Source organism: Asterias amurensis, chromosome 17, assembly GCF_032118995.1.
Source record: "Asterias amurensis chromosome 17, ASM3211899v1".
NCBI classification, from domain to species: Eukaryota; Metazoa; Echinodermata; class Asteroidea; order Forcipulatida; family Asteriidae; genus Asterias; species Asterias amurensis.
In genome coordinates this window covers 7310077-7598434 of record NC_092664.1, presented here as the reverse complement: position 1 = coordinate 7598434, position 288358 = coordinate 7310077, and the positions used below count along the sequence as shown (strand labels likewise).

Here is a 288358-nt window from a genome sequence, read left to right as displayed (position 1 = left end):
CCATATTTGCAAGTATCATAGAAACCTGTTAGGTAGAGTGCCAGTCTACCTACTTCTGCACCATAGGTTCTCTTATTGGATCGATCGGACTTCTCGCTTAGAACGTCACTGCAGCGGAGTGAGTTCTTATTCCTTCAATATATTCCCATATTCGCAAGTATCATAGAAACCTCTTAGGTAGAGTGCCAGTCTACCTACTTCCGCACCATAGGTTCTCTTATTGGATCGATCGGACTTCTCGCTCAGAACGTCACTGCACCGGAGTGAGTTCTTATTCCTTCAATATATTCCCATATTTGCAAGTATCATAGAAACTTGTTAGGTAGAGTGCCAGTCTACCTACTACCGCACCAAAGGTTCTCTTATTGGATCGTGTGGACTTCTCGCTATTAATGTCACCGCCTCATGAAGAGTTTGTTTCCCTTCAATATATTACCATATTCGCAAGTACCATAGAAATTTGTTACATAGAGTGCCAATCTACCTACTACCGCACCTAAGGTTCTCTTATTGGATCAATGGACTTCTCGCTATTAACGTCACCGCCTCATAAAGATTTTGTATCCCTTCAATATATTCCCATATTCGCAAGTATCATAGGAATTTGTTAGGTAGAGTGCCAGTCTACCTATTACCGCACCTAAGGTTCTCTTCTTGGATCGTGTGGACTTCTCGCTATTAACATCACCGCCTCATAAAGAGTTTGTATCCCTTCAATATATTCCCATACTCGCAAGTAACATAGAAACTTGTTAGGTAGAGTGCCAGTCTACCTACTACCGCACCTAAGGTGGTTCTCTTATTGGATCAATGGACTTCTCGCTATTAACGTCACTGCCTCATAAAGTTTTTGATCCCTTCATTATATTCCCATATTCGCAAGTATCATAGAAACTTGTTACGTAGAGTGCCAGTCTACCTACTACCGCACCTAAGGTTCTCTTATTGGATCAATGGACTTCTCGCTATTATCGTCAACGCCTCATAAAGAGTTTGTATCCCTTCAATATATTCCCATATTCGCAAGTATCATAGAAACTTGTTAGGTAGAGTGCCAGTCTACCTACTACCGCACATAAGGTTTTCTATTGGATCAATGGACTTCTCGCTATTAACGTCACCGCCTCATAAAGAGTTTGTATCCCTTCAATATATTCCCATATTCGCAAGTATCATAGGAATTTGTAACATAGAGTGCCAATCTACCTACTACCGCACCTAAGGTTCTCTTATTGGATCAATGGACTTCTCGCTATTAACGTCACCGCCTCATAAAGATTTTGTATCCCTTCAATATATTCCCATATTCGCAAGTATCATAGGAATTTGTTAGGTAGAGTGCCAGTCTACCTATTACCGCACCTAAGGTTCTCTTCTTGGATCGTGTGGACTTCTCGCTATTAACATCACCGCCTCATAAAGAGTTTGTATCCCTTCAATATATTCCCATACTCGCAAGTATCATAGAAACTTGTTAGGTAGAGTGCCAGTCTACCTACTACCGCACCTAAGGTGGTTCTCTTATTGGATCAATGGACTTCTCGCTATTAACGTCACTGCCTCATAAAGTTTTTGATCCCTTCATTATATTCCCATATTCGCAAGTATCATAGAAACTTGTTACGTAGAGTGCCAGTCTACCTACTACCGCACCTAAGGTTCTCTTATTGGATCAATGGACTTCTCGCTATTATCGTCAACGCCTCATAAAGAGTTTGTATCCCTTCAATATATTCCCATATTCGCAAGTATCATAGAAACTTGTTAGGTAGAGTGCCAGTCTACCTACTACCGCACATAAGGTTTTCTTATTGGATCAATGAACTTCTCGCTATTAACGTCACCGCCTCATAAAGAGTTTGTATCCCTTCAATATATTCCCATATTCGCAAGTATCATAGGAATTTGTAACATAGAGTGCCAGTCTACCTACTACCGCACCTAAGGTTCTCTTATTGGATCAATGGACTTCTCGCTATTAACGTCACTGCCTCATTAAGAGTTTGTATCCCTTCAATATACATGTATTCCCATATTCGCAAGTATCATAGAAATTTGCTAGGTAGAGTGCCAGTCTACCTACTACCGCACCTAAGGTGGTTCTCTTATTGGATCAATGGACTTCTCGCTATTAACGTCACCGCCTCATAAAGAGTTTGTATCCCTTCAATATATTCCCATATTCGCAAGTATCATAGAAACTTGTTAGGTAGAGTGCCAGTCTACCTACTACCGCACCTAAGGTTCTCTTATTGGATCAATGGACTTCTCGCTATTAACGTCAACGCCTCATAAAGAGTTTGTATCCCTTCAATATATTCCCATATTCGCAAGTATCATAGAAACTTGTTAGGTAGAGTGCCAGTCTACCTACTACCGCACATAAGGTTTTCCTATTGGATCAATGGACTTCTCGCTATTAACGTCACCGCCTCATAAAGAGTTTGTATCCCTTCAATATATTCCCATATTCGCAAGTATCATAGAAACTTGTTAGGTAGAGTGCCAGTCTACCTACTACCGCACATAAGGTTTTCTTATTGGATCAATGGACTTCTCGCTATTAACGTCACCGCCTCATAAAGAGTTTGTATCCCTTCAATATATTCCCATATTCGCAAGTATCATAGAAACTTGTTAGGTAGAGTGCCAGTCTACCTACTACCGCACATAAGGTTTTCTTATTGGATCAATGGACTTCTCGCTATTAACGTCACCGCCTCATAAAGAGTTTGTATCCCTACAATATACATGTATTCCCATATTCGCAAGTATCATAGAAACTTGTTAGGTAGAGTGCCAGTCTACAACTACTACCGCAGAGTAGGATCGAGTTGGAACAACCTGTTTTGGGAATAAAGTTTTGTTAACATTGCATATATGATAACATAGGTAACAGTGTATAAGATATATAATGCCCACCTAACTAGAACCGACCAATTCGCTTAGCTGCGCAGAGCGCTCCATACATCAAAGGGCCTCGTCCTGCTAGACAACAAAAAGAATACAGTTAGTAACCAGGCAACCTGTTTAGGGACTAAAGTTTTGTTAACATTACATATATGATAACATAGGTAACAGTGTATAAGATATTTAATGCCACCTAACTAGAACCGACCAATTCGCTTTGCCGCAAAGAGCGCTCCATACATCAAAGGGCCTCGTCCTGCTAGACAACAAAAAGAATACAGTTAGTAACCAGGCAACCTGTTTAGGGACTAAAGTTTTGTTAACATTACATATATGATAACATAGGTAACAGTGTTTAAGATATTTAATGCCCACCTAACTAGAACCGACCAATTCGCTTTGCCGCAAAGAGCGCTCCATACATCGAAGGGCCTCGTCCTGCTAGACAACAAAAAGAATACAGTTAGTAACCAGGCAACCTGTTTAGGGACTAAAAGTTTTGTTAACATTACATATATGATAACATAGGTAACAGTGTATAAGATATATAATGCCCACCTAACTAGAACCGACCAATTCGCTTTGCCGCAAAGAGCGCTCCATACATCAAAGGGCCTCGTCCTGCTAGACAACAAAAAGAATACAGTTAGTAACCAGGCAACCTGTTTAGGGACTAAAAGTTTTGTTAACATTACATATATAACATAGGTAACAGTGTATAAGATATTTAATGCCCACCTACACCTAACTAATACCGATCGATAGCCTTGGTCGCGTAGAGCGCTCCATATACGAGGGGCCTAATGGTTGACACCACTAAGAAAATGGTTATCAGTGTTTCAAGTTCATACGTCCATGGCCATTAATAGATGAGGTGGGTGACTTCGGCATTCCAAAAGTGTCGTGGTTGGAGAGGAGAACGATCCATAGAAAGTTAGTTGATGCTATGCAAACAGATGACTGTGATCCATAGAGAGTGAGTTGATGCTGAGAAAAACAGATGACTGCGATCCATAGAAAGTTAGTTGATGATCAGAAAACAGATGACTGCGAGGAAGAAACAGTTCTCTAACAACGTCATCACCACGTAGGACTCAACAAATGCATCAAATTAAAGAATTAAAAAATAATTTATTTTTACTATTATTATAAGGTATTACAATCACAAGGTTACAGGAAAACCAACAAATCAGTAAGCAAATAATGAAGCAGTTATATGAAAATGAAGAAATAATCCAGGGTCATATAAAAAAGAGATTGGCACAATGTGTTTTTTATTGTTCAATTGGCTGATGACATAAATACACTGAATTAGAACCAAATAAAATGTTTATTTAAAAGCGAAAACAGTGGATAAAAAAACACACAAAGCGAATACAATATTAAAATTTGTCTGAAACACAAGTTCAAAATTTTATTTCACTCTGTCAGAACCAACCCACAAAAAATGACCAGTAGAGACTATTTAACAGTGACAGTTACAAGGTTAACCAGTTAACTGACCAACATCCGCGTAACCATATTTATTTTTGACTGTTCTGCTAAATAACGTCCGTCGATATATCGAAAATACTTAACACACAACGTTTTTTTGAGATAGATACCACGGATGTAACACTTTTAATCATATCGAAATACAGAAAATGTTGATATATCACAATTTGTTCAATATTATCGGCAATTTTGATTAAGCAAAAACCTGGCATGCAAACCTCCAGCGGAATTTTTTTTCCCACTGCTCGCGTGTACCGAAGCTAACCGTTTGTCTGGCTCCCCCAACATACCCTTATAAATACAAAAAGGGAATAAAAAATACAGGAGCCAGACTGAGCCAGTGTAGAGGGTATGCTAAGCGAGGAGAAATGTGTCCTAGCCGCATAATGGGACCTTTTACGCGTCTGGTTCCCCCTCAATTGCCTTACACATCGAACAATAAAAACACTACAGAGCCAGACTGTGCAAAAATAGTGTAGAATGTATGCTCATTGAGGATAATCGTGTCCTAGCCCCATAATGGGAAATTTGTGTTTTAGATTAACTGCCCGGCGGGAGCCGGAGCATGCCTAATGCAGGGAACCCCAGGGGTCGTTACCTCTTGCCTATAGCAAGCTGTAGCACCAATGGTAATCACGTCTTTTTCTCATTGTTCTAACAAAAAATACGTCTAACAATAAGTGCGAAGGCTGAACGGCAGTGACATCAGGGGGGCCGTTGCCCCCCCCCCCACCACATTTGAAAAGTGTCAATTTGGCCCCCTTACTTTATACTGAGCTTTTAAAAACAAAGATTTTGCTGACAACCCTGTTTGTTTAATATAATACACCTTTATATTTCTCAAGACAACCTTATTCATATAACAAAAAACACCAATTTATGCAGATCGTTTGCTCGATTGGTCAGTGCGCTGATTTGTGCGGTGTGAGTGTGTCCCGCAGATGGCCGCGCCATACACCGCCACGCACGACGTGTGTCTGTGCATACTACAGTACACTGCCCCGTGTACAGTTTACAATTTCATCAAAGCAGAGGGTTGGTTTGTAAAGCCATTCTATCAAAACGTTAACATTTACATGAATATTGAGCCAATAAAAGACTGGCATGCCCTACTGACTTTGTGTTCAGTTCGAACATCTCTTGACATCCCAAGGTTATAAAAATATCCAAGGTGACCCAATAAAGCTTATTTCCATTGGGGTTGCAATGAAATACATAATGTGGTCCTTAAAGTACACACAGCACAGAGGTACACCGCGCAGAGCAGCACGCTACTATCAAGTTGCCTATAAAATTACTATCATTAAAAATATAAACAGGCCCTATAGTCGTGTTATATTTACAAATTGAAACAGACGATTGGAACCAAATGTCTTCACTGACATCTAGCAAACTGACTCAAACAAGGGAGTCTCTCTATGAAGAAACTCATGTAAACCAATATACGCTTATAAATATTAACAGCGACTTTTATTTATTAAATAACATAGGTAGACCAACAGGAACATGTTTGCACCAATGACCATGGTAGAACAAATTTATTATCCACTGATAACAGTTCCTTAAAAACATCCCACAAATGAACATTTATTTTTCAGGTCGACAATAACAATTTAAGCGTACACTAGAAAACAAATATTTATGAACATAAAAATGAAGGACGGATGCAATGTATACAATTTGAAGAGAATAACTACAGATATTAGGATAATTTCTACAGACAGACAAGGACTAGGATGACAAGGACAAAAAACAAAAGCAACCAAAAACAGAAAGTAAAAAAAATAAAAAAAATAAAAAAATAAAAAATGACACGGACCAGACTAATCAATAAAAATACCTATCGACACCACAGTCTTTGTACAATTAGTGTATATACTACAATAACATACCCTGACGAGAACAACATTTTGATTTGATTTGGTTTGTATTTATTCAGATAAAAAAAAAAATTCAAAACACAAACACAACAATAGGCGAAAAGACGATGAAATAAGAAAAATTAGTTTAGAAACACAATAAAAATAGAACACCAAAATATACAAGGATAACCCCCAAGAGCCAATTATCTGTGGCTTAGTTCCGTTGGGCTCCTATGAAACACCCAACTTGGTGCTTAAATGACACACCTCACAGAAGGACATCGCGCAGCGCATGCCAGGCTACTATCATGTTGCCTATAAAATTATTATCAATAACATGTCAGTAGGCCCTATAGTCGTGTTATATTCACAAATTGAAAATGACGATTGGAACTGAATGTCTTCACTGACACTCGCATCCCTTTCTATAACACCATAGTAAGCGCGTACACAATAAGTGAATGTTAAGGTTTATAAAAATATACTTTAGTTCCATTTCAGTACCCGGAATTATGACAATTGAAACCTCAACAAGTAGGACTCGACACCCAACGTCAGACGCAGCCGTAGCAAATTGGCGGCAGGAAAAGGCGCCGCAAGCATACCCAATTTTGCGCTTAAAGCCGATCAACCTTTTTTATGTACATAAAAATTGCCTCTAATGTTGTGCTTTTCAAAGGGGGTTTTTGTTTACAAATTGACTAAAAAAAGGGAATCTTTAAGAAGAAATGCATGGAAACAGTTATATATTTATAAATATTTAATGGCGACTTTAACTTCACATGTAGACATATAAGTACATGTTTGCACCAATGACCCTAGTAGAACAAATTAATTATCCTCTGATTACAGTTCTTAAAAACTCTCACAATATCGAGGTCATACCCTGCCAAGAACAACACTTTGAATTTATTTGAATGTTAACTATACATACACAATAGGAGAAAAGACGATGGAAGAACACGTAAAAAAATAACTCGGATAACCGATCCTAGGATAACCGAATAAACCATTGGGATGTCTCTGACTACCCATCTTGGTCCCTAAAGTACACACTGTGACACAGCACAGAGGTAGACACCGCGCAGAGCATGCGAGGCTATTAGTAAGTTGCCTATAAAATTACTTTCATTAAAAATGAGATAGTCGTGTTATATTTACAAATTGAACCTACGTTTGGAACCGAATGTCTTCACCGACATCCAGCAATAATTTTCATTGACATCCCTTTCTACAACACCATGGTAAATACGTTTACCATAAGTTCATAAGTATATAAGAATATACTTAAGTTTCATTTCAGTATCCTAAATTATGACGATCGAAACCGTCACAACAATGGGAGAAATGAATTAAGATCAATTAATTTAGAACACAATTAAAATAGGACACAAAAACCCTAAGCCAATATCTTGGGCTCCTATAAAATACCCAGCTTGGTGCAAAATAAAGTACACACAGCACAAAGACACCGCGCAGAGCATGCCAAGCTACTATCATTGACTTGATTTGATTTGATTTGAATTTATTTGAATAAAAACATGTCAAAAATACATACACAGCAATCGGAAACAGACGATGGAATAAGATAAATTAATTTTTTTTTAACACAATAAATATAGGACACAACAATAAACAGGGATAACCCAATAGTAAGCCAATATCTTTGGCTTATTTCCGTTGGGCTTCTATGAAATACCCAACTTGGTGCTTAATAAAGTACACACAGCACAAAGACACCGCGCAGCATGCCAGGTTTACTATCACTGACAGAACGTGTGTTGATTTGATTTGTATTTATTTGGATAAAAACGCGTCAAAAATACATACACAGCAATCGGAAACAGACGATGAAATAAGATAAGTTAATTTTGAACACAATAAAAATAGGACACAACAATAAACAGGAATAACCCAATAGTAAGCCAATAATTATCTTTGGCTTATTTCCGTTGGGCTTCTATGAAATACCCAACTTCGTGCTTAATAAAGTACACACAGCACAAAGACACCGCGCAGCATGCCAGGTTTACTATCATTGACAGAACGTGTGTTGATTTGATTTGTATTTATTTGGATAAAAACGGGTCAAAAATACATAGACAGCAATCGGAAACAGACGATGAAATAAGATAAGTTAATTTTGAACACAATAAAAATAGGACACAACAATAAACAGGGATAACCCAATAGTAAGCCAATATCTTTGGCTCATTTCCGTTGGGCTTCTATGAAATACCCAACTTGGTGCTTAATAAAGTACACACAGTGCAAAGACACCGCGCAGAGCATGCCAGGTTTACTATCATTGACAGAACGTGTGTTGATTTGATTTGTATTTATTTGGATAAAAACGCGTCAAAAATACATAAACAGCAATCGGAAACAGACGATGAAATAAGATAAGTTAATTTTGAACACAATAAAAATAGGACACAACAATAAACAGGGATAACCCAATAGTAAGCCAATATCTTTAGCTTATTTCCATTGGGCTTCTATGAAATACCCAACTTGGTGCTTTAATAAAGTACACACAGTGCAAACACACCGCGTAGCATGCCAGGTTTACTATCATTGACAGAACGTGTATTGATTTGATTTGAATTTATTTGGATACAAAATTGTCAAAAATACATAGACAGCAATCGGAAACAGACGATGAGACAAGATAAATTAATTTCGAATACAATAAAAAATAGGACACAAAAATATACAAAACAAGGATAACCCAATTAAGCCAATTTTTTTTTCTTTGGCTTATTTCCGTTGGGGTCCCTCACAATTGGTCCCTAGTATTTATTTAGCAAGAGGAACACCGCACCGAGCTTGCCAGGTTATTAGATTACCTGTCACTATACTTTGTCGTGCTATGTCATGTCAGATACATGTATACGTATTTTACGTCGTGCGAATTTACAAATCGAAACCAACGATTGAAATCGAACGTCTTCACTGACATTCACATCCCTATCTACAACACCATAGTAAGCATGTACAAGTATACAATATAAGTGAACATTTAGGTTTAAACATACTTATTTTCCATTTCGTATCCGGAAATATGACGATTGAAACCTCCACAAGATGTATGACGTTCGCACTTGTCTTGAAACCCCGCCGTCGAATGAAGCTATCGGCGGCGGGAAAAGGCGCCCGCAAGTGATAACCCATTCCCCCATGGTTCCCTACACGTTCTGTGTACAAAATTCTTTCAAGACCACAGGGCACAACTTCATAGCTCTGTTTATCGCCAAATTCTGCGCTAATCGTAGAATTGTGGACAAGTCGTTTATGGTCCCACGCAGTGAGATAGTCGAGTTGCAGCGGGTGCTCTCTGCTGGTTGCGCGACTACTGCGCGCTGCCCGACTCTACTTCCCATAAATATGTAGTAAAAGACGGATGCCGCGGGCATTAATTTTTCTTCTGTTTCTTGCGGTGTATGTGTGTTTTGACTGTTGGTAACCATGTGGTAACCCTGAAAACACACGGAAAAACTACAAGAAAGAAAAACCCACAGCATCAGATGATAGTGAAGATGATAAACCGGGAACCCATCTCTATGCACCGAAACAAATCTGACCCACAAACACCACAAAAATTTGTTATAGAAACCGACACAACTACAGGGTCCCCCATCTACACATTATTGCCAATTAGTGTTTGCCTTTGGGATGGAAACATGCGGGGAAATTTGCAAGAAACAAAATAAAACCCGGCATTTAATGCTCCTTCGCTTTGCTTATATACGCATGCAAAATACTTTTACTCTATCGGACGACATAATAATAACACTCACACATCAACCTGATTTCATAAGTATTTAATATTCAAAGCATGGGTAGCGGTAGCCCTGGCGGCCTTACACTTTCGTATTGTACTGTGTACTAGAGGAAGAGTCCTATATAGGGCTAGGGTAGCGGCCGCCTTGACCAAAGAGTTACACATAGTTTGGATCATTATGTTTTATAGAGCAGTAATCAAGTTCATAATAAGTTAGCCACACTTCTGCTCTACTATTAGAGCACTGTCTTTAAAGCCAGTGGACACTATTGGTAATTACTCAAAATAATGGTTAGCAAAAAACCTACGAGTAACGGGGAGACGGGTTGGTGGTATAAAACATTGTGAGAAACAGCTCCCTCTGAAGTGACGTAGTTTTGGAGAAAGAATAGTTCTCCACGAATTTGATTTCGAGACCTCAGATTTAGAACTTGAGGTCTCGAAATCAAGCATCTAAACGCACAAAACTTCGTGTGACAAGAGTGTTTTTTCTTTCATTATTATCTCGCAACTTCGACGGCCAATTGAGCTCAAACTTTCACAGCTTTGTTATTTTATGCATATTTTGAGATACACCAAGTGACAAGACTGGTATTTGACAATTATACCAATAGGGTCCAGTGTCTTTAGTTTAGGCTCTCGGACACGTCAGTCCGTCTTGGTAGTTCGTACCTTCCATCTTTCCATTTTGTATTTAAATCTGTATCCTCAACTTGGTGTATTGACGTTTGGCTCACGAACACCCTAATGCACTTAAAGGCAGTGGCCACTATTGGTAATTACTCAAAACAATTATTAACACAAAACCTTACTTGGTATCGAGAAGTGGGGAGAGGTTGATAGTATACAACATTGTAAGAAACGGCTCCCTCTGAAGTGACGTAGTTTTCGAGAAAGAGTAATTTTCCACGAATTTGATGTCGACACCTCATATTTAGATTTTGAAGTCTCGAAATCAACCATCTAAACGCAAAAAACTTCGTGTGACAAGGTTTTTTCTTTCATTATTATCTCACAACTTCGACGTCCAAATTGAGCTCACATTATCACAGCTGTGTTATTTTATGCATATTTTAAGATATACCAAGTGAGAAGACTCGTCTTTGACAATTATACCAATAGTGTCCAGTGTCTTTAATTTAGGCTCTCAGACACTTCAGTCCGTCTTGGTAGTTCGTACCTTCCATCTTTCCCTTATGTGTTTAAATCTGTACACTCAACCTGGGATATTGATGTTTGGCTCACAAACACCGTAATGCACTTAAAAGGATATAACATGAGCTAAGCTTCCCTTCACCCGCTGGGTATGAATCTTTGAGTGAAACAATCTCTTATGTTTTCCCCATGTCTGGAATTTCAGACATGTCGAACAGAACTAATCGGGTTGTCTGATGTCCAAGATGTGGTGTATACATTAGCGTGTTGTTAACAACCACACCTTGTGATGTCAGAGCCTCTAGGCACCCCTACAGCATGTCTTCAGCTGTTAAAATGCATGGTGGCCAAACGAGTTCGTGCTTCACGGGATTCGTAGAGGATCGTCTCTTTGGTGAGGTTTTTTTTAATAATAACAACTTCATTGACACGTTGAGATTGGAACGTTCTCTTTCACATCTAAAACTCGTTGCGGGTCATTTTTGTAAGACGTTTGGCTTTCTTGTGATGATGAGCGTCAATCTGTCTTGCAAGATGGGTGACATCGTTATAGTCAGCATTTACCTTGTGGGGTCCGGGCCCGTTTTGCGGCCCGGGAAAATATTAGGTCGCATGCTCTCTGGTGCAATCAAGGTCTTTTCCTAGACATCTTTTGACCCTTTAAATTCATCTGAAATGATATAATGCTAAATGCAGTACAATATACTTTGAGAAGTGAAACGATACAAACTGGTTTAAACATGCTTATGTAGGCTAGGCGTCCACCCCAAGTAAATTTGACCGTCATTCATTTTAAGGGTGGTTACCAAATACCTTCTCCCCTTAAAATTGGACACTCAACTGAGGCGCGTTTTCGCGACTGAAACCGATAACTCTTTCAGTCATTAGCAAGTGATTATCTAATGGTCAATTCAACCGAAACAGTTATTGGTTATCGACCGCCAAAACGCACTCCTTAGTTGAGACCAAAACACTTGCATGATTGTGTCCATCGTTACATTTTGATTTTGTCTATTGATGCATTGGTACTTAGTGTTCTAATGAGAAAACACTGATAGGTGCGATCATCCGAGAATGAAAGGAGGAAAATTAAATCAGTCGACACGGTGTACACAGGACATTCACACGGTGGCCTAGTTAGCAAAGAGGAATTTAGACTGGTCCCTGTCTTTAACCGCATGACGGGCACTGGTCTAACAGGCCAAATGATTTCATTGGACAAACGTGCTGTGACGTAAGCTTTCCGTTCGTTTAGCTTCCGTTTCCGTTCGGGGTCGACCCAGGGAAGCTCACTAACGCACCCATGGTGTCAGCTTGCACTTTGCATCGTCTGCATGCAGAGTGTGCCCAACCTTGCACCCATGGGGTCAGCTTGCACTTTGCATCGTCTGCATGCAGATTGTGCCCAACCTTGCGTATACATTAGTGTTGTTTTATAAACAAGTGTTCATGATTTATTCGGTACCTTATGGGGACCAAGGGCAAAACAAAAAGGATTCTAATAGTAATAATAATAATAGTATGTATTTGTAATGCGCCAAATCAATCTTTACAGATACTGACTTGGCGCATTACATTTTCTAAAGGATTCTGGTGGTCTATTGGGACTATGTTGATATGTACAAAGAAAAGACAAAATAATGTGCACGAAGGATGCAGTTTTTAGTATGTTGGTACATAAAGTGTGAATTGACTGCGCATCTCCGTGTGAAATGAGTGCCAGATTAAAGAAACATCTGGAAATGTTATCGGGTCAGAAGGTATGACTTTATTCACGACCCTAGAAGTGTGACGTCAGATGTTCAGGCTACAGCGAAGTGTTCCATTTGTTATATCGATTCGGTAACTCAAAGTAAACCACTCATCCTAAACATAGATGATAACTTCCAAAAAATTGTCATGGTATTTTCAAAAGAACATTGATTAATCATCAATGTTTCATCAGCTGGTACAACATTATCCTGACAGCAGCATTTGCAAACAGTCATCATTAATAAGAATCTGAGTGTATGATTCGTGCATGAATCGTTTCTCAGATTCGAATAAACTTCGATGAACAAGAGTCCATTTTCTTTTAAAGGCAGTGGACTCTATTGGTAATTGTCAAAGACTAGCCTTCACAGTTGGTGTATCTCAACATATGCATAAAATAACAAACCTTTGAAAATTTGAGCTCAATCGGTCATCGAAGTTGCGAGATAATAATGAAATAAAAAAACACCCTTGTCACAGGAAGTTGTGTGCGTTCAGATGGTTGATTTCGAGACCTCAAGTTCTAAATCTAAGGTCTCAAACTCAAATTCGTGGAAAATTCTTTTTCGAAAACTATGGCACTTCAGAGGGAGCCGTTTCTCACAATGTTGTATACCATCAACCTCTCCCCATTACTCGTCACCAAGAAAGGTTTTATGCCAATAACTGTTTTGAGTAATTACCAATAGTGTCCACTGCCTTTAAAGATTTGTTTTGCAAGTTGGGATAGACCAAGTGAGAATATAATCGTCTTTGGCAATTGACCAAATGTGTCAAGTACCTTGAAAGATAGTAGCTTCCAGGCTTATTGTTTTAAGAAGTTTTCAAATGGAATCTATTTGGGGATTGTGTATCAATCAGTATAGAACCAGCGATGTTTACCATAAAGTGATTCAATTAGGCATGACGTCCGTACTCTGCTAAAAATAACCTCACAGCAGCTTTGTGAATACTAGACGTATTACCCCCCCCCCCCCCCGTCCACTAGGGATGCCACCACTACCTAGAAATACAGCTCTATGGTATCCACTATACAATGTCTATGCAAATCCTGCAGCATATTGCCTATACGTCACTAAAATATAATATCTATAGGTGCGTTCGTTTAGCTTCCCTGGGTCGACCACGGTGTATGGCGGGTTGTTTTTCCCAGGACGAACGTGGGTAATTATCTGCACACGTTTGTCCTGGAAAAAACAACTGCCACACACCGGTGTCGACCCAGGGAAGCTAAACGAACGCATCCTATGTAAAAGAGTGACCGTTTCACTCTCTTGTCCCGAGTGGTGTCGGTTTCACTCTTTTGAGAGTGAAAGTCAATCTGTCCCTGTTATTCCTCCATGATATGTCTCAATCTTTTTGAGCGACATTGGAACGATTTTCACTCTAAATCGAGTTGAATGTACCCGTCTTTCACTCTTAAAAAGAGTTGTCCGCCATAAAAGTATGGCTCTTTGCAAGAGTGGTACAAAACGAGTAATGTTTTTCACTCTTTTACATTTTAGAGAGTACTCAGCTAAGAATAACGCCACAACATTGTTTGAACATGAGTGTAGCCGCCAGGGATATGCCACCACTGTACCTGTAGAAACACAGCTTTATGGTATCCACTTACAATGTCTATGCAAATCCTGCAGCATCCTACGTCACAAATACCCCACAACCGCATGCAGCGCATTACTACTAGTTCAATATTCAACACTTAATAGCACTTCGCCAAATTGTCCGACCGGCCATGGATCGGCCAAGTTCCGGGAATTATACTTTATACATGTTAAATAGTTTCGATTCTCAGCGTGGCTATTTTTCGCGGAGCATTCCATTATTAATAAGGCCTTTATATTTTGTTTGCGTTAACACCCTGTGTGTATCTACTTTGCGAGGTATAAGAGTTTGTGTTGTTTAGAGAACTGTCTTGCTAGCTAAATATTCTACTACCGTGGAGTAGATTTTTTTCAGATTTTTCGAGACTTCTCAGTTCTGAAAAGAACTGTCATACTTTTTAACTACTACCTGGGCGGAAGGTAGAAAATCGGCTGGGACTACTACTTTAATTCCATTGTTAGGTGGTGCCCAGCAGTACACTATTGCTGTTTTTATACTGAGCATGTCCGCTGGCTATACGTATAGCCATTATAAGAGGACACGCACGACTGAGTGTATGGGATCGTGAACTTTGGTATACAACTGAGTACGGTTTACTTTGGAGATAGCGAACATACCACATCTGTAACGCCATTGAGACCAAAAGCTCCAACATTTTGAATGATTTCCCTACCAGTGTCCACGCTTAACTCGAATAAGGTAAGTCGTTAACTTTACCTATGACATATCAAAATAATACAATCTTATTGGTTATCACGGTGTTTTCTGTCACAGAGTCAAATATTTCTGATATCATGCTGTCTGCTATTACGTTTTATTAGAACTTGTTACTCCAACCGATTGACTTCATTATATACAATTTGGACTGATTAATTTTATTCGTAGAGCATCTGTTGCGGTCTATCCCTTGTCTGAGAATAACTGTTGTTGAATTGACTATATAATATTAAATGGACTGTTGGCAACAATTGTGACCATTGACACATTTTTGATAATTAAAACATACACAAACTGGCAAACCTTTTGACGAGTGATGACGGGTAACTTTGTAACACCTTGCTTAAAGGGTTTAATGTACTTTTTCCTAACAAAAAACACAATGTCAACAGATTTACATTAAACTTACACAGTTTGAAGATTATGATAGTAGAAAGCTTCCCTTGAAATTTTACTTACTGAAGTGCTGTAGTTTTTGAGAAATGAGTAAAAGTAATAATTTTCGTCTCAGTTTTAGCATGTAAAAACGTATTGACCAGTTATGCTATGGTTTTGGTATAATATCATGAGACCAAAACTATTTTGTGACTTGTTTTACTCATTTCTCAAAAACTACACAACCTTAGTTAGTAATATTTGAAGGGAAGCTTTCCACTATCATTATCTTGAAACCCTGTAAGTTTAATGTAAATCTGTGGACATTTTGAAAAAGTATCCGGATCCTTTAAAGACACTATAGACACTAATGTTAATTGCTCAAAGTAATTGTCATAACAAATTATTTGGTAACGAGCAATAGAGAGCTGTTCATAGTATTTTTTACTATTTCATATTATTGTGAGAAACGGCTCCCTGAAAATGTAGTTTCTGAGAAAGAGGTAATTGTCACTCAAATAATAAAGTATGCATCTAAAAGCACACAGAGTATAATGCAACAAGGGTGTTTTTCTTTCGTTATCCTCTTGGAATTTCAATCACCAAATTGAGTCCGAATTTTAAAAGATTTGGTATTTTATGCATAATGTTACGATACACCAAGTGAGAATACTGGTTTTTGACAATATTACCAAAGGTGTCAAGTGCCTTTTTAACGTGCAATGCTGCTGGTACTCTGAGGTTAGCGCACTTTTTATGCAACAAGAGCAGCAGTTTTGTTAGACTTGACTCAAGTCCCAACCCCGTGCCATGAATCAAGTCTACAGTTTTGTTGTAGCCTGTCACAATTCGAGGCTCGTGATTTACGTTAATAATCACATTTGACCTAGCATCATTTTACCAGGTATTCATGGTTGTAAAGATTCGCAGTTAAATCCGACGTACATGTTAATTTTATCAAATTAATGTAACTGTTCGCAATTTGCTTCCGTGCATCAAAAACTGCCACTGCCGTAGCGCTTCTCAATGGGATTTTTATTTTATTCTAAGCCAATTCAAAAGGGCCCTTGACTAAACAAATCTTGACTTTTTTAGGAGGATGTCAACACTAGGTCCCCTTTTACAGAACAAGACTTGCTCACTGGCCTTATCATTGCGGATAGGACAGGGGACCAGTCTACAGTTTCCAATGATATGCTGAAGGCGATATTTGAGAGTGTGACGTCACGCGCAAGATAAATGTGATAATCGCTTGAGTGACAAAGAACATTGTTTTGGTTTACCATACACAGCATTTTAAACTCAGAAATAAGACTTGGCATATAGTGGTTTTTACTGCTACTTGTGTCCGGGTACAATCTAATTCTTCCGTCACGCACGCAATTCTTAATGTCTCACGTCTCACGACCTTTGATCGACAGCAGGTATTTGCAATTTTAGATGAATTTACTCGTTCCATATTATTGTAGAAATGTATTAAAGTCACCTGGAAGTGGTATTTTTTCAAAATAAAGCTTTTGTCACTAATATATGTGTTTTGATGAGTGGAATGTGAATAAACAGTTAACTAAGGTTTTAAAAAATCAGTTCTTATGCTATTTACAAATTTAAGAGTAGACCCCGACCCGAGAGGGCGCTGTTCGTGACGTCAATCGAGGCAGACTTTGCCTGTAATGCGTTGAGTAAACACAATTGCAAAGTACATGTACGGACCAAGTCGTGAGTTTGTACGTTTCAAAAAAAAAAAAAAAAAAAAAATCCGGCAATGCCGACCAGGTGTATTGCTGCTGAATGCAGAAAAACACCTTTTGAAATGTACCAACTCACGACTTGGACGTACATGTACTTTGCACGTGTGTTTACTACACGCATTGCAGGCAAAGTCTGCCTCGATTGACGTCACAAAAGGGGTAGGCGGAGTCAGCCCCCAAACAACTTTATATATTTTTTAAAACATATAAATAGTGACAAACAATTACTAAACAAATTGTTTTATTGTTCGTAAGCATATACTCTTATGTTTGAAAGAAAACAAAATTCTATTTCCAGGTGACTTTATGTTAAGTTAACTTTAAGTTAATGTAAACTGTGTGGCGATATTTTGGTCATTGACTTTCAATGTGTATAGTAATGGGGGTCGAAACTTTCTAGAAACACAAATAGTGTTATATAGGGTGTTAGTGTATGCATGTAAGTCGACAGTGTTCGTGTCAATTTGCCTTTTGAGATTTATGGCGACCACCATAGGAATCTAATATTTGGTTTGGATGTATACATACAATTTCTTGGTTTTCTCGGAATTCAGTGTGAGCGCAAAAACAGCTTTCAAAAACTAACCATATCAGTTTGTTTTAGTTTAGAAGTCAGTGCGAACAGCTTTACAAAAATAACCGACAATAATTATTGGAATTCATGGATGTGAAAGGAAAAACATCTATTAGAAACTTACCGCTCAATTTGTTTGGGCCTTCTTAAGTCTATAGGTCAGTCAGTGTGAACGCAAGCAGTTGTTCATTCCTCACGTGTTTTCCCCATCAAAGGACTGCTGCAAAAGACAAATGGGTTAAAATAACTCAATTAACGACTGCACAAATTCTTGTGAGGTCAATGCTGGATAATGAAACAATGAGTAAACAACTCATCCAATACAAATTAATCACATTTTCATTATGGGTAATATCGAATCAACTAAGGGTCGATTGGAGACAAGTGTATTCCATTATAGGGACATATTAAATCTACGACATTGTGTGTCAGGTGACAGATTTCAAACCATGAATCATTATTTTGACTGCAGTGCAGATATCTGTTGTGCTATGGAAATATATTTTCATAGAGCATTTTTGTCGGCGTATGCTAACTGTAGTGACAAGACAAACATGATGAACAGTTTGGAATGTTCCTTTTATGTCAGCATGACAAGACTATTGGAGACTTTACACTGTTAAAGGAACGCGTTGCCTTTGATCGGTCGAGTTGGTCTTTGAAAAGCGTTTGTAACCGTTTATTATGAAATGCATATGGACGGAAATGTCGACTAACACGGTCGGCCATTTGTGGGAGTCAAATTTGTGACTGCCATTAAAATGGCCGACCGTGTTAGTACGCAAAATAAAAGGAAAACAGTGCAATTTCGGGGCAAATTTGTGTGGATCATTGTATTCTACTTTTGAAACATCTTTCTAACCTTATGTATTTCATAACAAACGGTTACAAACGCTTTTTACAGACCAACTCGTCCTATCCAAGGCAATGTGTCCCTTTAAACGTCATGCACTTCTAATCGTGGAATGGTGTGCCGACGAACGATATAAAAAACACCTTATAATTTGTTGGTGGCCGTATTATGAGCAGAATTCCGCGGACAAGCAGGGGGTGTTTTATATTGGGTCCTGGTCCGCTTTGAGACGCCCTCCGGCGTGAAAAGCGCTATATAAAAACGGTCTATTATTATTATTCCTTGGAAATTGTGTCACGTGGATAACAATTGACGAGACCAAAATAAAATCATTTTTGTTAGCTAACTTTCAACTATATTGATCTTTCCACAGATTCATCGAGGGTCGTAAAATAGACAACCGTGAAGTGATGGCGCCATCTGCGACGAAAAACACTTGTTAAGAAAGACAGCTGGTAGAATTCTGGCGCCAAAAAATATACAAATATGTGATACAACTTGGACGTCAGTTCGGATCATTTTCCAATTGTCTCAACTCGAACGCTTGAATCCAGAAAGGGAAAAGAGACCTTTAAGTCTTGTTTCACCATTCATTGAGAAATATTCTACTTGAAGCAGAACTCTTGACACCTTTAAAGTTTTTTTTTGTAGATCCGAGTGTTTGGCCACGACATGAGTCCCTATACTCACTATGAATGAAAATGTATCGAATATTATTTACCCGTAGATGTTTCATCTTGATTTGATTAAAACGTTTTAAAAAAGGGGGCGAAAGTCACCGAGCAATGTTTTCAGAAAAGTCGTGTAAAATAATACGTTGCCCAAGTTGATTTTCTCATTTCTCAAAAACTACACCACCTCAGCAAGTAACATTTCAACGGAAGCTTTCTACCATCATTATCTTTCTCCAGCTTTCTCCACAAGACGATCAGAGCATACTGATCGAAACGTCGAGTTGAAACCAACGGTTCTTTTCAGAACCACCCCAACTCATTAGAGATAGTCATTACATGGTGTTACCGCAAACCTTTCTGTAACATCACTAACTTCAAACTGTATAGTTGAACGTAAACTTATGGACATTTTGTGTCGTGCAAAAGATACCAAAATCCTTTAAGGGATGTTCGAGGAGAGTTACGACTTCAACGTTACGACCGGGGACAATGGCATCGCATTGGATCCACTTGACGCCGTTCTCAAGATTGCAGTGCCGATTTTTCTGGCCGTTCTTTTGTGTATAGGCTTAATTGGGAACATGTGTATGATGTACGCCATTTTGGGATTCAAACACATGAGAACTGCGCCCAATATCCTCATCTTTAACCTGGCACTTGGTGACTTGCTCTATATTCTCATCCCAACACCGATCTACATCGAGCATGAGATTAACCCACTTTCGGATTTGTCATCACGCGGTTGTAAACTCAAAGCCTATTTTGGTTTCGTTGGGCAGTACGCGAGCGTTTTTGCCCTGGTTGCGTTAAGCCGGGAGCGCTTCACTGCCATCGTACGGGGGATGGAGGCGCGTCGACACGAGAAGGACTCGTGCATGTCTAGTAGTTTCTGCGTCGTCATTTTCGTTTGGGTAGCAGCCATTTTGCTCCCGACCCCAACTCTTTATTTTGCTGTCAACAACGAACAACAGTGTCGGTCGACGTCGGATAATGCCGAAGTGGCGATGTTTTACGAATCTTTCCGAGGCTTGACTGGTTACGTCATTCCGCTAGTGACAGTTTGGTGGTATTATCTGAGAATAGCAGTGTCACTCTTCAAGAGTACAAAGAGGTTAGTCAACTAAGCATTTCAGTACCTTAAGATGTAATAACTTGTGATGAGTAACTACAACGTCCTTCAATCATGTCTGACCCGCAATTAAACTTAGATTACGGATCATACTGACCCACATTTAGACATCGATTTCAGATCATACTGACCCACATTTAGACATAGATTTCGGATCATACTGACCCACATTTAGACATAGATTTCGGATTATACTGGTCCACGTTTTGACATAGATTTCGGATAACACTGACCCACATTTCGACAAATATTTCGGATCATACTGACCCACATTTTGACATAGATTTCGGATCATACTAACCCACATTTCGACATAGATTTCGGACCAAATTGACCCACATTTTGACACAGATTTCGGACCAAACTGACCCACATTTTGACAAAGATTCCGGATCATACTGACCCACATTTTGACAAAGATCCAAGATTATACTGACCACCACATTTTGACAAAGATCCCAGATCATAATGACCCACATTTTGACATAAATTTCGGATTATACTGACCCACATTTTTAGTAGATTTTCTAAGAAGAAGAAAAAAAATCATTGAGCCAAACTGACTGCCCAAAATGTATATTGTTTGTTCTCTTCCCACGTCCGAACAGATTTCCGAGCCAGCTGCAGACGAACCCCGCATTGAATCGCCAAGTGTGGGCCCGCAAGCGCCTGGCTGCCTCTGTGCTCGTCATCACCATCTTCTTCGCTGTGTGCTGGTTCCCGTACTTCTTCTATAACATCTGGATCCTATCCGCCAGTGATGATGTAGTCTACTCAGTATCCCTAACAGCAACAGACTGCCTGAGATACGCAGGAATCGTCATGCCAGTCGTGAACACGTGTTTAGACCCCTGGCTTCTTTTTATCATTAGCTCTAAACACAGGGCTGGTTTGATCGGGTGCTTTAAATGCTTTAGGCAGCGCACTCAGTGTGACAGAAGGCGATCCGTTTACAGGGGCGTCTGCCACCACGTAACAAATATTGATAGGGAAAATATGCATAACTCAACCGAGTTAAAGTAACATTCATTGTGGGATACAACCTGGGAAGTGACAGCAAGGGGTCGCCTTAAAGGGGATGCGACTTTTTATTTCAAATATTATCAAATTATAATAAACCAGAAAGAGTTTTGACTAAACTTTAAATGAATTAGGTTTGAACAAAGACAAAATACTTAAGCGGGATCTTAACCAACGACCTCCTGGTTAACGTACCGGTGTCCCAGGGAAATCTGCCCTTGGAGAGTTAGTCTTGGTGCAAGACGTTTCTCGTTTTCTTTTATCACGCACACCGCGGCGAATTCACCGACACCGCGCGCAACGACTCACCTGACTTATAGTCCACTCTCCGGCGGTGAGTGGACTATAAGTCAGGTGAGTCGTTGCGCGCGCTGTCGGTGAATTGGCCGCGGTGTGTGTGAAAAGGAAACGAGAAACGTCTTGCACCAAGACTATTGGAGAGTCTGTCCCCCATATATGGGAAATTAACATGGGCTGGAGGAAGACTCAACAGAGGGCGCTATCAGAAGAAATTTGTACACAGTTTACCATATAGAGGGACATAATCGCCTGCGCTACATTGAGCTAACCAACCATATTGTTGGTCATATTCCTGTTTTGGCAACTATATCAACGATGTCCGCGATATATGAATAATGGTTTAAGAATGTTGGCTTTAATCAATTAATTTGATGACTTTTTGTTGTTGTATGAACAATAAATGGATAATTACAACGTTGATTAATATTATTTCAATCATTGTGTTTTTTAAATTTTATTTAGAATTTCACTGTCACAAAAAATCACTCTATATATTAAACAGATTTATAATTTTAAAATACAATGTATCGGCTCAAAGCCATAGTGTAAACTTAATTGTAATTTATTTGATAAAAGAACATAAGACAATATCTTAAAGTCACTTGGAAATAGATTTTTTTCTTCTTTCAAACATAAGAGTATATGCTTACGAACAATAAAACAATTTTGTTAGTAATTGTTTGTCACGATTTATATGTTTAAAAAATATATAAAGTTATTTGGGGGGCTGACTCCGCCTACCCTTTTGTGACGTCATTCAAGGCAGACTTTGCCTGCAATGCGTACAGTAAACACACGTGCAAAGTACATGTACGTCCAAGTCGTAAGTTGGTACATTTCAAAAAGTGTTTTTCTGCATTCAGCAGCAATACACCTGGTCGGCATTGCCGGAAAAAAACAATTTTTTATTTTTTTGAAACGTACAAACTCACGACTTGGTCCGTACATGTACTTTGCAATTGTGTTTACTCTACGCATTACAGGCAAAGTCTGCCTCGATTGACGTCACGAACAGCGCCCTCTCGGGTCGGGGTCTACTCTTAAATTTGTAAATAACATAAGAACTGATTTTTAAAATCTTAGTTAACTGTTTATTCACATTCAACTCATCAAAACACATATATTAGTGACAAAAGCTTTATTTTGAAAAAATACCACTTCCAGGTGACTTTAAACTTATACAGTAATATTTGCCAACTCGATTAAAAAGTACAACAATTTAATGTGTACAGTTTTTAAAGTTATATTTTAAATCAAGAAAATATATACTTTTACTTAAAATTCTGAAGGACAATTTTATATATATATATACATATTTTAACTAAACGATAAATGCATATAATAAGGATTCCCTCCTGTCTGAGGTTCCAGTCCCGGCTCCAAGCACAGTTTGATATGTAACTGCGAGCAAAATACACACAATGATTGCCAAAAGTTACCATGGAGCTGGAGCCCAATAGACCTTTATCATACTGCCTCCATCTTGGTCACGTTCCTTGTATTGAATAACAATAACGAGTGCTAATAATCGTTTTGCAAATAGGAACCAGACTATTTTGTTCTACCAGCCTCGGAATGGTTACATTGACATCAATGGGAAATCTTAAAGACACTGGACACTATTGGTAACTGTCAAAGACCAGTCTTCTCACTTGGTGTATCTCAACATTATGCATAAAATAACAACCTGTGAAAATTTGAGCTCAATCGGTCGTCGAAGTTGCGAGATAATAATGAAAGAAAAAAACAACCTTGTCACACGAAGTTGTGTGCTTTCAGATGATTGATTTCGAGACTTCAAATTCTAAATCTGAGGTCTCGAAATCAAATTCATGAAAAATTACTTCTTTCTCGAAAACTACGTTACTTCAGAGGGAGCCGTTTCTCACAATGTTTTATACTATCAACAGCTCCCCATTACTGGTTACCAAATACGGTTTTATGCTAATAATTATTTTGATTACTTACCAATAGTGTCCACTGCCTTTAAGATGGCTGCACCATGATAAGGGTCTATAAAAACAAGCCAAAGGGCCAAATTTCACTGTGCTGCTAAAGCAGAAAATACTGCTTAGAATTCTGCTTAGCAAAATATTAATGAGCAGGATATCAGCCACAGATACATGTAAGATGGTAGTTTTATTGGTAGTTTTGCTGTGCGAGTCTACTTGTGGTTTAGCAATCTATGAAATCGGGATCGGGTATTGCAACTTCCAATGAGGGCGTTCTAGTGCGGTGACATAGACCTTATCGCAAATACCAATGCGCAAGCGCAGACTTTTGAATGAGGTGCATTGTGGGATATATATGGATCAAATTTGGATACCAGCTAGACCACAATGCACCTAATTCCAAGCTTTACGCGCGCGCCCCGGTATTTGCGAAAAGGTCTCATTTCTAGTCCTATTCATGATGTAATCGTCAATTGACTTTTTCTAACCCTCAGAAATGCTGTACCCCATTTTGGGAAATTAGCATGGGCTGGAGGACGTTGATTCAAATGAGGGCGTTATATCAGAAGAAGTTTGTATACAGTTCGACGTATTTAACTGTACATCAAGGACATTGACTCCAAAACAGGGGCAACCAAAGATTATTGTGTTGATGACGTCATGCAATAAATACATGCCCCGACTGCCGAGAGAAGTCAAAATAGTATTATGACGACATAGTGCATTTTCAGCGATTGGACTTTATCAGACGGAACGAAAGACTTCCCTAAAAAATTGACCAAGGGTCAGGTCCCAGGACTCACACCCATGTTTTGGGGTCAGCCCGACTCTACACCCAGGCTAAATTTTATTTGACCCTATATGATTTATTTTCCCTCAGCATTAATCGCGAGGCTTTCCCCAAACTTCGGCTAAATCCATTTGCCAAACTCGAAGCCCATATTAGCCTTGCTCAAGGCAGTCGAATTATTCACTCCGAAAAAAGACCGCCGTTGTATAAAACCCACCCGTATTCACTCTGCGTAACATCGCACGACACGGTGCCCCCGTACACTATCCGCATGCGGAGGCCGTCAGGCCGACAGCCTTGTAGGGTCTGTGTTGAAGCCACTGACCTCATTACTATAACAAGCGAAGAGTTCCCACGGTCAGCTCATTACCATAATGCCCGCGAAAGACGAGACATGTCTACATCACACACCACCACCACGGACGCTCAGCGAGCATGATAGGCGTGCGTGATTGGACGTCAAAATGAATAATTCATCCTGTGTTGTCTGATAGGTCTGACGAAAGATATACATATTCATGAGCTGCATACTAGCATATCCGAGAGCCCCCCCCCCCCCAATTTTGTCCACTAGTGGAAATTTTTCAATACAACACATTAAACCCGGAAGTTACAGACCCGACAAGGCTGTCGGCCTGACGGCCTCCGCATGCGGTTAGTGGTACGAGTGCGGATGACTTGTGTGTACAGTAGTCGTACGATGTGACAGTGTGTATAAGGGTGGGTCATGCGGTGTGATCGCACGCACCACGAACAGGGTATACGGGTGGGTTTACAGCGGCGTCTTTTCGGAGCGAATAATGCGACTGCCTTGAGCAAGGCTAATCCCATATTATACCATTGCTGGCTTAGCCCAAGCCGGAAACCGGATAGCCGGAGAGTCGGAAAACCGGAAAGCCGGAGCCAGACAGCTGCAGCGACGAGGTTTGGAAAACGTAATTTCGTTTAAAGGGATCGTTTGGTATTCGTTCTTAATACAAACAGCTTTCGACAGTATAAAGATTTCTTTTTTAATTGGGGGTGGGGTTTGGGGGGGGGGGCAAACATTTAACTTCGAAGTAAAGTGGTTGCGTAAATAGGTTTTAATGGCCCAATATTAGAATTTGAGTTATAATGCTCCTCAGATTTTGTATTCCTATTATTGGGAATATTGTTCGAATCGGATTTTCGGCAATGTATAAACAACCACACCATGTTTGAAATGAAATTTTCACATAATAGTTAATTGTTTTATATACATTTATATATAGGATCAACACATTTCAACAGTTCAAAAAACCAAAGTTATCTTTGCCTTTGAATGCCAGCTAAATCTACGTAGGCCTAACCTGCCGGTGCCCCAGGGAACCATCAGAGATTCTGTCCCCCCTCATTGGAAATTAACATGGGCTGTATGGAGGATGGTTCAAAAGAGGGCGCTATCAGGAGAAGTTTGTATACGCAGTTCGCCAAATGAGGGACATTATCTCCTGGGGACAGAATCTCCTGCCCCACCGGCTCAAATTTACTTGAATGTGGTGCACATTCCAGTCAATACTGTTAATACAAACTTCCCGTAAGAAAAACTTCTTTTTACATTTTTTTTATCTTAAAATATTCGGTAATTCATCAAAGTAGCGCCAAAGACACAGAACCGCTTATTGTCACGTCACATATAGAGAGCTACGGGACATAGCTTTAATACAATGTACACGATGATTGCCTGAGGCGTGTATAGAAACTGTTAGCCGTATTAAGATTTTCAAATGTCAAAAACTTGATCTCATCTTATCTTACCATGTTTGTGTTATCGATATTTTTTATTTGTAAAGCTCTTTTTGTAAATTTAATAGCAATGTCGTGCTTACATTAACATTAACGAACCCGATTTAGGGGTAGAACGAGAGTAATCCACCATTTGCTCTTTAAACTTGTGTGTTGCTATAATTCCGAAGGTGTTTTTTTTTTGGGGGGGGGGGGTGGGGGTGGGGTGGGAGGGGGGGGGCACACACAAACCGCAATGTTCATTTGGTTTGGTATCACGTTAATACGTACAGGTGGTATTCCATGATGACGCCTTTATTAAAGGCAGTGGACACTATTGGTAATTTCTCAAAATAATTATCAGCATAAAACCTCACTTGGTAACAAGTAATGGGGAAAGGTTGACAGTATAAGAAACGGCTCCCTCTGAAGTAAGGTAGTTTTCGAGAAAGAAGTAATTTGTCCATCAATTTGATTTCGAGACCTCAAGTTTAGAATTTGAGGTCTAGAAATCAACCATCTAAACGCACACAACTTCGTGTGACAAGGGGGTTTTTTGTTTCATTATTATCTCGCACCTTCGATGACCGATTGAGCTCAAATTTTCACAGGTTAGTTATTTTATGCATATGTTGAGATACACCAACTGTGAAGGCTAGTCTTTGACAATTACCAATAGTGTCCACTGCATTTTATAATTTTCTTCCTGCGTGGACCTAACCGCTGTTCTTTCCAGAACCAACACTACTCAAAATAGAAACGCGTAGTGCTACTGCAAACCTCACACAGTACTCACACCATTTAAAATAGTTTCAAATCCCACTTAAAGGTAATATCGTTTGGTTTGCATTCTATGAACGTAAGAAGAAAAGCAAACTGAAAATGAAACCTCTGTTATACCTGTCTGTGAACCGAGTAAGGTACGAGACAAAATGGGGCGTTACACTCCGCTAAAGCCCATTCACAGCAATAAAATACCAGCTTTACTGCTTTCGTGACCAGGGGGTCGATTTCACAAAGAGTTAGGACTAGTCCAAGGAGCTATTAAAAACTTAAGGCTAGTATTAAGTTAGGACGAGTGCGAACATCCTTTTTAAAATCTGAAGACCTGCAGATTAATCCACCATTCACTCCATCCACTATATTGATCCACTTGTCAATTACTCAAATTGAGAGATCACACTGTTTAACACAAACCTCATAAAGGTCAATAATTATAAGCAGTTATCCTATATCCACATGGAAAGATGCAAACTTGCATCTCAGTCAACTTCAAAGTCACCAAACTTATTGAAAGTCCATCAAATGTAATCAAAAATGTTCATGCATAATTATTGCGAGGAACAAATTTGTTTTCCTCGTCCATCAAATTGAAGTCATTCAATGCAACCCATTCCGATGTTTTTACTTCACTACGGAAAACATAAAATCCATTTGGAAATCCAAACATTGTGGCCTAATGTTGAAAACATCTCAACTAGTCTAATGGGTATACGTGTTTTAAGTTAATAATTCTGGGAACGAGGCAAGTTTAAATATTAAGTTGAGCACGTCTGAACATCTGACATCACACTTCGTCTCGAGAGTCGTAAATTACGCCAGAGATATGCGCTTGAGCCCACGTCCACAATCACCTTTGACCTCGCATCATTTCATTTCACACGTCCTTCATGGTTCTGGTGATTCGCAGTTAAATCCGACGTATAATGGTGGGTGCGTTCGATTAGCTTCCCTGTGTCGATCCCACGGTGCCACTCGGGTGAGCCCCTGACAAGAGCTAATCGAGTGATCACTCACCCTCTCGTGGTGATGACGACATGCACAAGGGCCCAGCCCCTAAGTGACCCACTCCACAAGAAGGGCACTTGGGGCTGACCCGGGTGAGTCGAACGTACCGGGGGCTTACCGGGGTCGACCCAGCAGGGAAGCTAATCGAACACACCCGGTATAATACAACCAATATCTGTCCTTATCCTGGGACAAGCCTAGAGCGTTACAAGCGCGACACACGAGAAAAACTAGTTCCCTGACTCGTTCGCGTTCGCGTTCTTCCCGTTATGGCAGACTTTCTAGAGCTCTGACTATCCGAAGCCCGAGTACCACCTTTGCATCTGAGGCATTGGAACAGACACGCTCTGTGTTTCGAACTGATGATGAAGAGAAGCCAGGGATCCATACACGTGTTGATAACAGGCATAACAATCCCTGCGTGTCTCAGATAGTCTGTTGCCGTATTGGACTCCCCGAACAGTGAATCTCCACTGAGACATAAACTCCAGATGTTATAGAAGAAGTACGGGAACCAGCACACAGCGAAGAAGATGGTGATGACCAGTACTGAGGCAGCCAGGCGCTTGCGAACTTTGACCTGGTGAGCCATGGCTGCAGTCTCAAAGTCATTTTGAAAGCTGTGGGAATGACAGAAACAAGGCATTTAGTGTATGCAATCCACATCACTAATTGTAATAATAACAACACAAATGGCTTCTTAAAGGAACACGTTGCCTTGGATCGGACGAGTTAGTCTATGAAAAGCGTTTGAAACCGTTTGTTATAAAATGCATATGGTTAGAAAGATGTTTTAAATGTAAAATATAATGCTCCACACAAGTATCACTCAAAATTCCACGGTTTTCATTTTACGTCGCGAACGACTTTCAGTTTACGTCGTCAAATTTTTGACCCCAATAAATGGCCGACCGTGTTTGTCGACAGGGTAAAACGAAAACCACGCAAAAAAAATTCCAGGCACATTTGTGTAGATCATTGTATTCTACTTTTACAACATCTTTCTAACCATACCGATTTTATAACAAACGGTTACAGTATGCTTTTCAAAGACCAACTCGACCGATCCAAGGCAACGTGTTCCTTTAATAACATGGCGCAAAGTGACCCTCATGGGTTCAACATTCAGTATCTCCTGCAAGGTTTATTCTAGGACTAGGTTTGAATTATGAGACCTATATAACAGTATAAAATCAAACCAGTAATACCGGTGCGAACCCCCTTGTCTTTTCGATAAGTGCACTCGGTTCCTTTACGTGCGTTACACAACACACGGGGACAACGGCTTTACGTCCCACCGAAGGACAAACGCATCAGGGTCAAGGTATCTTGCTTAAGGTAAGGACAAACTGCTTGAGTGCAGTGCTCTTAACCGCTAGGCCCCGAAACGTCACGTCTTATAAAAAACAGTTGTTGAAGTGTAACTCCAGATGCATATAGCTTCCCAATGAAAAAATGACAGCATATCATGGGTTTTTAGATCCCTTAGTATGAAAACTCGTTAAACGGTCAAAAGATGGAATTTAAATTCGATATTTAGTTGATTTTAATACGAACCTCTTTGTACTCTTGAAGAGGGAAATCGCAATCTTCATGTAGTAGAACCCAACCGTAACCAGTGGAATGACGTAACCAGTCAGAGCTCGGAAGATTTCGTAAGCAATCGCCACTTCGGTATTTACCGACGTTGACCGACACTGTTTTGCGTTACTGACATTGGCGAAAAACAAAGTTGGAGCGGGTAACACAATGGATGCCAGCCACACGAAGATGACGACACACATACTACTAGACATAAACGAGTCCCTCCCGTGTCGACGCGCCTCCATCCCCCGTACGATGGCAGTGAAGCGCTCGTGGCTTAACGCCGCAAGAGCAAAAACACTCGCGTACTGCCCAACGAAACCAAAGTAGGCTTTGAGTTTACAACCGGGTGATGACAAATCCGAAATTGGGTTAATCTCATGCTCGATGTAGATCGGTGTTGGGATGAGAATATAGAGCAAGTCACCAAGTGCCAGGTTAAAGATGAGGATATTGGGCGCAGTTCTCATGTGTTTGAATCCCAAAATGGCGTACATCATACACATGTTTCCAACGAAACCGATGAAACTGAGCACAGCCAGAAAAATCGGCACAGCGAGAGTTTTGGAGCTAGGTATTGATGTTTGTGTGCCATTTGCACTGCTGTCGTAATAGGTATACCCTGAATTGTCATCCATTGTGAACCCTTAGTAGTGAATGTAGTAAACAACGTTGTTTTTTTACGAATGTTTAAACCACGTTGCTTTTACGAAGGTGGCGTGTAAACCACGTTGCTTTTACGAACTTGGCGTGAAAACCATGCTTCTTTTACGAAGATGCTGTGTAAACCACGCTACTTTTACTAAGATGACGTGTAATCCACGTTGCTTAAACCACGTTGATTTTATGAAGATGGCATGTAAACCACGTTGCCTTTACCGTGTAAACTATGTTGCTTTTATGAAGATGGCATCTAAACCAGTTGCTTTTACGAAGATGGCGTGTAAACCATATTGCTTTACGAATATGGCGTGTAAACCACGTTGCTTTTACGAAGATGGCGTGTAAACCACGTTGCTTTCTGAGAAGATTGCGTAATAAACCATGTTGCTTTTGCTTTTTTTCAAAGATGGCATCGGTTAACCAAGTTGATTTTTACGAAGATGGCGAAAGCTACGTTGCTTTTTACAAAGATGGCTTAGTAAACCACTTTTACTTAGATGGTCTCGTAAACCACGTTGCCTTTTAGGTAGATATTGTCACGACCAACGTAAGATTAACAGAGAGTGCCTAATAAACCTAGTTTTGTTCACGTAGATAACCAACGTTTCATCACCTATCCGAGGAAGCTCAGTTAGTTCGTGGTTAGTCAAACTCAGATAGAGTCAGTTGTCCATAAACACAGTTATCTGTTGAGATACCATAATTGTGAAATATTAAAAAGAGAATGTTACAACACAATGACACAGGAAGAAATATTTATTTGGGACAAAAGTACAGTAGGACGAGAAGTGTTTATTACTCTCGCCTCCGATGTTGTATAGGCACATTATTTTATCGTCGAGGATGGTTCTATTTGAAGATTAACATAGTGCATGGAGTTTGAAAAACCGTGGAAACGTCTTTATGACGTAACAGTGAAGACGTGACAGGGCTTTTTGAGGATCGAAGCACCGGGGAAGGGTATTCAAAATGGCTGTTTTCTGACACAATTCAAATCTGCTTAATCTCATGGGAACTCAATTTTCTTTTTGATTGGAAACATTACATGAATTTCAGTAAAGATCACTTGTTGTCGTGTTCGTTCAAGATAGGTCTTTAATAATACAATCTTTTTCCACTTTTCATTTTGCTTCTTCAGACTGTCTTCCGTAAACTTATTTGCATTTTCAGTAATTAATAATTGTCTTTTGTTGACTGTAAAACCTTACATAACAATAGGACTCTTTGTTATTACATATTTTTGTCATCCACAGTCAGTAGAATACAAAGGCAGACATTATCCAAACCATTTACTCAGGAATCCATTCTCAGAAATAATAGTTAATACTTTCCACAGCTGCAGTGCTTGTCACAAAAGTTTTTATGGTAATTAATTTTTTGACCAATCTATTATCAGTACATTTAATTACAGCAGTATTTCATTTGCAGTGAATGCGCCAATTGTTTACACATCATAGTTACGATAAATCGCACGTCCCCAGACAATGTGAAATAAGAATGGGTTTTGTCCAAGTAATTAGACTCGGGAACAAGTCATTAATTTAATGTATGTCGCTAAAACGGCTTTTTGTTTTTATGATATGTTTCTGGCTCCGAACACTGCCCTGGACCCAATTTCATAAAGCATAAGCATAACAAAACCTGCTAAGTACCGCCAAAACATATTACCAGAGCCAAAATTCAATAAAAGCTACATTGTTGCAACTAGCGCTCCACTCATTCGTTTGCTTAGCAAATACATTTGTTAAGCAGTATCTTCTGCTATATAAACAGTTTTATGAAATTTGCCCGTGGATGCACCAACATAAGGCACGCTCGCCAAACTGATCATCAAAGTTTCAAAACCATACAACTTTTTGGAATACCATGTTTCGATATTATCATGCATTAAATAGAACATTGTGTATAATATTGACAAGTTATCACCACCGCCGGGTGCTTCAAGTTTTTAAGTGACAAGATAAATGTTGGCTTTTTAAGTTGGTCCTGCATATTTGTATGCATGATATTTGTTTCTTGGAAACAAGTTAGATTATTGGATTGAGTACGAGGGCTTTTTTACTAGGTATCAAATCGGAAATTTGTAATAATGTCCACCTGACGTTTGGCTTTTAAAGGAACACGTTGCCTTGGATCGGACGAGTTGGTCAAAACAAAAGCGTTTGTAACCGTTTTTTATAAAATGCATATGGTTGGAAAGATGTTTTAAAAGTAGAATACAATGATCCACACAAGTTTGCCTCGAAATTGCGTGGTTTTCCTTCTACTGTGCAAACTAACATGGTCGGCCATTAATGGGAGTCAAAATTTTGACCCCCATAAATGGCCGACGTGTTAGTCGACGAGGTAAAAGGAAAACCACGCAATTTCGAGGCATGTTTGTGTGGATCATTGTATTCTACTTTTACAACATCTTTCTAGCCATATGCATTTTATAAAAAAACGGTTACAAACGCTTTTCAAAGACCAACTCGACCGATCCAAGGCAACGTGTTCCTTTAAGTTTGTCCTGTCCAACGTTGAAAGAGGATTGGATGATTCATAAAAACTGACAGCAAGTCGGTTTGGGAAATAAACACATTTTCGGGGTGCTAATCTTTTAGGTATGAAATGAGCGTCAATTCCTAACGGCTGACCTAGCTGCCAAAAATAGAAAAAGAAATCCGAACTAAGTTTTCCGACATATCCTTGATTAGTTTTCAAGAGGCTGAGAGACTTTAGAAGTTGTGTGTTTGTTTTGCATGCAATTAAGGATTGGTTGTTATATGGGGATCATTAGAGTGGTGCTTCCTGCTATAAACTTAATAAGGCCGTAGAGAGCAAAAGTCACGCGGTAGCAGAAGTCCCGCGAGAGTGTAGTCACACGAGAGTTAGGGGAGCAATTACGCTGCAAACCTGTAATGACTTGTTGACCAGTCTACTATCTCAATACACGTCTTCAATCGCCTTTCAATTACTCCTCGCTGCAAGACAAACTTCCATATCTTAAAGAGAACATTTTTTTTAAAATAACACGCCCCAGGCCCAAATCATGCTCAGGTAATTGCTGATAAATTATCAAAATTGCTGGAATTATATGTTCCCTTTTTATTTTTTATTCTACGCTCTGTAGAAAATGTCAAACGTTGCGTCTTCAAAAGTACGGTCTTTGTGACTGCAAATGAACCAATAACTGCCCTCAAAGTTATGACCAACCATCGCGAACTCGTTTGTACCACCCTCATGGTGTTCGGAAAACAGATCGAAACATCATGTTTGTTTCGGGGGGGGGGATATGTTTGGTTTTTTTTGGTCTGTGTTTTGTATTTGTTGTATAAATGCCTCTGCAACAACAATTTGTCAAAGGTGCCATCAAGCAAATAGCACACTGTTGCTAGATTTTATAGTCTGTAAACCAAATTCACAGTCTTATCAAATTTCCAACGAAACAAATCGGAGCAATTCGTTTTGATAATCCATTTGTGAAATTTGTTAAAATCCGAAATTATTTAAACTAGTTTCAAAATTAGTTTTATCATTGTCCTTATTTGATTGTATGTACATATACCTTAACTTTTAGAGTGTTCGTGGTTGCTATTTAACCGGGTTACTTTTTGTGTGGCCATTTCCTTCGATTCGATTCTTGTCTTTATATTGCTTAAATGCTAACCCAACACAGCGTTGAACTAGTTCTGTCAGTGTGGCAATATCCTTATTTAATTATGCAGTCCACAACTCTGAGACTGTTCGTGGGCGAAATTATTTGAATGATCTTTGTTTGTGTCCATTTCGTTATTCGATTCTACCTACATGATAATACGATTGATCATTATAGTGTCCGCGATATAGCTGTTTAACCGAATTCTTTTGGGGCAATTTTCTTTATTCGATTCTGTCTTTTTAGAGCGTTGGTGTATTTCAAGCTAAACACCGCGTTGAACTTAATTCTGTTAGTGTGGCATTGTCTTGATTTGATTGTGTATAACACAACTCTGAGAGTAACGGTTTGCGGGAAATTATTTGAATGATTTTTGTTTGTGTATGTTTCCTTATGATTGTGATCCATTATACTGTTTTGAAAGGACTTCCCCACAATTTCCAAATGTCCAAAAGACAGCACACATTATTCACCCTGAGAATTAATGTTGTTAAAATTAATGTTCGTAAATTAACTATTGTTGGAGCATTCAGTTCAAACAGAATCAGGTTTCAGTTTTATGTGGGTTTTCAGCTATACCAAATAAATTAAAGGAGCATTATATACAGATTATTGTTAAGAAAAGAAAGTCGTGAAGATCAAAAAAGTTAAACGGTCTATAGTGATGACGATAGTAGCAAATATTTCTGTCTGAAATGTCATTTGATGAAAAATGAAAATAGAACGCTTAGTGAGCATTTTGTTAACAAAAATACAGTGTTTTTGCACAGCAAAGTGGGTTCGAATCCCGGTCTTGACACCTGCGTCCTTGAGTGAGACACTTCACCATTAATGCTTTGTCCTTCTGATTGGACGTAAATCCGTACTGAGATCGGTAGTGCACATTAAAAGAACCCAGAACACTTATCGTAATTGAATGTTTCTGGTTCATATGAAAACAGCAAACTACCCTCGTTTAGGCCTACATGTTTCTTTAGGCTCACAAGATACAGTAATTGAGTTGACTTATGAGGCATTCTTGGTTTCATTGCCAGGCATTTATATAAATAACAATACTAAAAACCGGTACTCACTGTTACCGCGCATTGAACAAGTACAAGAACAAGTGACTAGGGACAGTCAGTAGCACTGCCTGGCAACCTGTCTCGACAGGCGCGCCTACGTGTTCCGATGGGCAGACTATAAGTTAGGTCTCTCTCATGTTTGCTTTATCGGCAATGCAATGACAATCTAGCCTAATTTAAATAATTGGTTGCTGTTAAACACCCACCCACAGTACAGTTACTCATCAACCCACCACCGTCCCAAGTGGGGAATTCATCCAAGTCTACATCTAGCTCCAATTCTCCACGGTGCCATTGCTGTCTAGAGATGACTCAAGTTGACGGCAAATAAGAGCTGTTTTTCTTGATTGGGTTAAATTCTTTATGAATGCGTTGGCTGGTAAAGCCCGATTGTCCATCACCGTATACAATCAAATGGCGACGTTCAGCCAGCGATGAGAACACAAACGGTATATCTTCCATGGAAGTGAATTCAATTTGAGAGGTTCTTTATTTTCTGAGGACATTGTCACACTATACTGGGTTGAACCTTATCCTTGCCCTTTTGTAGATCAACTCACACAACCCCATAACCTAATTGAAGATGACATGACAATTTGTCAGTTTGCGTTCTAAGATGACTTGGGAGAAGAAAAAAAGAACATCACCTGGCTTTTCACTGTCAAAAAAACCACCAACGGTACACTTGAAGTGAATTCAAATTGAGAGGTTTTTAATTTCTGAGGACATTGTCCCACTATACACTTGCCCTTTTGTTTATCAACTCACGCGTGTTCTAAAACCATTAACCTGTTGAAGATTACATGACAGATTGTCAGCTTGCGTTTTAAGATGATTTGGAAATTCGAAAACTTCTCTGGCTTTTCCACGGTTAAAGCACAAAAACAAAATAGTCAAATGTTTACAGTATTACACCAACAGAACTGATAGTAACTTCTGAGCCCAGTAACCTGTTGAAGATAACAACACGACATATTGTCAGCTTGCATTCTAAGATGATTTGGGAAAAGAAGTAAAAACATCACTGGCTTTTCACTGTTAAAAATCCACCAACGAATCACTTGAAGTGAATTCAAATTGCGATTTTTTAAAAAAAATTTCTGAGGACATTGTCGCACTTAACTACACTAAACTGGACCTTATCGTTACCTTTTCGTATAGTAGATCAACTCACACTTTTTGAACCCAGTAACCTAATGAGGGTGACATTGACAGATTGACAGCTTGCATTCTAAGATGATTTGGGGAAAAGAAGCCATCACTGGCTTTTCTACGATTAAAGCACAACACAAGTTCATCAATATTAACGACAACAGAACTGCTAGAAGGCCTACCCGCACTACTGCTCACAACACAAACAATGTATATGTCAAGAGTGGGGTTTTTACCAACAGCTTATGTTAATAATATGAATGGATGTACTTTCATATATAGACTTATGGACCGTAAATTCATGCCTGATAAACTATTTATTTACTTAAAGTCACCTGGAAGTGGTATTTTTTTCAAAATAAAGCTTTTGTCACTAATATATGTGTTTTGATGAGTGGAATGTGAATAAACAGTTAACTAAGGTTTTAAAAAATCAGTTCTTATGTTATTTACAAATTTAAGAGTAGACCCCGACCCGAGAGGGCGCTATTCGTGACGTCAATTGAGGCAGACTTTGCCTGTAATGCGTAGAGTAAACACAATTGCAAAGTACATGTACGGACCAAGTCGTGAGTTTTGCTGCTGGTTTTCTCAGCAACTATCTGTGTTCAGCTGACTGTGACTTGTACTGATCTTTTTTATCAATCATCATTGCGTTGACAAAAACCAATGATCCGAACCTTTAAATTCGTGTTCTTTTCTTTCTTTCTATTCACCCATGAGCTTGAAGTTTGTCGAACTTGAATCCCAATGCCCTTTTACGATTCCTTTGAATTCTACTCCATTCAACGGATGTGGTACCATTAACCCCTCTATACGTTTGAATGGTTTAATTCTTCATTCGTTATACGTTCTATAAATTAGGCCATTCATAAAGTCACAGCTTTGAGTTGTGTTTCCCTTTATAGGTGTGGAATAGTTTACCCATGCCCATTAGAGAAAAAAGCTGCCAACTGCCATTAACATAAATCTGTTATTCACAAACACATTCTTCATTATATAGTTTGCTGTTATTTTTGCATACTTCCGTTCTTTTATGGTTTATTAGAGGTATTGGTAAAACAGATTTTGTGCATTTTTTTAAACTTTGTATTTTAATGTACTTTTTAAAGATTATATAATTGTAGTTAGTATATTTTCTATGTAATAAAAAAAAAGGAAAAAAAGGAAAAAAAAGACGTGTGTTCTCTTTTACTTTTATGTGCCTTTGTAATGTTGTTTTCATCTGGATTGCCTTTGATAGTGATCATTTTCGCTTTTAAGTTATTCGCAGGCTTGTTCTCTATATAGTCTTATTTTAAGTGTTTATCTCTCTGTATGTACTGTTTGTCTGGGGGGAAAAAATTAAAAAAAATTTGCTCCGACTTATAGGCTCCACCATGATTGTCTGAATGTTTTACTAATAGATTTACATTAAACTTCCCTTCAAATATTACTTACTGAGGTTGTGTAGTTTTTGAGAAATGAGTAAAACAAGTCACAAAATAATTTTCGTCTCAGGAAGATGAACACCATTTAGCACTAAAAATCCCATAAACCAGTTATGACATTATACCAAAACCATAGCATCATTGATTAACACGTTTTTACATGCTAAAACTGAGACCATAACATTATTTGTTTTACGCATTTCTCAAAAACTACAGCACCTCTGTAAGTAAAATTTCAAGGGAAGCCTTCTACTATCATAATCTTCAAACTGTGTAAGTTTGATGTAAATCTGTGGACACTGTGTTTTGTGCAAGAAAAGGTTCATAGACCCTTCAACGCACACATCGTCAAAGTGTAATACTGACGTGACTCAAATCCCAAAGCCGTTGTCAAATAAGCCTCATCCCAGTTGTGGTGTCGTAAATGAGTGATGTGCTACAAATTTTGAAATTTGTTACTTTTAGATAGAAACAATGGGATACAATTAAACCGTGAAAAATCTGACCTAATAGTTGGACATACGAAATTAAGTGAAGAATTGTTCACTACTCCCAAAAAAGTAGACCCTAACTTTGCTGGACATTGCGAGAGAGTTACAGATCTATCAAACTAGCTTATTGTAATTTAAATCTAATTTGTCATGTAATATCAGCCACCTATTTGACCAAGCATCGTAAACCTGTCACACACGATACAAGTTTTTTTCTTCTACTAGAGCTTTTTCTTAAAGCCACCAATCTGCACTGATTTCAAAAGGATCATTTTCAGTAACACAATATGTATTTTAATATAGAGTCTCGCACTATTTTTAACAGTTATTGATATTTGATTGTGGTTCCCTTTTTTGTTGGGTATTAACCAGACCAGAACCTGTTGGCTGTAAATTGCCGCATGTCATATAAATCGGAACACCTCAGGGACATCAGCCTGATACAGGTTCAATCTGAAGCTGTGGTAAGAGTGACTTTTCACTTGAAGTTGATGGTGAAGTTAATGTATAAGGCTTGTAACTGTTCATGATTTTGTACTATGCCTATATGTATATGTTCCAAAGATCTATAAATATTGTAATTTATACATGTTTGGCAATTATATGCCAGAAACCAAGTGAAGTGTTTGCTAAAACAATTCGTTGAGTACTTTCTAAGATGAAAAATAAAATAGTAAATAATTTTAATAGAGGCTCTCACAATCCTAAAGAAATTTGTTAATTGAATGTTGTTCTTTTTTGTTGCATGATCGGGACTCCCGGGGACAAAATGAACTCAAAATCACGGAGCAACAGTTTAGCTACAGTAACAGTGACTTTTGTTTCTCATATTTACACAAAACATCAGAAGAAGCTTGCTGATATTAGGCTTGTACGTGTTCTGACATCGTGCAATTGTTCATAGTTGTGTAAAGTATTCAAATGTTCATGTCCCTAACTTAGCTTGTCAAACAAATTATGGCCGTAGCATTACAAGCAAATTATTGATATGTTGACTTCACAAAATGTGGAGTTTTATTTTGTTTAAAATTAACTGGTATAAAAATCAGGGCTCAAATCTACAAGACTACAGCGCTTGTAATGAGCTCAATATTTTTGTTGGGCCACAATTTATTTGACAACATATATTTGAAAGATATCAGATTTGTCGTCAACATTGTTCACAAAAATACGTACTTTTAGCATTGGACAAGCCCGGTGGTCTTGCGTTTTTCAGTTGACTTCAGTAATACCTCATTGTCTTTAGTCTATAGACAATGAGTTATTAGTCAATTGAAAAACACAATACGGCATGACTTGTCCACCGTTAAAAGTACTGGCCTCGACGCTGCGTTAATTTCGAGCTCTGAAAATGCAACAGATTAAGACTCTCTATAGAAGAGTAGAGGTAAATCAGTCAATTTTGAGAGATTGATGCACTAATTTAGTAGTTTAACTGAAACAGTACACGCGATTCCCCGCAACAACAGGCCGGCGCTGTACTGTTAATGTCAATTAAACAAGTCAATGACCAACGACATTCACCACAAGCCTTTACATATCAACTTCGACAGAAACTGTCACTACTTTGGTGATGATTTATTTGTAGTGGTTACCTTTTAAAGTTATTAAGGAGGTGGCGTGCTAATTCATCCTTTTGATGAATTGAAACACTTACTATTCTGGAAAATTGCATGAATGATTTATGAGCTGCATGCTTACCTTTTTTCGTTCCCTCGAAATATAATATTTTGTTCCCTGTAAATATAATTTCGTTCCTAAAAACAATATTGCGTTGCCCCAAAATATTATCGCGAGTGAACGAAATAAAACACATTTTCGTGGGAACGATTTATTACTTTAAGGGATTGAACACTATTCCAAGCAATTTTTCTCTCTTGTTCTTTCTTGTTGTAGGCCTCTAGAGTAATTGTTTGATAAGCCCTTATTATGTAAATACAGTGTTAACTGTCATAGTGTAAACATTGTTTTACTTCAGCACAATTGGAGAAAAAAGTATTTCTACTGTTTTGAGCATGTTCGACAAAGCAAAGCTCCATCTTATGGACAACAAATATTGAATTTCATTGAATTTAATTGAATGTATTATATTTCGTTGTATACCTACTTGCCCGGGGGCAACAGTGATTTTATATCCTCTGTCTATGGAGTGTATTTGTGTACGTGATGATTAATATTAAATAAAAATAAAAAACACGAGTAGTAATAATAATTATTATTAAATTTATTATTGCAACTAAAAATAGCGCGCTTTATTGAGCACCAAACGAATACAAAATTTAAAAACCAACATCACGTCTGTCACAACAAATGTTCGGGACAACTGAAGGAGAAATGTTTGCGTTGGTTTTATATCAAATATTTTTTCAAACTCTCTTGGATTGAACAAAGATACAATAATATTAAGAGCGGACCTGAGCCTGAGCTCCGGATTAACGTGCCAGCGCTCTCAAACTGAGCTATCAATCCATATGTTGGCGGTACCACTATTATTACAATAACATTTTTCTAGTCAATTTGGTTTCAGCCCCAAATTATACAAAAGCTGCCCTGTCAGCTTCCGCTGAGGTTAAGTACCAAAACAAATTGTCGTTATTGACGTTAGTTTTAATTTAAGGACAAACTACACAACTGTATAACCAATCAAGATTTACCCAAAAAGCAAACGATTATAGATTTCTTATTGGTGCCAATTCTCAAGAGAATTGACTCTATTTAAAAGAACTTTCAAACTCAAGAATTATGTTGTAAAACTTACGAATTCGCTTTCTTCTTATGATTGCTGCAATCGAAACGAGCCGTAACTAACCTTGACGAAATACCTGACCAACCGTCCACGTTTCCCATAGTTAGTTTGATTTTCACATTGTACAGAACTGAGTGTCCAATATCCAACAACGATGTACAGGCCTGTCTAACATCCAATATCGCGAAAGCAACATTGATATGTGCTGTACAATGTATTGTCCAATATCCAAAATTGATGTACAAGATAGACATCACTATGTACAAACCTGGGAATTCCCAATGTCCAATACCCAACAAGCAACATTGATATTTACTGTACAAACTTATGTGATTGTCCAACATCCAATATCAAACTAACTGTACTGTCACACATTTCCCAGTTGTTTCAACATAAAGATGACATACAAATTAAATTAATCTATTACTGGTTGGTAGTGTCATACTATTTATTGAAAACATCGTTTAATCTTTAAAACGGTATACATTTTTCCCTGTATTTTTTTTAGATTGGATTTTTATTTTTTCTCAGAATACTTTACAGTATAACAATCAACAAGTTGCTCTGGTAAGGAGGTTGTCAAACATACATGATCGATCCAGTGAGGGAGCAAAACTAACGTCGTTTATTGATTTTAAAAAAAAGCAAAGAAATTAGTTTCGCTTGAGCTAACAATATGATTTTAATCATGGTTGCCACAAAACGGGGTTTTAAACGCAATGTAAACATCACGAGGCTTTGATAGAACAAGAACTATCATGTAAGCGCGGGGAACCTTATTATCAAATCCTATAATAATATAAATAATAGTCACGTCGTGATCACACGATGAGGCCTTGTTGAAATTTTTGTCCTGTAGTTTAGAAACGTTATCTTAAACAAATAATCATTTTTGTTTTGTTTAAGGTAATTTAATTTTAAAACGATTTACAAGAAACAAATTTCCAAAATAAAAATCATTACGACAGTGCACTTTGATGCATACAGAAAAAATTGCTACCCAGTGCACACAGAGTTTTTGTTGAAAAACAATGTGGTTATATACTCAAACGTAACTCAGATAAAATTAAAAGTTGACTTACCCAATCTAATTTATAAAGATGTTACCGCAACTGACTCCGCACCTGTAATGAAAAAGGTAGAAAATCGAGCTAGCTTTTAAACTGTGCGTGCGTGTGACAACAACGGGAAGGATACCCCAGTCCAATTAGCATAATACAACACACGTTTCAATGCCCTTTCAAGAGCTGTCAGTGATGGGTGTACGTCATTTTCAATATACCAAATGTCATTGAAAATCTACCTTTAGATCTGTACACATTTTATATTCGTCCATGATGAGAACCTTGTTGTTTTTGAGTTTCCCTGCGTTTTTTCTTTTTTGCTTTCAGGGCCCAATTTCATAGAGCTGCTAAGCACAAAAATTTGCTAAGCATGAAATTTCTTCCTTGATAAAAACAGAATTACCAGCCAAATTTCCACATGATTTTCAGGATAAGCAAACAACAGCTAAATACCAGTATCAAGCAATATGCAACAAATAGAAATTTGGATGGTAATCCTATTTTTATCAAGGAAGAAATTTCATGCTTAGCAAATTTGTGTGCTTAGCAGCTCTATGAAACTGGGCCCTGTTTATGAATTAATCATGAAAACGTTAACGTGCCGTCACTGTATACTCACGAAGTGACTCTACTCGGGTCACAATGACGCTTTGTGGAACCATGGAATACTTAGATCTAAAAAAAAATTCAAGGGAACATTTTGCGGCCATCTTTGTAATAAAGTCATGTAAGTTATCCCAGTCCCAATTCATTTATTCTTTTTAATATAATCATTCGCTATGGCAACAACATACTATTCAAACTTTCTCATTTTATGGACTTTGTGAAGTGTTTTACTGGTGACGTTATATCGTAACATTCTAGTAACTCGGCTACGAATGGAATAAGAATAAAATCATAACCATAAATGGTGTGAGTATTTACCCCACCTTTAAAACCAAAATGTATTCTTTCTCCCAAATCCACATTCATCATAATAATCCAACGGGGGTTTCAAATTCATAAAAATTGTTTCCTTTCAATTCACAAACATTTTGTCGAGACTGCAACTCTAGACGCTGGAAGCAATCCATGCACTCTACAGGGAAATTATACGAGCAGGGAACATTGTACCAAGCAACAACTGAAAGGAGACTAAACTTTACATTCCAGCTCCAATTTCATGCTAAGCACCTTGTTGGAGCGTACTTAGCGTAAATTAGGAAAACAACTCATTCTTATCGGGCGTACGTAGCCTGTCTGGCTCCCAACTCCCCATTTGTTTAAACAAGCCTCAGCGTACGCATGACGTATTCTCAGGACCGTCTGGGTTCTAGTTCCGAATAAATCCAGATAAATTTGTAAGGTATACATTTTCAACATTTTGGGCTAGACAAAGAAACATTGACTAGAGCGGGACTTGAACCTGCGACCTCCGGATGCAAATGCCGGCACTGTACTGATGTAACCATAATATTGGTAGTCTATTTTAATACTTGGTACCCATTTTCCGGTATGGGGGGAACAGTTGTTTAAGGAGGAGGACAGTCATTTACGCACTCTAAAAACTAAACAAACTAATTTCTAGGTCAGGCCAGTTTTTAGCAAAGGTTCCGGGTCAAACTGACCTAGAATTGGTCAGGCCTCATAAACCAGAACCGGGTCAATATTCTAAGGCTTAACAAATTTCTGCTAAGTACAAATCAGCATGATACCGTTCACAAATGGTACGTATGACATGGTGTTTTGGCTGGTAACCTACATTGGTAAGCGCAAGTTTGCGCTGAGCTTCTTTTTAAGCTGATGAAGCAGCTCCATGAAACTGGGCCCTGCGTGGTTAGAAGAGGGTTGTTAACTGTGTAAAACCATTACCAGAAATGACTGAAGCACACATGATACTAAACACCAACATCTGGAAATAACTTCAAGATAGGAAGTCACGTTCTCATGAGATGACACTGAGAACGAGTCCAAATCATCAGGGATTGTGTTCACGACACGATTGTATCGACCCAGTTCACATGACGTCATCACCACAACAGTCTCAGGTAACGCCATGTTTTGAAGTCAGTTTCAAAAGTCGGTTATTAGAGCCATGCCCGTGTGTTAGGCTGCAAATCTTTTGTACTGTACGTCAACATTGCCATAATCGTAGGGCTTTTCATTGGGAATTTTTTTCTTCTAAATCGATTAAAAAAGGGAATCTTGAACAAAAATTCAGGAAACTTTTTGAGGATGGCAATTTTGAACTACTGAAAAAGAATTGCTGTCAGGTCTGGCCTAGCACAAGGATACAATAATACTTAAATTATGTCTTTGCCCCAGCGCCGACAGCGTAAACGTTTATGGGGAAACAAGGAGGAGCACATCTACCCAATTGAAACTCATGCATTTCTCTTCAACAAGCCCGCCTTTTGAGCACACTTTAAATGCCATTAGTATTTTATAATCTCACATGAGTTTCAACAAAAACGTTGTTTACGTGAATAGAAACATAGATTGTCAAGACATTAAAATTATCACCAATGTAACATTTTAATTTGACTGGTTATGTTTAATTTATTGACTCATGTATTTATTTATTTATTAAAAAGATTTATAATATTCTGAAGAGTCGAGATTTCAAATGCATTGTGGCACAGGGATGGGATGCACGGGCAATTAGGGGACAGGTGCTACCCCCGTCCCTTTCCCCATGTACCCTCCCTTAGTATACCATGTTATTTCTTCCGCCACCGCCTTGCCCCAGTTTGCAATCCCTCTCCAAATGAGAATGTCTTGTTACACCAAAGGGCATAAGACTATACTCAGGTATCCATTGCGTATCACTGGGACAGGCGTACCAATCTTAAAGCTCGTTGGTGGTGCCGATTGAGGATTGTAGAGCGAAGGGCATCGGGTAATTCAGAAGGGTTTTCATTGCCAAAGGAGAAGTTATCAATCCACCAAAATGGTACTCTGCAATAGCTTAAAGGAACATTTAACACAGTTGCCGGCAGTTTAAGCACATTATTTAATCCACCATATACATTTGAACTAACAACCCTGTACAAGGTTGAGATCGTTTGGCCATCCTGGATCACAAGATTGTGAAAAACCGATTACACATTTTTAATGACATCGATTGTTAAAAAAATGAATAAAATGCCACTTAGCGTTGAACTCCAAACGGGAAATTAGTATTATCTATCTTTCATCGAGTTATGATATTTCAGACAGAAATATTTCCGGATGTTTTCTACCATCATCATCATCATTAGACCGTGTAATTTTGTGTACATCTCTGTGATTTTAGACGAGTTTTTTTCTTACTAATTCTGTAAGGATGAACAAATCGAAAATTCTCAAATTGTTCTGAACTATCTTGAATATTTCAAGATGATTCCCCCCCCAATAATTTAAGAGAACTGCAAGACGTTTAGACTTTGTTTTATTTATTTAGTTGCCGTCTTTGGTATGAAGGCAAACCTACAGTTGCAATTGCAATTTGTTTGCTGAAATCGTTACATCGATTTACGAAGCGCGCAATTCTAGTGGCTGTAAGCGCAGAATTCTGCGGTAAGCAGAGCCATGAAACTGGGCAATGGTGGCTTGTTTTCAACGTTTCGACTATTGTGCGCTCTATTCGTCATTAGGAGACTGGAGAGTTGAGCGGACAGGTTTCATAATCTTTAGTTGGTCATGATTGTTTGATGAGAATATTTATTTTGATGATGGTTAGTTGTGAGTAAGACTTTCGGTGGTTCGCTAAATAGAAATGTTTTAACCAAGTATTTAAAATAGTTCCAAACAACAGGTAAGAATTTGTTTTGAGGTTTCGGTTTTGATAACAATAATTGTGTGTTATGCATAATAAAATTTGACACAGTTTCGCACTAAAGGGTTTTGATACCTTTTGTATATGTCAAAGTTGTGTTTGGCCATGACGAAAATCCCTATTCATGCACTGTGAATGAAGTATGTTATCTCAGGTAACTTACCTGTAGAAGTTTCAGGCCTTTAAAGTCGTCAAGTTTTTGAGAGAAAAAAAGTGCAAAATAATCACAGAGCGATGATTTCAGGAAATTCGCGTAAATACCAGTACTGGTAAATACGTTGTTCATGCTATAAATAACTTCAGTCTCCTGAGAAAAAAGTACAATATTGGTTTACTCATTTCTCATTTACCTCAGCGAGTAATAATTTAAGGGAAGCTTTCTACTATTATTATATTCAAACCGTGCAAGTGTAAATCTGTAAACATTGTGCTTTTTGTCGACCTACTTAAATGAAAACGACAACAGGTGGTTTCTGGTTTAAAATCATTTAAAATCTGTTAAATCTATACGGAAATTGAGTTCACATGAGATTAAACAGATTTTAATTATGTAAAAACAACCGTTTTGGATACCTTCGTTTTCGAAACGGAAACGGCAGAAGTGTTTCTAGTTTTCCAAAACCATGACGTTCAGGCTTGATTTTGTGATCGATTATTACAGAAAAAAACCGGAAGTGTAAACATGTCAAAATTACACTTATAATTACTTAAAAAATAAATTAAAATAACATTCCCAATTTGTTCAAGTTGCCGTTTAAAATGCCATGCAAGGTTCCTTAGAAATGGTTCCTTCAAAATGTTAATGAGGCCTGGCATGTGTTTTAACGACAACGATTCTGAATGTACCGGCCGAGTTCAACAAAAATGTATTCGATTTAACACCTGGCTCATACACGTTGAAAATTAATGCTCTGTTGAATCAGCATTAAACAGTCAAGCGAAGCAATTCAATTCAAACAGTTTAAAGGCACTGGGCACGTTTGGTAATAATTTGTCAGAGACCAGTCTTCTCACTTGGTGTATCCAAACATATTATGCAAAAAATAACAGACCTGTGACAATTTGGGTTCAACTGGTCATCGAAGTTGCAGGAGAATAACAAAATAAAAGACACACTTGTTGAACAACTGTGTGTGCTTTCAGATGCATAAAAAGGCTTCAGCTGAAGTCTGTTAATATTTTAGTGAGAAATTACCTCTTTCTCAAAAACTATGTTAGTCAGACGGAGCCGTTTTATATCATCAACAGCTCTCCATTGCTCATTACCAAGTTAGCTTTTATGCTAACAATAAATTAGTATTATTACAAAATAGTGTCCATCAGAGTCTTTAACACGCACACATCTTTCAAATTAAAAATCAGCATCAGCAAAAAGCTGGTCAACCATTCAATGTCATCAACTGTAAATTCAACTGTAAATTGAATGAAATTGTATAGAATGAATGTCTATAAAAGAAATTGGGCGACCGAAACGAACCTAAACGAAATTGAACGTAAAAACAGAAACCCATGTTAGAATGAATTAGAGAAGACATGGATACATTATTGACTGCGTTTTTACTTGGAGATTGTCTTGTTGCCTCTTAATTGCCTTTTAGTAAACAGACAAATAATTGAATTTGTCTCATGGAGGTGATTCTCACGTATGGGTGGGAGGAGGGGGTGCCCTGCCCCGCTGAGCAGGAACCATTCGGCACTCGGCAGGCAGATGGTGTGTTTAGTTGTATTCCATGTGTCAATCTTGCTTTTTAACAGAGTATTAAATGAGGCGACATTTTCTTGGGAATTAGTATTGTTTTGAACTTAATAACAAGAAAGCTTTAAAACGCAACTTGAAATAAGTTTCTGGTTCCCCTAAAATGAACCCTTTGATTCATCTTCCAAGGATTGATAATTGTCCCTTTGATGAGACCAAACTAAAACAATCACTGCCTTCGGGTTTTTCTCAATTGGTTAGATGGATATCTAACGTTCTGATTGTATAATTAACGGAACACGTTGCCTTGGATTAGACGAGTTGGTCTATAAAAAGCGTTTGTAACAGTTTTTTATAAAATGCATATGGTTGGAAAGATGTCTTAAAAGTAGAATACAATGATCCACACAAATTTGCCTCAAAATTGCGTGGTTTTCCTTTTACTGTGCGAACTAACACGGTCGGCCATTTATGGGAGTCAAAGTTTGACTCCCATAAATGGCCGACCGTGTTAATCGACGAGGTAAAAGGAACACCGTGCAAATTAGAGGCATGTTTGTGTGGATCATTGTATTTTACTTTTACATCTTTCTACCCATATGCATTTTATAACAAACGGTTACAAACTCTTTTAAAAGACCAACTCGTCCGATCCAAGGCAACGTGTTCCTTTAATGGATGTTAAATTAACATCGGGGATAAAGAATATTAATTTTGGTTTTTACCCATACAACGAGGTTTCTCAGCAATGTATACTTAGTACTTTCCCGAGCCCTGTGAAGGGGTCGTGGGTTCGAATCCCATCGAGTAGTTATGACTGTAGATCATTTCTAATTCACGTTTCATATTCCACTTTAAATTTTGTATCTACAGTGATATGCTTCCGGGCTCTTTCGTTTCCAAAATAGTGAGAAAAAAAAAGAATTAAGAATGTATGAAAGCAAAACTACACTGCCCTTCTTACGAAGCCTGTGTTTCATCGTTTACTGGAGTGTCTTTTGATAGTGTTTTATTTGATGTATGCCTTTGCTGATGAATGTTGAATAAACGGAGTAATATAACTCCACATCAAGAGAGAAAAAAAAAGAATGTATGAAAGCAAAACTACACTGCCCTTCATACGAAGCCTGTGTTTCATCATTTAATGACTAAAAACTGTCATTTATAGATGACACCGTCTGTAAAACTATCACTGTCTTCAGTTTTTTTCTTAATTGATTGGTATTAATTATGGGTGTTATCGTTCTAATGGCCGTTCATTTCTAATTCATGTTTCAATGATGTCATTGTGTTGTTTTGAAAAATTTTGCAATTTTGATAATTTATTACAAATCTTAAGCACAAAGCAATGTGCAATATTTGGTTTTTTTTACACCGGGCTTTTACTCCCGGAAACCGAACACCTAGAGTTTGTTTACAAACCCTCAATGTCTAGTTTCTAATTGATGAGTATTAATTATGGGTGTTATCATTCTAATAACCGTTTATTTCTAATTCATGTTTCAATTTCCACTTCTAGTTTGTCTCTATAATTATGTGTCCAGGTGTTTCAAGCATAGGGCCGTTACATTCCATATCTTGTAATTTGTTCCTAACTTCCACTTCCAGTTTGTCTCTATAGTTATATTTGTGTCCAGGTCCAGTCCCTCTCGTTTATGGAATGTTGAGGGAATACGTTTAGGTGTGAAAGGAGAGTTACACTGAGAAAGGTAAATTAGTTTTTATATTGTGAGCAACAACAATAAAGGCGAGGTTGTCATGTCCGCAGCGTATGTGCTAATAGCTTTTTCCTCGCTAGAGTGTTTCACGCACACGACCGTTACATTCCAGACCTTGTGATTTGTTCGTATATGGCAATGGAAGGTAGTGATATATTATTATGTTGACAGTTTGGTCTAAACGGAAGATGGTTTTAAATGGCATCACAACATGGCCGAATGAATTCCGTGCCCCCTCATATTATTTCTAGCTCGTGTGCGAGAAAATTGCTTCGCACAACTTGTGGCATTATATATATAATATAATATATCGAAGTCTCATATAGCGCACGTATCTACTAAACAAGGTACTCAAGGCGCTGAATATATACACACTTTCAGAAAGATAGGTTATTGCAGTGATGAATTCTGAGACCCAATTATTTAGCACCTTATAAGGGTTTACAAGGTGCTAAGGCGCATTAAGCAGCAACAACCAGGAACACCGGGGCGAACCCCTTCTCTTTTCAATAAGTGCACTGGGTTCTTTTACATGCGTTACACAACACATGGGACCAACGGCTTTACGTCCCATCCGAAGGACGAAGCAATGGTTAAGTGTCTTGCTCAAGGACACAGTGTCACGGCTGGGATTCGAACCCACACTCTGCTGATCAGAAACACCAGAGTTTGAATTCGGTGCTCTTAACCGCTCGGCCACGACACTTCCACGCATATTGCGTATTGTTGCACTGTGCCAAGATAAATACAAAATATTATAATATATATTACCAAAAATTGAAGTACAAATCATTATGAGAAACGGGTCCCTCTGAATTAGCGTGTTTTTTGAGAGAGGTAATTTCTCACTCAAATATTAAAGTAATTCAGACCTGACGTCCCTTTTAGGCATCTGGAAGCCGCACTTGTGCACCAAGTGTGTTTTTCCTTTCATTATTCTTTTGCACATTCGTTGACCAATTGAGTCAAAAATTTCACAGGTTTGTTATTTTATGCATACGTTGGGATACACCAACTAATAATACTTGTCTTTGACAATTACCAAAGGTGTTCAGTGTCTTAAACCAATATTTTTCGAATTTGAAGCATGCCTACATTGTCTAGCACCTATGCACCAATCGTCTGTCTAGAGTCTACTATCGGTCAATGGGGAGGAACACGCGGGGACAACATCAAAGCAAACATGCTTCTCAAGTTACGCCCGAACTTGACAAGAGTCCACAATATAACCGGGAAAACAAGCCCTCATTCAAAATCATGTTACTATGCACGCACACGTTGTAATAACATATTGGGTCTCAAATTCCATTACGTGCTTGCTACGGTCTACAAGATAACATACTTATTTTGGAAACCGATGGTTTGATGGTTGCTTGAACATGTTTGACCTGACATTCTTTTAATAATTTTTTTCTCCATTTTATCTGACGGGATTGTAAAGGGATATTGTAATTAATGTTGTAAGAGCTACACATACTATTATATGAACTGACTACGGATTGAGCAATTAAGGCACATCACTGTGTTTTTAGAAGACTACATTTGATTCAAATCCTCTAGTCTCAAGAAACATGTCATAAAGGGATGGTACATCATTGGTTTTTCAACTCGTCTATAGTTTTCAAAAAGATCATAAAGAAATGCTACGTTATTGTTTTTTGGAAGAGTATACATATATTGTTCGAATAATCTAGTTTTTAAAAACACATCATAAAGGGATGGTAAAACCGTTTTTTTTAAGAAAATATTCTTCCAATCCTCTACAGTTTCAATACAAGAATCATTAGTGAATGCCACACAATTGGTTTTTTGAAGAGTACATTCATTCCAATCCTCAATAGCTTTCAAGAAAAACACCATTTAACCAACCTTGACAAAATTTTGTTTTCCAATTTGCGGGTCACATTTTCAGGGAAAACCCACACGCATCTAATTTTTCTATACAATCAAATTTATGTATCCAAACCCAGGCCTGCGGGTCACAATAAAGTCAGACTCCTCTCTTATGCGAATCAAAAACACCACCCACATAGTGGTCACAGGGAACAATACATCATAGGCAGCTTTAATGATGAAGGTATTCATTCATACCTTTAATGAATTATTGACTTGAAACAAGTTGTTACAAATGCCACACAATGTGCCAAAAATGCATCTGAGCGCGCAGGTGGCAAACTGTATACAACTTTAGCAATGTTTAGTTGTGGCATATTCACACCTTAAGACATGAAGTCTCTCGAGATTTGATCGCGTCTATGAATTTACTGGCTGTGTTATTGGTCGATGGTCATTATCTCGCGTGATGATGGTTCACGACATGGCAGAACAAACCACCAGTGCAGTGTGTAATAGACGAAGGAAATTGTAATTAAAAACAAACATTTAACCACTTAATTAAGTTCGTGATCGGACATAATTGTTTCACTGGTTGCTCTGATGTTACACTCCGTTTGTATTAATGAAATGCCTTCGGTGATCTTCGTTATTTTTCTATCGTAAATGATTACCAATTGTAACTCGAACCGTAGCTGTTTACGGCCTGACTGAGAATTGTTTAATTCCGCGAATGTTTGATGTAAATTAACTTTTTAAAGGTTGCCTCTGTTGATCTTTCATCTCACGTAATCGACCGTCGTTGTTAATGTTGGTGGTGTTGGTGGTGGTGTTGTTGGTGGTGTTGTTGTCGTTTTCATTGTCGTTGTCCTTGTCATGTCGCTGTCGTTGTCCTTGTCACTGATGCTGTCGCTGTCACTGATGCTGTCGTTGTCACTGATGCTGTGGTTTTCACCGATGCTGTCGTTGTCACTGATGCTGTCGGTTACACTGATGCTGTCGTTGTCACTGATGCTGTCGTTGTCACTGATGATGTCGTTGTCACTGATGATGTCGTTGTCACTGATGCTGTCGTTGTCACTGATGATGTCGTTGTCACTGATGCTGTCGTTGTCACTGATGCTGTCGTTGTCACTGATGCTGTCGTTTTCACTGATGCTGTCGTTGTCACTGATGCTGTCGTTGTCACTGATGATGTCGTTGTCACTGATGCTGTCGTTGTCACTGATGATGTCGTTGTCACTGATGCTGTCGTTGTCACTGATGCTGTCGTTGTCACTGATGCTGTCGTTTTCACTGATGCTGTCAATGTCACTGATGATGTCGTTGTCACTGATGATGTCGTTGTCACTGATGATGTCGTTGACACTGATGCTGTCGTTGCCACTGATGCTGTCGTTGTCACTGATGCTGTCGTTGTCACTGATGATGTCGTTGTCCCCGATGTTGTCATTGTCACTGATGATGTCATTGTCACTGATGCTTTCATTGTCGCTGTCACTGTCACTGTCGCTGTCACTGTCGCTGTAGTTTTCGGTGTCTTTGCAGTTGTTAGTGATGTTGCAGTTGTTGGTGATGTTGCAGCTGTTGGTTGTGTTGATGCTGTTGTCGTCGTTGTTGTTGTTGCTGCTGCTAGTGCTGCTGCTGCTGTTGCTGTTTTTGTATTTGTTGAAGTTAGTGTTGCTTCTTTTGTTGTTGTCGTCGTTGTCGCTATTGTTTTTGAAGTTTTACTTTACTTTAAAGCAGTGGTTAAGCTCTGGGGTAACGTATTGTATTCTGGTTTGAATAACATTTCACAACCATGAGGGAAATCCCCCTACAGCTGCGTTGACCGATGTCCATGTTGTTGGCAGATAACTACAACCGAAGCATGAAGACGGGACTCAAGTCATGCTGTTTCAATCCATTAGGAATTAGGCAGTCGCAGGCCAATCCTGACTGAACAAAAAGCTCTTATATGTCAGTTTTCCCCCAACAAACAAGACAAAGAGGGTTTCCAAGCCTAGCCTGTTATATTACTGACCAACGGTCTGGCTAAAATGTACAACAAACACTCCAAAGCCAAGTGCCATCGTAACTGTATGACATACTTGTGCACTAAGACGCCCCCTACATACATAATTTGGTCGCAATGCATCAATTCGAGATATTAAGACCTATTTAAAACGTAAAGTTCATGCATTAAAAATTAAAGACAAAGTCATTCCCGTAAGTTTTTAGAATGACGTAGATTGCACCAGAGGGCATCTACGACATAAAATTTTCCCGGGGCCCTTAAGCGGGCCTGAAATTTACTTCGAAATGGATTGTTGATTTCAAGCAGCTGTCAACGCTCGGAGTGAGGGCGAAACGAGCACCGAACTCAACCTACGTGTTTCTGTTCAGCAGAGTGTGGGTTCGAATCCCGGTCGTGACACTTGTGTCCCTGGGTGCTCTATGCCCCGAGCAAGACACTTTACTGGTTGTTTCTCTCCACCCAGTTGTAAATGGGACCTGTGAGTGCAGAGATGGTTCTTGTGGTTGGTTCAGCTAAAAGTGCGCTTTATTTGGCGGCACAGGCTGTATCCCAGGGAGCTGATATAGTTTAAGGAATGAAATGGCCTAGGGGTTCAGGGTAATAATGTTGGAAGCGCTTTGAGACATGGTGTATAAAGCCCTGTATACAAACTGAATAATTATTAAAAACAAGAGAACATTCTTGGAACAGAACAGTCTAGACTTTTCCAATTTTTTTTTTTTGAAAGATTAATTTGAAATGCGTGGTAGCGAGAAACTTGATCTCCCCCAATAAAGATTATATGGAATAAATCGATTTGGGAAAGAACACCGACACTAATTAGCAAGATAAATTACCAAGGCAACTTGGAGTTTAATTTACTCGGCGAAATAAATTACCTCACTGTCTATATAAGTCCTGGCGCCATCATATCAGGTAGCAATGTTTTAATGAAAGTTGTAATATTTTTTATTAACTGGCTTATTATATACAGGTACTATTAAACTTTAAAACAGGTTTAGAGCAAATTAAAAATCCAAATTGTATTAAGTTTCCTGTTTGATGGCATTTTAAAAGCTATTCAAGGCCATATTAAGTAATTGGAAGAAAAAAAAAAGTCAGCATGAAACAGATTATTTCGAAATTAAACAAACACATTTTTTGAAGACAAATTTGATTGAAAATAAACAAATAAATTTAAAATCTACTCAACTCTTCGTGCGTCATAATGATTTCTTTGAGACACCGTGGTCGATTTCACTATGAAAGTCCCATACTTGCGAATAGTCCTATAGGACTTTGTATAGGAGTTATTAAAAGCCTAAAGACTCGTCCTAAGTTAGGACTAGTAACTCGAGATTAGGCTTGACTTTCTCTTTGTGAAAGTGCACCCAACCAAGCCTGGAATAACATGGGACAACGAAGGCACTGTCTCTGCCGCTCAGGTCTTCGCCTTGGTGCCCCTTGGATTTGTCAATCTTTAAGATTTTCCAATGGCCCTTTTCCAATGGCCCAATTCAAGGTATGAGACGCCATGGTATATAATTGTTGTTTGGTATATTCAGATCGGGCCTCTATGCTTGAAAGGGCAAGGGCACCAAGGCATTTTATTTTTGGTAAAGGTCACCCTATATAAGGAAATTGTCAATTTCTTCTGTGGCATTTTAAGGGCATCAAGATAATGACAGGGGCACCAAGACAATGACAGGGGCATGGAGGCAATCTCCTTCGTTTTCTCTGTGAAGTAGGCCAGGTAAATTTACTTAATATGAAAATGTGGGTCAGGACCCACGGGACCCGGAAACGGTCGGTTAAGACCGGTGAGTTTTTAGAGTGTGAACATGGAAATGGGAACTGGGTGAATGTGCTAATTATGTAGTATTGTTATAACTGAAAACCAAACAGTCCATATAGGCGTTGTGTTATCATTAACTAATACCGGCCAACATTATTAAAGCAGTCAGTAATAGGTATTTTAGGCCGATCTGCGTCTTGGCATCCTCACCCACAGTCTGTGAGTATATGCAGTGCACAAAGACACAAAATTTGCGCGTAACAGGCATTTTGTAACATCCAGAAACCTCAAAACAACTAAAGGAATCAGAGAATTGGGTTTCTTGTTGGCCTGGGATGAGCAGTAATTCGGATGACATGATGATGTATTGGGGTAATTTGACAGCGTGCGATTCCATTGAAATAAAATTACATTGACAGGAAGAATCTCCGATTTTAATTTGCTATATAAATTGGCACTGGGCTCAAAGTGTTACCCATGCAGAGGGGTGTCTGCGTGTCTATGTGTCTTTTTGGACACCCTATTTGTTTGTCATTTGTTTGTGCGCCATGAGCGTCAGTCATGGCGGATACCGGCGCCTTATAAATTTTCATTATTATTATTATTATTATCATTTACATGTGAATGTGAAATAGGCCTAAGTGAACAATATTTTGACACACAGTTTGAAAAAGTCAAGCGAATTCTGACATCTCTATTTGTTATCAAACCCTGGCTAAAACCTTGCTTTGAATGAATAGAAATATTCAAAACAATAAAAACATTGGGGAATTTTTTAACACAATAAATTTGGGGAATTTTCAAAGCAATAAATACAATTGTGAAATTTTAAATAACAATTAATACATTGAGGAATTTTTAAATAAATGAAAAAACACTGGTGAATTTCCAGAACAATAAAAAATTGTCGTTTATGACGACAGTATTCCAATAAGTGTTTGTGTTAATATAATTGTGCAGGTATACGCCATAAAATGGGCAATTTTATGGGCTCAGTTCATAGAATGATCGATCATAAAACAATACAAGAAACAAGTGAACTATTATTTATTTTCTACAGTCACGTCTGAGCAGTGTATTCAGAGGTTGTACAAAACGAACATACTTAAAGTCACCAATAACTCATTTCGGCTGAACTGACCTCATTAACTAATACCAGCCAACATTATTAAAGCAAAGTCAGTAATTTTAGGTATTTTAGGCCGATCTGCATCTTGGCATCCTCACCCACAGTCTGCGAGTATATGCAGTGCACAAAGACACAAAATGGGCGCGTAACAGGCATTTTGTAACATCCAGAAAACTCAAAACAACTAAAGGAATCAGAGAATTGGGTTTCTTGTTGGCCTGGGTTGAGCAGTAATTCGGATGACATGATGATGTATTGGGGTAATTTGACAACGTGCGATTCCATTGAAACAACATTACATTGACAGGAAGAATCTCCGATTTTAATTTGCTATATAAATTGGCACTGGGCTCAAAGTGTTACCCATGCAGAGGGGTGTCTGCGTGTCTATAGGTGTCTTTTTGGACACCCTATTTTGTTTGCCATTTACATGTGAATGTATAATAGGCCTAAGTGAACAATATTTTGACACACAGTTTGAAAATGTCAAGCAAATTTTTACACCTTTTTTTGTTATCAAATCCTTGCTTTGGTTGAATAGGAATTTTCAAAACAATAAAAACATTGGGGAATTTTTTAAAACAATAAATTTGGGGAGATTTCAAAGCAATAAATACAAATGTGAAATTCAAATTTTTAATAAAAAATAAAAAAACACTGGTGAATTTCCAGAACAATAAACAATTGTCGTTTATGACGACAGTATTCCAGTAAGTGTTTGTGTTAATATAATTGTGCAGGTATACGCCATAAAAAGGGCAATTTTATGGGCTCAGTTCATAAAATAATCGATCATAAAACAATACAAGAAACAAGTGACCTATTTTTTTCTACCGTCACGTCTGAGCAGTGTATTCAGAGGTTGTACAAAACGAACAAACTTAAAGGAACACGTTGCCTTGGATCGGACGAGTTGGTCTATAAAAAAGCGTTTGTAACCGTTTGTTATTAAATGTATATGGTTGGAAAGATGTGTTAAAAGTAGAATACAATGATCCACACAAGTTTGCCTCGAAATTGCGTGGTTTTCCTTTTACTGTGCGAACTAACACGGTCGGCCATTTATGGGAGTCAAATTACACAGTCGGCCATTTATGGGAGTCAAATTTTTGACTCCCATAAATGGCCGACCGTGTAAATTTGACTCCCATAAATGGCCGACTGTGTTAGTCGACGAGGTAAAAGGAAAACCGTGCAATTTCGAGGCATGTTTGTGTGGATCATTGTATTCTACTTTTACAGCATTTTTTTACACATATGCATTTTATAATAAACGCTTTTCAAAGACCAACTCGACCGATCCAAGGCAACGTGTTCCTTTAAAGTCATCAATAACTCATTTCGGCTGAACTGACCATTGGATAATCACTGACCAATGACTATAAGAGTTATCGGGTTACAGTTGCGAAAACGCACCTCAGTTCAGTGTTCAATAATAAAGGGGGAGGTGTTTGGTAAACACCCATAATATGTCAGTCAAATTTACTTGGGGTGGACGCCTAGCCTACAGAAACATAAAGCATTTTGCATCGTCTCAAAGTACTGCAATATTTGTATTAATATCAAACGGCATGTACTTATTATGATGCGTTTTATTTTATTAAAGGTAGATGATCATAAATGAATATTACGGGCATATTACTAGGACGGGATTCGAACCACAAACTTTGCAATTCTAGAGTGTTTTAAGGGTAAAACCAAATGGAATAGTCTTGATCCCCGATGCAAATTTAACATCTATTAAATGAACTCAAAATAATTGTGTTCAATGGGCCTGCATGTTTGTTCGCCTGTCGAGACGTTTTTAGAAACTACCAAGTTGTCAAATTGGACGGTAGCTTATGTGGACGGTGTTTCTTTGTTAAAACACTATAGAAGTTCGTGGATTAAGGCTAATACCCTTCCCCCCAAAAAAACTAAGGTGATAATATGTTTAAGTATTATCCAACAGGTTCTCTTAAAAGTGTAACCCGTGTTACTGTTGCCTTCAAATGGTAAACGCTATAAGCCTCAAAACCTTCTACTCATCACGTACAAAAGTAAACACACATTCAGAACCTTTCGAAACCTGTCAAAAGCCATTTGCTTTTAAAAACGCTACAAAAACATAGTGCCACAGCATTTTCGATACTTTGCAAAGTGCCAATTATGGATACTTAATGGAACACGTTGCCTTGGATTGGTAGAGTTGGTCTTTGAAAAGCGTTTGTAACCGGCGTTTTTTATAAAATGCATATGGGTAGAAAGATGTTGTAAAAGTAGAATACAATGATCCACACAAACATGCCTCGAAATTGCGTGGTTTTCCTTTTACCTTGTCGACTAACACGTCGGCCATTTATGGGGGTCAAAACTTTGACTCCCATAAATGGCCGACCATGTTAGTTCGCACAGTAGAAGGAAAACCACGCAATTTCGAGGCAAACTTGTGTGGATCATTGTATTCTACTTTTAAAACATCTTTCCAACCATATGCATTTTATAAAAAACGGTTACAAACGCTTTTGTTTTGACCAACTCGTCCGATCCAAGGCAACGTGTTCCTTTAATTCATAACGTAGAGTAAAACGCATGTGTTGATGCTCGCACAGGTAGGTAAAACGTGTTAAAGGTATATAAAAACAAACAGGCAACTAAAACAACAAAAGTTATGTATTTTTTAGGAGACGCCTATATGGGTAAACTATCGGTCAAAGTATGACCATGTTATCTGTGACATTACACGCGGGGTCGAATTTCACAAAGATAGTCCTAACTTAGGACTATAGTACTTACTCGAGATAAGACTTGTCTTAACTTTCCCACTAGCACAGTTTGCATTTACACACATAACAGCTTAATGTAAGAAAAGGTAAAATTTTACATTTTATAGAGAATTGGGCATGTAGCAAATAACGTTTGAATGTAGAAAGGAGCCATATGTTGAAGACATAAACGTTTACCTCAGATGGTTAATTCTTATTGGGCTGGCATTATTCTATTTGTAATTGATGTTTTTTGCTTTAATGACTTCTTGCACTAATTATATTATGTGACAAGTGGTATCCATCGGCCATGTGGTGCAATTACCAGTACATTAAGAAACTTATTAGCCAAGACGATGAAAGATGCATTCCCTTCAAGTATTCAATTATCTCAGGAAATCGAATGAATATAATTGGAAATCACACGCTCAAACGGCACCCGTCCCAAAAGGAAGTCATATCATTGGCTGAGAGTTATGCGTGGCGCGTGCAGTGAACTTTTCAATTAAATAGTTTGACGTCACAGACTATAATGGCTTTATCACTATAATGGCTCTCGCACGTGTTCGTGATTCGAGACCCGTGAAAGTGTGCGGTTTTGTTTCCTCGCGACAGCAGCAGTGTACATGGACAGCCAAATGGACAGTTGGTGTTCGACCCACAACTAAAACGGAACCTTTTCTTCTTGTTTGCTATATTCATCATGGTGAGTAATAACAAGTTCAACCGCGTTCAAGACTTGAACGGTATTTTTTGTAGTGACCAATCGCTCAACACAAGGACAAATGGCCACTGAATGGAAAAGCTAAAGGCAAACTAAAGACAATCTAGAGAGAACAGATGGTATCTGTTCACATTCCTCTAAAATTAGAATAGTTTTCAAGATGGTGGAAAACAATTTAAGCTAAAGGGAGTTCCAAAGTGCAGAAGTATGGTAAAACAAAATATTAAAATTTCTCACAATCCTGACCTTGGAACAGATACGGCAAAATAAGAAAATTTAGAGAAAGAGCAGGTCTGGTATCTATTGACATTCACCTTAAACTAAAATAGTTGCCAAGATGGCGAAACAAGTTAAGCCACAGCGAGAGTTCCAAAATGCAGGAGATACGTTTAAAAAATGGTACCGTATATCCCACAATATTCTAACCTTTGGAACAGACAGAAAAGTGTGAGACGATACGGCAAAGTGTGTGTTGCACGCGAGTGAAGGTGCGCAAAGAAGGGCCAACGAGGGAACGACATTATTAGGACGGACATACTAATAATAAGAAGAGTTTTAATAAGGAGACATATAACGTCTGACACTAACAGGAAGAGGTTTATGAGGATGATGCCACATCCATGTCCTACCAGATTAAATAGCTCGGTTGATGAATCCTATTACGCAAAGATAAGTGACATGTTGGGGCACCGGACCAGATGTCACAGCAATATTCCATTACTGGGCGTATGGACTTTCTGAAAACTCTAAACAAGTTCCGGATGACACGGATTCAGGGTTCCAGAGTGCCAGGAGCCGATTTCACGAAACGCTATATGATTCTTCCTATCTCGAGTTTAACACGACGAGTTATAACTAGTCCCAACTTGCGATTAATCTTATTACAATTTACAGTGCAAGACTGGGACTCGTCCTAAGTCCTAAGAATGAGTTAGGAAGAGTTTGGTGAAATTGACGGATCGACCATTTCCAGGTCAGCCTGACCAAGAAAATGGTTTCAAAAATTGTATTTTTATCACGGATTGGGCATCATATTTGACCCCATTCTTGGTCACTTACACACAGATTCTGATCTATACTCCAATATGTCTTCAGATGGATTTATACTGAAGCTGTACGTTGAGTGGCTTCTAAAAAAGTATGGGGTTCACCAAGCAATTTGGATGAGAATTGTACCCTGAAACCGGGGATCCCAGTGGTGTAACACATATAGACGTTTCGATCAGAAGTTACAGAATGTCTTCAGAAGTATAAATTCATTCTGAGGCTGTAGACGCCGATACGTGGCTTCTAATCATCAGGGAATCACAAAACCATTTAGAACGAATTCACATGTCACTTCTTTCAATTCTCTTGTTTGGTTTTAGTTTTTACTGCTGGTATTTTGGATAGTGATAAATTCTCTGTTACCACTAGACGTTTCGATCAGAAGTTAAAAACTGTCTTCAGAAGTATGGATTAATTCTGAAGTTGACGTTTTTGTCTGGGTTTCACCCAAGCAATTTGGAATTAACTCGTATTTAATTACATTGTTCGGTTTTAAGTTTTAATGCTGGTAGGTATTCGGTCAAGTGCTAAAAATACTCTGTTACAAGGTTATTGGACCCATTAAAAGACCAATTGAGATTGTGTTGACCTCCATTGTTTTAAAACCAAACACATCGGTCTTTCCTTGAACCCTCCCAAATTGCTTACATTTTTATCAAATAAACATTGTAAATAATAGAGATAGTGAAGGACAGGTATTTAATTCAATAATACATCTAGTGCGGAATTGACGTTTTTGATAGATTGTTTCCCATAAATTAATTTGACTAATATGCGTGTGTGAAGTTACTCAGCAAATAATTGAACTTGTTATAAAGGTTTCTCACATTAAATTGAGACTTTTTATGTCTGTCATTTATGTACCCGAAACAAAATATATCGCTAAACAAAAAGGCTTTATATAGTCCTTTGTCCTTCACTTTTGTGTTCGTACCAGCGTCTATGTACAACGAACATACATAATATACCGAAAAATAATTAAAAATAACGTTTTGTTTTATTGTTGTTCAAGTGATACAACTTCGTGTTTATCACTAAACCGATGTGTTTAATTTGAAAATTTACCACGTATGAAGTTCATACCAGAACCATTTTAAAGCAATCGCACAACATCGGTAAACAGTATTGTCCAAAAGCTCACACTTCGTGTATCACAACTTATATATAAATGAACAAACATGTAAAAATTTAGGCTCAATCGGTTCGCCGTGTCATGACATGGTTTCAAAATAAATCAGTTATTCTCGATATTGAGAATTTATAATTGTTTTCTCAAAAAGTAAAGCATTTCATTAAATAATATTTAAATGGAAGTCTTTCACTATTACTTTCTGTAAACCCTGTAAGTTATTTGTAATTTTAGTTTTTTAATGTTCAGAAAGTGTCCAACGGCTTTATAATCATGTGAAATAATATTTCCCTCTGAAATCAGCCATACTCGAGAAAATTGTTTTTGAAAACTTATGAAAAAACTGCAACAGCTGATATCGGTTGTCACCAAAATTAAGGATAATAGGAGACTTCCAGGACGCTTGGTAGCAGCAGACTTACCAGGTAAAATCCATTGCTCTCGGTCATGTGCGCATGCTCAGAACTACGTAAACAATGAAAATTAACCTTGCAAGTCTGCTGCCACCTAGCGCCTAAAAGTCTCCCATTTGCTTAAGTTTTTATCAAATAAAAATGTAAATAGAGACAAAGAGGGGCAGTACTTCAAACATAAATCACGCGAGGAATTGACTTTTTGTTTAGATTGTTTGCTCGGCAAGTAGTCGATTTATTTATAAAGGTTTCACTAATTGGTATTCATTTCAGACTCTTACGCCTGGCTTTTATGTGCACAACAACTTGAAAAATCTTGTTATTAATTTGAACAAAAGTATGAAATAAAACGAGTTCAATAAAATAAAACAAAAGATATTGCACTGCACCTTTGAGATCATCCGGCGTCTTTGTACAACGAAGGGTAGACAAAAGTATGTAAAAATATAACGTATTGATGTATTATCTCAGCGATCTTTATATTATGAAAACAATTGATTAAAATATTCATAACTTTGTTAATTGTAAGTGTATTTCCTATGGACACCTTTTTAAAGTATTGTAAGTTTAACTAATCTTTTTATAGTAGTGCTTTTCCATAACTTTTTAAATTTCGCGGTTTGTGATTTTAATTATTGGCTGGTCCATTTTTGTGGTTTATGTTTTTAGAAATCGTTTATGCTCTTTGGTAATTTTTGCTCTTGTTTGGAGCTATTTTTAATGTGTACAGCGCCTTGGGGTCCAGTCATGGATGTAAGGCACTTTATAAGCGTTGTTTATTATTATTAATATTATATTGTTTAACTAGCGACATGAACTAAATAATCAAGAAAATTGTTTCAATCTTAAAAACCCATAAAAAACGCAACAGTTGCATGATTTCGGTTGTTATCAACGATGTGTTTACATGCTGAACATTGTGCATGGTTTTTCATTATTTTCTCCTGACTAAAACAATGGAATAAGCCCCCATTTTAACAGTAAGATTTGTTATTATGTATGGTCAGCAGGGGGTCTGGTTGTACACAACAACTTTTAAATAACCTTGGTTTAGCCCATGGCCAACTTGAAGCATTGTCTGTATAGTGTTAAAAAAAAAAAAAAAAAAAAAAAAAAACTGTGACCGTTTTGTCCCAGCTCAACCAATCCTGTTTAATAATACCGATACCGGTCAATACCATTATCCAGAAACGTACTGATATAATAATGCAAAATTGTTTGCATTTTTGTATGCTACAAAAATGCGGTTTGCTCTAAGAAAGTTGTTTATTTTCCGGACAGTCAACTCTTGGTTATTAAGTTTACGACTGAGAGTGTACCAATTATAGATATGTTCTAAGGGTACATGTTTATTCTATATCATGCCCTATTGGGACAGAGGGTATCCCCAAATATTCCACTACTTTAAACACACTACATTCCTCTGGTACAAATGTACACCCCTTCCCTATATACAATCATCTAAAAATTTCCTGAGAATCCAAGCTCACAATAAAGACACAATTATAGGATACCATGCCCCCAAAATCGAGCACCGCGAGTTGGGAATTCTATTCTTTCTGAGTAGGATGCGGATCTCTAATTGGATTATTTTTTACACGTTGCATCCTGATTTGACAAAAACACATCTTTTGAAACTTTTTTTTTTTTTACAGTTATCCCCGTTGATGCTTGCAGAATTATTATGATGCTCATGCTGCAACTTGTTTACAATTTTGTGTTGGAATGGTACATTGTACCTCTCGGGTGGTTTGGGTATAACTCCCTCTCCACCAACAAAGTGCGTAATTGTTACCATATTTGGATTTGGTAATTAAAATGTCAGCTGCTGATCCTAAACCTCGCCACGAATTATTTGTTTGAACACGGCGCAGGGATGTCCCATCAATCATGACAATGACTGTTTATTCAAAAGATTTTTTTTAACATTCTAGGAAATTCGACTCCAGGGGATAAGCAACTCCAGGAATTTGCATGTTTTTTTTAATTTAAGGGCTGTGTAATTTTTGAACATGTGTCGGCAAAGCTTCCTAACGCCAAGCTGGCAACATCCCATCTCTCTCATTCAGAAAATAAAATAGTGATATAGTATTACTAGACGAGAGTCATTGTGAAATCATAACTTGGCCGGAAGTGAACCCACAAGTAGAAAAGAACGCCATCAAACGGTAAAATCACAAATTAATGTGCAACACTTTGACAGACATACATACAGGCAAATATTTTTGAAGCTAACAGTTTTGAACGATGTGTATATAAATGATGCACTTTATAAACCAAAGCTGTACTTTACCTCCTCCTTGACGTGCGTTCCAGGTGTAATCCAGAGTGGGCTTGGCAGCTTAAAGAAGAACATCAAACATCTTCAGTTGATTCTACAAATCAAAAGGAGAAACGATGTGAAGCATAAGAAAGTGTAATTCTCAAGAGTATACAGTAACATCAGAAAAATAATTATGTGAAATAATTAGCATGAAATGTCGTACCCGTTTACATTATTTGTGCGTTCGTGACTGCCGAGAAACACGAGAGCAAATGGTGACGGTTGTATAAGTGACAGGCAGATATAAAAGCTCACTAATTCAATGATGGTCGGCCGATCATTGCTTCGCAAACCAACACATGGCGAAGCGATTTCACTTGATGCTTGTGAATGCTACCCAAATTATTTTGTGGAAACGGTGAAGTACAATTGTTTTCCTTGTCTGCAAACGAAGTAATCCACATTAAAGCTGTTCAGCGTTGGTTCTCGGAAGGATGGTCATTAATTAACGGAATAACACCCTTTTATGGTGTTTGATGACAAAATTGTGAATTTTAGTGATAAACAAATTACTTAGAACTGCAAACTATACTCCTTCTGTTCTCATATGTCCACCATGAGTTAAGATTGAAAGATTCCAAACACTGTTAAAGTGTTTTTTCAAGGGTTTACACAGCATTGGTATTAGTAAACATATAATGTTCGTAGATTTGCACGAAACAAATAGCCAAGAGTTAGATCGGTTATATGAGGTTCTTCGGAAACGAGAGCACTGTGTATAGCCTTTTCAACTACAGAAACAGACTGAAAGTAATTACAGTAGCCCTCATCAAAACAATACCCAATCCTTCAACACACAAAGGATTCATGCTTGGGGAAACAAAACACGCTAATGTCGTAATGTATACGTTTGGAATGACTCATCATTACGAAAACATGTTATATAAAAAAAAAAAGCTCTTATATTGGCGCAAAGTGTTGTCATTTTTTGCTGAATTGCCTCACCAAAGTTATCAGATAATTAGAACGGTATAAGGTTATGCACAAATTCTCATGTTAAATGTTTTTTTTTATTATAGAAAAATGAATTACTTCGACAACTATAAATCTTTCTTGTTATTTTGTTTACCTTAGTCCCCATGCGTTAATTTGGTTAGATTGTAGACCAAAATGGAGTTTAGCGCATCTTCGGTTAAATTAACACTACGTATACTGTCACATAAGCCTTATGAATATACCTGAAAGAATAAATTGAACACCAGAATTTTTCAGTGTCTGGAATTTCGTGCTCGGTTAATGGTTAAGGCGTGAGCGAGGCTTAATGGTTCCTAACCCGTGACCATCGTTGGTAGGTAGACACTGCATGTCTAAGTGACAATAACAAACAGTTTGATAGTTAGGCCTAATTAAAACTGCGAATGTGGCGCAGCTGTTTTGTTTCTATGAAAACATAAATATTTGACACCGTCTCGGCTAGGCGCGGTTGTCGCTTCAAACATATACAAAGGTCGGGCCTTCAATTAAATAAGGAGTGAAATCGCTCTTTTCTGTACTCGTTAACTTGATCTTTAAAGGCAGTGGACACTTTTGGTAATTGTCAAAGACTAGCCTTCACAGTTGGTGTATCTCAACATATGCATAAAATAACAAACCTTCGAAAATTTGAGCTCAATCGGTCATCGAAGTTGCGAGATAATAATGAAAGAAAAAAACACCCTTGTCACACAAAGTTCTTGCGTTTAGATGGTTGATTTCGAGACCTCAAGTTCTAAATTTGATGTCTCGAAATCAAATTCGTGGAAAATTACTTCTTTCTCGAAAACTTTGGCACTTCAGAGGGAGCCGTTTCTCACAGTGACTTATACCATCAACCTCTCCTCATTACTCGTCACCAAGAAAGGTTTTATGCTAACAATTATTTTGAGTAATTACCAATAGTGTCCACTGCCTTTAAAATGTTTGGTGGAAACCAAAGGACCCGGCACAAGAGGAAATTAACTACTGATGTGGCTTTTATTTGACGAATAAACCACAAATCTCATCCATCAACACAAGCTATCACCAGAGGTACATACTGGCTTCAAATCGATATAGGACTTTATCATACTGTCTCCATTTTGGTCGTGTTCCTCGTATCGAATAACTATAATGAATGCTAATAATCATTTTGCAAATAGGAACCAGACTAATTTGGTCTTCCAGCCTCGGTTTGGTAACATTGATCAATGGGAGAAATTCAAGATGGCTGCACCATGTTAAAGGTCTATTAAGAACAGTCAGAACAATCGTGGATAGTCAGAACAATCGTGTTAGATTGCACTAGTTAGACCATGGAGGAAGAATATGTTTGAGTCCGAGTAGAGCAAAGAGCTGAGCTCAAATAACTCAAGGGGAGGGGTTTATACCTCTCGTATTTCATGAAGGTTTCATAGGATTGCATTGCGTTCTACGATAACTGAAGTTACCGACACTTCATGTGACCCAACACATGAAATACGGCCTGGAAGTTTTAAGGGAAACGTTGCCTTGGATAGGACGAGTTGGTCTTTACAAAAGCGTACGTCCCCTGTTTGTTATGAAATGCATATTGTTATAGAAAGATGTTTTAAAAGTAGAATAGAATTATCCACACAAATATGCCTCGAAATTCCACGGTTTTCCCAATACGTAGTTTTAGTGACTTTGAATAGAAACTTACTTCCAGAGGTTGAATTAAACTCAGTGGCAGGAAAGTTATTTCCAATTAAAGACTAAATTGACTTTTTACGGGGTTTACTGTTAAGAGTGCAATTCTAATGAGTTGTTAAAGTTAAATTGTTTTTCAAAAGTGGCCTAACGCAAGGTAGAGCCAATAGAGTTGGATGATGGCATGCAAAGTGCAAAGATGGATATCCTGACGGGAAATATCAATCAATGCATTGCTGCTGTTTCAGCATGGTTTCTTTTAAAAGTTGTCATTACGCAAGGTAAGAGCACATACAGTTTACTGATTGGATACAAAGTGCAGGGTCAGGAACACTGAGTGGAAATATCAATTAATGCATTGCTGTTGTTTCAAAAAGGAGTTTAAATTGTTTTTTAAAGGGTGGCCTTACGCAAAGTAGAGCCAATAGAATTGGATGAATGCATACAAAGTGCAAATAACGATACACTGATGGGGAATATCAACGGCTGAATTACTGTTTCAAGAAGGAGTTTCTATTACCACAGATCCACCCAAGAACACCCATACCATTCACTCGTGATGAGTCAAATCCATTGAAATTGAAGTGGGGTCCATTTGCTCATTGGTGATTGACTATTCATAAGGAGTGAACGTGTACTAATGCCAATGTCTCGCTCTTAGCAATGTCTCCATTTGAAGCAATTTGATGCCGACGAGCATCGCTAGTAATCGGTATAATCCACTGGGGGAGGAGGGTTGCCTGGGTTGTCACGCAATAAGCATTATCCATCTCAGATTGCCAGTGTTTACCAGGGATAACTGGATTACGAGTTGATGAAACCAATAATTTCAGCTGCTGCACCACTGAAAGAGTGTGACATAAACACAGGTTGATAAATCACAACCATACACTAATAATGATCATGGAAATAATTGTACCACTCAGAGTAATAAATAAGTTCATATTGTATTCACATTAGGTGAGGTTAGTAACCTCGGGATGGATGAAACAACATGGAGGGAGGTATAAGTTGTGGAGATGGAGTGAGGTGTTGAGGTGTTGATGTGTATGAGGTACATTGGGATGTGTTATAACGGTTATTGACATTTCCGGATTAGGCATGACCCGGAGGCAATTCCCCCCTACCCCCCGAACGACATTGAAATATGTTTTCCCCTGGCGCTGTGATTGGCTCTTTCCATCAATTTACGTCCCTGCTCGTTTACCAAATCATTGCAATGTCGTTTGGGAAAAAAAAATAGCGACCCGGAAAGTTGTTACAAATTTGGAGTTTTAACCCGCATTCTGCGTATTTTGCCCAATTTTGGTGTCCTTTTGGCACAGATTCCGGTTATACTGACACATTCAGGCCCACAGTTGACTCAATCCGGGTCAATTCTGACCCGGTAGTTTTCATAATGCCGCAGTACACGGAACATGCATTCCATATAGTGTGTATCGCTATCCCTTATCGACAAGTATTTGGACATTGAGCTTAAATTCCTTCTTGGAGAATGCCTGAGAGGATGCCCGATATTTGCTTCATGTGGCACGTCTTATCATTTCCTAACCCTCTTCCGTAAAGTCTTAATACGTGCCTGAACATGAACACTAACTATGAGCTTGCATAATTTCCGAGAATTATAAATTGTGACCACGTAAAACAATAGGAGAGCCGGCGAGGCAAGGGACAGTGCAATTGTTATTTTTGGAGGGTGGTGAGTTTATTTAACATCGAGTCATGAACTTTTGTAGTCGGTTTTATGTGGCGGGCGAGGGAGGCAGGGGAACAGGAATTCCCATCCCAACTCAACTATGATTTGGTAATCTTTTGAGATATGATTTGGTAATATTTTGTAATAGGCTTTTATACGTGCTTGAACACTATTAATGAGATGCATTAGAATTTAAAAACTGTGACATGTGAAAATCGCTAGCTTGAGGCATAGATTCAAGAGTTTCCGAGAAAAGTAAAATAGTTTGTCAGGTTCATTGTGAAATGTTTAGATACCGGTACTGTGATTCACATGCAATTCTGAACGTCATCAATTAAACAGTTCCCAACACAACAGAGACAACGACCGAGACAACGACAAAGACAACGACAGAGACAACAACAGATACGACGGTGACAATATCAACAACAACAACGACAGCAGCAGGAACAGCAGCAGAATTATGCAGCAAACGAAGAAGCAGTAGTATGCAGCACAGCAGCAGGAATTAGCAGTTCAACAAAGTTGAGATATAACAGTAATTTATCGCTGGTATGGCCTTTTTTTGTCTTCGTGGAAACGTATTGCCGCCACATGATCAGCAACCTCAATAAAGTACACGATAACTTATCGTATACGTACACGATAAGTCCAAACTTATTGTGTAAGTGCAAATTATAGTGTACGTACACACTAAGTTTGATGTATCGTGTACGTATACACGACAAGTCAGTCCAAACTTATCGCGTACGTACACGACATGTTCCAACTTAGCGTGTACGTGCAAGTATTAGTGTACGTACAAAAGGAGTTTGAATGTATTAGTCAGGCAGCTTAGCGAATGCATGTGGACGTTCCGGACAAAAGCACCAAATGTTTTCCATGTGTTCCTTACTACCTAAGCTTTGCATTTTTGATAGGAACCACCTCACCAAGACGTATTATGGCGGCCATCTTGGATTTCCAAGATGGCCGCCATTTAAAAACCTGTTTTTGCCAATATCTCACCTCCTGAGTCACCTAGGATCACAATTATGGTGTCTAGATATACATTTCCATGGTCAAGGAATACATCTTTACCACTTAGAACAGCAAAAGTGCTTTATTTCCTTTGTATGGCGGCCATCTTGGATTTTTAAGATGGTCACAATATGAAAAACCCATGTTTGCCGGTATCTCGCCTCCTAAGTCACCTAGAATCAAAAGTATTGTGTCCAAATATATATTTTCATGGTCAATGAATCCAACTGTACCAGTCAGAAGAGCAGCAGTGCCTTCTTTCTTTTATATAGCGGCCATCTTGTGTTTTCAAGATGGCCGCCATATGAAGAAAAAAAACACATTTACCAATATCTCACCTTTTGAATCACTTATAACCACAATTAATGGTGACCAAATAAACATTTTCATGGTCAAGGAATCTAATTGTACCACTTAGAAGAGCAGCAGTGCTTTCTTTATTTTATATAGTGGCCATCTTGGGTTTTCAAGATCTTGGGATTTCAAGATCTAACCTTGTAAGTCGCTCATAATCAAAATTGTGGTGTCTAATACATACATTTGCATGGTTAATGCATACAAATAGAACAGCAGCAATGCTTTTTATGGTGGCCATCATGGGATTTTTAAGGTTTAATGAAGGCCTTGAAAGCACCAGGTAAACAAGACCATTTGCCCAACTGCAAGCTCTACTGGCCCAGACAATGCCACCACCCGCCACGTCTGGACCAGATCTGTGCCAGACATACATGGTTAGCTGGGAAGTGAGAATACTGGTCTTTGACAATTACCAATGGTGTCCAGTGTCCGATTAAGTCACAGCCAGTTTCATTTCATTTTGCTGTTTTCTCAAATAAATTGAAATATGCTGGTTCCAGTGTGTGCCATGAAATTGAACTCTGCAGTTGCACTAGGTGGAGTATGACCCAAGTTGTCAAACAGCAAATTTGTGATCCTGATCAACGATGAAGGTGGGATATTGAATCGGTTTATACTTGGCAGCCATCTTGAAAGTGATCGATGGCCTCAGAATAAAATAAAAAACGCCCCTGCTTTTCCAAGTGGTACAGTTGCATTGCTTGACCATAACAATATATGTTAGGAAGCCATTATTTTGACTCTAAGTGACTTACAAGGTGAGATATTGGCAAATATGTTTTTGTCTTCTTATGGCGGCCATCTTGAAAACCCAAGATGGCCACTATATAAAACAAAGAAGGCACTGCTGCTCTTCTGAGTGGTACACTTGGATTTCTTGGCCATACAAATTTATATTTGGTCACCATAATTGTGATTATAGGTCTAAGTGATTAAGAAGGTGAAACATTGATAACATATGTGTTTCCTTCATATGGCCGCCATCTTGAAAACCCAAGATGGTCGATATACAAAAGAAAGAAGGCACTGCTGCTCTTCTAACTGGTACATTTGGATTCATTGACCATGAAAATATTTATTTGGACACACTATTTGTGATTCTAGGTGACTTAGGAGGCGAGATACCGGCAAACATGGGTTTTTCATATGGTGGCCATCTTAAAAATCCAAGATGGCCGCCATACAAAGGAAATAAAGCACTGTTGGTGTTCTTAGTGGTGAAGATGTATTCCTTGACCATGGAAATGTATATCTAGACTCCATAATTGTGATCCTAGGTGACTCAGGAGGTGAGATATTGGCGATGACAGGTTTTTTAATGGCAGCCACGCCATAATACGTCTTGGTGAAGTGGTTCCTATCAAAAATGCAAAGCTTAGGTATTAAGGAACACATGGACAAAATTTGGTGCTTATGTCCGGAACTTTTGTGGTGAACGTACACGCTAACCTACATGTGCGTACGCGATAAGTTTGGATTTATTTGTACTAGATAAGATGGAGATGATTCATGTGGCGGCAATGCGCTTCCGCAAATAACAGCCATACAATAAGCAAACTCAATCTTGGGTTGATGTATTTGTTTAACTTCAGAGTGTTTTCTTCTGGAGTCAGGAACGCCCAACAAAGTACATTGATGTAAATTTATTTCACTTCTAGTTCCGATTTTGTTCCGGAGGAATGTTTTCGTCTTACATTCTTCATGCTAAATGTCTTATTGCTCGTGTACTTCAACATCACTCAACGTCCGCCCCAACATGAATCGCTCTTCTGTGTTGTTTACTTGTACGTGACTGGTATTAATGTTCGGGTCTGAATAATGGATTTTATAGAAAACAGACTGGAATGTACACACTCTTACAAAACCAACAATGATTGATTTGCTTTAGTTACAAAAGGTTGCTATATAAGAGCACTCTATGGATACATAAATTACGCCCTAAACCGAGAGTAACCACAACATATTTGGATCTGACCCTATTTCAAATGACACAGAAAACTTCAGAGAGCTGTGTCCAGTGAGTTGTATCGCAGTTTATGTTTTCCTGCGTCATTGTGACCGTTAGGTTCAAATAACGTGAGCCACGCGCCAGCCAGACGCGGCATCTAATAATAATAATAATAATAATAATAATAATAAAATGGAAATTTATATAGCGCCTATCCATGTAAACATGCTCCTCGGCGCTGAACAATTAATAGAAAACAAATTAAAATCCATACAATTAAAACACCCATCTGCGACTTACTTGTATCAACCAAAAATGCTGCCCAGCAATGCTCTGACCCGACACAGAAAACTTTAGAGAACTACATATACGTGAGTTGAATGGCCGCAGGGTGGCCTGCGTCATTTTTACCGTTAGGTTCAAATAACGTGAGGTGCCACGCGCAGGCCAGACCCCCAGCTGCACCCATTACCCGGACATACATTACCATGGAGTAACCAATTCACCACGTGACGAGCATCAAGTTCAAGAGCCCCGTGACTCCAGAAAAACAAACTATTCGTTTGATGTATAGATGCTGTTATTGGTAAGACAAGCAAGACCTTCTTAGAATCTAACATTGAAATCAAATCATCTATATTATAAAAGCGCTTAAATCGCATGGGCGCCGCCATTGTTGTCTGGCAAGTGGTGCCCGCACCCTCCTAAAATGATGCGTCCTGGGTAAATTTCGGGGTACGTACCCGTGGGTTGGGGCATGTGTTGTTTGTGACGTCACAGTCAAAGCGCGAGCGTGTATAACTTTGTGGTTGAGGGCAAGCGTCCTTCGTGACGAAGGCTGGTGGGGGTTATTAGAGCACGTTGTGGGGACAGGGGGATGGAAGTGGCATGTAGTGTGGTACGTCATTTGGAAGAGGGCGGGGAACGGCAAAAAATGTGGGGGACATTAGTAAAGGGGCTGGGAAAATAATACGGAAAGGGGAAAAAGAAAAAGGGACTAATGATGACATTGGACAGGGAAGAAAAAAAACTGGACAGAGAAAAATACACGAAACGGAGAACCACCTGACTGACGGGACCCGCGGGGAACAAGAAAGTTATGGTACGGCAAAAGTGCAAAGAACAATTCACGAGCGGGATGACGGGGGAAGGAGGCACGGGTACGATTCTGGACGGGGAAAGGATGTATGGGCACGTGGTACGTCTGTGGGACGGGGGAACGGCAAAAAAAAGAAATGACGGGGAAAATGAACAGGGCTGGGGTAGGGATTGAACAAAATTAAAAGGGACTATCGTGATATGGGACATGGGACAGGAAAATTTTAAACTGAGTGGGGGAAAATCAAGCCCATTAAACGGGAAACAAAACGGGACCCGCGCGAAACTTGAAAATATGAGTTATGGGCAAACAGTGGCAAGCAAATAAAAATGCCAATGCAGGGGATCGCGGGGACGGGAGAGGCACGGAGGCGTGGGTTAGATATGGGACGGGATCATAGGGTTAAGGGGCACACGGTTGGACAGGGAGTTGGGGGAAAAAATGAACGAGGCTGGTGAGGGGGGGGGGGGGAAGCAAAGGGGTTTGAAAACTATACCGAACAGAAAATAATAAACTGAACGGGAACAAAATAAACGAAACGGGATATAAACGGGACTGGGAAAGAGTCACTATCGGGATCCGCTGGAAACTGGAAAATATGGATGGGATCGACAATGCCGAAACGGAAAAAAGACGGACGAATTCACAAAGCATTAAGATTCGTCTTAACTTAGGATGGGTTGTTTGCCACAGTGGTTTGTATTGTGACCCTGCCCAGCCACTTTAGCCCTCCCCATGTACACAACGCTACACTTGCAGCATCTTTACGTAGAGCTTTCTAGCGGGGTTGCCGCGCAAAGCGCGGCATCCCGCTAGTCTGCGATGAAATTGCCACAAGTAAACATTCTTGGAAACTTGCATTCAAAACGACTATTACTTTGATGATTTAAGGTGTAAGACAATCTCACACTGTTTCAAGGAATACGTCTGCACCTGTCCCAAATAAACAATTTTTATTGTCAGGTTTGAGAAGTTACGTTTCTTGAAAACAGGCAGTTTCAATTAACCTGCATTTTATTAAAGCCATAAAATTTTACTGAATGTATTCCTAAATCACAAACCAATCACGTTTTGTTGTAGACTAAACTGTTTGATAGATGTACACTGTCAAAATAACGTACCCATCAGGCTCAGATTTCAAAAGAATCTTGACAACGCTCATGGGTCTTGTAGATTACCACTTCTACCGAAGTGATTTATTTCAACAACAAACTTTTACATGAGAGGTGTTTGATCTGAAAAAATTCGACTCGTAAGTATTTTGCAAATCTTCATATATTACTTGGAAAAACATCATAGACTGCATATCCTGTTATATTTCAAGGGTTGCGGGATGGTTATTCTAAAACTGTAAACTGGACTTTCACCAATGGCTATGTGAGTATTTCTATACAACTCATCGAAACCATGGACACCATACACTGCGGTTGCTGGGGGGGGGGGGGTGAGTCTTAAGTTCTACAGACCTCACACACCCAATCCCATCATCACGTTAGTGATAAAACATAAGCGAATTTAGCCTCTTTTACTTTTCTGAACAATGGGGGTGTTAATGTTGGCTCAACCCTTACATCGATGTCTGATACTCCGCTCTAGAATCCATATGTCTTGGGTTCGAAACCACACACTCTGGAGCAACCTACTTCTTGGTCACCGTCAACCAGAATCTGTTTCAAAATGAACCATTTCTGGGTCAATTGGCGCAGAATCCGAGTTAACATCACTTGTAAAACACTTTCCGGGTCAGGCTGACCCGGAAATGCTGACCCGGAAATGGGTCAGGGCCCCATGAGAGCCAGGATCAGGGTCAAATCTGACCCAGGAGTGTTTAGAGTGCACCATATAGTGTTAAACACACGCCCAAATGGAAGACATTATATATACATGTATGCCGCAAGTTGCATGCACAGTGTTGATGTTTTATCATTACTTATTCATCACTTCATTCCGCAAGTTGAATTAACAAGACGTGGAATAAGGAGGAAAACGACGACAAGAAGTGGTGTAAGGAAAATTGCCTTGCCCCTGGGAAATCTCACGAGAAACGGCTCATCAAATGAGACATTAGAACATACTCGGGCATACCATTACCATATAGTGCAAACATGTGTCTTTTCGGTTAGACTTGACTCAAGTCGGAGTCTGAGTTAAAGCCAATACACCGTCTAGCCAATTAATAGACCGTACAAGTCTCGCGCGTATTCGAACTTTGGGACCAAGTTGGTCCCAATGAGGCATACCTTAAAATTAAATGTTTACTTTTTTTATTTTATATGCCGAGGGAACCTTTATAAGAGAGGGTCTGGAACTGCACCTGAATATAGGCCTGATATTACTTGTGTAGATCTGAAAGATTATTTGGAAAGATAGAGTACGCGAGGCCTGTGCGATTGATGGGGTTTTGAGCCCTATTTAAAAAATCTAATAATCTAAGCTAAATTTTGTGTGACGTCATTCTGTTGATGGAAGTGTGGGTTATCTACGCCCAACTGTAGATTCGTCACCCAACTGTAACTATTTATACACATCCAATGTGGATTTGTTACAGATCTCACCCTCAGCCAACTGCAGATTCCTTGCGAATCTGACCCAGCTGTAGATACTCTCAACGGTATAGATTCGTTACGAGCGCATGTATACACTGAAGTGTTGATTCGTATCAATTGCTCACCTTTATAATGTCTTGTCACATTGAAAAATAACATGATGTGCCTAAAAAAAACAGCTAGAAATTGTTGTTTAGCTATCAATTTACAAAAAAAACATCGCCAGTTTGTACTTTATACAACTATTGTAAAACTTATCGGAACATTGTACTCGATAATGCAATCACTATAGATAAAGTAATTTATGACACTTGAATAATTTACGATTCCATAGTGAGCCTTTTGTCTGCAATGGGCGGTGGACAAAACAATAGTAAACAAGTATTGTGTTTTTCAACAAAGGTAGATTGACTTATTGGCGTGATTATTGTAATGGTTGGTTGTTTCAAACCATTGTTTGTCATTTCAGGAGTTCATTGGAGTCGTGGACGGTGTTGCACTATAATAATAAACTTCGTTTCTCGTCCAGTTTCCCAACGTGGCTGTGGGGGCATATCTTAAAAAGTTTGGTCCTTTCCATGCACGTGGGATTTAGAGTGTGACATGGAGGTCAAGATTTTAAGTTCCTTAAAGGCCTTGGACACTATTGGTAATTACTCAAAATAATTGTTAGAATTAAAACTTAGGCCTACTTGCTAACAAGTAATGGAGAGCTGTTGATAGTATAAAATATTGTTATAAACGGCTCCCTCTGAAGTAACGTAGTTTTCGAGAAAGAGGTAATTTTCCACTAAAATATTTGAATGTGATTTCGAGACCTCAGAATTGGATTTTGAGGCCCGAAATCGAGCATCTGAAAGCACTCACTCAACTTCGTGCGACAAGGGTGTTTTTCTTTCATTATTATCTCAAAACTTCAACGACCAATAGTAAGCTCAAATTTTCACAGGTTTGTTATTTTGTGCATTATGTTGAGATACACCAACTGAGAAGCCTATAGTATTTGACAATATTAACAATAGTGTCCGGTGTCTTTAAAGCAAAGAACAAAAAACCCAGATCAGTTTTGGTTATCTTTTTCTTATCATAACTTTGTGTCTCAGTGTCATATTTTTCTCAGGAAATTCGATACTATTTAACGGAGGACACCAAATTAGTGAAAATTTGTTGGATCGAATTACTCCATAACATCTCAAATCTCATCTTTTAATTACGTTAAGTTTGACAAATGCCCTGTTTTTGTTTTCAGCAATGGCTTAGACTAAAATAGTTGAGAAATGTAGTTACTGACGTCAACAGCCAACTGGCAAATATTTAATTAAAGTTCCATTAAAACAAGACAATCTTTGCCCCAAGTCCAAATATTATGTGTTAAGACAAGTATGCAGTATAAAGGCCCTGGACACCTTGGATGATTGTCAAAGAACAGTATTCTCACTTGGTGTATCCCAACACATGCATAAAATAACAAACCTGTGAAAATGATGGCTCAAGATTGGTCATCGAAGTTGCAAATAATTAAAGACAAAACACCCTTGTTGCACAACTTTATGTGCTTTCAGATGCCTAATAAAGGCTTCAGCTGAAGTGTTTTATTATTTGAGTGAAAAATTACCTCTTATGTTTCTTCAGAGCAAGCCGTTTCTCACAATGTTTTATACTACCAGCAGCTCTATCCATCGTTACTGAGTTAGTTTTTAAGCGTACAATTATTTTGAGTAATTACCAATAGTGTCCAGTGTCTATAAAACAATAAAATTGGTGGCATTCCAGACCATATCTGGCTCAGTGTGACTCGGAATCAGTGACAAACGGACACAAATGTGTATATCAAACTGTGTATATCGCATTTCTGAACACTTTTATTTAAGTGTTCAGAAATGTGGTTTAAAAATCACTATTTGAAATAGCAAGTTGAAACAAGTTTTCCATTCAGCCTGATCCAGCTATGAGTCTGACCCAAGGATTCAGAGTCCGGGTACCAGAGCCCAATTTCATGTTAAGCACAACAAGCAGTTATAAGAACAAAACAACAGTCATGCTTACCTTACCAGAATAAGGTTACCATCCAAGCTACCATATTTTTCGTCATAATATGTACATTTTTAAACTGGTGCAATGGCTAACTGGTTTCATGCTCATTTCTGCTTAGCATTAAATTTCTAGTCAATGTTTTCTGCTCGAGCAGCTCTAAATGAAATTTGGCCCCAGTAGCTTTTTAAGTGTGTTGCAATCGAGTCCCCTGACGACTACCACATCATCCTTTCGAAACGTGAGGACACACAGCCGACTCTTTCAGATTCTACAACACCTCTTTACAAACTGTGACATGGTCAACTCAAAAGAGTTAATTAATATCAAAACCCACGTACAAAGCCTGACATTCTACATTAATAACTGATTACCAAACAGCTGCGCGTAAATGTAAACAGAATTCAATCAAAAGTCTTTGTTTGATTTATAAAACATGACAATTCTCTACAGGGTTCAACAAACAACCACGTTTGTTATGGTAAGTTTATTAATTCTAAAGGAGGCGTAGATTTGTTTTTGAACATGTTTTGAACATTAATTTTTAATTCCGCAGGTGTGTGTCACGTGATTGATTTATGTAATGTATAGTGCAGTCTATTTATAGATCTTTTTTATTTCCAAACATAATGTGACGTGATGTGTGACGTGGGTGGGTGACGTGACGATGTGTTTTATAGGAAGAAACTATCAATAAAATAATAGCAAACGTGTGGGTAAATCCATGCGTAAATTTCTTGTGTGAGAGTGTTTGCTCTGAAAAGAGCCGGTGTGGTCTCGACGTTTCGAACAGTATACTCTGCTCGTCTTCAGGAGAATGTAGTGATTTTGTACAATCGTTCAAAACGAGAGAAAAAAATTGTATTGGCAAAGTCACGAGTCAATTTGTTTTTTTTTAACCAGGGCAACACAAGCACGACGTACGTGTATATTGTTTATAGTAAAAAGGATGCGGGCTATAGTCAACTTCTCAGCCTGCCTTGGGCAACGAACTGAAAATAACAAGAATTAACAATATAACGAAATTAACCAAAATACTTTTCAAAACCGTATTAATTTATTTTTGAGTTTGTGAATGTAATTTAATTTAATCTAGAGTAACTGCTGCTAGGCAGACTTTTCATGAACCGGCGTTAAATACACACCATTATTTAAATGAATTCATGTCCTTAATATGTTTACCAAATTGAATTAAGTTAAAAATTGGACCAAAGTACGCCTTTTGTCATAAATGGCTTTGTTGTTTAGGTATAACAACAACAGGTGTTTTTTAATGATAGTCTATAATTATCATAGACAAATATTTAATCGGTTGATTTTATTATGCTGATGATATGAAAATGTTGGCTGATTAAGTTCTTACGGCTTTATTTCGGTTTGGGTTACGCTAACCGCTAAATAAACAATTTTACAGGTCACATTTCATTAAATAAGCCATACATAAACTCAGAGAATCTTCTCAAAAATTAAATTAAATAATTAAATTTCTTTCCAAACAAATAAATAGTGTATATAGTCTAATAATCTTAATGGGAAACATAATGACAGGTGTGTGTGTGTGTGCTGGGGGGGGGGGGGGACGGGGGGCTACGAGCCGTTGCTACCTATTCGGACACGGGCTTATTTGACGTGTTGGAAAACTGTTAAAAGGGCTGCGTCGTCATGATCAAAACATGCATGTGGCTGTACATGAAACTATTAACTCCCATCCGGTTACAGCACACGAGCGCCCTCTATCAATTTAGAGAGCGCCCTTGTGAGGTGGCAAAAGTTTATAATTCCAGATTACACAGCGACCATCCAGGACCGAGTGGTCATGACTATTTATGGCACCGTGAACACGGCCCAATATCATGACTCTGCTATAGTTTGGCTGACAAAAGGGTCTGAAACTATGCTCAAAATTATAGAGGCATGTTGACATTAAGGTATTTCCACCTGTTAGTAATATCTGGAGTTAAAGGAACACGTTACCCTGGATCGGACGAGTTGGTCTATAAAAAGCGTTTGTAACCTTTTTTTATAAAATGCATATAGTTGGAAAGGTGTTTTAAAAGTAGAATACAATGATCCACACACACTTGCCTCGAAATTGCGTGGTTTTCCTTTTACTGTGCGAACTAACACGGTCGGCCATTTATGGGAGTCAAAAATTTGACTCCCATAAATGGCCGACCGTGTTAGTCGTCGAGGTAAAAGGAAAACCGTGCAACATAACTGTGTGGACCATTGTATACTTTTACAATATCTTTATGCATTTTATAACAAACGGTTACAAACGCTTTTCAAAGACCAACTCGACCGATCCAAGGCAACGTGTTCCTTTAAATATTTCAATGAGCTTGTGGGAACATGTCCTGAGCACTAGAAGTAGATCGAAGAGCAAGTTTTTTGGTTTAAGGTTTATTTATGTCAAAATGTCATGGATCGTTAAAGAAATTCGATAAAAAAGACATTATTGAAAGCCAAAACAAAAAATCCTGGGATAAAAAAAAATTACTCAATGTATACCTCCACTTAAAAAAAAAAAAAAACATAGGAAAAGCAGCGGGGGTATGTGTTGCGAAGCCTGTTAGTCTTGCATAACAAAAATTAAATTTAAAATGAGGCTGCGTTTTTTGTTTTACTAGGCAGACATACAAACAGTCTGAATTCAAAATAAAGTCAGTCCGAAATTCCTTATCCCTGGATAGTTTTGTAATATTTGTTTGCCATGATTGTATTGCCTTTATTGTTGTTTTGGTTACATTGTCATCTGACAAAATTAAATTTATACAAAAAGTTGTACGTTCATTCCTGAATTATAATTAGGCCATGGGGCATGGGTCATTTTTCTGTTCGTTCGTGCAACACAGCTGGGGTAACTTATTTCGTTTCACTTTACAAAAGACAATGCCATACTAATGTCAAATTCACCTACCCTAGTTTTTTGGAAGCCGTGGCAGTCAGCGATGGCAGTAACTCTCTAACAAGATTAGGCGAACAATCCATGAATCTATTGTCCATGACGTGACCAGATGTGGTGTTGTCACATTTCCCCCTCGACAACAAAAGACCATGTTCATTTCCAAAAATAACATCACAACACCTGCTTGTTAGTCAATACAACAAATCGTTACCATGGTCACTGACTGACCAGTCTTAAGGGATTAAAGACATAATAGACAACATGGTTTGCGGTTCGGGTGCAAACAATTCGGTGTATGTAAGTTTGGCATATACCATTCACTGTATTTGTATGACCCTCGCTCAATGGTATAGGACTACGGTGTAACATCACATTTATGTTTTATTGCAGAGGAGATCTTTGAACTGTGACTAATGCAAAAGCTGTTCACAAATTGTCCTGATAATAACTATAGTAAACAATATCCTATGTTCCTACCTATTGACAAACAATATTAATGTTTACTGCACATAAAGTTTTCAGGCCTATATAACTTGTTGAACTTGAGCAATCACACTCTACTATACAATTGTCGACCTAGGGTTTGTTTACAAGTGTACTTTCAGTTCATTTTCTTTTTAACAATAACCCTGAATCCTCCATTTATCCTTAGCAATAATAAAGGGCTACGGGAAACATACAAATATTTGTTCAACAAGTATTGATAGTAGTCTCGGCACTGGAGGCAGGACTACGGGAACGTGCCCGGGAGAGTAAACTTGCCCCGGCGTCCAAATGTCACGCTACCCGGCGGGCGAAATGCAAACGGCAAAGACCACATCAAATTATTGACAAAGTTTACGGCAAGATTTTGATGGGTAGACCAAGGCCTAGACCAAGGGCAAACCATAGACAATGAACACCATGTAATTCCACGCCTGTCACATTATTGTTAGTTGTCCTTCTCAATTTTATCGTGGTTTTGTGGAGAAAAGAAATAATTCATGTAGTAAGAGCAGCAGCTGACAGCGCTTTTATACACAACGTAGTCACGTTAACCAGTAAGCGATATGGAGCACTGTGGACTGTAAACTGTAATTGAACCATTTGAACCAAGGAGGAGCAGTCAATGTGACATCTCCAGTCTCGTCTAAAATCAATTGTCAACTCATTTACTTACCCCCGGCGAACTTGGCCGTATGTCAGGCAGAATTAGCTGCCGTTGAACTGTCAATTTATCCAGGGGAAGTTCACACATCAACGTGGTAAATAGTGAGATAGAAAATACTCCGTCATGTCCGAGCTGCACAAGTTAACTCTCCATGTGCGTTATGCATGAGTGAATGCACACACATTCTGACCTTGCTCTAAAATGTTCTGACCTCCTCCAAGTTCCAACTCCAACTCCAAACTTCCGAGACTATCACCCATAAAAACTCCCCTGTATTTACTCAAAATGAAGAGCTAACAGTGTACAATGGCTAAACCGAATTCCACCTCCATAATTGAAATGTAAATTAGACTTTAAGTGGCTGCACGCGTTGGGAAAACAACTCGATGAAAGAAGCAACACATTGTAAAGTACCTGCATAAATTACTGGAATGTCATTGGTCAAGACCAGCCACGTGACAACTTCGAATTTTCCAGTTTTCTCAGTATCGTCTGCTCCGCGGTTGGTATATAGAGTTGTGTGCACAAAACTCAAACTTTAAGTATTTCGGAGTCAAAAAAATACATATAGTTGTTGTGGATTAGCTTATTTTAACACTGTGTCATATTTAGTGTAGAATAAAACAAATCAGTACAAAAAGAAGTATTTCAGAGCATACAAAACGTCAGTCAAGAATGATCGTAATAATTACCACTAAAGCACAAAAAAGTGCTAAGCACAGAAAAAAATCTTCCTTAGCAGGAACTGGGTACAAGCCAAAATTCCATAAAATATACATTGTTGCCATGGTGCCCCACTCATTTCTTCTTGGCAAAGAAGTTTGCTTTAGCAGTGTGTTCTACTAACAGCTCATGAGATTGGACCCAGTGAAGGGGTAACCATGTTTCAGCTCTGTGCGAGTTTGCTGGCAATGTGCCCACGGTGACACTTAATTTGGGTCAACATCCCAAATCAGTTGAGTGTAGCCCTCGCCTTGAAGTGGCCGTCCGGCCTTGCGGTGTTATCATATTCAGCGAGTTATTAATGGGTAGGCCTACTTCATTTTCTTTCTGAAATGAGAAATCGTCTAAACATCACAATTCACAAGGCCATGCGGCAACTTCAAAGTGAGAGCTACACTAATTTATTATCCAATAAGCATCATGTGTATGTAAGATGGACGTGCCATAGGTGTACCTTGGTTTAAGACGTAATCTGATTTTAAAGTGCATGGTTATATGGCCAACCTAATGAAAACAATAACCCATTATATGCCTATTTGCTAAAAGCTAGCATTCCCCCCCCAAAAAAAAAAAAAGAAAAAAAAAAAAAAGAAAAAAAAAAAAAACCAAAATCTAATTTGAACGTTGAAATCATCTTCACACATTACTTTGACCATGACTCCAGTAAGCCCACTCCTTTCAAAGGCTCAAAAAATTAAAGCATAATATGATCATTTCCATTTTGTAACACAGCACTCTCTTTAAAGGCATACATGATCGGTAATTACTCACAATAATTGTTAGCATAAAAACGTACTTGTTAACGAGCAATGGAGAGCTGTTGATAGTATAAAACATTGAGAGATACACCAAGTGAGAATACTGGTCTTTGACTATTACCAAACGTGTCCATGCCTTTAAAGATTGAAGTGCAAACTTGACGCGTTTCCCCCGTCTGTCACATTATCCATAGGTCCCATTGAAAGCTTTTTAGAGGTTGACGGAAGCCCCCAAGATGAACATTGATTGGATTAGGTTTCCAGCAAACCATGTTCATGTGACATGCACAATCTTCGGCGATGCACTGTCAGAATTGAGTTAGCCATAACACAACTCTGGTAATTTGAACATAATAATAAACTAGCGGGATGCCGCGCTTCGCGCGGCACCCCGCTAGATGATGAAAATCCTTTACACAAATTTTTCGAAATGTAATGTGGGTGAGAGTGTTATACGCCTCTCTCAATATTTATGCACGGCGTCATAATTCTAACCCAAAATGAAGCTATTTCGCACGTCCGCCACTACTTGCAGTGGCTGCGCCCACCTAGTTTTGGGTTAGACGACGTACCTTATGCATACTTCTAGAAACTATAAGGCTCCCCCGTGAGCCTTATAGGGTCTAATATTTTGGGCCGCCTTAACGCTACACGTTTTTCAAATCAGCGTTGATAGGTGAAACTGACCGTTAGCCAGCAATAACTAAAGTTTCTTTTGTACTACACACTACCAAAACTTTCCCCACACTCTCAATATACATTCATAATGCTTGCATTTCCTTTTTAAAAAACATCGTCAAAAAATGACATTTTCACGTCCCATACGATACATAGCGTTGCTACAGCACTAAAGTAAAGCGAGTTTTCGGAACATGCTGTGTGCCACAAATCTAATTTGTCTACTTTTTTTTTAGGGGGGGGGGGGTGGTAAGAGCGTAGGCCTCTTTTTAGTTTATTCTCATCTGAATTGGTCTTGTAAACTTTCTGGTCAATAGGCTGCACGTTACGGGAGCACTTAACGTGAACGTCAAAAAAGTGTTTTGTTTATTGTAATTTTGGGCTTATATTGCATCTCGCGAAATTTTAATGACAAACGACACAATTTCTGACCGCGTTCATGTTCACGCTGCTCTAGGAACAAACCTCCATACATCCCATATCTCTGGAACCCTATATCGTACAAACTAAATAAAAACAATAAATTCGTCCTCACTCCTTAATTTTCTCTAACTTATTTCACTTTCAGAAAGCATGTCAAGTTATTTTTAGGGTTTGTTACGTCCAGTTTGGGTCAATAGACAAACTCCTAAAAATGTACCCCATTCAGCCGCATGAGGTCTCTTTTGTTAATATTATCTCCAGTAACCAACCCGACGGGCCGATTGCTAAATTAGGCTACAAAATGGATTAGGCAAAATGAACATTCTGAGACCTGACTGAAACACTGCTCTAACCAATTTTGTGAATGGACTTATTCAAAAGGAAACTTATTGTCGTTTTGCTTAACAACTTTGACCAAATGCAAAGTTCTTTTTTACAGCTTCAAAACAGCCTTTGACGTACGTGTATAAGTTTCACAAACTTCCGTGCAAGTTATGTTTTGTTGTACTTAGTGATAACATCCAGATAGCTAGGGCAGTATGAGAGGAAGTGACAAGATGGCACGTAATAAGACGGTATCACTCCCCGTGGTGGCAGATTATCACCACTAAAAAGCAAACAAGACACTTTTATTATAGACAGGCATTGCTACAATACAATTTAGTGTCTGTTGAGATTTGACCGTACAAACGCAGAACATTACTGTGGAACGAAAACAAAATAGTAGCTAAGCACAACAAAATTTTGCTTACTAGAATAAGTTACCAGCTCAACACCATGTCTCTTTTACAATGTTGTCTGGTATCCTGCTCATTTCTGTTAACCAAGCAATTGTTAAGCAATATTGTCTATGATATTGGGTCCTGTGTCCAATTTATAGAGCTGCTTAATATAGCAAATATTGCAAGATCCTGCTAAGCAAAACACCAGTCACATATAGCGCATGTAGAGTAGTATTTATTATGGTTAACTTATATTGGTAAGCACATTTTTGTTGTGTTTAGCTACTGTTTGTGCTTATGAGCAGCTCTATGCAATTGGGTCATGGTTAACGAAAATGGAAGCAATACGAGGGGCGGGCAATAAAGCAAAGCAAGGCAAGGTGAGACAGTTACTATAAGGATTTGGCAACTGGGTCTTCCGTTCCCCATATACAATTAACAAGCTCGAGGACAGACAACCAGTTATTATGTGGGATAAAAATTCCTTGCTGATGAAAGAAATCTTAGCGGGAAAGGTTTTCGACCTGGCCCCGAGGGGCTGATGCAATTTCCTTCACAAGCTTGGGGGAAAACATTGCAGTAAAAATATTTGAAGGCAAAGAATCGTTGGCCTTTATTTGGCTCTGAAATGCTCAGATTTGCAGCTGTCACGTATAATGTGATAGTTAATCTGATAGGCTTGTGATGAAGTTTTTTTTTAGATGCTTGGGATGCATTTAGAACATCACATATTGAAAGTAAGATTCGATGGAATATTATCTTTTTTGAATGTTAGTCGGTCAGTGAACAGCTGCAAAATGTTTACAAAAAATATGAGATATTTATCGAAAAAAGGTTGAAATTATATAAAACTCCTGTGATGTGTACATACAGCAATGTGTTAGTGGGAGCTAGAGGCCCAAGTCAATTGGGCCGTTTAGCAGAAAATTGTGCTCGAGAGATTTACTGCTAATCATAAAATAGCAGGGAAACCAGCTAAAAATAATAAATTTCATGTTATTTTGATTAGTAACTCGTTATGCTAAGCGAGAAATTTCTCTGTGCAAACAGTAATGCTTATTTGACTTTTCGTCAAAAGGAGTTCAGACTTTAAAGACACTGGGCACTATTGGTAATTGTCAAAGACTAGTCTTCAAAGTCGGTGTATCTATAACAAACCTGTGAAAGTTTGAGCTCAATCGGCCGTTGAAGTTGCGAGATATTAATGAAAGAAAAAAAACACCCTGGTCGCACCATGGCCACACGAAGTTGTGTGCTTGCAGATGCTTGACATTTGATTTCGAGACCTCAAATTCTGAATCTGAGGTCTCGAAATCAAATTCGAGGAAAATTACTTCTTTCTCGAAAACTACATCACTTCAGAGGGAGCTGTTTCTCACAAATTTTTATACTATTAACCTCTCCCAAATACTCTTAATCAAGAAAGGTTTTATGACAACAATTATTTTTAGTAATTACCAATAGTGTCCACTGCCTTTAATTACGCCAACTTCAACAGCAGTGAGTAACTTATTGAATTAAAACAGTGATGTTTTTAAGTACAAACATCGCCGGTCGGCAGGTTCGCTGTTAATGTCAAACCTACAGTCTATATTCATGTCAATTCATGTCCCAAAGCTTTTTACCATACAATAAACAAAATAAATAGTTTGTAATAAATGTCAACTCTTTTTTCTAATTAATGCCTAAGAAATACTTACACAGATAGACTCTGAATTGTGGAAGATTTTGTATTGTTTTAATGTTCTTTCCCATCTAAAAAACGCAGCATAATTTGTTATCGCAACAAAACAGACGATCAATTAAGATCCGCGTCTTATTAATACTTTGACCAATCAGCAACTGCGAAACGCGCAGTCACTTTGGAGCTCGATAGGGGGCGTGGTTAAGCATTTTACATTTAGGGGAGGGTACTTTGGTGCAAGAGGAAATACATGTAGTGTGTTTTCATTTACGGGAACCTGGGGAGGGGGGGGGGAGTTGAGGGGGGGGGGGAGTTGGGGGGGGGGGGAGTTGGGGGGGGGGGTATACCCCTGCCCCATATTGGCCATGGTATATCGTTCCCATGAAAAAACTTAGTAATACATAATAACAAGTTTCTGACATTTAAAGGAACACGTTGCCTTGGATTGGACGAGTTGGTCTATGAAAAGCGTTGGAAACCGTTTGTTATGAAATGCATATGGTTAGAAAGATGTTTTAAAAGTAGAATATAATGATCCACACAAGTATCACTCAAAATTGCACAGTTTTCATTTTACGTCGCGAACTAACACGGTCGGCCATTTATGGGAGTCAAAGTTGACTCCCATAAATGGCCGACCGTGTTTGTCGACAAGGTAAAACGAAAACCCCGCAATTTTGAGGCATATTTGTGTAGATCATTGTAATCTACTTTTACAACATCTTTCCAACCATATCGATTTTATAACAAACGGTTACATGACGCTTTTCAAAGACTAACTCGACCGATCCAAGGCAACGTGTTCCTTTAAGCTGTTGCTTTCGAAATTTCAGGCCCAAAATTGCTTAAAAGCAGGTACTTTACATCATTCTGGTCAGCAAATAAAAATAGGCATACAAGTCACAGGTGTTAAATTTTACATGATATTTGTGCTGGTAACCTTACTCTGGTAAGCATAATTTGGGCACCAATGATAAACCAATGATGGGCGGGGCTAAATGATGGTGCTCAATGGGCAGGGCTTAATGAATGTCTTTTCTTTTAATTCTAAGATGTATAGTTAATTCTTAAAAAGAAAATTACAATCACAGATACATATATATATACAATAATATTCAAAATATATTGCCTAAATATTTGTTTTTGGGTCAGACTTGACCACACAAAGCTGGGATCAGATGCAAAAAAAGGATAACATTTCTCTGCTAAGCAAAATATTACTGAGAACCTTTTATAAAGACATGAATATCAAAAAGCAATCAGGTTGTCTGTAATAAGCAAGATTCGTTCGCGCTTAGCACATTTTCAGTTCGCTTAATAAAATAAACATATTGTCCAGTAAGTTAGTGTCATGGGAAACAAAATTCAAATGAGAATATTCCTATTGCATGGAGGAGATTTTCAAATGGAAAAGCTTGTGACTATTACACTGATTTTCTTGTGACTATTTAACCGATTTTCATAAATAACTTATAGCTTATTGTACCCATAATACTACACACAACTCTTGGCGCATCAAAACAAGGTTTAAAAAAAAAAAAAATTGTACAGACAATTTTACCTTGGAAATTAGTTTCTCAAACAACATTAGAAAACATTATTTTACAAATTTGTTATTTATTTGAAATTACATGATTTTAGCATCTATAATTAAAACATTTCTGAGCATTTTACAGGCAGTTCAAGGTCTTCATGGAAATAGTTAATGTGTGAAACATTCAATGGGAAAATAGCCATATAGCGTCAAAACTTCACTTAGCAATCACAGGAAGTAAAAACCAGGCTTTAAACACCAAAAGCAACACACGAGGGCAGCAGACTACTTTTGATAAATTAAGTGTTCAGGGGTGGACTGGATTTCACAAAGGTAGTCCTAACTTAGGACTAGTCCTAGGCAATGCTAAGAGATAGGGCTGGTCCTAAATTAGGATGAGTTACTGGTCCTAACTTAGAACCAGCCCTATCTTTTAGCATTGCCTAGGACTAGTCCTAAGTTAGGACTACCTTTGTGAAATCCACCCCAGGGGTCGCTTTCACAAAGAGTTAGGACTAGTCCTAGGAGATATTAAAAACGTATTGGTAGTCCTAAGTTAGGACGAGTAACTTGTCAAAAGTCGAGATAAGACTAGTCTTAACTCTTTGTGAAATCCACCCCAGTAGTGTCTGCAAGGTTAAAGTCAGTATTGTGATCTTTTAATTGTCCATATAAAACACAAGGGAAACTGACTGGTTAAATTTTTAATTGATTTTTCCATCGAAAAAAAAAAAAAAACAGCTAGAAATCAGACTCAAGTAGGAAAAATATCATGCCTGCTATTGGAGAATGAGTGTACCACATAACCGACTTAGCCCTCACAGGCCCTCATTAAGTACTCAGTAGTCTTATGGATTGGCCCACTAAAGACCTAAAGCATGACCCAATTTCACGCACTGCTGCTTACGCTTTACCACAAACAATCTGTGCTTAGAAGGTCCTTAAAGTTTAATCCTGTGGGTTGTACATGTATACATGAACACGGATTTCTGTCTAGCTGAGCCATGAAATTGGGTGCAGGCCTTGCCAATGGTCAACTGTACTTTCTCATACAGGCAGGCTGCTGATTTTTGACGAGCCCACTGGCTTCAGAAGAAGCAAATTCAAATTGCCTACAGCACTCTTGACTAGTGTTTTTACATCAGGCTACGACCGCCCAATTTCATGGCACTGCTTACCACAGAAATAACGCCCATTTTACTGAAACCGGTGAAGCGCATGATTCTGCGATGCCCCTTCCATGGAAAACAGCCTAACTCAAAAAATGACATTTTGAGAAAAAAAAAAGTACAGAGATCAGGCCTGTATGCTTTGTTTTTGAAAGGGCAAGGACATCGGGGTATTTTCTCCTCGGTAAAGGGCACCCTATGAGGAAATTGTAAATTTTCTCATGGAGCATTTCAAGGGCACCAAGGCAATGACCATGGGGGCATGGAGGCGACCTTTGTTGCCTCCAAGATGTATATTAGGCCTGGGAGGGATGATAGAAAGTGTAAAAAGAGGCAGAGATAGGACATGTTATATTATATAACATCCAAACATAGTATGCCTTTGAAACTTTGAAATAGAAAGAACACCCTTAAGTTACCCAGAAATGATCTTATACACATTATGTATCTGTACATGTGTGAGAAACCAACACTTGCAAGAAATTGGACTCAGATTAGAGCCTTACCTATGCCTGGTCCAAATTTCATAGAACTGCTTCAGCATAAAAAGTAGCCAAGCACAACAACATTATGCTTACCAAGTGATCATTGTATTCTACTTTTACAACATCTTTCTACCCATATGCATTTCATAACAAACGCTTTTCAAAGACCAACTCGATCGATCCAAAGCACCGTGTTCCTTTAATCTGGTAAATATAATTTAGTCTTGCTTATCTAGTTGTTGTGCTTATAAATAAAAGCAGCTCCATGAAACTGGGCCTTCATCTGTAGGTATCAATAGCTTGGAAAAGCCAGCTACAAGGACGTCATAGTATCCTGCCTCGACTCTCTATAATCCACATCTTCTTCTCAAGACCATGTCTAGATGTCTTAATAATACCCTCGCTGGATTGGATTTCTATAAATATCATTTTACTTAGAGCACAGGAAAGGAGAAAGGAAAACAAAAACAATGTTTTGCTTATAGATTCAATTCTAGCTCCTGGCAGTTACAGTTGTGGAAAGCGTAAAGTGTGGTTTGTTATGGCCAAGCTATGTAGTGGGCAGAGTGTGGGTTTGAATCCCCGCCTGCCCTTGAGTAAGACACTTAACTATACTTGCTCCTACTTTACCCAAGGGTACATTTAAATGGGTACTTGTGAGGGCAGAGATGGTTCTTGTGATTGATTTAGCTTGATGCATTATTACTTGTCAGAGCAGAATTTCGCAGAAGCTTTTCTCGCAGCAAGGTAAATCGATTCAATCCGGTAACATAATGTAGATGCGCAAGAATATTGAGGATATATTAATGCTTCTTGTTTGGCTTTCTGTAAATTCCCGATATGAGCAGGTTCTTACAAGACTTTTAAATTGAAACACTTATTACGCATTGTAAGTCATCTACACTTCTTAACAATGTAAACATACATGTACACTGCCTGTATAAAAATACTACATGTACCTTGTCAAATACGTACATTATGACTTGAGATTTTTCTGGATTGAGAAAAACTGCCATAACTGATGTAAAATGTTGTAAAGAAATACTATGGAGCACCAGTCACAATGTCATAAAATGCACATCGTTTTTGACTGGTAATCTGTCTGTGCTATCCGACCCTGTTGTTTTGAACTACTCTGTGCCACAGGGGTCGGTACTCGGCCCGCAGTGGTTTACGCTGTACACTTTACCGATTCGTGACATCATCCTCAAATTTAATCTGAATTACCATGTGTACGCAGACGACACTCAGCTATACATCACGTTTAAATCTTCTCAAGAAAACGCCAATGCATCTATTACAAGACTTGAGAAATGCATCCAAGAGATTCGACGTTGGACACAACAAAACTTCCTGAAGTTAAATGATGATAAGACAGAGTTCCTTTTATTTGGGTCACGTCAACAGTTAACTAAGGTTTCAGTGCCATACATCTCCATCGGTGATGCTCGGATAGCTCCCTCACTGAAAGCTCGGAACTTGGGGGTTATTTTTGATTCATTGATGACACTTCAGCCACACATCAACAATATTGTTCGTTTATCATCATATCACATCAGGAATATAGGTAAGATTCGCAAGTACTTGGACAAAAGTGCCACTGAAAAGGTCATTCACGCATTTGTTACTTCTCGTCTTGACAACGGCAATGCTCTTCTATACAGTCTTCCAAACAACCAGATTTCCCGACTTCAACGGCTCCAAAATACTGCTGCCCGCATTGTGACACTGTCTAGAAAATCCTGTTCTATGACCCCCATTCTGAAACAACTACACTGGCTCCCTATCTCTCAACGAATCATCTTCAAGCTGATGCTCATTGTCCACAAAGCTCTAAATGGCAAGGCTCCCCACGATATTTCTGAACTGCTTCAAGTTTACACTCCATCAAGGAATCTTCGATCAAGTTCCATGCTTCTCCTCATTGAACCCAAGTCTCGACACTCATGGAGTGACAGGTCTTTTTCTTCAGCCGCGCCACGCATCTGGAACTCTCTACCACTTAATCTTCGATCTTGTGTTTGTACCGCAAAATTCAAGTCTCTTCTCAAAACTTATCTTATGTCACAGGTTTTCAATGACTAATTTTGTTGTGTCTGTTTTTCTTTGTGTTATGTTTTGTTTTTGTTTTGTTTTTGGTTTTACTGCGCCTTGAACACCCAGCAGGGTGGATATGTGCGCACTACAAGTCTTATTATTATTATTATTATTAAGATGTGTGTGCTACAAATGTACATATGCTTCTGTGCTCACCAAGGTCTAATTTTATAAAGCCTGTAAGCACAAAAACGTGCTATGAACGGACAAATCTTGCTTAGCTGAAATAGGTTACCAGCTTAATACCAGTTTGCATTGCTAAGACTGGTATCTCACTAATTTCTTGGTAAGCAAAGAAATTTGCTAGGTAGAATTTTCTGCCTACCATCTTTATGAAATTGGGCCCTGAGTGAACCCCACATAAGCACAAAATGCAGCCAAGAACAAAACGACCATAGCACAATCGTCTGTGGCTGGTTTTCTGCTAATTGTTGCTTGGCAGAATTGTTTCAGGCATTTTCAGTTTCAGCAGCTTCATGAAGTTAAAGGAACACGTTGCCTTGGATCGGTCGAGTTGGTCTTTGAAAAGCGTTTGTAACCGTTTTTTATAAAATGCATATGGGTAGAAAGATGTTGTAAAAGTAGAATACAATGATCCACACAAACATGCCTCGAAATTGCGTGGTTTTCCTTTTACCTCGTCGACTAACACGTCGGCCATTTATGGGGGTCAAAATTCTGACTCCCATAAATGGCCGACCGTGTTAGTTCTCACAGTAGAAGGAAAACCACGCAATTTCGAGGCAAACTTGTGTGGATCATTGTATTCTACTTTTAAAACATCTTTCCAACCATATGCATTATATACAAAACGGTTACAAACGCTTTTGTTTTGACCAACTCGTCCGATCCAAGGCAACGTGTTCCTTTAAGCCATGCTTTGCGAAGTTGGTCCGTGTTACACAAGTCATTTTCATGGCTCAATTAAAAAAACAAATACATAAAGGGAGACAAATTTTTTAGCCAGAAAAACTCTTGATAAGCAAAATCTTCTTGAAACTGTTACTCCTCTAAATTGCAGCTTAGCGATTTGTCAAGCATTATTTTCTGCAAACATCACTAAGTAATGTTTTTGATGTAAGCTACCAAAGTGCGACAAGTACTAAGTGCTCTTCCGAGTACTGCAAATTAACAATTCCACAGGCACATTACTAGGGTGGTGTTCGAATCCACAACCCCACCCCATTCTAGAGCAGATACCTTAACTTGTGTTTTTCCATTATAACAAAATGTATCAAGTCTGCTGGCTGCGTTACTAGCACAGGCTTTCGCGGAACTATATTTCAATTCAGCATCATCAACTTGCACGTTGGATGCAGCAGTGATATATTTCTCTATACTTGTAGAATGACCATTGTACAATGCCACAGTCTGCCGCCCATCATGTTGAACATTTTCCTCCTGGCCACAGCATCAAAACTCCTCCTGCCTGCTCACCCACAAGTCCTGTCTTGACGATCCACAACATTAAAACTATTTTTTCTTATAAATCTTACCTTCAACTTGTGAGGAAAATACTTGTTTCCACTATGAATGCATCTCAATCAAAGATGCATTCCTGTATATACATGTTCTTCGGAGCACAGAGTGTTCGCGAGACGACATTCACTTGATACCCTTTCAAAAAAGTATAAAGTAGACGTAATTGGTGGATTGCCTCTTCATTTCCTCAGAATCATTATCACCGAAGAAAAAATCACTCATCCAAACACATTGTCACAACTCATAAGTGTTTAGTGGCGTAGCTCACACTTCTCGAGTTCAAAGCTATCATGACTTTGTCGTCACTAGTCCGTTCATGTGAGGGCTCTCGGTGGAATCGCTGCTGAGTGAACGTAACGCCTTCATTCCCGCCGCTCCGCTTGGACCAGAGCCTCCTAGCCCCTGGGCCTTCTGTCGTACCTCAAAGATCTCTTCTATTGCTTTCTTGAAGCACAAGAAATTGTAGTCAATCAGACCTGTGGAAGAAGAAGACACCCTGGTTAAGACTTTACTCCAGAGAGGTGATTGTTAACAATCATGAAAAAAAAGAATCTCTGTGCAGATGCATAGTTTTTGAGAAAGAGGTATCTTCTCACTCAAATAATAAAATACTTCAGCTGAAGCCTTTGGTTATGCATCTGAAAGCAAAGTAACGCGACAAGGGTGTTTTGTCTTTCATTATTCTCTTGCAAATTTGACGACCAATTGAGCCAAAACTATCACAGGTTTGTTATTTTATGCATATATGTTTGGATGCATTAAGTGAGAATACTGGTCTTTGACAAGTACCAAACGTGTCCAGTGCCTTTAAGTGTCAAGAACGGGACTTGAATCTACACTTGAATCCAGTGTACCCAACCACTTGGTCATCATCACTTAATTCTTGGTCACAGACAATAATCACTTAACTCTTGGTTTAAGACTCACCTTGCCTATCAAAGTTATCTTCTCTAAGGATGCAGACGAGAGCTAGATATCTATTGACTTCCTTGAGGTATAAGATTGTTGCATTGTTGAGTCTGATGATGGAGCTGGAGTCAGTGTCGTAAGCTACTTCACCATCGTCTGGTAACCTAGCATTGGAGAAAATCAAATCATTAAAAGGGCACATTGCCTTCAAATCTCTCAACAATTTGCTGTTTGGAATTGCTCCTTACCCATTTTTGTTTTAAATTTGTTTAAAGACAGTGGACACTATTGGTAAATGTCAAAGACTAGTCTTCACAGTTGGTGATCTCAACATATGCATAAAATAACAAACCTGTGAAAAAAACACCCTTGTCACACGAAGTTGTGTGCTTTCAGATGCTTGATTTTGAGACCTCAAATTCTAAACTTGAGGTCTCCAAATCAAATTCCTGGAAAATTACTTCTTTCTCAAAAACTACGTCACTTCAGAGGGAGCTGTTTCTCACAATGTTTTATACTATCAACCTCTCCCCATTACTCGTAATCAAGAAAGGTTTAATGATGATAATTATTTTGAGTAATTACCAATAGTGTCCACTGCCTTTAAATGCACTAAAACACCTACAGTGTGCCATTACTTGTGAGCAGTGATTTTCCTCCAGCCAACTACTTTGCACTGCTAGAGCAGATGTCTTACCACTAAACCACCGAGCTAGCCCAGTGGCTAGAGGCACTTTGAATCCTATATTTTAGCAGCAGGTACCGCAACAATTTAATAGATGTTATATCAATAGGAATATCATAAGTTATCTTCATTGTGAATGCTGCACCAATGGCTGCCTAAAACCCCACCAGTCGCACTAAGAGCAAGTTTGGGTGCACACATTTTAGTCGACCCATGATTGACCACTGACCAGCAGCGTACATGCACAGTGACGCACTCACTCAAACAACTCAACCATCAGTACCACCACAACAACACTCCATTGCCTTCCACCTTTTCGTTATAGTGTCACTGGTTCCCATCTCTGCTTCACACATGTTAGCCATGGAACAGGCTATTTGGACCAAGAAAGAAACCACAGTCCTGAGGCTGGTTCCAAATGGTCGAACACAGTAGTCAACCAATGGTCGACAAGCCTGGGATCGAGTGCAAAAGAGTCAACCTTTAGTTAACCATGGTGCACACTTGAACTTGCTTTTAGTGGTACAAGAAAACATCTGCTTACCCATATATACATGAGACATCAATGACGACATCAATCATATCACAGCATAGCTCATATGACTGCATATCAACTGGGGAACTGTCTGTAGCAATGTAGATCTTACTCACAACGTCAAACAGAAACGCCTTCTCGATCCCAGAGTTCTGAAAATAGAGAGCACAAAATGTTTACTGTAACTGTTGGACTCATGAGGGCGCTGATCATATTTTATAGGAACAAACCAAGGCTCAATTTCACTGAACAGCTCATGCAGAACGTATTGCTAAACAGAGTTCTGCTAAGAAAATATTAGCAAAATAGAAATGACAACAAAAAAAGCTGTTGGTTTGACTCTTTATAGGGCGCTGATAATATTTTAGAGAAACAAACCAAGACACAAATTCATAGAGCTGTTTAAGCAAAAGGTACTGCTTATCAGATTTCTGCTAAGCAAAAATAAGCCGGATACCAGTCACAAAGGAACATGTGAGGTAGTTTTAAGGATGGTGACCTTATTCTGATAAGCAGACATGTCTTGTAATTACCATTCCTTTTGTGATTAAGCAGTTCAATGAAATTGAGGCCTGAATATTAAAGGTCACTTGTCAAATCAGCATGTACCATCCATGACTGGTATCCTGCTCATTTTTGCATAGCAGAAAATTGTCAAGCAACATCTGTTTGCTTAATCTCCAATGGTAATAATGCTTTATGAAAATGAGTATTCACCTTCCAGAAGCCCAGTTCACAACTTCAAGGAATTGAGAGGTAGAGAAGCGATTTTCTTTGCGTCACAATTGGAAATGAGCGCATACCTGCTTTCGCAAGTATGAATTGGGCTTTAAGGGGAATGCTGATAGATGAAAGAACACAGCGAGCAAATTAAATGAGGTTTAACTTAACCCAAGTTACTCCCAACATGCAAAGTTTGCAAATCCTACACATCAAGAAAACATGTAAAGTGGAAGTTTTGTTTATTATCTTACCGATATTAAGATGTTGAGGAGATTCTCCAGCGTGGGCAGCTGTGGAATGAGTTTCTGGACAACTTTACTGAAAGCTTCGAAGATGGAGTGATCATAAATACTCGTCAGGTAGAAACTAATATCACAAAGAAAAGAAATGTCATGATTAATCTTTTTAAAATCTTGCATTTATTGTCATTTCAGCCTAGCCATTGAAACTAGCTGGGTGTACATTGTCTGAAAAATCACTGTGGTCTAGTAAACACCACTTCTCATCTTGCCCTGTGAGCAACACATAACTGTTAGAAAAAAGTAAATGTGGACTGTAGATTGTCAAAAACCTTTTAATATTTTTGAGCGAGTGCATGTTATTTCATTTGACCAATTAACTGGTTTTATCACTCCCAATGGGAAAGATAAAGTTATGACAATACATTCAGGGTTTGCCCATAACTTTTTCAGTGACTAGCAAGCAGGATGCTTCAGCAGGTTTACTAGCCCAGTGAGCTACTTTACTGAAGTTTAAAAGTTCAAGGACTATCTTCAATACCTGAGATGTATGCAGTCTAGTCCAGCATCAGCAAGATCATCATTCGCTCTCTGATGGATGTCTCTTTGAGTCTCAATCTTATGATCGTCTGATAAGCCGTCTACTTTATGTATAAAGACTTCAAACTTGATGCTAGGGTTGACCTTATGCGCTCTGGTGACTGTCATATGAAGCTTGGCAAGAGCATCCATGTAATCATCCTACGAGGGAAAGAGTTACAGTGGATTGAGACAAATGAAGTTTCTACAGAAAACATATATATATGGTCAACGTGGCAGGTGTCGAAATTGCCACTAGGCCAGCTAGCCCGTGACCACCAGATTTACAGCTGGGCTACTCATTTTTTCCATGACAAATAATGCAAAAATCAATATCACACACAAAAAAGAACTGTGCTGATGGCATTGTAAAATTAAATACTTTTGGTGACCAATTGAAAATACTCTTAATTTCTACCCGACGTTTTTCAGTGGTTAGACTGCAGGACTTGCAATTTCAAGGTTTTGGGATCAAATCTGGTCAAGCTAACTGCCGATTTCACAATGACTGAATTTAGTTACTGAATCAAAATTCTTTGAACGTTCATCATAGATGTTCAACCAATGTTTGTATGAGAAAGATAGGCTGTTGTAATGGCAAGACACGAATGTAAAGAAGATTTGTACAAACCTGAGCATCAATTACAAAGACCAGGGCACCGCATCCGCCGAATATTGTCTCCGAGTCAAATGTTGGGTCAAAGAAGTCAATCTGACCCGGAAAGTCCCAAATTTGGAATTGCACAAATGAGCTATTGTTGACATCTGTATTGGAATAAATGTTTAAACAAAGATGAAATTAGTGCATGATGAAAAGTGAATGATTGAAAGATGTAGAGGTAGTCAGGAACAGGACTCAATTTGAAACAGAACCCAAGGAAGGAAAATAAAAGTTGAGGAAAACATCCATTAATTTATTGAGGACAACAGTAACCATGAGGCCAATAATAAGTCACATTAACAGCAGTGAAGTAGATTAACTTCAGGAAATACTAGTCCCGGCGCTTTCTACCCCCACCTTCCCCCTCATAGTAGCAGGACAGTTCTTTTCAGTCACCCAAAACATTAACACTGTCTGCGACTTATTTGTAAGCTCTACGAATCCTGTGTAATACCTTTTTAAAAGGTTCAAAAAGTGAATTGATATCTTACCATCTTTGATTATTTTATTTGTGCTCTCTAAGAAGAGCGTTTCATTTGGTGACATCTTGTGAAATACAACCTTCTGTATTGATGACTTGCCACTCCTAGGGAAAACAAAGAAATGTCATAAAAGACAATCAGTTAATTATTTATTTAACATTTAGCTTAATTACCATAAAATTTGACTTGTTTTTCTGAGATCCGGTACTGTTTTTTTTTTTAGCATTAATGTTAAGCCTTGAATTTCATCTTTGGGTGCTTTGAGAGGCCATTTTCATTTTGTAATTAGGAACCTTTGAAGGGGCACCAAGGCAAAGACCCTGTAGTGTTGAGTTCTAAAGAGATAGCACGTTAGTGAAATTTAAAGGAACGTTACAGAATTGGTAAGAAAACAAAATCGTGAAGATCACAGATTTACATAAAACTTACACTGTCTATTGATGATGATAGCTGAAAACATCCCTTGAAATATTTCTGCCTGAAATGTCATATTTGATGAGAAATAAATAATCTAACTGTGCGTTTGGCGTTTATCGCTCAGTGAGCGTTTTATTCATTTTTATTTTGGTATCGATGCAATGCAATAAGTGTAATCGTTTTTTACTATTTTCACGTGACCCAGATGACCGATCAATCTCAAATTACTACAGGTTTGTTAGTTTATGTTTAAGGTGGATTACATAAAGTGCTTACACTGCCAGCAACTGTTTTGCTAGCAAAACCAATTCTGTAATGTTCCTTTAACATGTTTGTTTGAGATCCGGGTTCCTTGGTTTTCGATTTTAGCATTAGTGTGGAGTTGGATGAGATAGCAGCTTTACGATACCTCCTTAGTCCCATGAGCAAGATTCTTGGCTTGGTATCTGATGCAGAAGCTCCCACATCAGCATTATGATCATCTGGTCCATAACCAAAGTCCTTAGGAAATGAACCAACCAGGGCGCTGTAAGCGCCGGAGAACTCGTCGTCTTCAAAAGACTGAAAAATATAAATCGGAACTTATAAAACTGAGTGTTGATCAGTGCCCAGCAGATCTTGTTTACCTTTTGAAAAAGTATGCATTTTCAACACATATAAACAAGAATCAAGATGTCTGGCAACCCAAAAGGGTAGGAAATAAAAAAAAAACTAAAAAATTCAGCAATTTTGTAAAGGGCGTCCACTCTCAATATGTACATGTATGTTAACACAAAGTAAAAACTCCCACACGATATCGACTTCCTTGCACCTGAAAAAAAACTTGGAGCAGGCGATTGCGCACATTAACACACTCCATCCTCTGTTATCATCATAGATTTGTTGCTATGTAATTAAAATGCCTAAAAAATATTTTAAAAATAAATTTTAATACTATCCGTCTTTTGATAATATAGGTCTGCCTTAGTTTTAAAACTTAACAAAGTTAATCCGATAATAATGGGATGAAGCTCACCTAAACTCAAGTCAAGAATCACGCCAGGTTAAATGCACAATTTCAGTTTCACTTTTTCAGACACTTTCATCAACAAAATTTTAATCAGTCCATATCCAACAGTTTTTACTTGCACTTGTTTACACTAAAAATTTCCGCACTCGACAGCATGTCCTGCTTATTTTTCTTGGACGCATGCGCAAACACGCAGTGCATTTATCCTCACATATGCGAGGCTGCACTTCACAGGAAGGAAGGAAGGAAGACAGTTTGTTTTAATAAGAAAGTGGAAAGTAAAACTAACTTCATGTTATTCTCCAATCGATAAATGTCCTAAAATCAAAGGTAATAGAATACTGGTGTCTATTCCGGCTGCAAATGTTGAAATGCGCATCATTGCAAAGTGTATTCACTTGACAGTATGAGTATGACACTTTGTTTGTACATAGAGGAAGGACAGTTAAACTGATGTCCTTCCTCTATATGGTTTGTACGTGCCGAAATGGCGAATCAGCTGGTAGTGCTATTGGTGGTACGTCCGTACGGATGACATGACTGCCTCACAAAATATCCGTGTCGCCAGAAAGTGTGTTTGTCTACAATCTATTCCTTCAATTTGGTTGCAAATACACTATTATGTTAACTAAAATACACTTCATTATTGAGTACAAACTGACAAAAATACACGGAAATACAAGTGGTATTTTTTGACAATTATCTTACCATTTTGTACTTGCATGCTTGCTGTCCAAAAAATGATGTTAGTGTCATGTGATTGCCGGCTACTAGATATTTCTTATTCATAAAGTTTTATTTTATACAAACATTATTTTTTCTTTCAAAATGGTACATTTAAAATAATAAATTTGCAAAATTTGGTTTATAAATTATATTTAATGTAATAATTGTTTAATAATGATACATATCAAGCAGTAAAAAATAAATGTTTGTGATAGAAAAGTTGTTTGACCCTCATGCATATTGAACTTTAAAAATGAATATTCAGTTTATTCAACTTTTATTTCAAAACAAGTCGAGTCGTTAGTTTAGTTGCATGGACTAAGTAGCGATGCTATGGTGTGCGAAATAATAGCTGCAGTGAACTAGGTAAAGTTTATGTTTATATTTTTTTAGTCTGATGCACGAACTAGACAAAGCTTTAAAAGATACGGATAATGTGTCCATGACTAGACATGGTGCGGCTAACTAGCTATTGAGGGCGGGGTCAGAGGTTGACGCATTAAAACCAGATTTGAAGAATCGATTGCTTTGAGAATAATGGGGTCACAATTGTGTCAAATATCTTCACCAAATCGCTCTTGTTGCTGCGAGGAATCTGTGCAATTTCAAGTGGAGGATTGTTTGGAGTGAAAAGATGGCTCATAAGCCAACAGCTGGGAAACGGTTGAGTGACGTGACGGACCAAAGTACCAAAGTACAGGTGTCTTCCAGTTCGAAAAAAAAGAGTGGAGGTCGGAAAACGCTTGGTATGTATTTTGTGCACACAGCACAGTGACAGTTGAGTGAGAGTGTGTAAACTGTAACATGAATTTGATTGTCATGATTGTAGTACTCGTGTGTATTCATCATGTTCATGGTATGCTTACGTCGTCTCGGGGTCATAGTCGTACCTCAATACGGTGCTTTCAGTTTCATAGGTGCATAGTCATTATGCTAAATACAATAAATCACTGTGAGTGTTTTTCATCACATCTTTAGATTTGAATTTGATTTTGAATAGACATGATTCTAAAACATGATAGATGACTACCATTACCAATACTAGTAATAGTATGTAACTATAAGTATTGATTACAGTAGTAAATAGTAACAAGTACTTGCTTGGGCAGTTTCTTCAATCAATATATCAATGTCACATTGTGTAACAATTTTATCTTTGAACATTCCTACAGTCCTACACTATCATAGACAAGTCAGTCATGTCCATGTTAATTTGTCATGTGCGCACCACCGAGATCCCCAAAATTTTTGTTTTAATTCTGTTGAATGCCCAACTGGAGGTTTTTAAAAAAATGTTTTACATTTGTGTTGGGATGAGCTTTTGCGCATGCTTTGTCGTCTTGTGCTGTGAATATATTTTTGTTTCAGTACTTTCACAAGGTTTTGAACTTTTGTGGCTGAAACTTACCCTAAATGTTTAGAAGATCCTTGGAACCCATGAATCCCCCCCCCCCGGTACATTCTTACACTATGTAAAGACAAGAGCAGCTATTGACAAGAGCAGCTTTTCAAAATTCCCGCTATTAGCTTCACGCTGAATCAGAGGAGAGACCAATCATGTCAATAGGGGTTACGGCAACAATGGAAATGGGCACTTTTCACCTGTAAGCACATACCGCAACAACAATACTCATCCGATTTTTACAAACAAGGTGTCAAAATCACCGTAATTAAGTTGTCCTTCTCCTGGTATTTTCATTTTTAGAATACGAGTAACAATTTCTAAAATTATAGGTGCTGTTACAACAGCTGCGTTACTTTTTTTGCTGTCTTTAGTATAGGCAGTGACTCTTTGATATCTAATTTACACGTTCTTTACACGTTCATTTATAAGTGATTTCTAATAAAAACACTTTTAAAATTGTAAAGATTTATACACAAAACAAACTAACCCAACACTAAATAAAATAACAATTTATTTTTATCTGATTTAACTGCCAAAAACGACAACAGGGAATATTCGTATAGCATGATGGTCATGATCATCAATACACATGTATATATATGAAACATTACTTTATATTAGAAATAGAAACACGTCTGATAGTACAATAATGTAGCAAATATTTATGTAAATGTAAAACAAATTGGAATATATTTTGGATAAATTGAAATTATTTTAGATTTCTTTTTTTTAAATACATCAAAAACATTCAAAATACGATGATGAAATCACATGGATCACATGGGTACTGTAATTTTCAAATACCAATACCTGCACTTAATTTCATTCAACATTCAAAATAACAAACCTGTGCAATTTTAAGCTCAATCACTCATTCAGAGTCACAAGTAGTGCTGGGCGAATAGTGAATTTTTGTTATTCGGATTCAGCTGGCCAACTATCCGAAATTAACCGGATATTCAAATAGTTTTTTCGCCGCTAGAGGGCGCTATTAAAAAAATAAAAATAATTTTTTTCTTTTTGCCGTTAGAGGGGGCGGCTCGTTTGTGAATGAGCTCTTATGGGCGGATTGATATTAGTTTTAGTCAGTGTCACTCGGTTCATTCATGAAAATGACCGGATCTAATTATAAAGATGGCGACTTGCTTTTTCTTGTGATCGTGTTTGACTCTACGTGAAGGAAAACTTTTGTAATCTTTGAACAAATTACGTCAGAAATGTCATTGTTTTGACTCTTCTTCACGGAGGTGAGCATAGTTAAATACTTTAATTTATGCTGTTTTATGCTGTCTTAGTAGAAGTTTCATAAGGATTCAGACAAAACATTCCTATCAGTTGTTGCCCGACGTCCGCGGATATTCGGATATTACAGAATATCCGGTTACTTGGTTGTAATTACAGAACTATCCGGTTTATAAATAGCTATTCGCGCCTTATGCGGATATCCGGTTAAGAAAAAAAAGGCATTCGCGGTTACGGATAGGAAAACCTATTCGCCATTAACCGGATATTCGAATAATTCGCCCAGGCCTAGTCACAAGAAAACTGTTAAACCCTCCCTGTCACCCGATGTGTTTTCACAGTTCCGGGGCTCGAAGTTTGGGCCACAGGCCAGTGATTCTACATGTAGCATTGGGCCAGTAAACTTGCATTAAAAACCTTCAGAACAGAACTGTACACATCCTTATTGTGTAATATCGTTCAGTTCTGTTGATGATTCAAAGTGTAGTACAAATGAGAGAAATCTTCAACAAGTGCTTCTTTTAAATAAAAACAGTTTACAAAGTTGTAAACTGTTATAGATTCGAGTGAGAAATATAAAAATTAGGTTTTTATTCTTCTCATTTCAATTCTTGTCCTGCTAAAAGAATTCTGGTTCGGTAATAATTTTGAGCTAATGTACTAAGCCCTGTGGTGTTGTAGATTTCACCCCAAAATTGAACCCTGTTTCTTCAAACATGAGGTTTTGGACTTGTACGATCAACCAGAGATCAACAGAGATAACTGTTTGACTCATTTCTCAAATTAAACCACTCAGTGCAATTCAAGTGAAATATTAAAGGGAATTTTTCTCACCATGAAACATCTAGGCCTATCTGATGAATGTATAAGGGGCCTTCAGAGTTTTAAATGTAAAAAAAAAAATCATCAAAATTGAGGGTGGGTGGGTCAAAAGTAAACTTACAATTCAGTTTTTAGATGTGGGAGGAAAACTCCAAACTTGGGGAAACCATTGGACAAAGATACATCAAACCCCTGAAAAATAAGACAAAATACCCAGTTGTGGGCTGCCAAGATCGTCCAGGAAGAACTGTTGAAAACTACTGATGTTGGAGACCTTTGATCTAAAAAAACACCTGGTTCATTTTAGCCATTACTTTGTTCTTTACAGTATAGATTATAATATAAAGCCAATCAATATTTTAAAATCGAAACTTGGGGTGGGTTAGACTTGACTCAAGTCCCTTGATCGTGTGAGGTCCGAAACACAACGCGCCAGCAGTCAAGTCACATAAGACAAGTGCGCCCCCATCGTCAAAAAGCAGAACAGGTTGGGGCCCGGAAAACAATTATTTTCTGTGACGCTGGCACGGGATTGGGACTTGAGTCAAGTCTAGGGGTGGGTGGGTGAGTCAAAACAATTTCAAAAATAAACCTGGATTTTTTAACATTGATTATTGAATTGAAAGAAGGTTTAATATTAAGGTTTAAAGGCACTGGACACTATTGGTAATTACTCAAAATAATGTTAGCATAAAAACTTACTTGGTAACAAGCAACGGAGAGCTGTTGATAGTATAAAACATTGTGAGAAAAGGCTCCCTCTGAAGTAACGCAGTTTTCGAGAAAGAAGTAATTTTCCATTAAAATATTTGACTCTGATTTCAAGACCTCAGAATTAGATTTTGAGGTCCCGAAATCAAGCATCTGAGTTCTGAAAGCACACAACTTCGTGTGACAAGTGTGTTTTTTCTTCCATTATTATCTCGCAACTTCGACAACCAACTGAGTTCAAATTTTCACAGGTTTGTTATTTTGTGCATGTTCAATTTGTTGAGATACACCAAGTGAGAAGACTGGCCAGTGTCTTTAATAACACATTGTGTAGGCAATTTATCTTATGATGTCATCTCACCTCACTTTCCCTTAAAATATTTAGCACAGTACAATTCTTGCCTTGAATTCTCGCTGCATACAAAATGAGCTGTACAATCAATCACATTGAGCTAATTAATTCTATTTGCTCTTTACTACTGTAGCTTGCCTTGGGTAATTTGAGTCATCAAACGTGAAACTGCATGGTCTGCTGAGTGTTGATTGTGTTTTGAGAATAGGATGAAAACAAGCTTGCTAAAAATTTATGGGTTTGATGTTCTTGATTAAAATATAAACCACAAGGGAAACTTAACAATACATTAGTTTTGGGTTGAACGAGAGATATTGCCAACAAATCCGGAGAGTAGGCCTATGTCTACACAAGAAGAATACATGTATTGTAATCCCTTATTAGAAATTTACAATCTGAGAAACGTTGATCTCAGATTCAAATTTGGGGGCATAAAAACTTATTTATATTTTACATTTTTTTTGATAACCAAATTACTTCGAAGTGCTTTTAAATACATACTATTGAAAGCTGCTGTACTTCTAAACCAAGAAAGTTGTTATTGGCATTAAATTAAATAGTGATTACCAGGTGTAGGCCTACCTTCCCTTAAAAAAAGACAAATTAACTATTACATGGAGAGCCGGGCCCAATTTCATAGAGCTGCTTAAGCACAAATTTTTGCTTAAGCAAAAAAATCCTTGCTTAGTAAAATCAGATTACCGGCCAAGACTCCACTCAATTGTTATGCTATTAGTGAACAACAGCTAAATACCAGTCACAAGCAATGGCATGAAATTTTAGCCAGTAACATATGTAAAATAAGCGAGCTATTTTCGTTTGAAATTGGCCCCTGGACTTGAACCTGGTCACTGTTTTCTACCATTGCTGGTCTGCAAATGTGCTCACATACGTGTAGGTATCATGCACAGTATGCATACAGACAAAGATGCCTATTGATGCAGACAAAAAAAGAATGATGGATGCAATAAGTGGAAAAGTGATTACAAAGTAATGATGCTCATCGAAGCTGGCCTTGATTCATACTAACATACCAGCTTTGTACTAAAATATGGATGAACAACTTTAAAGGCTGAAATCTGAGAAAAGGTTTGGATATTATTTACAGTCAACTCCAGTGTGTTAGAGTCTGAGCTGAGATAAATCCCTAGTCCGATCTGACGAAATAATACGGGCTACTTTTATGTAATGTACCTGGTGGCTGTGAACTCATACAGCAGACCTCAATGAGATTGATACCTCTAGGCAGTCGAGTTGGAATATATTTCTATTTCAGTTATTGATGCTGTGCGATGTAGCGTAGTCAGTAGTGGCCTGATTACGTGTAGCTGTAGATCTTCAGATTGACTGATATTATGCTGTGCGATATACAAAACAAATAATCAATATGATTGGATTGCTTTGGTTATTTTATTGTTGATCAATAAAGTTTTCTGAATAAAAAATTTTTTGGGGGAGGTTGAACAAAGAATTGACTAGAGTGGGATTCGAACCAAGGACCTCTGGATTAACGTGCCGGCGCTCTACCAACTGAGCTATCTAGCCCTATATAGGAACACCGCCAATATAGGGCTAGATAGCTCAGTTGGTAGAGCGCCGGCACGTTGTTTCGGAGGTCACTGGTTCGAATCCCACTCTAGTCAATTCTTTTTTCAACCCCAAAAATCATTTCAAAATTTACCCAGTCAGTTTCCCTTGTGGTTTATATTGAATAAAAATAACATAATTATTGTGTGCTTTCATGGGATTCCATCCTAATCCAAATATTATTTTGGTGAATGTACAATTAATATACTTTTTCGAACAATTGAGACAAAACTGAAGGAATGAGCTGACCCGAGCCACTAGAGTAGTTTGTTACCTACAAGCAAACATCATTTTGTGATTGGTCGATCCATAGCAACAAGAGTGGGATGGGGAAACCTTAAATAGGGCCAGTCCAATAGGCCTACAGTTATAGCTACATATTCTCATTAAGCTACTTGTTGTATGTAGTCTATCTCCGCACTTTATCAATAAAAAAATTGTTTTTGTAGAAACAACCACTTCATCAGATACAATGTCGAGCAAGCTTTATGTCCAGTCCAGCACAGTCTAAACAATTAATTTCTGGAAAATTATAGTGAATTGAAAAGTTTAGGAAAATGTATGTCGATTCAAAAATAAAACAGGATTTACAAAATGTATTGTAGGGATCAGTAAGCACGAGCAAACTTCATACAGGTACATACTACAAAACCAAAACAAACACTACATGTATTTAACCAGGGTAAAAACTTTGATTAATTTGGTAAAACATTATTTTTGAGCCAATTTCACTATTTTTAAAGTATTTTTTTCAGTTGAAAATAGCTCTTGAGCCGCTGAATATTTTTAGTAACAAATTATATTTTATTACAATTCATACAATTAGCTACAAAATAATGCCTCATTTGTCACAATTGCGCCATTTTGAAATTTTGGCATTGAGGTTTACATTTCCATGGAACTGCCCAGTTGGTGAATGCATGTATCCTATCAGATGTTGAACAGCAGGGTTGTTATACAACTCCTTGCTGTTATGAATTGTTTAAATACACCCTTGTGGAGAGTAGGCCTACTGTGCAATTTGTAATGTGTGTTTACATACCAGCTGTTACCATTTTCTCACGCAACGTGTGACGCAGAATTGCAGCAATCTTCCTTACGAAACTGAATCAACTGATTTAAAGTGTTGAACAGGCCTGATGCTTAGGGTTTTTTTTGAAGCATCTTTCCTTGGTAGAGAGCACCTTTAAAGGCAGTGGACACTATTGGTAATTACTCAAAATAATTGTTAGCATAAAACCTTTCTTGGTGAAAGTAATGGGGAGAGGTTGATGGTATAAAACATTGTGAGAAACGGCTCCCTCTGAAGTGCCATAGTTTTAAAGAAAGAAGTAATTTTCCATGAATTTGATATTTATTCAAACCTCAAATTTAGAACTTGAGATCTAAAAATCAACCATCTAAACGCACACAACTTTGTGCGACAAGGGTGTTTTTTTCTTTCACTATTGTCTCGCAAGTTCGATGACCGATTGAGCTCAAATTTTCACAGGTTTGTTATTTTATGCATTATGTTGAGATACACCAACTGTGAAGGCTAGTCTTTGACAATTACCAATAGTGTCCACTGCCTTTAAGGAGCATGCTACATATATATCACTGACTCGAATGATCTCCTCATCCAACATTTTGAGCCAGCATTTGTTTGTATTACATGTATTAGAACTCTCAGTTATTATCAATGCCATAAGAGGCTTTTGCATTTGGCGCTTTGTCTACGTCTTTATTAGGCCTGGGCGAATTATTCGAATATCCGGTTAATGGCGAATAGGTTTTCCTATCCGTAACCGCGAATGCCTTTTTTTTCTTAACCGGATATCCGCATAGGGCGCGAATAGCTATTTATAAACCGGATAGTTCTGTAATTACAACCAAGTAACCGGATATTCTTTAATATCCGAATATCCGCGGACGTCGGGCGACAACTGACATGAATGTTTTGTCTGAATCCTAATGAAACTTCTATTAAGACAGCATAAATTAAGTATTTAACTATGCTCACCTCCGTGAAGAGTCAAAACAATGACATTTCTGACGTAATTTGTTCAAAGATTACAAAAGTTTTCCTTCACGTAGAGTCATCCACGATCAAAAGAAAAAGCAAATCGCCATCTTTAAATTAGATCCGGTCATTTTTATGAATGAACCGAGTGACACTGTATAAACTAATATCAATCCGCCCAGAAGATCTCATTCACAAACGAACAGCGCCCTCTAGCGACAAAAAAAAAAAATTAATATTTTTTTTTTTTTTTTATAGCGCCCTCTAGCGGCGAAAAAAAACTATTCGAATATCCGGTTAATTTCGGATAGTTGGCCAGCGGTATCCGAATAACAAAATTTCACTATTCGCCCAGCACTAGTCTTTATTATTATTAATATTATTTATAAGCTCACTGTGCACATTGCCGCAAAGCCAAATTAAAAACTTCAATATCATCCTGACATATTCTGTATGTTGAAACTAAATTGAATTGAGTTGGTGGAGCAGTCAGTAAGTCCATGGTCCCTGTCGGCTCATTGGCCTGATTCTTCCCACACCCAGCGGCAGCTGGTGGTGTGTACACTGTTTATGTATGCAGTGGGGAAGGTTGGCGATGTTTGTTTACTACGGAAATGATCGATTTATAATCAAATTATGATACTTGGCGTCCTGGGTAAAACCATGGTAAACCTAACAACTGTTGTGTAGTATATGTAGGCTATGTACACACAATGTACGCAATAAAAGATGCATTGGGTGTACATTAATGTAGGGCCATCACTGGAATTAAATTTAATCAGACAGTGCAGCACAAATGTAGTCAGCTACTTGTTTCCTCCGACGGTGTATTATGGTAGTACAATTGCCATTTATCACCATTTCGCTTTTAAATATTGTACAGTGCAAGACATGGTATCTCGGGGAGTACTTGGTTTGTGTGCAGGATACAATTTGACAATTTAAAACTTGTGCATAATGTAAATTGTGATGTAAAGTTCAGCACACAGGGCTCAATACTCCTGGTTGAATCCAAGTAACAGATTGTGAACTGTATTGGTCAAGAACCAGGTGATGTGCTACAAAGACCAGGGGTCGAAATTGCCACTAGCCCGCTAGCCCGGGACTACCAGATTTACAGCCGGGCTACTGATTTTTCCAGTTTGATAGCCCGACGGGCTAGTGGAAAAACAATGCAAAAAATCATCATTACAAACAACAAAGAACTGTGCTATGGTGTATTGTAAAGTTTAAGCCGTGACTCGAGACATAATGTGTCTTTCGGGCTACCAAAATCTCATCAGGGCTACTAAAAATCATTGGTTACTAGCCCTGCTGACTACCATGAAAATACACTTAATTTCGACCCCTGAAGACGCATTACAGCTCAGGGGAACAAAAGTAATGTACCCTACAGGGTATATTGTCTTGATGGTAATAATAATAATAAGACATTTGTAAAGCGCCTAATGCAAAAAGCCTTTAAGCGCATAAAGAGAAACAACAACATAAACAATGAGGGAAAGATACAAGATACAAATAAGCAGCTTTAAACAAATGAGTTTTCAACAGGGACTTAAAACATTGTAAAGAATTAGCGTGGTGAATATGCACAGGAAGACTATTCCAAAGAAACGGTGTGGCGTAAGAAAAAGATCTGTGGCCATAAAAAATGAGCCAACCATTAGTTCTTTCCACAGCCATTAGAAAAAGGTCCGAGTATTACTAAAGGCCTACTACATTGTAGGTTACACGTTATTCTTTCCTCCATGTGTGGAATTAAATGGTAAACCAAGTAAAGTCTTTTTGGAGTAGTTACCAAAGGTATAGCCTGCCTTTAAAGGAACACGTTGCCTTGGATCGGTCGAGTTGGTCTTTGAGAAGCGTTTGTTATAAAATGTATATAGGTAGAAAGATGCTGTAAAAGTAGAATACAATGATCCACACAAGCATGCCTCGAAATTGCGCGGTTTTCCTTTTACCTCGTCGACTAACACAGTCGGCCATTTATGGGAGTAAAATTTTTGACTCCCATAAATGGCCGACCGTGTTAGTTCGCACAGTAAAAGGAAAACCACGCAATTTCGAGGCAATTTTGTGTGGATCATTGTATTCTACTTTTAAGACATCTTTCCAACCATATGCATTTTATAACAAACGGTTACAAACGCTTTTTTATAGACCAACTCGTCCTTTAAGACTAAGAATAACTTAATTAAGCTGTCAACCTTTAACAGATCCTGTTCACAACAACACAAAGCTGCTGTTCTCATCAAAAAACTACTCTCCTGTTATCTGCCACCTCCGTCTAGTGAAAACTCTTTTATGGAGTATTTTGAAGGAAAACCATCCAAGAACCAAGATACATACATTAAGTACTGTAGAGCAATTCTTATACTACAGTAAAGGTGAAACTGACTGAGGACAATTGGTGATGACCTTCAAGTCCTGTGGGATCTGGGGTGGATTTCACAAAGGTAGTCCTAACTTAGTCCTAACTTAGGACTAGTCCTAGGCAATGCTAAGAGATAGGACTGGTCCTAAGTTAGAATGAGTTACTGGTCCTAACTTAGGACTGGTCCTATCTCTTAGCATTGCCTAGGACTAGTCCTAAGTTAGGACTACCTTTGTGAAATCCACCCCTGGTCAGTCTTGTCATGCAAATTGTACAACTAGACAAACAAACCCCACTACCTGAGAAGGACTATACATCGAGAGCAAGGTTTCATGAGAAGTTGCTCAATTCAAATGCTACCATCAATTATATGCCTGTACCCATACAGGTGTATTTAATGTCACAACAAAATGTTGTATATATGTACAGCATAAGTACATATTTATTTTCCTGGGCTAGTGTGCTTCAGTAACTTGTTATAAACTGTTTTGTACCTCACATGTTGTGATGAATGAGTAAATTGGCATGAATTGTAAATCTTTCTATAGTGCTATCAAATCTTGCTGTAGCCAGTTTTCATTCTGAAATATTTACCTGTACATGTATCATGATGGACAGGAATGTACACAGCTTCCCTTTTGTGGTGCTTCTTAAAAGTAGTATAGCGCCACCATTTGACAAGATTTCTCCAGCTGAAAAGGTTGTTTACATTACTAAGTCTGTATTAATGCAATGTTCATGATCTACTACTGAACGCACACTCACACAGCATAGAGCATGGAAAACAGCGACTAGTGTATGATTATAGACACAGGGGTTGTCATGGTAATGTAGGTTTCCCTGATTGTTGGGCACCATTTATACAGGCACTCACAATGGAAGCTGTTTTCAAATTCAAGCGTTTCAAGGGTTTCCACTTGACTTTATGTCAAGGACTTCCAGCTGGACTATAGTTATGCTTGTCATTTCACTAGTCTGAACGCTTTCTCACAAGTACATATCCATGTAATTATGTGATGCTTTTCAAAAGTGAAATGGCCAGCAGGACCACGGCATTTTGACTGAGTCCTTATGTGGTTTAAGTGGCTATTGGCCAGCAGACCACTACTGTTAAGGAATGCCCGATTGAAGACCACTGATACCTCGGTTTGGGATGAGAGGGTTCCAATCAGGCAGAAGGGACATGTGGATATCTTTGAAGGGTTGCCCATACGGGAACAATTCACTGTAAATCTTCAAGTGGGAGAATAGGACTCCAATTGTACATGAAGTACACAAGGTATTCCAATTTGACAGGGATCTTGGTGACAGTGATCGTTTCCTGGATACATAGAGTCCATATTTTGTTGGATAGCTCTAGGCCTATTAACTGTTTACTTGCACCTGTTTGACATGCATCTAGGGCAGATACATGCACTCAAACTAAAGTGGCTGTCTACTTCAGATCAGGTCGTATAAAACTACATCCTCGCACTCCGCTGTCCAAACATAGAGAAAGGGCTAACAAATACACGATTGTCTCCAAGTGTATTTCTTGCAACGTATGCTGTTACATACAATGATATGCAGGCCTGATACTTCATACTCAAAAAGGCACGGCTGTTTATCTGTGCTAAAGTGCCCTTAAATGAGAAAACTAGAAAATCTTGTTCAAGGGGCACCAAGGCAATGGCAAGCATTTCAAGGAGCAAATTGCCTAGTGTCTGTTAAGTGTTAGGCATTGTAATTGACACACACAATGTATTGCTGTTCATCAAACCAAAGTGCAGTCCTGTAATTTCATCTGTTGAGAGGGCAAGGCTATTTTCATTTTGAAAGGGGCAAAACTTCTGTTTTAAAATGTTAAAGTCCATGGGGTACATTCGAAGAGTCACCAAGGCCAAGACCATGTCAATGACCGTGGCCTCCAGGAAATTCCAGGCCTGAAAGTGTTCCCAATACTACTGGAATATAAAACCCTGAAGTTGAAATGGGTGAAACTGGGTATCAATTGCAATACACTTCTACACCTAGTAGATTACCCATTTGGGTGCAGCAAAACAGTTTTAAAATTGATAACAAGGGGTCATTGACCCAGGCTTGTGTGGTGACTGGCTGGGCCAGGATTTGAACCCATAATCTGACAACACAGCCACAAGAACTGATGCCTATTGTTCCAAGCAGACACCACAATGTTGTTTTCAAAGTGTTGTTCACAGCGTTGAGTTGGGTATCAAATTGCACCCCTATCTATTGATAATGGTACGGCCCGATATTGATACCTATCTTGACAATGTCAGATGCATTCATTCTGTCTAGCCTGTGGTCTAACCACTATTCATAAGAGGGGGTTTGTGTAGATAAAAGAACATGCTACTGTACATCAATGCAGTGGGCAGCGTGTACACATCACACTAATACATCCCATCTCGGTGCTTGTTTGTGGATGACATGTGTAGCATCTCAGATGCTACTTCTGCATCTTCATTGATTGCCTTTCGCCAGCCAGAAGATAACGATTTCTGGGCAGATTTGTGGCATTGGGATGAAACTTACTTGGTGAAATGAAAATGAAAGTGAATGGAATTCATAGCTATGTACTGTGTAGGGATAATGCATTTTGATAGACTACTGTGATGGACTGACCTTGTGCAAGGAGATGCTATAAAACCTTTCTGATGTAATGTAAGTACAGGTTGTATTCAGTGTGTATTTGGATTTTTTGCATATTGTAGGCCTAATATTATTACTTTCAATACAAGTGAAAGTATTCACTGAGGCCTGATGTTTTATGGAAGCAACAGATGCAGTCAGACTTTCCAATGAAGCATCAAAATTTGCACATTGCGCTTTGCCCACTAACATTACTGCGGTGGACAATGGGGTTGATGGTGGCGTAAGGCAAACTCGTTGTGCGTCCGCTTAGTGTACAACTCTACGGCGTTGCCAGCCAAAAGCAGGCCTGCTCACGGAGGCAACTAAGGCCATGCCTCCATGCCTCCTAATCTTTGCCTTGCCCTTGAAATGCTCTCCAGGAGAAATTGACAATTTCTTCTAATGTGCCCCTTTATCAAGGAGAAAATGCCTTGTTGCCCTTGCCCTTTCAAAAATGAATCATACACAATTAGGCCTGCAAAAGTATTTGTATGCAGTAATTAGCATATTTCATGGGAAAAGCTACACGTGTAATTGCCTCCTTGCCCCTGTCGCTTGCCTTGATGCCCTTTAAAAGGTTCCAAACACCAATTCCCTTACAATGTGTTCAATGAACATTATGCGCCCTAAAGTGCCTTGCCATTACAACATGTACAAGAACCACGAATGAAGTACATATAGCATGCTTGATACTGACAGTTTTTTTTTCAGTAAGTAGACAAATATTGCATGTAAAACTTAGTGCTTGAGGGTGAATTACACGTAGGTTTGTCAAACATTTGTGGAATAGCATTATCAGCAGGAGTTCCAAATAAGGTTCTGCTTGGTACAGCAATGCGTATTGAGTCCATGTGTTTGCAGTGGGTCAAAGCTTACTTACTTTAATATATTTTTTTCCCACATTATTTTCCTTACTTTGTTCTGTTTTAAAAGGTACGTATGTAGGGTTGTTGGAGTAGTTTTTTATCAGCATAAATGTTAATTTAAAGGCAAAATTAAAAAGGAAGATACAATAAAACTCACATTTGAAAGTTTTAGCTGGAGACAGTTTCTACTTTGCTAAGAAAATGGCAGAGCACTGTCACGTTATCCATCTTATGCATCCACATTTAGTGAGGTGACAGCGGGTACCAACTGCATCTCTGGCCGCAGCATTTGCAAAATGGACACCAACTAAGATATCTTGGTTAATTTAATTCATGCATTAATCGTTTCTCATTCAACAGCTTTTTGGTGGAAAATAACATGCAAACGATATTACTTCAAAGGGAATCAACAGCTGCAGTGCATTTAACCAAAAAGATTTTGTATGGTATTAGTTTTTAGAATGTTTACCAAATTTAGAATACCTATATTATGCACTCTATGCCACATGTACTAATGGATGTTGACTGAAATTGGTGCTGTTTTTAATTTCTGCATAATCTGTTTTGCATGTTCTTCATTTTGTTTTTAATTTTGTATTGTGAGCATTTTACTGCAGCAGACAACCTTGAATGGGGCGGGCGGGATATAAATTGAATAAATTATTATTAATATTTTTATGAAGTCCTTGTGTGCATTCAGGAGTGACACACACGGACAGACAGGTGCAATAGAGGCCTAACCAGCAATTCATTAAGTGAATTTATACAAAATTATCAGGCATGATGTTCTTCCTACTTAAATTTGCGATTTTCTCAGAAGAAAAAAAACATTGTTTTGTCAAAACACACAGAAAAGTGCTACTTGTTTCCAATGTCCAAGGAACAAGAGTCATGCCTGAATTAAAGTGAAATTATTCAGGAGGAAAGAAGAAGAAAACAACAGTCAAATTTTATGTCTAACAAATTTATGCAATAAATAAATGGAGTCAATACCTACATGTACTATGTATGTCCACTCAGGAACAATAGTCTGTAATTGGAACACAATCTAAAAAATGTATCTGACAGTAACATTTCTCTGCCATTACATGCTGTTTAAAGAGTAACTACAAAGTGTATTCCTTTTTTCATTAAAAAACTAAAGCGAGAGTGTACACATCTTTGGCTTTTAATTTGACTGTCGGTACAAGTAAAAGAATGACCCAACTTTAAAAATTTACTTGTTGTCTGTGATCTGGTCCTAACTTATAATAACGCTTACAGTGGCTCTTATAGTGCTCATATCAGTTATTCAATGACGCTCAAGGCTCATTTAGATTGCTACTGTATTTGATGTTACCCTACACCACTGTGTGATAAGCACTGTATCCAGTAATATCCCCGTAGTCTCGACACCATCCTGAGGGAAATGTAGACGACAGTTGAAAGCGATGGTTGATTTTTTAGGGAGGGGTCTTCCTTTACTTTGACAGTCTTTACGAGGAAGAAAGATTTCCCTAGGAAGATTTGGCCTACAACTTTGTATTATTTCCCCTTTAAATTTGTTATTGCAGGCTGGCATTGCATAGATGAAGATGAACAACGTTCAAAACCACATCGGATGAGTCTGTCTGTCATCCCATGTGGTTTTGTAGGAGTGTTATTTAGGATTTGAGGCATTGAGTTGTCGGAGCATCAACACCGAAAATGCCGCTCAAATTTTGTAACACTGTTATATGATCTCGCATGAGAGACACTACGTGTACAAATATTGTACCTCTGTACCTACATTTATTAGAACCAATAGGTACATCTGAAATACAACATACCGGTAAATGGCACTGTAAACCCGTCTGAAACTGACATACCCTGTATAGGATACGATCTTGCTGCACTGCAGCCCCCTGTTGCCCCATGTCTTGGCCTTGGTGCCCCTTCAAAAGTTTCCCTGAGACTTACTTTTTAAAGACTTTCCAATGGAAGTGCCTTTTTGGGAAAATGAAAATGTCTTTGCCCTCACAATGATGAAGTTCCTGGCCTACCACTGACATACAATGTATGATACATATTTTACATGATACGATATATTTTTATGCTAAATACGTGTACTGTTAGTGTTAATTTACACAGTACATGTTTTTGTACACTAGCATTAACCAGCTGGTGGAAATACACAAATAATCTTTCTATAGCCGACTCTGGCGATCAATTGGCTTTCCAATTGTTAGCACTTAGACATGTACAGCCTTTTTTAGCAGTTGTATTCAAGAAGGCTTTGTATCAATAATCAATGCAGCTCATCAGTTCTTACATGGAGATGTTAACAATAAGCTCTCTGTGTTGTGGATGATTTCTTTTTATTTGCTGATCGAGGCAATTACATCAGGAGATGTCTGGGATGAAGGGTGGGGATTAGAAAAGGATGAAGGGATTCATGGGAAGTTTGTTCTGTGCTGTGTTGAGTTTAGATTGTCTTGTGAGTTGTTTATGTTAGGATTGAGTAAAACGCTTAAGAAAATGTAGTATAAATACGTTTGGTTACCACTCTTAAAGCAATCGCACAACATTATTGTCCAAAGGCCCACACTTCGTGTATCACAACTTATATATGTAATAACAAACCTGTGCAAATTTAGGCTCAATCAGCCATCAAAGTCGGGAGAAAATAACGGGAAAACCCACCCTCGTTTCCGCACGTTTCGCCGTGTCATGACATGTGTTTAAAATAAATCCGTTATTATCGATATCGAGAATTGATAATTGTTTTAATGTTTTCTCACAAAGTAAAGCATTTCATGGAATAATATTTCAAGGGAAGTCTTTCACCACTAACTTCTGTAAACCCTGTAAGTGTAAGTTATTTGTAAATCTGTGAACTTTAAATTTTTGTTAATGTTCTGTTCAGAAAGTGTCCAATGGCTATAAGGGAATGTATTATACGTTTGGTAATTACTCTTAAAATGAATGGCAATAACAACTTGGTTTAAACATGGAGCAATCAAAGTACAGCAGTATAAAGCCATTTGAGAGTCATTTCACTTTGAAGTAATGTGATTAATGGAAACCTCATTCGGTGTGCAAAGAGTCAAATTGTCATTTTTTTTCTTGTACAAAAACTTCAGGGGTGGATTTCACAAAGAGTTAGACTAGTCTTATCTCGAGTTAGGACGAGTTGCGTGTCCTAACTTAGGACTAGCCACACGTTTTGTATATCCCCTAGGACTAGTCCTAAGTTAGGACTAGTCCAAACTCTTTGTGAAATCCACCCCTGGTCCAGTAGACATTTTGAGCTACATTAGTGTACTCTCCCTGATTCTGCTCAAAGTTCAATGAAAACTAAACAATGTTGTTGTGATCTAATGAACAGATTTGAAAACCTCCTTGATTGTGGGAATTAACATTTCCAGTTCCAAAATGTTATAAATATCTCCCTCTAATTGTTGATGTACAAAATCTCTCTGAATGCAGTTTGTTTCCCCCCCCCCCACTGCTCCAAATTCAAGCACTGTTCTCTGTTTAGGCCAAATAACAAAAAATACCAGTTGATCGTCTGGATTTTTCAAAAAAGAGGAGGATGAGGGCCTTACTATTTACTCATTTTTTTCAAGATGGCCGCTTAGTATTTCAAATCAAGCAGGCCACCAATTCTTCAGTTTGAATCAACCGCAAACTTATTTAGTATTAGTTGCATGAGGACCTGTGTTAACACTAACACTAACAGGGTCGGATAACACTAAAAAGATTTGCTGGTAGGCATTCACTAATGTTGTTTATGAAACAGACGGTTACAAGTGTTCAAGAGCATCAAGTTAGATTCGGGAAAAGCTCCTAGAGGCCAGTCCTTTTAAAAAGATGGATTTAAAATAAAAACAATTTTTTTGTTATTTTAAATAGTAAAAAAAAAGGATGCAGCCCCAAAAAAGGATGCGGGCGGGAACGATCAACTGGTATTTTTTGTTGTTTGGCCTTAAATGTAAGTTTGTCACTAATTTAAAATTGACTGTCTGTACATTTAGACACAATTCTATGTGCTTTAGTGATTAATTTATAAATAATTAAACCATTTATCAATTAATGAGTAATTTTTGCCTGACTGAGTTAGACCCAAATTGATTATATTGTCTCCCTGTGTAGATTTTATTAGGTGTTTGATGAACATGTAGGGTGTGAACATTTAATTACATTAAGTGTTGACATTTCTAATGAAGCTTGCGTTATTTGTCATGCCTCAGCGTGATTGCAACATCCATCAATTAGAGCGTCAGGCCCTCGCTTGACAATTTTTCCAAACAAGTCATTTGATAGCCTAAACATCTGACGTCACTCTTCGAGGCTCGTGAATAATGCCAGAGAGGGGCCTTAAGGCCTAGGTCAACCCCCCTTCATTTGCACCCTTCCCTTAGATTCAAATGCAGACGACTGCAAGTGCAGCTGCCAAACATCACCTCGGACCAATCACTCAGGTTCAACCAATGAAATCTTTGTATCAAATTAAATTACTGGTTCTGAAAGGCAAGTACCTATCTAAAGACAGGAGACCAGTCTAGTCTTTTGAAGTCAACAAACTCAGAATGTCACTTTTTTAAGAAATGAAAGTATAGGGTTGGTAATATAAACACAAAATGATTAGTTTCATTCTGGAAAGCTCTGCTGATCATAAAGTTCATACCAGCACCAATCCTCCAGAGAAATAAGTCAATCTGAAATACTGTCAAATGCCAGGAAATTGCTTTTGAAGAATACCTAAGGCCTGAATCGCAGATTCTTGTTTCAATTGACTACATTCATAACAAAATATAAAATCTCTTCTGAATATGATGAAATGTTCTCAGCAATCGATTTCACCAAACTCTTCCTAACTTAGGATTAATCTTAGGACTTAGGACGAGTTCAGTTCCGTATCCATAGACGTGGATGCATTGAAACTATCCTGAGTTAGGACAAGTTACTCGTCCTTACTCGAGATAAGATTAATCCTAGCGTTTCATGAAATCGGCTGCAGGTTGATTGTATGGCAGAGCCACCAACTCTGCCTGACTCTGCAGAACGTATTCCGAAAACAAACCAATCTTTCCATGTTCTTATGAACAAATTTGAAAATCTCCCAGATTCCCCTATTAATACAATTGTAATATCTTCCTGATTGCTGTACAAATATTCCTGGTTGCAGGATGCAAAGATTGGCTGCTCTGGTTAAAATGGCCATGTTTTTAATTGAAAAACTTTAATTTGAATATGTTGACCATGCCTTGAATTAAAGGAACACGTTGCCTTGGATCGGTCGAGTTGGTCTTTGAGAATCGTTCTGTAACCGTTTGTTGTAAATGTATATGGCTAGAAAGATATTGTAAAAGTAGAATACAATGATCTACACAAATATGCCTCGAAATTGCGTGGTTTTCTTTTTACCCTTTCGACTAACACGGTCGGCCATTTATGGGAGTCAAAATTTTGACTCCCATAAATGGCCGACCGTGATAGTTCGCGACGTAAAAGGAAAACCGTGCAGTTTCGAGTGATACTTGTGTGGATCATTATATTCTACTTTTAAAACATCTTTCTAACCATATGCATTTCATAACAAACGGTTTCAAACGCTTTTTATAGACCAACTCGTCCGATCCAAGACAACGTGTTCCTTTTAACCCATGGCATCATGCAGCAATTGCTGTGGTGCCCTTTGCAAAAAGCCAATACAAATTGACATATACCTCATCGAAATGCCCTTTGCCTGATCTCATTAAAAAAAACAGGCATGGAACATGTGGAATAGGCCATATAAAATGGCATACATGTATATATGTTGCCTCTGGTCTTGCCTTGGTGCCCCCTCAAAAGTTTTTGAAAATGGCCTTGCCCTCTCAAAAATTAAATTCGAAGCCTGACACTTGCATTACAAACAGGGTAATTTAGCCAAAATTAATTTAAAAACTAAATCTATCAGATGCCATATTATGAACCTAGTAGCTTTCAAATTGAATGACATACAACAATAAGAAAATAAAAATTTGTAAACTTACATAACCTTGTAACTCGACACTTGATGACGTCATAATCCCAAAAAGTTTACTGTTCCATCTACATAAAAAAGCGTACTAGACTGTATGTGGTAATTTTCAAGTCTGTACCATCTTCACTCTTCTGTAAATTGTGGGAGAAGGTTCATGGATAAGAAGATGACAGTGGAACAAATACCGAGTACAAAAGCAGTAGGTTTTTAGGCGGAATGCCCGAACACCAAAAAACAGAACTGTGACAATAGGTTTTCGGGCTGTTAGCCAAACACCTTATAACCACTGGACTGTTGGACTTGCATGGTATTACCATGGAGGTAAAATGGTATTACAGGCCTAAGGTTAAAGTTAATCAGTGCCCACTTGGTCAAGTAGGTGTAGGTGTCACAAGGGTGCATGTTTGTGCTGTAGAATCTACATGTACCATAGAGCAACTTGCTCTATGGACCTACATTCAGACAGCTTTTTAGACAGGCATGATACTTTGCCTACTATAGTCTGATTTCCAATTTGTTTGACCTTGGGAAAACTCAGAAAAAATGGTGATTAAATAGCCTGAAAAATATATTAAACCATAGGCCCTACACCCTGAACAAGCCCCTGTGCTAAAAAAAAAAAGTACTACTTTTTTCCAGAAGACCAAATATCATGCCTGTATAGAGTCACTAACAACAGTTTGTACACAAGTGCAGTGGTTTTAGTAAATCGATTTGCTACATGTACGTCAATCTGCATGGTTTTTAGTCATGAGATTATCAGAGTTCAACTTTTAGATTTGTTTGTTGTTACTATGGAGGGTTGAAGTCATTGTGTGTATTAACGTCACGTGAAGTTCCACAAAGCTTCATAGAAATTACTCATAACTAGCAGTTTATGATTCATTTTCATACTTTATGATGAACTATGGAATGTGTTTACCCAAGTGTTACACAGACGTGCCAAAAGTTGCTGGTATTAATAATAAATATAATAAAACCATTTATAAAGCGTCTTTTCCCAGGGTTGCAAAGCGCTCTGAGAATGACAAGAATAACAACAATAGGGGAATGAAAGCAAAAAGCAAGAGGGAAACCACTACCAGGCAAAGCCTGCAACTTGAGGCAAGAAAAATTGCAAAAGCCGGTTTATGACGAGAACATGGAGGGGCAAGCGGGCCGAGAGTTACTGATAAAAAAAGTATGTTTTTAGGGAGCTTTCGATTATGGTAACAGAGCTAGTAGAACTTTTGATGGAGTGGAATGGAATTCCACATGCTAGGCCCTGCAATTGAACATGCTCTTTCTCCTGATTTTCTGGTGGGCGGGAGTAAACAAGTTCCTTTGTGAGCGTAAGTTCTTCTTCATGGCCCTGGTCTCAAATGAGTTGGAACCCTCTCCCACATTTAAAAAAAAAATTTTCAGAAATCATTTTTTTTTTATGAATCATAAAATCTTATGTTTATGTTTAAGTTTAAGTTTTAGTTTAAGATGTAGGAGGAAAACCCCTGAAAAATATTCTAGGGAAAAACCCACGAAGTCGGGTAGGGACTGAAAACCCCAATCAGCATAGTGCCCCAGCGTGATTTGAACAGGGGTCCTAGAGGTAGAAGGCAAGGAAAGTGTACCACTACACCCACCTGACCACCCCTGCCGATTGACTCCCAAAATGGTGACTGTATAGCAGAGGAATAGTTGCAGCGTGTGACAATCGTTCTAGGGGTGAATGCCCTGTATGTTTCCAGCCTAATGGTTTAAACAAGGAGGATCTGTTAGGGTGTTTAGCCTAATCCATTTAACTGCAGACTTAATTGTGTGTCTGTTCATAAGTGGAGAGTTCAGATGCACTTTTCCAACCCATAGTCATAGCACTACTGACAGTCAATTCAGGCCTGATACTTCATGGAGGCAACAAAGGCGATTGCCTCTGTTGCCCCTGGTCATTGCCTTGGTGCCCTTGAAATGCTCTAGTAGAAATTTACAATCCCCACATAGGGTGCCCTTTACCTAGGAGAAAATTTCTTGGTGCCCTTGCCCTTTCATAAATGAAGCATACAGGCCTGAGTCATCCTGGATGGTAAAGGACAGCTATTATAATCACTGCCCTCATGTTGTCAAGTTGATAGGATTTTAAAAGTAGATTGAGCAAACAAGCTCTTATATAAATAAAGTGATGGGGCGATACTGTATACGTATGCATAAGAGATAAAAGGATTTGAGTTAAAAGGATTATGAGTCTAGTGTGTTTTTAAGGTCAGTAATCCATTGGGTGCCTGGCAGACGAATGTAAAGCTTGTCAGAACCTTAGAAGAGGTTCTCCCCTGAGCCTACCAACAACATTCCCTCTTGGCAGAAGGTTCATTCTGTATTAAATGTGTCTCCATAAGTTTTCAAGAAATTTTCAGGGTTGTCTAAATGTACAACAAGGGAAAAGGGTCGGTCAGAGACGGAGCACGGCTTAAAAAGTGTATACAAATGCAAATGCTGATATCTGGGTCTTAGAATCAAGCATCAGTTTCCCAGGAATTCACATTGAGAAATAGATTTGTAGCAAAAAAAGTCAATATTATGTTATTTCACTTGCTTCCAAATGGATTGCCCAAAAATTGTCATGCTCGTAATTTTCAAGAAGCAATTAGGGCCTACAAGTAAATTGTACAGAATGTATGTATTATTTTGTATGTTTATAGGCTTACAATGTAGTATTCTTAATTTGTACTGACACAATTACAAGCAAATTATATAAAAATGTGTGAGTTTGACCTTGGAGGTACATGTAAAAGCTTTAATCTTTAAGTCCCTACTTTATCTGTAAAATATAGACATTGCCCTTGTCTTCCCTTAAAGAGTATGAAGCCTACCCTCATTATTACTCCAGGGTAGTTAGAAGCTATGATAGTTAAGTGTCTCGCACAAGGGCATGTTACGACTTGGATTGGAACCTACACCCCAGTGACTTCGTCATTAGAACTTGAGTCCCGTGTGCCACAACTGCGTACATGTACCGTATTTTCCTGTGGATAAGACGCTCGGCGGACAAGGCGCAGAACGCTAAAATGACCCCCAAAAATTCAAACATCAGCAGACAAGGCGCACCGCCGCACAAGGCGCACGTTTAACTGCACACAAAAGAACACCTTGCGCCACCCGGTGTCGGTACATTGACACAAAGACGTAATTTGTTGCCTTTGAGAACCTACGTACACCGACCTTTATCCAATCAGCCAACGCTGTATATTGTAAATAACATAAAGTTCGGCCCAATCTCAGCGGGCAGAAACCACGGTCTACGCACTGTCTGAAATAATTTTATTTGCAACATGAACACAATGCCTCCCTGGACATCCGACGTCCCACAACGAGGATCCTTGCTGATACAGATACATGTACATTGCAACAACAGACGGACGTAGCGTGTGTGTGTGTAGTAATGTATCCTCACATTAATATGCACATGTACACTGTGGATTGCGCTGCTCAATCTCGAGATTGCACAACAGATGTTGGAGACATGTGGGCACCGTATTGAGCGATGTTTGCCGACAGGTTGCGCTACGCCGTCGCGTTTGCGCTGCCTGGAAATGCGCCAAAATTCCCACGTGACTGTGCGGATCCCAAGCATGCCCAGACACATAGCCTGAACGTATAGATACGCAGTCAAATTCCATTGCGGACTTGAGAGCAGTGACTATTTGGGCATCTATGTCACTGCACGTTCATTGTATCCAATGGGAAGCACTGGATCTAGCGGCAGGGACCTGTCTTTATTCTATCCTTGCGGATAAAGACAGGGGCCCAGTCTAGCCCAGACACATCGAGTCTTGTCTCAATGCGTTTATTGCTGGTTCGCGTAATTTTTACCAATAGAGGGCGATTGAATTTACAGACCTCGGAACGGTTGCGTTTTTGGGCTAATTTTCTGTGTCATTTTGAGAGATTTTCGAGTCTGAACTTGGACATCGTTGATTTTACAGGCAAGTTTCATGCAAGGGCAACCATGATTTTAACAACCGTTCCTACCCGAAGTTTTGAAGCAAGTTTCTTCCCTATTTTTTTTGGCTAGTGTTGTATCATTTTATTTGGCCTTACAAACAAATACAAATCATATCCTAGTAAGATAATGCTACGTTCCCATAAAACTTTTTAAAAGCAAACGTCTAAAAAGAGGCAATAAATATTACCACACAATAGCGGTTGGGTGAATGACATTTGTATGAAGTTATTGACTGTCAATCGTTTTCGGAACGAATACCCGGCCACACAGAAAAACGTTTGTACACCGCCGATGTCTGTTGGACCGAAATCTAGACGCATTGCGGCATTAATGGAATGAAAGCACGGTTATGGGGAATAAACACGTTGCAGCATTGTTGGAATAATTGGACCGTCTGGGGATTGCGGCATTGTTCGAACGAAAATACGGTCTCAGTGTCTGAATAGCCTTGTTCGACCGCATTATTGAGTAAGGATTCTTCACACAAAGGTTCGTTGATTTGAACTGGACAATGAAGGTATTTCGTATATCACGCAGTGATCATAAAAAAAAAATCAATCGTCAGCAGACAAGGCGCACCGAAAGATAAGACGCATCGATGTTTTTGGGGTCTAAAAAGTCAGATAAGAGGCGTCTTATCCGCAGGAAAATACGGTAGCTTGTTTATCTCCCAAGTGCAAAGCTTACGGTGCTCCCACTAGAAAGACGAGTCAGAGGTGAGGGGGGGGGGGGGGTGGGGGGGTTGGATGTAGGAGGATGGATACTTCATGTCACTTCCGTACTGTCTTACTCAGGATCTTAGTGCACTCAGTACATTTTTGCTAATGAGAGAAACACGCTGGGATGCACCCATTGTATAAATGCCATGCATTACACACTTGGACAGTGCAGCTTTGATGCAACACCCACGTGTTTCATGTACGTGTAGATTGCCAATACTTGGTAACTTCTAGATGCACAGAGCTGCAAATTAGAAAACGCCTACGTTAAAGTTCTGTGTCCAATTATTCTACAGACAGATGAATAGTCCACTAGAACCAGTGATAAAAAAAACGAACATCACTGTATCGTATTGTGCAGGAAAACTTACATTTACAACGTACTATCACCTTGGAAAGTTCAAAGTCTTACAGTAACATGTTAATTATCCCTGTATTGACCATTATTCGTTTCTGTATTTTTCATCACAAAACACCCAGACATTGCTAATGACATTGTTTATTTCTTTAGTCACGTTTTGTCAGTAAAAATATCAACGGAAATAACTATGCTTTTTAATAAGTTATAATAACTAATAATAAGTTTACATTTATAATCACTTGAACAATTGCAAATGACCAGGGCCCAATTTCATAGCTCTGCTTAACAATGAGCAAATTTACATGCTTACTGTAGCAGAAAAATTTGCTTAAGCTTAAGCTTTAGCGTATTTCATAGGTTAGCAGAAAAATTGGACGGACATATTGCGTGTTTACCGTGTATTTGCATTGTGACGTCATTTCTGTTCGTGCGGTAAGCACAGGAATGTTAGCATGCATTTTTGTGTGCTTACAGTTAGCAGCGCTATGAAATAGATATTGCACAGTCAGCACAAAATAGGCCGCTAAGCAGCGCTATGAAATATGGCCCAGTGATGTCACCTGATGCACCGTCTATAGGGATTACTCTTCTCAAGACTCACGCTATCTGACCAGTAAAACATCAGGCTCAGTACACTCAGTAGCTAACTCTCTGCCGTCTAAGACTATTCTCGCGCAAGACTGCTGGCTCCCCGACCGCTGGCTCTCCATAAATCAGACTGAAGTTGCGAGAGCAGTAGTCTTGCTGGGGCCAGGAGTCTCGCGAGAACATAGCCAGTGTCGTGTAAATCGTGGAGAGAGTCAGAACGCTATTACTGCAAAAGATGTTTAACAAGTCTAGTGTCTACAAGAACTTTGTCACTAAATGAAGACAGTCCTCTTGGGCTAGAATTTGCGCAAAAACACACAGTTGGTCTATTGCATATACATGTATCTCGACCACCACATCATCAATTATTAGTTAAATTTTTACTAAATCATAATCGTACAGTTTGTTGACAAAATTAAAGGATAAAGTTGAAATACAAAGTCCGAAGGATGATTTTAAAATTAAGTTATTCCCAAAGTTATGTAAGCAACTTTTCAGCTGATTTCCTGTTTAGGTTTCTTGGTCAATAAATAAATCTAAATCTAAATCTTAGCTGCGTCATTGGAAATTACAGAAGTACACAACACAAAGTATTGCTGTGCCTTGCACAATCCTCTTTTGTCAACAAACTGCAGTTGCATTATGTGCATGCCTGCAAAATACAATTTCTGTCAGACCCACGATCAATAAGAAGCCAGTCCTATCATTTCCAGCTCATCTTTTCCACCAGGGACCATCAAAGAAACCTGGTAATAAACTTCCTGTTTACATGGTCGTGCTTTTTCATAATTTGCCTGAACTGAAATCAATGGTTGGATCCTAAATCTCCCTCTGTGAAGGATTCGATTAATGGCAGGTTCGTCTCGTTGTCAGCTCCGTTGGTCACCCTCCAGAAAATTACATTTCACTATCGAATTTCATTCTAGGCGACAGTCGCTATTATTACTTATGCACTGACATTAAAGGAGTGGCAAATTGGCGCTCGATTCAGTCCCTTGGTATTTTTTGTTTTGCACCTTGTCGTGTCTGACAAAACCCTGCAGTTATGGTAATTTATCGCCCAATAATCTCTTCTGTGTTAGGTCGGTGATCGACGCACAATTAATTTGACAGGCAATCATGTAAACTTCAAAAAGATAAAAAAACAGATATATATTCGTATTGTAAGACACAGTGGATAACAAGGAATCCACAAGACCACAATGAAACTGTAATGATCAAACAGGCTTTAAAGGCAGTGGACACTATTGGTAAATACTCAAAATATTTATGAGCATAAAACATCTCTTGGTGACGAGAAATGGACAGAGGTTGATAGTATAAAACATTGTGAGCAACGGCTCCCTCTGAAGTGCCATAGTTTTTGAGAAAGAAGTAATTTTCCACGAATTTGATTTTGAGACCTCAGATTTAGAACTTGAGGTCTCGAAATATCTGTCTAAACGCACACAACTTCGTGAAACAAGGGTGTTTTTTTCTTTCATTATTATCTCGCAAGTTTGATGACCGATTGAGCTCAAATTTTCAGAGGTTTGTTTTTTCATGGATATGTTGAGATACACCAACTGTGAAGGCTATTCTTTGACATTTACCAATAGTGTCTACTGCCTTTAAAGGAAAAAAATCCAAAGTTGAAGGTGATCCCCTGACTGCCACTTCCCAGGTTGTGTTGTAAACTTGGGTGTGATCCCTGGTTACACAAAAGTTAACAGTTGTTTAACATCTGACTGACACCCCGTACAAAGATATTGACCAAATAATGTGTCGGCCAACATGTAGGGCTACATGTAGATAGCTCCGTTTGTAGAGCGCAAGCATTTTGCTCAAATGGCATCCATTCAAATGCTGCTCTAGTTAATTTGTCTTTGTGCAACCCCAAATCAAAATACATCATAATCCACTAATAAATGTTTTACTCTGAAAATGATTAATCCCTCTTGACAAGCAATTGCCTTGGTCATCACTCTTAACCAATAAACCCATTTACCCGGAGCTGCAAATTATGCTAAAAGCACTTTTATGAAATCCATACAAACTGTACTGACGACCTTTTAGTCCTGACCAAGTGATGAATTATATTCCAATTATCCAGAACACCCGAGTGTTGTGTGATATTGTTTCAGTTTTCTTGAAGGAATAGAGAAACCGTGTAACCTTGAAACCATGTGTGCGGTCTTTCAAGACACAAACAAGGTTTCACAAATCAAATAATGTCTGTACTTTTCATGGAATTTTTTTAATGGTTTTTGTTTCTCCCATAATGAGGTGTTTGACTTTGCATTTGTTTCTCAACCGTACTTGGGTATTTGGTCTATAGTAGAGCTTTGTTTAATTAGTCTTTGGTTTCATTTCCAGAAATGAACAAAAACCAAAAGTGAACCACGACTTCCCATTAATTTCTCTTGATGATCAGGGTCCAATTTGATGGCTCTGCTTACTGTAAGTGTAAGCAAAGTATGTCAAGCTTATGTTAAGCAGATTTCTCAGGTTAGCAGAAAATGTTTGCTTGTGTTCATGCACACTCCACGTTTCTATAGGCATTCTCCGCTTAAAAGGCTATCGCAAAAAATAGGCTCTTGCCCTAATAAGCAAGAATGGTTATATCACAAGCTAAGAATTAAAGACAGTGGATATTATTGGTAATTGTCAAAGACCAGTCTTCTCACTTGGTGTATCTTAACATATAGATAAATTAACAAACCTGTGAAAATTTGAACTCAGTTGGTCGTCGGAGTTGCGAGATAACTATGAAAGAACAAACACCCTTGTCACACGAAGTTATGTGCTTTCAGATGCTTGATTTCGAGACCTCAAATTCTAAATCTGAGGTCTCAAAATTAAATAAGTGGAAAACTACTTCTTTCTCGAAAACTACTTCACTTCAGAGGGAGCAGTTTCTCACAATGTGTTATACTATCCACATCTCCCCATTACTATTTACCAAGTGAGGTTTTATGCTAAATAATTATTTTGAGTAATTACCAATAGTGTCCACTGCCTTTAAGGCAATGCAGAGTCAAGAAACTTATCACAATTGGCGGCATGTGGTAATTTATCATGCCATGCTTTCTGTTTGCATTGGCAGCTCGATGCACAATTCAAACCAGTTATGGTACGTCTATTACTGGTCACACTTCATAAACAATTGTTATTACATGTGTGTGCGTGTTTACAAATCAATTTGGAAGGATTTTCTTTTATGGTTTTGTTTTGGTTATACAGTAGACCAATTCAGCTGAAATGCTGGTACACATGTAGCACAAAGTGTATTGTACAACTATAAAGATATGAGAAAACCAGTTGTTTTATGTGAATTAGGTGTTTTTCTCAACGATTTGCATCAATATTGAGAAATAAAAAACAATTTACACACCTGGTTAGCATGGTTAAGTAGATACGCAAATTATGGTTTGGATTGGTTTGCTTATCAGCACACCAACTGATTAACTAAGTCCACTTTCTTACAATACAGCCACCATAACTAAAACTAGCTTTGCTACACCATCTAGCAAGAATCTGTACATAGAACATGTACAAATATCCCATTTATACACCTGGGGAAGAAGCACATTATGGTTTTTAATGGCCTGGCTCATTGACAAAAACAATGTAAAAGCTGGAAGTTGAATTTAGTATGTTTCAGCTCTTGACAAAAATACCAATGAAAATCCTATTACATCATAGAAAAATACCATTTGTACATCTGGTGAAGAGAAGCAAATATGGTTTTAATTGTCTTGCTCATTGACACTAAATACATCAAAACTTAAATTTGGTATCCTTCACCACTTGGCAAGAACTTCACCTTAAAACACTTGTACCTGGAAATATCTCACTTTCTTACATACTTATTGACAAAACACTTGACAAATATCCACTTTCTGACAACTTGGCCACTAAAACTACATATCAAGTGGTCCTTGCTCTCTGCTTATACATTGGAAGTATCACACTTATAATGTACACCTAGGTGCAGAGAAGCAAATTATGGTAATTACACATGTATTGACAAAAAAACATTAAAAAAACATCCACTTTCTGAAAACGCGGCCAATACAACTAGAAAATCAAGTGTGCCAAATCACTAGCCTAGAACATTCTTTCTTCCTGGGGATGTGGAACATCACCCATGCATAAAGCAGCTCAATACATTGTTGAGTGTTTCTCTCGTAGACTCATGTACATCTGCACAGCTGTAAGACTAGATTACCATGAAGAGAAATTGAGCCCTTTTTACATTACAGCAATTTAGCAGGGCTACCTTGTTTAATTTGAGCATGGTTATGAAATTTCACAAGTTACACTTCATGTGAAAGGACAACAATGTTTGGACTGTCCAGGATCCCATGTGAAATCTTCTCAAACTTGTCCCTCCTTTTCTATCAATTATTGTCCTTTCACACAAGGTGCATTTGTTAAAATTTCGCGACCATGCTAAAATTAAACCAGGGACTCATGTTTAATTGCTGTTGTGTGAAAAGACTTTTACTGACTGGTAAAACCACTTTGCCACATCAGCACAAACATGTTATTTGTGTGTCCTTCCTTTTTTTAAAATAATAATAATAATAAAGAATATTTATAGGGCGCCAAAATCCACCAAAATGAGGTGCTCAAGGCACACAGGAGGGGGAACCACACACAGCAAGGAAAATAAGACCAATTACACATAAGCGAGATTAAACAATGTGGTTTTCAACTTAATCTTGAAGGTTGACATTAACCATAATTTATGCAATAATGATTCCAGCTAGTCTAATCTTTGTTTTGCTGTGTGTATATTTGCAGAAGTTGTCCCAGTTCATCGGCGTAGTCGTAGTGCAGAGGACCTCAGTACTCAGAATTCTCACGGGAATGATGAGCCGTCTCCGCCAGCGGTCTCCAAAACCTCATTTGGTAAGTCCTCCATCACCTTATTATTTTTTTTGTTACACATCCAACAGCCCAACTAGTGCCGATAACGGGATGAAAGAAAAAATCAGGTCTGCTACTTCACAAAGGCAATAAGGCGATTGCCTCCATGCCATGCGATTGCCTCCACTGGTCATTGCCTTGGTGCCATTGAAATGCTCCAGTGGAAATTTTCAATTTCCCCATAGGGTTCCCTTTACCAAGGAGAAAATGCCTTGGCGCCCTTGCCTTTTCAAAAACGAAACATAAAGGCCCGAGAATTGTTCAGTTGTAGATGTGGGACGAAACCCTCAAATGGGGAAACCCACACAATCAGGTCGGGACTGAAACCCTAATCCATGTGAAAGGCCAGATGTGGGATTCGAACCAAGGTCCACAGAGGTAAAAGACAGGGCAAGAAACCAGGGACAAGCTATTCAAATCATATCCACAACAGCCTTGTTCCAAAAAACTATTTGTGTCAAAAAACAATTGTATTGGTGAGTATAACAACAAATGTACATCTTTAGTTAGTGTTCAGATACAATCACTTATTTTCTGAACTGAGGTGGAACACAAGACAATTGGGGTGTTAATTAAGTTATAGCCTTGCTGTTGGACAAAAAGCCCTGTTCACACTAGCACAAATTCCTGGGAATTTCCCAGGGAACGTTTAACCCTGGCAATCTCCTGGGAATGAGCCATTTCAGACAAATACATGTAGCTACCCCTGCTTGGGAGTAGCTTGGTGAAACCAGATAACCCATTAATGGTTTATTAATTTAAATTTTGTTTTTTTTACCCATACACCGATGTGTGTTAGCACTGTATACTCAGTACTTTCCTGAGTCCTGTGAAAAAATATCACAGGCATGTTACTCGGGTGGGATTCGAACCCACGACCCTTGCAATTCTAGAGCAGTGTTTTACCAACTAGACTACCGAGGTTGCCCGGTGGCTAGAGGCAGTTCGAGTCCTATGTTTTGGCAGCGGGTACCACAACAATATAAATTAACCATTAATGGTTAGCAAATGATTGTTATTTTACTCTAAGGTAAATTACTCGAATCTTAAATGAACGTGAGATGGCGGTGGGGTTAGAATTCCCCATATGAGTTCCTGGGGTTTTATTCCTTGATATTTGCTCTGTAGTGTAAACAGGGATAAATATAGCTGTTCTGAAGCTCTCTCTTTCTCTCTCTCTCTCTTTGAAATCGTCTGCTTTTTAGCCCAACCAAGATACATAACGGCTGATTTACATACATCCACAATTTATTCCCAAGTTGTGTTGCTGTCACATCTGGGTAGCATCACTTAACACTTCGAACTGACTTTGCTTTGGACTAATACATACGTGTAGCGTCAGACGCTGCAGCTTATGTGCATTCTAGGCCTAACATTAAACTTGATATTGACACAGCTAGCTTACCAGGAAACACGGCAATAAACCTTTTGTGAATGCTGTTTTTTTGATGACGTGATCGTATTATGTATGGAGTATGAATCCATCAATGTATCTTTTCATACACAGGCACACAAAACCGTAGTGCCCTACGCTTGACAATCTTTTGAATTGTTCGAGAGCAACTTTCTAAAAAGCAGGAAATCGGGTCAATAATGTTAACACCACAGTAGCTTTGTTGTAATGATAGCGTACTATGTCAGTGTCACCAGACAGTTGCCTGTGTGAATGGTGGTTTTGCGTTACCCAGACCCTTCATGTGATACAGTATTGACTTGTTCAAACCTCCAGCTGACAGACTAATGTAACAAGATTTCTGTCTACAAACTGAAGGTGAGTTACGTCAGGAAAGCGTTTTACTTTCACCGTCATAAAACATTCACGTATTTCCACCTCTTCTAGTGTGATGCCACATTATCCATGCTGGTGTGGTAGACAGAGAGAAACATGGAACGCATACATGTACATGTACATTCAGGCCTGCAAGACCAATAGTTGGCTAGGGGGTGCTGGGTTGCATGCCCACCGACTTGTCCAATGTCAAGAATCTAATTTTAAGAGCACATCACCGAAATTAAGGGAGTTTAACATTTTTGTCAAAAGTGCTACGACTTTTTCTGGGATTTCTTATTGTTGATTTAAAACGACCCTTACTATGTAGTATCGAGTATATATTCGAAAAGTAGAGGGTGCTCTATTACATGAAACACCACCATTCGAAAAACCTTGGGTGTTGCAGCACTAAGAGCATCATCCTCTGTTCGTGCTGGCCAGGGTACATTGGGTGTGATAATGTGAGCAGTCATGCTGCTTTTCAGCTATTTTCCTGTTTCTTAAATGAGGCACATAGCCTGCATATATGCAGAAAAAACAATGTACCTTTAAACTAACGTACATGTAGTGTATGTGCCTTTGGCTTCTATCATGACTACTATTTTCCACGCTAGTACAAATATTGTAGAGTGAACAGTGTACACAAAATGAAATGAAAACATTAAGTTGAGCTGAAGTCCATGTGGGCTTCAGGGAACCCCTGGGCAATCTAGGAAGACATGGTGCTGGTATCCAGTGTAAGGTCATGTCAAAATTGCTGGCTACAGCTATGGATATACAGCTGGACGACCATAGCAACTGCCGTAGCTGTAGCCGCCAATAAGCCATTTGTGTGTTAGACTTTAATATTGTCTGGCACAATGATGGGCTTGATCACAAGTTACCGCTTAAATTTGATTTCCTCAGGAATGGATCAGAAAACCTATGGATAGGGGCAATAGGGACAAGACCAGGGCAATAAGGACAAGAGGGACAGGATCAGTGCAATAGGAACAAGACCTCGGCAAGACCAAGGCAATAGAAATGTGACCAGCAGCAACAGTGACAAGACTAGGGCAATGGGGACAAGGCCAGCAGCGATAGGGATAAGACCAGGACAAAGACCAGGGCAGTAGGAACATGACCAGCAGCAACAGGGATAAGACTAGGGCAATGGGGACAAGGCAAGCAGCGATAGGGATAAGACCAGGGCAACGAAGACAAGACCAGGACAAAGACCAGGGCAATAGGAACATGACCAGCAGCAACAGGGATAAGACTAGGGCAATGGGGACAAAGCCAGCAGCGATAGGGATAAGACCAGGGCAACGAAGACAAGACCAAGACAAAGACCAGGGCAATAGGAACATGACCAGCAGCAACAGGGATAAGACTAGGGCAATGGGGACAGGGTTCAGCAGCGATAGGGATAAGACCAGGGCAATGAAGACAAGACCAGGACAAAGACCAGGGCAATAGGAACATGACCAGCAGCAACAGGGATAAGACTAGGGCAATGGGAACAAGGCCAGCAGCGATAGGGATAAGACCAGGGCAATGAAGACAAGACCAGGACAAAGACCAGGGCAGTAGGAACATGACCAGCAGCAACAGGGATAAGACTAGGGCAAGGGGACAAGGCCAGCAGTGATAGGGATAAGACCAGGGCAATGAAGTCAAGACCTGGGCAAGACCAGGGCAATAGGAACATGACCAGCAGCAACAGTGATAAGACTAGGGCAATGGGAACAAGGCCATCAGCGATAGGGATAAGATCAGGGCAACAAAGACAAGACCAGGACAAAGACCAGGGCAATAGGAACATGACCAGCAGCAACAGGGATAAGACTAGGGCAATGGGGACAAGGCCAGCAGCGATAGGGATAAGATCAGGGCAACAAAGACAAGACCAGGACAAAGACCAGGGCAATAGGAACATGACCAGCAGCAACAGGGATAAGACTAGGGCAATGGGAACAAGGCCAGCAGCGATAAGGATAAGACCAGGGCAATGAAGACAAGACCAGGACAAAAGACCAGGGCAATAGGAACATGACCAGCAGCAACAGGGATAAGACTAGGGCAATGGGGACTAAGGCCAGCAGTGATAGGGATAAGATCAGGGCAACAAAGACAAGACCAGGACAAAGACCAGGGCAATAGGAACATGACCAGCAGCAACAGGGATAAGACTAGGGCAATGGGAACAAGGCCAGCAGCGATAGGGATAAGACCAGGGCAATGAAGACAAGACCAGGACAAAGACCAGGGCAGTAGGAACATGACCAGCAGCAACAGGGATAAGACTAGGGCAAGGGGACAAGGCCAGCAGTGATAGGGATAAGACCAGGGCAATGAAGTCAAGACCTGGGCAAGACCAGGGCAATAGGAACATGACCAGCAGCAACAGTGATAAGACTAGGGCAATGGGAACAAGGCCATCAGCGATAGGGATAAGATCAGGGCAACAAAGACAAGACCAGGACAAAGACCAGGGCAATAGGAACATGACCAGCAGCAACAGGGATAAGACTAGGGCAATGGGGACAAGGCCAGCAGCGATAGGGATAAGATCAGGGCAACAAAGACAAGACCAGGACAAAGACCAGGGCAATAGGAACATGACCAGCAGCAACAGGGATAAGACTAGGGCAATGGGAACAAGGCCAGCAGCGATAAGGATAAGACCAGGGCAATGAAGACAAGACCAGGACAAAAGACCAGGGCAATAGGAACATGACCAGCAGCAACAGGGATAAGACTAGGGCAATGGGGACAAGGCCAGCAGTGATAGGGATAAGATCAGGGCAACAAAGACAAGACCAGGACAAAGACCAGGGCAATAGGAACATGACCAGCAGCAACAGGGATAAGACTAGGGCAATGGGGACAGGGCCAGCAGCGAACGGGATAAGACCAGGGCAATGAAGTCAAGACCTGGGCAAGACCAGGACAAAGACCAGGGCAGAAGGAACATGACCCCAAGCAACAGGGATAAGACTAGGGCAATGGGGACAAGACATGGGCAAGACCAGGACAACGACCAGAGCAATAGGAACATGACCAGCAGCAACAGAGATAAAACCAGGGCAATTTGGGGACAAGACATGGGCAAGACCAGGACAAAGACCAGGGGCGGATTTCACGAAACTTTACGCAACTGTGTAAGTCCACTTGCAGGGCAATAGGGACATGAACAGCAGCAATAGGGATATAATGAGACCTGGCCAACTTGGCAGTTACCAGCCGAATTCCAATTATTTATGTGAAGCCTCAAAAAGTGTCACAAGCTAAACTTCCATTGCAACTAACAAGACATCATAATGTCATACCTAACTATGTTATTATTTAGTGTCATGCTGTGTTGCTCTAGCTCTCACAGTTTTCTTATACTGTATTATTGTGGTTTTTTATTTTTTATTGTTGTCCCTTCCTCTTATCGCTGCGGTGTTTTGTTGTGGGTGTAGTTTTTTTTTTTTTCAATAGTCTGGTTTTGCTTGTATTTAATGATTTCTTTTGTGCGATTTTAAAATGTTTCAGTGCAATCACCTTTTTATATTGTATAATTATATTTTTATCGTTGGCAGGGGTCTGGTTTTACACATCTTCTGATGACAGTTTTATACTTTTGTTTTAACCTTGACAGCCCCTGTACAACTTGTAACTATTGTGTATGTCTAAAGATTTAAAATAAAATTGTACTTTGGCGCAAAAAAAGAGAGTTTACTACTTAATGGACAAATTGCTTTGCCTAGCAACCAGAACGAGAAAGTGGTTGCCTGTCTGTGTGCCTGTGTAGTGCTGTACAAAACCAATTGCCTTACACTCAATGACTCATACAAAATCATTTGTGAAATCCATTTTTTTTTTCAAAGTTCTGTTTTCTATAGCTTTACTTCCTCATTTCAAAGCTTCACCATGCCCTTTTTATTCATCTTCTGTTCCCAATTATGGACCAGTGCCAATTTTCCCTGAAACACGAATAACCATCGTGAAAAGTAGATAAAAAATGCCAGCAAACACCGACCTATAATTGCGTTAGTTAGTGTCAAAGGTGTACATTGATTGTTCGTGTCAGTGTGTGTGTGTGTGTACTCGCTCCCTCCTGGTTTAAAGTCCAACCGAGTTGACATTCCCTCATGAGCCAGTAACACGCCACTCCTTCTTCTAGTCTCTTTTCCAACTTCTCCAGCCGCTGTGGAATTGTCCTGAAATGAGTTGAGGTTGTATTCGTATGTTCATCCGAAGGTGGGTGAGTGTTACATTTTATTGAAAGAGATAGCACTGAGCATTTATTTATGAGATACGGACATGGCGAAGTGTGTCGACCTACACAGTAGTACCTGCTAACACTAACAATCATGATAATGTACTCTCCAGTTGCATGCATATTTCGTACGATTTGGTTTATCTATTAATTGTTGACTTAAATATACTGTAAAATTTATATCATATAGATATCGTTTTTTGTTTACAGTATTGAAAAAAACAATTACCTTTTGACCTTCATGGATATTTTAGGGCTTTTCCCTGGTGGGTATCACTTATTGTTTAGGAATTTGTAGATGCTCAGGCCCCCTGTATACAAAAACTTTTTGCTTAAGAAAACAAATTGTGATCCTACTTAATGCATTAACTTTATACCACCTGCTCTTCTCGAAAACAAGTGTTTCTTTTTAAATACTTGCCTGTTACCTGTGCACTCTTTGTGCCTGCAAACCTTTAACCTTGTCGACTGTGAAATGGGGATGTTATTGAGACACATTATTTTTCCGCTTTTTAAAAGGAAAGGCAACATGTATACAGACTCATAGTTCACAGAAGCATAAGAGGCAATTGCCTCCATGCCCTTTGCCATTGCCTTGATGCCCATAGAAATGTTCCGGTAGAAATTTATATTTCTGTCATACTGTCTTGCCCGTAAAGAACCAAGTATCTGGCATGTTGCCCCTGGTCAAAGTGCATTGGAGCCCCTTGAAATGTGCCCCTTGAAAAAGAGATGCCTTTTTCAAAGAAAACAAGTCTTAACTTTCAATAAACGAAGTATCAAGCAGGTGTATGCATGAATATACCTGCTTGTGCACTATTCATCCACCATTGTGTGCATTGGTAGTTTTCAATTTCATTGTTTCTTAAATTATTCAGGAGATCTAATGCACTTGATTATAAATTGATTTTGGTTCTCTTGACAATTTGCTTCAAGTAGCATGAATCTTCAGGAAATGTATTGGTTTTTAAAATTGGTTCTCTTCGGAAGAGAGTCGGAAGAACTTAATTTTGTGGAGAATAATTTTGTGTAATTAAAGTTAAGCCATAGAAAGGACTATTCTTCTCTAATTCTAATTGGAATTTTAGAGGATGGCTATTTATTAATAAAACTAAAATTCTCTAGTATTTTCTTCGAAGTAATGGGATTACATTAATGATAAGAGGGAATTAATGTATGGAAATTGGTTGACTGGAAAAATGTGTCTAGCCAAATTTAAATCATGTGTCATGCTCTGTGTGGTTCCCAATCACATTTTTGATTCAGATTTTGGTCAGTACTGTAACATGTATAATTTGGAACATGATAACCATTGGCCATTAGTCCAATGTCGTTTGACCTTGGATGACCTTAGCTGACCAGCCATCTCCCCTGCAGTGCCTTTTGTTATTGGCATGTATAGCACTGTCTGCTACAGGTGTAATGACATGTGTAATAATGTGCATGACTCATCCTGGACACAAGATAATAAAAAAACTTGTTTCTCGTGCGCAGAGAGCAACATAATAAATTAGCAAAATAAATTTGTTTAGTAGATAAGTTCAACACTTGTCGCAGGTGGTGAATGCATTTAGTTTGATTGGATGGCCAGATCTTGAAATTTCAACCATTCCATTGTGACAATATAAATTACAACTTTTGTTAGCTTGTGTAGGTTGTGCAAAGAGCAAATGTCCTTGCTCTAAGGTTTGTGACAGAAACACGTGTACTAGCATCTTAAAGTGCTTTCTATATTTTTTTTTAATTTTGGGTACGCATGTTATAGCCCTATAAAGTGCAAACACATAATCATTTTGATTAATTGTGCATGTTCGTGTACATTGTAGGCATCTGTGAACAAATGCCGAAGGCAACAGGTAAATGTTAACGTACAGAACAAGAGTAATGAACGCAACAGCATAAAATTTGTTTTAGTTTTTAGGAAAGCGCAGAAACAGAAATTTGGTAAGTGTGGCCATCCCTATAGGGTGCATATTAACAGCTGTTGAATTTACTGTGCGCATGCAGCAGCGATGATGCGTGCAGAGAATAGATACACATGTGCATATTGTGCGGGACGAACCTGCTGTGAAGACCACAAGACAAAATTTGAAAGAAAGATGTAACAATTTGTTTTGAGTATTGTTATACTGCGCTGCCGTGGTAGGGGTGACAGGGGTTACTGAAGCATGGGGACGTATGAACCTGTCAATAAGTGAGATTAGTTGCTGCAGACAGGGTAAGTTTGTAGGAGGGTGGGCTAGACAGGAGGGGGTTTGAACGAGTGGAGTCTATGAGATGCGCAGTGGAAATTTGAATGGAAGATGTTACAGTTTGGAGTATTGTTATTGTTGAAGAGGTGACAGGGGTTACTGAAGCATGTGGGGTTCGAAGTGACTGTCAATGAGTGAGATGAGTTGCTGCAGACAGGGTAAGTTTGTAGGAGGGTGGGGTAGACGGGGGGATTTGAATGAGTCGAGTCTATGGGATGTGGAGGTAGGAGCTGATGATGAAGTCAGGAAGTCACTCAAGAGGAGAATGAAGTTAGAGAGGGGATGTGAGAGGAAGGTGATGATGAAGAGTGAGTTTTTTTTATGATGATTAGAAACTAATGAGATATCAGTCAAATAAAGGGAAGGTAGAGGCCTGTTTGTTTGGTAATCACTCTTACAATTAATAGTAATGAAAACTTTAAGTAAGAAGCCTACACCAGCTTTCGATAGTATAAAGCATTTTGAGAAACATTTTGTTTCAAAGGAATTTGTGAAACGTATTTCTTATGCCACACAATTTGAATCAGTAACATTTCTCAGATAGATTGTGTATTCCAATTATGAATTATTCTTTCTACATGGACATAACTTCTCCCTGGATTTTTGGAATTCACATACCCTGGATTCATAATTTCAGCTCAATCTTAGCTCTTTGTGAAATCAAGCCCAGGTAATTTTCCGCTTTTTACAATGTTCTGAGTATCCAGAGCATGTTATCAGAGGTGAGAGACATTGCTGACAAAAAAAGTTTGAAACGTGGATCCAAATTTTAGGAGGCATGTTGAAATGATGTCATTTCCTTTTAGTAACCCCTGGAGTTAGAGTTTCCAAGGAGCTTCAGGAAACAGTTGAAGTGCTTTAGAGAAGTAGATCAACGAGCATGGCCTCTATATTGGAAGAGAATAGCAGTGTTTGTTTTCCCCAGGGGAACATAAAGCGATCTGAATTCAAATTAGTCTGAAATATCTCATTCCTTTGTAATACTAAGATGTAACTTCTGACTCAGGCCTCGCAAAAATTTTGTCAAGAAATGCTAGCTTAGACCATTAGCATTTTTAAGCTCAAAGTAAAGAAATTTTGTCTACAAATGTGCTGAGCATCTTACATTATTTTATAGTTTTTAGGAGTTTCCAGTATCGTAGATTATGTAATGCACTTATTTGATCTTTTTTGTCAAGCAAGATTTTTATCTTAGTGCATCGTATATTTTATAGTTTCATTCTGTGATTAATCATTTTTAGGCAAAACCACACAATATAAATCTCTTTTATGGCCTTTTCAAACATAGCACCAAGATTCACTTCCTGAAGACCTCAGACAAATACCTGCTTTCCCTACCATTTGACAATGCATTAATTTAACTTCTATTAGACCAGGGCCTTCAAATATATTACAGGAAAGTGCTGTTTTATTACTATTGTTATAATTGAGTCATTTGAAAATATTGTCCAGCGTCTTCTCATCCTAACCCTAGCGAGTATTGTTTTGAGTCAAGTTAAAGGATTCACAGGCTTGAAAGAGAGCACTTTTGGACAGAAAAGAAAACAACCAGGAACAAAATTTGATTTTAATGCCATTAAAAAGCTCCCTACATAAGTCAAGTGGACAATGACTAAAAGGTTATCACTTATCTACCTTGAAATTATCCACGAGTCTCACAATCTACTGAAATATTCACAGTAATTACACACGAAAGTCCTTGGCTATCGCAAAACCTTGGCCCCATGGTTTCAAGAGATAATACTGACCTTCATGTCGCTATCCGTTAATGATAAAGAATTCATCTTCTCTATTCTTCAATTTTACTGCTGGAACCTGATTTCGTATTCTTTTATGATAAGAAGGGGGGTACTTTCCGTTGACAATTAGATTATATGTCGATTGGAATACTGCTGAAGGAAAGACAAGATCACAGTAACCACATCACTAGCCTCCCAGTGTCGACTTCATATTGCTGAGTGAACAGCGATCGATTTTCCCTCGCAGGCCTGATACTTAACGGAGGCAACGAAAGCGTTTGCCTCCATGCCCACTGGTCTTTGCCTTTGTGCCCTTGAGATGCTTCGGTAGAAATTTACAATTTTCTCAGAGGGTGTCCCTTTACCAAGGAGAAAATGCCTTGGTGCCCTTGCCCTTTAAAAAAACTAAGCATACAGGGCTGCCCTTGTAAAGCAGGGCAAAAACAATTCACAAAATGTCTTGGTTGCTGCTACTCAAAAAGTATCATTTGCTACTCAATATTAACATTCAGTCCTCACACAAAAAAATATTTTGTCAGAATATTTTGATATACAAAATTGCTGGATGTTCCCTGCTGTACCTTAACAACAAGAAAAAATCTACTCTTTCTGTAGAAGAGAAAAAACCCCAGACATTTGAGCATATTTAGTGTAGTCACACTTTTGCAAGAAAATTAGGTAGGGCTTGTGACTGTGTGTGCTATCACCATGGATACGTGCATTGTTATGGCACTCATTTGCGAGAAGTAATTACCTGAAGGTTGCTTACGAAAGAAGTGGATTAGGGTTTATTCTCCTTTGTAACGGTCAGCCGAAAAATTTTGCAAAATTGGCAATTCAGCGGCAATAATAAAATGGGCCCCTTCATACTGCATGTTAAGCAAGATTCATACTTCATGTGAATACTTTGTGCGATCCAAATTTTCTTGCGTCACAACTGCCCAAAACAAATTGTTTAGTTGTATGTGAGAGGAAACCCCCAATGGTGAAAACCTGAGGGAAAAACCAGTGCAAGTCAGGTAGGGACTGACAACCCAATCAACATGCAAGGCAAGGTCTGTCTGATAATGTCTAAGGTGGGATTCGAATCGGGTCCACAGAGGTGAAAGGCAGGGATAGAAAACACTGAGCAAACCTAATGTAATCCTACATGTTATCTTTGTTTTACTAAATCTAATGACTCTCTAGTTCAACATCATTCAGCTTGGGAAAAAGCGGATTGACATTTGCATGTGACAAGAAACGTCATGTGCGTAATGTATAATATTATTTGAAAACAAAATGTGTTAGTTTATATCTGAAAGCTCACTGCAATAAACTGTTCAGGGGTCGATTTCACAAAGAGTTAGGACCAGTCCTAACTTAGGACTAGTCCTAGGAGATGTACAAATTGCATTGATAGTCCTAAGTTAGGACGAGTAACTGGTCCTAAGTCGAGATAAGACTAGTCCTAACTGTTTGTGAAATCCACCCCAGTACCTTGAGTACCAATCCGCCAGGGATGTGCTTAGGATGGGAACACTGTCAGAGTTGATTAACTAAAATAACCCAGGTACTTAGCTACTGCACATAAATTCACCCGTAAGGCAAAAGTGACCAGGAAACCCAGTCACAAGAAGCTAATTGTTAATTGTGATACATTGGTTCTACGAACACTGCTTAAATTACAAGAGAATCTCCACAAGAACACAGGTCTTGCAGTTCAACATTTTTACTGGATAAGAAAACAATTGGGTGTTCATCCAACAGAGAGCCAGTTCTTTTCTCAAAGAGGTATTTCTCACTCAAATAATAAAAGACCTCAGCTGAAGCCTTTTATTATGCATCTGAAAAACATCAAAGTTGTGCAACAAGGGTGTTTTCTTAACTTTCATTATTCTCTTGCAATTTTGACGACCAATTGAGTCAAAATGTGTACAGGTTTGTTTTAAGCATGTGTAATAACACCAATTGAGAAAACTGGTCTTTGACAGTTACAAATGTCCAGTTCTTTTATGTCTAATTTTCGTCCGGGATTGTCTGGAATAATGTTTTGATTAAAGTGTGCTTCCCTGAAGCCCATTATGTACGCAACCAGACTCTATCTTATGGACCCCTGGGAAATTTGAGATCTAGCAGTGTCTAGAAAAATTACATTTCCCCCTCCGATGGCTGATTTTATTTAATCCATATGAAGATAGAAACATTAATAACATGCATTGTCAGTGTGTAGTGTTAGGTTTGAGGATGGTTGGACAAGTAACAGTGTTTTTAAGCCGGTGGAATTAAGACCATATTACCATGGTAACATAGCCTCAGATGTTTTGACATGTCTGGAAAAAATGTAAATTTTGTTAGTAGAGTTAACATTTTGTAAGAAAACAATCATTGCATGTAATTAGCAGACCTGTATGCGTCGTTTTTGGAAGGGCAGGGGCACCCTATTGGAAATTTCTAAAGAAGCATTTAGAGGGGCACCAAGGCAATGACCAGGGTGCACTGAGGCAATTGCCTTTGTCGCCTCTGTGGAATATCCTCAAGTAGACATTTCATCTACAGGTAGGGCTTATATATGTTTTACAGATTGTAGGATTTTTCAAAATGTTTGACAATGAAAGAGGGTAACTTTTATCATTTTTTTTATGGTTCCAAAGGCTTTGTGTGATTTTTTTCAAAGTGTTATTAAAGGCAGTGGACACTATTGTTACAATTATTAGCACAAAACTTCACTTGTTAACCAGTAATGGGGAGAGGTTGATAGTATAAAACATTGTGAGAAACGGCTCCCGCTGAAGTGACGTAGTTTTCAAGAAAGAAGTAATTTTCCACGAATTTGATTTCGAGACTTCAAGTTTAGAATTCGAGGTCTCAAAATCAACCATCCAAATGCACACGACTTCGTGTGACAAGCGTGTTTTTTTCTTTCATTATTATCTCGCAACTTTGACGACCAATTGAGTTCAAATTTTCACAGGTTAGTTTTTTTATGCACATGATGAGATACACCAAGACTGGTCTTTGTCAATTACCAATAGTGTCCAGTGTCTTTAATTTTAGATCTGACATGGGGAATAAGAAACCAGTCTATATGAACTTAATTTCATCGAGACCAATGCTCTTAATTAAGCCTTTGCTTGTGACAAAAAAAGTAACCAACAAACAAAGCCATCATCCAATACTCTTATAGATGTTGAGTTAGCAGGATAAGCTCTTGGCTGTGCATACAGCATCATCCAATCAGCTTTATGCACAGACAGACACAACTAATCGGTCAACGGCCTGCATGCCACTAGTCAGCCACTGTATTAAAGGGTTATGCTACATCATGGAGGATCTAGACATGTCTGGCGTGTCAAAGTAACAATATTTTAAACAAATTGTGTGTTTTTGACATGATGTGAACTTATATAGACGATGTGACCTATGTTTAAATTCAAACCACCCTCTGTTGACAAAACACTCATGTTTCGTCGGGCACCTGAGTTGCGCAGTCACAGTAAGATTGCGTACACTTTCTAGCTGGCTACCAAAACACAAAGGTTTTGCCCGGCGGCATGCGCGCGAATCATGTTATGGTTTTCGTGTGACGTCAGAGGTCACATCGTCTTTAGTTACTAATAATAGTGGACTGTTTTATAGTGCGCCACCAGGGCCCAATTTCATATCATAGAGCAATTAACAATCAGCAAATGTTGCTGACAAATTTTCTGGTACAGTTAGTGTGGAATAATATTTTAAAAGCATTGTTTTAAAGCCTAGCTACTTGTTGTGCTATACTAGTCTCGCCTCAAAAAGAATTTTGAGTCTAAGTTGTAATTTACCCATTATATCCAAAACCTTCAAAGAACCATAATCAAGAAATCTATCTACAGTACATGTAAGAACCACATCCAATCTTAATCAAGAAACATAACTGTACACATCAACAATTATTGCTATGCAAAAATAATTGATTCTTCATGATGTCTAGGTTAAAAACCACAAGTTAAGTATTTGTAGCAATTTTAAATTACAGAAGAGTCTGCTGGAACCATTGCAATAAAACCATTTATAGATATTGCAACGTAAGATGTGGTTTCTCAGAAATTATTTGCACTAAGTTTGAACAATGACGCATCTTGCATTGTGCAAATACTCAATGGTACATGTGTACATCAACTATATGCCGTCAACTTTCCCATGCAAAAGATTCTGTCAGACTGTATGCTGTACCGATATTGGATGCATATGAGTGAATTGTCACAAAATATGATCGTGAGGTGAAATTTTCACACAGAAAAGCCAGATTTCACCAGATATTCTGCACAATTTTTTTTATTTTTTATTTATTTTATGTATGAAAAATAGTCTGTAGGACTGTATGCTGAACCAATATTGGATGCATTATATGTATGGTTAAAACTATAACGCCCAAGGCAATCCTCAGCGCGAACTTGAGAAAATATTATATGATGCTCCGAGGGTCACGGAGGGAGTTGAAGTTTAACCATAGCACTAGTAAAAGCAGTCAATATTCATTTTACAACGCCCCATACATATATTGTGCCTAGACTTCTAGGTACCAAGAAGCTGCTGTTGCTATGGGATAGTACATTAGTTGCTTTGGGATAGTACTTCGTTTACTACAGGCTTATTACCTTTTTAGCTGTTTGTATAGCACATGGTATTCGCATGGTCTCTAGTAAAAATAAGATTTATGATGTGACTCACTCTAAACCAATCAAAGACAGAATACTTTGTAAGGCATGTAAGGGATGTTATACATGTACTACTCAATATTTATTATATATTAACATCACGTACATTATACATGTCTTCTGCCTAATCAAACACCAAGCTTCCTGCCCTTCAACTTCCGGGGAGGGCTCTCTCTCTCTCACTCAGTCATTTTCATCTTAGTATTTTTACCGCAAAGTGAAAGGGATAACTTGCCACATTGCTCAAAATGAGCATTATGTGTGTGCAGTGAATCTGGAGTGCCTATTTGTCATTTCATTATTGGTTGCAGAGTGTGGAAGGGTTGTATGAATCATTCCCTTTAGTCCAATGATAGATCACTATCAAGGGACTCACACTGAGTAAGATTGTCTTTTTAAAGAGAGTATGTAATTGTTTGGGTTTTTTGTAGGAAGGTTAAAGGTAGATTTCAATTTATATTCTCACCACTTCTATTAAAGAAGAGTGAAGACAATAAAGAAGTTTTAGATGTGGGAAGAAAACCCCAGAGAATTATTCCAGGGAAGACCCATGCAACCAAGTAGGGACTGAAAAACCCAATCCACATAGTGCCTCCAGTGGGATTCAAACTGGGGTCCCAGAGGTGGAAGGCTAGGCAAGACACCATTATGTCAACCTGACCGACCAGATTGGTTTCTGTCAACTTAATGCTGATTTATAGGCAACATTTCCAAGAGCGATACAATGAAAGCCACCTCATTGCTCTGTTCAATCTTCGCTTCAAGTTTACTTGAAGATAAGTTCGTTATATCATGCACCCACTTGTAGAATACTGTCTTCAGAGAAATATAGCGTGTCTGTGTCCCATATCCAACATGGCTGATATGAGCATTATAATTTTCCTTATTCTTCTCAAGGGTGTCTATAAAATATAGGAGACTGAGTGCAGGAGACTGAGTGCATATTTCCTGAATGGTGAAATATTTCCCTGTGGATTTAGTACACACGACAAGTATAGAAGTGTAGAGTTCTATAGAATATTCTATGCTAAAGGCAAAGGTTCTGTTTTTATCTTACCATGCCTGGTCATCAAGTTCTTGAAATCCTTCTTGGGAAAAGTTAGAACTCCCTGTGAGAATTCTGCCTCAAGCAGTGAATGTGCACTTAGGAGTTTACCAAAGATCTCCTCATAGACCTACATACACGTAGACCTCCATTTATACACCTGGGTGAAGAGAAGCAACAGTGGTTAAATGTATTGTTCCAGATATCAATATCAAACCCAGCCAGGTCCCAATTTCATAGCGCAGCAGAAAGGTACATGTAGGGTCATAGATTGGTGAATACCCCAAAAATAAATGACCATGGAGTGTAGTTTCACAATCGGGCAAAGATCGAGTATTTGAATCGAGTTCATGTGCTGCTTATATAGGCTACATTTTTAGTAGTGCAGAGTAAACATACAATTCATGCAACCCTGCTACAGTTTGGCCATACAACTATTCACTTCCAGAGCATGCAATATCATGAATGCATGTTGTTGTGGTGAATGCATTTACACAGTACACAGTCAACCCTCCTACTGTCTTACCAATCAATATCATCCACTGTTGTGGTATTGAAAGATACCAGACAGCTATGCCAGCCTGCAATATGATACCATTTGGTAAATGCATCAGCACAGTACACACCCACACAAGTGTTTGAACATCAGCAATGAGTGACCTTCTATTTTTCCCTTTTTTTACCCTTTACCCAACCTGGACCCTATGGTCCCCTTTTTGGATAGGTCCCTCCCTCGTTTGAATGTGTATACCTACCCACTTGTATACTGTTAGTCCTGTGTAAGTTGAGCTTCTGTACACAACATGCTCCTTTGCAGTACCTTATGGAGACCAAGGACAAAACAATAAAAGGAAAACAAAGGGTCTACATGTACATAGGGGAATTTTTAGACTGGATGCTCCACAAGAAATGTGTACAAAGTCTATAAGAAACTGTTAATTGCAGAGCAAAGGGAAGAAACCAAAATGCTTCACAAGGATGCATTTTTGAGAAAAGGTACAGTTAAATGGTGTAGAATGGTTGGTCAACTCACTGGAAAATTTTGATGATGGAGTCTGCTTTGTTCTTTCTAGCTAGTAATGGCCTTTATATTTCTTTTCTTTTGCTGCAGGTTTAAAGGGACTGTTCCACCGCAAGAAAGACAACGATGCCACGCCCCCTACAATAGAAATATCGGACATCTCTGAGCGCAATGCGCATCCGGTCTCCTATGCGCAGAACATTCACAGTCCACCAGAACGACCAAACGCTTTCAACCGCGTCTTGCAACAGATAAGATCACACCCAGACACAATGTAAGAATCAAAATGGGTTTGTATAAAGGTGTTGTTATTCAAGTTACAGATTACTTAAACATGTAGCCCAGTGATTTCCAAATATTTTTCAGGCTCATCTACAGGATTCGTTTTCAAATTTTTCAAATTTATTTTGTATTGGCCGACAAGAGATTTTGAGCATGAACTCCAGTACCTTTGACCCATTATGTACAGGGGAATCAAAGCCTAGCACTGTGAGTGTTTCAGCACTCTAGACGGCGCGGCTATGAATTAAGTACAGTGTATACATGTAGGTGGCATAGCTTGTATGTGCACATTCCTGATCTTCAGGGCAGGGGAGATTTTACTCAAGTACCGGCACCTGCATAAGGGCACCTTTTTGAGGGTACTGTCTTTTTGACCATTTCAAAGGGCACCAAGGCAATGACCAGGGGCATGGAGGCAAGTGCCCTCGGTATCAGGTCTGCATATCAAACACACACTAATGAAATAACGTATGTATCCAACCCTGGTTAGACTAGAAATTCTATTTGGAACGCAGAGCGGCAGATGTGTATCCACTGGCAACATTATTAATTTGCGCTTAAATAAAATTGATATCGCAAGAAGCTGAGAGGAACTAATCCAATTTCTTGGAAGGACGGGGATGAACTTTGGGTAAATGTCACCAGCGACAATCTGATCATACTGAGATATTACATCATTTAAAGGTAAAATATCGGACGGATTGGTGGTCTACAGAAGTAATTAAATAGTTTCAATTGAATCTGGAAGCTCGCTGATTAAAACTTTATGCCACAGCCAGTCCCAATTGCCAGCCCTCTAGGAAATCTGAAACACCGACCCATTTATTTGTATATTTATATATATATATATATATATTTTTTTTTTTTGGGGGGGAGGAAGGGGGGGGGAGGGGTGAAAGAAGTAAAACTGAATTTATTAGCACAGAATTTGACCCTGTGACCTCTGGATTAACTTGTCAAAGCTCTACCAACTGAGCTATTTATCTATCTAGCCTTTGTTTTGGAGGTAGCCCTATTTTGTTGAGCTGAAATTTTGTGAGTAATTGTTTGTGCCTTAGCAGTTCTATGATATGAGATTGGGCCAGGGGCTGTGTCTCTTTAAAGTCACCTGGAAATAGAATTTTTTTTCTTTCAAACATAAGAGTATATGCTTGCGAACAATAAAACAATTTTTTTAGTAATTGTTTGTCACGATTTATATGTTTAAAAAATATATAAAGTTGTTTGGGGGGCTGACTCCGCCTACCCCTTTTGTGACGTCAATCGAGGCAGACTTTGCCTGCAATGCGTATAGTAAACACACATGCAAAGTACATGTACGTCCAAGTCGTGAGTTGGTACACTTCAATAAGTGTTTTTCTGCATTCAGCAGCAATACACCTGGTCGGCATTGCCGACATCAGGCCTGATACTTCATGGAGGCAATGAAGGCGATTGCCTCCGTGTCCCCTGGTCATTGCCTTGGTGCCCTTGAAATGCTCCAGTACAAATTTACAATTTCATCATAGGGTGCCCTTTACCAAGGAAAAAATGCCTTGGTGCCCTTGCCCTTTCAAAAACGAAGCATACAGCCCTGCAACATGTACTTTGCAATTGTGTTTACTCTACACATTACAGGCAAAGTCTGCCTCGACTGCCGTCACGAACAGCGCCCTCTCGGGTCGGGGTCTACTCTTAAATTTGTAAATAACATAAGAACTGATTTTTTAAAACCTTAGTTAACTGTTTATTCACATTCCACTCATCAAAACACATATATTAGTGACAAAAGCTTTATTTTGAAAAAATACAACTTCCAGGTGACTTTAACTGGTGACAGGTCATGGTGAGGAAGAGTAGTCTAAGCTGCAAATTCCTTAATGTTTCACACAGACAAGGGGTGTTTAGTCTCATGGATGGGACACCGGTTCAAACAAATGTAGGTCAGAATCGTGCGAGTAGATGGCAGGATTTCTTACATCTTTGCTGTCAGATTTACATGATTGAGGTGAAGTTGCCGCACAATATGAAAGAGAGACACTGCCCTTGTTATGACCGAACCTCTACATTTCTCCGTGTGGTTCGAGAGAGTCTTTGAACTTTGAAAACCTCCATTACGACGCGGGGCTAGGGATAGTGTCCCACATTTTAGTGTTTTGTCAATCACAGCCCCTGTGGGCACATTCCACTATTGCTCGTTGCTTGCATTCTTTGACTATGGATTGGCGGTCATTTCATTAGTGATGGTATATTGAAATTTATTATTCATAATAAGTGAAACATTTCAACATGCCAAGTTAAAGAGTTCATTCTGTAGGCCTACACTGTGCTACAAACGTACTCTTTCAACCAATTGGATTCATTTTAATTTGAATTCAATTAATACTACATTTATAGGGACATGAGTTTCAGCACCATGAGTAGAACCATAGAGAACATAGAACGTAGAACATACATGTAGTTGTGATAAGAACTTGTCCTGCCAACTTACCCCTATTATTGCTGCAGATTAGATGGGGGAGGGGGGGGGCAGGGGGGACACCACATGATAACATCATGATAACACATCTACACTGTATCTTCGCTTTGCTAAGTAAGTTCTCGTAGACCTTATTTTCTCATTTTAATCTTCACTATTTATGAGTATGATAAGTTTGGTCATGCTGGTTCTTGTACAAACATGTGTACATGTGTACATGTATAACATATTCTACTGCCATATTCTACTGCTGTGGGGTGCATTTCAGAATTAGGGAGGCTACAAAGTAAAGTAGATTACAAGATGAATATTGATATCATGCAATGCCTCAAAATCTGTAGGCATTTATATAGTGCTCTCACACAAGTGCTTTGCAAGGAGCAAAGTAAAATGACAACAGTTACATCCCCAAAAAGTTGAAGCTTTGGTGCAAAATAGCCATGTTACTGAATATGTAGGGATTTGAAGAATGTTATAGTGTCTGTTGAAATTTCATGATCGCGGATGAATAATCCTGAGATAATTGTCAATTTTGAAATCATTCTCAAGTGTTCCATTCAATTAAGTTGTTCGCTTATCTGTTTTTTTCCACTAGAGTTACAGGTTTTACAGTCATGCAACTAATTGGCGGAAATTTATGCTCTGATAAACTAAACTACTCGACCGACGGAGATGTTACGATACCTTAAATGTCACAATCAATCATATTAATCTAGGTAGGGTTCTGTAGTGGATGTGATTGATGGGGTTTATTAGTGAGGATGCAGTCTGGCATAGACTCTGGTAATTAGTTCCCATCCACGATCATCCTTGAGCAAAAGTAATGGGTGAATTAAGAAGGTTTAACAAAGTTTACCCTTTGTTTGTGGGTTTTGAGTTGTATCCTGGGGTTGGTATAAATTTGACACAATTCATCTGATTTTATCATCACAATAATCTTGTTTGTGCCATATGGGCATGATGTGTTTTTGAAATTTGTTGTGATGTGGCGTTTACACACTTCCTATTCATTTTAGTGCAATTTGACTCCAGAAATAGCAAGTGTGCCAGACAGTAGCATAATTTATTGAGTAAAAATATTCAGAAAGTTGGCAGAACATCTGTGAAAATTACACCGAGAACCCAGCGCTATTTAATTTCACAGCAGATTGTAAAACACCAGGGCCCAATTATATGGAGTTGCCGAAGCAGCAAATATTGCTTAACAACTTTCTGCTGAGCAAAAATGAGCAGGATAAAAATGAAGACAAAGAAGATTCTTTGGCTGGTAACAGTATTCTGGTGAGCATACTTTAGTTGCTCTCAGCTTCTCATTGTGCTAATAACAGACATGCAACTTTTTTAGCTGATCAGCTGAATTTTTTTCTTTCTCATTTCAAAACAGTGCCATAGAAAACCGAAAAACACTGTTTGCAATTACAAAGTTTCATTTCTGTAATAAGGAGGAGCTCTATGAAATTGTGCCCATAATAATAATATAATCACGGCGTGTTGTCTTTGCTTTATGCCTGTTAACCACCATCAATATATCGTCGCTACCAAAATACCAATCCCTAGACTTGCTTAAGTCACTCTACTGATGGAGTACACGTACACCCTTGTATAATATTACACATAGTCATTACCAAGGCTACAGTCAACTGTCATCTATCTGCCTATCACACACCAACACGTCTTGGTAACGCTACACGCTCAAGACTTCACAAACTCACACGCTGTTAAATCGGAGGCTGCAAAAGCAATTTTCTCATCGACGCCGTTTTTATATCGAATTCAATGGCTGGAATTTCACTGTAATTGTATTGCGGATGAGTTTCGCCGATGGTTTTATCTTACGGCTGAACTTTTAACTTGGATGGTTAAATAGAAATGTGGAATTCGCTTAATAAAGGTATGGTAAGGATTTATTTAGTTTGTGGAACGTGGCATTACAAAGCTATTGCTTGTATGTTTTGAAGTTTTTTGGGGGTCAAATTACACATGGGGGTCAAATTCAAAACCAGGAATTTCACTGTAATTCTGTTGCGGATGAGTTCAGCGATGGTTTTATTTTAGGCAGATTGAACTTTGATGGGTAAATAGCAATGTGGAAATCGCTCCCTGAAGGAGAAAGCAGAAAGCAGCATTACAAAGCTATTGCTTGTATGTTTTGACGTTGTAGGGGGTTCAAATTACACAATATATGGCGCACTTAAGTAGTTGCAACCATGCGTGTGTTGATTTAAATGTTCACGTTTGATGCGCACCATTGTAATTCGATCTTGAAATGGTGTGTCATTAGGAGATGGCATCATTTTATAATGGGGTCTAAAATGGAACAGGTCTACTGAAGTGACTGGGTAGATTTCATGGATTTTTAAAGCTGCAATTGATGTTGTTTTCTCTTTCAAACTGGATAACGTTAGCGCACTGAACATTGCTATTTGGAAGAGTAAATTTATTCCAATCATCTAGTTTTCAAGAAACGTATCACCAAGTGATGGTGCACATGTACATCATAGGTTTTTGGAAGAGTACATTCATCTGTTCATACAATCCTTTTGTTATTAAGAACCATCATAAAGGGATGCTACATCATCATTGTTTTGGAAGATAAGAGTACGTACATTATATTAACTTAATAACTTTCGATTTATATAGTGCCTAATAACTAACACTTAATTCTCTAAGCGCTTTACATTAGTGCCCTGGTCATAGGGCCAATAACATCCCTTTTTAATGTTTCTCAGCTCCCTTGGGAGTATACAACCTGGGCAACAGTTTATATCGCTCCAAAGACTTTTTCATTCACAATATCAACCTCTACCCTCGCAGGTGCCCATTTATTCCCCTGGGTGAAGAGAAGCAATTATAGTAAAGTATCTTGCTCAAGGACACAAGTGTCAAGACCGGGATTCGAACCCACACTCCGGTGAAAACGCACCAGAACTTGAATTCGATGCTCTTAACCACTCGGCCATGACACTCTACCTTTTGTTTAAAAGAAACATATTATAAAGGGATTTCACAACATTGTTTTGTTTTTCAAGAAACATACCACAAAAAAGATGTTACATGTAGATAGTTGGTTATGGAAGAATAGCTCAGATCCAATCTTCTCGTTTTCTTGAAACATCATAAAGAAATGGCTCATCAGTGGTTTTTTGGAAGAATAAATTCATTCCAGTTTTCAAGAAGCATATCATTAAGGGCTGCTATATCATTGTTTTTTGACAGGTGTACCTCAATTCCAATAATTTTTGATATCAATATGTAAGGGGTGGTTTACCATTGATATCCATTCCATCGTCACAAATGCAAAGGTTATTCTATTAATCATGCATGACTTTAGTCTGTTATTTCAAAAACACTCTGTAATTCCAAGGTCTTTGTAGGACTAAAATGTCATTACATACCTAGTTATTGTTCTGTGTGTATGCTGGATCCCAAGTAGCTTCCAGCATTATGCATCATCTAAGTGTTTGTATTTGAGATTCCCAACCTCAAGCTTTGCAGAACTAACGCACTAAGCTGCCATCCACAATTCTGGACATTTACCTAGAAAGAAAAACACTTTGTATTAAAGCTCTGTTATGGTGATGTACTGAAAACACTAGACTTTGATACTCTCTTACGAGGTACTGTACACACAAGGGTTAGGGTTAGGGTTGGGATTTAAGGAAAATACATTTGAAGGGCTTTTGGAACACTTTGGTATGCAGGAGTGTTGTACCAAAGGCACTTGAACTAAGAGAAACAGCTTTAGTTTTGTCGTTGACATTTTTTGAAATATGAGACAGATTTATGTAGCACTGTATAAGGTGCTGCAATGCATTTAGCAGTCACTGACATATACACTGGGGCAAACCCCCTTTTAAATTTAGTTATTATGTTTAACTTGGTTTAAACAAAACATGACAATACATTGGACGTCGGAGGTGATGTCCCATCAAAAGGACAATGCAATATTGGTCAAGTGTCTTACTTTAAGGACACAAGTGTCAAGACCAGTGTGGGGGTTTCAACTTTCCACCGTGTTCAGTTTTCCGAATTACTAAATACGGTAACATTACGTCATGCGACGCCTGTGAACAGCAAGCGAAAGTAGTCAATTGTTAGTGCCGTACTGAGTCCCGGAAAACTGAACACGGCGCGGAAGACTGAAACCGCCACACCGGACTCAAACTCACACTTTGATGGTCAGATGCTTGACCACTCGGCCATGACACACCATGTGTCGCTGCTCTAGTGTAAACTGATGCACTACTGCAAAATCTATCCCCCCCCCCTCCAGAAATGGAACCGTTTGACACATTACAAAGTCTGTTCTCAGTAATGATTTGTGTAGAAGCAGTATTGACACGGTAGAGTGCACGTTTGTTTTCGTCAGAGTTTGACGTCTTTTTGTCAAGTTGTATTTTTGCGTTGACGTCTTCTATTTGACAAGACCAATAATGGATCGCTGAGGGAGTTGACATAGTCCTTGCGTGAATGGAAGCTAACTAATCGATGTGTATTTATTTAAAGGCGGAACATCTGTTAAAACAAAAACATGTTATTGAAAAAAATCTTCATGTGTAATTTTTAACTTCAAATGTATTTTGAACCAGCCTTACAAATTTGCACGGCATGCTTGAAAATCTGTTGAAAAAAAAGCTTGGAGACCACTGAAAGTACATGCTAACTGGTCCTACTGACTGGTCACTGAAAACGTCAGGATACCCTGCGACCAAATGACTTTAAGGGAAGGTATACATTTGGAAGTTGAAGTCGTTAAATTAATTGCAATAAAACGCTTGGTTAGAAACTTACAGTGTTTTTTTTGTTGATAATATAGTTTTTGTGAAACATTTCACTTCAAAGTAATTTGGTTATTTAAAAAGCGTTAGTAACGCTTCTAAGATTGTGTATTCCTTTAAGGGACTATCTTCCTGTGTGGACATAATTATTCTGGATTTTCTGCCACCTTATGAAACGTTCATGTTTTAAAAGTTTTCTTCATTTATATGGGATTAAAACAACCAAATGGTCCAAAAATAAAAAGTTTACTTTGCCTTTTAAGTCCATTTGGGAACACAGTGAAAATAAGATGCCTGATGTTGTATATGATCAGTGATATACATGTATTGGGGAGCAAGTCGCTCGAAGGCTATGTTGTTGCTGATGAATGTAACTGCACATAGCATCTTTGAACAGTTGTATGCTTTATTGTGACTGGCACGCCACGGGTGGCCAATGTTAACAAATGCACATGTGTCATGTCATAAATTTGATGGGGGTCAGAAGATACAACTTTAACAGGGTGTATACAGGATCATCAAAATATAGAGCGAGGAAAAAATAATGTTTACTTATTGTAAAAACGCATCTGTAATACTATCCTACGTATTTACTTCTGTCATCATCAAAAAGTTATTTTTGAATGTGTAAGAATGTGACGAAGAAAAAAAGAAAAAAATATAACATCTAGACAATGTACAGAATGTGTTATTACCAACAGCTGAAAGCTCACTGAGTCTAGTTCATTCCAGTACCACTAGAACTAGTTCTATCTGAAAGCTCATTGATCATAAAGTTCATACCAGTGGCAATCCTCCAGAAAATTCTTTCCATCTGAAAACTCACTAATTTGGTGTTGAGCAAATTTGTTTGTAACAAAAGTTTTGTATATTGACACCTTTTGACAAATGAATGAAAGACAATGCCCATCTTCCTCATCGCCCCTTCAAAAATTCTTCTTTTTTTGGGGGGGGGGGGGGGTCTGGATTAGGGAAGATGGATTTTTTTTTTCGTCTTGTAGCTACTTCTTCATCTTTAATATAGTGAGTCTAGGGATGCCGTGGCTGTCAGACATGTCTTATGTGAGTACAGCTTGAATAAAGATGACACAGCCCCTGCAGTACTGTCAACAAACAGCTGACAAACAGTATCAAGTTACCACTGCATCCCTATTGAGGCTCAGGATCCCTAGATGGAGATTAAAGATAAGATTCTCCTTCAGGAAGTAGTACAGGGATGTCTTGAATAATTTATAGAATTAGAGCGCGCGTTTAGGATGACATCATTATTACTCTGTATTTTTTATTTGTTTACAAGTAGCCGGAAATGAAGATTAAGTCTTTTTCTCAGGTTTTCTTTGTTGATTTTTTTTTATGTATTTTACTTTCATATTTCATGACAAAATTTTATTTTCCCAACATTATGATAAAATTTTTGTAACCTTAATAACTACCTAACTTAAGTAATTGAAGAAACAGAATTGGGCATACATAAAACTTAAAATGATTGGGACCAAATTGGTCTCCGAAGTTTGACTACATGTGAAACTCATTTGCTTCTCTTGGGAAATTATGCTACATGTAGCTTGCTTGTAGCTTGCTTGTCATGTGCTAGCATATATTCCTTGGCTAAATTCCAATTTGATGCAATTTGTCTGAAGAAGCAGAATTGCACACATAAAACTCAATATGGTTTCGACCAAATAAGTCCCTAAAGTTCAAATACGCGCGAGACTTGCAGTATTGGGAAATAAATCCAATTAGTTTGGTAGTCAAGTTACCATGTTTCATTTGTCATGTTCTAGTTGTCATGTGTTAGCATACATTTTTAATGGCCAAGTTTTACTTTCCAAAATGATACAATTTTTATAGCCATAAAGATTGACTATTTGAAGAAACAGGGTTGCGCCAGAAAACTCAATATGGTTGGGACAGCAAATGGGTCCCTAAAGTTCCAATACACCCAAGACATGCATTGTCTAATGGGATATGAATCCAATAAGTTTGTTATTCAAGTTACAATGTTTCAATGGTCATGTTCTTGTTGTCATGTGTTAACATATATTTCATGCCCAAGTTTTACTTTCTTAGTAAAATGATACAATTTTTAATACAATTTTTATAGCCATAAAGATTGACTACTTGAAGAAACGGAATTGGGCCTGTAAAACTAAAAATATTGTCAGGACCAACTTGGTCCCCGAAGTTGAAATGTACGTGAAACTTGCACAATCTTTTGGAAAATGAATCGCAATATGGTTGGGACCAACTTGGTTCTTCCTGAAGTTCAAATACGCACGAGACTTGCATCGTCTATTTGGAAATTAATCGGATTAGTTTGGTAGTCAAGTTACTCTGTTTTAATTGTCATGTGCTAGCTTCAGGGACCTCTTGAGTCTAACTCTATGGAACTGTTCTGAACTTGAATCAAAAGCAGATCATTCATTTACATGATTATATATTGCATGAACAATTTAAAGGCACTGTCATTTAGTGTCAGACATCCAGTCAGGTTACCAGACCTAATGTTTAAGCCAGAATTTGATAAAAGGGCGTACAAATATGCTGGAAGTTTAAAAACTGGTGTTCAAAGTGTGCAGTTACAATACATTACATGTAAATAATAAATAAAACAGGGTGTCCACATTTTTAAACGGGTGTCCGAACGACACCCAGACACCCCTCTGGTATACACTATGACCAAACCCAGGCTGATTGATACCTTAGTGCTGATAAAATCAAACTGAAAATATACTTTATTCAAAGACACTGGACACTATTAGTAGTTGTCAAAGATCAGTCTTCTCACCTGGTGTATCTCAGCATATGCATAAAATAACAAACCTGTGAAAGTCTGAGCTCAATTGGTCGTCGAAGTTGCGAGATATTAATGAAAGAAAAAACAAACTTGTCACACAAAGTTGTGTGCTTTCAGATGCTTGATTTTGAGACCTCAAATTCTAAATCTGAGGTCTCAAAATCAAATTCATGGAAAATTACTTCTTTCTCGAAAACTACATCACTTCAGAACTAGACGTTTCTCACATTGTTTTATACTATCAACTACCAAGTAAGGTTTTATGCCAATATTTATATTGGGTAATTACCAATAGTGTCCACTGCCTTTAAGCCACCAAGAACACATTGCAAATTCCAGTGCAAAATTAGAAACCAGATACTTGGAAAGAAAGGGATTTTCTGTAAGTCGCTTTGAGTCGCAAAAGCATCATCTCATCTTAAACAATTGAACACTCTGATGGAAGCCAGATGCTAGCTTTCAAGCTACGCTTTCAAAACATGTTTTACCTCATCATAAGTACTCTATTATTTACGCACTATTTATCCTTTAATGCACCATTACACACTTTGTTTTGTCGCCATGGAAACTGTATGACAGAATTAGTCTCCATGGCCCATGTGTCTTGATTAAAATCAAGGGTAGATGTCTGTGTAGCGAGAGCGTTTGACAGTGTAAATATTACAGACATGTACATGTACGCAGGCAACCTCAGCATTACTTATTAATTTTATTGAAGATATGGGGGGACAGGTTTGGTAATGACTAATTTTATAGACCAAGGTGAATGTTAAGTTTGATTGATGAGCACCCTCTATGTCAGCATTGAACAAAGAATATTAGAAGACTGTGAAAAGGGTAATTTAATATCAGATTAACCAATGAGAAAGCTGTAGTTTGCATTCCAACCAATGAGAACAAGGAGTGGCCTTACAGTGGACTTGCATAAAATGTTGATGTACATACTCGACATTTCTTACATTAAATTTGATTTCTGTTTAACCCTCCTACGCTTGTTACATTTTCCAAAGAGTTGACCAGCTATTTGAAAAATATTTAATTGCACAGAGATGTGTATGGTGGAGCATACATGTATTTGAGTGTATAATGCATCTATCATCAAATGATATTATATTGTTGATTGGCATAAAAATGCATTTGTCATCCAAAACCACAGTGGATGATATCATAGAGAAAAGACCTCTATAATGATATTGACTGGTCAGACAAGAGGAGGGTTGAATGTTTACTGTGTAGATGAATTCAGTCACAAGATCATTGCAAGCTGGCTCAGGTTATCATTCAAAACCACAGTGAATAACATTGACTGGTCAGACAGTAGGAGGGTTGTGTTTATGCACTCACCACATGATAACATACAGCAGGCTGGCATAGTTTTTCACTCAAATGAATAATATGGTCCGATAGTAGGAGGGTTGACTGTGTACAGCATGGAATTGCAAATTACAGGTTGGCTTTGTTCAAAACCACAGTGGATTAAATTTCTTTCCTTTTGTTTTCCTTCTTTTTTTCTCTTCTTAGGAGGCGTGCATCAGAGACCAAAGTTCCCTCCATTACTAAACTAACGACCATGAGGACAAGATCCGATGGCAGCGACAACGACATCACCAAAGATGAGACAGGGAAGATCTCGGGAACCAAGAAAGGTTCCAGTCTCCCGAGAGATGCTGAACTAAGACTAAGGGCAGAGTCGGCTAGACCCTCCAATCGAGATGACCAGGTGGAATTCGTAAGTCTTAAACCCCTTCCACACTGGGAAATACCGGGGAAGATTTGCCTGACCTGTTTACACTTAAAGGCAGTGGACACTATTGGTTATTACTCAAAATAATTATTGGCATAAAACCTTACTTGGTAACGAGTAATGGAGAGAGGTTGATTGCATAAATCATTGTGAGAAACGGCTCCCTCTAAAGTGACAAAGTTTTCGAGAAAGAAGTAATTTTCCACGAATTTGTATTCGAGACCTCAGATTCAGAATAATATAATAAAAATAATAATAAGACTTGTAATGCGCACGTATCCACCCCGCTGGGTGTTCAAGGCGGAGAATCAAGCATCTAAAAACGCACAACTTTGTGTGAGAAGGGTGTTTCTTCTTTCATTTTTATTTCACAACTTCGACGACCAGTTGTTCTCAAATTTTTACAGGTTTGTTATTTTATGCATATGTGGAGACTGGTCTTTGACAATTACCACTGTCTTTAAGTTTTAAGCCCTGGCAATTAAATACGCTCTTCAATTTTCTTAGAAAATTTGATAATGACATGGTGTAAAAATCCCAGGTCTTCCCTTGGGGTTTTGTTCTTTAGGAACCCGCTGTTGTAGATCCAAAGGTTGAGATTGTTGGTGTGAATGATTAGCAACCTATGCGCCCGTTTGGCTGCAGTACTGCATACTCCTAAAGAGTTGAGATGCTTTCTGGAGTGCTCAAAGCCTGATGAACATGGATAGAAATAGTGTGAGGCATTCTGATACAATTGGTTTAAAGCAAATAATATTTGCTGTTAGAATCAAGAGGGAAAATCTATTCAACTACTCTAACAGGAATTGCGTAAAATATCAAGGGTATTGATAAATACCAAATCAAATTTCATGGCCTTATATCTCCACAAGAGGGCGCTGTTTTTCATCTCTTGCTAGGTTTTTAAGATTGAGCTCATAAACCCCACACCAACCGTCCTGGTGTTATTTCCTTATAGCATGGAGATACCACCATGCTCATTGTATTTAATGCACTCATCCAAGGCCATTACAAAATAACTTCCTGTTTCCCGTTACTAATCACTCAATGTGCTTGAAATGAGGGACTTTTTTTTTCTCCTGGAGGTTGGAGGGTGATTTCAGCAGACTACAACATGTAACCGGTTTGTTATCTTTTTTCTTTGGTTTAACTCAAGTTGGCTATGTATGAGTTTTGGAATTTACGGCAGAGCAAGTGAGGTTGTATCCTGATGAAGAGAATTTCTTCATAATACAAGTGTTATTTTACTTCTTATTTCCTCAAGATTAATTTTTCTGAAGGGTGCTGATTTGTATACACACACTACACTAAGATTGCAGTATTTCCCTCATAGTGTACATTTGTTTAAGCAGAGCTGCTAAGTTTTGTATTTTGCTATCGGAGAGATGTTGTACAACAATCAGGAAGATATTAGAATAATATACCTAACAGGAAAAAGGTGTCCACAATCAGGGAGATTTAAAAAATAAAATCATCACATCATGGACTGATTGTTAATTTTGGTTTTTACCCATACACCGATGTGTGCTAGCGCTGTATACTCAGTACTTTCCCCGAGTCCTGTGAAAAAATATCACAGGCATGTTACTCGGGTGGGATTCGAACCCATGACCCTTGCAATTCTAGAGCAGTGTCTGATTGGTTTATTTTCAGAGAACTTTCTGCAGAATCTTGGAGACTTGGCATCTCTGGTTTTGTCATGACGCTGTTTTAGATTGTGACTTGGGTATGCTTCTAGAAAAATATGGTTCATCAGGTGTTTGTTAATGTTGCTGAAGAAAATATTAGTACTCATAACAATTTTTCAAATGAAATTTATCTGTCATATATATCTGTAAGCAACAATGTCTGCATTCAGGTTTAATGAAATTGAGCTCAGTTTGGTCTGATGCTACCTGCCTACAAAAGCAATAATAAATACCGACTCTAAAGAATACCAAAAGATACCAGACTATTTTGCCCTTCGATTTGGTGTCATTGCAAGACAAGGGAGAAAAAAAAGATGGCTGCTTCCATAGACACTCCATTTTCGATAATCTACACATCAGTCTATTGTGTTGTCATTATTGTTTTTTTAGTGCATCGTTCTTTCAAATTGCTACAGTAAACAGACTGACATCTCATGGGATTTCAGATGTTTTTTTCATTCAAAGTGAACTCCACTCCAGGTTGTTTTCACTGAGGATGTGACGCAAATTCAGACAATCAAACTTCCAAAAACACCTTTCACCATGATGTCAGTTTTTATGAGAAAGGCAGAAAGTACAGAGAGGGTCTGGACCTGAAATTTCCCTTTTAAAATGTAATATCCGGGACCAGAAACCTTCCTGTGTAAACTGTCAGACAAACACCAGGGCAAATTCGGACAATCAAACTTCCAAAAACACCTTTCACCATGATGTAATTTTTTATGAGAATGGCAGAAAGTACAGAGAGGGTCTGGACCTGAAAACTTCCCTTTTAAAATGTAATATCCGGGACCAGAAACCTTCCTGTGTAAACTGTCAGACAAACACCAGGGCAGGCTCGAAGCTTCCTGCCAAACAACTAGACGATACCACTTCATGGAAGTGGAGTTGAATATCCGTGATTTCATTACATGGTAAAAGTTTGTTTCATGGTGTGATTACAATTGCACAAGATAATCGGGTGAAGTTCGCGGTAGCAACATGTGTAGTAGTGCCGGTTCTGAAATGAAACCGGTGGTTGACGACTCAACATTTTGATCGGTATGCTCTGATCGTCTTCAGGAGAATTGTGGGCTCTGCTCAGGATGTTTAGTGGAATATTGGAAGGATCACGATGGACACAAAAAGGAAAATATGTACATGATTTGAAGAAAGTGTTGGTCTGATCTCAGTTTCTTGTTATTGTTGTTGGGAGGAATTTGAAGGAGTTTTGGTGGATCAGGAAACAGTTCCAATTGAGTGTCCTGTAAGAGGTTTTTTTTCTGGTGAACTTCATAGCACCCTCAAACTTAGCTACAATTGATGTCTTCTAGATATTCAAAGAGCATTTCCAGATTCCTGGTTGAGAAATAGTTACTCAGATCTGTGTGTATTGGATATATGCATTTACCTTTGTTGTATTTCTTAGCAAGAGAATTTCAAGTACATGTATTTCATTGTTGCCGCCACAGATAAATATTTTTGCAGGATGTGGTTTATCCCTGGCCTACAAACGCATATCTCATGATCAAATCATTAGGAGGAAAGAGAGAGAAACGATTTGCGCAAAGTAAAGTGCAGATGGAACAGCCGACATTGCATTTCAACATGATGGTTTTTCCCAAGTCTTGCATTTGGGCAATTCCACCAAAAAGTGTCCTCGGCCCAAAAAATTGAAGTCAAATTTGTGGATTTAAATTTAAAGTAGCAAGAAAGAGTGATACCTAGTGATTTCAAATCTATGTTTGTTTCATTTTTTTTCCTTGGTTTTCCATGTTTTTCATCGTTTATTAAAAAAGTTTTTTTTGTGCCAAATTCATGATTTTTGGGAAATGTTTGGCACAATTGTCTAAAATGCCCTCCTGGTTACATTTTAGATGATATTTCAATTATTCTTGGCTTAAAACATATAACTGGTGGTAAGTATTCACAATTTTAAAGAAACTTCATTGTCAATTTATTCACAGGGTGCTGCCACTCGTTTTAATTAGCCCTTAATTACCAATTATGAAATGTAATGTCCATGACATTATATGGTGTTTAGTTTTATATTCTAAAGCCAGTAAGAGATATTTTCATGAGACTTCATACGCAAAGCTAGTTTTTAGGGGCTAATCCTATAATGCAAGAAAATTAATAAAAAATTAATTACAACTGTGCTAACGAGCGTCATGGACATTACATTTAGCGTCATGGACATTACGTCATGGACATTACATGTCACATGAAACTTACCTTTTTGAAGGTAAATGCTACAATTTATCAATTGGACCTATTGTAGGTAAACCTGGACTAGTCAAAGAGAACATTTGTCATAGACCTCATCAGAAATTTGTTTCAAGCCCTTTTTTAGCAGCGCGTTTAGTGGCAACATCGTGCACAGATTCTACAAACTGACAGCCCAAATCCGAGATTTTCAGGTGAGTTTTTTCATGGAACTGATCTTTCCTAAAAACATTCAAGTGACATTTTCATACTGAAATGTATGTGAACTGTTGGTGAGACATGTTTAAATGAATGTAGGACATTATAAACACACTTTATCATCAAAGAAGACTTCTCAAGGCCTAGGCGTAATGCAGATTTGTACACATCTACATGTACGGATAGCTTGGATACAAAGAGGTCATACATAAAGTAATTTTTTATTTTTACATAATTTCAGAATGGCTAAGACTTGAGTAGAGAGGCAGAAAAAGTATAGAGAGAAAACAAGACAAAACGTGGAAACATGATTGTGATAAACAAAGCCCCATGCAGCCAATCTTTCCCTTATTTGTTGTTCTCTGTTCTTGATTTGCATGTCAATCTAGGTGGAACGTGTAGAGGATGACCTCAATGACTGTCTCGTATTTGGAAAACTAAGGAAGCATCTAGGTTTGACCTGTTCCTCCCAAGAAGTCCTCCCAACTCATTTTAACTGATCTTCTGGGAATTGTTCACCCAGTCTTGAACATAGCAGTATCCAGATCAACTTTGAAAATTACAGAAACCTTTGATGTTTAATTTCCATTTACTGTCGTCACAAAATGTTGACGCAAGATGTTCAGTATATTACTCAAGATGAACAATCACCTTGTGAGAAACACATAAAAGGGAATTATGTTAAAGATAATTAAAAAAAAAAGGTTACTTCATGTATACCTACATCTCTGGTCTATCATAATTACTCCAAGGCAGAAGCCAGCCTGGTTGGATGTGGACGGAAAGTGCAAAAAGGGGACTTACCGAGGGGCGGGGTTTAAGTGAGATTCTGGGGGAGGTTTGGTTCTTAAAAATGTTTGGAAGAGGTTAAACATTAAGATAGGGACATTCATTATAGTTTAAAACCCATATTAAGAGCAAGGCAGCACATGGGTTTACAAATTCAGGGTAAAAGCATGATGCATCATTTTACAAGTTTGACGTAATGTCCATGACGCTAAAAATAACCCAAAATGTAATGTCCATGACGCTCTATTAAGGTGTGTAACAAGAAAGTTGACAGGTTTTCTTAAAAATATTATCACTGTTCATGTTAACTACTTCCCTGTTTAGCAAATAAAAAGGTATTCTAAAAATTTTGAACTTTAACTTCACAGAGTTTTGGAATTGAGTGTGTTGTACCCAAAACCCACTTCCGTTTTTCGTAATGTCCATGACGCTCGTTAGCAGTGCTTTGACTCCTTAATTAATTTGAATTTTTCCAAATACATAGTATCATTTGACTTACTAGGACACAAGATACTAGTATCAAACACAAAACTATAAATCAAAGCTACTTGGTGTGTTTAACTGACCAACAAAGTTCTAAAAATGTCTCAAAACGTAATGTCCATGACGTGGAATTGCCCATTTAAGTGTTGCTTATTGACAAGCTAACATGTTTATCATCCAGTGGAGGATCTGGCCTGATACAGTGAAATACCAAACTCATTTCGTCGTCAGCGTCTGAACATCAATCAACGTTTCTGAAATATTTGAGACTTTCGGCAGAAGGAATTAGAGCAGGAAATGTTTGTCAAACAGCTACATAATTACCAACAACTACGTAAATACAAACTCTTTCATTCAAGTGTTGGTTGTAGACAAGCTCACATGTTTATTATCCGGTAGCTTGTACTAGTGCCTGAAACGGTGAGATTCTTAACTCATTTCATCGTCAGAAATAGAACATCAATCAATGATTCTGTGATATTGGAGACTTTCTCTCGAAAGAATTAGAGCAGAGATTGTTTGTAAAACAACTACGTCACTACAAACTCCGTTATTCAAGTGTTGGTTGTTGACAAGCTCACACAGTGTTTATCATCCAGTAGCCTCTAAGGCAGCCTGCTGTAACGGCCTGAAGTGAGATCCCAAACTCATTTTGTCAGCAACTGAGTGGACATCAATCGATGCTTCATCAGTGATATTGGAGACTTTCTCCCGGAGGAATTGGAGCAGGGATTGTTTGTAAAGAAACTGTGTAATTACAAACTCAATCATCATGCATTTAGGGTTTCTGTCGGTTCTGAACTCACCTCGGTTAGCGAAGAAGGTAAAGTCTTGTGACCATATCTGGTTTTGTACAGTTCAGTGGTTGGTCTTGAAAGATTCAGTAACTTGTTATCACTAGTACCATAGTGTTAGCCAGAGGGGTGTCTGGGTGTCTTTTGGACACCCTGTGTTTAATTTGGACACCCTGTTTCATCTGTCATTTACATGTAAACTTATTGTAAGAGAACAATTTGGACACCCAGTTTTAAAATTTCCAGCAAATTTGGACACCCTTTTACCAAATTCTGGCTAAAACCTTGACTAGTACAGTAACTTGTTTTGACCAGCAGAGTGTGGGTTCAAGTCCCAGTTGGACACTTGTTTTCAAAGCAGATATTTAAGTATTATTACTGCCTCCTTCGGATGTGATGTAAAAGCCATACTAAGGTCCTGTAAGAGATCCCAGTGCACTTGTCGTAAAAGAGCAGGGGTTCGCCCTACTGGTCTGTTCAACAGCATACTGTGCCACAGAACATTGCAAACCATTACATGTACATGGTGTTATAAAGAAATAGAGCTTATACACTTCAAAATGTAGCTCCAGAATACCTTGCAGGAAAAAAATACTGAGCACTTTAATATGTCCATCGGGTGTGATAATGCGCTGTATAAGAACTCAGTAGAATATTATTACATGGACAATTCTACAGGGTCTAAACAATTGATCCCATGTTCTAACTGTTTCTGTTGTTATAAAAACAAATTCTGTAAGTTTGAATTATTCTTATTAATTTTCAGCTTTCCCATCACTCTGAGACTCTCTGTGCTACACCAAGCTATGGATCAGATATGGACCAACAAGACGAGACGGATAGTGTCACATCACCAGATCCTCATAGAACTAAAGCTCTTATGGATCAAACACTGGCCAAGATTGAAAGGACCAAAGAAGCTATGAAGGCAGAACAACTTGCTAAAGATGGTAAGAGTCTCAGTCTGAATTATATGGTCGACAAAGCATTATAATAAGCCTTTTTTAAAATAATAAGAATAGAGTATTTATATAGCGCCTTATGCCAGGCCCCAGGGCGCTTTCCACTAAAATACAATATTTTAAAAACACCACTGAACAAAGAAAAGGCAGTCTAAAAACCACAAAAAGGTATACAATTTAAACTTAACAAAACAACCAGGAGCAAATCATGATTAAAAAAAGGTATGGTGGACATGATGAGAGTGTACTGTTTGGTGTTTGGTGTATACACACTAATTTACCCAAACTTATTAGTGTTGTTGCATTGTGTCCGCCATATCTCAAAAAGGCTTAAACATCACACCAACTTTTTGTAAAGAAGACAATGAAGAAATTTCAGTTGTTTTGTTTTACTCACGTTGTCACTGTCGGGTAGGGACTGAAAAACGCAAATCCACACGCAAGACTCTGGTCCGGGAATCAAACCTGGGTCCACAGAGGTGAAAGGCAGAGACAGCAACCACTGAGCCAACCTGACTACCTCAGTATTATTAGGTGTTAAATTGAAATCAGGGACAAAGAATAATATTCGGTTTTACCTATACACTGATGTGTAAAGCACTCTATACATGTACTGAGTACTTTCCTGAGTTTGTGAACAAAATCAGGCAGACATGATACGGTCTAAATTCAGATAAAAGTGTGAAATCTCCATTCCTGCAAACCAGATAATACTTCCCCACACAAAAACCCAGCTCTGTGTTGCAGTCACTATGTGGACGTTCGTTTGCTCTGTAAGCCCAAGGAAAATCCTATTCTTCAATACTGTAAAATAACACTATGTGGACAAGTGTCCACACAGTGTTTCAAGTCCCTACAATATGTTGCCTTTCACAACACCACCACCAAGTATTTTACAGACTTCAGGATGATCTAAAAATTAAATATTTAAAATAATTTTTTAAAAATCTTTACAGAGAATGTAACGGAGTACTTGAAGCTTTCAGCCCAAGCTGACAAGATCCAAATGCAGAGAATAAAGATGGTCTTCGAGAAGAAGAATCAGAAATCCAACGCCACAATTGCCCACCTCCAGAAGAAGCTTGAAAACTACCATAAGAAGCTGATGGAGTTGGAAATTAATGGAGCAGTAGGTCCAAGAAAACCCAAGGAGGTTCTGCATGGCATGCAGCAGGGGTTAAGGTGAGTGGAACAGCCGTCGATTTCACAAAACTCTTCCTAACTTAAGAGTAATCTTAGGACTTATGATGAGCCCCAACCCTGAACTGTAGCATGCAGACCTTAAGATTAATCCCAAGTTCCTGTGTGATAAGACGAGTCCTAACTCTTTGTGAAATCGACCCCAGGTGTTATCAGGGGTCGATGGTAGGGGGCATTAGGGGTGTTAAGGAGAGACTGGCAGTATGTCCGAGAAAACCTAAGGAGGTTCCGCAGGGCATGCAGCAGGGGTTAAGGTGAATGTAAAAGGTGTTATCAGGGGTGTGTTTTGGCAACCATTACCGGAAACAAGTTACTAATACTGATGTAAATTTCACTGACCAAGACATTACTTCCACCATTTCAGGAGTCAGGTCCATTTTGTACATGGTGACTCCCCAAATGGAGGACAGATTGGGCGTGTGTATGAAATGTACAGAGCACTGCAAGGGGTCAATACCACTGAGTTGGAGATATTTTTAACACCCGGAAATCCCACCAAAAATGACTGACAAACTTTCATTTAAAATCTACCATGGCTATAAATACATCAATGGTGTATTAAGAAATATAAACCATTAAAGTACATTTCACTAATTCAATGTCAACTTTCCTTTTTGGTATATTCTGCCAGACGCAACAATACCAAAAGAGAAAGTTGAGTGTCTCACCAAACAATACATTTAAATGTTGGAATTGTAATATATACAAATCGTTTCCTGAGTTGTTAATGGTTTCAGATGTCCTGGTTTGTTTATTTTGATGGGTGTTAACCTCAAAGAAACATCCTCAATTAATCTCCTACATAACATGTACGTACATGTACTAGTAATATCAATGATCAAGTTTTATGCACTGAGGATACAGCGTTAGTTTGTTATGAGACAGTCAATTTATTCCCATCCTATAGTTTCACTCTACACACCTTGAAATCTACCCATGACAAAAAAAATCAAATTAGTAAACGCCCTTCTATTGTACTATTGGTGTGTCTCTAACAAATACTTTCTAGAAATCTTTGATCTAATAAGAAAAAGTTGTTTGTTATTCCACCAGTGATGACCAAATCATATGGTGAACGCAGCTTCGTTCACACTGCCTCAACCTTATGGAACAATCTCCCGAAACACATACAAAACATTGACTCCATTGTTAAGTTTAAGATTGCTTTAAAGACGCACTGATTTAACATTTAATTATTCCATTTTGTTTGTTACCCAGTACATCTTGTCTTTGTATTCTGTTGTGTTTTTCTCAAGAGCGCTTAGGAACATGTTTGATTTCTATGTGTTATGCGCAATATAAGAATGGTTAATTATTATTATTTATTTATTATTATTATTATTATACCACTAGGTCATACCCCAAAATAATACAAAGTGCCACTGCAGTGACGTAGAGTTTACAAGGTGCTGCGGCGCAATTTGCAGCCGACCATGCCAAAAACACTTGTGGCCAACCCCCGTTTTCAACTGTTTTCAAAGAAGAGTATGCGCACAAAGAGGAGGTTTCTTGTAAATGCAGGTGGCCATGCTTTTAACTAAACATCAACTAATAGTTTTTTTGGGGCATGGATGTACTTCATATCAATAGGTCTGTTGTTTTGATTTTATGGAAGCTAAAGCTGAGCCTTGCTTGGACAATTGGACACACACGTCAGAATGCAAATAGAATAAAAATACAACAAAAATATTAATGTCCTATGTACAAAGAACACTCCTAAAAATATCCACAAAAACCATTCCCCTCATGTTATCAACCTCACAAACCTGTCAGGAAAAACAACACTTCAGACATTATTTTCACTCTTTGTGTGTACAACGTACTTCAAGTAATTCTAAACCTCCTACGTACGTACATGGGCATTGTATAGCATGACTTAGAGCCGGCTGTATGGTGCCCCCCCCCCCCCCTGAGAGTCAAATGTCAAGCTAAGTCACTTAATGTCAAAACTTTATGTTTACCATGTTCTAAAAATATCATTTACAAGGCCGGAAATCCATGTGCCCGTCAAGCATTGTGTGTAATAGGAAATGAAATCCTTAAAAGATGAAAACACGCCAAGCAAGGCACATAATTTTACAGATAATGCAGCACCTGGGATGTGACACTTAAGACTTTGACACTTGTTTACTAGAAGTAAATAAATAAGCTATATTTTCCTTTTCTACATGACATACATAAATCTAGACCTTCATTTTGGGTCTCTCTTCTCTGCAACCCTGTACCTTGTCTAAGGAGTGCAAAGAAAAAGCACTCATTGAAGTTCACAGTTGCGAATCTGGGAAAGAATTTATTCACAGGTGGAAATCAACTACTGGTAGCATTTATTTATGTAACACAAAAATAACAGTATGCAAATCTAAACGCAAATTAATCACTTTTTGGTATGTGATTGTTGGATGTGATTTTTTGTTCCGAAGTACAAAAAGTTCTCCTCAATGATTTAAGGAGAGGAGATAATAGTTTTCTTGGTTCAACCAAAACCAAACTCCGCTCTCCATCAGTTTATCTTTAATTAAATTTTTCATTTCAGTTAATAATTCATAGTTTGTATTCCTTTGTGTTTCTAAGCGCATATTAATAACTTTTTAGTGTGTGGTTTTAGTGTTATGAAGTTTGGTTCTGAAGTACAAAGAGTTCTCCTCAATGATTTAAGGAGAGGAGATAATAGTTTTCTTTGTTCAACCAAAGCCAAACTCCGCTCTCTATCAGTTTATCTTTAATTAAATTTCTCATTTCAGATGAGTTCATAATTATTCTTTTTTTATTTTGTAGGGGAGTGAGAGACAATATCAAAGAAGGCATAACAGGGTTCTCTGGGTAAGTTACATTTTTTTTAATTTAAATTTAGTTTGTGAATGATTTGAATAATGTATGGTAAAATGCCTTATTCATTCACAGATTAATGTTTATTGTGAATTCCTGAGACTAAAACCAGTATTGTTTTGTCACTTTTTATTGGTATGGTAAATTTGTTTGTACTAGCTTCTACACGACAATGAATTTAAGTAATTAACTATGTCCTTGTAACTAATTAAGTTCATGTACAAGTTCTAACTAAACAAAGCGTGTTAAAAACAAAATGATTAACAACAAAATGGTGGGATCATTTGGACTTTAAATCACACTGAGTGCTGTTACAACCAATTATAATAATAAGGCGTAGCATGAATGTGTTTCAGTTTGTTGGAATCTGTTATTCCTTTCTTTTTCTTTATATTTTTCAAATTGTGGTCTTTCATTTTATGTGAAAGTTTGGATTTGTGTCACTGTAGAGTGTTGCTAATTTTTATTTGACGTGATATTATTTGATCACTATATAACGTTTCAGTTATTTGAATATTTTTTGTTGCCGTGGCAAATGGTCAGCGGTATGGCCGACCGGATTGGTGGCGGGTTATCTGGACTCACAGGTTTCACACACAGTGCTGCTAGGTGCGTATCTATGGCAACTATCGCCATGGTAACACTTTGTAAACATATAGCAGCAGTTTTCACAGTGTTGTAGACGTAGCAGCAGTGTCACAAAGCTATCATGTAGTTTTTCACCAGCCGCTAATTGACATCATTGAAAATTTCAAGATTTCTTTTGAGCGATGATATTGTGTAGATTTGTTCAACTCATTGTTTCCTCTTAACTGAACTGTGCTCACTTTTGTTAACCTTTCAAAAAGGTCCGTCGTCAGCACACTTTGCGTTTTACTTTCATTTGCAATGAGTTTGTATGTTTTGTTGAGTGCAGTTATAACATAGGCCATTCCCAGGGCCCATAGTCATGGCTCTGCTTGCCAAAGCAAAAATGTACATTTACGATAGCAGAAAATCCATGCGAAACATTTTGTACTGTTTCATAAGTTAGTAAGAAATATTTATGTCAAAACTCGTATAGTGCTGCATGAGCAAGACAGTTTGGCCATCATGTACTTCACGCTCTTACATTAGATAGACAATCTTTGGTTTACAATGGATCTAGTGTTATGTTACTAAGCATTGTGGGCTTACACATCTACCGGTAGCGCAAAAATGTTGCTCAACTTGTCAATAGAGAACAGTGACTGTAAGCGCAGAATTACATTCATGCAATGACGTCATTTGCCAAAATCTTCTAAAGAGAGAAACGATCACGCTATGGAGACATAATGCGAACATGGTCCAGCAACCTTCTTTTTTAATTTAAAAGGGAACACTGCTCCAGTGACTTCATGTGCATGAGTTCTATGGTCCTACACAGTAATGCACAGTATGCATGTAAATTTTTTGATCAAAGTGATAAAATAAGTGGTTGTTAGATCGCAGTTTTTGTTTGCCATTTTTTTTCTTTTCACAGCTAGATAGATCATTAGATCAGGAAACAAATTCATAGAGCTGCTTACTGTGCAATTTCAATTTCATAGCGCTCTCATCTGGGGCAAATTTTGTATCAGTGTTTTACGCTATGCACATTATCTAGGGAGCAGAAGTAGTTGCTTAAGCGTAAGTATATTTCACAGGTGCAAAGCTTGTGCGTTCATCATGGGTTTGCGTTTGTACAAAATTACAACTAACATTTTCATACGGTAAGCATCGGAAGGTTAGCATGCCTTTCTGTGTGCTTACTTTTACAGCAGCGCTATGAAATGGGAACTCGTACAGTTAGCACAATTTTAAAAGCAGCTCTACAAAATTGGGTCCTGTAATCACTGAAGCAGGGGTGCTACACTACTGGCACATACAAAATGACGAAATAAGGGAAATCTTTAGTAAACTGGGCCCAATTTCATAGAGCTGCTTAAGCAAAAATTTTTGCTTAAGCAAAAAAATCTTTGCTTTGTAAAATCAGATTACCGGCCAAGACTCCACTCAATTATTATGCTAAGTAAACAACAGCTAAATACCAGTCACAAGCAATGTATATGGCATGACATTTTTGCCAGTAACATGTGTAAAATAAGCAATCTATTTTCGTGCTTAAGCAAATTTTTTGCTTAAGCAGCTCTATGAAATTGGGCCCTGAACAAAGCTTTATGAACTAAGCTTGCACTGAAGCAAAATAACAGTTAGGCACCTCCATGAAATTGGAGTACAAGTAGTCAGACTCAGAGTGCATGTTTTGTCTTATGCCTCGAAGGCACAATTATGACAAATTTTCTAGCTAATTTGTTTTTCTTCTCCAGTTTTCAGTGATAGATTTTAACTTAGTTTTATGCTTCACAGCTGCTCTGTGATTTTCAGCTCTGTGCTGTTTTGTTTGATACATGTAGATGTAGTAATTTAGTTGCATAACCTGTAGACTCTGAAGAACGCTAGCTCAGTATTGATATTCAACGTAACATGGCAGCAAAATGTTTCAGACTGCATTAGAGATGGAATTTGAACACTGACTTGTTACTATCTTTCAAATACAGTCCTCCTAAAAAACATACAGCAAAAAACCGTTGTGGAACAAACAAATTTTAGAATTATTTTAAGTCTCTATTTGGATAACTTTCCATATGGCGCCACCACTTTTTTACTCATTTCTACAAAAAGGGATCTCATTGAGGCAAATTAGAATGAAAAAGTGGTGGCGCCATACGGAAACTTTCCCCTCTATTTAATTAGGTTTGCAATTAAGCTAATGAACATTGTAAGGAATTAGACCACAACTGTACGAATTTAAAATACTTCAAAACCAGACTTGATGCCAAAAACCTCGGAAATCTAACACAAAAAGCCCATTTCAAAATCTAGGTAGCCTGCACGAGCATGCATGACAAACTGTGTGTTTAAAAAGCCTTCCAAGGCATTTTCATGCAGTATAATTTCTGAAGATCCTGAAATGAAAATGCGATTTAATGTGAATATTAACCATGGAAGTGGGAAATAACATTAATACTTTTACATTGTAATGGCTATCTGTACCTCATGTTCTTTGTAGTGAAAGTGTCACTACACCATGCACACTCAGCATATTTTTTCAGTGTAAATAACTAGTCATTGCAAAAAAAGAAAAGGACTACTTACTCCATGTCATTTTCTCCACTGTTACACTGTCCATCATCCATGGCATAATAAGCAAGGTCTTCCCAGTCAAAAAGTGTCAAAACTAGCTCTTAAAAGCTTGCAACTTTAAGTCAAATGACACACCATGCAGTAAAACTGCACATGGTCTGTTTGAAACTGCCTCCACATGTGTAAATAAAGAAAGCATGGGTTGGATTGATCCACTCTCTGATAAGGGGTGTTATTTGTAGGAAGGGCAGACTCTGCTATAATAGGTAGAGGGGCAGTGGGTTTTCTGAGGGGCTCTTTGGTCAATACTTGGCTTTGGTGGTGTGGGAGTTGGGAGGAGCTATTGGTTGGGTGGGGAGGGGCTGTTGGTTGGGTAGGGGGAGGGGCTTTGAGCTGGGGATGGGAGGGGATAGAGGGGGAGGGGGAAGTGGAGGGTGATGTGAGAGAATGGGTTGACGTGATAAATTACTGGAGAAGAGATAAATGTATCACACAAATATCTGGATCAAACATTTTTGGTTTAAAATTAATTCAGTATTTCCTGCTGAACAGCTACATGTAATTGGGCCCAGATGGTAACCGATATGCATCATGCCCTTTTCTTTTGTCTTCTTTTTTTATATTCACAATTAATATATTCACAATGTAGTTTTTAATGAATTTTAATTTAAAAAGCAGAGATTCCTACATGAATAAAGTGTTCATACTTTGTGTGTTCTTTTTTTCTTTTCAATATGACAGTGTTGTTGTTTCCAAACCGAAGGAGATTGCACATAAATTCAAGAACAAGTTTGGAAGTGCAGATAACATTGATAACACAGGTAAGCTTATTGCAGAGTTATTTTTAAAATCTACCTCAATTTATTCTTTCTCACTACCCCTTTAGTCAGTTCTTCATTCAGTACAGTTCTTTTCATCCCTACCTCCTTCAGTTCATTCCATAATACCTCCTTCCTAGCTTTTTCAGTCATTTGCTGATACCTCGTTCAATAACGTTATGCCTGCCTCCTTCAGTCACTTCATCTTACCTCATTGGGTAAATTCATCCTCTTTCATCCAGTCCGTTCCTAATACCTCCTTTGGTCCCTTTCATCCCTACCTCGTTTGGTCACTTCATTGTACCTCTTTAAGTCTATTCCATACGCATGCTTTTGTGTCCCTTTCATCCCCAGTTCTTTCTCTTAGTTGCTCATACCTTGTTTAATCATGTTATCCCCGCCTTCTTTGATGATTTCATCCCTACATGGTCTAGTTACATCCTCACTATATAGTACCTCATTCGGTCACTTTATATTCCTACCTCACCCACTTACATATTCACAGTTCTGAGCAACTTTTAATTGGGCAGCATTTCTTTCTTGTTGCAGATGAGGAAGAGGAGGTTGACCAGCCCCATAAGACTGGTAGGAGTAGTTGGTTTGCTCCTACACCACCATCAACAGCGTAAGTAAATAAATCAGCAAATAGCCCACGCTAGCAAAATAATGTTCTTTATCCCCTATGAGAATTCGACATCTATTAAATTGTTGCAATACCTGTTGCTTAAATAGCATGGGATTCCAACTCCTTTTTTACCGGGCAAACTTGGAGGTTTAGTGGGAAGACATGTACTCTAAAATGGCAAAGGTCGTGGATTTGAAACCTACCTGAGTAATAGGCGTGTAAACTTTTTAAAAGAACTCCCCCTTACAAAAACAAACTATCAGGCATGTAGCTACTAACAATATAATAATATCAAAGTCTTATATAGCGCACGTATCTACCAAACAAGGTACTCAAGGCGCTGAGTATATACAAACTTTCAGAAAGATAAGTAATTGTAGTGATGAATTTTGAGACCCGATTATTTAGCACCTTATAAGGGTTTACAAGGTTCTACGGCGCATAGCAGCCACTGCCAGGAACACCAGGGCAAACCCCTTCTCTTTTCGATAAGTGCACTGGGTTCTTTTACATACGTTACACAACACATGGGACCAGCGGCCTCGTATAATTGCCTCCATGCCTCCTAGTAATGTAAAACCACAGGCCTGCTTTGATCATGACGACTCAGCCCCTTAAAAATTGGCTATAGAGAACACATTCTTTTTTGTATAAACCAATTTAATTTTGAACGTGGTTCTTCCCCAGAAAGAGTTAATATTTCCCTTCCATTTCTGATCAGGATGAAATCCAACAGTGAAGGAGAGGAATCGTCCAGCATGGACATGGCAGAGAATGGTCATCTAATGAGAGAGGACCTAGAGGAACATCCTCTAGTGGGTCGTATGACGATACTCCAAAATAGAATATCAGAATTAGCTGCATCAGAGACGTTACTGCAGCTCAAAATAGAAGAACTAAAGGTGATTATTTTAAACAGGGGCTAAAGGTCAAATTGGGTGTTCTAATGCATTCATTTTCAAATAGATGAGTCCTCATGGAAGATACAAGTCTCTAACTTCACCAGTGCCAAAGGCAGCAGTATTTCTTGAGTATACAGTATGTAAATGGCAGGTAAAACTGGGTGTCCAAAAGACACCCAGACAGACAACCCTCTGGCTAACACTACGACCTACATGTATCTTTACAATAGTGAGGGCTATGAGACACCCTTAGATTAGAACTGAGTACAGTCAATCTTTGTTATAAAGAGCACTGTTATGAATCCCTGAATCGCATTTCTTTCTTTTTGGTGTTTCACTGTCCTCCCTATTGTTATGAAGAGGCAATTTATTCTGGCCAGTCCCATTAATCTTGTTTGAACGAGAGTCGACTGTATTATTATATGAACTTTGGGAGACTTCTCCTGAAGATGAGTAGAGTATACTGTTCGAAACGTCGAGACTGCTCTTTTCAGAGCCAACACTCACCCTAAGAAATTTACACATGGTTGTACCCGCAAGTATTTATTTATGGTTTCTTCTTATTTGGGAGACTGATTGAAACCCAAGTACTTCAGAACCTACATACCTCACTATCATTCTTTCAAACCATCACAGGAACAAACTCGTGAGCAATACCAGTTCTTCAACCAAGCCTTGGCAGATGAACGATATCGAGCAGAACGACTTGAGGAGCAACTAGCTGACCTTACTGACCTCCACAATCATGCATTGACCAATATGCAGCAGGAGTTAAGCAGCATGGAGGAGAGACTAGAGTATCGATCAGTGGAGAGGGAACGAGACGTTCTGGATAATATTGACCAATGTCAGACCAGGGTACGAAAGAAAAAACATGTTGTTTCATTATAATTTTGCCCTTCATCGATGTGGGATAAGCACTGTATACTATGGGGTATCATGATGTAGTGGTTTAGGACAACAAATTCAAGTTCTGGTGCTAATTCATCGGAGTGTGGGTTCGAATCCCGGTTGTTACACTTGTGTCCTTGAGCAAGATGCTTTACTGTAATTGCTTCTCTTCACCCAGGGATATAAAAATGGGTACATGTACCTCCAAGGGTAGAGGTTGATATTGTGTTTGAAAAAGCTGTTGAGTGCCACGGCAGCCTGAGGCTGTATACTGCCCAGGGAGCTGAGAAGGATTTAAGGAATGTTATTGGCCCAATGACCAAGGCACTAAAGCACATTGATATATTATTGAAAACTGCGCTATAAAAGAATAGTTATTTCTATTGTTATTTTAAAACTATTTCTGGTTTTGTTTCAGATTTCAAAGATCGAGTTGGCCCAGCAGCATCAGCAAGTTATTACATTAGAGGGTTATGAGAATGCGAATGCCAGGGCTCTACTATCCAAACTAATCAATGTAGTGTTATCAGTGTTAGCTGTGATTCTACTCATTGTGTCTACCATTACAAATACAGTATCGCCCTTCATTGCCACAAGGTAAGAATAGGAACTATCTAGGGGCCAATTTTGTAGAGCCGCTAAACAGTAAGCACAATTTTGTGTTAGCTATAGCAGAAGAATTTGCTTAAGCGTAGAATATTTCACAGATTAGCAAGAAAATTTGGGGACTAGCTTGCACATTCACCATAGATTTGCATTGTTACACCATTCATTTTTATACAGTAAGCATCGGAAGGTTAGCACACCTTTTTGTGTGCTTACGGTTAGCAGTGATATGAAATGGAATCTTGCTCATTAAGCACAACAGCCATTTAGCAGCTCTCTGATATTGGCCCATGCTGGTAAGTTTTCTGATTGGGGTGGTTGGGTGGGCGTAATGGAATCTTTCCTCACCTTCCACCACTGGGACACTGGTTCCAATCCCACCAGGGCTTGATTTTGGGGGAGAACTCCACAAGACCTCCGAGCCTGTTGTTAAAAATGATTACTGGACCAGAATTGTTTTAAACAAGACCAGAATCAAAATGAGGTTCGTTTTGTCTTGTTTATTCATAGTGGTATTTCCGACAAAAAACTCATTTACATGTAGTTTGATTGCATCACATGTATGGGTGTCAAAACGCACATAAAGATGTGTAACTATTTAAACAATGTTTTCTGTTTTGGTGCAGGGGCCGCTTGCTTACAACCATCGTCTTTTCCTTCTTGTTCTTCTGCATCTGGCAAAGGCGAGAGCTCATAGAAGAACTGACACAACACATCGTAGAGAACTACAAGCAATTATTCTTCATCAATAGTAGAACGTGACCCCCGCTTAACTCCCAAGCTCAGTCTACACTCCGTCCGCCACCTATAGAGGGCGCTATTCATCTCACCTATTTATAAACTTGAGCGAGTGTAAAAAAATGCGAGCGTATATACTTGAGGATTATTGCTTGTCTGAACAGTGGTATGTCAGCATGCAGTCTGATTTCATCAGAGAAACTCAGTGTGTACTCCGTTAAAGGGACAGTCTGAAAGCTGATAACTGGAATTGCGTCGAGTTAACGGACGTTAAATGTAAGTCGCGTAAGCTGCAAATCTTCCTCGGGTGATGTGACAGACAAGTGACATGTACATAGGATAATGTTTGAGCTGGTGTCGACTCGCAATCCAAAGAAGTATGCTAATTTATAAAGTAATACATATCTGCCAAAGAAACTTGTTAAATAGAGACTGTTCGTTGTCTGTGTCAATGTGCTGACTGATTCTACAAGTATATCAACAGTCCCCCCGTCAGTATTTCAAACATAATAAGCATGGATCAAGACCAGTGCATTCAACAGGAAAAAAAAACTCCCAGATGTGGTTTTCTTTGTAAAAGTAAGTCAGAAATGTGGAAGCCACTGTGAGTGATAGAAACTTTGACCAGGCCTTCTTCGACTTGTTACATCGTTACAGCAGGAGATTGGGAAGACTGTGCCAGGATATCATTTGAAAAGTGACAGTGTTTTGGATCAGGATCCAGTGCAAAGCAGTTCAAACCAGTTTGATCTGGTTCATTCATGACAGTTTTGCAACAATGCATGATGAATGCACAAGTTAGTGGCTGTTGGTGTTAATGTCATTATTCCATGTATACCCTCGTGCAATGTGATCCAAAGCATGAAAAATTGTCTTGTGGTTCCAGTCTAATCCTGTTCAATCCAGTTCAATCTAGTTCAGTCCAGTTCAGGTTGGGTACATTCCCCTCTATTAACAAACAACCGTACATTTGTCTATCAAATCAATTACCGGATAGATGAACACAAATAGCTTCTGGGTGCCACATTGAAAACAATATTAAAAATATGACATGTCTTTGCAATTATTTGCCTTCCATTTTATAATCAGAGGCTGCAACACTGATGTATTAATTAAAATCTTGAGTTTTCACTTGGAGTATTAAAACTTCATCTTCCCAGAACTTATTTTCAGAAAGGGTGAAAATAATCAAGTTAGAAGTTGTTATAAAACTTTAAAAACTTACCCAGTCTCGATGCCAAAGTTCACTCATCTTTACTGGTCCATTTCCAACAGTAGGTTCTATGTTGTGTACACTCTGACTTCATTGTCACTGCATGAAAAAAAAGTATATTTTACTGACCTTTGACCTTACTACATGGAGTGCAATTCAATAGCAATTTTCATACAGCCGATCAGCAATACATGCTAAGAAAGGCACTAACTGGTAACCATTATCAAAACAAAATTTGTTTAATAGTCGGACATTTTGACCCTAGCATAGTTCTTTTTCGAAGGCTAAAAGCATTTTAAAATTGATCCAATTTCATGAACAAACAATTGTTGCCCAACAGCTTTACTAACAAAAAGTCGTTAAGCACAACAAAATTTTGCTTACCAGAATAAACCCAGCCAAACTACCATGTAACATGTACAAGTTGTGACTGGTATCCTGCTCATTTCTGCTTAGCAGACAATTGTTAAGCAATATTTGCTGCTTAAGCAGCCCTCTGAATTGGGCTTTTGTCTTGAGCCTGTTAATGTTAACTGTTATAACAGAGTAATCTGCCGTTATCAAATAATGTGTTTTCCCAATTGGTTCATCGAACCTGCATCTGAAATGCCGAGAGTCTTTTTATTTTTTTACTTTATAAGTCACAATTTTTAGACTTTCATTTTATCATCGTGTCAGTGCACATCATATCTTGATTGGGTAATAAATTAAAATGTATCTCCCACGAAAAATGTTGTTTCTCAGGTGTGTGTGTACAATTGAAATATTTTAAGCCAAATGCAACATCGGGCACTTTTAAATTGCTTGCAACACAGATCAGTAAATGTTGCACTGCCTCAACAACACATTGTTTTAGTTTTTAAGCATGTGGTGTATAAGTGACAAAGGATTTGGCAAGTTAAGTGTTTATACATTTTTTAATTGAAACATTACAGCTTTTTTCCCGACCTGTAGTTGACAAAAATATGGCAAGTAGTGGGACTGTCAACTATTAATTTCATCACTGAAATTATTGAAATACCGATAATTCAGGATTTTTATTTGAGCTTAAAGCTTTTGATAAATTTGTTCAACTTGTGGCCTGTAAAAAATGGCATCATTAGTTCTAACCAATGGTAGGTGCCTTCAGGTGTCACATGACAAGTCATCCACTATTATGTCACCATAAAGTTAAACTTGGATATTTGAAATACCTGTGATGCATACTGAAAGTAATATTGTACACATGTAATAAGCTTGAAGCAAAATACACATTGAAATATTACGTACAGAGATGAGATTGTTTAGTCTTTTGGCTGAATTCAGACTTTTTATGTCGACCTGGTGAAGAAAATCGGAACCACAAAAATTATTATTAATACGTATACTACATGTAAAACACCCAAAAGAATTTCTTGTCTTCAATAATTTGGCTGAAACAGCGTGAACAAATTTAAACCAAAGTAAATTAGTTCAGTTTTGGGTTTCATAGAAAGATCTTTTGCTCGTGTGTGGGTTGTAGTCATTTGTAGTCATTGTACCTTCATGGGTTTTAGGATGAAACACAAAGTTTAAAAATATTATTAATGTTGAAAATCTTGAGTTAGTACTCAAAGAGCCTCTGTGTGGGGTACGTGTAAACTCAATTTACTCATTCAATATCCCTTTTGTAAAGATTCAAGAATATTAAGTTTACTACCTTTTCACACATAATATTCTGTATCCCCCCCCCCCATAAAAAGGCTGGTACCTATGAGACTTGATCCCTAAATATGCATTGTGATTACAGGGAACAAGACAAAATGGCTGCCTAAGGTTTAGTATCTCAAAGAGGAAATTTTATCTATGTAACCATGGTGAAACATACTTGAGTACCGGAAAATTGTTTATTAAATGCAGTTTTAAAAATACTGTGATATTAAGTGTTTGTATATTGGCAAATTTGTTTTAAACATGTATATATTGTAGCAATTTTAACATGTACTAATAAATATCTGACATGTATCCAAGTAAAACGATTGCATATTTGATAAATGTAGCTTTATCGAAACGTAATGCCGGATCAGTTATAAGTTGTGTGGTCAGACATTAATTACATAAATGGACATAAATGGACAGCAGAGACCAGCTAAAACTACTTGTGAAAACAGCAAACAATCTAGCCCAATCTCATTGAGAGTCGGATTTAAATAAAGTCTTGTAGAATGACTTGCTTAATAGTCACAAGTTACTAATTACATTTGAATTCCTCAAACTACACTATAGAGACAGTTGCTATGTCAAATGTTTTGGGGCAACCTTTGCATAGCTACCTCCAAGCCCAATTTATAGCGCTGCTAAGCGGTGAGCAAATTTGCTACGGTGTAAGTGTATTTCACAGGTTAGCAGACAAATTAGGCGGCCATATTGCGCATACACCATGGATTTGCATTGTGACATCAATTTTTAACTGAAGGTTATTTCCATAGTTATTTTATATTTACCCTAAACAAAAATAACTGGATGTTGTTGTGCGAGTTGCACCTAGAATTTCGGGTTTCACTTCAAAAGGATCATTGTTGGGTTTTTGTCAATGTGTGGCGAATTTAAACGAGATTGTTTATCTCCCGAAATGGACTCCTGGCATTGGCTGGCATTGCTGCGAGGTCAAACAAACTCAGGCGATGATAGGTCTTCCTTCGACCTCAGTGAGGGCGCTGTTTATGCTTGTGACATATGCAAGGGGTCTATTAACTTTGACCAGTTTCCATTTTTAAAACATTGAAATAGCATCTAAAGCAGTTGTGCATGTTTGATAGGCCATAACATCAGCATTCATTTTAATGTGAATGAGAATGTAGCGTCTCAAAGCAAGACTACCATGTCCATGCATTTAGGCATCTCATATTAAAATCTGCTGTCCATCTATGCATTATTTATATCAAGTTTTATACCTTGTGGAGGTGTGAATTGTTTTTACTGCTTGTGAAGAGGCTAAGCTGATGGTTATCAATGTGCAAAGGTTAAAGGTGAACAAACCAAAAATGTATAATTTATTCAAACTAAATAAAGGCTCAGTGCTAAAGGAAACTGTTGACTTCATTTGTTATTTAATGCTTGTGTTATATGTACCAACAAACCATGCCTTATCTCGTTGGGCCCCTGCACCACGGCCTTGTGCTCCCTTTCAATGTTGGCTCTCGTGCTCTTGACAACATTGAACGGAGGGACGGGGGAGAGAATGTAGCCACGTTGTGAATGAGTGGCCCTGCCCAAGCATTTTGCCGGGACTGTAGACTTCAATAATAATAATAATAATAATAATAACAATAATAACCGTATTTATAACGCGCCTTTTGCCAAAGGATACATGTTCAAAGCGCCAGGTATTATTACTGCAAGAAGTGGTACGAAGTTTGAGATATAAGACCTAATCCTTAACACCATGTAATGGTTTACAAGGTGCTGTGGCGCAATTTGCTGCCAATCTGGCCAGGAACACCGGGGCGAACCCCTTCTCTTTACGATAAGTGCACTGGGTTCTTTTACATGCGTTCACACAACACATGGGACCAACGGCTTTACATCCCATCCGAAGGATGAATCAATGGTTAAGTGTCTTACTTAAGGACAAAAGTGTCATGGCTGGGGATTCGAACCCACACTCTGCTGATCAGAAACACCAGAGTTTGAATTCAGCACTCTTGACCGCTCGGCCACGACACTTCACCCAAGTCAGACTTTCGTTGAGTCATTGTTTGACTAATTAATCCACTGCATGCTTATCACATCTTATTAACATCTTATCTTTTTGACTTTGTACAGCGCATTGGGACTCCGTGTGTAATGTGCTTTAAAAGAACGGTTTATTATTATTATTATTATTAGAGAGCGCATCATAAAAGGCACTACTTGAACCAAGTGGACTTGAACCAAGTCTATGTAATACCTAGTTACCTCTCATCTCTACTCATACTTGGAAGCCTTCCGCATACAGTCTCCCTCTTTTCTTCTGTAGGTGGATATGTCTTGATGTTCCCAGATCTCGCAGTCAGGCTGGTGGCAAGGCTTTTTCCGTCTCTGCCCTGCAGCTCTGGAAACAAAAATTAAAATCTTATTAAAACACAGGGCTCAGAGCTGCCAATATTTGCATCTTGCAATCAGAAAGATTTTGTACAACAATCTAGGATATATTTAGAAATACATTCCACATAACAGGGACATTTCCACAAGAAGGGAGATTTTCAAATGTGTTCATCAGAACATTGAAAGATTTGTTTATTTTCAACGGAAGCTGCAGAATCAAGGGAAGTTGGCAGCTCAGAAGGTTATATACATACACAATGTTGATCAATTCATGGAGATATAATTACCAGCTCAATAAATTAAATTGTTCAGAATTGTAAAAAAAAACAGCAACACTCTCAAAAGAAGGGAACAAATTTGTGTCTTACCTTCAATGCTGGAGGACTCCAAACCAGTGTCAGGTCAATTAATTGTGGAATTGGACTCGGAGCACCCCGTCTCGGACTCTGACCATCCAGGGAAGGATTTCACAAACAGTTAAGACTAAAGTTAAGCCCAGTTCATACTTCCTGCCGATATGAATGTGATACGAATGTTAACAAAAAATTCACAGCAGTTCAACTCTTTTCAACTCACTTGCGAATATCGTTGCGAGAGGGTTGTGACGTCAAATTCACGTCAAATTCGCTTCGCATTCGCAGGAAGTATGAACTGGGCTTAAGTCTTATCTCGAGTAAGGACGAGTTACTCGTCCTAATTACTTGTCCTAACTTTTGTAATATCTCCTAGGACTAGTCCTAACTCTTTGTGAAATTGGCCACAGGCAATCTCGTTAGGCCCTTCCTCCATTCAATGTGCATGGCTCCTATTGCATGGTCTCCGTTACAGCTGGGGTTAACAACATTGAGCCACAGGGATGGTGTGTTTATTGTGGCCCAAACATGTTGGCCGGGATTGTAGTCTTCCATATAAACCATTCTTGTCACCATAGAAACAACTGGTACATTTGATTTTTTGAACTAATAGTTTTCAGAAATAAAGTAATAGGGAACAGTTTGGCTTCGACACAAGTATGATAACTTACGAACATGGAAAATCGTATATTGAACAACACGATTAAAACTTTGTAAAACCCTTGTGTAAAAAAACAACCAAATACTCGGCAAACATAGTTATTAAAGCCTTTATTTATTACAATATAATTACTGTATTTACAAATAATGACAAATACATTATAAGAAAGCATACAAAATGACATCTAGCTTGACTTCCCATAGCACAAGTATAGAAATCTAACCATTTTCAAGAGTTGAATATTTTGGAGTTGGGCTACAAGGATAATTACATGTACTAATTTGAAGATTGTTTTCTCTTTTTTTCTTCTTATGAAAGGGGCTCAACTTCATAGAGCTGCTTAAGCAGAAAATATTGCTCAACGATTGTCAGGTAAGCAGAGACGAGCAGGATACCAGTCACAAATTGACATGTGACATAGTTTTTTGGCTGGTAATCTTATTCTGGTAAGCATAATTGTGTTTTGCTAGCTACATTTTAGTCTTTATCACTGATGTAAGTGATATACATCTGCTAACAATTGCAAAAGAAAATAGTTAAGAGCCTGATATTTCCACCCTGGCAGAGTCTTTCTCGAAGGCTATTAAATGGGGGGGACTATAATGTCCACTGATGGAGTGCTATTGTCACATTTGGGCAGGAGCTTCTGCCTGTCATAATATCTTCATTAGAGTGCAAAAGCTTATTGTTAATCTTGTCGTTGACAGGTTGGGATCAAGGTAACTTCTTTCTAACAGTATGTCTGAATTCTTAACAGAACGACAAAAGGTTTTAAGAACCAATTGAGAAATTCTAAGAGGATCTTAACAAATACTGAGCAACTAAAACATGAAGAAAGATCCAATGCATTATGAATAGGTAAAGGTGGGCCTCTCACATTTTTTACCTGAGACAGTTTCAAAACATAATCGGTGGTCAAATCAAATTTAAACTTTTTTTTAAACCAAATTTCTTTTGGTTTTTGTTGATGCCTTCTGTCTTAGGTATTTGATGTGTTTTTTTTGTAGAAGATGTGGATAAGTGGGGCAGGATTAAATACGAAATATGGTTCCACCAACCTGTTTAAATTTGTGCATTCATGACTGCCCAGAAAAACAATGGCAAAAGGTGACCATTTTAATATATTTAGACAGACTTTGTTGTATCGTAACACCTAGCAACACGATTTCACTGGATACTCAGGAATGGTATGCAGGCCTGATACTTGACGGAGGCAATGAAGGCGATTGCCCCCATGCCCCCTGGTCATTGCCTTGGTGCCCTTGAAATTACCATTCCCTCCCTCATATGGTGCCCTTTACCAGGGAGAAAATGCCTTGGTGCCCTTTCCTTTTCAAAACGAAGCATACAGGCCCGAGTATGTACTTTTTGCCTAGTAAGTTATTTTGTAGTAACTTGTAAATGTCTGCAAATAAATATACCTTTAATATATTAAATTAATATACTTCAAATTCAAGTTGAAGTGGTGTAGATTATAATTAACAAATTTAAGAGTGAAATCCTTTTGCTTAAAGCCATCAACTCTGAACTTAATTAAGTACAGTTAAGTACAGTTTAACAGGTGGGAAAAGTTGTGTAAATTTACATTCAAAATGATAGAAAAATAGCTGCAGGGTTTTATACAAGTTTTTAATAAATGATACATCTTTTTTTTGAGATAGTGTTATTATTTTCAAGACTTACATTCCCTTTGTTTAATAATATGGGAGGGGACAGTGTGATGACCCTCATGGCAACCAGATAAACAAACAAAACAAAAAGTCCTGCCTGACAGAGTGGTCCAATATGTGTAAAACTGTGAACAAACACTGGAAAACTAAGTGATAAAAACATTTGCTTCAAGGGTGCAAACACCATTGGTAAAAGCAAACACAACTTACACGGCACAAAGATTGCCAGGGTAGAAACCTTTGAGTGTTATACTTAAAATATTAAAAGTATTGGCAATTGAGTAATACAGTTAGTTTTGATCTTGCCAGAATATAAGACCCAAGACCCCAAATATAAGACCCAAGTATAATTACTAGGTACCCTAATTTACGTATAAGACTTAAAATAAAACTCAACTCCCTCTCTTTTTGATGGTTGATACAACACTGTACAATATTTTTTAAATACTTTAGGACTTTCAGACACATACATGTACTCTTCTAAATTTTAACAATAATTTTCTTTCATTTTTGTACAAGAACACAAACAAAACACAGCCAGAAGTTCCATGTGACCTAGACATAATGTTATACAGGTCAAATGGTAATCAACCTCCCTGGTGGTCCCCTAGTGGTCCCCTATGACTTTCATTTCTTCTGTGCCGCAGCGCCTTTGAGCAAACTTTTGATTTAGGCGCTATACCAATTATTTTTGATTTATTGATTGATTGATTAAATAGGTTGGTGCGTTGAGTTGCTGCACATGGTGAAGAGCTTTAATGGATGTACGAAAAGTACAACATCAAAATCCAAAGCGGTTCAGGTAACAGTTATCAATATGTCTTCCAACATTGTCAACATTTCAAAGGCCAAATGAAGTCTCAGTGCTCCCCTCGCGATTGAATCTCAGCCCCCCCCCCCCCACCCTCCCCATGCTTACCAGATACAGTGGCAAAAGTCTTAAGACTTGTTTATAGTCATTCTCACGATGTATTCCTTGAACGTTGTTGATCACAAGCATTCTCACCGGCTATTCACTAATACCTCAGTGATAACTTTTTTTAAAATAATCACTTGTCAAGTTTTTAGTCGAACAAACACCGTGCAACAATCATGCATCCATCGCTTGACTGACTATAAACCAGCCCCTACAGGAGAACCTGCATCTCATTAAACAGTTTATAAATAAGGTCACAAACAACAAAATGATAACACTACACAAATTTGAAACACTTTTGTTTATCGTGGGGCACCCGCGTCTTAAATAGCACTGAGTCTACTCGGAATTGTGTGTATAAGAGAGGCATATACCCGTAGATCCTGGTAAAGAATTGCATGCACTTGTGACGCTCCTTGAAATGCCAGTCGTCTTTGGAGAGAGCTTCCGGGCAAGAGGGACAGCGGAACGTCCAGCGAGAAGTGACCTGATACAAACGTCAAAAAGTGTCTCTCGGTTATTTTAGCCTGATTTCCTGTGACTCTTGGGCATCAATCACGATTGATTTAGGATGTCAAGGGGTTAGGATGTTGTCAGGTTAAGACCTCCCAGATGAAGTCGAGGAATATTTGAGGTTACTGTAACTAGAAGGAACACTTCACAGAAGACAGTTCTCTGCGAATCATAGACCATGAACTTTGCTCTTGAAGGGGCGCAGCGATTTTCCTCAAGAAAGGGGGACTTCTACTACGAAAAGGTAAAATTGCATTGGATCTTTGCAAAGGGCACCACAGCAAAAGCTCAGGGCACCACAGCAAAAGCTCAGGGCACCACGGCAATTGCTGTGTGTGGAATCACTCAAAAGAGTTGCACTTTCTGTTGCGCTTTTGTGTAGATGAATACGGTTGACGCCCTGATTTCAAATTTCAACAAACTTGTACTTCCAGATTCTGGCTTGGCTAGGACTTGGTTGTCAACTTTGTTGTTAGGATTTCTCCGTTTTTAGATCAGTGGATGAAGGAGAGGAGTTTGGAAGCGCCTGTAACAACTGGACAGTACGCAAGATGAGAAGCAATGACAAGCTTTGAGTCATGACTTTTGCAGTATCTTGCGATGCTCCGTCTTGAATTTTGTGGACAGCCTCATTTGTCATTCACAGCAAATTTAAACAGGCCATTAGCTCCCAGAGGTATTGGAATTCGACAAATTCGCCTCGAGAACTAGTTTGTCAACTTCCAAGAATATTTACCATATGCGTGAGTACTTGCATGCACACTGGGTAGACAGCAAAGATAGCATCTGGCATGTCAAGTTGAACCAGTGAGAATTCGACTCTAGGTCATGAATATGTATGAGATACAGATATGAGATTATATTTTAAACCTAATGTTAGGCCATGTCTGAGTTGCGGCTGAAAGTAATACTAAGGGTTTGCTATATGGAGTACGATCTCGCCATGCCATTTTTTATCAGAATACCCAAGGCCTGCTCGATCATAAACCCCTGGAAGTATGACTTTGAAATATTAAAAAATATTTTAATATTTTAATCAGTCCTGTGGTTGATCCATTCTGTGTTCGAGAAGTACGCTAAGAGCGCGCTCAAAAGAGGCATCAAGTCAGAGGGCAATTGGTTCCCTCTTATTCTTCTTTGATCTTGTGTCAAGTCAAACTATTCATGGAACAGTATACAAATAATGAATATTTATGAGTGCAATTGTGCGAATATGTTCATGAGTTGAAAGATGGAATGTTCTATTCATCGAGGCGATGCCGAGTTGAATGGAACATTCCATCTTTCAACGAATAAAAATATTCGCACTATTGCACAAATGAAAAACATTCATTATTTGTTTTATATAACATCCAAGTACATCTTTTTTCTATTTTGATTGGGGGATACAAATTTCAAAACAAAGAAAGCATCTGAGACACGCATACGCCGAAATAATGTGCCTTGCAGTAACACTGCTGCGTTACCAAAGACACGCGCACGCAGTGATGTTTTTACCTCACAGTGCAATAGTATTTTTCGGATGGATCGAAAAATGCACAGTGAGTGACGTAGCGTGAAATAGTACTTTTATTTGCTAACACGTGACGGACAGTTCTCCAATCAAATGGCAAGGATCTGCTAGGGTGTTATATAATACAAAATAATAACTTGCATAAATCCACTCATATGCATCCACCATCTGTCAGTATTTTCTTAAGTAGTGAACATTCATGTCACTGATAACTGTTGAATATTCATGTCACTGGTAAATGTCACTGGTAAATGTTAATATTTATTTCACTGGTGCTCTTACCTTTACTGGTGGTTTTCTTGTGACATGAGATACCAGGAAGTTCATTGCGATGTCTTCACAGTTCATATATTCATCCACTTTGTCTCTGATTACTTGTGGCATAATGTTACTATACAGGTATGCATAATACTGCAAAGAAAAAAAAGGGAAAAAATTATAAGAAATTTTGTTTATATATTGCTCTAAAAGGTAGGGTCATACTTTGTAATGAGCCCAAACAAAATTGTGTAATATCTATCTGACAGCTCAATAGGCCGATCCAGTAGGCTCCGCCCACGACGCACATGCGAGCAAGAACACGTGGGGCTCTCCAATGCCTTCCTGCACAACTCTGCCGCGCGCACCAAGATACGCGCACGCATGTCGGACCTTAGTGTCGGACCTTCATGGCGTTGTGATTGGTCAATACACAATGGGGCGGAGCTTAATGGATCGGTCTATTGTTATAAAGATGGTAATGGTGTGAAATTAGTTAAGTTGAATCTGAGGAACGATTTGTTTAAGGTTGGGAAGATGACAGTTGATTCGGGTTTACAGCCCCAATCAGTCAAGTGTAGCCCTCACCTTGAAGTGGCCATCCGTGGCCTTGTGATGTTACGCGATCTCTTGTTCCTTTTTTTAATAAAAGTATGTTCTCGTTTTCGGCAACTGTTTGAATGAGTTATGATAAACACATACATGTATGTCCCTGGTTACCTTATGAAAGAAAGCTGCTCCTGTCAAGACCATAGACAGCTCACAGGAGTAGTTTGAGTTGTAAAGAAATCCATTATTTTGATTGACATCCCAAGCGTGATATCGCCCTGGAAACCCTACTATCTGCTCACGGTTTTCACGCCATACTCTAAAGATGAGAAAGACAAGAAATAGAACAAATGAAAATTTGCATCTATGCTACAGGGCACTAGTTAAAGGCAGTGGACACTATTGGTAATTACTCAAAATAATTATTAGCATAAAACCTTACTTGGTAACCAGTAATAGGGAGAGGTTGATGGTATAAAACATTGTGAGAAACGGCTCCCTCTGAAGTAACATAGTTTTCGAGAAAGAAGTAATTTTCAACGAATTTGATTTCGAGACCTCAGATTTACATGTAGAACTTGAGGTCTCGAAATCAATCAAGCATATAAACGCACACAACTTCGTGTGACAAGGGTGGTTTTTTCTTTCATTATTATCTCGCAAGTTCGATGACCGATTGAGCTCAAATTTTCACAGGTTTGTTATTTTATGCCTATGTTGAGATACACCAACTATGAAGGCTAGTTTTTGACAATTACCAAAAGTGTCCAATGGCTTTAAAGGGAAGGTATACATTTGGTAATCAATCTTAAATTTAATGGCAATACAAATTTACCTGGTTAGAAAGTACAGCAGCTTTCGATAGCACTGTATGTAATGCACTTTGAGAAAAAGATATCAGTTTTTATGCCCCAAAATTTAAATCTGATTTATGATACTGTCAGATACAATTCTCGGATTGTGTATTCCAATATTGGATTATTCTACCCGTGTTGACATAACCGCTCCGAATTTTCAGTGATACATGTCTCCCCCCAAAAAACCTGGACCATCTTTTCTTGGGTTGGTTTTATTGTCTACATTTAGATTTATATAGGATTAAAACAACTGGATGGTTCCAAAAAACAGAGGTATGGACCATGTTAACTTTGTTTACAATAAGTGTGACCTTGTACATTCCAAAATTTAAATCTGATTTATGATACTGTCAGATACAATTCTCGGATTGTGTATTCCAATATTGGATTATTCTACCTGTGTTGACATAACCGCTCCGAATTTTCAGTGATACATGTCTCCCCCCAAAAAACCTGGACCATCTTTTCTTGGGTTGGTTTTATTGTCTACATTTAGATTTATATAGGATTAAAACAACTGGATGGTTCCAAAAAACAGAGGTATGGACCATGTTAACTTTGTTTACAATAAGTGTGACCTTGTACATTCCAAAATTTAAATCTGATTTATGATACTGTCAGATACAATTCTCGGATTGTGTATTCCAATATTGGATTATTCTACCCGTGTTGACATAACCGCTCCGAATTTTCAGTGATACATGTCTCCCCCCAAAAAACTGGACCATCTTTTCTTGGGTTGGTTTTATTGTCTACATTTAGATTTATATAGGATTAAAACAACTGGATGGTTCCAAAAAACAGAGGTATGGACCATGTTAACTTTGTTTACAATAAGTGTGACCTTGTACATTCCAAAATTTAAATCTGATTTATGATACAGTCAGATACAATTCTCGGATTGTGTATTCCAATATTGGATTATTCTACCCGTGTTGACATAACCGCTCCGAATTTTCAGTGATACACATGTCTCCCCCCAAAAAACTGGACCATCTTTTCTTGGGTTGGTTTTATTGTCTACATTTAGATTTATATAGGATTAAAACAACTGGATGGTTCCAAAAAACAGAGGTATGGACCATGTTAACTTTGTTTACAATAAGTGTGACCTTGTACATTCCAAAATTTAAATCTGATTTATGATACAGTCAGATACAATTCTCGGATTGTGTATTCCAATATTGGATTATTCTACCTGTGTTGACATAACCGCTCCGAATTTTCAGTGATACATGTCTCCCCCCCAAAAAACTGGACCATCTTTTCTTGGGTTGGTTTTATTGTCTACATTTAGATTTATATAGGATTAAAACAACTGGATGGTTCCAAAAAACAGAGGCATGGACCATGTTAACTTTGTTTACAATAAGTGTGACCTTGTACATTCCAAAATTTAAATCTGATTTATGATACAGTCAGATACAATTCTCGGATTGTGTATTCCAATATTGGATTATTCTACCTGTGTTGACATAACCGCTCCGAATTTTCAGTGATACACATGTCTCCCCCCAAAAAACTGGACCATCTTTTCTTGGGTTGGTTTTATTGTCTACATTTAGATTTATATAGGATTAAAACAACTGGATGGTTCCAAAAAACAGAGGTATGGACCATGTTAACTTTGTTTACAATAAGTGTGACCTTGTACATTATTTGAGTATTCTGGCAGGCACTGGTCCTATGGGAAAGTTGACATTTTGTGTCATAATTTCCACATAAAACCAAGGGTTGTGAAAGTAAAAGCTGGACAAGTTTTGAGATGTGCCCCCTTTCATCATATCAAAAGTTAATAAGAATTAGACAGTACAATCTCCATAAATAATAAGACTCCATGTTTTCTTCCATTGAGCTGTGCACAGATCCTGCCTGCAGGAAGTCCAGGCTCTGTGGCTCTTTTGTAAACATGTGATGTCACAGGTCACATCGTCTATACTTTGCCTTTAATGTAGTGGGTTGTTTTTATTTACCTGAAGCCAAATAGAATCTCATCATGTCTAAGATGTGCGTCATCATCTAGGGATAGTATAGCTTCAGTCTCGATCTCATCGTAAGGTAGAAACCGATTGTTTAGACTGTTCCTCTTAGTACGAACCACCTGACAACAACCAAAGTAAATAACAAAGTAAATAACAAACATCAACATAATATATAAGTATTGATTGAATGGTGTATAAGAAGAAACTGTAATGTATATTTGGTTTGCGGTAGCACCATGTGTGTATCTACTTGCCAGGTAGAGTTGTTCTTAGAGAACTGTCTTGCTTTATTCTACTCACATGGTGTTACCGCAAACCAAATATACATTGATACCTCACCATGCAATGCCTCAAATCCTACATGTACATGTAGATAAAAAACTATAAATAAATAGTAAACTTGCGGGTACAACCATGTGTAAATCTCTTAATAATATATCATTATGATTATTAATCATGGTTTATTAAAAGTATTCAATTTGGTTGCCAAAGGAAAAATACTTATGAATTTGAATTACAGAATTACATAAAAAACACCACTGAATCCCCAACACTCACAACTCCTTATGAAGCCATTCCAACAGGGAAATGTTTTGGTTTTTTTACCATTTAGCAAGACTCATTAAGTTTTGGTAATTAACATTTGGCTGTTGAGTTGCAAGTCTGAGTTTGATTCCAATTGGAAGGGTGCAGCTCTAAGTCCTGTGTCAATGACCATCATCAATCGATCACAAGTCAGAATCATTACAAAATGTGACTCACAAGATATGACCGATACAAACGTTCATTTTTGTTTTAAGAAAATGAGTAATGAATCACATCTTACTTTGATTGGTACGTGGATTTCAGGCCAGATAATATCCGGAGCAGCAGGTTTTGGTGAATTCCATACGACTATAACCTGTAGCATGTAAAGAAAAGCAAACACCGTCGTAATATAGGGGTACAGCGAAATATATTAAGTAGATAAGACAGATATTTCAGCAAAGTTTAAAACTAGATATACATGGCATGTCCTGGGCAAGAGGTTAAGCGCACTGGACTCAAGCTCTGGTGTTTCTTATCAGCAGAGTGTGGGTTTAGACCCAGTCGTGACACCTGTGTCTCTGAGCAAGACACTTAACAGAAAGTTACATGTGTCTTACACTAAGATAACTAATTTGCCTATTTCATTTGAAATATTGACTAGTAAAGACTGACTAGTGAAATGATCCTGCTGGCCAGTCACTCAAAACGAGATGGGCAAACCCTGTTGGATGTGCACCAGAGTCCATGGCTGTGAATAAAAGACTAATTCCATGGTTGAATCATTTGGATTTGAACCAGAGACCACATTTGTGAAACAAGTGAGGCCGTATACTTAATGGTGGCTACATCTACAGCTACAACTGATGCTAAGGGAGCTCATCCTACACTCTAACAATGATGCAGAAATCTAGCTGTACCTGGAGCTGTAGCCGCCAATTAGGAAACAGCCTAATTCCGACTAATCTTACCTTGTTAAGATACGGCAACCCCATCAATCTCTCCAATGAAGTCATGAGTAGAACTTCTCTCTCATAAGTCAACATGATGATCGTAAACTGCTCTCCAGGAACGTTACCTCCGAGAGCTTCTTGAAACTCCCTCCCAGTGCCTCCAGAGCCTTTCCCAATCGGTCGGAACCCAAGCCCCGACCCGATGAACTTGGCGTCTGAGGGGAGAAGGGGATCAAACGGGGTGTTGGGAAAGAGGTTGAAAGGACCAGGGACGTTGTTCCATGACGTATCGCGATTGATGGTGCTGTAGGTGAAATTGCGGAGGTATTTGAGGGAGGGATAGGGGAGTTCAGGAGGTGGGAAGAAGTCATCTGATTCCGGCATCATGCTCTGGACTTGTTTCTGCTTCGGTGGGATGCCGCTTGGGAAGATGCTCGGTGATTGCTCATCCCGGATGATACTCGCTGGGATGGATAGCCTGGTTCTTAGGGTCGCTAGGATGGTGTTGATGACGGCGCTGGTGGAGCTCAAGTACGTGGTCCAGATGAACCAACCTTGGCGTCGGAACAGCAAGATATCGTTATCTTGGATTGTCTTGAGGTAAAAGTGAAGCTCTGAAGCCCGGGCCTTCGGTAGGATGATTGCAGCTTTGTTCCACATGATGAATTCGCTAAAGGGAAGATGAACATGCTCTCCCAGGATAACTGGAATCGCTCCATGCTTTAATGCTTCAAATAGTCTCTTCTGTATCATGGTGGATGATACGATATGATCATCCGGTGCTATGATCAACACAAACGTTGACTGTTTTAAAATACTAAGCCTTTCTTTGGTTCTACAAATCCACCATTCCGATAGATCCACTGTCGATGGGTCTGCGTTTAGAGGCGGACAATTAAACTCAATATAAAATTCCCCCCCTTGTATGCCTTTCAACTTCAGAAGTTCTTCCGTGATAAAGTCACTAACTGAGTTTGCTTTAGTTCTATTGACTTCTTTTAGGCGTCGACTCATGACGACGTCCTCAACCCCAACATGGGTGTGGTCAAATTGTCTGTTAGTGTACGGCGATAAAACTCCCTCGAAAGACATCAGAATTTTTCTCTTAGCGGGAAGGTGGGACGGGGTCTCTTTCCAGTCGTATCCCGATTCTTTCCCTAAAAGCATCGAGGCAACGATATCGAACCCTGGCCGGAATTGAGAGTTGTCAAAACTCGACTGCACCACAATTGCACGATCTGTATTGATGCTATAAAGTATATTTTTCATCGAAACGTTTCTCGCAAGATTCAACAAAACGTGATTCCTGCCATCCCCCTTCCATAATGGTAGCTTCCGAAGGCTAGCCTCCAACTCAACACTGTTGGTGCCCTGCCAATGGTCCTCGGTGTCACCGATTAATACAAGATATACACAAGCAATATTAGGATCGAAAGTAACATGGGGGTTGGTTGTCATAACATTCGCAACGCTACTCCTTATGAAATAATCCACTGGTCTCTTAGAAAGCACTACATCCTCCATGGCGTATATGTAAACAGGAAAATGTGACGTGAGCGCACAACGCGAATAATCAAAGCAATTATGTTGTCGGCATTTTGAACTTGCTTGCGGTGGATCCACATCACCATTATCATCCAACTGAGGTAGGATCTGCTTGGGTGCTCCAATATAGAGCATAGCACGCTGCATCACCTCCTCGTAGTTCTTGCGTTTCTGCTCGATCTCAAAGTTCACCTTGTCTAGTTTATCCTGAGAGTTCCGAGTTTCTTGAGTCTTGGTGGTGATGAGATTCGTGAGTTGATCGATCTTATTCTGCATGTCTTTGCGTTTCTCCTCCAGACCGCGCAACTCGTGCTGGACAGAGCTCCGGATTCGGTGTAACTCCTCCAGGTGAACCTTGAGCTCCTGCGGTTTCATGGCGTGGACGTTCTCCATGGACACCTGCAGGGTCTGTCGACTGACGCTGGCCGGGGCGTCGGCGTTACTCAAATAATAATGAGTAACGAGCGGGATGCTGATGGTTAGGATTGCAATCAGCATGATCAACCTCATCAGGATTCCGTTCCGTTTGATCCAACGTACAAAATCGCACGAGTATCTCAGCGTTGGGTGGTGGCCACCTCCATTGTGGCCCTTTCTTAGCTGGTACTCCATCACCGGTTACCTCACGTTTCTCGTCATGAAAACACCTCCTCGGTACAAACCCAAACTATCAACGCAAACCAAGTGTTCACATGAGCAAGTCATACCCATCCTAAACATTACAAACGATTCACGGAATCATAAACCTGTCGATGATCCAAGCCCCTCTCACTAAGATTCAAGTGAAGTCGAATACCACTCATGCAATGGTCTCAGCTTTAGAGAGTCAATTTTAATGAGTCCATTTATCTCCATGAATATGCACTCTCCTTGATGTCTGAATAGCCCGCCCTAATCCAGCAAAAATGATGACTCATGCGACAGTAAATCCACCCTATTAGCTCCGTCTGATAAAATGAATTTCTTCACAGGCTAACTTCAAATAATTTCCACCACTCTAACCGCCAGTCCTACGTAATTATAATCAGTTTCAATTTCATTCCAGCATTGCTTTTCTATACCAAACTCCTTTTGTGATACTGCAGTGATAAGACTCCAGAATGATTTACAGACTTGTCCTAAAAGTGGACTAGTAAGAAACTGCCCGATATTAAAGTGCTGCAATTTGTCATCAATCCGTGGAGGGCTGCTATGGTATTTCTGTGTTGATGCCTGGCTAGGAGCTCAATCGTTGCTAGGCCTCGTTAACTCTGGAACCAAAATCCTGATGATGATTAATGGAAGGAGGTTGGAGTATTAAGTGTCCCACAAGTTGCAAACATCCGGTAGAGTCAGGCCCGCTGGTTGTATCAGAGAATCTATGGATATAAACAAATATCATGGGAAAATAAATACATTGTACAACACACAATACTAACTTTCTATTTGAGTATGTTTATGGGGAGTCCAATCAGTATTAAGGGTATTGCGTGGATGTGTGTTTGCCATCAATTTTTCTTTGCAACATGAAGCAAGGTTGAATCTACACAAGAATGCCAGACCCTTCCAAGACCACATCTTAAAACCATTTCCTATTTTGTCATAGCCATTATCCAGGTCAGATTACAGCTATGATAAATGACATTTCCAACCTGTTTGGTGTTATCGTATTACTGTTTATGACATATGTTAGCCTTTTTCACACTACATGTACCTCGGTAAATTAGCGTCCAGTGTAAAAAGTCTTCTAGATGGATTTAAAACTGACCAAGAGATTCTTTTCACACTATAATAACACCTGTAGAAAATGTTGACCCAATTTCATCCTGTACAGTAACACTGAGGTGTGTGGGTTAAAGACACTAGACACTATTGGTAAATGTCAAAGACCAGTCGTCACAGTTGGTGTATCTCAACATATGCATAAAATAACAAACCTGTGAAAATTTGAGCTCATTTGGTTGTTGAAGTTGCGAGATAATAATGAAATAAAAAACACCCTTGTCACTCGAAGTTGTGTGCATGTAGATGGTTGATTTCGAGACCTCAAGTTATAAATCTGAGGTCTCGAAATCAAATTCGTGGAAAATTACTTCTTTCTCAAAAACTATTGCACTTCAGAGGGAGCCGTTTCTCACAATGTTTTATACCATCAACCTCTCCCCATTACTCGTCACCACGAAAGGTTTTATGCTAATAATTATTTTGAGTAATTACCAATAGTGTCCACTGCCTTTAACTCATGGAGCAATAAACTAGATAGTTTATTGCTCCATGGTTAACCCATATCCAGGGCAGGTTTAAATTTTACCTGGAATAAGCCAATTTGGGGCTTGTTAATCCAGAGAACTTGTAGCCCTGAAAAGTGTTGTGAGAACGCTCCATTTAATTCGGCGAATACCTGTGTTCAATTTGTCTATAACACTAAGATGCTCCAGATGAAAGTGTAGTGTGAAAGGGGCTATACACAAGCACACTGTGTCACTTGATTTTTAGAGTTACAAACAAACTACAGCTTAACAGTAGTAGAGAGTTTCAAGTGTTTTTCAAGTGTTTTCCCAAGTGTTTTTCAAGTTCCCTTTTTGAATTTAAGGTTTGTTTAACAAGTCTCAAGTTCGTTTTTCAAGCTCAACTGAAAGTTAAATTTCCATTTTTTTTAAACATTGGTTCAGATTGGAGATGGTCACATTAGTGCCCAATTTCATTGAGCTGCTTTACAGCACAAAAAGTTGCTAAGCACAACAACATTATGCTCACCAGAATAAGTTTTTTTTTATGTACAAAATGTGACTTGTATCCTGCTTATTTTCACTTAGCAAAAACTGCAAAGCATATTCCTCTGATTAAGCATCTTTATGAAACTGGACCTAGGATAAAAGTCCATAACCTTGAATAATAGAAAAACAAGATGGCTCGTCCATGATAAGTCTTGTCAGTGACAGGTGATATAATTCTTGTCTTCAATTCATACAGTACTGTACGAGTCCCGCCTACATGTACTGCCTATAAAACTAGAACTAGCTCGGATTACTCAATGCGAGATGAGGACGCTCTCTCTATGATCATTTCCCAGGGATTGATTTCACAAGATCCCATTTCCTGTCATGTATGTGGACCACATGCCAATTGAAAAAAATAACACACGCCATGTCCATATGCTCATCAATCCATACGCACACACGTAAGATTTTACTATCTGCCCTGGGGAGGATTTCACAAAGGTAGTCCTAACTTAGGACTAGTCCTAGGCAATGCTAAGAGATAGGACCAGTCCTAAGTTAGGATGAGTTACTGGTCCTAACTTAGGACCAGTCCTATCTACTAGCATTGCCTAGGACTAGTCCTAAATTAGGACTACCTTTGTGAAATCCACCCCTGCACAGGATTTCCCGTAGAACACTGTTAATGCCAAGACCTATTTTGATGTCCAGGAAGCGTAAAAATAAAAACAGTAGAAAGTTGGGGATGTTTATTTGCAAGGCAGCAAAGAATGAAAGTTTATTTTAACACAGGAATACACGTAAGCGCTAGAATATTGTTCTGTGAGTGAGAAGCTATTTGTTACCACCATGGTGTGGTTCTGACACCATGGAGGAAGAAAACAGATAGATTATGGGTCAAGCCTATAGCCAGGTAGCAGCGCTTCAGACCAGTCAAATATTTCTCTTATTCTCATAAGTACTGTGTATTGGCAGAGCCATTTAAATCATACAGTTCGAACATAAAATGGGCTGTGCATTTCCTCCTTGGTAGTAGAATTTTTGAAAGCAAAGTGGAATCAGGGGAAAAACATTCTACATATGTACATACCTACATGGAAAACAAACCTCAAACCAGGATAAAATACTGGCAAATTAAATTACAAGCAGGCATGATGTACGCACTTTGGCCCGCTGAATAAAGTATTAGTAAAGGACAATTTCATTAAGTACAAAGGGCCGACCTTGTACATAGGTTTTACACAACTTTCAGGCAATTTATTAACAATTTTACCGATTTTTTGAGGGACAAAACAGGCCTTGAACTTTGCTCTAGAATTGAAGGGAAACAGTAATTTCCTTCTGGTGTTATAAGGGACCATGGATAAACTAAGAACGCGGCCGCCCGCGGTCAGACTCGTTCTAGAACGAGTCCGTCCCAAAATTGTCACGCGCCCGTCCCAAGATGGATTAAGCGCTTCACTGATTTTTAAGGTCCCTCATTATCGAACTCTATTGTTGGTGCCTTTTGTTGTTCAGATTACATGGACAAGGCAGCTCACAAGTAAGCCACGAAAGGGTGAAGGATTAGTGTTTGCGGTCTAGCTCAGGTATACACCAGACAATGGATTGGAGATGTCCATGTACAGCCAACCCTCGAGTTTACCAAAGCCAATACAATAATATGCTACTGCCATAACAAGTTGAAGTGGTGACTATTATTCTTAAATTTGAAATCATCGCCAACTTATTTTGTATCTACATCTAATTATAACATTAGGACCCGTGTTTACAGAGATGATTACACTTACACGATTTGTTCATAAAGGTACCGCGAAATCATGCTGACCGGCTCGCAATCACACAAAACACAACGCAAAATTACATCGTAGTACTCAAACACACTATATCCAGCGACACACTCACACACACTGTTTTCAATATACCGGCCTAGTAGTCTTGATACTTTGCGTGCAACGCACTATAATGCAAGAAACATTGAACGCTAGAGGGCTTTCCTTAACAATATGATAGCGGGAGAGCCGCCCTCCGTTGGAAAAAATTATGCGCAACAGTTTACGAAATTAGTTACAACCGCCTTGAGATTGAGACTTTCGGGAGAATCTGGTGTCCGAAAATTGCAATACTAACCAGCGTAGAACATTGGCGCCGTTGCTGGTACCTTGGGCATGTCAACAACGTGGTGAATTTTCAGCAGTTCTTGAGAATATTTAGCGTGTTTAAGAAAAACTACATAACGTGTTGGCTTCATTGTTCAAAAATGAAACATTTTGGATACCTTGGATGTAAAAAAAAAAAGGTATAGTTTTACTGTTTAATGTAAGATGTTTTTCTTATTGATTTTGTTTTATTCTGTTGTATTTTGGGGGATTATTTTGCATGGCGGTCGTGCAAAGATGCAATATTATTAACTAAACTAGTCAAAATATAAACTAGACCGGAGACACAGTTGTTATAATTAACATGGATCTTTGGTTGTTGTTTATTTATTGAAACGACAGTTTACGTAAATTGCAGTGGAAACAACTTGGGTTTATATCTACCCAGATAAGCCGATTATAACTACACAGTGGTTTTCGGCCTCACCATTGTTCCTTTGTTATACAGTGGGTCTTCCTCAAGACTCGGTGGTTGAGAAGAACGCGTTCCACTCCGTAGATTTTCTTTTGTTCAATTTGTCACGCGAAGGAACGCGTCGCGACGCGGTCGTTCCCGTGACATAGTTTATCCATGGTCCCTAAGAGGCACTTCTATGGGGAATGAACCTTGCAGAGGGCACCACAGCAAAAGCACATTGCCATAGCACCACTGCAATAAGCCTTTTTGAGGTATGGCGGACGTGATACGCGCGTCACACGCGGCGCGACTTATGCCACGCTCACAATGTTGGTGGTCATTAGGTTTTGTGTAAACTCCTGCATCGCCAAAAATGCACACTTCACTGAATAACACAGAATATTTCTATGGTCAATACGCACAAATTTACCCAAACCTTTTAGTGTTGTAGCATTGTGTCCGCCATATCTCAAAAAGGCTTATTGATGTGGGTGCCCTGGGTTTATTTTTGAGGCCTGACCAAAAAAAATCAGAATGGAAGAATATCATGTCTGATTACATGCCTGAAGTCTGGCTTCTTTGGGTAATCCAGTGGCCTTGTCTGATAGTAGCAATTTGCCAATAGGTGTGTTGTCCACAGTCGACACCTTAAGCCATAGACAACTGCCAAACTTCACTGCAATCTACATGTACCTCATCACTCTATATACTGACATCATTCTTCAGGGCATGAGGCACTGGGCTTGGTTTTTGTGTCTTATTTGTCTGTTGTTTGTTTTCCTTCTATGGTGGTCTTGCCAGTTAATAGTTTAGATTCTTTACAAAGGTAGGGCTAGAGGTGTCTGACTCCTGAAAAGATCAAAGCGTTACCGATGCCAGCAAGGTTAAGCTTGCTTACATGTAGAAAGTAACTTTTAGTTCGCTGTTACTAACAGCAGGACAGACAATCACATATCCCTATACTGTGGGGTGGGCACTGGCCTGGTGACCAGTCTTGTTTCTTAAATCTTTTGCTCCCATTCTGTTCATTTGAAATGATCATTGTTATGCGGCGCAATATAAATTCCAGTATAATTTTTAATTTATCTGGCATCTGGAGAGACTATTCATCTGAGTAGAGAGAAACAAGGACCTGTCACAACCAAATGGTCTGACCATCCAAGAAGGAAACCCACCCAACTGATTTGACCATGGATTTTTTTTTCACAGAATTCGGGAAAGTACAGAGTATACAGTGCTTAAAGGAACTTTACAGAATTGGTAAAAAACAAAAATCGTGAAGATGACAGATTTACATAAAACTTACACGGTCTAATAATGATGATAGTAGAAAACATCCCTTGAAATATTTCTGTCTGAAATGTCATATTTGATGAGAAATAAATAATCTAATTTCGCGTTTGGAGTTTATCGCTCAGTGGGCGTTTTATTCATTGCAAAATTTGTAATCGTTTTTTCATGATTCTCTCGAGACCCAGATGGCCGATCGATCTCAAACTTCTACAGGTTTGTCAGTTTATGTTTATGATGGATTACATAAAGCGCTTTACACTGTCAGCAACTGCTTTGTTAGCAAGAACCAATTCTGTAATCTTCCTTTAACATTATTGTGTAAAGGGTAAAAACAAATTATAATCTTTATCCATGATGCAAATAATAAAACATTCATTCAATTATTGAGTACCCACTGCTAACACATTGGACTTGAACTGCCTGTAGCCACCGGGCTAACTCGAAGGTCTAGTGGTAAGAAGTCTGTTCTGGCAATGCAAAGGGTGTGGGTTTGAATCCGATTGAGTGATTTGCCTGAAACTTGTTTAAGGAACTCAGGAACGTACCGAGTATGTACATACACAAGGTACTGTGCTAAATACACATCAGTGTAAGGGTAAAACAAATTATACTTATTTTTATTTTTAATGTGGACAATAAAGTAATCCAATTGTCCATGTACAATTTATCTTTAATAGCAAGTAATCTTTACAGTAGAAAAACAGTCTTCACTTACTGTATTTGATCATGCCATCTTATGACCACATCTGTTCAACTACCTCTAAAATAACCCAAAAGGAAGGAAGTGGTTTGTATCCCCACAAGATAAAGGTGGAGGTCAAAAGGTTAATGCAGGGGTCGGGAGGGTTTTGTTACCGACCATTAGCGATATGACTGACATACGTCCAGATTCAGTATGACAGAAGACAGACGATAGGCAGACATGTATCATTATAAAGTTTTTTTAACTGGAAAAATTATAACCCTTCCCACTCCACAACACTAAATTTTCTCCAATTATTTTTTATCATCGACAGAATAAGTGTTTGCCTGAAAGAATTGATTAAAGGCATTGGACACGTTTGGTAATTGTCAAAGACCAGTATTCTCACTAGGTGTATCCCAACATAAAAGTGCATTAAATTAATTAATCTGTGAAAATTTTGACTCAATTGCTCAACAAAGTTGAAAGAGAATAATGAAAGAAAAACACTTTATACCCTTGTTGCTTCACATGTTTGTGTTTTCAGATGCCTCAGAAAGCTTCAGGCCTGAATACATATTTTGATATTTGAGTGAGAAATTACCTCTTTCTAAACAATTATGACACTTCAGAGGGAGCCGATTCTCGCAAGGTTTTACACTATCAACAGCTATCCATTGCTGGTTACCAAGTTTTTATGCTAACAATTATTTTGAGTAATTACCAATAGTGTCCAGTGCCTTTAATGAGAGATAGACAAGAATGGGCAAATCACAACATGATTCCTACACTGTACCTCGGTCGACTAGAGAGAGAGAATTACAAAAAATTATTGGGAACTGCGTTTGTTACGGTGAATAACAAATAAAGTACAAGGGTACAAACACTTAAAAGCGCGTGTCCCAAAGACATCAAGATCCCACTGGCCGTTAATTGGACACTTTAACAGTTTATGAACTGTACATGTACGTTTACACTATAAGTACAGTACAATCCTGTGAATTTTTAGCATCACTTGATTCGGCGAATCTTCGTGTTAAATATTTTCTTAACACAGAGATTTTCTGGATTAATAAAGTGTAGTGTGAAACAAGCAACTATACATTTCTCTCTCTGCAAGAGCGACAAGTTTTAAAAACCGAAAACGTACTATGTTTGTTACTCATTAACAAAACACTTACAGTTCAGTGAATGACAGATAAAGTACAGGGTGTAAATGCTTTTAAAAGTAAGAGTCCCAAAGACATGAAAGACGCCAAGATCCCACTGGCCGTTAATTGAACACTTCAACAGTTTATTAACTGTACATTTACACTATTATAAGTACAGTACATACAGGTGAATAAACGTATACAGTACTATTGATGTCACTGACATTTGTCAATTATCCACACTGACTATTACAAGTGTCTATAATTGGTACACTGTTACTTACAGCACTGAACAAACAAATGCATGTAGCACTGAATGATGGACTTTTTCCTTGAATGACAAAGCTCTCTCATAAATTACAAATGGAGTGGCGCCATCTCTTCCAATGGATTAGTTCTTACAGCCTAAACTGAAGTCTCATCCTAAAAGACACAGCTATCCTTGTGGTTTTAAGGGCTCTTGCAATTGTTATTTTTGCCTACAGTCATGAGTCCTCCGAAATCCTTCACTCTCAGTGACTCAACACCAGTACGTCTAGACTGATGGTATACATGTGGCTCAATTTCACAAAAAGCTGAGATTCATCTTCAAGGAAAGTTTTTTTGTTTGGTATTTAAAAATTAATTGCAATACAAACTTAATCATAAAATTGTATACAACATTTTGAGAATCATTGTCACTTTGGAGTCATGAACAATAAGTTTTTATCCCCCATACTGTGAGAAGTGTTACTGACAGTAACGCTTCTCAAATTCTGTATTCCAAGTATGGATCATTCATCCTACATGTACGTGGACATAATCTCTCCGGACTTTCTGCGATATCTCAAAATTGCAACAACAAACAAAAGGAAAGATTATTTTTTTAAACTTCTGATATCCTTTCTAGACCAAACTCCTTTGGGTGGTACCACTTAGCAGAGAGGGGATTCCTGGAGGTCTATTTACATGAATATCCAATCACAATCCTTCCTAATCCATGCAATCTAAACACTCAGCTTCACCCCTCATCTCCGAAACCCATCCATCTACTTTTAACAACTAACCCATTCTTTAAGAGTTGTGGGTGTAGCTTTGACCCCTTAAGGTCAGCTAATGGTCTCTGCATTGATCAGGGTGGTTTCTTAACTCCACTTACATCTACATACACTACATTTAGGCCCCTACTCCAAGACCTATCAACCACTTCCATTTCAAAGTAACTCCCTGAAAAAGGTGCAGCCCCCCCCCCCCCCCACCCTGGCAAGTTAATTTTCTTAACTCTTGGCTATAACTGCATGCTCTGGCAACCTCCAAGGAAAAGGTAAACTCGCAAGAAAATATTGCTGCCGTTGCTCAAGAGTACACTTCAGTAATATACAAAGTAGTTATCGTTTTTTCCCACTGGCTCCCAACACATCAAATGAATCAATGCACCTTTCTATTTTCCAGAGTGCAATTTTCTCAAAAGTTCAAATGTCTTCCCTCATGCCATCTAAACAGTCGCCTTCAATCCGTCTTCTACATGTATGTCAACTTTATTAGTAATGGTCCACTTATATAATGCACTTCCACTGACTCCTACAGCCATGCTACAGCCAACAAGCTTTCGCTGTAGCCACCCTCTTCATCATCAAGCGACCAATTCAAAATACATCTAAAGATTTCCAATGAAGGAGCCCTTTATGCAAATGAAATATTAAAATGTTTTCGCTTGAAATGCAATAGTTTTTAAGAAATGAGTAAAACAAATAGTTTTGATTTTGCAAGTCTAAAACCTCATCTTTGAATAGAGTGAAACATAGTAGGGCCCTTATATTTCAAGGTTTTTGTCTTCTCTTTATTTTTGCGTGTGACCCCGCTTACTGATTGAGCTAAAACTTTCACTACTACAATGTTGGGTGACACAAAATGCAAAATAATACTAGACTTTGACAAACCATAGAGGACAAACCAATGTTGTTCAATGTACTTTCTATAGTTAACATAAGACAGATTCAGGACGTGGAATCAATCAGGAGTGAAGACACTCCAGTCCAGATGAGTGTGAGACCTCTCTCTATGGTGAGATGAAGCATGAGATCAAGTAGATGCCTCTAGCAATATGATTCATGTTGAATGGTAGGAATATACCAGATGAGATACTGCCCATGGGTTGAAGTAAACAATATGCCATCCTGCATTGATTATAAAGCAACATCCATAAACAGTGTCCATTGTACAACCATCTGCCGACTCCCATTCATGTACTGCTTCAAATCTGCATACAACGTAATTTCTTTGTTGTTACACGCGTATAAGATGGCATCATTGACAAACTACTGCACTCCAATGTTTATTTTGTAATGAGGATAATTAAAAGTCCATTAACTGGCAGCACAGGTTGCATATATAACTCAAGTGACCAGGGGTAAAACTTGAGCTACATGAGCGTCTCTTTGATTTAACTAACAAGAAGCCACTATTATTAGCGTTACTGGAGGGTTTTTTTTCACCATAATAACCGAAGCATCATGGCCCAATTTCATGGCTCTAAGACCATGTGAACTTTGTTTACAAAAAGTGTGACCTTGTACATTCTTTGGGTATTCTGGCAGGCACAATACTGCACAGGTCATATGGGAAAATTTACATTTTGTGCCATAATTTCCACATAAATCCAAGAATTATGAAAGTAAAAGCTGGACAAGTTTTGAGATGTGCCCCATTTCATCATATCAAAAGTTGATAAGAATAGACAGTGCAATCTCCATAAAATAAAAGATTTTATGATTTCTTCAATTATTGTACAAACGTGCCTGCAGAACTCCACGCTCTATGGCTCTTTTGTAAACATGTGATGTCACAAGTCACATCGTCTATAGACCTACCATGTTTTCGGTATCTAGAATCAGTGGTTATAGAAGCAGTGAATTCCGTGCTTATGTCAACCGTATTCACAGGTTAGCAGGGCTTTTGGCGCGTGGGTACTTGTCTGACTATTATGCATTCTTTGCTTACACAGCTAGCGCGGCAATTTGGCACATGCCTTGCAAGCAAAGAAGAATATAGCACATGTCTGCATGTCCCATTGTAGTAGTATAGTTCATTATGGTGACTAGCACACTACTTGATTTAAGTATGAATGAGCTCATAACAATGTCTAATGTGACAGTCAGCCTGGGGGAATATTGCGGCATTAACAGGCCATTGTATCAATACAACAAGGGGGTTGACTCTAGGGTTAACTAGGACTGGTTACTTTGCACACATGCCAACCATTATAAAGGAAAACTGTCATCGCAAAGCATTTTTTATGCAGTTTTACAATCAATAAAAATGACAGAATGAAAATGTACCGTACAAATTTTCAATTTCAGGTATGCACTGCATGTTTGTCAACAAGAGGGGGAGTGCCAGGTACAAGACGGCGCTTTTAAAACAGTGTACTAAAAACATGTAATTTTTGGTGGCATACTGTCGCTGGGAAATCACAAGCGAGCGAGATCATCCAATCAGCTAAAAAGTTGCATGCCTGATATTCACAAATTACAAGAATCCCGTGGCGTTTTTACAGTTGCGCAGGAAAACTGCACATTATCCAACCAGATCTCAACATTTTTCTTACAGCTTTAAATCCCACCCCCACAAAAAAAGAAAACACCATGTGAAAACAAGTGCAATAACAGCTCAAAGTTATGTGTTTAACAACATCCTAACAACAAAGTGCGTGTTGCTTTTTTGTTTGCCTCAGTCTGGTTGCAAAAAAGCCATCTTTGTGTACAGCTTGGTTAATTCTGGGCCAAGTTTGTTTATATTAGCTCCCCAATGATTTACACTTGAATTCCTTGCCTATGATGAAAGCCACAAAGCGTTACAGTTTCTTTATAAACGAAACTCACGCTCTAGATTGAATGGGATTTTTAGACTGGCAAGTCCAGCCCGTATTGAGAAACAAAAAAAACAAAAAAAAATTCTGTGAAATCTTGTTTTCTTTTTTAGTTTCATTTTACAAAATTCTTTGAAATACGAAAATACCTATCTATAGCAATTCATTTATCTTGCAATTTAAATTTTCAGATTTTAAAAAAAAATGAAATACTATGCATGCAGTAACATTGACACAAAGTGATAACTTGGGACGAAGATGCAAATGACTTTAATGTCATGACCAGTGTTCAAACCCAAACTCTGATGACTGAACCATCAGATCTTGAGTCTGATGCAGATTAGAACCTGCCCTCTACGAATCAACCGCTCGGCCATGACACACCACATGAAACTTTCCAATCAGAAATCCTATCAAAACCATTGTTGTACCTTTAAAAACAAACGATTGCCACGCTCCATACCTCTAGGGGAAACACACGACTTGTTTCCCTCCTGACCGAAATTTAATGTAGTTTTTTGTATTATGACAGGGCTTCTCCTTGCTTGAACTTTAATGAAAAAAAAACAGCCACCCAAAACATAGACTGGAGGGCCAATGTTCCAAAGACAACTAACCCAATGTCCTGTAGGGCTAGTTCAGGAAATGCAAGGAATGGCTGCAATTTTCCCCTGTCAAGTTTGATATGTGACGCGACACAGCGACCTCAAATATCCGACAAAATTACTTTTGCCGGAGGAGCTGTCAATACGATCAGAAGGGTCTAGAAAAGAGACGGTGGGACAGACAACAATATATGAAGCTTTATTAACAAAATGGTGACGCCAAATCAACTATGGTGATTTTCAGGTGGCATGCTACATGTTTGGCAGAGCATGGGGGAAACATCCACAAGGCCAGATTCAAAATGAAAAAGAAATTCCTGACAAAGTTTAGCATGCATTCAACTGTTTTTATATGAACAGGACCTAAAACATGTAATTGTTAGAAAAGAAGATATCACATTTGTCTTTATGGGTACTCTTAACAGAACTGTGCTTCTCTTGAGAACTGCTTCAAGACAGAAATTGCGTTATTGTCCCTTTTTCAGAGTAAAGGTAGTTTGCTGATTTCACTAGCAGTCCTTTTTTGAAAGGGCAAGAGCACCAACGCATCAACTTGGTAAAAGGGCACCCAATGGGGAAGTTATAAATGTCTACAGCTCCTGGGCATTTCCAAGGGCAACAAGGCAATGACCAGGGGGTATGGACGTAATCGCTTTTGTTGCCTCTGTGAAAAATCAGGCCTGCACTAGTCTGCCAGGTTTTTACTTAAAAATTCATATTTAAAAATAGGGATTTTTTCAACACCCAATTAGCCAGCCAGTCGAACCACTTGGGAGTGAATGGTGTTTGAAGCTTTGCATGGTGTGGAGAATAAGAGCAAACTATAAATATAAATATTAATAGTAAACTTGCGGGTACAACCATGGGTAAAACTCTTTTGAGGGAGTGGTGGCTCTGAAAAGAGCCAGTTTGGTCTCGAAGTTTCGAACAGTATACTCTTCTCCTGAAGACGAGCAGAGTATACTGTTCGAAAAGTCAAGACCAAACCGGCTCTTTTCAGAGCCACCACTCCTTCAAAAGAGTTTTTACCCATAGTTGTACCCGCAAGTTTACTATTCATATTTATATTTATAGTTGCTCTCACTTGGGAATGAATTTTGACTGGTCCTATGTGTTTCAACAAGCATAGCCAGGTGAATACTGTTAAGGGAGAATGCTGTTTGAACTGAATGAAATTGGGGTCAGAATCTTACCTTTTAGAGACTGTGTTTATCTCGGCTCAGAGCTCCTATCCATAGGATAGATACAGACACTACTTCTCTGCATGTCGAGATGTAAAACTGGTTTCTGTGAATAATAAGAAATACCATGGAAATACAGACTTGATTTAAAAAAAACCTTGATATGTTTAACAATATGTGTAATATGATGTTCTTTAAAGCCATTGGACACTTTCGGTAAACAGTATTATCCAAGTCCCACACTTAGTGTATCACAACTATATGAATAACAAACCTGTGAAAATTTAGGCTCAATCGGTCATCGGAGTCGGGAGAAAATAACGGGAAAACCCACCCTTGGTTTCCGCATGTTTCGCCGTGTCATGACATAATGTTTAAAATAAATCTGTAATTCTCGCTATCAATAATTTATATTGTTTTAATGTTTTCTCAAAAAGTAAATCATTTCATGGAATAATATTTCAAGAGAAGTCTTCCACCATTACCTTCTGTAAACCCTGTAAATTATTTGTAAATCTGTGAACTTTCATTTTTTTCTGTACCGAAAGTGTCCAATGGCTTTAAAGCAATAAAACATGCATGACATGTAAACATTTACAGGATGTGTCACATGGAGATTATAACAACCGCCAATATTGGTTATACATAGTAGATACAACCATGGAGGAAGGAAATCAATCCCCCCCCCCCCCCACACTAGACCAGTGAACTTTGATAACCCATGAAACGAGAGTTAAAGGCACTGGACACTATTGGAAATTACTCAAAATAATTGTTAGCACAAAAACTGACTTGGTAGCAAGCAATGGAAGGCTGTTGATAGTATAAAAGATTGTGAGAAACGGCTCCCTCTGAAGTAACATAGTTTTTGAGAAGGAGGTAAATTTTCTCACAGAAATATTGACATCAGGTCTGAAGCCTTTTGAGGCATCTGAAAGCACACATATTTTTGCAACAAGTTTGTTTTTTTCCTTCATTATATCTTGCAACTTCGAAGACCATTTGAGTTCAAATTTTCACAGGTTTGTTATTTTATGTTGGGATACACCAAGTGAGAATACTGGTCTTTGACATTCCAAAGGTGTCTCAGTGCCTTCAAAACATGAACCATGGATAAACTATAAACTGACGACCAAAAAACTCTACGTGGTTCAATTATAGTTTGACATGAATGTAAACTGTGCCACAGAGAACAGACTGGTACCAGCCACTACCCATCACATCCAGCCAGCATTCACCACCTTGCTCCCATAATTTGATTGTCCCCCGTGGCCTTGTGGTTTCCTACTCAGGGGGTGAGCGTTGCAAGTGATGTAATTCACATGAGTAAGGAAGTGCCCATAGCTACACGTACTTGTATCGTACTGTGTAACAGTAGTATACACGTAAATGCAGAATAAAGAAGTACTTGAAAATGTTTACAGGTATCCCCAACTGGTAGTCCCTGCCCTTTATTCTGTCCATTACAAAAATATATATTACAGTTGCGTCACCGATTTGTTTTTTCCAAAACTAAACAACTTTGATTTTTTTATCCCTAATAATGCATTTTAACAGGGATGGGTGCCAAGCAAACCCATTGCCATGTCCCAAGTTAATAACATGCCAGTAGTTAACAACTTTGATTTTTTTATCCCTAATAATGCATTTTAACAGGGATGGGTGCCAAGCAAACCCATTGCCATGTCCCAAGTTAATAACATGCCAGTACTTTACCAAGATAACTCAGCTATCTAGCCCTATTTATTAGCGGTCTCCGTATTTTGTTATTTTGTCAAATTAATCAATTTTATTCAGTCACTTTCCCTTGTGGTGTATATTACTTACAAGTATGGGCAAACATGTAATTGAAATGCAGAATTGAAAGATATTTGTACAGACTCAAACTCAAAGATCCATACAGTAAGTTTACTGGCCCAATGTTGAAACACTGTCCTCGGACCTGCTCTCCAGCATTACTTTTGAGCCAGGTAGGATCCATCTTGAAATGGAGCATGTCTGTTTGTTAATTGATGACCACAACCAGAGTCTATTAGAGTACTGTTCTTAGATCATGTTTTCCATTACCCGGATGATCCACAGTAATCTGTATTGATTCTGTGAGTCATGTCAGCCTGAAACAACTGGTTCCCTCTCAGAGGTACAATTCAATTATACGCTCATATAGAATCGTTGAAAATAGCCTGTAGAGAAACACAGTGCTGGACAGACATTGCTACCTGAGAAAGTTGCAAAATTACAGACAAAAGGCTTGCCAGCCCGTTTGATGGTCTCCTGGTTTTTCTGCAAGAGGACGTAATGGTGTTATTTTTAATTCTGTTTCAAGGAGGACAGGAGAATTTGCTGGCTTTGAAAATACTTAAAAACAAAAAAGTATAGCCTTTTTGGAGACAAAACTATTTGATTAAAGTTTGTAAAAAGAATGAAAGGATGCGGCTTCAACAAAGAGCGATGGCTGGGACAATCAAGTGGAGTGTTTTTTAAATTTATTTTTGTACTTGGCCTTTGTGTTTGATTTAATGGTCTCCAATTGCAAAGTTGCAATTGGACACTTACATGTACCTTAAAACACAAAACTACATGATACACACTTTGATGTTAAGGAAATTCAAATGTCCTGGACGTTGTACCCAATAAATTGTTCCAGAAATAAATGTACAAAATTACCATCACTATTTCAGACTGGAAGCGTACATGAACATGTCACCCCGATCGTTTGGTGAACAACAATTTGAGTTGATTGTAAATTATGCAAATGTGTGATACAGTACTTGTACATTATAACGTAGTCTAAATAACATAGACTGCAAGGTTGACTAATGAGCTATTTAATAGACGTGGATTGTTGCTAAATAGTCAGGTTGGCTGGCACCAACAGAGCCTTGGCTGGCATAACAAACAATCCTCTGCAAACCACAGAATAGAAATTGCTCTGTTTGCATTATCATTGCGTGGGCTCGCTGTAGCTACGAAATTGATCGCACAGGCAGCCAGCAATAAAACCTGTGGCGCCAGCCGTAGATTTGAAGATGTTTTATGAGAACATTCTATAGCCTGCTACTTTATTTATACGAATACGGCCAAATTCTAAAGGTCTAGGAGCAAGAATTGAAATCCAAGAACAGAGACCAAGGGATAGAACAAAAATATGTGGATGCCCTACATCTCAAATATCTGAGATGCGAGTATTGAAAGTCCGGTAATTGACAATGGACAGTGGACGACGACCTGAGCCTAGACCAAGTATTAAAGGTCAGAGACCTAGGTTTTGAAGGTCCAGTAATTACCTATAGACCATAGCTTCACTGGGGATAGACAAAGTTCCAAGGGTCAGAGATCCAATATTGCAGATGGACATCATCACAGACAATGAGAAGGTCTCAAGCACAAATAACAAGTCAAGACCTGGCCTGCCAAGGATAAAAAAACAGAGAACAACAGCAATTACAACAAATTGAACCAGTTGCAACTGTCTACTCCTCAGAAATGACTGAGTTTCGAGCCTCATACATTTCATGTTGGAAAAATGCCGGCAGTTGTCATCGACTTGCCTCCAGCCTTTTGCAGTGGCATCCTTTTTTGCAAGTGAAATTGTGATCCTGTTCTGTTCATGTTTATGTTAGTTGTGTGGGCCCACTCCCTCTGTACTAGGTGAGGTGTTATGTCATCCTGGACTGGTGTGTTTCAATCGCCACAAAGGTGACAGTCTGTTAACTCTGGCATGTCTTTTGATCTTAACATCACCTTAATATTCTCATTCCCTTCACTCAACACCTTCCTCTACATGTAGCCTACTCGCCACGTTCCCAATCACTGTAAGACCAATAATCTGGATTGGCTTAGACCAAGTAACTGGGGCGCTGTATTCCTTTTTTCAAAATTTTAAAGTTATCGGTCACGCTACATTTTTAGAGTAATTACCAAAGGTATAGGACTACATCAATTTATAATCATAAAGTAACCTCCTTCTTCCATCCAGACAAGACAAGGCAGTAAATTTTGACATTATCGATCGCGCTAGTAATGTATGACCATGGAGGTAGAATTCTACCTCCATGTATAATGTCAAAATTTAGAAAAAATGAATACAGCGCACCAGTTACTGGGTCTAGGATTGGCTGCACTTGCGTACAGTGTATGTAGCGTAACAATTGTAGACCTGCATGTACTATTCTGTACTCTTGATACAGTATTCTGTACTGTATCAACGAACAGCCCCTTGCTCCATGCATGGATGCACTTACTGACTGTAGACCACTCATTCAACACCTGGCCAATGTACTCAGTACACATTGCACAGAGCAATAAAACCAAGTATTCAAAGCTGTTGTGTACAAGAGCCCATAAATGATCCCATTTTAGTCTGGAGCAATTAATTAACTCCACATAGGTGTTAAAAGTCAAACCCTGATTGGTCTTGGATTTGACAGGGGTTTTTATGACAGGTGTAATCTTATCCATGATTAATGAATGGATCAGACTGATTAGGGATTAAAAAAGATAACGATGTTGACAATCTGATGGGTTGGATAATAGATAGACAGTTTGATTTGTTCAGTGGATGATTTATTATCAAGCACTAATGGTTCCTGCTTGGTGTGTAGAGAGAAACCACGGTGAAACATTCCTCCATAGTGAAAAATGGTGAAACAGAACTGTCAGGAGAACTTAAATTTAATTTCATTGCATTTAATAATTCCGGTTGTGAAGCCAGGGACTCTAAGACAAGAGACCTTAATCAACTAGCCAAGAACCCAATAGAGATAAGACAAAGAAGGAAGTTTCAGTTTGAGATGTGGGAGGAGAACCACAGAAAACTAACGCAATCAGGTCGGGACTGAGCACTCAATCTACATCTGCCTATGCAGGATTGGGACCTAGGCCCTAGATGTGGAAGGCAAGGAAAGATACCACTCCTTCCAAACTTCCTAGGTATTCCACTATAGACTGTGCAAGTCTCGCGAGAAATTGAACTTCCGGGACCATTGTGGTTATGTCCTTGGGAATGTAAAAATAAGTGATTAAAAACAGAAAAGTAAAATCAATTCAACAAATTAACGAAGAAAACTAAAGAAAAAAGCTTGACCTCCAGTTTCCGATTTACTCTAAACAATTAAGAATATTACCCAACTGACGTTCCCATTATCCCTGAACCTATGTGATGATCGCACCAATTGGACGTGACAAACGGGGTCTATTAGAAAAACCATCCAGGTCAATGTCGAACAGCGATCCTCGTCCCGATAAATGTATAATTTTGTTTCAGTTAATTTAAACAAAACAATTATTATGTACACGAATTAAAATAATAATTATACAAAAAGTTTGTTAAAAATAATAATCTTTAAGAATTCTTTTACAAATAACAATTTCAATACAATTTGGTTTTGTACAAAAATATACTTTTTTTCGAATTAAGTTCTCGTTTTCGCTACGTGCGAGACTTGCACAGTCTATTGCCATAGAGACTATCAACTCAGTGGCATCCTCCCTAAACAAAACCCTACTTGCCATAGGTGATTTAAAGTCAACTGAACTCCTCCTACCCCTTTTTCCTTACCATAATTGGCAACTTTATAGTTGACTCACCTTACACACAAAAAACCACTGTCCCATGGAGGTTCGACAATATTTGTTATTTATGGCATGATCGCACAGCAAAAAGTATTTAAAGATACCCATAGCATTGCATTGCAGTATAAGTTTGATATGTAGAGGTTTGGGATTGTTTATTATGCAATAAACCCAGTCTTTATGTTTGCACACATTCCAGGCATGACCTGCTTTTTCATTACTTTTAATTAAATTCTACGATGGAACAGACCTCAACTTTTGTGTACACTGCTAATGTCAAAATATGTGTAAACACTATGAGGCAATTTGGCTCTGCGATTGTGAGGCCAAAATATTTAAGAATAAACTACGTACAGGAAACTGACTGAATACACTTAAAATAATTGTTTTGTCAAACAAAGACAAATTGACTAGAGCAGGACTTGACCTGGGACCTCTAGATTTAATTGCCATTGCTCCACCAACTGAGCTATCTGGTCCTAATGTTGGCGGTCTCCCTATTTTGTCAGTCTTTAAAGGGGTGCCATAAAGCCAGGGATCACAACCAAGCGGCAGCAGAGGGATCACTTCATTTTAAGGGGATGCAACTTTTTCATTTTCAAATATCATTTAACAAACTACATTTTTGGAGTAATACCAAAGGTATAGGTCTACATCAATACAAAATCATAAAGGGTGCGTTCGTTTAGCTTCCCTGGGTCGACCCCGGTGTGTGGTGTGTTTTTTACCAGGACGAACGTGGGTAATTATCTGCACACGTTCGTCCTGGAAAAAAACAACGCCACACACCGGGGTCGAACCAGGGAAGCTAAACGACGCACCCATTGTAACCTCCTTCTTCCATCCAGACAAGACAAGACAAGACAGTAAAATATCACAACATCCCTGGATTTATTACAAGTATAACATCAGGCAAATTCTCAACGTTCCACAGACATGGCCACTTCACCTTAGTCCAGACTTGCTCAGAACTGAATCTATCTTCAGATGTCTACACATGTACCCAATAAGTGAATCACCTATACCAGCACCCTAATGCTAGATCTATTATGATTGAGGTTGATTGAGGCAGTGAATTGTTGGTGTGTACAAAGCCAGCAGGGTCCAGGAGACCCAAGGGGATGCTAGCCATATGGTAACCTGTTCAAACATTGCAATAAATGGTTTTAGGTGTTCAGAAACTTTTGGACAGAATGACCTCAAGCTTGCATGGTACAAACCCTTTAATTAGACTCAAGTGCAGGGCTAAGTTAGAGGTTGTTCAGAACGGTGCTAAAAGTCAGTTTAAAAGGCACTGGACACTATTCGGTAATTACTCAAAATAATTATTGGCTAGAAAACTTACTTGGTAACGAGCAATGGAGCAATCTAGTAAACAAATGAGAAAAAGCTCTCTCTGAGGTACATGTTACAATACTTTTTGAGAAAGAGCTAATTGCTAACACAAATATTAAAATACTTTAGGCCTGATAATATTAGCCATGTGAAAGCACACTAATTTGTGCAACAAGAGTGTTTTTTCTTTCATTATTCTCGTACAACTTTGATGACCAATTGAATCCAAATTGTTATTTATTGCATAAATGTTGGGATACACCAATTGAGAATACTGGTCTTTGACTTTGTTAGCCAAAAGCTTGTTTTTAAGAAATACAGTAAGCTTTTCAGAATTACCTAGCCAGTCAGACCACTTGGAGTGAATTTTGAATGGTCCTCTGAAGTTTAAGCTGGCATTTGGCCAGCGGACTTAAGTTAAGGGAGACTGCTGACAAATCCCTGCTTTCTGATTGCATTTAACACTGACTAGCCAGAGAGCAAACCCTAATTGGCTGCCTCAGCCAAAACTTCATCAAAATTAAACCTTCTTAACAACAGCAAGAAATACTTTCCTCACGTAGTTACTAAACGGATTATGAGATCCTGGGAACAGTTTTCTAATAGAGACTATCTATTAAGCAGACTATCGACTGATTAGATCAGAATCTAATCAGATTCTACCATCGAGCTTTGACATTTCCTGGGGATCTTAAGTAACGAGAGGACTAAGGAAATAATCTAATAAGATGTTTTGACAAGATACGATATGGAGTCTTAGTCAGTGCATGAAGCATTACGGTCAGGGTAGATAGTTTGGCACTAGAATACAAATGAGACGAGTCACTACTACTAATATTGTGTATAATTTACATGTAGGGGCCCATTAATATTTTAAAGTTGATAGCGAGAAACAACTTGGTCTAGCAATTTCGCATAGCAAACTGACCATGCATGTTTGCTTACTGAACACTTTTAAAAGGGAAGGTACATTTGGTAGTCACTCTTAAAGTATGATTTTATGCCATAAAATTTTAATCTGATTTCAACTACAGTGGAGTGGCATTAGAATGTAAAAGATACCAACGAGCAGTTAAAACTGTGTTTTAGACTAATATGTAGTGTAGGTGCCCATTAATATTTTAAAGTTGATTGCGAGAAAGGGATTTGGTCCAGCAATTTCGCACACCAAACTGAATTCATGTTTATGCTTACTGAATAATTTTAAAAGGAAGGTACATTTTGTTATCAGTCTTAAAATGTAATTGTAAAAAGATATCAGATTTGTTTGCCCTAAAACTTGAATGGGATAGTTTGCAACTACAGTGAAGTGGCACCAGAATGCAAATGAGACCAGTGACTCAGCTACTACTGTGTTTTTAGAATAAATGTAGTGTAGTTGCCCATTAATATTTTAAAGTTTATTGCAAGAAACGTTTTGGTCCAGCAAGTTCGCACACCAAACTGACATTGTATGTTTATGCTTACTCATACTGAATACTTTTATAAGGAAAGGTACATTTGGTAATCAGTCTTAAATTTGGTTGTAAAAAGAAATCAGATTTGTTTGCCCTAAAACTTGAATGTGATAGTTTGCAACTACAGTGAAGTGGCACCAGAATGCAAATGAGACCAGTGACTCAGCTACTACTGTGTTTTTAGAATAAATGTAGTGTAGGTGCCCATTAATATTTTAAAGTTTATTGCAAGAAACGTTTTGGTCCAGCAAGTTCGCACACCAAACTGACATTGCATGTTTATGCTTACTCATACTGAATACTTTTATAAGGAAAGGTACATTTTGTAATCAGTCTTAAATTTGGTTGTAAAAAGATATCAGATTTGTTTTGCCCTAAAGGTTGAAATAGTTTGCAGCTACAGTTGAGTCGCACCAGAATGTAAGCGAGACCAGTGACTCAGCTAATGCTGTGTTTTTAGACTACATGTACAATGTAGTGTAGTTGCCCATTAATTTTTTTAATTTATTGCAAGAAACGTTTTGGTCAAGCAAGTTCGCACACCAAACTGACATTGCATGTTTATGCACACTTAGCACTTTTAAAGGGAAGGTATAATACGTCAAATGGCTAGTATAAAAACATACTTGGTTTGAAATCAGCTTTCAATAAAATTTTAACATTTTGGAAATCATTTTACTTTGAAGTAATGTTGTCATGTCAAAAGAAAGCAGTATTATTCTTACTACGCGGACATATATGACACTGCCCTAGAAAAACAAAAATCTCAAAAATGTACTGGTATTTGAAAGTTTTATTACAATTTTTGCGATGCTATGTTTACCAGGTAAATTTCGTTAAAGTAATTGGACCCTTTCAGTAAACAGTATTGTCAAAGGCCCACATTTCGTGTATCACAACTTATATAAAATAACAAACCTGTGAAAATTTAGGCTCAATCAGTCATCGGAGTCGGGAGAAAAGACGGACGACCCACCCTTGTATCCGCGCGTTTCGCCGTGTCATGACATGTGTTTAAAATCAATCCATAATTCTCGCTATCAAGAATTGATATTGTTTTACTGTTTTCTCAAAAAGTAAAGCATTTCGTGGAACAATATTTCAAGAGAATTCTTTCACCACTACCTTCTGTAAACCCTGTAAGTTATTTGTAAATCTGTGAACTTTTTTTTTTCCCTGTACCGAAAGGGTTCAATGGCTTTAAATCGAAATATAAAGGTCACCAATGACAAAGTTAAATATATTTATTTGTGTGAGCTGAAATTTATATACATATTTTGAAAGATGAGTATTGATGTAGAGAGTGTACACGCAAGCCTTGAAATAACCCCTGGCACCCACAGCAACTGCCGGCCGGATGCCCTGTGCTTTTCCTGCGGTGCCCTCTGCAAGGTTCTAATACAATCTTACATTTTCCCCATAGAATTGCCCCCTACCAGAGGAAAAGTTGCTGTGCCCCTTCAAGAGCGAAGTTCAAGGCATGCAAACGTGTACACAAAATAAGTAAATTAATTCCCAGTTTCTAATGATTGTGGTACAATACAAAAACATTGATATTTTAAACCAGCATGGTCGTGGCCAGCCAGGTAATCCATGACTGAGCCAACATGGCCAAAGGCGTGGTCTTTATCACACAGCCACGACCCGAGTGCCACAAGTCAGTAATGTTTTAAGCTTTTATAGGTTTTAAGCTATGTAGTGCTCCAAAAGGCATGCCTCGTATCGTAGACATGTAACCCATGGCAAGCCGCAGCAATTACTGTGGTGCCCTGTGCTTTTGCTGTGGTGCCCTTTGCAAAGTTCCAAAACAAAAATTTACAATTTCCTCATAGTAGAAGTGCCCCTAATACAAAGAGGAAAAATGCTGTGCCCTTCAAGAACAAAGTTCCAGGCCTGAAAAAAAGGTGCACCGCTACAAATGCTGAAGGGGCGTTCACAGCTGGTCTTACATTTAAACAGTCATGTGACTACCTTTGGCGACCTAAATGCTAGCTTATGCATCAGGAAGAACCATGCATTGCCCTGGTGGCCTTTGGGTAATTCCCGGCCTATAATTCGTCAAGTGTGAGAAACTGCTTTTACTTTCAGTACATCATGTAGTTCAACAAGTGGTGTTGATTTCAGGTAATGAATCATTGATGGACTGATTAGCATTGCACCAACAGGAAACACCTAATTACAATACGTACTTGAGTGCATTAGGTGCCACTGTACAAGAGTTAGAGACTGGAGTCAGTGACTTGGTTGTCTTGGGTCCATAACCTTCACATGAAATATTTCCCAGCCTCGCTACACCATGCATCATAGACAGCGGGCAATATTGACCTTACGCTTTGTGCAAGTCTATTCTTGGTTGGATCAGACACAGTTGTCAACCAAAATGAAATACAGAAAAAAAGCTGTCCAGTTATCCATGTTATCACGAGCATGAGATAGTGACATCTTGGACCAAGACTAGTGATTTGGATGAACTCCCGCTGTCAACCAAAATGAAATCAAGAAGAAAAGCTTGCCCTCTGTCATGTTTCACGTTTACGTTACGAGTACGAGATAGGGACGACCTTGAACTAAGACTAAACTTAAAGACTTGACTAGGACTTGACCATAAAAAAAGGACCCTTTCTCATGAACTTGACTTAGTGATGAGTGGACAATTTGTCGTTTTGCATCAGACTGATTGTAACACCATAATTGTAACTGGATAACAGAAAACCAATACACAGTTTAGATTGTGCATGGTGGCCAACAGAAGAAAAAGGCATGGCAGCGGGCGTGAGGAGAGGTGATTTTTTTCCAGGTGTTTGTTGGCCAGTAAGAGGGGCATCAACAGCTATGGTTGCTTCGTGCAGGGCCGCACTGAATTTCGAGGCATGGGAACGGAAAAACTCGAATCAAAAATAATTTTGACTCCTGTAATCCTGACTACTGGCCAGTTGTAAATTTCCTATAAACCGTGTTGGCAGTGCTCTCTCAATCCATTTATCAAAAGCTTGCCAGTTGCATGCCAAAAATAATAGGCTTGTGTTGTTTTTTTTGTTTATCATATCAATGTACATGAAACGAGTCACGTTTCAAGTTTAGTTTCCGGTACCCAAAAACTGAAAGAAAAAAAACCCGATCCGTTACCCGAAACTAAACCATCAATGATCAATGCACAGGCAAGCTATGCTGTATAAAATAGCAGAGTGTTGGTTCAAGTATCGGCCGTGGCACTTGTGTCATAAGCAAGACATTTCTTAACTATTCAATGCGTCGTCCTTCGGATGGGACGTTAAGCTGATAGACTGATTGACAGGGCACGTGCACGCACACACATGGCCGGCTAAAATACAGTTCACGTTGCGGATGTTTTACCTACGGCTGTTTGCTGCGTGTGCAAAAAGTGTATGTACATACTGGTACCCTGTGCGAGTTTTGTGGTTCCGTGCCGCATGGATATATATTTTGTACACAAAGCACAGATCATACCCGCCCTCTCGTGACCTATGCTCGCAAAATTAAAAAGAGGTGTCTGCAAATTGTTGGCAGAGCAGTAACACGTACAGTAGATGGGGACTCCGAAATTACGGTAAGAATTTATAATTTTTAACAAATTTTTAGATTGCGGAGTGGATTCTCTGGTCGTCCCCTCTGTCGCTCGGACAGTGAGATATCAAAGGACACATAGAGCTTAATTTTGGTGAGATAAAAAAAAAAAGAAAAAAAAAAAAAAAAGAGAGATTTGTGATTCCAAGATTCATTGAACCATCATCATCGTTTTAGGCGTGAGAGATATAAACCTATGAGGTTACGGGAGACGATAGCCGGACAAAACCGAAATAGTTCTAGTAGGAGTAGTCACTCATGGTCTTGCAGTCAGTTCGACTATCTTCAACCATAGATTTAGAACGTATGAAGAGAGAGAAATAAACAGACATTGAGACTTAAATTACAATGACATATAACCCATTCATAACATATAATTATAAAAACATTAGTCGCAATGCCTTCCTCCCTCCAGGATGGTCACACCGTGACCGGTCACACGCCGGGACAGTCACCAGTACCAGTACACTAACCATGTACAAATCCCCATGTACAAATCCCCATGCCATAGGATACGGCCTAATTGCACCATTTCCCCGATATGGCACGGTTGGTTGTGATTTTTTTATGAACACAATGAAATCAATAGGCCTACGTCTGCAGTCAGAAACTGGTAAAGCAAAATACATTGCAAAATTTGTTAAGCATATCAAACGACGACTAATCTAAGTGTTGAGAACTTACCCCGTTTAAAACCTCGATGGCAAAATAACGTTTAGAGCTCTGCAACTGACACAAAGACACTGTCTTCTCCTTGCAAGAAAGCCGCACTAATAAATGTATTGTTAACTCGTTGCGCTAATAAACGACAACGTCTCGAGAGCATGAATGCATGGGAGACTCGACTCGTCGTGCACATAATCAACAACGTGAATGGATAGCGCCCTCTGTTGTTTTAAACTTTGCAAAAACAAAATGGCCGCGCCCATGTAAAAATAAAATCGGTACAGCAGCCAGTCTGCCAGTAGTAGGGCCTTGTTATTTTCAGATTAAATACCCCTGCACCAATTTAAAGTGACGAGATTGACACGAAAACATTCAAGATGTTCTCTGAACTGAATGATTACATTTGGTTTGGTCCAGGTAACCCACCGAAGGTATGTTTTTTATGAATTTTATTTTTGTTTACAAAAATCCCCAAAATGAAAATCTCATCTCCTCTCAAATTTGAAACAAAACTGTCAACAATTCAGCCTAACAACTGTCATTTTCTATGAATATTGAGTACAATGTCAATATGCAAGTCTGTCAATCATCAAGTGTCTGCTCTGTACTTTTTTGTGACATGTTTTTTAAGTCTGGGCCTAATTTCACAGACACAGAGTACTTGCAGCCTTTCATTTTCAAATTCAAGCACAACAACAAGTTTGTTGCGATAACGTTACCCCCCTCCCACCGTCAGGAGGAGGGTTACATTATCGCAACATTTTTAAGCACAAAACAAAATAATGTTGATATAATAACAAATAAAAGGTTACTAGCAAAATATATGTAATGTACAATTTTGTTTACACAGGGTCAACTGATGCTTGTAACAGATTCATTGACAGACGGAAGTTTTCTCATCCATCATTTTCTCTCTGTATTCCTAAAAGGTAATGTAAAACTAGGGTAAACCTCACAACAATAGCCAAGTTGTAATTAGACAAAACTTCACTGTTTGTGATGTCATCTACACAATCGTAGATGTGTTGGAAATCCTTGTTTATATTTATGATCTACAAAAGAAAAGGCTCTTTTTCCATAACGTTTTACTTTTAAATCATATATTCTAGGCAGAGCATCATTAATATTTCAGAAATAAACTAACTTGTTTTTCCTTCTTGACAAATGCAATTCATTCATTTATTTAGTTATTTTGTTTACTCCCACACAGGTGGCCACAAGGTTTGTTTCCTAGCCTTAGCGCAGTCATTCAGCCATTACAGTGCCGTTGCACAGAAACTAGTAAGTAACCTCTTCTCTTTGGTATTATTATGAGTAAGGTGTTATCATTGCTTTCATATTTTAGATTTGTAGGCCAAAACATAGGATAGACCCAGTAACTGGGGCTCTGTACTAATTTCTTTTTTAAATTTTGACATTTGCATCTTCATACATTTGCATTCTGGTATCAAGATGCAATGTAAAAATTATACGGAGCCCCAGTTACTGGGTCTATTATAAGGATGTTTCCAATAGTTACAAAAGAATTTGTTAATGGTACAAAGTTTTCTAAGAAAGAGATACTAGTAATAGTATCAAGAAATTTTGTTTAAATCCAGAATCTTGTCTTGTACCTTGCCATAGTGTCTCATGCGAGATAAAGCAAAGCAAACAGTATAACCTCAAAACAAGAGACTTTTTAATTATGATGTAAGAACAAATGATAACCTATCACTTTGACATTGTTTCACTGGTTTTTATTTTCAGGGAGTGAATCTAGGTATTGCAAGAAGGAACGAGCAGCTAACATTAGTCAATGGTTTAGACTTCTCACTGCAGCTAATGCATGATGGCATGGAGGAAAGCCATAAAGATGAATTGATGATATTACAGTGTCTAAAGTAAGTCTTTTGTTGAACAAGGACACCTGTGAGACATGCGATGTCAATGTCTTTGATGTCATAAAAAGAAAATGTGGCAAAATCATCACATCACAGATACATACCCTGGCTCTATATGAAAGACTTTAACGCACAAAACTATTTAGCTCACCAGAGAAAAATTCCTTAGCAGACATTTCTTTAGCACAATTATTGTCTGCTTAAGCACCTGTTTGAAATTGGAACCAGGCTGGGTCTGATACTCATGTCACTAAACCACTCTTGACCATTGGTGACAATCATAGAATTAATTGCAAGGTTATCCGATTTTGCCCTCAAGCAGTAAATATTTATGTACTTTTCTTACACAGAGATGACAAAGTTTCAGTCAGACCGTTATACAACATCATCACAGAGTCATTCGCCCAAGACCACCAAGAGAACAGTGGTAGCAGATTGATTTTAATTGATGACTTGAGTGTCCTCATCTCATTGGGACTGACTGTTCAGCAAGTGATGCAGTTCATTCACTACTGTCAGACCTCTCAGGTTGGTGGAAATTTATCAACATGATGTTAAGCAGTTCAACACAAAGATTATTACATGAAACATAGGATGCCTCATAAGTTAACTTAATCACTCTAACTGGCAAGCCTGTAAACAAGGCTACTTATGTGAACCAGAAACACCAGGGTTACACCGTTTAATATTCCTTTTTTTAGGAATGTAATTTTGTGTAGTATCTTTTCTGTAGCATATTGAGTAATCATTTATTAGATAGTGCACAGGGGGATATGAACACCAAGCTGGCAACAGCCAATCTCTCTCATACAAACATTGGTTTAACAGCTATGATTATGAATTGCACAAATAAAAAATTGTGATTCATTAACTTGACGACGATATCTTTCTTGTGAAATCAGTAGTTAGCTTGGTAGGATTCGAACCAACAATCTTGACAGGCCCAATACTTCAAACATGGCGATTACGATACCACCTGGTCAATACCTTTGTGTCTTTGAAATACTCCAGTACAAATTTACAGTTTCCTAAGTAATGGGGGTGCCCTTTACCAAGAGAAAATTCCTTGGTGCCCTTGCCCTTTCAAAAACGAAGCATACAGGCCTGCTTGTGATTGCGAGTCATGCCGTTTAACCACTGGACCACTGTATTTGTGTTATTATTAGTGTATGACCGTACAGGATACAACCTTTTGACCAAATTGTGTTTTTACAACCCATGCTCTGACACATTTTGCATTTATCCTCTTTAGCCTGATGCAACCATAGTGTGTTTAGTACACTCTGATGCCGATGTGGAGGATGATATCAATCTGTCTCTAATCACACATCTCAGGCATCAGTGCCATTGCTTCCTTCAAGTACAGGGATTAGGAAGTGGTTTCTCAAAGGATATTCATGGACAGGTAATTCAGATAATCCACTGTAGAATGCCAAGGGAAGTGAGGTGTGGGGCTTGTGCATCCAAGAAAGGGCTTTGGGGGTGGGGGGGGGGGACACAACCATTGAATAACCATTGGAGCCAACCTTTCAGGCCTGATACTTAAGGTTGGCAAAGAAGGCGGTTTGCCTCAAAGCCCCCTGGTTATTGCCTTGGTGCCCTTGAAATGCTCCAGTAGAAATTTACAATTTTTCCTCAGAGGGTGCCCTGTACCAAACAGAAGATGCTTTGGTGCCCCAGCCCTTTCAAAAACGAAGCATACAGTCCTGCACCCTGTGATATAATCCGTAGAAGAGACACATTACAACGGTTTGAGAGGGGTTCTAATGAGGTGGCTAATTCTGTGCTAGGCTAGTGGAGTGTCATGGTCGAGTGTTCAAGCACACTGGCCCCCTGCTCTGGTTACTGATTTGCAGAGTGTGGGTTAGAGTCCTGGTCTTGACACCTAAACCATCATTACTTTGTCTTTCGAATGGGACATAAAGCCATGGGTCACATGTGTTGGGCAACTGTAATGCACGATTAAGAACACGTTGTGATTGCAAGAGAAGGAGGTTGCCTTGACGTGTCTGCATACCAGCTTAGCTATCTATGTGAGCTGTATAGGGATTATTCAACTCAAGACCCCCTCTCCCTACCCAGTTGGAATTTAAAGACAGTGGACACTATTGGTAATTGTCAAAGACCAGTCTTCTCACTTGGTGTATCTCAACATATGCATAAAATAACAAACCTGTGAAAATTTGAGCTCAATCGGTCGTCGAAGTTGCGAGATAATAATGAAAGAAAACACCCTTGTCACACGAAGTTGTGTGCTTTCAGATGCTTGATTTCGAGACCTCAAGTTCTAAACTTGAGGTCTCAAAATCAAATTCGTGGAAAATTACTTCTTTCTCGAAAACTACGTCACTTCAGAGGGAGCTGTTTCTCACAATGTTTTATACTATCAACCTCTCCCCATTACTCGTAATCAAGAAAGGTTTTATGATGACAAATATTTTGAGTAATTACCAATAGTGTCCACTGCCTTTAAGTCGGGAAATAGGCTTTCATTGGCCTTTCAAAGAAAACTCCTAAATGCTTTGCCCCTGGGTGAAAAAATACACCAGGTTAGTGTAAAGACGTTTTGCAAAAGATTTCAATTTTTTTTCAAATATTCAATTTTTTTATTCAAATATTGCGGTTGTTTTTCATAAGAAAAGCCACACAGCACATAGATGTATGAAGTAAACATTCACAAGTTTCTTTGTTTCATTTCAGTTAACGATTATCAAGAGGGATCCAGATGGTATCAGACCAAACCGCAACCAACCGGATAGGACTCTGCAGTACAAAATACTGGACAAGTCTGTGACATTTTTCGCTGTTGGGACATCATCAGCCGTGTTATGAGACAAGACACTTTGTGACTTTGGATTGTGAACATCAATAACAAGGGTCAGCTGTTTCTCATTATTTATATGCATGTGTCTGTATCTGTATCTTCACGACGCAGAAACCAAAACTGGCATAAACGCAACAGGTGAGAGAGAGGGTGATATACATTGTACTACACAATCTCCTCATATCGGGATCTACACAGGTGACTGAGCAGCAAGATTTACATAAAGTGGCCCCCTGATGTGTCAGATTAAACTAATCGAATAAAACAATTGGTGTCAATTACAGCTTGTCAAACTCCTGTGGGGACTGCCCGCCAGGGCAACTGTGAAATGCAGTCACTGGTGATGTGGGCAGCTGTTCGGAGGACAGTTCCACACTCGGGCTTAACCATCCAAAACATTTCGCCCGGAATCAACCATGATCGGTACGGCACCTGTTATTATCGCCACTAAGCTGCTCTTGGCAGGTGACATTCGAGTGGCTTGTGGCTTGTGGCTTGGTTTGTCTATATAGCCATGCAGCATTTACGTCAACTTAGTCCAAACTTCTTCCCATTGATGTGTCACCAAAAAAATTGGATTGTGACCATCAGCATGATATAATAAAAGTGTTCTTAATTGAGGAAGGCAGACACAGAAGGGGAGGAACACTAGATCAAACTTTTCTAGAAATGCCACCACAACAAGAAGCCCCCCCCCCCTCCCCCAGGCAGAAAAGTCTAACCATCTCAATGCGCTTTACGATCCTGATTCCCTTCAAATGTAAATCCTGTTTATGCAACTGATCAGAGTATAACATTGTTATCCATGCATTTATGGCGAATCTTGCTGAAAACTGCAGGCCTCAAAATAACCCATGGCACCCACAGCAATTGCCCAAGTGCTGTGTGCTTTTGCTGTGGTGCCCTGTGCTTTTGCCGTGGTGCCCTGTGCAAGGTTCCAATACAAACTCACATTTTCCCAATAGAAGTGCCACTTACCAGAGGAACAATGCTGTGCCCCTTCACGAGCGAAGTTCTGCACCTGCCCTCAGCGTCCAGAATTGCAGCTTAACAATTTTCAAACTCATCTCCAAAACCAAGTCACTTGGTTCCATCTCTTTAGTCTACAGAGCCCTACTCAATGTACACTGGCTGTCACGGGAATGTGCCAACAACAAGAAAAAGGGTTCAGGCCTGAAGTATTGTAATACTTGAGTGAGAAATTACCTCTTTCTAAAAAAAATACCCTACTTCAGAGGGAGCCGTTTCTCTCAATGTCCTATATTAACAACAGCTCTCCCTTGCTCCTTAGCGAGTAAGTTTTTATGCTAAAAGTTATTTTGATTAATTACCAATAGTGTCCAGTGCCTTTAAGAGGTACTTTGGCCAGTCCCAGGGCCCTTATTATATGATAGTAGACTGTACTTTAACAGTGAATGGGAACCTCTTTATAAACTATGTTACATAAAAAGGTTAGTTATAATGTTGGATGTAACCATTTATAATGCATTGCACAAACAGTGGACAAGAAGAGACAACTTCAAATTTGGTGAGATTTAAGAATGTATAAGGAAATTTAAAGGAACTTTACTAATCTGGTAAGAAGAAGAAAAAATCGTTTAAGATCACAGATTTGATGATGATATCATCCCTTGAAATATTTCTGTCTGAAATGTCATATTTGATAAGTAATCTACAAAACTAACTTCTCATTTGGAGTTTATCACTCAGTGAGCAATTTATTTAACTGTTTTGTTAGAAAACACCAAATCTGTTGTGTTCATTTGACTTACCTGTCAATTAGATAGTAAAAATCCCAGACAAATCCATGGCTTGTAGACATATGGCATCACCTTCAAGAGCAGATGACCAGCATTTTCACAATATCTTCAAGATCTATAATAATATGTAAAATAAGAGCAAACAGTAAAAGAATCCCTATTAAAAATTGTTTTAAAAATAGCATTAAATCTTTAAAAATCTTAAACTAATTTGAATTTATTTTCCATCCTTTATGGTATCAATAAATGGAAATGGAAAAATGTATTGAAAATTGTATTATCTTTTTAATTGTTTTTTAATCGGTTGAAAATCTCAGCCATTTTATACAATTAAATGAGTTGTAACTAAGTTGGTGGAGAATCAGGATGCCCGGAGGCTGCAGGATTTAAACTTGTTCTTGTAAAAAATAACTTTCACCACAAAAATAAACAAGTTCATACATTTGTGTTGTGTGTAATGCATTTCAGAATTCTTAAACTGTTATGAAGCACTTTATTTTTCAAGTTGTCAGAAAATTCCAGCAAAATGTTTCTAAAGAGTAGCCTGGGGTCGATTTCACAAAGTATTATAGACTATTATAGTCCTAACCCTAACATAGGACTAGTTATAAGTTTGGACGAGTAACTCGTCCTGACTTTAGATAAGATAAGACTAGTCTTAACTCTTTGTGGAACCACCCAGGGAATCCTTCACTTTTTTGAGAGTATTTATTAAAGTATTTAAACAAAACTTTGAAAGAGTTATGTATTTCATTTTGAGGACTTGTGGCAAGTTTAGTGAGACGTTCCGTTCGAATGAACGCAAACAATAAGTAAAGGGAAAGTGCAGAATGACGTTCACGAAAACAGCCGCGCTTCGGTTCCGCTTGAGCGCATCACTAAAGCCCCACACCCTGTTAGCAATTCCATGGGCCATTCCCCGGCCCCGAAATATGCACCCACTATTAAATGCAGCTATAAACATCGCCATTGTTAATACATATCTAAACAGAGCCCAAGAAAACTAGACCTCCATGTTTTGACATCTTAAACGTCGATTATTATATTTTGGTTTCATCTTTAATTGACTATCTGTGACGACAGCATGACTTCAAGACGAGGATGGTTGTGTCCCTTCGTAGGGATCGTCTTCCTGTTTTGCGTAACTCCGGATGTTGAAGGACTATTAGAGTGGGGTAAGTTGGGGGGATAACTTTCCGTATGGCGCCACCACTTTTTCACTAATTTTTACAAAAAGGGATATTATTTCATGTCGAATGAAAAAGTCAGTGGAGCCACACGGAAACTTTTCAACATTAAAAATCGTCTAAGATCACAGATTTACATTAAACTAATTATGTAGTGTTCCTTTTATAAACATGCCCAAATGGTACTTACTAGTATGATTAATATTAATATTATTATTCATATTAAAAAAAGGTGCGGCTTTAAACTTTGTATCGATCATTCAAACCTAGGTGTGTCGTACTGTAGGAATCCATCAAATGACCAAAAGTGACTCTCCAAACGGCTTCCTACAAAATTATTGCCTCGGCTACTTTTTTTTACCCATTTCCGTTTTTGAGATTTTTTTTTTCTTTATTATATTCATTATGCCTGATCTCTATACTTTAAATGTCATTGAATAGTCCCTGTAGTATTTCATAATAATTTGTTGCTATAAAAAAAAACAGCTTGCTGGCAGTATTAACTGACAAGCCTATGGAAGTATTAACTGACAAGCCTATGGAAGTTTGAGATCGATCGGCCATCTGGGAAATAGCGAGAAAAAAAATTAACAAAATTAAACAGGAAATTAGTTTTTATTTATTTCTCATCAAATAAAAAGTATGACATTTCAGACATAAACATTTCAAGGATTTTTTCTACTGGCATCATTATCATCATTCTGTAATCTTCATTTTCTGAACATTATTACTGTCCCTTTAATAAACTAAATATCCTTACACGCAATCACCTCAGTGGTATCATCACGGAGGAATAAACTAAATTTATTCATCCATGGTAGCTAAAACAATATATTGATACATTCTGTCACCACTTTCCTGATTTATTATTACATAATTGCTATGGGTTCGAAACCACCGATCACGCGAACTTATATTCCCGTTTGACCCTTAAAGGGAAGGTACAGGTTTGGTAATTACTCAAAACAAATATTAACTTAAAAACTGACTTGGAAACGAGCATTGGAGAGCTGTTGATAGTAAAAAACATTGTGGGAAACGACTCCCTCTGAAGTAATGCAGTTTTTGAGAAAGAGGTCGTTTCTCACTAAAATAATAAAATACTTCTAGCTAGAAGTCTGTTATTCCTATCTGAAAGCACACAAATTCGTCCAACAAGGGTACTGTTTCTCTCATCATTTTCTCGCAACTTCGAAGACCAATTGAGCCCAAATTTTCACAGGCTTGTTATTTTATGCTTATGTTGGGATACACTGGTGTGAGAAGACTGGTCTTTGACAATTACCAAACATGAGTAGGATGAAGTGGCCATAACCCACGTATGTAAACATTAACACTCAATGGTAAAACCAATTGGCTTAATCAAAATGACATTATTATGTGGGAGTTGAAACCTGGCTATGTGCACTCTTACAGTTCTGACGATTGAAACTCTTTCACAGATTGCCGTGAGAGAACAATCTTTTTCTCGGAAGAACAACCAATTTTTTTCTTAAAGGAACACGTTGCCTTGGATCGGACGAGTTGGTCAAAACAAAAGCGTTTGTAACCGTTTTTTATAAAATGCAAATGGTTGGAAAGATGTTTTAAAAGTAGAATACAATGATCCACACAAGTTTGCCTCGAAATTGCGTGGTTTTCCTTCTACTGTGCGAACTAACATGGTCGGCCATTTATGGGAGCATGGAGGTCCTACCTCCATGATGGGAGTCAAAATTTTGACCCCCATAAATGGCCGACGTGTTAGTCGACAAGGTAAAAGGAAAACCACGCAATTTCGAGGCATGTTTGTGTGGATCATTGTATTCTACTTTTACAACATCTTTCTACCCATATGCATTTTATAAAAAACGGTTATAAACGCTTTTCAAAGACCAACTCGACCGATCCAAGGCAACGGGTTCCTTTAAGAGTGAACATTTTGATGTGGGGAGGCAGGTCCAAGGACCACATTAATTATTTTGCTTTTGTTTCTCCTAGCCCATCTGGAAGTATTTTTTGTATTGTCATGTATTGTTGAAATGGAATCATAGATCTGGACTGATGATTGAACTATTCATTAAAAAAATAGACCGAATAATGGTCAATCATTTTAATAAATTGAAAATAGAATGTCTGTTTTCAATCATTAGGGAGGTTTAGCTGCACGTTAGCGAATAACGTGAACGTGAACGTCATTTATTGTGTTGTTAAAATCTCACTCTTTTAGCATACGTGAACATTGTATTTTTCACGTCAGGTACATATATACGTGGACACGTCATACGTGAGCACAAAAATAAATAAGCCATAAGTGTTGACGTCACCTCGAAACAACACAATTTTTTCTGACGTTCACGTTCACGTTTTTGCGCGTAAACGTGCAGCTAAACCTCCCTATTAATGGGAGTAGTACTAGGCGCTACAATGAGGTGAGGTTTGTAGCACCATGGGCAAATATCTTTGAAAAGTTGTTCTGTAAATAATTGCTCTTCTAAAATATCGTTGACAATAGTGGTGGAATATAATTAAATTTATTAGTTTGTGCTATAATAGATCAGTCATCTTCTACTAAGGTTACGCCTATGTCTAGGCAGCGGTAGTTTTGCCATGGGCGTGAGTCGCTTTTGCATCGTGGGAATGTCATGCTACCCAACTCAAGGCCCCATTTGCAGTTATTGTTATTAAAATAATTTTGTATGGATGCATGAACTTGAAAAAAATCTCTCTCCCCCAAAATTGCTTGTGTTTAATGGCCCGTGAAAACAGCCCAAAAGATACCACGTAGGCGCCAATTCAGTTCATGCAGAATAGCAGTTGTTGATTTCCTGAGTGACTAGCTCAATTCGGCTGGTGGGTCAGTTTGGTTTCAACGGTTGGTGTTCGAAAATCACGCGGTTATTTCAGAAACGGTTAGGCCTATTACTAGTTTTTGTAGTCTGTATAATCATCGTCCATAGAAATATTTATAATTTTGTGAAAAGAAGAAGAAGAAAAAAAAAACATTACAAGGAATCACTGTACGGATACCACGCATAATTTATTTTGTGTCTTAACAAATATGTTTCTACCTCACTCTTCGAGGAAGCTCGGGAGGGGGGGGGTAAGTGATTTTATTTTGCTCGTATGTTTTTTCTCCTAATTTTTATTTTTTTGAAACACTTTCTCTACAAGATATTACGGAAGCCAATGGGGCCGGCTAATATTGTGAGGTTACTCTCGATCTTGATGCGATAATTAATGATGACTCCAAAAAGGAACAAAAGTTGCAAAAGTTTGTCAGCCGATTCACATAAGTCAATCTGAACTATTGAGGGCGTCATATTAAAGCAGATTCTTGGCGACTTTTTGTGCTTCGCTTGTAAACAACAACAGAGTTTGGCAGGAACTTAGGAAAAGTTGTGGCTCGATCTGAAGTTCCACACACTAAAATACAATCAGATCGAGCTTATTGACTGGGTGAGTTAATGTAGTATTGGTAGAGTAACTGCAGAGTTCCCTCAAGCCTGGTAAAACCACGTCGCGCATTGCATCATGATGAGGCTGGCTGTATTTATTTTATTGTTAAATTTACAGTTTTGACTGCCGAGTGTTGGGTGGAAATGCAATGTATACTACACTGTGAGTGTGACTGTGTTTTGTTGGTTTACATTGTTATGAGTATGAGACGAGTGCCATTAATGTTATATCTCATCATTCCGTGTCATAGACGTAAATGTTTGTTTCTAACTTGTCATGCTTGTGCCCGCGGGTCTTTTCTATAATATAATATAGGCCCTAGGCCCTATTCTACTACCAAAATTATATAATGTCTATTTTATTTATCATGATAATATCAGTCAGCTGTTATTCAAGCCTATTTCGACCACATTTACACCAACAACAAAAAATAAAAATAACCAACTGTAAAACTGCTTAAAATAAAACAAAATTATCTATATAAATGATAATATTAAAAATGCAGATAAATAGTGATTAAATTAAACAACGGCCTGACCCGACATTTTCATTTTAAAAATCGCAATGGCAATCCGTGGTCACGGTAACAATAATATCAAAGTCCCAACAACAGTGCTGTGCCGGTGTGGCTGGAGATTCTGTTCCCCTCGGAGATTCGGTCCCCCATAATGGCGAACTATGTACAAACTTTTTCTGAACGCGCCCTCTTTTGAATCATCCATCTCCAGCCCATGATCATTTCCCAAAACAGAATTCACGGGACACCACACTGACTTCATAACATTTACTAACTAACTAGCTAGTGCCGGCCAAATATCCACTACCTTTATTAATAAAAAAAAGTACTACATGTGTTCTTACATTAGTTCAAAATTGTACGGATGAAGATGTTACGACAACACGCTCTGATCTGGTGTACTGGACGTCACCAACGGTCACAACAGACCAAGCCAATGGGTTCACACTAATACGTGATCATCTACCAGGACGATATTACTACCAGACTACAACTGTGACTTATACAGCAACCGATGGCGTTGATACGATTATGTGTGCTTTTGATGTCATAGTTAACGGTAAAGTAACAAATCTTCATTTTTAGCTTTAATAAACTGTGTTGTTAGCCAGGCTCTCCTGTTGGTTATAGCAGGGTATGAGATTGTTCAGTCTTTTGGCTGAATTCAATCTTTTTATGTCGGCATGGTGAAGAAAATCAGACAATATTTTTGTCCACAAAATAATAAAGAATTCCTGCTCATTTGTCTAATTTTCTGGTGCTTTGGATACTGTTTCCAAAAGCTTCTTGGAATCTATAACCCCAGGGATTACCAAACGGTAGAAATGCCAACATTTCAATATACCTTTGAATTTGTATCCAAGTTTCAGACTTTTTCGTTAGTAATGACTCTCACCTCTGTTATAGTCATTGAATCAAAAGTGTGCATATCATATAATTATCTTTTGGTCTCTTCCCCTTTTGTTTGTCTCTTTCCTTTTTACAGCGCCTTATGAGCTCCTTTGGTGGACTTGTGCTCTTTTTAAAACTTTGGTATTACTTTTGTAGTATTATTATTACTATCAGGTCTAATACTTCACAGAGGCAGCGAAGGCGTTTGTCTCAATTTGTATGTATGCACCCAAACCAAACAGTGCACTCCTAAAGTGTACATCATATCTCAAAAAGACTGATCGCCATGATGCCCTTGAAATGCTTCAGTATAGAGTGCCCTTTACCAAGGAGAAAATGCCTTGGTGCCCTTGCCCTTTCAAAAACAAAGCAATTAGGCCTGTATAGTATTGTTGTTTGTAACTGCCTCTAGCTATCGGGCAATCTCGGTTGTCTAGTTGGTATGACACTGCTTTAGAACTGCAAAGGTCGTTGGTTCAAATTCCACCCGAGTAATATGCCTTTTTGTCACAGAACTCGGGAAAGAACCGAGTATACAATGCTAACACACTGTTGTATACAGGTAAAACTAAAAATGAAGTCTTTATCCCTGATGCAAGTTTATCACCTAGTATACTGTTATTAACCTATAAATATATTCACTTGTTCTTAATTCTAGATAATGGCTCACCTACGATCACTTCCTGTCCTGGTGACATCACTGAGACTCCTGTCTCTGGCCAGAATCAAGCTGTTGTTTCTTGGACAAGTCCTGTTAGCTCAGCGACTCAAGTCAGTTCAACGAAGAACTCCGGAGACCTGTTTGATGTTGGTCGCACCACTGTCAAGTACACATTCATGAATAACGTGGTCGACTCGTTCTGTACATTTGATGTGTTTGTGAATGGTAGGTAGAGTTATGATTTAATGTGACAAAGCCATTTAGGCATTCCTAGATTTCTGCTCACATGACGATTCTTTGTTTGATTTGATGTCATTTTGTCGAGCATCTTTGTGCTAGTTATATAAAACCAAAGAGGCTTCCAAAGTGTCAGGACAATGAAGGATTTTTCAATATTAGATGTCAGAGGAAAGCAAGAACAGAAATAAACCCATGCAGTCAAGTAGGGACTAAAAAGCCAATCCAGTTGCCAGGCTCCGGTCGGAGGTGGGATTCGAACCGGGTTTTACATAGATGCCGTTCTACAGAGAGCCAGCTTATTGGAGGTCATTGGTTTGAGTCCCCCCCCCCCCCCCCCCCCTCTAGTAAATTATTTGTCTTCAGTCAAACTCAAAATAAAAAAGATATATATACAAAAATAAAATAAAAAGTAATTTATACGGAAAGGTTTGCGGTAACACCATGGAATGACTCTCTCTAAAATGAATTGGGGTAGTTCTAAAAAGAACCTTTGGTTTACAACTCATTTAGAGATAGTAATTACATGGTGTTACCTCAAACCTTTCCATATCGTGTTTCCACCATGCAAAGTTTCAAATCCAACTTAAAAAGTAATCTGTCCTTGTTTTATGTATGCCTCACAGAGCCAGCAGCTACAACTCTTGAGACCATCACATGCCCAGCCGATATTGAAATTGTCTTACCTATTGGTGTAGACTCAACACCAGTCACATGGGATGACCCAGTCTATCCCACAAACATCGGCAGTGTCACGTTAACCTGTGGTAGAACTAAAGGAGATAGTTTCTTCGTTGGAACAAACACGATCACATGTGTTGCATATTTCGAGAGCACTAAAGCTAGAATGTGCTCATTTAATGTGGTTGTTACTGGTGAGTCCTTCACTTTATGCCAACCTTGAGGTTGGCTCTTTACACCTATTTCCTAATCCCAATAAGAGTTAAGTTTCTATACCATGCTTTATCTATGAGCATCTCAGAGCGCTTCTTATAGTTTGTTTTCAGACAGGTTTTAAAGCTAATAATAATAATAATTGTGGCTTCTTATATTGCATGCATATCCGCCACTCAGTGACGCTCAAGGCGCTTATACAGTACTTTCCTGCAAGGTATTTGGGACAGTGTTTGAATTATGAGACCTCCTTTGACATAGCACCATGTAATAATTTATAAGGTGCTGTGGGGCAATATGCTGACAATCAAACCAGGAACACCAGGGGGAACCCCTTCTCTTTTCGATAAGTGCACTGGGTTCTTTTACAAGTGTTACACAACACACAGGATAAACAGCTTCAGGTCCCATCCGAAGGACAAAGTGTCTTGGTTAAGTGTCTTGCTTAAAGACAGTGGACACGATTGGTAGTTGTAAAAGACTACTCTTCACAGTTGGTCTACATGTATCTCAACATATGCATAAAATAACAAACCTGTGAAAATTTGAGCTCAAACGGTCGTCGAAGTTGCGAGATAATAATTAAAGGAAAAAAAACCTTGTCACACAAAGTTGTGTGCTTTCAGATGCTTGATTTCGAGACCTCAAATTTCGAAACGTGAGGTCTCGAAATCAAATTCCCGGAAAATTACTTCTTTCTCGAAAACTACATTCCTTCAGAGGGAGCCAATTCTCACAACATTTTATACTATCAACCTCTCCCCATTACTCATTACCAAGAAAGGTTTTATGCTAATAATTATTTTGAGTAATTACAAATAGTGTCCACTGCCTTTTAGGACACAGGTGTCATGACTGCTACTCAAACCCACACTCTCCTGGGGTGGATTTCACAAAGAGTTGGGACTAGTCCTATTCGTCCTAACTTAGGACTATCCATGCAATTTGAATATCTCCTAGGACTAGTCCTAAGTTAGGACTAGTCCTAACTCTTTGTGAAATCGACCCCTAATTATGCAGAAATTGAATCCAGTTCTCTTAACTGCTAGGCCATGACTTCCGACGAAAGTTTATGAATTATAAGACCCATTTATTTGGTGTAATTTGTTTGAACATCTGTGTTCACAAGGTGCTACGGCACATTCAGCAGCCACTGCCAGAAACACAGGGTCAAAAAAACCTCTGCACTGAACTGGGTTTGTATGTGCAGTTAACGGTTTTACGTCAAACTGCTAAGCAGTATTTCCTGCTTAAGCAGCTCTGGCGTTGACCTTAGAAGTATTTAAAAAATTAGTTTGCTCTGTGACTTCACATGAAATTTATTTCCGAGCCGTTTGGTTTTCTTTGAACAGAAACACCAGTCGATGAGAACCCAAGTATTCTAAACTGTCCGGCCAACATTAACATGTATGTGGCAAATGCAGTATTTCTGCTTAAGCAGCTCTGGCATTGGCTCTAGAAGTATAAACAATTATTTTGCTCTGTGACACAGGGTTATACTACATTTTTTCCACAGGAAACTAATTTCCGAGCCTTTGCCTTTCTTTGAACAGAAACACCAGACGATGAGAACCCAAGTATTCTAAACTGTCCGGCCAACATTAACACCTATGTGGGGAATGCAGAGACGGGTGCCATCGTGACGTGGGATACGGTGACCATCACTGATAACACCTTGACGAATCTCAATCTCGTTGGTACACACACAAACGGAGATTTCTATAATATTGGAACGTATGATGTTACCTATACTGGAACTGATGATGCTGGTAATGTGGCAACTTGTACCTTTCGGATTACTGTGCAAGGTGAGTCTATTGCTTTGTCACAACTAGGCAACTTTTACAGATATCTTGGCGGCAATTGAGCTCAGTTGGGTCAAAACTCGGGGCCCCAAAGGTCAAACTCTGAGGCCCGAAAGTCAAACTCGGGCCCTATGTCAAACTTCAGGGCCAAAAGGTCAAACTAAGGGGTCCAAAGGTCAAACTCGGAGGCCCTAAAGTCAAACTATGGGGCCCTAAGGTCAAACTAAGGTGCCCAAAAGTCAAACTCTCAAGCCCAGAGGTCATCAAAGGTCAAACGCTGGGGTTCAAAGATCAAAATTGGAGGCAAGATTACAATGCAGTGATGAGATTCTGAAACATTGATGAATTTAGAAATTTGTTCAGTATGGGAGGTGAACATACCGAAAAGCACAAATTCTTACCTGATGAATGGTATTTCCACTCGTAGTAGATGCCATCTTCTTTTAGTGAACAGTTTATTCTCCGATTGACAAAGAACTACCTGTGTGTTTTATAAAACGGATAATAATCCTTTGGATTTTTTAAAATGGCAATGATATTTTATTTGCCTTAGTGAATGGAGAACATTTCATTTTCCAACTTGTGAAAATATTATCAACTTTGCATCTTTTCTTGTGTCTATCATTTCTATGCCTTTGCTTGTTTGTTTTCTCCTAATACGCATCATGACAATAAATATTTATAATCTTTAATCTTTCCTTCCCCCAGTTGATAATCTCCCCCCAACATTTGTGGACTGTCCGGCCCAACCCTTGGTAGTTAGGGTGCCAGCAGATGAGACTACAGGGATTGTGACGTGGGTTGAACCTACTGCCACCGATAACTCTGGGCCAGTTACCCCTGTAATGACAACCAGTATTGTCAATGGGGCAACTCTCACTGCAGCAGCCCCACCTGCGGCCGTGTCGTACACCGCAACCGATAGATTTGGCAATGTAAATCAGTGTGATTTCACAGTGGATGTTGTAGGTCAGTGCAAGTCAGTGTTCTCCTATAATCCCAAAACAACAAAAAACAAAAATTTATACAGATTTCTGTTAAACTGACATGGTATAGAGATAATGTAAGAAAACTTCCATTAAAATATTACTTGCTTAGGTGCTGTAGTTTCTGAGAAATGAGGAAAACAATTTCACAAAAATATTTTTCTTCTCAGTGAGACAACAATTATTTTTATCATGTACAAGGGATTTTCATGACTCTCCTGAAAAAATTGCTTGTGTTTTTCATCTTTTTTCCCCTCAAAAACTTGACCAATGAAGCTAAAACTTTTACAGGTAAAATATACAACATACATCTTCTACAGTGAGTAGTGATATGTTTCATTTCTTTCACTATTTTCTCTTGACTCGCACAGCAGATTAAGTCAAACTTTTTACGGTTGTTAGTTCCATATTGGATCACACAAATCATGAGTATTTTCTGTGACTAGACTAGTTTTTGTCTCAACCAATTCTGTATAATACCTGTAAATATAAAGCAAATGAAAGTATTTGCCTATCAGAATAAGCTTGGCATCAGCCAAAATGATGTTTTTGCTCAGCAGAAAATTCTCCAGCGATATTTGTTACTTAAGCAGGTCATATGAAATTGGGTAATGGTTTAATGCATTAAATGCACGCATTTCCTCAAATGCGCACCACCTAGTTTACACACAGGGGACTCCCAAATAACACCCAACATGCCCAAAGTGATGAACCAAGATTGAGTGTGGTGATAATGCATGGGTTCAAGTTCAAAAATCTACTTATAATCACAAAAAGCTGCTAAGCACAACAAAATAGTGCATATATCAGAACAAGTTTACCAGCCAAATTACCATGTCTTATGTACAATTTGTGTCCGGTATTCTGCTCTTTTCTGCTGAGCAGGAAAATATTGTCTTTCTAGATTTCTAGTTTTACCAAAACACAACGATGTGTGTTAGCACTGTAAACTCCTTTCTTTCCCAAGTTTTGTAAACAAATTACAGGCATATATTTCTTCGCTGAGACTCAGACTCAGGATCTTTGCAATTCTAGAGCAGTGTCATACCAAATGGTCCACCGAGAATGCCAGATTTATAAACAGGTCCTATTAAATTAGGCAGAGTAATCTATTAAAGGGTCTATGTAACTTTTGTATGACAAAAAAACACAATGTCCACAGATTTACACTAAACTTACAGTTTGAAGATAATGATAGTAGAAAGCTTCCCTGAAAATACTACGTGCTGAGGTGCTGTAATTTTGGGGAAATGAGTAAAACAGTGTCATGAAAATAATTTTCTCCTCATGAGACGAAAATTATTTTAATCATTAACAAAAATATTTTCATGACATTGTTTTACTCATTTCTCAAAAACTGCAGCACCCCAGTAAGTAAGATTTGAAGGTAAGCTTTCCGCTATCTTTATCTTCAAACTGTGTAAGTTTAATGTAAATCTATGGACATTTTGAAAAAGTACCCAAATCCTTTAACTTTAGACAGGCCCCTCATTTACGAACTGATTTCTTTTGCAGTTGATCAGAGGCCATCGTACACTGGATGTCCCGCTAATATGGTGGTGGATGCAGAGCAAGGGGTTAACTATGCTAACGTCACTTGGGTAGAGCCGTTCGCTACTGATGATCTAGATGTTAACTTATTGAGTCTTACCAAATCACATGAACCTGGGCAGGATCTAGACGTTGGCGTCTATATTGTGGAGTATACAGCCACTGATGAAGCCACGAATGTTGCCACTTGCACGTTTACAGTCACAGTGAGGGGTGAGTTTTTTTTTAATCTGCAGTAGAACAATGCAAATCATTCATGTTAAAGGAACATTTCAGAAGAACAAAATGGTGAGATCACAGATTTACATAAAACTTACACGGTCTAACGATGATGATGATGATGAAAGTAGAAAACATCCCTTGCAATACTTCTGTCTGAAATGTTTATATTTTATCTGTTCATTAGAAATAAAAAAAAACTAATTGGAGTTTATCGCACGGTGATTATTCAACTTTGTTTTAATCGGTGTCATGCAAAATGTCTAATCAGTTTGTTGCTATGTTCTCGTGGCCCAGATGGCTGATTGATCTCAAACGTCTGCAGGTTTGTCAGTTTAAGTATATTTCGGATTACAGTGGGTGCGGTCGATTAGCCTTCCCGGGTCGAACCCGTTGTGCTCATCTGTGTGGTGTATTTTTTTTCCCAGGACGAATATGGGCAGATAATTACCCCATGTTCGTCCTGGAAAAGTTGCATATATTTTTCTCCAGGACGACTTTCTGCAGACAATTACCCTTGTTCTTCCTGGAAAAAAATCACTCGCCCTTTTCGGGGTGACGTCAGTGCACCTCGGGCCAGCCCCAAGTGACCTGATCCACAACCGAAAGCTGTTGTATTGTTGAATTGATTTTACATTTATATGTGTTAATTAGTATTACATTTCCAATGTTCTTTTCATGGTTGTAAACTACTTCAAACTAAAATAATGGAAGAAACAAAATCTCCCCACTGTAAAGCTCCATAAGGTTAGGACCATAATGGTCCGCGAAGTTTGAATACATGCAAGACTTGCACAGTCTATAGGAGTGTACTATGTGGTTTGAGTGAATCAGATTGACCCAAACCTTCAGTTATATAACATTAAGTCCATCATATCTCACCATGGCTTACTGTAGCTACAACATTTTCATGATTTAACATTTGTTATATCGCTCTATTTTCTCCTGCCAACAGATCAGCAAAACCCTGTTATCGGCCCATGCCCAACAGCCATTACCCTCGACCTTGCCCAATCACAGACCTCGGCAGACGTCACATGGACAAATCCTACTGGGACAGATAATTCTGGAGCTACACCTACAATTACTAGTGATCAGCCCCAAGGATCATACACTGCTGGGGATTACACAGTAATAGTAACAGCGACTGATCCCTCTGGGAATGTAGATACCTGCACATTCTCTATCCGAATAAATCGTGAGTATTGACCCCCTTGCACGCCCGTCACACGCGGCGACTCATGCCACGCTCACCATGTTGGTGGGCAGTTAGGTTTACGTGTATTAACGCCGCGTCACCTAAAATGCACACTTCACTGCATAATGCACGGCATAGAGTTATTATATGAAAACGCACAGTGAAATTGCCCACCAGTATGGCGCATTCAAGATTTTTCTGATGATGACGTCAGGTGAAATGGGTCAATAGAACTTGATTGTTTTTTGTTTTTTTATCCAGGCCTGATACTTCACGGAGGCAACAAAGGCTACTGCCTCAATGCCCCCTGGTCATTGCCTTAGGGGCCTTGAAATGCTTTAGTAGAAATTTACAATTTCCTCATTGGGTGCCCTTACCAAGGTAAAAATTCCTTGGTGCCCTTGCCCTATCAAAATTGAAGCATACAGGCCTTGGCGCGCCAGTGTCACGCCGAACCAATAATAGGAGCGACTCGAGGCATTCCCAAATAAATTTTGGTTTTAAACAGACGAACTTAACATAACATTTATATTAGCTTCAAAAAGTACCACCCCTGGAGGACCATATTTCAATCCCTTAACCATCTCAGCTTCTGGGGAGTAGACAGCCAGGGGTCGATTTCACAAAGAGTTAGGACAAGTCCTAATTTAGGACTAGTCCTAATTTAGGACTAGTCCTAGGAGATATGAAAAACTTAAGGCTAGTTTATAGTTAGGACGAGTATCTCGAGATAAGACGAGTCTTAACTCTATGTGAAATCCACCCCTGTGCTGCCAAGTATGTCGGGCATTAAGCTAAATCAATCACAAGAACCATCTCTGCCCCCACAGGTGCCCATTTACCCCTAGGTGAAGAGTAGCAATAAAAGTAAAGTATCTTGCTCAAGTGCCATGACTCACACACTGATGACTCGGCAACCAGACCTCGGGTCTGGTTCACTAAGCCGCTCAACCTTTTACAGCTGGGTGATTCTCTCTAAAAATAAAAGTTTTAAAGGCACAGGACACCTTAAGTAATTGTCAAAGAGCAGTCTTCTCACTTTTGTATCTCAACATATGCACAAAATAACAAATCTGTGAAAATTTGAACTCAATTAGTCGTCCAAGTTGAGATATATAATGGAAGAAAAAACACCCTTGTCACAGGAAGTTGTGTGCTTTTTTTTTGGGACCTCAAAATCCAAGGTCTCGAAATCAAATTCAAATATTTTAGTGGAAAAATACTTCTTTCTGGAAAACCACGCTACTTCAGAGGGAGCTGTTTCTCACAATGTTTTATACCGTATCAACAGCTCTCCATTGCTTACCAAGTAAATTTTTATTCTAACAATTAGTTTGAGTAATTACCAATAGTGTCCAGTACCTCTAAATATCTAAATGATAACTTTGTTTGTTTTGATGACAGCTTATGTACCAGATAACTCAATACCGACATGGAGCAGCTGCCCATTAAGTACAACAATAAATACAGACAGTGGAGTTGGGACAGCGACCCACTCTTGGACTGTTCCGGTACCATCAGATGATCGTGGCGTTGTGACACCTTTCAATTCCCACGATTCACCGTTTGATTTCCCGATCGGTCCTACTAATGTTGTGTATAGGGCCACAGATGCTGCTGGTAATGTTGGAGAGTGTACATTCACTGTTACTGTTACAGGTTAGCTTCATGTTATTTCATTTATATGTTAATTTGCGGGGAAAAAAGACCAATAGTACTTGAATTAACGGACATGTATTTCAATAAAGATGTACAAAACAGGTGCAACAAAAACTAATCAACTTGAGTCCCTAACCTTTGACCTGTTTATGGTGTGGTGCAAATACTTGTTGTAATACCCTTGGTTGTTTTTAAGTCGTATAGAAAGAATTGATCAACCCACGGCACCCACATCATTATTCCAATCCATTAGGCTCCGCCCTGGATGCACGTGTGAGCAAGAACAAGTGGGCCTCTCCAATGCCTTTCTGCATAACTCTGCCGCGCGCACCAAGCATATGCGCACACATGTCGGACCTTATTTGTGGGACCTTCGTTGCGTTGTTATTGGTCAATACGCAATGGGGCGGAGCTTAATGGAGCTGTCTATTGCCTGTAGGTGAAAGGGCCTGCTTGTGCTCTGGTGCGATGTACTAAGTTCCAATACAACTTTACTTTTTCCACATATAAAATAACTGAGGAAAATTAGCATGCCCCTTCATTGAAGGCAGCTCTTTGGATTTGGGCCCTGACCCCATGGTTAAACACGCTTGAAATCTCATCTACGAAGTACAGGAAAATATTGACACTTCATTGCTGCATCCTTCAGATTGGATGTACAGCCATAGCTCTGAGTTGTTGTACAATGCCTGAAAAGAGCCCAGTTATAAAGTCATAAAGGGAAGGGGTTCACCCCGTGGCCCAATTTCATAGAGCTGCTAAGCACAAAGATTTGCTTAGCACGAAGTTTCTTCCTTGATAATTATAGGATTACCAACCAAATTTCCACAGGATTTTCAGGATAAGCAAACAACAGCTGAATACCAGTATCAGGCAATATGCAACAAATGGAGATTGGGTTGGTAATCCTGTTTTTATCAAGGAAGAAATGTCATGCTAAGCACATAATTGTGCTTAGCAGCTCTATGAAATTGGGCCCAGGTCTGATCAGCATCATACAGCACCTTGTAAACCATTAGGCCTCAAACTTCAAAAACGTAGCTATACACATATCTTGCTGGAAAGAAAACATTGACGGTTTGATACGCCCCTTGGGGTGTGATAAAGCGCCTTATAAGAAGTACCTATTCATCAACTAGTGGATGAATTGGCCAGTAACTGTGCAGTAATGTGATTCTCTCGTTAAAAATTGCAGATAATCAGGCTCCAGTGTGGACACCAAACACAGGCTGTGGAACAACTGTCACTCACTATGTCCTTCCTGGGCGCACTGACCCTGTGAAGGTCATCATTACGGATCCAGTTGCTACAGACAACTCTGGCATAGCTCCTACAATCACTGCAATGCAAGATAACTCAGCGACACCAACTTTTTTTTCTGTTGGAAGTACACCTGTAACTTATACAGCAATGGATGGATCTTCTAATGCCATCTCAAGCTGTATCATTACTGTGAACGTGATTCGAGGTAAATTAATAAAATTCCACTTGATCAAAATTTGTGTTGGTCTGTAAGATATCTAGGCCCTGGAATCCCAAGAGGCCACGGAGACCAAGTCCACTGTTACACCTTGGTGTTAGCAGAGTCTTTCTCCAAAGGCTATTTATTTTTACATTTCGAAAGGCTATTTATTTTTACATTTCATGTCATGCATTTTGTTGAGCGTCTTGACTGTGTAACTGCCTGACGGAACTGTGTGCTGCGCTATATAAGAAGCAACTATTATTATTAGAGAGGTTTCACAAGCGTACAGATACAGATACAGATATATGATAACCGTATCCATTCATGTCAGCCGCGTGTTGGATTTTGTTTCGCAATTTATAGGTATGTTTCACTTGAGTGTGCTCGCATTCATCATGAGTGTTTTTCTGACAAGCAAGACCGATAGAGACCCTGTGTTTTATACACTGCATTTTCTCATCGTTTTGCTTGCAATGACTAACAATTTTCTATCTATATCATGCACAACACCAGTGAAAGCAATTCCGTGGGAAATGTTTTTGATCTGGGACAAAAATACAACTAAAAGTCTGCAAAACAGTATCCATTTTTCTCAAGGTGTATGAGCTCCCGTAGATCAACACTAGATCAAACTGGATATTTTGATAAGTGGGGAAAACTAACGAAGGTTTTTCAGATAAAAGTCTGAAACTTCTCATTCCTGAAATGCATATTTTATGATATTGACTTTCTTATTGATTTCTTGTTGTAGCCACATCAACATGGTCTCCACAAGGCAGTATTACTTTTACCAGGATCAGAGGAACGGCAAGTGGCTCGATCACCAGTGCTGGGTCTGCTCGGCTACTCAATGAGTTAACTAGTGATGTAAGTTGCAGAATTTCTGAAATCAAGAGTTCGAGCCAACTCTCTGGAACCAATTACCACAGACTTTAAGATCCCTACTAACAGTTGATGCTTTCAAACGCAAGAGCACCTGATTCAAACTCTGGTGTTTCTGATCAGCAGAGTGTGGGTTCGAATCCAAGTTGCGACACCTGTGTCCTTAAGCATTACACTTAAACATAACACTTTGTCCTTCGGCTGTGACGTAAAGCTGTTTGTCCCATATTTTGTGTAGCGCACTTAAAAGAACCCTGTCCACTTATCGAAATGAGAAGGGGTTTGCCCCAGTGTTTCTGGTTTGATTGGCAGCATATTGTGCAACAGCACCTTGTAGACATAATGTAAAAGGATTAGGCCTCATATTTCAAACGTAGTCCCACATACCTTCAGGAAACACTGTATGTTAAAGTGCCTTGCGCGTTACTGAGTGAAATATGCACGCTATATAAGAAGCCACTATTATTATTAAACCACAAGCTAGACTCACTAGATAGCTAAGTTGCCACTTTGCGTGCACACTTGTTAAAAACTTTTAAACACTTACTTGTATAGCGCTTTTAGGATGCCTTGCGCTTTTTAAGTTGAAAGTATTTTAGCACGTTTCCATTTCAAATGAATTACTTACAAGGTCATCCTAAACTGCATATTGACCAAATTCACCTGACGTCATCATCAGGATAATCTTGGAACCACAATACTGGTGGGCAATGTAACTGTGCGTTATTCAGTGAAGCGTGCATTTTAGGCGACGTGGTGTTTACACATAAACCTATTGACCACCAAAATGGTGAGCGTGGCACAGTTGCCGCTTGTGATGTGCGTGCAATGGGTCAATAGTTAGATGAATCACAAGATCACAGAAGAATGAGAGGGGATCAGTTGCTCTTTGACTTAAAGCCTCTTTTGCGAGCTACCATACTTGATCAGTTGTGTAGAGTGGATCGGCCATCGGGAATCTCATATTTTTATAAACCAATTCCAGGCGCTATAAGCAAGCAAGGCATGCTGTGAGAAAAATTGCGCGGTGAGATTTATCATCCCTGGGAGCGAGGATGGATATTATAGGCGCAGCTTGTTCAGCAGGGTGTTCAGCAGAGTGTGGGTTTGAGTCCTGGTCAGGACACTTGTGTCCCAGAGCAAGACACTTTTAAACTGTTTTTGCTTCTCTCCACCCAGGGGAAAATGGGAGGGCAGAGAGGGTTCTTGTGATTGATAATAGCTTAGTAATAGTAGCGCAAATTTGTTGCACAGGCTGTGTCCTACCCAGGGAGCTGAGATGGTTTACGGAATGAACTAAATGGCCCAGTGACCGGGGGGGGGGGGGGTGATACATGTATGTTGGAGTGCTTTGAGAAGCCCTGCAGTTGTGAAAAGCACAATATTATTATTATTATAGTTATTATTATTTTTGGTGTTGAACAAAGAATTGACTAGAGTGGGATTTGAACCAACGACCTCCAGATTAATGTGCCGGTGCTCTACCAACTGAGCTTTCTTGCCCAGGGTTGGTGGTGTGCCTTGTGGTTGATATTGATTATTGATTATTGTTATTATTTATATTATTATAATTATTATTATTTAATAAACTATTTCAAAAGTCTGGATCATGATGGAACCTAGTGGCACAGCCCTAGTTATAATGTTTTTTTCTCTCTTGAACTAACAGATGGACGAGTTTTTCCGTGAGACTTCAGTTGGGGCCCAGTTTGTTGGAGTCTCTGGTCTCACCCATCAAATCAATGGCCTCAACACAGTAGTGACTTTCCAGCTCTATTTTACTCGCAATGGTCGACATACCTCTAGAGATATCATGAATGCTTTTAACAGCGCCTTATCAACAACAAACTCATTTTCCACTAACAATGTGGTTGTGGCTAACTCGTTCTCTCTGAGTAAGTTATTGTATTGTTTTGTTTTACAAATATAAGGATTAAGATCGAAGGTTCTATTGTCACCACCTACTACTTTCAAATAGTCTCTCTCTCGGATGGCCTTATACAGTTGGGGTCAAGGGGGGAATATGGGTGAGGGTCACTATGGGTAGAGGTTTATCGCTTGAAGAGAGCATTGGAATGGGGGAAGGGGGGCTCATTGTAAGAGGAGAGGGTAGTTGGGAACAGGGAGGTTCATTGTAAGAAGAGAGGGTAGTTGAAATGAGGAGGGGTGTTCCTTGCCAGAAAGGAGGGTAGTTTTTTTTTTTTTTTTTTTTTTTTTGTGGGGGGGGGGGTCATTGCCAGAAGAGAGGGTAGTTGGGGTGGGGGAAGGGGGTCACTCCTAGAGGAGATGTTGGGCAGCTCTCTGATGACGTTTGTAGACCCTTCTTGGAAATCTATCAGTCAGAAAAAGGACACACTAACAATGTTGATCTTGACAGTGTGTTGCTAGACAGGACTCTGTAAAGACTCAAATTCTCCAACTGAATATTAAGATTAATCTCTGTTCTTCATCCAGATGTACGTGAGTTCAAGCTGACTACCAGGCTCATTGGACTGGACGGCGCTGACAACAATCCACCCTTCCTAAATAACTACAATATCCCAGGATCAAATGAGTTTATGGCACTTGCAAACCGATTCGATGATGAGGTATGTTCATGTATCCAGTGATAGGACCGTACAAAGTCATCCCAAATCTGAGTAATTCCTTCACCATCTTTATACTCTCAGTAGCATTTGCCAGTCTTGGCATTAATATAAAAAAAAATGCAAATTAGAGTTATCCAAACAGAATTACCCCTTAGTGTTGACAACAAATCTACATTTTATTTATGATTTGAAGTTGGTATTAAGGAGCTTTCCTGCTAAAGGCTAGGATGGGGCGAGTTCCAATTATGTCGCCCTGAAACAGAAAAAGGATCGGTGTCCCAAGGAACGTTTTGTTCTATTGGATTATTATAGGGGAAATGCACAAGGGGTTTAAAGTTAACAAACTGCAGTTATAGTTATGTGGAATGTTAATGCAGCAACTTGACCAACCATATGAAACCATTGGACTGCACAGGTTGTGTATTAATGGAGGTATTGAAGGGGGCAGAAGTGGGAACACATGTTGGTGTAGACTTGGTTGAAAGCTGATCTGGCCACGCGAATGAGCGTGACGACGCTGTTTTATTACAGAGCTGCACTTGATTAGTTGAAGAAGGGTGCCCTGCCCATTTGCAACAAAGAGCCCCAGAAAATCCCTAGGAAAATATGTTCATGGTCACAAAAATACCACCTGGACAGGGTTTCAAAAGCCCACCCAACATGACAAAACTAGCCACGGTGGCACCACAACGGTTGTCGGTGTCCACTAAATAGTGTTATTTTATCCGCAAGTGATACAACAAAATACAAATTTGACAAGTAATAAGAATAAATTGTTTGTTTCTGAACTAGTTTGATACAGCTTTCCTGGGCAGTTTTAGCTACTTAGTCTCCACTGTGGTTGATATGAGATCCGGTAGCATCATTTCAGACAATATCCTGATGTTTGACGGCGCGTCATCGGCAACGGAAGCGCAGATTGTGAATCAGTTCAACGGAAAGTTGAGTGCAGAGGGAGAATTTAGAACTGGATCTGGACTTTACTTTGACCCAGTTAACAACATAAACAACCAGGGTAAAGTACATTTTACAGTGTTTGGGTACTTTTTGTACGACACAAAACACAATGTCCACAGATTAACATTAAACTAACACGATTGCGCACAGGCTTTATACTCCCCAGCCAGGGAGCTGAGATGATTTAAGGAATGATTTAAGGCTCAGTGACCAGGGGTAATAATGTGAAGCGCTTTGAGACACCCCTCGGGCGTGAAAAGTGCTATATAAAAACAGTCTATTATTATTATTGTTATTATTTAAAGATAATGATGGTAGAAAGCTTCCCTTAAAATATTACTTGCTGAGGTGCTGTAGTTTTTTAAGAAATGAGTAAAACAGTGTCACAAGAAAAATATGTTCTAAAAAAATATTAATTTAGCCAATACAACGTATTACCACGACTCTCCTGAAAACATTGCTCTGTGATTTTCACTTTTTTTTTCTCAATCCACATGCAAATCTGACTTACTAGAAGTCATTTTGCGCCATCTTAGAAAAAAATCATGATGAAAATAAACACAGCTATTAGTAAGCTTTAGCGTGTTTAACTAATTTAAGGATAACTATAGACCTTTCTGTTGCTAAACAAACCGTGCTGGTTAATATTCTTTATCCCCGATGCAAATTTAACATCTCTTATATCGTTGCGGTACCCGCTGCCAAAACATAGGATTCGAACTGCCTCTAGCTACCGGGCAACCTCGGTAGTCTAGTTGGTAAGACACTGCTCTAGAATTGCAAGGGTCATGGGTTCGAATCCCACCCGAGTAACAAGCCTGTGATATTTTTTCAGAGGACTCGGGAAAGTACTGAGTATACAGTGCCATTAATACACATCGGTGTATGGGTAAACAAAACAAAAAAGAATTAATATTCTTTATCCCCTATGCAAATTTAACATCTGTTATATCGCGCTGGTTTAGTTGTTCGAGTGAGTGCGTCACTGCCAATATGCGTTGCTAGCCAGTGGTCAACCACGGTTTTACTAAATGTGTGCACTCGCATGTGCTCTATGTAAGCACAGTGCACAGGACAGTCCAGTGAGAAAATTATTTTGACCTCTGCAAGATTTTCTCACGACATTATGCGCAAAAGGTCAATAAGAGCTACATTATGATTGTTTTTTATTTAGTTGACATAGAAAATTTTGAAAGCTGTAGACTTGACTTTCACATTATATTTTGTGTTGTTTATCTCAGAACTCTGTCCATCTGACGAGTGTTTAAACGGTGGAACATGTACAGTAGATAGCACCTACACAAATGTATGCACGTAAGTAACATTTCAAAATAATATTTCAGGGGCTAGATTATGTGCTGAATAGACAATGTTGTTAATAGCAGCATGAGTGTTTCTTTTCCGACTTGCCCGATTGTGACAACAGGACAAAGGTTTAGAAATGGGTATTAAACAAAATTAATACTTGCTGAAAGGGATTTTACATTGTACAAGGCATGTTTTCAAGAACCGATTGTCACTCTTCGTCATCAGGGTGTGGGTTCAAGTCCTGGTCATGACACTATAATTGCTTTTCTTTACCAAGGGGTATAAATGAGTACCTGCGAGGGTAGAGGTTGATATTGTGTGTTTGAAAAAGCCTTTGGAGTGCCACGTTAACTCAGGCTTTATACGCCTCTCTTAGTATTTATGCATGAAAACGTCACAATCTAACCCAAAACGAGGCTATGGGCGCAGCCACTGCAAGTGGTGGAGGATGTGCGCCCATAGCTTCATTTTGGGTAAGAATTATGACGTCATGCATAAATGTTAAGAGAGGCATATACTGCCCAGAGAGCTGAGAAAGATTGCGGGAATGTTATTGGCCCAAATGACTAGGGCACTAATGTAAAACACATTGCTACATAATTTAAGAACTAGTTATAATTATTGTAAATTGAAACAAAAGCATGATATCACGGTAGGTGCCTGCCTGTGCATGGTACACAACGGAAAGTCTGGGTTGATAAAAACATCAGCCCTTCGCTGCCGGCAAACAATTTAGACAAAAATCAAATTCATTACAGGCTTTCAAAAATGTCTGCCGTAATGCTGCTATAGACGTCATTCAACCAGGTTTAAACTAATCCCAAGTTACCTCTTGGTTATATTTGCAGTTTCTCTTTATGGAATGTTTCAAGAGGTGAATAACTTTGAGCAATCAAGTAATAATGAAGCTGAAATTCACAAATATTTTGTCACTGAAATTGTTTCAATCAATTTCTTTTTTTACAGATGTGTTGCTGGGTTTTCTGGTTCCACTTGTGCGACAGAGGAACCAACTTTTGGTAAATCACATGATTTCTTTGTACTAATTGTTTATTTCATTGGGTCAGTGCAGCATAGGTTATAACTCCACTTTCGTGAAGGCCACTTCAAGGTGTGGGCTACAATTGGGCTGAAACAGGGTTACCCCCTTTACAGTCCATACGGATGTAGGCTTGGGTATCATCAGTCCGAAGCCTGGCCAGTAGAGCAGAAAGCACCTTCTCCCTAATTTTACGTAGCAAGTGTCACGACCGGGATTCAAACCCACCCTCTGCTGATCAAACACCAGAGCTTGAATCCGGTGCTCTTAACCACTCGGCCATGTTTGAGACAAGTCCACTTGCACTTATGACAAAATTGAAACCTTTATAGTTTATTCAGACAGAAACAAAGCACCTTTTGTATATTGCAACTCAATTACACAGAAAATGTGAGCTAAACGACCTTGTCGCACTAACCAAATGATATACACAAGTTAAAAAAATAGGCATGAATGATTTACACTTGGACTCAGAGTCTCCTATTAGAAGGTTTTTATTATTCTTACCTCTGAGTCCAAGTGTAAATTTTACACTTGGACTCAGAGGTAAGAATAATAAACACCTTGGACTCAGAGGTAATAATAATAAACACCTTCTAATAGGAGACTTTTGAGACGCTGGCAGCAGCAGGCATAACGGCCCTTTTTTTGTGGCTCTGAGCGTGCGCATAGGTCTGAGCACGCGCAATACTGTTAAAGAGGACCGTCTAAAGGTATTCCATTGTTGTTTGCCACAGTTTTGTTTTACTGGTAGGAACCACTGCTTATGATTGGCCTCACACTCCAACAAAACATGGCATACCTTGAACCTGATTGGCTGACCAATCCAAACTTTGATTGGCCGAAGTTTATGCATATTTAGTGCCTGAAATGAGTAATGTTGCATAGAGTTTGGGTGAAAGTTACATTACACGTGCACCCAAATTGTACCTTGCCATGTACATGTATAAAGGATTATATCAGACAAATTTCATAACAGCTAATAACCAAGTAATGAAAGTGTCAAACTTACCAATTACAGTGAAGCGGGAGCCAAAACACCATTTTAAAGACTCTGGATTGTGTTTTTTTACTTTCTTGCCGCTCATCCTTTGTCTTGCATTCCTATGAAGTAAATTAAGTATAGTTGAAAAGATTGAAACGTATACTTCAATCAATCTATCAATTCATCAAAATCATTTGCAATGTACAAGAGTTGTTTAGACAATCGGTTCTTTCCAGAACCATCAGGGCCCAATTTCATGGCTCTGCTTACCATAAACATAGAATCTGCTCAAATGGAAACGGGGAACTCTGTGCTTACTTCAAGCGTATTTCACTGGTTAGCAGGGAGTTTCTGCTTAAGAGCTTATATGCATAGTCATCGTTCAGAAGGCATTCAGAAGACAACAGAGATTTTGAAGTGACATCTTAAAGTAGGATTTGAAATTTTGCATGGTTGAAATGCGGTATAGTAAGGTTTGGGATAACACCATGTAATAATAATCTCTGAATGAGTTGGGGTGGTTCTTCTGGAGAAAGAAGACGGTTCTTTTCAGAACCACCCAAACTCTTTTAGAGATTATCATAACACGGTGTTACCGCAAACCTTACTATAGACCCATTGCATATGACGTCCCAATCTCAAAAAGGAGGCAGATCATTGGCGGTAGCTGTTCTCTGTGTGTAAAAACATGTGCGTGACATTAGCGTACCTGTAGCATTTCGCGTTGCGCAAGGGGGAGCTATTGACTTCTTACACAATACAGAGCACGCCTCTGAACAGTGCTCGTAACTTTGGGTGTCAAGTCTCTTTTGTGCATCTTTGTATATGATTTTAAAACTCAAAGTGACACCCAGGATAGGCACATGTGAGTACGCTGGCATATTGCAAGGGGTCTATATGACCGTGGCCCAATTTCTTGGCTCTGCTTAATACGGTGAGCAAAGAATTGGTGCTTACGATGCAGGAAATTCCGCCCTTACATCAAGTGTATTTCACAGGTTAGCAGGGACCTTTTGCTTGTGCGCTTGCATACTCAATGTTACGAGGCAAACTGCACGTATTGCAAGGGGTCTACCGGTATATGACATCTTATACTAACCAATAGTTTGTCTGATTTTGATTTCTCAGAGCTGACTCCGCTGGCCATAGCACTCATCGCTGGGGGCGGTGGCCTTCTTCTTCTATTCCTCCTCATTATTTTCATCTGTTGCTGTGTTTACTGTTTGCAAACGCCATTACACCCAGTGGACCAGTATCCAATGAAGAGGCCATTCCATACTTTTGAAGATGAGGGAAGCGTTGCTTCATCTATGGATGTTTTTATGTTGCCTAGGCAGAGGGTGAGTAAAGAAAAAGCACTCTTTACAGTTGGGCCAAAAAAACAAAACATGTTTAGCATCCTAGACGACTTGTGGACAAGTCGTTAAATGTCTTTCGCGGGGATAGCGTTCCGACTCTCCCTGCGATTCCCATGGTATTCTACTACTGCTGTCATGACTATACGGTGGAGAAGAAGTTGGCAACCAGCAGTTCGCACGAGAGCAGTGTACTCGCCATAGCACCGCCACAACTTGACCATCTCACCGCAATGGACCATTAAGGACTTGTCCACAAGTCTCGCATCCAGGCATTTTGAAAAACAGGAGGAGGGCCTTCTTTTTTTTCAGACAACCGGCAGGGCTTTTTTGTTCATAAAATTGTTTTTCTCATTGGTGATGGTCAGAATGAATTTTGAAGAAAACCCCCCCCCCTTTTTTTTTTTTTATAAAAAGAGGTGGCCTCTAAAAAGGAAGAGGGCGGGGACACTAATCATGGGCTTTTTTGTTCAAAAAATATTTTTCTTGTTGGAGAACGTTAGAATGAATCCTTTTCTAAAGAAAAAAAACAATCCCACTTTTTTGTTTTACTTACTTGTTGCTGTAGGAGCGTTCTTATCTGCCTGCATTGCCTCCACCAGAACCTCCTACACTGCATCTTGAGAGAGAGAGGTACCCGTCAGCTGGGCCATCGTTCTCCCCAGATGGAGAGGTTTACGTCACGGTAAGATCGGCCAGAATTCCCTGTTAACCAAAAGTACTATTCATTATGATAATCTGCATTGTGAGATATGTTATAATGGCCTCTGTTGAGTAAAAGTGGTGTCAAAGCCATGTGTTTTTGTGGATGGCATCCATCTTATTTGTTGTGAAGTAAATAAAAGGTTAAAGGTTAAATGCCTTGGATTGGTCAAGTTGGTCTTTGAAAAGCATTTGTTCATCGTTTGTAAAAATGCATTTGATTAGAAAGATATTTTGAAAGTAGAATATAATGATCCACAAAAATTTGCCTTGAAGTTGCGTGGTTTTCCTTTTACTTTGCGAACTAACACGGTCGGCCATTTATGGGAGTCAAATTTTTGACTCCCACAAAGGTTTCCAAAATAATTAATGTAGCCTTAAGCTGGAGCCAAAGCCCATGCCATGCTTTCAAACATTTCATAGGTTCTAGATACATGTATAGATAGATACTGAAGAAGACAAATTCATTCGAGTATCGTTCACTTTGAAAAACTAATCTTCTAAATCATAATCATTGAACTCTGATTTTGCAGGGACCAAACCAGGTGGCCATCCGACCCAGCAGCAAACGCTACAGTTTTTACTAGGAAGTTAAAACTCCATCAAACGGTAATTAAATAATTTAATAATAATAATTATTTATTCATTTATATTGCGCCCATTCCATAAAATGTACACAAGCGCATAACAAAATAATTATAAAAATATAAAAATTTTACAACAGGAAAATATACAGCAATCCAAACAAATGAAACTACAAGGACCCTACAAAACAATCCGTAGAATAAAAATTGCAAAACATTAAGACATTTAAATTGTCAGATAATGTTACAAAGATATCCAGGCCTGTATGCTTTGTTTTTGCAAGGGCAAAGGCACCAAGGCATTTTCTTCTTAGTAAAGGGCACCCCATAGGAAGTTGTAAATTTCTACTAAGAGCATTTTAAGGGTACCAAGGCAATGACCAGGGGCATGGAGGCAATCACCTTCGTTGTCTCCTTGATATAAATAATAATAATATCCTGTTTTTATATAGTGCTTTCAGCCGAAGGGGTGTCTCAAAGCGCTTCGGACAATATTACCCCTGGTCACTGGGTCTTATCATTCCTTAAACCATCTCGGCTCCCTGCGGGAGTATACAGCCTGTGCGGAATGCATAACATTATGCGCTACTTAGCTAAATCAATCACAAGAACCATCTCTGCCCTCACAGGTACCCATTTACCCCTGGGTGGAGAGAAGCAATTATAGTGAAGTGTCTTGCTCAGGGACACAAGTGTCACAACCGGGATTCAAACCCACTCTCTGCTGAACAGAAGCATCAGAGCTTGAGTTCGGTGCTTATTATCCACTCAGCCGTGACACCCCACTCCTTGAAGTATCAGGCCTGGATATCTTTCCCCTTAAAACTTACATTTCTTTTTAAACAGTGAAAGCAACTTGATTTATAATAATAATAAACATCTCATGAGGTACAAACATTTGTAGAAATGATTTTAAAAATCAAGTAAGAATCTTCAGCATATTATTTTTGTCTAATCTTGACTTATTACAAACTCTGACTGACTATTATATTTCTTCTTTGTTACAGATATGTTCCAAGACCGTTTTCTTAGGATCTTATAGCTATTATGGTGATGGGTAGTAAAAAGGATCAGAAGTTTACTGAAATAAATAAAAGCTGGTTACAATTCTTAGTTTCTTATCCCTAGCAAACGTATTTTTAAGGTACACATTTGGTAATTACTCAAAACAAATATTAACTTAAAAACTGACTTGGTAACTAGCATTGGAGAGCTGATGATAGTATAAAAAACATTGTGGGAAACGACTCCCTCTGAAGTAACATAGTTTTTGAGAAAGAGGTGATTTCTCACTTTAAAATAATAAAAGACTTCTAGCTAGAAGTCTTTTATTCCTATCTGAAAGCACACAAATATGTCCAACAAGGGTGTTTTGCTTTCATCATTTTCTCCCAACTCCGATAACCAATTGAGCTAAAATTTTCACATGTTTGTTGTTTTATGCATATGTTGAGATACATTTAAGTGAGAACACTGGTCTTTGACAATTACCAATAGTGTACCTTCCCTTTAAAGTGTTAGTGTTAATAAATTAAGTTCTCAAACCATTTCAGCTCCCTGTGGAGTATAAAGCCTGTGCTGCCAAGTAAGTAGCACACCAAGCTAATCAATCACAAGAACCATCTCTGCCCTCACAGGTACCCATTTTACCTCAAGGTGAAGGAATTATAGTGGCCTTGCTCAAGAACACAAGTGTCATGACTGGGATTCGAACCCACACTCAAATGGCACAACCATGACAAGCCATAAATGGTAATGATACAAAGTTGAAGCTTTTTAGTCTGTCGTCATTTGTTTCGTCACCTAGAAAAACAGTACAAATGTTTCTGAGAAATATTTGTTTGAAAACCTGTTTACCCAAAGTTTGTTTTCTCAAAATTAAATATGGTACATCCACACAATCACTGACAAAACAAAAATGGTTTATTTTTTCTCTAAAACATCAGTTATTTAATGAAATTTTCATCAGATTGTTGTGTGTAATTGGAAAATTAGATTTGAGAACACTGAATATATTATGCCTCATAGTCTTAACAAAAACTCTTGACATGACCTGAAAGTCGGCACTATGTGCTCTGAACTAAGGCAGCATTGTATTCATTTACGACAGTAGAATAAGAATTTATGATTTTTGTTTTGTAGAGTTAAGTATTTTGAAGTTGATAAAGTCAGCAGTTACTGTTAATTGTATTTACTTGACTCAGGATAGTGGCAGTTGGTATGGCTAAGGGAATGGAAACTATCTTTATCTTAAAATTGGTGGGATCATGTTTTGTTGGATTTGTGCTTTTAAATGTTTAAAGTCACACACTGCTGTCGTCATGCTCGGACTTAAAAGATACAAGAATTTTCGAAAAATGAGTTATGTAATATGAAATAATCAACATTTAAATCAAGGCCCAGTTAGTTTTATAGCCTGCTAAAAGCACAAAAAAGTAGCTAAGCACAATACAATGATGCTAACCAGAACATGGTTACCAGCCAAAAGACAAGTTCACATGAAGCATATGTGACTGGTATCCTGCTGATTTCTGCTAAGCAAAAATTTTTAAGTAATGATAATGTTATGCTTATAAATATAAAATAAGAATGGATGTAGCATATTACCATCCTAGAAAACGATAGATAAAAAACTTGGGGTTCTTTCAACTGAGTTGGAAGAACTCCAAACTGGATTTGGAAAATGCCGCGGTTTGCAAAACCACCCCTTTTAAAAGGTGGTGGCGTATATCTCAACCTGGTTCTTGTCAGCCCCTACACATTCACATGGGCTCAACTTCATAGAGCTGCTTAAACACAAAAAGCTTCGCTAACCAGAATAAGGATAGTAGCCAAAATACCACCCAGGACTGTTATCATGCGTACATTTGCTTAGCAGATAACCATTGGAAAGTTCTCACATCTTACCAGTACCTATTTGTAGTTTAAAAGTACAAGACACCTGTTGAGACGCCTATCAAGAAAACTCCAAGTACACTAAGCTCTTTTGTATGTATTCCACATTTATTTTGTCATTTAAAACTCACTGTTATCTTTCAAATGTACTCCCACGCTTTAAAAATGCAGAAGATGCTTGCATAAATAAAATATAGGAAAAATATTGTTTCTTTATTTGATAATTTTTTATAAACTATACAATGTTGTTAGTGCTCAATGGGGCATGGTATAATCCCCACCTCCCATTGTGTCTTCAGAATACCAACCTCCCATTCGTTAGATGAAATTGGTGTGTAAACTATGGGAACAATGGTAGGGGTACCCTTCGCCCCGTATCAGGCATAGTATATTACAATGATACATAAATATGTTTAAAATTTATATTCATCTATAATTTGATGGTTAAATAGACAACTTTTGGGTTTACACACTATTGTTGCCCTGGACTCATTTAAAAAGCTGTTAATGCTGGACCATTATATCCATTTGGTGGTGACAGTTATGCATTAACTGCTTCTTGTTTTGCATTTATAACAAGATATCACTTTTTATCCCCCAAAATTTCAAACCGAGTAACGCTTCTCAGATTATGTATCCAATGGGAGACTTTGGGACACTAGGTGGCAGCAGACTTACCCGGTAAATTTCCATTGTGTACGTAGTCCTGGGCGTGCGCACATGACCGAGAACAATGGATTTTACCTGGTAAGTCTGCTGCCACCAAGCGTCCCAATCATTCCTCCAGCATGGAAATAACTGCTTCCAGATTTTCACCAATATCTCAAAAACACTGCCACCTTTTGAAATGGAAGTTTTCACAAGTTAGATTTTAGAAAATCAAATACAGGTGTACACTAACATAGAATTGAAAACAAACACAGGGTTACTATTACAATAACATATACAATCGCTTTAAGACCAACCTAGTACGTGTGCACATTTTTCAAATGTCAAGTACGTAACAACAAAGGAAACTGACGGCGTAAATTTGAAATAATTTACATGCGCGGGATTTGAACCTGCGACCTCTTGATTATTGTGCTCTACCAGCTTTGCTACAAAACGAGCCTTAATGTTGATTGATGGTCTCCCATAGAGTTATATCAGGAACTAGAGGGTGCACTGGTGACGCTTCTTGCACAAACGCGACGGGACCGCAAGAGACACGCGCGCGCCAATCTGTACACGAGTTGAATAGTAAGTACACGTTGGAGTTTGTGTTTATTGACCACTACGCCATGCTGTTTTGTCAACTACAAAATGGCCGCACAAACACACGCTGTGCGATGCCCGTTTTGTCAACTTAGAAAAAGGCCGCCTGTGCACATACCAGGTCACGTATATAGGCCAGTGCGCCCTCTAGTTCTTATATATAACTCTATGTGGTCTCCCTTGTTTGTTGTTTGGGGTGCCACTCGGAACAAAACAAATCAATCAAATTGTTTTAACAATTGATTTAGGGGGAACCAGCATTTTGATATCACATTTCTCTCTCAATATGACTTAAAATTGATAAACTATCTGTCAAATTCTTACAATATTAAAACATACCCGTTACAACTTTACATATTTACTATGTACACAACAACAGTATAAACCTCCGGTGGAATTGAAAGTAACTTATAATCCATAGATTTATACAATACAACAGTCCGCACAAAGTACGCCACCTTGGCGATTCTCTGCCTCTCATCCACACAACTAAATAGAAATAAATAACAATCTCAACATAATCCCAAGAACCCGCCGACGTTGAACCACAGCTGGGTTTTCAAAATATTGAAGCCCTTTTCAGGTCTCTATTCCCCTGGGTTGCCCCTGTAGAATAACAGTCAACCTTTTCACAATATGATCGCTTTACCCCCGGTCTGCCCTGGCAATTGAGCATACCCCCCTGGGAATAGCCACCTCTGCTCCAGGGTCAGCTGTAAAACCCCGGGGGTATTCTTGAAATGTGCAGCCGGAACCCCGTGGAATCGGGATAGGCCTGCATGTACATTGTAACCACAGGGTAAGAAAAGTTCCTGGGCCTCCCAAGGGCTGTATTCTACAGGAATAAAAGATACAGTGTGAAAGGGGATTAAGAATTCAGATTAGCTGTTGTCAATATCACCATAGTGATCTGTATTATGACATCACACGACATTTAGCAACTAAGATTGATACACCAATCATAGCTCTTAGAAAACAAGCACAGACTTTCAGTTTGTTCTCCTCACATCTCCGGAATATTTTTCTTGACACTCACTGATGGAGACATGCTGTCTGTTTCTGTAGTGTCGCCTGTTTCGGTCATTTGTAAGGTCTCGAAGACTTCAGGTGGGATGGTTCCTTGGTCGATTTTCTTACACCACTGTTTGTACTGTGTAAAGAGAACAAAATCAACTTTATTTTAGTCCAAGTTTAGAAATCAAAAATTCCTACCAACAACTTGGGTCAAGTTTCATAAAGCAGTAATAACCATAAAAGCAGCAAGTGGCTAAAAAAGTAACAAAATGCCCCCAGAGCAACAAATGGCCACAAGGTTTGACCTACTTCCACTCAACTAAAAAGGTCAAAGTAAAGGTCATGTCTTAGGTCACGTCTTAAAATGACATAACTTTGTAAAATTCTGTTTCCCCTTTACAAAATGGGGACTGGAATTCATCCTCAAAATCTCCCCTTTTCCAGGATGATTATGTAATCTCAGATTCCAGACCTTTATCCTTTTGTGAATACAAATGAGGATTACAAGACTGGTGTTGGGCTTCCACTATTTAGTAGCAATTATTATTGTGCAAGGGCTCAATGGAAGGTAGTTCTGAGTGGTCTGAGATTTCAGCATACCGTGGTTTTGTGATTCACAGTTTACTCATATTTTCTCAAAAGAGAACAAACCCCTGTGCTTATTATCAGGACCTTTGTTGTCAAGGTTTCAATATTTCAATGATATTCTCAAAGAAAAATTATTATACAAACAAGTTTTGACAAACAACTCAGTTAAAAAAGGCAGTGGACACTATTGGTAATTACTCAAAATAATTATTAGCATAAAAATTTACTTGGTAATGAGTAATGGGGAGAGGTTGATGGTATAAAACATTGTGAGAAACGGCTCCCTCTGAAGTTACATAGTTTTCGAGAAAGAAGTATTTTTCAACGAATTTGATTTCGAGACCTCAAGTTTAGAATTTGAGGTCTCGAAATCAACCATCTAAAAGCACACAACTTCGTGTGACAATGTTTTTTCTTTCATTATCATCTCGCAACTTCGATGACTAATTGAGCTCAAATTTTCACAGGTTTGTTATTTTATGTATATGTTGAGATATACACCAAGTGAGAAGACTGGTCTTTGACAATTACCAATAGTGTCCACTGTCTTTAAAGAGGCATGGTGAAGATTTTTTAATATCAAAGTGGAGCGTCAACTGCTCAATGAAATTGAGGCCCTAGGAAAGCTGTTTGACACAGCCAAATTGAAGAGGTTTCAATATTCCAATGATATTCTCAAAGAAAAATTATTCCAAAAGTTTTGACAAACAACTCAGTTAAAGAGGCATGGTAAAGATTTTTTAATATCAAAGTGGAGCGTCAATTGCTCAATGAAATTGAGGCACTAGGAAAGCTGTTTGACACAGCCAAATGAAGAGGTACACAAAGTTATTCATACCATATCAAGCTCTTGTCTCAAAGCACAGATTGAACTCTCCTTATTTGCCACCATCTCTTCCAGTAGTTGGTATTTTTGCTTCTTACGTGCCCGGCAGTCTCTAGCGCTTTGACGACTTCTCTCTAACTTTGCATTCTGGTCGATCTTAGATGGCTTGCGTCCTCTCTTTCCACCGCCTTTTCTTACTTTCCCTGATAAAACTGTCAGGATTTTGGGCTGTCAATAAAATTGTAAGTATTCAAATTACATACAAATTCAGAGAATATTCTTCAAATATTTTAAAGGCAGTGGACACTATTGGTAATTACTCAAAATAATTATTGGCATAAAACCTCACTTGGTAACGAGTAATGGGGAGAGGTTGATGGCATAAAACATTGTGAGAAACAGCTCCCTCTGAAGTGACCTAGTTTTGTAGAAAGAAGTAATTTTCTACGAATTTGATTTCGAGACCTCAAGTTTAGAACTTGAGGTCTCGAAATCAAGCATCTGAAAGCACACAACTTTGTGTTACAAGGGTGTTTTTTCTTTTATAGTTATCTCGCAACTTCGACGACCGATCGCGCTCAAATTTTCACAGGTTTGTTATTTTATACATATGTTGAGATACACCAAGTGAGAAGACTGGTCTTTGACAAATACCAATAGTGTCCACTGCCTTTAAAGGCAATGGACACTATTGGTAATTACTCAAAATAATTATTAGAATAAAACCTTTCTCAGTGACGAGTAATGGGGAGAGGTTGATGGTATAAAACAATGTGCGAAACGGCTCCCTCTGAAGTTTCATAGTTTTCGAGAAAGAAGTAATTTTCCACGAATTTGATTTCGAGACCTCAGGTTTAGAACTCGAGGTCTCGAAATCAACCATCTAAACGCACACAACTTCCTGTGACAAGGGTGTTTTTTTTCTTTCATTATTACCTCGCAAGTTTGATGACCGATTGAGCTCAAATTTTCACAGGTTTGTTATTTTATGCATATGTTGAGATACACCAACTGTGAAGGCCAGTCTTTGACAATTACCAATAGTGTCCACTGTCTTTAAGAAAAACATTTTTACTTACTACAGCGTAAAACATAAAATAAAAAATTAATATTAATTGTAGTTGCGATAACGTAACCCTCCTCCAGATGGAAAGCAACAGCCATCGGGAGGAGGGTTACCTTTTTCTCAACAGCCGTCGGGAGGAGCCGGGTTGCTATATCACAACAATTTTAATTGTATCACTATCAATTCATTTCAATCATTCAATTCAAGACTCGAAAGTTCTTCAAAAAAGCAAAAAAATCAAAATCAAAGTGTTCTCATCAATAGGTCTTATTCTGGAAAAGTTTCTGTATGGCACCACCACTTTTTATTCGATACGAAATAATATAGCATCTAATTTACCTCACTCCTCAATGAGATATCCCTTTTTGTAAAAATAACTGAAAAGTGGTGGCGCCATACGGAAAGTTATCCCTTATTTTAGGTCCTCGTTCTAATTTAAAATAAATACTAAGAAAACCACTTTTCCTAGGATACGAACAAATGTAAGGCATTAAGGTGAAAAAGGGGAAATCCGGAAGTAACCCCCCCCCCCCCCCCAATCAAATTAAAAACATTCATTCCATTTCCAAACGAAAAACACGACCGAGACAAACAGGTGAAATGACATGACATGTCACAAGAGTCAAGAGTAAAAACATAACACCTTACCTTTTTCGTATCTTCTGGCAGTTCCTGATCATTTTGCCTTGTGGTAGGTTTCGTCATTTTAATGCAATTTGGTTAACGCGAAAACAACAAAATCTTTCTCACCAGTCGATCACTCCATCACTACTCCGTGTTTACGTTTTGGTTTTAACTTTATCTATTGCCCAATTGGTGATCATTCCAAATTAAAAATGTGTACGTCCCAACTTGACTATACGCCCAACTTGAGTAATGTGCCTCATAGTATAAACTCGAGTTGGAATCACCCAACTGTGGTTGGGATAGTTACTCAAGTTGGGCAATTACTTGTTCCGCGTGACCGATGATACATCACTGCTGGTACCCGGACATCTAGAATGCCCTTTTCAACACATTACTAAACACTAACAAATTAACTTGCCGTTTACCAGCTTTATTTGACAACATTTATTTGTGCCAATGGAGGGCGCTATTGAAATTTAATACTGCCGTCGTCTGCTCTTCAAAGTTGTAAAGAAATACTTCAAAAACACTGCTTGGCATAACTTGAGCAACTCCTCTGAAACTCTTTATATTTGCCAACTAAATTTGTTGTAGGAATGAACGAACATTGCTCTTAAGTTGGGATAAATGGTGACAGGATTCATTCAGGCTTGATGTATTGTTCAGGCATATATTTCTACCCAATAAAAACAAGTCAGGTTTATGCAGTCACTAACTTTTCATTTGTTATATTCTATAAATTAGGCAAAACAATACAACTTTGCTTAATAGATTGGGACACTTCTTTAAAAAAATCATGGCCGTAGAAGAATAGAAGAACAGAAAAGGAATATATTGACAACAAACCCTTTATTTTTAACTATTTGTTTAGCTCCCAAGAGTTGAGAGTTACTTCTTGATCTCAATTAGTTTGTGTGACAATATTATTCAGACATGAATAAATTTGTTCCAACCATTGAATGTTTTTGCGTTGTGACTGTAATATTTCATAATGGTCATTACTTTAATTCCATCATATTCAGAATGCACTTTCTTCTATTTTGTTCTATGCGTATCACAGTCCCTAAAGCGTGGAACAATAATGTAATTTTGAAAAAATTACCTTTTCTAAAACTATATTACTTCAAAGGGTGTCACCTCAAACAAGGATTCAAAATGTCAGCAACTCCATCCACAGTGCTTTACCGAGTAAATTTTGAGGGTTATTAATTTTTGGAGTAATTACAAAAGGCATACTCTCCCAGACAAGCCCTGTTGAAATATTCTGCGCCTCAGAATAGGGTCTTGTCATGTACACTAGATAGATGGCCCGTTATAAATAAGGAAGGGTAGTGACGAGTTCTTTAACGTCCGCTTAAAGCCGGCAGGGTCGTTGCCGTCTGATAAAGGCCCGAGCCGAAGGCGAGGGCTTTTATCGCACAGCAATGATCCTGCAAGGTTTTAAACGGACGTTAAAGCCTTTGTTAGACGCCAGTCTCTGTTGCACTGCATTGATGTGTTGTATGCATCAGAGTCCAACCATAGCAGCAGTACACCATAGCAACAGCCAATTAATCGGCACCAGCCTCATCAATTCCTTAACATAACATTATTGTCATCACACAAGGAAACAAGTGTCATCACCAGAATTATCAATCTATGTAAACTGAGCCACATGTAAACTCACAATATTTCCAGATTCTTGGGTTAACATCACCACTCGTCACCAAAATCCAACAGATTTTCATCCTGTATCGAGAAAATGGCCATATTCGCTCCTTGATTTTGATTCTTCTCTGTCACATCTCCTGCAGTGTAACTTCCCAGCGGTTTAACTTCAATACTGGTTGCTTGTCTTGCCAAACCATCAGGATAAGTATGAGGTTTGCCTTGATTTTCAGTTAGTTGTCCACTGTATGGAAATTGGAGTCCACAACTTGTATCATTGTAGTGGTGTTGTAGGGAATTGTTAACGTTTGGCACATCTCTGCTCCAGGTTTGGGTCCTAGTGGTGGAGCTTTGGAAATCACTGCCTTCCTCCTCCTCCTCCTCCCCCTCCTCCTCATCTTGAAGAAACTGCCCCCACTTACTGCTAGTCTCTGGCTTGGCTTTAATTGTTGCCTTTTTTGTTTCTCTACAAGTTGTACTTGTCTGTTTTGGTTTGTATCTGAAGTTGACAGCCGAAGCTTTTGGCATATTGCTCCAGGTTGGAGTCATGTTGGAAGAGTTTTGGAAATCACCGTCTTCCTCCTCCTCCTCCTCCTCATCTTGAAGAAACTGCCCCCACTTGCTGCTAGTCTCCGGTTTGGGTTTAGCTGTCACCTTTTTTATTTCTCCACAAGTCATACTTGGATTCCGTGTTGGTTTTATTCTGAAGTCACCAGCTGAAGCTCCGGATTCTTCAGTAAATTTTACACCATCAATAATTTTGGAAGTATCATGGGATGCCTTTGCAACTTGGAAATGTGGATAAGGAACTCTAGGAAGGACATTTTCCTCATTGTTAACGTCACTCGGTTTTACATTTCTGAAAGATGTATTTCTATTTTGCTGACCGTTAGGGTACTCAGGCGTGTCCTAAAAATAACAACAATAAGATGACCATCACCTCAAGCCAAAAATAAGGTAATAGGGAAACAGAAAACAAACAAAACATTAGCCTTTATATTAATCTGATGTGTTGTCTTCTACTCTTAACCATGGAAGTGCCTGGTTTATGTTTGGCAAGGAAACATCTTAAATGCGCTCTCGGAAAGAGGTGAGGGGGCATTTCAAGGCAGATTCCACAATAACACCTTTATTGTCAAGATAAAAAAGAAATGCACCAGGCTACCAGCGATGGTACTGCTCCGAAATTGTTTCTGTTACAAGGAACCGTTCTCTGTAAGCCAGTCAAAAACAAATTGGCGGATACACACATTATCCAAAGTGAATTGTAAAGGCCACTACGTCAACGAGCGATTGTGATTGTATTTGCGATTTCTGTTTAAAGATGAGTGACCACATTTCATACAAACGTTTCTCAACAAAAATTATAACCAAAGCTAACCATTTCCTTCCTGAATATTATACTTAAGTTGGGTTTTGAAAAGTTTCCCCAAAATGACACCAAAGTTCATTCAATGGGAGTTGCTACTATTTCTTTTGATTAAAGTTCATTAATAATCATCAACATAATAAATTTCCTAACAGAGAAGTTGAGATTATTCATACCTGATCCAAATCTCTTTTCCTCTTTCTTCCGCTGTCCCATCCACCGTTCTTCCTCCCACCTCTTCTTTGCCTTTCTGGCCTGCTTAGTGTAACCTCAATATTGTCAAGATAAGGGTGTTGGGAAGCATCTTGGAAGGAGTTCCCAGGCGTTTCGTCATCTTCCACTTCTTCCTCATCATTCATGAATGTTTTCCATTTAGATGTTCCCTTTTCAACCTGCTGATAAAAAAATAATAATCAGATTCACCCTGTCAGTTTTGTAAATGGATACCCCGCCTAAATACTTTAGATTATCATTATTATGGTAACCACTGCACATGTGTAAAAAGAGGGGAAAAGATCAAATGAAATCTGAAGAACAAAGCACTTACAGTAAAGCAATGTTTTTATGTGAGAGATTGGTTGTTGACAGCTTGGTGTTTCTATCCCCTTGTGGGAGTTTGCCGAGTTCCCTTGATGGGAAAATCATCTAAAGAAACAAAGAAACAAAGAAACAAAGAAACAAAGAAACAAAGAAACAAAGAAACAAAGAAACAAAGAAACAAACAAACAAACAAACAAACAAACAAACAAGCAAGCAAGTGTCATGACGGGAACTTCAACCAACACTCTGATGATCAGAAGGTTGTATCTGACCTTACCGTTTACTACACTTACCTTTGGTTTTTCAAAATATGGTCCTTCTTGCGACACTCTTGGTTCTTCATCTCTATGGACACAATTTGGGATAACACTTTGGTCGTATGATCCAGGACCTCCAGGTGTATCGTGACTCTCACCAGCAGTCATGTTGAGTTTCTGAACATGTCGTCTGCAATCAGACCCAGTGCCTCGTCCATACTCCTGAAACGAGTAATACACATGAGAAAGGTTTCTATTTATGCCCAAATCTGTCATTCACACTCAGGATTGTAGCTAGACCAATGGGTGACTTTAAGGAAACTTGGTGGCAGCAGACTTACCAGGTAAAATCCATTGTTCTCGGTAATGTGCGCATGCTAAGAACTACGTAAACAATGGAAATTTACCTGATAAGTCTGCTGCCACCTAGCGTCCCAAAGTCTCCCATTGTAGTGGTGAGCATGAAATCTTTTTTCAAAAGTCCACCTTGGGCGAGCAGATCAACAAAATTTATAATATTCAAAGGAACACGTTGCCTTGGATCGGTCGAGTTGGTCTTTGAAAAGCGTTTGTAACCGTTTTTATAAAATGCATATGGGTAGAAAGATGAATACAATGATCCACACAAACATGCCTCGTAATTGCACGGTTTTCCTTTTACCGCGTCGACTAACGGTCGCCCATTTATGGGAGTCAAATTTTGGACTCCCATAAATGGCTGACCGTTTTAGTTCGCACAGTAAAAGGAAAACCACGCAATTTCGAGACAAACTTGTGTGGGTCTTTGTATTCTACTTTTAAAACATCTTTCCAACCATATGCATTTCATTAAAAAAACGCTTTTATAGACCAACTCGTCCAATCCAAGGCAACATGTTCCTTTAATTATGAGGGCATTAATGCTGAAGGGCGAGCTTCAGGCAATTCCTCTGAGTACCTTGGGTCATTTTGAGGCCTTCAGTAGAGTGAAAATAGATTAAATGAGAATGATTATACCTTTTTCAGTGATTGCTTTTCACCACACATCTTACAGTGCCACTTGGAGATCTTTTTGACCTGTTGAACTTGAAACACCTCACAAGCATAGCACCGAACTACATGAAACTCTTGAGGCATAGTGATGCAGAAAAGAAGCTAGCCTGAATTGGAAAGGAACAAATAATAACTATTATCTATAGCTTAGTCTAACTAGTTTTATATAGCTTGGTCTGAATCCGACCCCAAAGTGTTGTAGTTACTGTTGTTGCAATGTTGGTCAGGAGATTTCGTGTGTCCGCCCCCCCCCCCACCCACCCATATAGCAATTTTTTCTGGACTGGAGTGACGATACAGTACAACGTACTACAACAACACACCCATGACACCCCAAAAAAGCATTTATTTTTACAAGAACATTTGCATTGATTAATACTAAAAAATAAATAAAAATAAATAAAATACACACATGCACTACCACACAGGTGTATTTTGGAAAAATTTCAGTGGTTTTGGAGTTAATTAAAAATTAAGCCTTTTATTAAAGCCATTATACACTTTCGGTAAACAGTATTGTCCAAGTCCCACACTTCGTGTATCACAACTTATATATAAAATAACAATCCTGTGGAAATTTAGGCTCAATCGGACATCGGAGTCGGGAGAAAATAACGGGAAAACCCACTCCTGTTTTCGCGCGTTTCGCCATGTCATGACATGTGTTTATAACAAATCCGTAATTCTCGTTAACGAGAATTTATATTGTTTTACCGTTTTCTCAAAAAGTAAAGCATTTCATGGACTAATATTTCAAGAGAAGTCTTTCACCATTACCTTCTGTAAACCCTGGAAATTATTTGTAAATCTGTGAACTTTTTTTTTTTTTCTGTACCGAAAGGGTCCAATGGCTTTAAAAGGGCGGATAAATTGAGGCGACGTGCGGAAAATTATCCCAGGTATTATTTAACCATTGATAAACAAGAAAACTCCATGATGTAACTGACTAATTCGGTCAGGCTGTATGTGGAAGGCACAACTTCTCCACCATCATGACCAGGTACCTCATGACCATGCCCGCCCATAAGGTAAATTATCGCGAATAGCAAAATATCAAGAGAGGGCGCTGTTGAACCCACACAAAGATAAAGGCATTGCGTGCGTGAGTTGTAGAAACTGCATAGAAACCGCCCCATATTCCTTCCCACAACGCGTTGCGGTTCTGAATCGCGAAACAACTGACTTTCTATACAAAAATTAAAAAAGGAAAGAAGACAATGATTTCAATTTCAATTCATGATTATATTTATAGATACTACTTACTAATACTACTAGATATAAGAAGATAGGCCTATCAATATCATTAATTATCGTAGCGTCATACGTTATCGACCCTCATATGTTTTCGGTCCCCACCTTTGATTCCCGTTTACCGCAAGATTGTGCAAGCTGCACCGGTGACAGAAGCTATGCAGTTTACTCACAGTCTTTATTTTCACCAGGCTTAATCATGCTGAGAAAAAAGTTTCCTGTCGTTGGTTATGCTCAAACATTTATAAAATTATTGATTTTTGGTACTAATCACTAGTGCATTATTATGCCAACATTCAAATGAGTCAAAGAAACATCATCCAACCTCGAAAGTTCAAAACAAAATTACTATCTGCTAGATTGAGTTTCATTCTGCTTTAGTCACTAGATGGACCACGTGAGGTGGTTACTATTTGGGATTCTATGGTGTGCCAATACGGGGAGAATATTAAAATATTTTAAGTGAAAATGACCCCCAATTTTTTTTTTTTTTAACTTACTGCATACTGTATTAAATTCTGATAAGCGTAATAAATATTAAGTCTACATTAAAGAGAAAATATCATAGATTGGTTTATTATCTCCTGAAACCAAACATTACTGGTCTGAAATGGGGGAAAACGGATTGTTATGAAGTGTGTGTGCTTCAAGTGGGGGTGGGGTGTTTTACTTTCATGCCTTTTAATTTTATGATATCTCTGGATTCTAATATGAAAAATGCCTTAGGACAAAAATGTAATTAAATTTGTTAAGTAGTAATGGATTAATATTTTTGATTTATTTTGCACGCCATACTACCTTCTGAATATTCAATAAAATACCAACCAATGAAAGGTGTGAAAACATGTGACGTTGCTCCAATGTCGTGCATGCATAAGCACTGTTAGTGGCGGACTGTCTCTCGCAACGTAAAACCAAAACTTTAAAAATTTCAACACATCATGAAGTGTAAGTGTTATTGTTAAAAAATTGGATAGATGATGTGAAAAAAAATATTTAGTTTTTGATAGTGAACAATTTTCGCCTGTTAGTTATCCTACTGAAAACACATGACACCAGGTCATAATTATAATAAAATTTAAAACATAAAAAAGACATTTATTAAGCTCGCACATTGTGGGGACAGAATATGCTTCTATCTGTCAACATGATACTTTCTATTCGTTATTTACTGACCTCCAGTCTTTACAGAAATCTAAAGTTGTCTTGTTGAAGACATGCAGCCAAGAAAGAAAGTGATTTGACTTCATGCGTTTACTTGAATTTCGTTCCACATGTCCAACTATATACCGCCCTCAAGTGGCAATCAAAAAACAGGTTTGACGACAGTAATTAATTTTTTGTCGCAATCACCACTCAATCAGATTCGAGAGAGCATGCACAAGTACTTTTCATTCATCATTTTCAATATTGAAGTTTGGTATTTGAACGTAGAAGCTTACATCTTCGACTTTTAAAGGGTAATATGTTAACATGTTATTGTTATTAGTATTTTACTTTCGTAGTTATAATGAAACCTTTTGTGCATGACACTCTTGACAGCGGTTTCGTGTTTGGCATGGCATGTTGTGTTCGTTGAATTGTTCACGCTTCACAACACACAACACACACAAACACATGACTGATGACTGAACTTGGTGTCCATATAATTATATGCTCGCTGGCCTCTTCAGTTTCAGGCTCATGTAAAAAACCATCCCACACTTGACTTTGTACTGGTGCAGTTCGGCTACCACATGTTTATTTTACTTATTAGTAGCAGGTGTGATACGTGTCAGTGTGGTGTTGATTATGATGATGGGGATTATGGGATAGTGTTTTGATTTATTATTATTTTTTTAATAAAGTAAAACTAAAAAACTAAAAAACCCACTCAATCAATTCGGGCATTTAAATTGTCGTTACTCATGAGTCATTGTCAATCAACAGGTGTTTTTTTCTCTAAAGGCCTAGCCTCAGGTCAGGGTCAACAACATATTATTTGATGTATCGTATCATGTAATAATGACGTGTATCTATTCTTCAATGATTTTATGGTTTGATCATTTTATTGTTGCTTCTTTGAAGACAAGTCCATTCTGATCTAAACAAAGCCAGGCTTTACTACTAATACTATACTAAATTACTAGTATACTTCCTTGACTAAACTCCATGTTGACATGTCATGATGTGTAGAGATTAGAGAAGTTATTTCAAAATAAAGTAATTGAATGTTATCCACCATTACAATCTTCAGATTTTATTATTATTTTGTTTTATTTAACATTTTTTACAATCTGGTTTTTAAAAGAAAATGTCACACTTTGTCACAGATGTAGTTTGGCTAGTTTTTGATGAGGCACATCCTAAGACAATGAGTATAACTCGGCAGAGAGTGTTATTATAATTGTGATAATCCAACCACCCATTCTCCTGACAATGCTGTTGTCACAGTCGTCTGGTTTGCAAGATTGTCATCAGATTCGCCCAATTATCGGTCGTACAACTGATAATGAAGGATTTAAATAACAAAAGAGGAGTAACTGGGTCTACTTACCACTTTCAAAAATCATGGCACAGATTTTGCATGAATTTAATCTTTAGAATGGTTATATTTTAAAACTATTATGAAAAAAAAAAAATTACTGTATACTTCTTTAAGAAAGTTGAATCCATTCACAGATGGCGACGTTACCAACCGCATATAAAACACCATGGAAAAAAGACACATGCAGGAAATCTTTGAAAAATAAAATTTGTATTGATCAGAAGGAGTAATTTTGCAGAATGCTCATAAGTTATAGATCATTACCATCTTTATGTGAAGACAAGTGAAGACTTGTTGGTATTTATGCAATATTTTACACAGTTTCTTTTGGGGGTCGTTGTGCATGTATCCTGCTCTACCTTAAACACCTATCTCTCATTTTGATTACAGATTGTTGACGCTTTTTTAGTGTTTGTTTGCTGTTTTGTTCACTTCAAATCTGTGGATTTGCTATTTTCACAATGATGACATCCAAAGGCAACAACTTTGCTTACATGCCCAACACATCAGACGTTGATCCGGATATGCTGCTGAACTGCCCGTATGACTTGGCACATAGAATACTTGCCAAGCGTTTCCCATACCATGTCATGAAATGTAGAAAGGTAAGAACATTGTGTTATCATTTGAAACTTCATGTGATTGTTAACATGAACCTCATTCTTTCACTTTTGTTTTTTTGGGAAAGTATACTTTAGATTTTTAAAGGGTTTTGATAACTTTTGTTGATCAAGTTTTGGCCATGACATGAATCCTAACTCACTGGGAATGGAGATGTATGTAATATAATTAACCTGTAGAAATTTCAGCTTCTTTAGTAAAATAGTAGTCAAGTTTTTGAGAAGAAGAAAAAGAAAATCACAGAGCAATGTTTTCAGTTTTGTGTCATACAAAAAGTACCCTCACCCTTTAACTGTGAATTTCCTATGACAGTTTCATGATATTTTGACTGCCCGTATTATTGTATTCTTGTAATAATTGCAAAAAATACTCGTATACCACAACACCAATAATGGAAAAACAGTTTGTTTTAATTTCTTCGCTTCATGTAAATTTTGTTCACAGATGCCCTCACAAAGTTAAAAAATAATATGCGATTTATCAAAGCAGGCAGTGGTTTAAAGTCTTAATGTTATTATTTTTCCCAACTTCCTTATCTGTTTTTATTTTTTCAACTTTTCTACTTTTTAATTTTCAGAATCACATTCTAGCCAATATGAGTACCTGCTGTATCTATTGTGTATCTATATTTTTTCCGGACTTCCTCGTCTGTTTTTTATTTTTCAATTTTCTACTTTTTTTCTCTCTTTTTTTCAGAATCACATTCTAGCCAACATGAGCATCTGTCCCTTTAATGCCAGACATATCATCCCTATATCTGAGCTAAGACACCATGTTGCCAATTGTCTTGATCGCAGTACCATTGAACCAGATATTGCGTATGGTAAGCAATTTTTTTCTTTTTTTATTTTGTTTATTTATTTTTATGAGAGATCTCCTAACATCAAAAGGTTAGGGGTCGATTTCACAAAGATTTAGGGACTAGTCCTAACTTAGGACTAGTCCTAGGAGATTCTAAAAACGTATGGCTAGTCCTAAATTAGGATTAGTAACTCGTCCTTACTCTAGATATCCTAGTCTTAACTCTTTGTGATATCCATCCCAGGGCCCAGTTTCACGGCTTTGCTTACCATAAGCAAAGATCGGCGCTTGGGGAAGCAGGCAAATTCCCGCTAATGTCAAGCTTATTTCTTGGGTTAGCTACATGTTGCATGTAATTTCGGCTTGTGCGCGTCGATTTAACAAAGCAATCAAATCCATCGTAAGATAAATTGTCAGTATCATCATAGTGATTTGCATTGTGACATCACACTTAACTAAGCAACCACAATTGATTTGCAGTTAAGATCTATCGTAACTTACTCTATTTTAAATCGATCCCTGATGGCCACTTCCAGGTGTGGGCTAAGCTTAACTGATTTGGGCTATCGACCCAAATCAACTATCACCAGGGGCTTGTGCCACCTACTCCTGGGGCTGTCACATGATTATCCACTCACAATCTGTAATGATGTAGGCATGATGGGTAACAATCATCCAGGGCCCAATTCCCGAGCACTGCTTAACCGTAAGCAAATTTGCGTGCTTACTGTAGCAGAAAAATTAGCTTAAGCCTTAGCGTATTTCACAGGTTAGCAGAAAAATTGGGTGGCCATATTGGGTGTTTGTCGTGGATTTGCATTGTGACGTCATTTATTTTTGTGCCGTAAGCACCGGAAGGTTAGCATGCCTTTTCGTGTGCTTACGGTTAGCCAGTGCTGCGGTTAGCAGCGCTATGAAATAGAAATTGCACAGTTAGCACAAACTCGGCCGCTAAGCACCGCTATGAAATTGGGCCCTGTAAGAGCCTTACTAGTGGAGCAGTATACATTTGCCTCCCAATGTTTTGTTTTCCCATGACTTCCATTATTAATCTGATTGTTTTTGTCTGTCCATAGCTCAAGCACCTGATGGCAGTTATATGAAGGGAGATACCTCGGTACCGAGTTACCATCATGAATATCATCCACCCTCAACAGAAAACTGGGACGCAGGTATGAAAACTTCACTTTTAAAACAGCCAGGCGTGCAACTTTAAGCTGATCTGCTAATTTCCTCCTATTTTTGTTTCTCAGTAGTAGGCCTACAAAGTATTGGTGTGCCTGGCACTTTCCTCTGTTTTGACAAACTGCAGTTTTATGCTTGAATTTGATGTGTAGTTATGGTTATAATCCTGATTTGTTTATGTCCCCAACTCTGTTGTGAACGAAAACATTCCTAACTACGGTTTCTTTTTCCTTCCTCTGTATTTAAATTGCTCATTGCTGTATATTTTAAAATGTTTTTACCTAATTTATGTTTAATATTGTTCTTTTTATATACCCGTGAAATGAAATAAATATATTACTATTAATATGGTAAACAGTATTTTGGCGTTGCTTTTGTCATTATTGCAATATTGATGTGTTTTTATTATTTTTAACTGTCTAGAAGTGTCAAATTCAAGCAGAATACACGTAGAGGAAGAGAATCCCAATATTATACACAACTTGGTGGGGTAAGTAGGATTATTAATCAAGGCAAAAAACAACTTTAAATAATACTGGGAACACACGTGTTAGCCAGGAATGAGGTTTAGACGCTAACTTGACCAGCATGCACCTCATTCAACATTCCAAGTATTAGCAAAATTGTTGCATGTCTTGGCCTTGGTCAAAGGTTTCCAATGGAAGTGCCCTTAGCAAATTGAAAAAGTCATTTCCTCTAAAAGTTTGAATTTCAGGTTGTGGTTGTAACAGTAGTCCAATTAGCCTGTTTGATTTTTATAAGGAAGACCTAAAGTCTAACTGCCCTATGCATACCTCACGGTATACTAGACGTTAAAGACACAAACCGTTAAAAAAAAAACGCAACTGTGAGTGTGCATAGAGTGAGTATGACCCAAACATTGTACATTACTCTGCACAAAAGGAAGACAACTAAAAACTGAAGCACTTGTCTTGACCTTGGGAAAATGTTTCCCATAGACATTCACATTTTACCAATGGAAGTGCAAGTAGCAAATTGCAGCAATAGTGGTCAGGTAACTGGTAGTAACTGTGGTTCTATGGTACAGGCCTATTGTATTTTTATAAATTGAATGTCTTATAATTTTGTTAACAGAATGACAAGATCTCAAAGAAGAGAGTTCAGTAAGAAGCTAGTGGAAGTCAGCAAAAATAATGGAGTAGTAACTGAGTAAGTTTTTCTTTACTTTCCTTACACCTTTCAAGGCTTAGAGGATATTATTATGCAGAAGCAGAGAAACACAAACTAATTTTGTGTAAAAAAAAATTTGGTTCCCATTATGGAATAATCCAAAGATAATAACATTGTGCATGTATGCTGTTCTTATATTATACACCATACATGCCATATTGACTCCAATGAGGCAACTGTTGTACATCTATTTCCCTGCAAACCTTACTGTATTTTATTTCCACCATCTAAAGTTTTCAAATCCTACTTGGTGTGTCTGTTTGTCTTCAGGAAATATTTTTGAGAAAATTAAATTAGCTGTTGCAAACAACTTACCAACCAAATGGACCGAGAGTATAAATGCAAAAAATAGTTAATGGCCTGACGTTTCGACCCTAGCAGAGTCTTTCTCGAAGGCTAAATGGTCATTTAGCCCTTCGAGAAAGACTCTGCTAGGGTCGAAACGTCAGGCCATTAACTATTTTTTGAAATATTTTTGGTCTGATATATGGGTCTCAGAATTCATCACTGCAATAACCTATCTATCTGAAAGTATGTATATACTCAGCGCCTTGAGTACCTTGTGTGGTAGATACGTGCACTATATAAGACTTCAATATTATTATATTTGTTTATTATTTGATAGCTCTGAAGAAAACACAACCACAGAGGAACCTGAACAACCCATGGAGGGAATAAGACGACCGAAGAAGATCTCTAAAGCAGTTTCACTTCATACTATTGATCAAAGAGCAGCACAATTCGGTGAGGGTTTGAACTTTGCTCAATTTCTTAGAGCTACCTAAGCACAAAAAAGTAGCTTAGCACAACAAAATGTTGCTTACCAGAGTAAAACCGGATGTAAGCACACAACAGCTGCTTACTTATTTTATGAAATTTGGCCCTCGTGAATTGTTTAAATATTTATCTTCCATCTTGTCATTACTTTTCCAGGGATGTCAAACTCAGTTGATGGGACTCAACCAAGACTCCATGGGTTGGGAAGATCTATGCTGGTGCCTAACAATAACACCTCAGTACCGAGACCAGGAACGAGTAAGTCTTTTATTTACATACCTGTTAATCATTCATGTCACTCCACTGCTGAAAGTAGATCTCTTTACCGGTCAACTGGAACCAACTCTGTGTTAGCTGTTGCTATCTTTTTCCAACTCCACCCTCCTGTGTTGGTCGTTGCCATGGTTTTCCAACTGTGATCTTTATACTTCATTAGTGTTTTCCGACACGTACACTTAAGCTTAAGTCTGTTTTATCGTGTGTCTATTTGTTGTCCATTTGTTGAGCATTTGATGCCCACTTGGTGTCCATTTGTCTCCTACATAAATCTGTCTATGAGGTATCCGGCTTGGCTGTACCCTGATCACTGCAAAATGTATAACATCAAAGATCAAGCTTGGTCGATGCATCTCTTGGGCTGTAATTAGGACAAAGAAGTTACTATGAATAGTCAAAGGTCAAAGGTACCTGGCACTGGCATTATTTACAAGAATCCAAGTGTGGCCTCAGACAACCAGGCTAGGGGCATCCCAAAATAGTGTTGTGGAAAAGCTATTCACCTATTGCCAGATGAGGGCGCTGTTAATACACCATGCTGCTACATGCTTTGTCCTGAATGAACTAGTCCAGGTAAAGTATGGGCACAAGCATGACAAGTTACAGCATTATTTTTTGAGAAAATAAAATAAGCTGTTGCAAACAACTTACCAACCAAATGGGCCGATGGTATAAATGCAAAAAATAGTTAATGGCCTGACGTTTCGACCCTAGCAGAGTCTTTCTCGAAGGCTAAATGACAACACAACAAACATGAACAGGTAACTATGTGAAACATTAGCAGTGAAGTAGAAACACATGAATGGGGTTAGAAAGCATAAACTGTAAAATACAACCAACAAATAAGACAAAATGTAACAAGAAACAGGGGAGGTAAGGAGGATCTTTTTGACAGTGTTCCAATGACTGTCCCCATTTGAAATTGCACATTGTCTTGGGGTTGGGCACTTAAGACTATAAAAACGTTTGTTTTGAAATGAGTATGGTTGGAAAGAAATTTTTCAGAGTAAAATATATGATCCATATAGATATCCCTTTAAAATAAATACTCATATATTTTGTTGTGTTACCAATGGTCCAGAGGTAAATGAAGAAAAAAATTCAGTGACAAAAGATCTTTAAATATGGGTTACCCTTCAATATGACGTTCATTCCATACTCTTTTTGGAAAATAGTTCAAGTTCAATAAGAGACCTTACCAGCACATACAGTTAACCAAATCAAAAGCGCATATTATAAGTATACAAAATAATATTGATAAAGCAGATAACTAATAAAATACTAGGAATCTACTATGTACAAGAAATAATAATTATTATTATCATTAAGAGAGAAGAGTATAAACTGAGTGTAAGCCGAGGCTTGTAGAAAACACCCTTATGTACCGGGGGTGCTCTCACAGTTTAGTTAGTTACATTACTACAATTTTTACAAAGTATCATTACATAAGTCTTGTTTATGGGCCATTAATTATCTAGTTCGCTGAGCGGGTCTTTAGATCACATGTTAATATACCCCAAGTGGTTAGTGTTTCGATTCAATCAGAATACATAAACTCTCAAAATTATTTTCATCAGTAATCGCTAATTACAATGCATTGTAGGTATTTTAATGCTCAATTGGTCGTCGAAGTTGCAAGATAATAATGAAAGATACAACACAAATGTCACAAACAGTTGTGTGCTTTTAGATGGTTGATTTTGAGGCCTCAAATTCTAAATCTGAGGTCTCGAAATCAAATTCGTGGAAAAATACTTCTTTCTCAAAAACTGTGTCATGTCAGAGGGAGCCGTTTCTCACAATGTTTTATACTATCAACAGCTCCCCATAACTTATCACCAAGTAAGGTTTTATGCTAATAATTATTTTGAGTAATTACCAATAGTGTCCACCGCCTTTAAAAAGGATACGGGGCAATTCCATACAGCAATATTGAGAGAGATTTTATGACAAAGTGCCATTTAAACAGTGTTCCACTGTACACATGCTAAAACACCCATGAGCAGTAAATCAACTGAAGCAGACTGGTCCCACTGGTTAGTGACTTACAAAGGGGCAACCCCTGCCTGATACCATCTGCATGGACGTACACATACTGGGAAGATTCTTAATATAAAATTAAAACAAAGTTAGAATCTGGATGTTTCCGCCCTAGCCAAGTCTTTGCCGACAACACAACACACATTTGGAAGGCTAAATGACACATAAATGTGTTGTTTTGTCATTTAGCCTTCGAGATGGCACAAAGGACTCTTCTAGGGCAAAATCAGGCCTTTCTATTTATATCACAGGACCTTTTGGTTGTTAAGCAGTTTTCACCCATCTGAATAAATCCGTTGACTCCAGACTTGGGTCATGTCAGAGAGAAGATTTTCCAATCTGCCTTTATATTACTTTGATGACAAAGTTGCTATGCGTAGTTTTCCTTGGATGTACTCTTCAACTTCTTTTTAGTACTAATTGAAAAATTTAGTAACTGGGTAAAAACCTTCACACCCCCATAAAATATCTCTCCACTCACGTTTGTCAAATATTTGTGTCAGTTTACTTACTCCAAACTATGATAAATTGTTTTTATTATCATTGGGGGAAAAAATCAGGAAAAGGTGTTGAGGAGTGTTGTAGTGCGAAAACTTTTGAAGCAGCGCCGCTAAAAGGCTTGTCAATTCGAATCACATTTCAAGGCCGTTTTGTTGTATAAGAGATAGTAAAGCCATAGCAGGCAATTCATTCTGTTGCTGTGAAATGACCCCCAGAAAAGACTAACAGCAATTCTATTCAATCATTTAAAAGCGCTGGACACCTATGGCAATTGTCAAAGAACAATATTCTCACCAGGTGTATCCCTACATGCATAAAATAACAAATCTGTGAAAATTTAGACTCAATTGGTCATCGAAGTTGCAAGAGAATAATGAAAGAAAATACACCATTGTTGCACAAATTTGTGTGTTTTCAGCTGCCCACTAAAAGGCTTCAGGCTTGAAGTCTTTTATTATTTGAGGGAGAAATTACCTCTTTCTTAAAATTTATGTGACATTAGAGGGAGCCACAATGCTTTATACTATCAACAGCTCTTCATTGCCCGTTTCCAAGTAAGTTCTTAGTTCTTATGCTTACAATTATCTTTGAGTAATTACCGATAGTGTCCAGGGGTCGATTTCACAAAGAGTTAGGACTAGTCCTAACTTATGACTAGTCCTAAGAGATATCAAAAACGCATAGCTAGTCTTAAGTTAGGACGAGTAACTCGTCCTAAGTCGAGATAAGACTAGTCCTAACTCTTTGTGAAATCCACCCCTGTGTCTTTAAAAAAAATACAACTCATGGGGTCTATATGAATTAGGCAACCTTGGGATTTATAGTAGCTCGGAAAATCAATTCAAACTGACCCAGCCCAACTTTATAGACCCCTTGTTGTACACATCAGAATCCCAAACTGCGCCCTCTTTCAGGCCAAAGAAATACCTTGCATTGGCTGAGAGTTTTGCATGATGCAAACACACACCATGCGAATTACCAACGTTTGTCCTTGGCGATGATGGCCTGTTATGCAAGGGAATTATTGTTATATAAGCCTGACTAAGTTTGACCTACATTTTTAGTCACAGCTTTAGCAGAACGAAATGTTGGGAACAATTCTGCCAAGAAAAACTTGTATTAATATTGCCTGTGGTTGGATGCTCTTTTATGCTAAACATTATCAATTTGCTACAAAAGCTAATCAAAAGGTTACAAGCCAAATCAGCCCTGGAAATACTCTACTCTGCTTAAACCAGCTTTATGCAATTAGGTTGTGGTATTTTGGCTGGTAACTGTGGTATATAGGCTTAGACAGGAATTATATTCTTCCTACTTGCATCTGAGTTCCAGTTTGTTTTTCTCTTGGTTAAATCAGAAAATTGCAGATTAAATCGCTTGAAAAGTGTGATGAAGCCCTCACTATGCGCTAATGTCAGCCCTTGTTCTGGATAAAATGTTCCTACTTTTTCCCAAGGACCAAACACCATGTCTGCTTTGAAAAAAATGTAAACAATGCATTGGGATGTGGACTACCTAAGGTCTGAGATGTGTTTTGAGGTGCCAAGACAAATGTCTTGTACAATCCAGGCCCTGGTAGGGGGTAGACATTTGATGGGATAAAAAGCGACTGTCAAAATTAATTGAAAAGAAGGTGTTACAGTTTACTTTCTTCAGGGCTGTCTTTTTTAGCCTCTTCCTCAAGCCTTGGTTTTGCTACAAAATTACTGGATAACGGACTCACATATAGAAACTTGTTTTGACTGACTATTGTTGATTTTTGCAAAAGCCTTGGGTACAGCGAACAAAACTAAAGAAATCCTTGTGCATGAGGTATGAAGAATGCTCCAACTGTGCTTTATTGTGCAAAAGAACACAGTAATCACTCTCAAGCAATGATTCAGAAAACTGAATGAAGGGGAAATATCTTCCACATAAGTAGATGTCGGTGTTTTAGAAACACCAGTCTGAATCCAGGGGTTGTTTTTTAGGCTAGAATCCCCTCTTCACAATCTCTTAAGTGATGCCCTTTTGTGCAGTAGATTATTTTGCTGTCAGTCCTGTGTGTTTATTAAAGCGATGCATTACGAGTAACAAGTCAGACAATACCTTTAGTAGGATGACCTGCCTCTTCAATTCTAAATCCCTTAATCTATGTCGTTAATACTTGGTTGGATTCATACATCATGACTCAACCAAAATATCAGCAAGGACTGTCGAGAATCTGACAACAGAGTGTCACACTTTGTTGTGAATCAATAACAATGTGTCCAAATTCTTCACTGCCACTTTGTTCTTGAAGGATTAAGCGCGGCTTACACACAGTTTAGAGAGATGCTCCACAGTCGCGCCGAACCAAATAGATTAGGAAAGACTCTAGGTCAATCCAAATAAATTTTGGTTTCAGACAGGTGACCTTAATCTAAATTGGCTGGAGATGAAAATAAAATGAAAAACATTTCTAGATTCCCTCTTGCAGATACATAACAAAGATAGTGATCATTTGTTCAGCAAAGATTTTTTTTGTTTTTGGTTGATGTCACTTTCCAAGTATGTTTTGTTTTGAGGATTTTTTTGTGCTGAGTTTAGCCCGGTTCATACTTCCTGCGAATGCGCATGCGAAGTTAATTTGACGTGAATTTGACGTCACAACTCTCCTTCCGCATCGATATTTGCAAGTGAATAAGCAGAGTTGAACTGCTGCGAATTATTTGTTGCGAATTTGTGATGTCAACATTCGCTACGCACTTGCATTCGCAGGAAGTATGAACCAGGCTTTATTTGGGGATTGCATCAACTTAATGCTATGTAAATTTGTACAAGGGTTGTTATTCCAATACATTTTCTTTGCTGTATGACATTAATAACATTTTGTTTTACTTTCTTCATGAAGCTGTACAGGGACGTGCCATTGCTGCCAACATTTTCAACTCAAAGAGTCCACAGCAAGAGTCCTCACCAAAAAAAGCTGAGGTGGAGACTAGACGTGCTCCTACTGTCTCCATGGTAAGCCAGACTCAACTACAGAGTTGTTACAGATTGCTATTCATAGCCAGAATTCATAGAGCCCAAACTGTCTTGCAAAACTTATTACCTGAATAAATTGCATATTTTTGACAACAAGATTTGGGCAGACATTTTCAACAGGTATTAGTCATTCTGTGCACAGGGGGACAATCATGGGTACACATTATTTATTTTATTTTTTTTCTATTTTTTGAACAACAATTTGGAAACCACTGATGTAACAGTTATCTTCATAATATTTATCAATTAACAATTGCATGGTGATTAAAAAGTGCTCAAATTTGTTGAATACATTTAGTTCATATTTGGCAATATTTATCTGAATTTCTTACACCTTTAACACGAAACCTGTAAACTACATGTAAGTGACAATTTGTTTGCTCATTTTTTATCTATAGGCTCCAACGAACGTGGTACCCACTCTACCAGTCAAAAGTGCTACTACCCCTAACCAGTTTAACAACACCCCACTCAGCCAGGTACCCAGTCTGGCTGGGCTCGGGAGGGGACTGGGCGTACCAAGAGGTGGTAACAGACCTGGCCTTGGAATGCCTGCTGTGGGTGAGTTTTCAGAACAATTTTATATCAAGACACTTAACCATTGCTTCGTCCTTTGGATGGGACATAAAGCTGTTGGTCCCATGTGTTGGTAGTGTACCGCATGTAAAACCCAGTGCACTTATCGAAAAGAGAAGGGGTTCGCCCCTGTGTTCCTGGCTGTGGCTGCTGAATGTGTTGTAGCACCTTGTAATCCCTTGTAAGGTGCTTCATAATTGGGTCTCTGAATTCATACCTTTCAATCACCCATCTTTCTGTATAAGCGCCTTGTTGGTAGTTGCGTGCGCTACATAAGACTTTGATATTATTTTTATTACTATATAAATTTGTGATTTTGATTATTACTTCTAATACAGGTCATCAGTCAAGGACCCTGGCATATAGCATGGCTGACCCACTCCTATAGCTTCATGTGGTGAAACTTGTGAGATATTCTCAGAGCAAAATAAAGAAGAGAGAATGACCCTTAGAAAGAAGAAGTGGTCAAGGAAGAAAAAGTTGAAGAATGACCCTTAGAAAGAAGAAGTGGTCAATGAAGAAAGAGTTTAGAGAACGACCCTTCAGAAGAAGGATGGGGTCAAGAAGGAAAGAGTGAATGCAAGTATTAACTTATGCCAAAAAGTATTAGGACTTTTTTTTTTAACTTGTACTTATTTCGGTTAGCACACACTTGTTGAGATTTATTTGTGTGTTTATTTTTCGGTGCTGTGCTCCTATACTTTGTTGGAACGCTTTATTCATTTATTTTTGTTTATTCATAATTTTTTTATTTTTTTTTCACTATTGGAGTGTTTATAAAGTGTATACTTTGTATACTTAAATATTCAAGATACCAGTAGGTGGGAAAAAAGTCCCACATTACAATTAGTTGAAGTCATTTATGCTTTTAGATCTTCATTTTTTTTATTTGACTGTTTATTAAAGTTCCAACTTTTGAAACACAATATGTTAAGAGCTCAAGTGGGGATGAAACTTAACACTTTTCTTTTCATTAAAAAACCTCTGCGATGTCATGTTAAAATTAAAATTAAAAAAAGGAACAGCTGAAAATCAAGTTAATAGACAAATTCCAATAAAGAACTGTACTAGAAAGTTAACTAACAATCATTTTATTTCTTGATCTTAATGTAAAAGGCGAGGTATACTTTTTAGTAAATGTCAAAGACCAGTATCATCACTTCTCATAACTAAGCATGCATAAAATAACAATCTAGTGATAAATTGGGCTCAATTAATCATTAAAGTTTAAAGAAAATGATGGAGGAAAAAATAATCCTTGTTGCAGAAAAAATGTTGTCCTTTTAGATGCCTGAGAATGGCTTCATGTCTGAAGCCTCACTCAGATTCAATTTTTGGGGTGAACATTATCTTTTTCTTGAAAATTACTTTACTTAAAATAAAAATATTTCTCCAGTGCTCTTAATCGGGTAAGTTTTTAAGCTCAATGACTTGTATATGGAAAAGTTTGTTCATAAATTCATTAGAGAAGCTTTCATTACAAGCTTCTTAAGGTAAAACTTGACACATGAAATCTTCAAACAAAGATTACACTTTCAGTCTAACCCAGTAAAATGTTATAATTGTTGACAGATTAGTTTTAAAGCCACTGGACACTATTGGTAATTACTCAAAATAATTGTTAGCTTACAAAGTTACAAAGTTACTTCGTAACAACAATGAAGAACTGTTTATAGTATAAAACATTGTGAGAAAAGGCTCCCTCTGAAGTAAAGTAGTTTTGAGAAAGAGCTAATTTCTCACTTAAATATTAAAAGACTTCAGGCCTGAAGTCTTGTCTAACACAGGTTTGTTTTTTATGAATATATTGGGACACACCAGGTGAGAATAGTGGTCTCTGACAATTAAAGTGTACAGTGCCTGTAAAGCAAGCTGTAATAAAAGTTTTGAAACATAAGATGTCGTTCTTGTCTTACTACACCTTTTTAAATTGCCATCTAGTAGTTTTAAAGAGTAACTCATTTATTAACGTTTTAAATATTTATATGTTTAAATGTGTTTGTTGTTTTTTGCCTTTTATGGCATCTTTGTTAGGTCTCCCGTTTAGATCAGTGTATTTCAAACCGAGGCTGGAGTGTAAAATAGTCTGGTCCTTCGAGGTGAAAGGAAAATGATTATGTTAGAAGTTGCTGTGTATAGGGGACCTGACAAAGACAATCATGAGATGGTTACAGTTTATGCAAGTTTTCAGCATTAACACACAAGAAGTAAAGTAAATAAACAGTTCATTTCTCATTGACTAAATTTTTAAATGCTTTTAAAATTATTGTGATTGAATTATTTTTTTAATCTAAGTTTGAATCTTTCTATTTCGCTTTTGTACGATCTCATTTTAATGTCAAAATCGCCAAAATCACCAATCGTGCTATTTGATTTATATGTCATAACAAAGCTATTTTTAATAAAAGTTCTTAAGTTTTTTTTTAAATAAAGTTTTTGTGTTTGGTTATGTAAATAAAAAGTGACCGATTTATAGAATTACTTTGCTGTTTCCCAATACTTGTTTGGTGTCAAAATGTTGGGTGGGTTAATTGTAAAGAATTTCGGTACTTTTTCTAACACAAAACACAATGTACACACATTAAAATTACACAGTTTGAAGATAGTGATAATACAAAGGTTCCGGTAAAATATTAGTTGCTGAAGTGCCATAGTTTTTGAGAAAGAAGTAATTTTCCACGAATTTGATTGCAAGATCTCAGATTTATTACTTGAGGTCTCGAAATCAACCATCTAAACGCACACAACTTCGTGTGACAAGGGTGTTTTTGTCTTGCATTATTATCTCGCAAGTTCGATGGCCGATTGAGCTCAAATTTTCAAAGGTTTGTTATTTTATGCATATGTTGAGATACACCAACTGTGAAGGCTAGTCTTTGACAATTACCAATAGTGTCCACTGCTCTTTCAAAGACTGCGCAGTTGATCTAGCTCTGGTATAATGCTTGAACTGTTGTATCCACAAGACAGCACGGCCTGTATCAACAAATTGTACTCCACAACAACTGGTTTATCAAGACCAGAAACATAGGATTCGAACTGGCTCTAGCTACCGGGCAACCTCGGTAGTCTAGTTGGTAAGACACTGCTCTAGAATTGCAAGGGTCGTGGGTTCGAATCCCACCCGAGTAACGTGCCTGTGATATTTTTTCACAGGACTCGGGGAAAGTACTGAGTATACAGCGCTAGCACACATCGGTGTATGAAAAACCAAAATTAGGGCCAGAATTAAAACAAGGAACAAAACCTATGTACTCAGTTTGCACATAGTGTTTTTTATTTGAACAAACACGTCGAGAATATTGATCTTATTATATTTCTTATGTCAACAGAATTTCGAGATATTTAATTATCAGACTCTCCAAAAGTAAACACTTGAACAAAATCAAGATGTATCATTTAATCTGGTGGTTACTCGCCCAATGCTAAAATCACTGGACTCGGGCATGTGATCATCCCGTGTAAATTTCGAGTTCTGCAGCGCGGGTGACATCAAACCAAGGAGAGGACGAAACACAAACAAGTTTGTTTAGATCCTTTTTATTTATCTTCAATTAACTTAAATCTTTCTTGAAATCAAATCCTGATGGATAATCTTAAAGTCTAAAGAAGTCCAAAAACTATTAAGCTGTTTGTTCTGTTTGTTAGGTTATCTGGTTTCGCTTTGTTTTTTTATCGGTATGCTTAGCCTATTACATGTAATTGCTTCAAGCATGAAGGTAAGCAACCATTGTCCGTCCCCAGTCTGCTTGGCCATTCAGAAAACCACCAACAAAGTGTAGAATGTATACCCGTCTTCTAATGCTGAAGCATTAAGCAAAATTTTGTGCTTAAGCAGCTCTATGAAATTGGGCCCTGGTGGGACCATAGACCCCACCAATAACACAGCAGTGTTATACACTAGTACCCATAGCTCACCAAAATGTTCATTTTGGATGTCCTCCCTGGTGGGACCATTGACCCCCAAGTAACTTTACCAGTGCTACTACCATAGCTCACCAAAATGGCTGTCGATTG

General features: G+C 38.5%; 10 protein-coding genes across 18 annotated transcripts; 5 read left to right on the top strand and 5 right to left on the bottom strand.

Moving 5' to 3' along the window:
- Positions 1-15138: 15138 nt before the first annotated feature.
- On the top strand, positions 15139-21826 carry LOC139950076 (bombesin receptor subtype-3-like). The gene is made up of 3 exons (XM_071948708.1): positions 15139-15261; positions 19206-20617; positions 21244-21826. The coding sequence occupies exons 2-3, from the start codon at positions 19953-19955 to the stop codon at positions 21656-21658; spliced, it is 1080 nt and encodes a 359-aa protein (XP_071804809.1). The 5' UTR covers positions 15139-15261; positions 19206-19952; the 3' UTR covers positions 21659-21826.
- A 4789-nt stretch (positions 21827-26615) lies between these two features.
- On the bottom strand, positions 26616-82102 carry LOC139950075 (bombesin receptor subtype-3-like). Its single transcript, XM_071948707.1, has 5 exons — positions 81792-82102; positions 64373-64454; positions 42078-42119; positions 29786-31161; positions 26616-28848 (listed from the first exon to the last, which is right to left on the bottom strand). Exons 4-5 carry the CDS (start codon positions 30448-30450, stop codon positions 28434-28436), a joined length of 1080 nt encoding a protein of 359 aa, XP_071804808.1. The 5' UTR covers positions 30451-31161; positions 42078-42119; positions 64373-64454; positions 81792-82102; the 3' UTR covers positions 26616-28433.
- Positions 82103-92837: 10735 nt separating this feature from the next.
- On the bottom strand, positions 92838-146801 carry LOC139949473 (ras-related GTP-binding protein C-like). 2 transcript variants are annotated; one of them, XM_071947826.1, is made up of 9 exons: positions 146783-146801; positions 99177-99328; positions 98360-98454; positions 97839-97972; positions 97170-97369; positions 96641-96755; positions 95676-95818; positions 94465-94610; positions 92838-94013 (listed from the first exon to the last, which is right to left on the bottom strand). In XM_071947826.1, the coding sequence occupies exons 1-9, from the start codon at positions 146783-146785 to the stop codon at positions 93826-93828; spliced, it is 1176 nt and encodes a 391-aa protein (XP_071803927.1). In that variant the 5' UTR covers positions 146786-146801; the 3' UTR covers positions 92838-93825. The 2 variants fall into 2 exon arrangements, with proteins under 2 accessions (XP_071803927.1, XP_071803926.1); XM_071947825.1 differs by lacking the exon at positions 146783-146801 and adding an exon at positions 100485-100520.
- Positions 100994-181643, top strand: LOC139949472 (transmembrane and coiled-coil domains protein 2-like). 2 transcript variants are annotated; one of them, XM_071947823.1, is made up of 14 exons: positions 100994-101248; positions 130916-131023; positions 147882-148065; positions 159628-159835; positions 166774-166957; positions 167926-168151; positions 170945-170989; positions 171539-171604; positions 174881-174960; positions 175507-175582; positions 176304-176484; positions 177121-177342; positions 177794-177972; positions 178608-181643. In XM_071947823.1, exons 1-14 carry the CDS (start codon positions 101137-101139, stop codon positions 178741-178743), a joined length of 2007 nt encoding a protein of 668 aa, XP_071803924.1. In that variant the 5' UTR covers positions 100994-101136; the 3' UTR covers positions 178744-181643. The 2 variants fall into 2 exon arrangements, with proteins under 2 accessions (XP_071803924.1, XP_071803925.1); XM_071947824.1 differs by lacking the exon at positions 171539-171604.
- A 4712-nt stretch (positions 181644-186355) lies between these two features.
- Positions 186356-223072, bottom strand: LOC139949628 (exostosin-like 3). The gene is made up of 8 exons (XM_071948067.1): positions 222921-223072; positions 210298-210391; positions 194745-197629; positions 194075-194149; positions 193240-193367; positions 190581-190728; positions 189885-190013; positions 186356-188063 (listed from the first exon to the last, which is right to left on the bottom strand). The coding sequence occupies exons 3-8, from the start codon at positions 196881-196883 to the stop codon at positions 187854-187856; spliced, it is 2829 nt and encodes a 942-aa protein (XP_071804168.1). The 5' UTR covers positions 196884-197629; positions 210298-210391; positions 222921-223072; the 3' UTR covers positions 186356-187853.
- A 67-nt stretch (positions 223073-223139) lies between these two features.
- Positions 223140-230060, top strand: LOC139949629 (elongator complex protein 6-like). The gene is made up of 7 exons (XM_071948069.1): positions 223140-223333; positions 223753-223831; positions 224113-224183; positions 224649-224782; positions 225133-225310; positions 226035-226187; positions 227483-230060. The coding sequence occupies exons 1-7, from the start codon at positions 223280-223282 to the stop codon at positions 227612-227614; spliced, it is 801 nt and encodes a 266-aa protein (XP_071804170.1). The 5' UTR covers positions 223140-223279; the 3' UTR covers positions 227615-230060.
- A 236-nt stretch (positions 230061-230296) lies between these two features.
- Positions 230297-259574, top strand: LOC139949450 (hyalin-like). 3 transcript variants are annotated; one of them, XM_071947788.1, is made up of 20 exons: positions 230297-230541; positions 234858-235067; positions 236058-236285; positions 236924-237172; positions 238745-238999; positions 239705-239965; positions 241498-241746; positions 242708-242950; positions 244355-244609; positions 245805-246077; positions 246826-246941; positions 248626-248851; positions 249411-249544; positions 250337-250559; positions 251743-251815; positions 252776-252828; positions 254962-255173; positions 255757-255873; positions 256424-256499; positions 257482-259574. In XM_071947788.1, exons 1-19 carry the CDS (start codon positions 230451-230453, stop codon positions 256475-256477), a joined length of 3522 nt encoding a protein of 1173 aa, XP_071803889.1. In that variant the 5' UTR covers positions 230297-230450; the 3' UTR covers positions 256478-256499; positions 257482-259574. The 3 variants fall into 3 exon arrangements, with proteins under 3 accessions (XP_071803889.1, XP_071803891.1, XP_071803890.1); XM_071947790.1 differs by lacking the exon at positions 230297-230541 and adding an exon at positions 233803-233991; XM_071947789.1 differs by lacking the exon at positions 230297-230541 and adding an exon at positions 234014-234153.
- Positions 255772-278297, bottom strand: LOC139949452 (uncharacterized). 5 transcript variants are annotated; one of them, XM_071947792.1, is made up of 6 exons: positions 272017-272130; positions 269554-269696; positions 268594-268779; positions 267937-268155; positions 266411-267300; positions 255772-255893 (listed from the first exon to the last, which is right to left on the bottom strand). In XM_071947792.1, exons 2-5 carry the CDS (start codon positions 269671-269673, stop codon positions 266437-266439), a joined length of 1389 nt encoding a protein of 462 aa, XP_071803893.1. In that variant the 5' UTR covers positions 269674-269696; positions 272017-272130; the 3' UTR covers positions 255772-255893; positions 266411-266436. The 5 variants fall into 5 exon arrangements, with proteins under 5 accessions (XP_071803893.1, XP_071803894.1, XP_071803892.1 ...); XM_071947793.1 differs by lacking the exons at positions 255772-255893; positions 272017-272130 and adding an exon at positions 278222-278297 and having other exon boundaries at positions 265219-267300; XM_071947791.1 differs by lacking the exon at positions 255772-255893 and having other exon boundaries at positions 265219-267300.
- LOC139949454 (cAMP-responsive element-binding protein-like 2) lies at positions 259965-265055 on the bottom strand. Its single transcript, XM_071947798.1, has 3 exons — positions 264766-265055; positions 263064-263279; positions 259965-261773 (listed from the first exon to the last, which is right to left on the bottom strand). The coding sequence occupies exons 1-3, from the start codon at positions 264820-264822 to the stop codon at positions 261627-261629; spliced, it is 420 nt and encodes a 139-aa protein (XP_071803899.1). The 5' UTR covers positions 264823-265055; the 3' UTR covers positions 259965-261626.
- Positions 272177-286747, top strand: LOC139949453 (uncharacterized). Its single transcript, XM_071947797.1, has 11 exons — positions 272177-272300; positions 273758-273972; positions 274685-274811; positions 275866-275961; positions 276398-276464; positions 277070-277144; positions 277791-277909; positions 278099-278200; positions 283632-283744; positions 284164-284326; positions 284680-286747. The coding sequence occupies exons 2-11, from the start codon at positions 273829-273831 to the stop codon at positions 284727-284729; spliced, it is 1056 nt and encodes a 351-aa protein (XP_071803898.1). The 5' UTR covers positions 272177-272300; positions 273758-273828; the 3' UTR covers positions 284730-286747.
- Positions 286748-288358: the final 1611 nt, after the last annotated feature.

What these genes read in the sequence shown, in the direction of transcription:
- LOC139950076 (XM_071948708.1), top strand. Translation starts at nt 19,953, where the DNA reads ATGTTCGAGGAGAGTTACGACTTCAACGTTACGACCGGGGACAATGGC. An exon ending in CTCTTCAAGAGTACAAAGAG is followed by an intron (nt 20,618 to 21,243) that starts GTTAGTCAACTA and finishes ACGTCCGAACAG; the next exon opens with ATTTCCGAGCCAGCTGCAGA.
- LOC139950075 (XM_071948707.1), bottom strand. Translation starts at nt 30,450, where the DNA reads ATGGATGACAATTCAGGGTATACCTATTACGACAGCAGTGCAAATGGC. An exon ending in CTCTTCAAGAGTACAAAGAG is followed by an intron (nt 28,849 to 29,785) that starts GTTCGTATTAAA and finishes TCATTCCCACAG; the next exon opens with CTTTCAAAATGACTTTGAGA.
- LOC139949472 (XM_071947823.1), top strand. Translation starts at nt 101,137, where the DNA reads ATGGCTCATAAGCCAACAGCTGGGAAACGGTTGAGTGACGTGACGGAC. An exon ending in TGGAGGTCGGAAAACGCTTG is followed by an intron (nt 101,249 to 130,915) that starts GTATGTATTTTG and finishes GTATATTTGCAG; the next exon opens with AAGTTGTCCCAGTTCATCGG. An exon ending in GAGATGACCAGGTGGAATTC is followed by an intron (nt 159,836 to 166,773) that starts GTAAGTCTTAAA and finishes ATTAATTTTCAG; the next exon opens with CTTTCCCATCACTCTGAGAC.
- LOC139949473 (XM_071947826.1), bottom strand. An exon ending in TCTTTGTAATTGATGCTCAG is followed by an intron (nt 97,370 to 97,838) that starts GTTTGTACAAAT and finishes TTTCCCTCGTAG; the next exon opens with GATGATTACATGGATGCTCT. An exon ending in AGATAACTTTGATAGGCAAG is followed by an intron (nt 94,014 to 94,464) that starts GTGAGTCTTAAA and finishes CTTCTTCCACAG; the next exon opens with GTCTGATTGACTACAATTTC.
- LOC139949628 (XM_071948067.1), bottom strand. Translation starts at nt 196,883, where the DNA reads ATGGAGTACCAGCTAAGAAAGGGCCACAATGGAGGTGGCCACCACCCA. An exon ending in GGTTGCCGTATCTTAACAAG is followed by an intron (nt 194,150 to 194,744) that starts GTAAGATTAGTC and finishes TACATGCTACAG; the next exon opens with GTTATAGTCGTATGGAATTC. An exon ending in GAGCAGCTTTCTTTCATAAG is followed by an intron (nt 190,014 to 190,580) that starts GTAACCAGGGAC and finishes TTTTCTTTGCAG; the next exon opens with TATTATGCATACCTGTATAG.
- LOC139949629 (XM_071948069.1), top strand. Translation starts at nt 223,280, where the DNA reads ATGTTCTCTGAACTGAATGATTACATTTGGTTTGGTCCAGGTAACCCA. An exon ending in ATGATATTACAGTGTCTAAA is followed by an intron (nt 224,783 to 225,132) that starts GTAAGTCTTTTG and finishes TTTCTTACACAG; the next exon opens with AGATGACAAAGTTTCAGTCA. An exon ending in CAAAGGATATTCATGGACAG is followed by an intron (nt 226,188 to 227,482) that starts GTAATTCAGATA and finishes GTTTCATTTCAG; the next exon opens with TTAACGATTATCAAGAGGGA.
- LOC139949450 (XM_071947788.1), top strand. Translation starts at nt 230,451, where the DNA reads ATGACTTCAAGACGAGGATGGTTGTGTCCCTTCGTAGGGATCGTCTTC. An exon ending in CTTTCGGATTACTGTGCAAG is followed by an intron (nt 239,000 to 239,704) that starts GTGAGTCTATTG and finishes TCCTTCCCCCAG; the next exon opens with TTGATAATCTCCCCCCAACA. An exon ending in ACCTACACAAATGTATGCAC is followed by an intron (nt 251,816 to 252,775) that starts GTAAGTAACATT and finishes CTTTTTTTACAG; the next exon opens with ATGTGTTGCTGGGTTTTCTG.
- LOC139949454 (XM_071947798.1), bottom strand. Translation starts at nt 264,822, where the DNA reads ATGACGAAACCTACCACAAGGCAAAATGATCAGGAACTGCCAGAAGAT. An exon ending in TGCCAGAAGATACGAAAAAG is followed by an intron (nt 263,280 to 264,765) that starts GTAAGGTGTTAT and finishes TTTTATTGACAG; the next exon opens with CCCAAAATCCTGACAGTTTT. An exon ending in TGAGACAAGAGCTTGATATG is followed by an intron (nt 261,774 to 263,063) that starts GTATGAATAACT and finishes CTCTTTACACAG; the next exon opens with TACAAACAGTGGTGTAAGAA.
- LOC139949452 (XM_071947793.1), bottom strand. Translation starts at nt 269,673, where the DNA reads ATGCCTCAAGAGTTTCATGTAGTTCGGTGCTATGCTTGTGAGGTGTTT. An exon ending in AAAAGCAATCACTGAAAAAG is followed by an intron (nt 268,780 to 269,553) that starts GTATAATCATTC and finishes TACTCGTTTCAG; the next exon opens with GAGTATGGACGAGGCACTGG. An exon ending in CATATTTTGAAAAACCAAAG is followed by an intron (nt 268,156 to 268,593) that starts GTAAGTGTAGTA and finishes TTTTTTTATCAG; the next exon opens with CAGGTTGAAAAGGGAACATC.
- LOC139949453 (XM_071947797.1), top strand. Translation starts at nt 273,829, where the DNA reads ATGATGACATCCAAAGGCAACAACTTTGCTTACATGCCCAACACATCA. An exon ending in GTGCTCCTACTGTCTCCATG is followed by an intron (nt 283,745 to 284,163) that starts GTAAGCCAGACT and finishes TTTTATCTATAG; the next exon opens with GCTCCAACGAACGTGGTACC. An exon ending in CCTTGGAATGCCTGCTGTGG is followed by an intron (nt 284,327 to 284,679) that starts GTGAGTTTTCAG and finishes CTTCTAATACAG; the next exon opens with GTCATCAGTCAAGGACCCTG.